Source organism: Geotrypetes seraphini, chromosome 10 (assembly GCF_902459505.1).
Source record: "Geotrypetes seraphini chromosome 10, aGeoSer1.1, whole genome shotgun sequence".
In the NCBI taxonomy this organism is placed as follows: domain Eukaryota; kingdom Metazoa; phylum Chordata; class Amphibia; order Gymnophiona; family Dermophiidae; genus Geotrypetes; species Geotrypetes seraphini.
In genome coordinates, this window is record NC_047093.1 from 5,078,828 (window position 1) to 5,367,185 (window position 288,358).

Consider the following 288,358-nt stretch of genomic DNA (forward strand, 5'->3'; position numbering starts at 1 on the left):
GCTTTGCTGAAATCCAAGTACACGACGTCTAAGGACTCCCCAATATCCAGCTTCCCTGTCACCCAGTCAAAGAAGCTGATCAGGTTGGATTGACAGGACCTCCCCTTTGTAAACCCATGTTGACGGGGATCTCGTAGATTCCCCTCGTTCAAGATCGTATCCAATTGGCGTTTGATTAGAGTTTCCATTAGTTTGCTCACTATTGATGTGAGACTCACTGGTCTGTAGTTCGCAGCTTCCGTCCTGCATCCTTTTTTGTGGAGTGGAATGACATTAGCCGTTTTTCAGTCTAGCGGGACTCTTCCTGTGCTAAGGGAGAGATTGAAGAGTGTGGATAGCGGTTCCACCAAGGTGTCACTTAACTCCCTGAGTACCCTGGGGTGTAGGTTGTCTGGCCCCAACGCTTTGTTAACCTTGAGTTTGGATAGCTCACTGTAGACACTACTGGGCTTAAACTCAAAATTGCAAAACGGGTCTACCGAGCTATCCCCTGTTGGTAGCTGAGGGCCGGATCCCGGCGCCTCATGGGTGAAGACTGAGCAAAAGTATTCATTTAAAAGTTTAGCTTTTTCAGAGTCCGATTCTACATAGTTCCCGTCTGGTTTCCTAAGGCGTACTATCCCTCCTGTGCAGTGTTCCCGCTAAGCTGCGCTGGGGTGCGCTTGCGCACAAAATATTACCTCGCAGCGCACAAGTTTCTCGTCACAGCGCACACAGTGTAGAGCACAGTTCTTCAACCGCCGGTCCGCAAACAAAATCTTGCCGGTCCGCGAAGGATTCGGTCCCCGCCGCAACGAAAGGCCGGCGTCAGCTGACTTGCAACTTCCTGTTGCAGTCGCTGTGCCGGGACTCCTGCCTTCGCCGGGACTCCTGCCTTCCACCGCGTTTGCCTCCTGCCTTGTCTCCGCACCTCCAGACCAGCAGCGGCAGCTGTGTATGCTTTTAACTTCGGCACAGAGCTGCCCCTAATCAATAGTTTAGCGCGGTTTCATAAGGCAGCCTCGGGGCCTTTGCTAGGCCGGCCCACATCGCATCATCGAAGCGGGCCGGCTATCAAAGGCCCCGAGGCTGCCTCATGAAACCGCGCTAAACTATTGATTAGGGGCAGCTCTGTGCCGAAGTTAAAAGCATACAGAGCTGCCGCTGCTGGTCTGAACTCTTGGGCCGCTGAAGGAGGGCAAAAAGCAGCTGTCCTGGAGGTTTCCCTTCCTCTCGCCTTTACAGGTTCCTTTTTTCCACCTTTTTTTTTTTCCTTCAAACGGCAACGGGCCCCAGCATCGACATCAATCAAGTAAGTTCCACTGTCAATCAAGCGGTTCTGCTCGGCCAAAGCTTCCCCTGTGACATGAGCCACCCTCAGGGGAAAGAAAGTGACCCACAAAGGTGAGGGGAAGGGGGGCAGATGATGGAAGTTGGGGGGGGGGGGAGAGAGAGAGAGAGAGAGAGAAGGGGCAGATGATGGAATGGAGGAGATGAGAGAGAGAGAGAAGGGGACAGATGATGGAAGTGAGAAGAAGGGAGAGAGAGCAGAAGGCAGATGGATGTCAGTTGAGAAGGGAGAGCAGATGCTGAATGGAAGTGGGGAAAGAACACATACTGGATGGAAGGAGGAGATAAATAAAGGGGGAAGAAAATAGTAAGATAATGGAGGGGTGAGGGAAAGGGGTGACAAGCTGTGTGTAGACACAGTGAAAAGAGGGAAACGGGACTAAATAGTAAGAAAGAATTTAATTTAGATGGAGGCAGAAAATAGAGAAGGAAGACCAGAGAAGAAAAGGGAAGAGAGAGCAGAGAATGATCAGATCTGAGTGGAGGAAATGAGAAGAGAGATATGCTAAAAACCACAGGGGGGAGGGAAGGATAGAGATGCCAGACCATGAGGGGAACAGAAGGAAGATGATGGATGCTAGACCAAATTGGGGGGTGGGGGGGGGGCAGGAGGAGAGATGGCAGGGAAAGACAGACAGTGAATGGAAGGGGCAGATGCTGGACTGAAGAGACAGAGAAGGTTATCATGCTGCTGTACCGGGCCATGGTACGCCCTCACCTGGAGTACTGCGTCCAGCACTGGTACTTTAAGAAGGACACGGTACTACTCGAAAGGATCCAGAGAAGAGCAACTAAAATGGTTAAGGGGCTGGAGGAGTTGCCGTACAGCGAAAGATTAGAGAAACTGGGCCTCTTCTCCCTTGAGCAGAGGAGATTGAGAGGGGACATGATAGAAACATTCAAGGTACTGAAGGGAATAGACTTAGTAGCTAAGGCAGGGAGAACGAGAGGGCACTCTCTAAAGTTGAAAGGGGATAGATTCCATACAAACGTAAGGAAGTTCTGTGGTAGAAAGCAACATATTTATTTGGCTCATAACTTGCTGGCGCCCGATATTTTTAGCTCACAGTGAAAAAAGTTTGCTCACAACACCCGCCCGCTTAGAGGGAACACTGCTCCTGTGTTTCTGTTTCTGTCACTAATATACCTAAATTGCCAGAGAGGAGATGATGGGGGGTTGTGGCTGTGAGAGTGGAAGAGGAGACTGGAGGGGAGAGACTGGGGACCTCCAGAGGGTGAAGGCAGATGGCTAGCTTGCAGCTCTGGTTCTACTGCTGTAGGCGTGGCTGCTCTCTAGATGGGACTCCCATGGCATGTAGCTCATGCCCAGTGAATCAAGTTTTATTAAAATTTGATAAAACGCTAATCATAAATTCTAAGCATTTGACAATTAAAAAATTTAAATGGGGAACAATTAAAGTTATTAGTGACATAATGTTACTTACATGAAAACAATAGGATAGTAGGGAGAAATACGATTTTTAAAAGAAGAGTGAACAATTAAGGTGAATATAAGAAAAGCAGAATTTGGCAAGGAAGGACCCAAGGATCAATTAGCAATCGAGAAGCTTTTGAGGTTGCCCTTAAATTTATGTAAATTCTGTTCAGCCCTTCAATGTGATGGTAACGAATTCCATATTGTAGGGGCTGTGGTTGCGAAAGAAGAAGCCCTGCGGGTACTAATGATTTTTAAGGATGGGACATGAAGAAGGTGCTGAGAGGCAGATCTTAAAGTTCTCAAAGGACCATGAGGAATAAGATATTTATGAATAAAAGCGGGTTCCTTGCTGTTCATAGTTTGGAAGGAGATTTTATAAGTAATACTGTGGTGGATTGGTAACGTGATCAAATGTTTTCTTGTTTGTTATCATTTTTATGGCAGTGTTTTGTATTAATTGTAAGCGTCGGATGTCTTTTTGGCAGACTCCTTTAAGTAAGGAATTGCAGTAGTCGAGTTGGGAAATTATGAGGGAGTGAATCAAGAATGTTAGCTATGTCGATCCCAACCCCAAATTAAGCAAAGCCTGTGTCCAAATCAGTATTTCTAGATCTTGTGGCGAGAAGGGGACAAATGTTTTGTCTTGTATGGTAAATTGGGGCTGAAAATTATTTTCTCGATGATCTTCTATTTATCAGTCTCTCTAAGGCGCCTCCAGCTCTATTTTTGGAAGAGGATTCATGCAACCCTGCTATACCTGGAACTAGCCACAAGATGGCAGCATGCTCTCCAGTCTCCCCAAGAAACTCATTCCCATTTTCATGTTTTAAAGCTGAGAAATTATGTGGAAGTATTTCTGTGTTTTGGATGGCAAAGTAATAAAAAAAAAACACATTTCAGGATGAATATAGCTGATTTAAAAAAATGCTGTCGAGACAGACATGGGAGAAGCCACTGCTTGCGCTGGATCAGTGGCATGGAATGATGTTACTATTCAGGTTTTCCCCAGATACTTGTGACCTGGATTGGCCTTTGTGAAGACGGGATACTGGGTTTTTCTCATGTTCTTAGGAAGATTAATTTTGGAAATCAAATATTGCATCAGATTGATTGAGAGTAAAATTCTCCAAAAAGCAAGTTTTCCAAAGCTGAATCCTGAAGGGCAGCTGAAAGTTTGCACCAAATGTAGCTGAAAATGGCTTCCTCTGATAACTGCCAACTCTGCATGTACTAATAAAAAACCCCGTTATATTATTATTTTTAGTAGGGTTACCAGATTCTGTGGGGTCAAAACCGGACCTGTGACCCCGCCAACAGCCCCATCCTGGCCCTGCCTCCACACAAACCTCTCTCCTCGAGCTCGGGGCCATATCTGGCGAGCATCTGAGCATGCGCAGATGTGTGTGATGTCATCGTGTCATATCCATGCATGCTCGAAGGCATTCCAGATACAGCCCCGAGCTCGATGCTCTTAGAAAACCCAAATCCAGTCACCCGGACAGTCCTCCAAAAAGAGGAGATGTTCAGGTTTCTGCGGCTTTCTGGTAACCCTAATTTTTGGAGGCTGCATGTTTGTGTTAACTTGTTCAAGTGCTGCTACTGCTTCAGCCCTTACTACAAAATGCGAGAAACAAAAAACGACCGCAGATAAAGACCATATGGCTTTGCACTCCCTTAGCGATCCTATGTTCCTGTCCCAGATACAGTATTCGTTTCTTCCACCTTCATCAGGAGGCTGTTCCACAAATTGATCGGTATTTGCTGAGTCTATCTCCTTTCATCCTATGACCCTCTCATTCCAGAGTTTTTTTTTCAATTGAGACTCATCTCAGCATTTATACTACGAAGGTATTTAAATTTCTCCATCACAAATCTTCCCTAGTCCACCTCCTGTGCATTTCTATCGTATCTCCTTCCCCCTCCTGTGCATTTATACCTCAGATTTATTTAAATGTCTCTACCGCCAACTTTAAGTTGTCTCTTGCCTGAGTCGGGACGTCAATGGCAGTATTCAAACCCAGACTAAAAGCCCACTTTTTTGAGGTTGCTTTTAACTCCTAACCCCCACTTGATTGCAAGCACAAAGGCCTGCAAAACTCCCTAATCTAACCCCCTACTTGTCCGGTTTGCCTGTTTGATGCAAAGGGAGTGGGAAAAGAGAGAGAGGTCCAAGGTACATCTTTCTCACCCCTTCTACAGCCACGTCCAACATCTCTCCTTCTCTCATCCCCTGACCCTTGGGCAGCATATTTTGCCCCTCCCCACCAACTCCATGCCCAATATTTTTCCTATCACTTCTCTCCAGCGCCATGCCAAGTTTATCCCTCCACCACCATGTCTAATATTCCTCCCTCTTGCATCCCTTTCCATCTGGCCTACTCCTCTCTCCACCACAACATCCAATATTTCTTCCTCCCTCCTCTGTACCACCATGTCCAATAATTCTCTCCTCTCCCCCTGGGCCTATTGAGGTGGTCCAGTGGGGGCCTTTTTGGCAGGAGTTCGGCCCTTTTGCTCCTGCCTTTAAAATGGCTGCCGTGACCTTTCATGGGTGCTCATGGTATTTCCTGCAGTATTGTGAGAGATCGCAGCAACCATTTTAGAAGGCAGCCACAAGGAGGCAGGAGCAAAAGAGCGGAGTGCCTGCCACCAAGGTCCCCACTGGACCACCAGATACTTTGGTAGGTCTGGGGGCCATAGAAGAGCCTCAAATTGCCCTAGCCCATGCAGCATCTCTTTTTCTCTCTTCCTAAACCGCTCCAGCCTGTGCAGCATCTCTTCCCTCCCAACCCACCCCCAGCCTGTGAAGCATCTTACCGACCTTTCTCTTCAGGCCACCGGCAGCATTCCTTCAGTCTTCCACGCTACCAGTAGCTTGATGCAAAACACGTCGGAGGGAAGGATTCCAGGTCACTCGCTGGTAGCTTGGAGGAGGGAAGGAAGGTTGCCGGTAACCTGAACAGAGCGAGTACATCCTGGAGGAAGGTACCACACCTGTAGGATCCCTGAACTACTACTATTTATTGTCTATAGCGCTGAAAGGCGTATGCAGCCCTGTACATTTTAACATGCAATAGACAACAAAGCAGACCCATTCCCATGTGATCCCTGCGATTCTAGAGGGGATCCCCACGGACTCTGTAGGATTCCCATTGTCCCCGTTCCCATGCAGCTCTCTATTCCAAGTGTATCTGAATCTAAGAAGGAAGATGTCATATTTGCAAATAGGGTTTATTTTTATAGACTTGTTCTGAGTATTGGAGTGATATAGTTATCAAAATATCTGGGGAGGTCCAGGGCTGAGACAATTGGGGGAGGGGGCAAGTAAGACAGAAGAGTGTGCAATAGCCTTCCACTGATTCTAATTTCCTGTCCAGAGAATCACAAGATGCTGATTTTCTAATTACCTCAACAGCGTTTCTGCTATTCATGGCTGGTATCTCATATGTCTGATTCTCCTATACAGCTGGTGTTACAGGGATCTCACCACAGGATCAGTCCTGGAGAAAGTGGGGACCTGCTTAGCCTGTGGTTTCTTTTATTGGGCAGGAGACCACACCAGCCCCTTCTGAATTCTCTGGGTAAAATCGAGCACCTGCTCTGTATTAGAGAATGACAGGGGGAGGGTCTCATTTTCCTGTCCTGTCCCCGTGAGTTCTTTTCCTGCCCCTGCCCCATTCCTGCAAGCTCCATCCTCATCTGCATAAGCCTCAAACACTTTAAAATCCTAAGCGTTTGAGGCTTGAGCGGTTAACGCAGAGCTTACAGGAATGGGACAGTGACAAAACTCATGGGGATGGGACAGGGAAATTGAGTTCCTGTGGGGACGGGGACAAATTTGTCCCTGTACGAAAAGGGGGGAAGGATCTTGGAAGAAGATGAGGGACTTTTGGTAAACACAGGGTGAAACCATCGTTTCAGCAGAGCTGAATTATATTCTACTGAAACAGCGGTTAAATAAAACATACCAATTTCTGGAAGATTAATAAAAACTGAATTTAAGTAAAAGTTAAGCTTTGCATTCCTAGCTCTGGCCAGGGAAGGGGGAAGAGACCCTGTTGAGCAAAACCATCACTCAACCAAGATCACCATTTTCCTTCTTGCTCTTGACTTGTATCTTTCATGGACTTGGCTATGAAAACGATGGCATTCAATGATTTGGACCAAGTGCCAGTGCCAGTTCACCTACTTGATTTCAAGTTTAAGACAACCTCCGATGAGGGTCACTCAGTGGCTACAGAGGCCAGAATCTAGGGCCTTTTTATGTTCTTCAGGCAGGGCCAGGCCCGAAGCTTGTTTGCAGGTTGTCCCTCTTTCAATTTCAGGCCGGTTTAGGGTCCCCAGTGACATGGGGGCTCAAGGCAATTGCCCACTCTGTGTCTGGATGCCAACAACTAAAAAAAATAATTTTACTCTGGACATGGGATTTTAGAGTTTCTACCTCTGTTTTCCAGTTTCTATTTTGAAGGGAAAGGGACACAAGTCAGGTAATAAGTGCAGGGCCTTATCCCAGCGCCAGAGAGCACGTGATGGCCGGTGTCAGCAGGCCCAATCCATACCACCTCTTAGAAAAATATAACTCCACCATACTGAAGAAAGAAAACTTTATTAATAATTGTATCATGATACAGTTAATCTGAATCACACTTTAGAAGCATGTAAAATGGTAAAGGAAGGCTGAGGCTTGGAGCCCCTGGAAAGGTCAGAGAGGTCTTGGAGAGCAGAGACCCCCCTGGCCCTTTCCCACAGTAACGGGAGAGGTTTTTACAGCCAGAAGGGGAGCAAGGGTTATATACACCAGGACTAGAAAAAGAAACCTGCTCAGTCACTGCATTTGCACGCCTAGTACAGAGTGAGATTTTGAGAAAGCACAGCCATGTTGGGAGAGTCGAATAGTATAAATAGATTTGGGTTCTCCCTTCCCACCTCCTCACTCTCCAGAGCATCTGCAGGACCCCACTGGCTTCCTTAGGTCTCGGACTCAGTTCCCTGGAATAATATATGGAAAAAAGGAACATGAATGAGAAGCTATTTCTTTAAAGTGCTGTGGAAAACCTTTTTCCTTGGCTTACATTTACATATATTTACATAAAAACCCTGAAATTGAAGCCCTTTGGAAGAAACCCTGCAAAGCTGGAGAATGCCCTGCCCTTACTTTCAACAACATCTCCTGCATTCAGAGACTTTGGTGGCCATCAAGACCACCCGTTCCAGGGCTTCAGTCTCCATGCAAGTTCCAGCAGCCCAGAAGTCTTGTAAACGCATTGCACCAGTGACACTGGAGCTCCTTTTCACATCCAGGTCCCTAGGGCTTTTTCTCTCATTCTGCCCCTTGGGTGCTCAGACACATGGGAGGGAAGGGGCAAGTTTGGCTCTCTCGACATGACTGCAGAATGCAAAGAAGTGACTTTAATCAGCGGAGTGAACAGGCTGCGCCTCAGGACTGCCACCTGCTGTGTCATCGAGCCTCCGATAGGACCAGGGCCGTTGCTGTGGGACGTGCATTTGAGCGTATGGGAAAGGTTTTCTTCATTTTACCGGAAGTCTCTTTCACTGTTGCCATCTCTCTTTCTCAAGTCCTCGTTTACCTTTGGTGGTCCAAGGAGGTAAATGTCAGATGTGTTCACTACAATACAAAAAAACAAAACAAGCTGAAAGAAACCCAAAGCAAGAAGAGCAAATGTTTTACACCATGAGCAAATGTCACCCAAGCAGTGAAAGGGTTTGCAAACTCTTCTAAGCTGCAGCAGTTGAGATGGCTCCTGCTCTATGCCATGCTCTGTTCCTACAATCACAACTCCACGGAATAGCTGACAAAAGTGCCGATATTCAGTGGGAAATAACTGACTCTCTCTTGCTGAATATCCCAGTTACTGGCTATGTCATGCAACACCAATATTCATTGGGCCACTGGCTAAGTCTAGCAGCCAGACTGGCCACCTAAATAGCAGGGTTGTCTTTGGCCACTACGACTCATGACGGCCAGCCGATGAGTATCTCTACTGTGGCTGAACTTAGACCGGAAATTGAATGGCAGTGGTCAGATACGGTCCCAGCATTACAATTTCCGTGTTCACCACCAACTGCAGGAGGTAGCTGGGCTTTGGTTGTTTCTGTACAGATGAAGCAGTGGAAGGCCGTCTGTGCTGCGTCTGAGGGGGACTCTCCCAAACTGTTAGGGAAAGTTGTGGTGTCCAGACAAGGGCTAGGGAACACTTCTAGGGATTTTGGCTTCTCATGTTTGAAGGCCTGGAGTTCCCAGGACATGTTCTATGCTTAAATGCACTTTTCAGTCCTCTGAAGGGCACATCAATAATCTCAGCACCTTCATTTAAACCAGGGGTGTCCAACCTGCGGCCCAAGGGTCGCATGCGGCCCAGTGAAGTATTTTGTGCGGCCCTGGTCGAGGGCGATGGAGTGTTTTACTCTGCTGCCTCCGGGTGTTTACCGTCTTGCCAGCTCCCTCCTCTGTCTTGCTGCAGCATTTGCACATTTGTGCAGCCCCAGAAACATTTTTTTCTGACAATGTGGCCCAGGGAAGCCAAAAGGTTGGACACCCCTGATTTAAACGCATCTTACACTTGTAAAGGTTTTAGAATATTATCGGTTATATGCATATAAATGCTAGCAGGGTGCCGAGATGCTATTCTGCATAATGTGTCCACAGGAGAGAAATGTGGTGGTGGTGGGGGGGGGGGGGGGACAGAGGCGCAGCTCCCACTTACATATGTAACTTTCAGAATACACAGTTACTGGCCTTCCTGTTGTATTTCAATCCTCCACTTACACCAGCCATAGAACAGCCTAAGTGTTAGCCCTCCATGCTGATACGAGGTTCCAAATGGCCTCAGGCCACCTATATGGATGCACTACTTGCCCTGGATCGGTTGCATGGAATGTTGCTACTGTTTGGGATTCCGGAATCTTGCTATTCCTTGGGTTTCTGTATGGAATGTTGCTACTCTTTGGGATTCCGGAATCTTGCTATTCTTTGAGATTCTGTATGGAATGTTGCTACTCTTTAGGATTCTAGAATCTTGTCACTCTTTGGGATTCCAGAATCTTGCTATTCCTTGGGTTTCTGTATGGAATGTTGCTACTCTTTGGGATTCCGGAATCTTGCTATTCCTTGGGTGTCTGTATGGAATAGAACATAAGAACATAAGCAGTGCCTCCGCCGGGTCAGACCATAGGTCCATCCTGCCCGGCAGTCCGCTCCCGCGGCGGCCCAAACAGGTCACGACCTGTCTGACTCACCAGAAGGGGCCCCCTTGCCACCTTGGTTTCCCATTGAAGTCCTATCTTCCCATCGAAGTCCTAACCCTCCGGTCTTGCACATTCACGACCTGGTTGGGTTTCTATACTTATTACCTGGTTTGCTTTCTATACTTGTATTACATCCCAGCATCTCTCTCAGTATCCCACGATCCCTTTATCCCTGAGGAATCCGTCCAATCCCTGTTTGGATCCCTGTACCGTACTCTGCCTGATCACTTCCTCCGGTAGCGCATTCCAAGTGTCCACGACCCTTTGGGTGAAAAAAAACTTCCTTGCATTTGTTCTGAACCTATCTCCCTTCAGTTTCTCCGAATGCCCCCTCGTGCCTGTTGACCCCTTCAGTCTGAAGAATCTGTCCCTGTCCACCCTCTCTATGCCCCTCATGATCTTGAAGGTCTCTATCATATCTCCCCTGAGCCTCCTTTTTTCTAGAGAGAAGAGCCCCAGCCTATCCAACCTCTCGGCGTATGGGCAGTGTTCCAGCCCTCTTACCAGTTTCGTTGCTCTCCTTTGGACTCTCTCAAGTACCGCCATGTCCTTCCTGAGGTACGGCGACCAATATTGAACGCAGTATTCCAGATGCGGACGCACCATCGCTCGATACAATGGCATGATGACTTCCCGCGTCCTGGTTGTTATGCCCCTCTTTATGATGCCCAGCATCCTGTTGGCTTTTTTCGAGGCTGCTGCGCACTGAGCAGATGGCTTCAGTGATGCATCCACCAGCACACCCAAGTCTCTTTCAAGTCTGCTGTCTCCCAACAATGCCCCCCCCCCCCAATTTGTAGTTGAACAACGGTTCTTTTTCCCTATATGCATGACCTTGCATTTTTCCACGTTAAAGCGCATTTGCCATTTGTTTGCCCAGTCTTCCAGCTTGTCCAGGTCCCTTGTCCAGGTTGCTACTCTTTGGGATTCTAGAATCTTGCTATTCTTTGAGATTCTGTATGGAATGTTGCTACTCTTTGGGTTTTGGCCAGGTACTAGGGATCTGGATTGGCCACTGTGAGGATGGACCATTGGTCTGACCCAGTAAGGCTCTTCTTATACTCTAGTGACTACAATACAACATAAGTTTCACCTGCTGGAACCTTCCCAGCTAGACAATTCAGTGAAGCCTAAGTTTTTGGAGCTTACGCCCTAATTCATGTTAAGCCTATGTTGTCAGAATTTGCTGTTGCCTAAGTTAAGAAAATGGATTCAATAGTGTCTTGTTAATTGTTTCCGCAAAGTCACAACCTGTCCTTTAGTTTTCAGCTGAGACACAATGGTTTCAAAACACGACTTTTACAAGATACTGTACCAGCTTTAATACACGGAGGATCAAATCTGTAGCAAATTTTGCTCCAACAGCCAGCTGACTTCTATATGATACTGGTGGCTCCTGACAGTTGGGGGGTCACTGTGCCTACGCCCTCTGATGGACTGTTGGCTCTTAAGACCTACCCTGAAAACAAGCTCCCCCCACGACCCTTCCATCTGAACCCCGATTGTGAGACCAAAATACAGTACCTTATAACAAACCGTGTCGGCAGCATGGGCCTCAAGGCAGCTTTCTCACGCTCGGATGTTCCTCTGCCGCGTTGCTGATGACATCATCAGCAACACAGCAGAGGAATGCCTGGGCATGAGAAAGCCGCAATGGGGCCTTTGCTGCCGACAATGCTGTTTGTTAAAAGGTACTGTGTTTTGGTCTCGTGGTTGTGGTTCGGATGGGTAGGAGTGTTGAAAGAGTCAGCGGGGGGGGGGGGGGCCTGCAGCGGTAGGGGGATGGGAGGGATTAAAAAATGCTCCATGGGGGGATGGGACAAAGGGAGGGTTCTGCACAATAATAAGAATAATAATTTTATTCTTATATATCGCCAAAGCCATGATAGTTCGAGGCGGTTTACAACAAAAGGTGCTGGATAATCAGCGAAGTGGTCACAATGCAAAGTCATCGAATACAAGCTTACAGAATGGAAGAAGTGAAAAACTATAAGATTCTTAGGTTACAAATCGATTAAACAAATTTGTTTTTACTGATTTTCTAAAATTTAAGTAGGATGAGGAATGCATGATAATGTTACCCAGCCAATCGTTCCATTTACCTGCCTGGAAGGTGAGAGTTTTGTCCAGGAATCTTTTATAACTGCAGGTCTTTAGACGTGAACATATGAATTTTACGTGTGGGTCTAATAGAACTATTCAGATTAAATTGAGAAACCAAATACGTAGGGGCCAGACTGAATATTGATTTATAACAAAGACAAAAAAATTTAAACAAAACCTGTGCTTCCAGGGGCAGCCAGTGAAGTTTTTGATAATAAGGACTTATGTGTTCCCATTTCAACTTGGAGTCTTTGAAGGTTTTTTTTGAAGGATCCCAAGTAAATGATGTTGCAATAAACGAGCATGCTAAAGATGGAAGATTGAACCAATAAGCGGAGGGATGCTACATCAAAGTATTTTCTGATGGTTCTGAGTTTCCATAGTATTGAGAAGCATTTTCTTACCAATAAATCTGTGTGTACATTTAGAGTAAGGTGTCAGTCCAGAGTCACTCCCAGAATTTTTATGGAATATTATCATTCAGGCTTGCCAAGAAAAATTTGGTTTTGTCTGAGTTGAGTTTCAATTTGAATTCGGTCATCCATAATTCAATTTGTTTCAAATGAATGATAGTTGGTTCTTTGTCTCAGAAGTCATAGAAACATAGAAGATGACGGCAGAAAAGGGCTACAGCCTATCAAGTCTGCCCACTCTGCTTACCCACCCCCTGTCTATGCCCTAATGACCCAATTTCCTTATCTTGACCCTCGTAGGGATCCCACATGGGTATCCCATTTATTCTTCAAGTCTGGCACAGTGTCTGCCTCGATCACCTGCACTGGAAGCTTGTTTCAATGATCAACCACTCTCTCTGTGAAGAAATACTTTCTGGTGTCGCCATGAAATTTTCCGCCCCTGAGTTTGAGTGGGTGCCTTCTTGTGGCCGAGGGTCCCTTGAGAAAGAAAATATCATCTTCCACTTCAACACGTCCCGTGAGGTACTTAAATGTTTCGATCATGTCTCCCCTCTCCCTACGTTCCTCGAGAGTGTAGAGCTGCAATTTGTTCAGTCTCTCTTCGTACGAGAGACCCTTGAGCCCCGAGATCATCTGGTGGCCGTCCACTGAACCGATTCAATTCTGCGCACATCTTTACTGAATCGGTTCAGCGGACGGCCACCAGGATGAGTAGTAAGGGGAATAACTATAGTGATATTGTCTGCATAGATGTAAAATTTAACTTTTAAGCTGTGCAGTAAGTTCTCCAATAAGGCAAGGTAAATGTTAAACAATGTAGGGGATAGAGGACAGCCCTGTGGAACTCCACAAGAGTTTACCCAGCTGCAGGATAGAGGGGAGGGATAGAAAGAAAGATACTGCACAAGGGGATGGGTGAGAGGGGAGGAAAGATGCTGCACATGTGGGGGAGAGAAAGGAAATAGGAAGAATTGGGATGGAGGAGAGGAAGGGAGAGATGATCATTGTACATGAAAAAAAAAATGAGACCTACCCGAAAATAAGACCTAGTGCCTTTTTTGGGCCCCAAATTAATATAAGACAGTGTCTTATTTTTGGAGAAACATGGTAGCTCTCTCTCTCTCTCTCTCTCCCCATGACTGAGGTGGGAAATGAGAGCAGTTTTGAACAAATTAAGCAAATTTGATTTAAAAAGCCAGACTGCTGCAATGCATCATTTGCTGAGCCACACTTTCTTTCAGACCTGGAAGAACGATACCAGCTCTAATCATCTGAACAGCCTTTAGAAGGTGGACAGATTTCTTCATTAAAATACGGAGGACATGTGGCCCTGCCCCCACACGAACCTTATCTCTTCCCTGATCTTGGGGCTGCATCTGGAGGGCCTCCAGGTATGTGTGGATGTGACGTGATGACATCACACACATTCAAGTGACATTGTCGTGTCGCTTCTGTGTATGCTTGGAGGCCCTTGAGCTCGGGGCCTTCCAAAACCCAGACAAACTGCCGGATTTTGGAAATCCTGTATAGGTTTTCCTGGACATCTGGTAACCTCAGACAAACCACCAGTCCACTGGTCATTTGTGCTGTGCTTGGGAGACCGCCAAGAACCAGTCCACTTGTATTATGACCTCTATCACTCATTGTGACTTGGTACAGGGCATGTCCCACATGTCTTGATGGTCTAGGTTTACTGGTTATAATTTATGTTGTGACGTTCCTTGAGTTTCAAGTTTAATATAAATTTGATTGATCGCTTATTCAAAATTCTAAGCGATGTACAAATCAGTAAAATTACAAAATTTAGGGGACAACAAAACAGACGACACAAACTAAATCTTGTAAGACAGTGTACTTCAACCATTGGTCCATGGACCGGTGCCGGTCCACAGAAATTTCCTGCCGGTCCACAGGACCGACGTGCATCAGGCCCAAAACTGTGTTTTTCAACTGCCGGTCCGTGTTGCGATCGATGCATTGTTAATAAGATTATATTGTGTGTATATATGAAAAATGAATGGAAAAAATAGTGTTAGAATTAGGAGTTTGGGGGCAGGGTCTGGGGTGAAGATTGGGTCGAGATGGGCAGGGTCTGGCCCATGACTTAGCCCCGTGTTCTTCAACCGATGCCGGTCCACAAAATAGTTCTTTTATTTCTGCCGGTCCATAGGTGTAAAAAGGTTGAAGAACACTGTTGTAAGACATATTGAAAACTAACATTACAAACATATGAAAACAAAAGGAAAGCAAGGGAAGAGAAATACAATTGAAATAAGGCTACTAGCAAGGTGAGAAATCAATGAATGAAGTGTTCTACTTCTATCTTCTATTGCTTTCTGTAGGAGACGGGACTCTTCCAGGACTGATACAGTATATACAGTCATGGTATGGGACTACATATATTACACACCCGAAACAAGTCTTCTCTGCTGCACTGTCATATTAATGTGTGTCTATATAATATTTGTCTAGTTAGGAAAAAACTTGGACTGAAATTATGGCAAATCCAGGGTAAATCGTAACCTGTTAACTGTATACTATGTATGTTGATCCCCCAAATATGTATTCATATCAGAGAAAGCACATATTTCTCATACCCCTGGTTTAGCCAACTGCAGTTTTTTGGTTTTTTTTTTGCTCCAGTGGATCCATTAAATGAACCCAATTTCCTGTTGACAGTCATCTTTTCAAACCATTTGTTCACGAAAAATCCATAGTCTGTTAATGAGAAAGACATGGGGGAAGCCTCTGCTTGTTTTATGCAGTTTGAGGTTCAAAATATTGTTCTCTTTTGAAAATTGTGGGGGATGCCACTGCTGCCCTGGATCGGTGACATGGAATGTTGCTACTCTTTGGGGTTCTAGAATCTTGTGACTCTCTGGGATTCCGGAATCTTGCTATTCTTTGAGATTCTGTATGGAATGTTGCTACTCTTTGGGATTCTAGAATCTTGTTACTCTCTGGGATTCCGGAATCTTGCTATTCTTTGAGATTCTGTATAGAATGTTGCTACTCTTTGGGATTCTAGAATCTTGTTACTCTCTGGGATTCCGGAATCTTGCTATTCTTTGAGATTCTGTGTGGAATGTTGCTACTCTTTGGGATTCTAGAATCTTGTTACTCTCTGGGATTCCGGAATCTTGCTATTCTTTGAGATTCTGTATGGAATGTTGCTACTCTTTGGGATTCTAGAATCTTGTTACTCTCTGGGATTCCGAAATCTTGCTATTCTTTGAGATTCTGTATGGAATGTTGCTACTCCTTGGGTTTTGGTCAGGTACTAGGAACCTGGATTGGCCACTGGGCTTGATGGACCATTGGTCTGACCCAATAAGGCTATTCTTATGGGTCTGGCTAACGGTCCACTAGAGCCAGCACCCTGTCTGTGACAAAGGCCAGACTAATAAATCGCTTGCAAGAACCTGGAAGACCCTAAAGGGAAGATTCATTACCTGTTGTTCATTCCAAAAATAAAAGGTGCTGATCCCCAAGTTTACCTCTCACACCTGTCCATCGTATTTACACACTGACACACAATCTCAGGAGAGACTAGTGCTAGCTAGAAAGTGAGACATCATTCTAGAGAGTTGGGTTGAAATCTCAAGGTCTTACGTTATACACGTGTTACACATTCTTAGGTAATCTGAGTGATGGAGACACACCAAAGATGGTGATTATGTGAAAAAGCAGACATCAGCGGTGTGAGTGTGTATGTGTGTGAGGGGGGGGGGGTGCTCTGGTAGATGGGAGATGCCAAGAGAGAGAAATAGACCTTGAAATGGAAGGCAGGATCTCATGCCAGCAGCTGCCGTCACTGAAGAGTCAAAGAGTGAAACTGCAAAGTGCTTCCAGTCTTCTGAACACACTGACAAATGCTTCTTCCACTGCTGAGTCTGTCCTATGGGATGTTATAGTTTTTCCATTTGACTGCTTGATTGGGTAATCACATGACTGAGAGAAAGAGCAAGTGGCAAGATATGACTATATGGGGCTGAGGTTGAGTGTGGGTATACTGATGTATGAATAAGGCGAATGTGATACTAGACTTGAGCCTGTGAGCCTCTGAAATGGAGAATGTCAATAAGAAACGGTCGGGATGAAGAGATGACTCCACTCGGGATGTTTCCACTAAAAGTCTTGATTTTTCAGAACTAAAACTGGACTCTACATGGCCTTCAGCAGGAGTCTACATTAATCATATTACTGTATTGTAGACTCCTGATGAAAGCATGAGTGCCAAAACACTGGATATTTGTCTGCTGCCTTTATTGGTTTTTAATAAACCAGAGAATCACTTTGGGGGGGGGGGGGGGAAGACGCGGACATCATACATCCATAACATGTCAGTGTCAGCGCTCAAGGAGATAGTTGAAATCCCAGCTCTGGTCACCCTGTGAAATAAATCCACGGTCTCAATCCATTCCAGGTGCCGTCATTGAAGCTCCACCTCATTGAGGGTCTGTGAGGTGTGTGGATGGGACTTTTGGCCTTTATCTGCTATCATTTTTCTCTGTTTGTGACTTTACATTACATAATGTTCCTTTCTCAGACACATTTGCATTAAAAATATTTCCAGGATCGCTTTCTAGTCCCCCCCCCCTCACTCTGGTTAAGAACATAAGAATTGCCGCTGCTGGGTCAGACCAATGGTCCATCCTGCCCAGCAGTCCGCTCACGCGGCAGCCCCAAGGTCATGTCCAGTGCTCCAAATGAGTCCAGTCTCACCAGTTTAGCATGAACTTGTCCAACTTTCTCTTGAAACCCTGGAGGGTGTTTTCCCCTATAACAGACTCCAGAAGAGCGTTCCAGTTTTCCACCACTCTCTGGGTGAAGAATTATTTCCTTACATTTGTACAGAATCTATCCCCTTTCAACTTTAGAGAATGTCCTCTCGTTCTCCCTACCTTGGAGAGGGTGAACAGTCTGTCTTTCTCTAATAAGTCTATTCCCTTCAGTATTTTGAATGTTTCAATCATGTCTCCTCTCTGTTTCCTCTTTTCAAGGGAGAAGAGGCCCAGTTTCTCTAATCTCTTGCTGTACTCCTCCAGCCCCTTAACCCTTTTAGTCACCCTTCTCTGGACCCTTTCAAGTAGTACTGTATCCTTCTTCATGTACGGTGACCAGTGCTGGACACAGTACTCCAGGTGAGGGCGTACCATGGCCCGGTACAGCGGCATGATAACCTTCTTGGATCTGTTCGTGATCCCCTTCTTGATCATTCCTAGCATTCTGTTTGCCCTTTTCGCCACCGTAGCACATTGTGCAGATGGCTTCATGGATCAGAACTCCCAAGTCCCTTTCCTGGGAAGTCTCTCCAAGTACTGCCCCGGACATCCTGAATTCGTGCATGAGATTTTTGTTCCTGACATGCATCACTTTGCACTTATCCACATTGAACCTCATTTGCCATGTCGATGCCCATTTCTCGAGCTTGATTATGTCTAGTTGCAGATCTTCGCAATCCCCCTGTGTCTTCACTACTCTGTATAACTTCATATTGTCCGCAAATTTAATCACCTCGCTCGTCGTACCAATGTCCAGATCATTTATAAAGATGTTGAAAAGCACAGGTCCAAGCACTGAGCCCTGCAGCACCCCACTGGTGATGCTCTTCCAGTCTGAGAATTGTTGATTTACCCCCACTCTCTGTTTTCTATGCTCCAGCCAGTTTTTAATCCACATGAGTATTTCACCCTCGATTCCATGTTCATGTGGAACTTTGTCGAACGCCTTCTGAAAATCCAGATATACAATGTCAACCGGGTCACCCTTGTCTATCTGCCTGTTTACTCCCTCGAAGAAGCGCAGCAAGTTCGTAGGGCAAGATCTGCCTTTATTGAAACTGTGTTGGCTGGTCCTCATCAGATCGTGTCCATCAAGGTGATCAATGATGCGGTCCTTTATCAGTGCTTCTACCATCTTTCCCGGTACCGAGGTCAGATTCACCGGTCTGTAGTTTCCTGGATCTCCCCTTGAACCTTTTTTGAAGATCGGCGTAACATTCGCCACCTTCCAGTCTTCCGGAATCTTTCCTGATTTGATCGACAGATTGGCTATTAGCTGAAGCAGTTCAGTTATAGTCCCTTTTAGTTCCTTGATGACCCATGGATGGATGCCATCCGGTCCTGGGGATCTGTCGCGCTTAAGCCTATCAATCTGCTTGCATACCTCTTCTAGACTGACCGTCAACTGTATCAGTTTCCCATCTTCTTTTCCAGCATATAGCCTGATGGGTTCCGGTATGCTGTGTATATCCTCTTCGGTAAATACAGACACAAAAAATGTGTTCAGTTTGTCGGCGATTTCTTTGTCCTCCTTTAGCACTCCCTTTATTCCACGGTCATCAAACGACCCCATCGTTTCCCTCGCGGGTTGTTTCCCCCCTCATATATCGAAAGAAAGGCTTGAAGTTTTTTGCCTCCTTGGCTATTTTTTCCTCGTAGTCCCTTTTACTGCCTTATGGCACCTGCGTTGATGTTTGTGCTTATTCCAGTTTTCATCAGTTTTTGACCTTTTCCATTCCTTAAACAAAGTTTTCTTGTCTCTGATCGCTTCCTTCACCTCTACAGTGAGCCATGCCGGTTCTTTGTTCTTTTTCCTCTTGGATCCTTTGTTGATACGCGGTATATATAGATTTTGCACCTCAGTGACTGTGTCCTTAAAAAGGGACCAAGCTTGCTCTAGCGTTTTTACAGTGCTTATCCTCTTCCCCACCATGAGTCTCATCCCATCGTAATTTCCTTTTTGGAAGTTCAGTGCCGTGGCTGTCGTTTTGGACCGATGTTTCTCACCTGCATCTAGGTCGAAGCGGATCATATTGTGATCGCTGCTTCCCAGCGTTCCTTCCACTTCTACATGTTGTGCCAGTCCTCGTAGTCCATTTAGAATTAAGTCCAGAATTGCATTTCCTCTTGTATTTTCCTTGACGAGTTGATCCAGGAAGCAATCGCCTACAGTATCCAGGAACTTGGTTTCCCTAGCACAGCCGGATGTGCCTAGGATCCAGTCTATCCCCGGATAGATTTGCTCATAATATTCTGACAGAATGGACCGGATCACTGTAAGAGACTAACTCAGACTTTGCAGGTACATCAAAGTCAGCAAAGCAACACATTTACTGTTGCTCCATCTACTAAATCTAGGCAAACTAACCTTCAATTACCTATAGCGATACTATATTCAACATTTACAGAACTCAAAATTTTTAAGTCTTCACTGGCTAATGGATTTTCTAAAGCTTAGAAGGTTCCAGGATCTTCCATTACATTACATTAGTAATTTCTATTCCGCCATTACCTTGTGGTTCAAGGCGGATTACATAAGGAGTTATCTGGACATTTCCCATGGTATTATGCAATAGAGCAGGTTGTTATTGGGGATTGAGATGATTCTTGCTGTGTTAGTTTGTCTTTAATTTCTTGAATAGCAGGGTTTTTATTTCTTTTCTGAAGGTTTTGTAGTCTGGGGTCATGATCAGTAAATTGAAGAGTTGGTAGTCTAGTTTTGCTGCTTGAGTGGCCAGGAGGCCATCGTACATTTTTTTCATTTGACATTTCTGATTGGAGGGTGCGTGAATGGAGTGTGGGTTCTCCTATGTCTGGTTGTGGTTGTTTGGTTAGTCGGTTTTTCAAGTAGGCTGGGCAGTCTCCGTTTATGGTCTTAAATAATAGACAGTAGAATTTGAATGGTATTCTTGCTTGTATTGGGAGCCAGTGTGAATCGAGGTAAGCCGCTGTGATGTGGTCATGTTTCCTCAGTGAGTAGATAAGTCTCAGAGTTGTGTTTTGTACTGTTTGTAATTGTTTTATCATGGTTGTGGGGCAAAGGAGATAGAAGATGTTGCTGTAGTCTAGAAGACCCAGGACTTTGGACTGGACCACGAGCTGGAATTGTGTTCTGTCGAAGAATTTTCGAACTTGCCTTAGGTTTCCCTACTAGTAATGCATTTCTGAGGGGGATTCTTCCACTGCTAGAGAACGAGAAAATAATTAAGCATTCACTGCATAAGTGATTAATGAACCATTCCAGTGTGTGTGGGGTGGGGAAAAAGGTAATAATGTCCGTACTGAACAAGGACACATAGGGCAGGACCATGAGGAAAGACTGCTGGGGGATGTTGTGCCTCCGCAGTTTAGATGAGGTGACCCCACGCTCATGGGATCTGGGTGGGCACATTCCATTCAAGACATCTCAGGCACGGCACAACTACACTTTGCTAACATGATACCAAAAGGTCTAACTGAAATTGGGAAAACTGGAAGCAGGATGAATGGTGCAGGCAGGCAGAAGGCAAGGATCAAGTCGAAAACACGTATACCATGGCCAGGTGCATGAAAGTGGTCCCTGGTGGAGTCTGGTCATTGCCACACTGCTCCACACGGAAGGCATTATTCAGCACAGTTTTCCAGCACGTAAAGTGGGCCTTAGTTCTGTACTTGAACCTGGCAAGAGTCTGATATTGTCAAACAAGACTCGAGTGAAGAGCAGAGCCCCAAATGGCAGTCCAGCACTCGTTCCTGCCGTGAATCACATCACCATCTTTTCAGTATCGGCTGTAGCACTCAGGGGCCACCATGGACCCGGCTCCTTTAGGATTATTCAAAAGCTGCCTGCACTCAATGCCAACTGTTTGTATTGAAGTTTCAGATAAAGAACAGAAGAAGCCAGAGATACACATACAGCGAGCTCGGTGGGGAGAGAACAGCTTTTATCATTCGGTTGCTGTGAGGCCAAGGCTGTGGGGGTTTATTCTGAGGATGTCTCACAGTTACTCTCGTGGGTAAAGCCTCTCTTGCTAGTAGGGAGTGAAACGAGTGAACGCTCCTCTGTACAAGCTAGCCTGCAACATCAAATATGAAAAAAACAACCAATCAGTAACCCCCCCCCAAAAAAAATAAATAAAATAGCAGGAAAAGGGGAATTTCTTAAACTCTAAAAGGAATTAGAGTCCAAAAGGCACCTAATCAGTGGATGAATTTAGAAATCGCATGGTTCAAATCATCTCTTTTACCCCTTTCTTTCCCTCGTTTTTCTCTCTCTCTCTTTTTCTGACTACATTATTTTTTGCCAGATCTTTGAGGCTCTCCTGCAGTTTCCTATGATGGATGCAGAGACTTTTCTATGTCCTGGAAGTTTGCTTGTGACTCTTCTGCAGGTTGAGGCTGGAGGACGGATGGGCATCTTCCCCCCGAATTCTATATATGGCACCCACGTTGCACATGCAACCTGAGGAACGAGCCATTAACTAGCACTAATTAGACACTTCCAGCCAATTGGCTCTATTTTGCCTGTACATCTTGCTAGGTGCTATTCTAGAAAGACGCTGCACGCAACTCCAAAGCGGAGACGTTCACTAAAGATATACAGTGTTGTAGAATTGGGGGGAGATTCACACCTAATTTATGCATCAAGTTCTAGCTGATGTAAATTCTGCCCAAAGTTTGGGCATGGAAATCAGCTCAGTCTATAAACGACATCTAACTCAAAGCACTGTCTCTAGAACAGCATGCCACACAGAAAGCGTGGGACAGGCACGTGGGATGTTTTAGGGAGAAGAGGAGATAGTGGATGCTGTGGATGGGCCATTTGGCCTTTATCTGCCATCAGGTTTCTATGTTTCTATAACCATAAAGCTGTCTATGACCTTACAATGCAGGTGTAAAGAGCCTTAGCCTATAGGAAGAGGAGATGCAAATGTTAAGAGCCTTAGTCAATAGTGAGAGGAGGAGATAGTGGATGCTCTTGATGAGCCATTTGGCCTTTATCTGCCATCATGTTTCTATAACCATAAAGCTCTATGACCTCACAATGCAAGTGGAAAGAGCCTTAGCCTATAGGAAGAGGAGATGCAAATGTTAAGAGCCTTAGCCAATAGGGAGAGGAGGAGGAGATAGTGGATGCTGCGGATGGGCCATTTGGCCTTTATCTGCCATCATGTTTCTATAACCCTAAAGCTCTATGACCTCACAATGCAGGTGTAAAGAGCCTTAGCCTATAGGAAGAGGAGATGCAAATGTTAAGAGCCTTAGTCAATAGTGAGAGGAGGAGATAGTGGATGCTCTTGATGAGCCATTTGGCCTTTATCTGCCATCATGTTTCTATAACCATAAAGCTCTATGACCTCACAATGCAAGTGGAAAGAGCCTTAGCCTATAGGAGGAGGAGATGCAAATGTTAAGAGCCTTAGCCAATAGGGAGAGGAGGAGGAGATAGTGGATGCTGCGGATGGGCCATTTGGCCTTTATCTGCCAACGTGTTTCTATACTTCTGTGCCAAAATGTGGGTGCCATTTATTCAATCTACTGTAGTTCCCTGTGTTTACAGGGAGTCACAGCATATTGGGTTGAGCAAAGAGAGGAGCAACCAAGGGACTAACTTCGCAGCCCAATCGTCCATTCAGGATGTCCCAGGAAATTCTTTTTCACCGAAAGGGTGGTGGATCGCTGGAATGGTCTTCCACTTCAGGTGATTGAGGCCAACAGCATGCCTGATTTTAAGGCCAAATGGGATCGACACGTGGGATCTATTCGCAAAGTAAAGGCAGGGGAGGGTCATTAGGGTGGGCAGACTGGATGGGCCTTGGCCCTTATCTGCCGTCGATTTCTATGTTTCTAAGATTACTGCAGCCACAAGAAGAGCCTCAGATGGGACCTGAGGCAGCTACTGAACTACAAACAGCCCAGGCCTTGAGCTACTGGCAGCTAGGAATAAGCAGGAACAATGTTTTAGATTTTCACACACAAAAAATCCCCCCCCTAAAAAAAGGAAAACTATTGCTACCTTTTTTGGGATATTTTAAATGTGAAAATCTGAAAAGTTGTTCCTGTTAATTTAGTCGATTGTGAATTGTTTGAGTTATTCGCAATTGGACTTTCTTTTTGACTTTAGTTGTATTTGTGTTTTTCTGGTTCGTTTTAGCCCCGGTTCCTCTTAGGGCCCATTTTACAATGCCACAGTAAATGTGCCAAAGCCCATACGGGCTTCGGTTCATTTACGTGGCATCACTGCTAGCACAGCTTTTTAAAAGCGGCCCTTAGTTGGGATCTGCGATGAGCTGAATAGATATTTTGCAGGCTATAAGAACTAGGGAAGATAAGGTGTATTAGCTAGGAATATGCACTAGGGGGCGGACTTGCCTTTATAATGTATGGAAGCTCAGGATTAGAGGAGGACACAGGGATAAATTTTTCCCCATCCCTGCGGGAACTCGTTTTCCCGTCCCTGAAAGTTCTTTTCCTGTCCCCGCTCCGTCCTCATCTGCACAAGCCTCAAACACTTTACAATCATAAGTGTTCGAGGCTTGAGAAGTTAAGGCAGAGCTTACAGGAATGGGACAGGGAAATTGAGTTCATTCTCTACTCGAACCCCTGGGGAGTAGAAAACCTCCCCTGGGCATTTCTTTATTTAATTTCTCAAGGGCATGGTCTATGGCACTACATCTGAACCCTCCCCCGGAGGCAGCTATTCCACAATAAATATACATATGATATACGAGGGTGGTTTGAAAAGTTTAATAAAAAGGCAATTTAAACAGCATAGTCTCCATCGAGGGCTATATACACTTAGGCCCAAATTCTCTAACCAGTGCCAATTTTTCAGGCCAAGGTAGGCACCCAAGCTCGGTAAAAAATGCCATTTAAATGACATTTTTAACTGCATTTCAAGGTGCTAGAATCGCGTCTCCATAGGTGCTTTAGGTTGCCTCATGCTACTGTGGATGTGGCTAACATCGGAAGTAGTATTAGGCGGTCTATATCTTCTACAGAGGCACGAAAACCCTGGCCTGTCTTTTCCAGAGAGTGACGCTGTATAGCGAATCCCAGTTTTTCATATCGTAGGAAAAAGAGCTTCTGTCCAACTCTGTAAACTACTCATTGATGGCGTTGATGACTTAATGGACGGGAGCACCATCTCATAGAAATTCACCAAACTTTTCAAACCACCCTCGTACTCTCAAGCATATTCATCATAGTAATGGTAAGTCCGTCTGCAGAAGAGGATGGATGAAATGCAAAAAGATAAGATAAAACCAGACCTGGGATGGGAGGCAGCATTATGATTTAAATGGAATTTTTGTGTTGTCTGATTATTTCTATTTACAAATGATGGATTTTGTACTGCAAAGGTCAGGAGAAGACAGGTGTTAAAGTGTCTTTGCTATGAAAACAAAATGAAAATTGAAATAAGAAATTTTTCAAATTGTCCTTATATGCTGATGTCAAAGAGAAACAACTCAAGAATAGAGACAGGTGACAGGTGAGGTGTATGGCTCTTTAGAGTCAGAAGGGGGCAGTGTCTCTATTGAACAGGCTTCTGGTCTTTCTGGGTAGATGATGCAAAAAAATTTCCAGGCCACAAAAAAAATTTTTTTTTTCATTTTTGATGCTACCAAAAGCTCTACTACTAGCAGATTTGCAACACGGATCCAACGACATGACCGACATGTGAGCTGAGGAGTAGTACTCAGCACCAAATGCTCTTAGAGAGATAACTAATCTTGAGAAATTTAAATCTTTTCTTAAGATATTCCTTTTTAAAGATGTAAATGTCCTTTTAAGGATATTTATTAAAAAAAACCCAAAACAACAAAACCATAAGAAACTTTTTATCTTCTACAAGTCCATTTCTATTGGACTTACTTGTTTTTAACCCCACCCTTTTGTTTATACCTTTATATCTTACTTTTCTTTCAGCACTGTAGTTCTCCCCTTGTTTGTCCAGTCGTGTATGTCATTGTTTTTATCTAATCGTGTATGTTTATTTTGTTAAAGTTATGTTAAATTTATATTATATGCTTCTACCCTATTTTAAAATGTATGACCACCTTGAAATAAATGATGAGGTGGTATATCAAAATTTGAATAGACTTGAAATATCCATACAAGCATCAGCAATTATCAGATCATACAGACCATTCGCCTTTGAACATGTGTCCGTTGGCAGTGAGGGGGGCTTAGGCACTGTTTACACCTGTTATTCAAAGGAGTAATTTTGCATATTATAATCCTCTCTCATGTGCAGTTTTAAAGGAAATATGCCTGGATTCCAAACCGTATCTCTGCCTAATTTATTCTTTTGCAAAAGCACAAAAACAAACTTCACAGGTAGGAAAAAATTATGTAAACACTTCCTACAAAATGCTGAAGAGAAGACGATGGAGATCCTCAGACTGCAGGATATTGGGAATAAATAAACCCTAGCTACCTCTGCTCTTCTTAATCATAGCATCATCCGTCTCCTGTCGCAATAATTGTGACAATGTTCACACCTGCTTGGACCAGTGCACAAATGAATAAACTGTTCTAAAAGTTCATTCCTAAATCTCCTTTGTTTTAGACAGTAAATGTAGCCAGTCTTCCAGCTGATATAACATTCGATTGTTTATCCTATCGTCAAAGACCCCAAAAATAATTCCAAGGACTGCGCTAACTATCGTCCAATTGCTAATCTCCCATTTTTAACCGAAAAGATGGTCTTTCATCGACAAAACACGGACTTTACACCCTAATCAAGCAGGTTTCCTACAAAATCACTCCACAGAACACTCGCTTTTAGGACTTACCACAACTTCCATTACTACCTTGATCAGCACAAGTCTGTCCTCCTTATTTCCTTAGATCTAGCTGCCGCATTTGATATTATAGATCACCATCTCCTATCCATTGGTATATCCAATCAAGTTGTTGAATGGTTCAGATCCTACTTTTCTGATAGGGTATCCACCGTTCATTTTAATAACTCAATCTCTGAATCCTTTGGCATTCCACAAGGTTCCATACTGTCCCCCCTGCTTTTCAACATTTACCTGGTTCCCCTCTTAATCCTCTGTCAATCGATCGGTTTCACTGTCTGTGCTTATGCCGACGATCTTCAACTTCTTCATACCATTGATCCTACTAACCAAAATGACATCTCTAACATCGATCTCAAATTAGCTAAAATTCATGATTGGCTAAATGCGAATATGCTCTCCCTAAGCATCTCTAAATCAAGCACCATGCTTTTCTCATGGAAAGAAGGTTTAGAATTAATTGCTCCGGTCTCCATACACAATGTCCCCCTTAAATCAACTCCAACAACCAAAATATTAGGGGTCCTTATTGATAATAAACTTTCATTCCGTCCTCAAATCAGTGCGCTGGTCAAGAACTGTTTTTATAAACTTAGGATGATTAGGTCTTTGGTTCCCCACCTTGACGTAAAATCTCTTAATGTTTTAATTCATTCTACAAAGTTTTGTGTCTAAAAGATATAAAACGTCTTCAACTTAATACAAAACACAGCTATTAAAATTATTTCGGGTTCAAAAAAATTTGATCACGTCACTCCTCTGTTACAAAAAGCTCACTGGTTGCCTGTTTTATATAGGATCACCTATAAAATTGCACTCTTGACTTTTAAAACCATGCAAACTAATACCCCAGCTTTCATAGATAGACTGCTGATCCCTTACCACCCCCCCAGAACTTTAAGATCAGTCACACAGTATTCTCTTAATGTCCCTTCCCTAAAGATAATCGGTACTTGTCGTACCTTCATTTTTTCAGTCACTGCCCCTCTAATTTGGAACTCTCTCCCTCTACACCTTAGAGCTGAACAAAACCTGCAGAAATTGAAAAGCAGCCTTAAATGCTACTCTTTAAAGACGCCTATAGCTGAAATTTTTTTTTAACAAAAGTAGATACTTTCACTACATTTAACTTCTCCCCCTTTCCTATTGTATTTTCCTTTTATGTATTCTTTATTAGAAATTGTAGTTCTTCCCTTTTTTTCCCAATGTTCTCTGGTCATAAGTATGTATGATTAGTCGGTGTATTTCTAGCTATTTTAAATTATTATGTACAATGCTTTGTACCTTTATTTAAGTGTTTAATCAAAAATTTAAATAAACTATGAAACTATCATATGGACCCATGAAGATAATACATGGATTTTTTTTTCCGCTAAGGGACTTTGAAGAAGGAAACTACACTCCCTCCCCCCTCCATATTCATAGGGGTTAGAGGCAAATACGGCCTGAGAATAAGAAAAATTTGCAAATAATTTTAGGGCTGACTCTGACCCAACCCCGCCTCAGGACCTCTCCACAACTTACTTTTGAAAACCTCGTGGTCTAGCGGTGAAGTGGGGCAGGAGGGATTTTTCTACTCTCCTGCCCAGTGCAGAACCACAACAAAAATGGCTGCCATGAGTTCCCGTGGTCTCGTAAGACTACAGCGGAGACTCACAGCAGCCATTTTTGTTCATGGTTCTGCACGGGGCAGGAGTGTAAGAGGATCGCTCCTGCCCTGCTTCACCGCTAGACCACCAGGCTTTAAAAAGTTGTGGAGGGATCTGGGAGGCAGGGTTGGGTCAGAGTCAGCCTAAAGTAAGTTGTGGTGAGGTTCGGAAGGGGGATAAAACCCAGAAACGATTGAAGTTGTGAGTGCCGAACCCGTGAATATGGAGGGGGGAGTATACTGAGCAAAAGTGCACTCTAGTTAGCTTACAGTGTGTATTACAACATATGAATTCATATTGTCATGGAGGGGGAACCCAGTAGTCAGGACAGGTGTATAATAATCCTTCTAAATCTGTTCCTTGCCATATTTTAATCATTTTAGCTTATCTTACATTATTCTAGACTATTTATATTTTGTTCCCCTCTTTCTCTTGGAACATCCCTCCCCTTTAGAATCACAGAACTCTGGAACAACCTCACATCCCCGCTCAGAAATTCAAGTTCCCTCCAATCCTTCCGCAAACACTTGAAAACTTGGCTTTTTTCAAAAATCTAATCACCTCCCACTCTCTGGTACCTTTGTCCCTCTCTATCTTCTTAGTTCCTCTCCTATAACCCTTCATTGTAGTTCCTTTCTATCTTAACTCTGTAAACCGTGCCGAGCTCTACGTTCGCGGAGATGGCGCGGTATACAAACCCAAGGTTTAGTTTAGTTTAAATTGTATTTCTGCCATTCTCCATCCTGTACCGGTAAGTTAATGTTTGTCAGTGAGTTTGATTGTTTGTAATTTGTTTTGATATTATGTAAAACCGCTTTGAATTTTAATGGCGGACATGATAGAAACAGCTGGGGCTGAAGGAGCTGGGGCTGTTCTCCTGGAGAAGCGGAGACTTAGAGGTGACATGATAGAAACCTTCAAGATCCTGAAAGGCATAGAAAAAGTAGACAGGGACAGATTTTTCAAATTATGGGGAACCACAAGGGGGCACTCTGAGAAATTGAAAGGGGACAGGTTTAGGACAAACGCCAGGAAGTTCTTCTTCACCCAGAGGGTGGTGGATACATGGAACGCAATTCCGGAGGCTGTGATAGGCAGAAACACGTTACAGGGCTTCAAAGAAGGTTTGGATAGGTTCCTAGAGGACAAAGGTATTGAGGGGTACAGATAGGAGTAGAGGCAGGTTATAGGGATAGGAGTAAGAGGTAAGTTATAGAAATAGTCAGGGATCACTGCTCAGGCAATAGGCCTGAAGGGCCACCGCGGGAGCGGACCGCTGGGTGAGATGGACCTCTGGTCTGCCTCAGCGGAGGCAACTTCTTATGTTCTTGTATCAAATTTTTAAATAAACCTGAAACTCTTTCCACTACTCTTCAGATCTTAGTAAGTGGTTACAGTAGTGGATTGCAAACCAAGCAAACTGGGTTCAAATCCCACCTTGGCTCTTTGTGATCCTGGGCAAATCAGCTAACCCTAGGGTTGCCGGGTTTTGAAAAGCCATCCGTATCCCCTCACAAGGAGTTCATGTCCGGGGAAATCCAGACATCTGGTAACTCTGCCTAACTCTCCATTAGCCCAGGTTCAAAGTCCATTAGGGACAGAGAAAATACCTGCATAGATAATGTAAAAGTACTTTGGCTGCACCACAGAAAGGCAGAAGATCTGGATCCATGAGCCTTAGAAGACACTTAAATCTCCATTAAATGGTGAGATACTAGTCTTGAGCTACTGAGAAGAGTCATAATCCACAAATCATTCCCAGTCCCACACAATATGGAACCCCCTGCTGAAATTTTGTTTTCTTTTCAGGTTAAATCGCTGTGAAATGACAAAGCAAAATTTCATTAAACAAATGCACATTCCTGATCAAATATGCAGTTGCCTTGGCAGGGCTCGATACGCATTTGCCAAGCCTTCTAGAACGTTCTAGTGTCAGGCTGAATGTACGGACCTAAACATCCATTTTCTGAGCTAGACAAGCTGTTTAAGATGAATGTTTGCAGGATAATTTAGGAATACTGAAATAGGAAAGCAGGGGGTCTAATCACTTCTGCTGGACATCTTGGCTCGTTTTCAGAGTTTTACAAGCCCTGCTGTGAGCTAAAATAGTGTGTCATGTCAGCCAATGGCGAGGCCTGATGACATCACAGTGGCACTTCCACAATTACAAGCTGTGGGTTACCATATGGCTCCAGAAAAAGGAGGACGGGTTTTACTGCCATTGCTTTCAGTGGAAGTGAAACCCAGATGTCTCGCTCTGTCTAAACCAAACTAAAAACTTAGCTTTGTATAGCGGATCATGTCCAAACATGGAGCTCGATTCGGTTAACAGTATTTAAAAAAAAAAAAAAAAAGAAAATCAAAGGGAGGAAGGGGAGGGGGGATGATTCGAGTTTGAAAAGATGTATACTGTTCTTTCTGTTATATTATAAAACTCAATAAACATATTTAAACATAAGAATGTCTAGAGCTCAGGCTGACAGTCAGAGTGCAGGGCCCTTCAAGAACTTGCCTGTCCCTGCTAGGACGGGGCGTGGCTGGGTGCTGAGGATGTGAAGAGCAAAACAAGAAGACCCAGTGTTCCACAGAAAAAGGATCAATCCAGCAAAGAAAGAAACTGGACGAAACACAATGTTCTTGACTTTCCTTTATTTCTTCAAAATATCTTCAGCCAATGCTAAAAAATGTATATCCACATCAACCGTATGAGAAACTAACGGACCCGACATGGGCTGTATTTCGGCTAACAAAGCCTTTCTCAAGGGTCTGGTTGTTAATAAGATGTTGATATTGTGGAGTCGATTTCCCAATCTGGAAGATCCGATGTGGAGAACACAACAAAAGATGACTGCCAATGCACAGTCAATTGCTGAGGTTTCCATTTCCTGAGCTTCCATCTTCAGACAGAGGAAGAAGACAGTTGGAATAAGCAGCTGACCGTAGGCTGGGAAGGAGGCCAGTCCTTCTAGCTGAGCATGAGCCAGCACAAGCCAATTCCCCCATGGAGACTACTGACTGGGAGATAGAGGAACTAGCTGAAAGCCTTGCTGAACCAGCTACAGAAACCCAGCAAGAGGACTATCCAATGGATTACCAGGACTTTACTTTTCCTGATATTAGTGAGGAACAAATGGCCTGTGAGTAGGCTGCAAACCCAGACAATTTATTGTTCACTGAAGTTTTCATTTTGATATTTATATTCAAGACTGGCTAAGTGTTCGTGCTGGTTACATTGTGGGGTGTAACCAGCCATCCAAGGAACTGTGAAGCAGAAGCTGCATTTTGGGTTTTTGTTTTTTGGAGCAGCCGTGCACTGCTCTGAGTTGTGCTGTGGAGGTGAAGTATAAAACCTGTGCCTGTCTTTTGGATGAGGGTGGCAACACCAGTGGTGTACAAGCCTATCTCCTCCCAGCCTGTTTGGGGAACTTGGCTCTACCCCAAGCAAGGCACCAGCCAGAGCCAGAGTTTATGCCTTGAAGAGACAAGTGTTGGTCTGGATTGTTAGGAACTGTGGAATGAACTGTTCTTGTTGGGCCAGAAGAAAAGTTTTGGTTGATTTTTCTTAACATTGGACTCAATCCATTGCACTGGTTGTATTTGGAAGTTTATTTTTGTATTCAAGAGATTGTGTGCTGAGTTTAAACTCAAGAGACTTACCTGGAGCTAAAGATGAACATTGGACTTAAAGCTTAAGTGTGTGGAACTGTTGAAACTTTATTTTTTTTTTTTTTTCAATAAGGAATAAGTGGATGATTCAAGAATCCTTATTTGCTTGTGCTATACTGACCATCCTATTGGAGATTTTGGGTTTTTCATTAAAGTGTTTTGTGTTACAACGAAAAAAAAAAAAAAAAAATGAAGGGGAAAAAAGCCAGTGGGTGAGAGAAAGCAAAACTAGGAAAGATTTCTAAGGTGGTTAGAAACAAAACAGTTTTTACAGCTTTATGAAAAAATTGAAAGGCACTAGAGACCCTCAGAATATGGAGAATTCCATTCCATAATTCTGTTATTTTGAAAATAAAGGATTGGCTGAGGCTCCTGGTTGATTTTATTCCCTTGACTGAGGGAAAGGAGAGCATGTATCATTGGGTGCTTCTTGCAGGACAGGATCTAGAAGCATCTAATATAATAAAATGGTAAGCCGCGCATGCGCACTTCCTATGCGTGCGCCGGTTTTCCGTGAGCTGTAGCGACCCGCAGGTACTGCGCATGCGCAGCTTACGGTTCAGTTTTTCGCTCTGCCCTGCTCCCTGCTGCTCCTTGCCGTATTGTATTTTTTAGTTGAAAGACGCAGCGGTTGAAAGACGCCGCGTCTTTCAACTAAAAAATACAATACGGCAAGGAGCAGCAGGGAGCAGGCCAGACCGAAAAACTGAACCGTCTTTCAACGCCATCTTTCAACTGAACCGTCTTTCAACGCCGCGACTCACCCCCCTCCCCCCCCCCGACGACCCTACCCAACACAACTGAAACCCCCGTTGACCCTCCCACTGCTACAAGGCTGACAAACCCGACAGGAGCAGCAGCGTCGCAGGCACACTAAACGCTGCTTCGGGTCTTCTACTGGCCTAATTTCCTCTGCCGCGTCCCTGATGTAACGGGCTTAAAGACTAGTTCCAAGATAAAGGGACAAGAGGAGCAAAGATACCATGAAGGCAATGCAGACACATTTGAAATGAATCCTGCAATAGATGGGAAGCCAGTGAAATTTACTTTTTCCAAAGATCAGCTTAGTAGCAGTACTTTGAATTAATTGAAGTCTATGCAAGGAGGTCTTAGTTATGCTCGAATAAATTGCATTGCAGTAATCTAACCGGGCTAATATAATGGACTGGACCAAAACAGAAAAATGCTGCTGCTGAAAAAGGCCCCTAACTTTTCTCAACATATGAAGACTGAATAAGCAAGGGAATTTCTTAACAAGGGAATTCTTAACAAGGGAATTTATTTGGTCCTTGAAAATAAGTGAAGAGTCTATGAGAACGCCCAGTATCTTAGAAGAAACATCAATTTGTAAAGATACTCCAGAATCCAAGGTCACAAAGGAGGGAAGACAATCCAGTTTTGGACCCAACCATAAGAGCTTTGTTTTAGTGGCATTTAATTTCATTTGAACCGAAGTTTGGAGATACATTGAGTTATTTTAGAAACAATGTTGGAAAGATCAGAGTCGACCTCCTTACTTCCATTGCTTTCAGTAGAAGTAAAACCCAGATGTCTCAATCCGTCCTCCTTTTTCTGGAGCCATATGGTAACCCTAAAGCATCACTGATATAGTCCTTGTCCACTTGAGTGGTGGAAAGTGCTAACCTGACACACAAGTAAATAGAACATTAACATCCTTACGGTATGTCAAGTGAGAATATTGAAGACATCATTAATGCACGAGCTGATAAGACGAAGGGAGACTGAAGAAGCGGCTCTCAGTGGAAGGGCACACTGTAACCTGTGTGGCAGCCTGATGGATATTTGCTGTTATCTAAACCAACAAATAAACCTTCAGATGCACTTAGTTCTCAACTGTAGAATGAACTCAAGCTTGGGGTGAAGGTGCTCAGTGTAATGAGCCTCAGGGATCTCGAGCTCAGGATCTCACAGGGTAGCTGGGGATGAGAGAATATCACAGGACTCCACTATGCTTACCATAGATCCAATTGTATATGTGGTGGGAGGGCCAATGGTATGGTGAAAAGGTTCAGTAGCTGCATAAACTCTTCCATAGCTACAGAGAAAGAAAAAAAGAGAAGGGAGCACATTTCAGAAACAGAGGTTATGCTCAGCATATGAGGAGGGACTGTAACAGCAGTTCTCACTGGTAAGACTGAACTATAACGCTAACCAATGGTAAGACTGCTTTCTAGCGCTGCTTAGTAGTGAAGAACAATGGCAGCACTAGTTTACATGCAGAAGTGAACAGCTTCCATTAAAGATGCTGCAGTGGCTAATAGACAAAGTGAGATCAGCCATGGTCACGTCTAACTCAGGCGAACCCCATGAAGTTCTGCTCTTGTCCCATTGGAGTTCCAATGTCTTTAGAAAAAGGCCAGATGCAATGGAGCAAAGCTTGGAATGGTGGCAATTCTCACCTTAGAAACGAAATGCTCAGAAGGAGGTGCTAGACTGGCTAAATAAGACCAGCTAGAACTCATGACATATGTGGAACTTGAAGCATTTGTCAATACACACATGACCCAGACATGCAGTAGCTGATCAGGCCTTCTCATCCATACCTGTCGCTATAAGCTGCTGCCGTTGCTGGCTGTGCGTACCTGTACGCTGTGTAACCGCCCTATAGCAACAGGAAAGAGTAGAAGAAACTCAGAAAGGGTCATTTTATATCACCTAATTTTCTGTTAAAATATTTTCTCAACCAGACATGTACAATAGTGAATCACTTCAACAAATGGAGTGCAGCTGATCTGAATTTTTAGGAGCCATTGTATGTCTCCAGGTTGCTAATTCCACATGGAAAGGGATTGGGACTTCAAACATTTCTCCCTGTCTCACAATCTATATCTAAGGGAGGGGGGGGGGGGGGTCACAGGGAGCAGTGCAGGGTTTGAACCCACAACCTGAGGGTGCTGAGGCTGTAGCTTTAACCGCTGCACCAGTCTAGAAATCAAAATGTAGTAAAAGTGAGCCAAGTATAGGACAATCAAGCCATTGTGACATCACTGAGGAGGTTGGCTCTTATTGGTAGAATGAGGCATTATGACATCACAATATGAGCTCTGGAATGTTGCTACTCTTTGGGTTTCTGCCAGGAACTTGGGACCTGGGTTGGCCACAGGATATTGGGCTTGATGGATCTTCCATATGTCCCAGTATGACAATTCTTATGTTCTATGTGAGCCAAGTATAGGACAATCAAGCCATTGTGACATCACTGATAAGATTGGCTCTTAGGGATTGGTGGAATGAGGCATTATGACATCACAATATGAGCTCTGGAATGTTGCTACTCTTTGGGTTTCTGCCAGGCATTATGATATCAGGGAAAGGGATTGGGACTTGCATTCTGCCTTTTTGCAATTTGCATACAGGTACTTCAAGCATTTTCCCTCTCTGCCCCAGTGGGTTCACAATCTATCTAATGTGATTTGCCCGGGGTCACAGGGAACAGCACAAGGTTTCTAAAATTACTTTGTCAGTCTATCCCAGGGGTGGGCAACTCCGGTCCTCGAGGGCCAGAATATGCATGAGATCTATTTGCATGCACTGCTTTCAATGCATATTCATTGGGGAAATCCTGAAAACCCGACTGGATTCTGGTCCTCAAGGACCAGAGTTACCCACCCCTGGTCCATACCATTCTTGGCTATCTTCAATCGCCTTTATTGTATTCACCTATTAACAGGGACTGAAAGAATTACAAGTCCCCCATGTTCAATGTTCCTGCACTGCTCTCTATAACAGCTCCTAGTGGCAGAGGCAGGAAGTGCAGGAGCTGTGACTTCTTCTACCACCAGCTCTGACTTTAGTGCAGTTTCCACAAAGACACAAGTGTATCCTGAGAAACCCATTCTCAATTTCTTCTTCTATAACCTTCTGTTTTGTTTTTTAAACAGCACAGAGACAAAGTCTGAGCTGGTGGTGGAAGAAATCACAGCTCCTGTCCTTCCTGCCTCTGTCACTAGGAGGTGCTGTAGGGAATGGTGCAAGAGCATTGAATAATGGGGAACTCATAACATAACCATAAGTTCAATGCGGTTTACAAAAAAATTACAAAATGAAAAGGTATATTAGAATCTATTCAATCAAATATTTTGAAAAGAGGAAGGTTTTCAACTGATTTCTAAAATGTTCATAAGAACAAGATTGAAAATCTTTGTCATAGGAAGCTACTTGGTATGAAAGCATATGGTCAAGATATTTCTTGCTTTATACCACTTGACGGAGGGGAATATGAAAAGGGCATGTGATCTTCTACTGTTCTTTTGGGATGCTACTAGAAATCTATCGGCTAGATAGAGAGGGGCTGAACTGAAAGCGACTTTATAGCATAGACAACCCAATTTAAAAACTACGCAAGCCTTCACAGGAAGCCAATGCAGCTCATAATAAAAAGGGTCACATGGTTATATTTCTTCAGGCCATAAATCAATCTTAATGCAGTATTCTGAATCAATTTCAATCTGGCTATATTTTTCCTGGTACTTGTTAAATAAATGATATTACAATAATCAAGCAGGCTCAACAATAAAGACTGAACCAAAAGTCTAAAGGCCGAAACTTCAAAATACAAAGTATGCAACTTCCATAAAGTATAATATCCCTTTTGGACCACATCAATCTGATTTTCATAGTTAAATGCTATCAAAGAAAACTCCCAGTATTTTGGATCGTCAAACATATCGTATATTGAGTTGAATTTATCCTAATTGATTGTTCATGGGAGATCTTTTGAGATGAAACAAAAAAGAATTTGGTCTTATCATGATTCAATTTCAGTCCCTACCTGTCTCACTTGGGGGTTCTGTAAGGAATAATGCAGGAGGAGGTTTGGCTACAAGGGAGTTCACATCTCCCAAGTACCAGAATCTTCCAGCATGTAATTGCAAGAGCAATTTTCAAAGCATTTTATGAGGTCAAAATTACAGAACTTTATTCACATAGATTGGCTGCTCCTCTTCACAGAATGGGCATTCTTCCACAAGGCCATGATCGCCCTGAAACATGCTTATTTAGGTCAGAGGTGGAAACGTTACAGGTGCAAATGGCATTTTCAACTCTATGTGTGAATTTTTCCAGCAAACATCTACTCACAGAAACCACAGTTGATAGTTATCACATGCACTTTTTCAGAGCAAAAGGAGGGACACTTGATGTACTGGTACAAAATATACACAGACTTTGACTCCATGCAGTCAGTTCAAAATTGCCCTCAATGAACAAAACAGAGAACACTCACATAAAGCTCTGCTCCATAAAATCCATCTTGGTAAAGGACCCTATAAAAGCAAGTCAGAGAGAGTCAGTGTGTAGAACAGGCTAGAATCTGGTCTGCCAAGTGCCTCTTCTTGGCTCGTAGAAGTTTGGCAATTTCCAGGGGGAAACACAGATTCTTGCTGCGGGATTCCTGCTTCTCCATCCTGACTCATCTATCCGTGAGCTTGAGCTGTGTGGTGCTGAAAGTTGGTCTTGCAGTTGCAAGTCTTGTGAGGCGAAGCAGGAATCCTGCAGTAACAATCTGCAGCTGAAGATAGTTAAGGGGAATTATTGGTTGAAGGCTGGGAAGGGGCATGGGGGAGACAGAAAAAGACCGGTTGAATGCTAGGGGTGCACGGGAAGGTACATAAGAGAGGAAGAGAGACTGGTTGAAGGCCGGGGGAGACATGAGATAGAAAGAGAGACTGGTTGAAGGCTGGGGGGACATGAGATAGAAAGATTTATTTATTCAATTTTCTATACCGTTCTACCAGGGGAGCTCAGAACGGTTTACATGAATTTATTCAGGTACTTGAGCATTTTTTCCTCTCGCAATCTATCTAATGTACCTGGGGCAATGGGGGGATTAAGTGACTTGCCCAGGGTCACAAGGAGCAGCATGGGTTTGAACCCACAACCTCAGGGTGCTGAGGCTGTAGCTTTAACCACTGCACCACACTGGGAGTTTATGAGGGGGACATGAGATAGAAAGAGAGAGCTTGAGTGTTGCATGTCTTGGCCCTCCAAATGTTATGAAAATTTAAATGTGGCTCCTAATTTAAAAAAAGTTTGGACAAGCCTGCTGTAGAAGGATAAGCAGAGCTGCACCCGTGAAACCTTCTGTCTACCTAATGAGGGGAGAAGTTTCTGCAGTGATGGAGAACATTTCTTTCCAACCTCAGAGACTTTGGACAACTCCAAGGAGCCATATTATGACTTCCACCATCATCAAATGTCTTCAAACATTCAGCTCTATCAAGAAATCTTTGAAGACGGTACAATCTTTTGCCCTTGCTCTGATTGATGTTCATTCAATTAAACTGGCCAATCAAATCTCTAAAAAGAATTTAAACAAGTTTTGAAATTTGAGGAATTCTGCTGTGTTATTTGTGATTGCCTCTGTCATTCTCAGGGCGATAACCCGGTTACTTAAAGACATGCTTCTCGCTAGCCGCTCCTTGAACAATCACTCCCTCTCACAAACCTGTTCCCCCATTCTTGAAACATCCCCAAAAACTCTTTCAAAGTTTATAGCTTGTATTTCTGATCCAAGCACGAAATAGACATGGGATGCACTCTCCGCTGCATACAGATTTTAAAGATGGCTGAATTCAGAATGGAGGACAGATGTGCAAATGGATGGAAGGTAGGGTGGAAGTCTTGAAGACTGATATTACTTCTCACAAGTTTCAAACTTGTGCTAATTCAACCCATTTTTTTGTCCATTTGTCTAGTTCAGTATCCTGTCTTCATGGAGGCCAATTCGGGTCACAAGTACCTGGCAAAATCCCAAATAGCAGCATTCCATGCCACCGATCCAGGGCAAGCAGACTATGGACTTCTCCTCTAGGAACTTGTCCAAACCTTTCTTAAAACCAGCCACATTAATCTGCTGGGAGCTGAGAGACTGATATGCAAAAACAGGGACAGAGGCCAAGGGGTGATTGTGTCGGAGGATTTGAAGGCAATGAAATGGTGTGACAAGTTGGTGGCTGTAGTGAGAAGGATGCAAGGTTGCATCGAGAGAGGAACATAAAGGAGGTATATACGAAGAACGGTTAAACAAATTGCAGCTATACTCACTCGAGGAGCGCAGAGAGAGGGGGGACATGATCGAGACGTTCAAGTATCTCTCGGGCCGCATAGAGACGGAGGAAGATATCTTCCTCTTCAAGGGTCCCACGACAACAAGAGGGCATCCGTGGAAAATTAGGGGAGGGAAACTACGAGCTGACACCAGGAAATTCTTTTTCACAGAAAGGGTGGTTGATCGCTGGAATAGTCTTCCACTACATGTGATCGAGGCCAGCAGCGTGCCTGATTTTAAGGCCAGATGGGATCGTCACGTGGGATCTATTCACAGGGCAAAGGAAGAGGAGGGATCTATTCACAGGGCAATGGTAGGGGAGGGACATTAGGGTGGGCAGACTGGATGGGCCTTGGCCCTTATCTGCCGTCTATTTCTATGTTTCTATGATGTCCCTATACAAGTCATTGGTGAGGCCCAACCTGTTCAGGATGCAAAAGACTTGAAGAGGTCCTGAAGAAACTAACAAAAAAGATGTACGAGAAGAGACGGGAAGACCTGACTACGTATACGCTAGAGGACATTTAAATACTTGAATGGTATTACTAAAGAAACAAATCTCTTCCAGAGAAGGGGGAGCAGGAGAGTGTGGCATAATGGTTAGAGCTACAGCCTCAGTACCCTGAGGTTGTGGGTTCAAATCCATGCTGCTCTTTGTGACCCTGGGCAAATCACTTAATCCTCCACTGCCCTAGGTACATTAGAAAGACTGTGAGGGAAAAAGCTTGAGCTCCTGATTGTAAATTTCTTAATACATCTTGTCCTAGCAGTGTATCAAATCCCAGTCCCTTCCCCCAAGTGCTCGTGGTACAGAAAATGATAAAATTGAAGGGCATGAATTGAGGTAGGTGGGTGGTCAGGAAATTTGGTCGATGAGGTGGTGATGAAAAAGACATAGGATCTCTAATTAGAAAAAGGATGGTAGAAGAAAGAAAACAAATATGACGGCATGTGTGGGCTTAGATGGTGACTCTGGCTGTGAAGACCTAAGGCCTGCGCCGGGCAGATGGGATGGGCTGGAGTGGGCTTCGATGGCACCTGTGGTGGCTGGAACATAAGGACAGCCCCAGAAAGATCAGGATTGAATATTTGATATCCCATTCATTGCTGGGCAGACTGGGTGAACCATTCAGGTCTTTGTCTGTGCTGCAACCAAAAGCACGCAACACTTTGAAGAGACAACGGGCATAAAGTTCCTGCTCCATTCCAGGTGAGACAGAAGAGACAGCAACACGTAACAATGCTGAGTTAAACAAAGGGAACAAGGGCGAGAAGGTGGGATTAATCAAAGAAGCGGCAGCTTAAGTTGCATAAGCCAGCAAAGAAGGAGGCCCTTTCGGAGTATATTCAGAGGAAGAAGGCGGCAAAATTCACTTGAAGAGAGAAACTGAGGAGAGCTCTTCCCACCATGAGTCTAAAGAGAAACCCAGAGAATGGACCCCAGGATGCCAAAAGCTTCCAGTTGGCCTCACACAGCTCAGACGCACATGGCCAGCTAAGCAGCAGCAAATGGGCGCCTCTCTGGTCTAATTTTGAGAAATACTCACGCTCCGTAGGTAGGGATTGGGGGGGGTGGAGGTGCAGCACGGAACGTGTTATACAGTGCCCGACCTCTGCCTCGCAGCTGTGTCCCTCTGTAAGCCACTGTGGTTCCTGTCGCTGCATACGGAAATCCTGTCACTGGAGTTGGGCAAAGAGCAGAAAGTGAGCACAGGGAACAAAGAAAAAGCCCTCTCTCGCTACCCCAAAGCTCTCGGGATGGCTCCAGCTGCACTTCCTTCCAGACTGTCTAAGAGAGTCATCTCACAAGACCCTCTGTTCCTCCCCTCTTTTAAATACAACAACCAGGTGAGGATTAACCCAGTGACAGGATCAAGATAGAGGAACTGATCTCAATCTCTTTCCTGGGTCTCTGCCATCTCCCTCATTTCTCATGTGTCTGTTACTTTTATTATCTCTGTCTCATGCTTTCCTGCTCTGGTGTTTATTCTCAAAGCACTATTTGCATTTTAAGCATGCATAGACTGGCATTTAAAATATTTATCTTGCATTAATGTTCAAGATCTTCAAGTCTTTTACAAAGCCAGACTATACATGTCTAAAAATGCCCCAAGACAGGCTGAGATTCTAGCTTTCACAGGTCTGGAACTGGACCGGCGAAAACAAGACTTTGCAGTATATTGTAAACTCCTTCTAGTTCCCTACCTCCACACAGACATTGCAGAAGACTCCCTCCCTAAGAAGGGGAGCGATCTCTGCTAACTGCCTCACCTCCCTCCATTCCTGCCCTGCTGACAACCCACCTGCATAAAACTCAGGAGCATACACAGCTCCCACCACTGGGTTCAGCTTCCAGCCTGCAAGAAAAGCAACAATATCAACATGATAACGTCTAGTAGACCTTTCAATAACAGTTCAAAATTACTAGAAAGGGTAAACGTTCCATTAGCAAATACTAGAACCAAAAACATAACACCCCCCTCCTAATTCAAAGCATATATCAAAAGGAAGATGAATAGAAGATGACTTTTTTCACATTCTTACTGGTCACAGTGGAGAAACCATCTGCTGACCATAATGCATCAATAAATTATATAACAAGAGGACAGTGTTTCACAAAGGAAACTGCAACAATGAAAGTGGAAGAGGAAGAAATGAGCGTAATACATGGATAATAACAGAGAAAAATGAAGGCAGATAAAGACCATATGGCCAATCTAGTCTGCCTAACCAAGGCATCTATTATCCCCTCCTCTCCCTGAGAGATACAACGTACTTGTCCCAAGCTTTCTTACTCCAGTTCAACTTTATCATTTCTATAATGCTGCCAGACATACTCAGCGCTGTATGTTAAGCGTGTTCAAAATAATACTTGAATATAGATTCACTCCTTCAAAATGACATCAAACTATACCTACCGCTAGGAGAAACCCACGACGTGACATCAAACTATACCTACCGCTAGGAGAAACCCACGACGTGACATCAAACTGTACCTACCGCTAGGAGAAACCCACGACGCGACATCAAACTATACCTACCGCTAGGAGAAACCCACGACGTGACATCAAACTGTACCTACCGCTAAGAGAAACCCACGACGCGACATCAAACTATACCTACCGCTAGGAGAAACCCACGACATGACATCAAACTATACCTACCGCTAGGAGAAACCCTCGACGCGACATCAAACTATACCGACCGCTAGGAGAAACCCACGACGTGACATCAAACTGTACCTACCGCTAGGAGAAACCCACGACGCGACATCAAACTATACCTACCACTAGCAGAAACCTGCTACAGATAATGAAACTGCTAAACTACCTCTCGGAAATCAAAAACTGGATGTCTGTCAACAAATTACAACTAAACGCCTCCATTGGATCTGCAAAGAACACTGCAACTGCGCCCGTCCCTCGCTACGCTGGGACTCAACTAGCATAACTGCAAAGGACAAAGCACACAACCTAGGAATAGTCCTTGACGCCAACCTACCGCTTTCCAACCACATCTCTCAGGTGGCATCTTCCTCATTTTACTACCTGTGAGGGAGGGAGAGTGTGGTGCAGTGGTTAAAGCTACAGCCTCAGCACCTTGGGGTTGTGACCCTGGGCAAGTCACTTAATCCCCCCATTGCCCCAGGTACATTAGATAGATTGTGAGAGGGAAAAATGCTTGAGTGCCTGAATAAATTCATGTAAACCGTTCTGAGCTTCCTTAGCAGAACGGTATAGAAAATTGAATAAATAAATAAACTCTGAAAAATAAAGATACTACTTTTCTGAATCTGACTTCACTCCTCTCCCGCATGGACTACTGCAATGCGCTATTCAACAACGTCTCCATTGTGTATAAAACGTGGCAATCAGACTGCTAAAAAACCTGCCTGCCCGTGACCCTGTCTCCCAGGCTTTTCCATGTGTTTGTTGCAGCCTCTGACTCTGACATGCAAATACTTATTAGTATTAAAATTAGGTCATTAATATTAAAACAAGCACTCTGATCGATGCCCTAAGATCACTTAGGCATGCACTAAATTTAAAGACGACCACTAACGACAGGTTACCCACAGGTGTACCGTATTGCAAGTCCCTCTTGTCAGCCACGACGGCCTCCCCAAAAAAGAGAGAGGCAGGAGGGATGCCCATTCCTTCCTGCCTTGGAAACCTGAGCCCCCCCACACACACACTCCCTACCCTCCTCCAAAGATCGAGGGCACTTGAATCCCCCCCACTTCCTACTCCGAAACAGCTGAGTGGCAGGAGGCTGCTTCAGGACTTGCCCTGCCGCTCAGCTGTTCGGGCTTCCCCTGCCGGCTCTGCACATCTGTCAAAGTCGCTTTTCCAAAAACTGATGGGGTGGGATTATGCTAGACCTCCGTGAAACTAATTTACATGCAAAGTTGTTTGAACATCATTCGCCGTTTTCAAATCAGACAATTAATCGGCCCATGTGGTTTTAACTACGATTTTAGTGCATCCAGGTCTAAGCTGGGATTCTGACTGTTCGAGCCACACCACTTTAAGCTTTCCTTCATAAAATCAGCCATTATGGGTCAGACCAGTTTCCTGTTTCCACAGTGGCCAATCCAGGACACAAGTACCTGCAAAAAACCCCCAGAGAGTATCAACATTTTTTAACTGGTAGAACTGGTTTCAATTTTTAATAGCTGAATGTCATGAGCATAACTGTGAAACTGCATTTCACAATCAAGAATCAGTTGTCCAAACAGAAGCATGAGATGCTGAATAAGGTGGGTGAAAGGATCAATTCTTGCGCTCCTCATCAAATCCAGGTGATGGTCTTTTCCACTTCACATCTACACCATTCCCAAGAGTCATCAAGTTAGAAATGAGAACAGTGAAATATGTATCAAACATCGATGGAGGGACAGTGATTTTGACCAGGTTTTATGATTTTCGAGGAGTATGAATTTTGTTTTGTCTGGGTTCAGCTTCAGTTTGTGGTCTTTCATCCTTGTTGCCACTGTTTCTAGAGTTCTGTGTAGTGTGTCTGTCATGGTGGACGTTGGTTGATCAAATGGAAGGAGATTGGTGATGTCATCTGCATAGCTATAGGAGGTTAATTCTAATTTGTCTAGGGATGCAATGTAGAAGTTGAAAAGTGTTGGGGATAAAAGTGATCCTTGGTGTATGCCGCAGGGGTTGGGCCATGGTTCTGATTTTTCTTTGTCTGTCTTTACTCTATATGCCCTGGATTGTAGGAATCCTTGAAACCATGTGTGTACTTTGCCTGTGATTCCTATTGTATCCAGTATTTGTAGCAGGATGTCGTGGTCCACCAAGTCAAATGCTGCGGAGAGGTCTAGTTGTATAATCAGCATTTTTTCTGCCTGTGCTGAGGTGTTGTCTAGCTGTGTCTAGGAGGGAACCTAGTAGTGTCTCTGTGCTATAATTGGTTCTGAAACCAGATTGTGTAGGGTGGAGTAAGTTGTGGTTTTCTAGGTAGTTGGTGAGGAGTTTCGCTACGAGGCCTATCCAGTGGTCATCTGGTCTGTTGGGTACCTTTGGGGCACTTAGATACTTCTAAAACAGATTTAGCTCCAAACATCTACATTTCGTCCGGGACATTTTGGGAAACATTCGATTATCGCTGCAAGATGTCCAAGTTAAGCTTGCCCAAAACTCACCCACAACACACCTTCTGACATGTCCCCTTGAACTCTGGATGCATAGCGGAAGAAAAGTCTTGCTAGACATCCAGGAAAACGTTTTCAATTATTGGCACTTGGACGTCCCAGTGATTAGGATGTCCAGGGCCGACTTAGGCGTTTTAGGAGCCCCTTAGTATATAACAGAGCTAATGAGAGCCTCTTACCATTCGTGAAGGCATTTCCTGCTTTCTTATTTGTCATTACTCGGGCTGTAGCATTGTTTACCTGAAACAAGAAAAGATGAGAAAATAGTCTCCCTCTTGCTGCCCATTTCTTTTCATTAACGATTCACTCCCTGATATTGTGCTACTGGTTAAAATCTAGTTCTTTAGTGCTTTTCTAGTAGACACATTTCTTTCAATGAATGGACCAGTCCTGAGACCCTTCCCCCGAGCTTTGTCAATGCATCTCACTCTCTTGGGCAGCACCCCTGCTCTTCCTGCCACTGAAGCCTTGTCTTTTCCACCCCTCTGGAAGGGATCCACCAAGGTGCTCAGAACTGCTGACTTAATCCTGTTCTTATCTGGTGCAATTCACGCCGTTCCCCAGAAAACTGATTTGATAAATCTCTCACCCACTCCACTGTTCTTTTCTCAAATTAACTCCCAAGATCCCTCACTCTTACAGCTTTTCCTCAGGAAAGGACAGAATCCTTTTATCTGTTGACTATACTGTAAGCTCCAAGGGGCAGGGACTGTCTGCGAGTGCCTCTGTAAAGTGCTAATCATTTCTATAGCGCTACTAGACCTACGCAGCGCTATTCATGTTATATGCAGGTACTTTCTCTGTCCCTAGTGGACTTATAATCTGGTTTTGTACCTGGGGCAAGAAGCTGCAGTGGGAAATGAACCCAGTTCCCTAGGATCAAAGTTCACTGCAGTAACCGTGAATCTATTTGCCGTTTGCCTGTCCTTCTCCTGCCTCTAGTTGGGTTGGTTTTGCAGTACAAGGAGAAAGAGAAGCAAATCACTGGCAGTGTCCTCTGATTCCATCGTATCACAGCTTACTTGAAATCTGTATGCTGGTCGCCAATGCAGTTTTGGATTAGAGAATCCAACCATGACCCTGAACCTTTACAGGCCAGGTGGCTCTTAATTTGCTAAGATATATTTTGAAGAAACATACAAGTGCCCTTTTTCTCTAGCAGGGCCTCATGCCAGACCCCCAAAAGTTTCAGAAAACAGCTTTAAGTTCTACATTTCACATCAGCATTTCAGGGAGGTCCGTCAGAGCCAAGCTCAACATCGTTGCGTGTAGAATTCTCTCGATCTAAGTGTTTTCTGGAGGGCTGTCGGGGCAGCTAGAGTAGGTGTGATTTTATGTTGAAGTTTTATATATGTTTTAATTATGTGCATAAGGTGATATGTCAGAATTCCAGGACTTGTCTAAATCTCACTCCTGGAACTGGGTAAGTTGGCAGCTCTGTTCTTCTGGGGGGGGCTGTGAACACTACCCCTGAAACACCTCCAGCCCTACCCATCCCAGGAACAGAAGGACCAATCGGAGACACTGCATTTGCCATCTAAGCCTCTGGGATCATGAACCTGGATTTTATTTATTTTGTTCTCATAAGAGCTTAAGAATAGCCATACTGAGTCAAACCAATGGTCCATATGGCCACACCAGGTCACACCTGGCAAACCCAAATAGTAGCCACATTCCATGCCACCGATCCAGGGCAAGCAGTGGCTTCCCCCATGTCTGTCTCAATAGCAGACTATGGACTTTTCCTCCAGGAACTTGTCCAAACCTTTCTTAAAACTACCTATACTGACCAATGTTACCGTATCCTCATAACCCAGTGTATGTTTTGATATATATGTTTCTATTGTAAGCCACTTAGATGTGACGTGGGTAATAAATGCAAGAAATAAAATTAAAATAGTGGATGAACAGAGCCGCCAAGTTCCCCAGTTCTAGGACGAGATTTCCGATAACTATGGAACCTGCAGAACTGATCTCAATAGACAGGATCAGGCACTACAAATCCCAGAGTGCTTTATGATGCAAGTTCACACCCAGGCCTGGCCAAAAAGTCTGCCAGCTTTGGAAGAAGGGCAATTTAAAAGAGAGGAAAATATCCCCCAGTTGTACAGGTAAAGGTTTAGGGCACCAGATTACAGTCTGGCTCTATCTGAATTGGAAGGATGAAGGAGCAGGAAAAAAAGAGCTGAATTCAAAACCAACAGGTTCACATTTAGACTTCTATAATCAGATGATAGCGGTCCACAAATTTCTGCCCACACAGGGACACCCAAAATTCACAAATTATGTCAGATATTTGTCAATTTATAGTATTTTAGATAAGGTAGCCAGATTAAGGTTCGGATTCTCTAAACGGCGCTGGTATCGGCAGCCATCTAAAAACAGCTGCCCACTGATAGAATGGCAGTTGTTTTTTAAAACAAGGCCAGAATTTTATAGGCCTACTTTTAGGCCACTTCCGGCATAAACCACGCCCATGCTGGCCTCAGGCACCCTTAGGCTTGTCTAGATGCTTCTGTAGGCACATTCGTTACATTGATTAAAAAAAACACCCCCCAAAAAAACCCTGCATCCCGATTGGCTAGTTAGACAGCAGTAGGATACCCTACTGCCGCCTAACTTCGGGATGTCATTATTAGAATCCGGGCCTAAATGTTTAGCAGGGACTAACCGCATGCTAGAGCGGTCGTCAGGATACACCTAGACAGTCAGGTTTCAGGATATCCACAATGAGTATGCATGAGGTAGATTTGCAAATTTATGTCATGCATATTCATCGAGGGTATCCTGAAAACCTGACTGGCTAGGTGTCTCCTGCGGATTGGGTTGAAAACCCCTGCTCTATGCAGTGGCCTAAACTGGATGCTGATTCTGAAGCTCTTCAACCATCAGGCAGTTCAGAGCAGTGGGGATTTGGGCCGACCATGCACAGTCAGTAAAGCTCCCAACTCATGAAAGAAATTGTTCTGGGGAGGAAGCAAGAGCATGCAGTGGGAAGCTAAGCCGTTGACTTCCAAGAGGCCTGAGCAAAGGGCTCTAGCATGCATTTGGCATCTCTGAAGCAGAGTGCAGTGGCTCTCGCCACGAGCTGTAAGTCAGTCTTCACATGGGATGGCAATAGGGGAAGAGCGAGAGAATGAAAGGGAACTGTTTGGAAGGGGGAGGACAAGGTAAGGGTGAAAAACAGGAGAGGGAAAGGGTGAGATGGAAGAGTCTGAGCGGGAGAAAGGGACAGATAGGAAGTGAGATCCCATGGGCCTCAGCTCAAGACACTGAACCACACTTAGCTCTCTCTCTCTGTCACTGACTTTTACATTTTGCACACTTACTGAACAAATTATTCAGAACTTTCAACAAACCCTTTCTCAACCAGAAATACCAAAAGCCAAGGAAAGGGATAAGGGAAAATTGTGCATGCACACCATCTATTAGGGACAAAAGGGGACAGAGACATATGAAGGAGAGAGAAGCTGGAAGTGCACCCCCTCCACTATACTGTACAGGCTCTGGACCATTTCACTTATCTACATAATCAGCTGAAGTACATTCTGACAAAGGAAGGCCAGGAATTAGCAAAGCACAGCTGGTCTATAAAGAAGGCTGAATGTTCTTTTGGCACGTGAAGCTACGGGATGGGATAGGCGTGAGCGACGCATGCAGAGTATGACAGAAAGCAGGCTGGCACCTCAATCTTCCGGCCCTCTACGATTGTCCCGTTCAATTTTTCTCGTGCTCGGTCTGCATCCATGCCAGTTTCAAAAGTTACAAACCCAAAACCCTGTGTGAGAGAGAGACAGAGAGAGAGAACAAGAAGAGAGGACGGAGAGAGCCGAACCAGGGAAAGAGGCATAAGGGAGAGAAAGAGAGAGAGAGAGAGAGAGGGAGAGAGGGAGAGAAGGAGTGAGTGAAGAAAGAAGTACATGTAAAACAGAAAATGAGAAGGAATATTTCATAGCAGAGGGTTACAGGAGTCTAGAAAGATTGCAGCACACAGACAGTCTGGAAATCCTGGCTGAATGGAAATGACTGAAGTAGCAGTGGATGGGCTCTAGGTAAGAGCTGTTACTGGTTCACGAGCCACACCACCCCTTTCTCAGCAAATCGTAAACTGGGTTCGAGGCACACTTAACTTTCTTCATCTCCCTCTGGTGCCTGAGGAGCCCATCCCTTCACTGTCCCTATTCCGCTCCCAATAATTTCCTCACCTTGGATTCTCAGGTGTCCCAGAAATGCTGATATAAAGAACCGATTTTAGCTCATGCCTGGAGCAAGGACTGTGGGGACGCCTTCTGAGCTGTAATAGGCTGCAGCTCTATCTAGAGCTACTTCCAGAGTTGCACGTGCCTACTATATAAATAGCCTTTGGTTTCTTCCTCCTCTCATCAGCCCTGTCTCTAGAAATCTCTGCATGTGTAAATCGCTATTTTCATGTGTAAATGCCACCGTCTACATGTGGTTATGGCCTCAGGATTAAGATGTTGCTAATGCCTGGTGCCTGCCACTGAGCTCCCCTCCCCTGCTTCAGGTCTCACAGAACTCACCTTGGAACCCCGTTCATTAAAAATGATTTCCACGTCTAAAATTTTTCCGAATTGCTGAAAATAAAAACAAGAGAGAGTTTATTGAGAGAGACAGACACATCACCATAACACAAGGACAGAGACCCGAGAGTTACTGGTAGTTGTGAAACTCTGCACTAGACAATGACACGGGGAAAATATCTGTCCCCGTCACCGAAACACCGTCCCCTTCACCGCCCCGTCCCCACAGTCCCCTTCACCGTCCCGTCCCCTTCACCGTCCCGTCCCCGCAGCATCCACCCTTCCTTCTCGCCACCTCACCGCCCTTCAGCGGCCCGAGAATCTCCTTACCTCCCCCTTACCTTTGCGGTGCAAAGAAACTTATGGGAGGGAAGGCGTGTGGTCACTGATTGCGCGCGGGCGGCCAAATCTATCTCCCTGCCTCCCTCCTTCCCCCGTACCTTTGCGGCGCTTTAGAAAAGAAACTGATGCCGGTGAAGCCTGCCTGTGCCGCCCTGTAGTCGTGTGTGTGTGGGCAGAACCTTCTCCTCTGACAATTGTCATTTTATAAACACAAATAAAACAGAGCTAGGTTCAACAAAACCCATCTCCCCTCCCTTTCACAAATATCCCCTTCACTATTGTGAAAACTGAACAAGCCAAATTACTACAGAATGCTACACAGAAAAATCAAGCTAACAGATACTTCAGTCACACATGGCAGGAATAGTGTTACGGGAGAGCAACTAGGGCAACTGCCCCCTGGTCAGAGAGAGAGCCCTAAGCCAGCTGGAAGCTAAAGAAGCACAGCCTGGGCTTTGCGGTCCCCAGTTATGTGTAATACCAACTCTAGCAGGATACATATTTCAAATCTGAAATATTCTAATCACAAAATATAAAATAAATTTATTATTTTTCTTTCTGTTGTCTGGTAATTTTATTCTTCAAATCACATTGGTCTCAGGCTTTGGTTTTAGGTTCCTTCTGTCTTCATCGTGGCATGGCTGGCTCTTGAAGGTAAGAGGAACTGGGGAGAAGATGCCGAGTCTGACACGGGTGGGATTTTTTTTACCACAGGAGTAAGACCAGTTGCAAATGTCTCCATTCCTGCGGATTTACTGTGGTGACCCACAGTTTACCGCAATAAACGGTCCCCGTGTCATTCTCTACTCTGCACGCCAGGGGAAAGGCTGGAAAGGAAATTCGCAGCCTAGCTAGGCCTGCTTTTGGCACATCATCACTTTTTTGAGCTTCTCTGGGTAAGAAAGAACATTTTACGTCAACAGACAAATGTATGCCGTTTTAAGAGATTGTTAAAAAGACACTTTTTTTGTAAGATGAAATATGGGAATTGAATTTCATGGAATACGTTTAGGTGATTTTGATCATTTCTGATAATCTTCTTGTGACCCGCTTTGGGTAAAGTGGGATATATATAAATAAAAAAATGAAAATTTCCCCTTTATGGTTGGGTCCAAGTCTCTTGGAAGGAAGCTGAGAATCCCCCTCTGAACGGTCAAAACAATGAGGTTGAACCTCTCAGGAGGGAGGCTAAGTTCTGAAATCATGAAGGAAACACAGGTGTGGTGAAACATGGACCACTGACCAGGAAAACTAAGGAAAGACTCGATTCAATTGCTGCTTTCATTAACACTAATTACTCTTCTGAAGTCCGAGACAAGGGGTGACATGAAGGACAATATTCCCACTCTCTCTCCACAGCAACAAGACACAGAAAGACTAATGGGCTCAGCCAGTCTGCTCACAAACAACAAGGAATTCAGATCCCCCCCCCAGGCATGGAAAAGGGAAAGGGAGAGTGTGGCCTAGTGGTTAGAGCCTCAGCACACTGGGGTTGTGGGTTCAAACCCACGCTGCTGCTCCTTGTGACCCTGGGTAAGTCACTTAATCCCCCCACTGCCCCAGGTACATTGCGAGTAACTGAATAAATGAATGCAAACCATTTGGAGCTCCCTGGAAGCAGCTGCCCGTGGGATCCTTTCTGCCCTAGAGAAACTGGGCCTCTTCTCCCTCGAACAGAGGAGATTGAGAAGGGACATGATTGAAACATTCAAGGTACTGAAGGGGATAGACTTAGTAGATAAAGACAGGTTGGTCACCCTCTCCAAGGTAGGGAGAACGAGAAGAGGACACTCTCTAAAGTTGAAAGGGGAACGTAAGGAAGTTCTTCTTCACCCAGAGAAGCTGGAACGCTTTTCCAGAGGCTGTTATAGGGGAAACACTCTCCAGGGATTCAAGACAAAGTTAGACAAGTTCCTGCTGAACAAGAACGTAAACAGGTAAAGCTAGTCTCAGTTAGGGTGCTGGTCTTTGACCTAAGGGCTGCCGCGTGAGCGGACTGCTGGGCACGATGGCAATTCTTATGTTCTTATGTTATGTTTACGCCACATCTGTCTTCTTCAGATGAAATGGTGACATGTCTAAGTGCATCTGGTGAAGTTGGCAAAACCAAATTTGGGGACACAGCGAGCCAGACTGACTGACCTAGAATGTTCTCTCGTGCACATGGGTCTACTGGGCCCAATCGATCTCTGCTGAAGCAAAGCCGGAGAGTTCATCAAACACTTCTTAATTCCTCTTTGGAGCAGGTGCTGTTGGCGCTGGATTTAAGAGTCTTTTTAAAACAGGGTTAGGAAGAGAAGCGCTTTTAAGAAGCAACACCCCTCCCTCACTATCATCCCCTTCTTACCTCCCTTTTACATTTTATTTTAACTATGATATAATTTGAACTTTCACCCTTATCCCAGCCCCCATTTGCTTTTTATTTTTATTCTAATTTTTTTAGCATTGTAAGTGGTTGATGGTCGGTCTATCAAATGGTGAATAAATGTATTTATTTATTCAATTTTCTATACCGTTATCCCAAGGGAGCTCAGAACGGTTCACTTGTACTTATTCAGGTGCTCAAGCAATTTCCCTGTTTGTCCCGGTGGGCTAATGTACAAAGAGCAGCGTGGGTTTGAACCCACAACTCCAGGGTGCTGAGGCTGTAGCTTTAACCACTGCGTCACACATTCCCCTTGGAAACATGGTGTAGGTAGGAGTAGCTCAGTGGCTGGAGCACCAGGCGGACAACCTGTAAATCCAGGGTTCAAATCCCACTGCTGCACCTTGTGATACTGGCAAGTCCCCCAACCCTTCAGAGGGGCCGGGGAGGCACCTGGGAATGTAACTGCCCTTGAGCGACTCCCGAAAAGGGTGTACGATAAATCCAAATAAATAAAAGAAAGTCTTACCCCGTGGCCCACTTATGATTTCAACACACTTTGCCAGACAAAGGGAATGAGATCGGCTTCCGTTCACGTCCTTCTCGTGGTCCACCCAATAACTCTTACACAATCTCATTCTTCTATTATTTCTTTCTATCATTTGTATCCTATGTTTTAGTTGGAATCTGGCTACGCTTAGATAAAGATAATCTATAAAAGAATAAACGATTGTAAAAGCCCATTTCTACACTGTCCAATGCAACTCCTGGGTCATAACGATGAGCCAATGACTTACTTGTAACTAAACGCTTGTATTCTATGGACGAGTTAGCGTTTAGCGTGTGGTAATATTTAGCACGCCTTAGTAAAAGAGGCCATGACCTAAGTGTATTAATACGTAGTTATACTGACCTACCTGTACCAGCAGCCATGTTGAATGTCATTGTCAAAGTGTCCATTGTAACTTCCTGGGAAACCGACCCAACCTCTTGTAATGTAATCTGACCTTGAACGGAATCGGTAAAGGCGGACTCGAAAAAGAGAATGTCAGCCTTACATTACTGACTCTGGGACATTATATTAAACAATGTTAATGCAGAGAGACAAAAGGCTCCCGGCCATTCAGTCTCAGAAAATACCCTGAGGACGAGATCAGCAGCAATTAAACAATCCATATTTTTGGTATTCCACAAAGCCATTTGGACATTTTATAAACTATCTAAAATGAAAAGTGTTGGACATGTCAAAAGGAGGTCGGCACTTGAATCCATTCACTATATTATTGGGATTATAGACATGAATATTGGCTTCATGTATAGGATACTTATACTAAGAGTCTGATTTACAAAGCCACACGGTAACGGCCACGAAGCCCATAGAGATTTAAAGGGCTTCAGGGCCGTTGCCACACTGCTTTGTAAAACAGGCCCTAAATATTCGAGAATTGGGTCATTTTGGTCTTCAGCAGCCAATTTCTGAGAATCATTCAAAATGACTAAGAATTTTGCTCAGTTTGGCTATTAAAATTATATTGCAAAATTGGAAAAACACATCAATAGTGGACTATATCATTTGGTGGAACGCTGTTTGTTTAACTGCCAAATTTGAGTGTGTCGCTGCAGAAAGATCCAATGCTTTACAGAAATTTACTACAACATGGAAGCCACTGGAATCCTAGTCATGCACCTGTTAAACCCTAATCATTATGATTTGCCTAAAAAAGATGCACATCCATATGGTACTTTTTGTTGAATTTACGATAGTATAATGATCATTAATTTAATTGTAATTTGTTGTTTTTCTAGTTTTGTTTGTTTTGGGGTGTTTGTTTGTTTTTTTTTCAAAGAAGAGCGACCAAGATGGTAAAGGGGCTGGAACTCCTCTCGTATGAGGAAAGACTAAAAAGGTTAGTTACGGCTCTTCAGCTTGGAAAAGAGACGGCTGAGGGGAGATAGCATTGAAAACTACAAAATCCTGACTGGAGTAGAACAGGTACAAGTGGATCGATTTTTCACTCCGTCAAAAATTACAAAGACTAGGGGACACTCGATGATGTTACAGGGAAAAACTTTCAAAACCAATAGAAGGAAATATTTTCACTCACAGAATAGTTAAGCTCTGGAACGCATTGCCAGAGGATGTGGTAAGAGCGGATAGCATAGCTGGTTTTAAGAAAGGTTTGGACAAGTTCCTGGAGGAAAAGTCCATAGTATGTTATTGAAAAAGACATGGGGGAAGCCTCTGCTTGCCCTGGATCGGAGCATGGAATGTTGCTACTCCTTGGGTTTCTAGAATCTTGTTACTCTCTGGGATTCCGGAATCTTGCTATTCTTTGAGATTCTGTATGGAATGTTGCTATTCTTTGGGATTCTAGAATCTTGTTACTCTCTGGGATTCCGGAATCTTGCTATTCTTTGAGATTCTGTATGGAATTTTGCTACTCTTTCGGATTCTAGAATCTTGTTACTCTCTGGGATTCCGGAATCTTGCTATTCTTTGAGATTCTGTATGGAATTTTGCTACTCTTTCGGATTCTAGAATCTTTTACTCTCTGGGATTCCGGAATCTTGCTATTCTTTGAGATTCTGTGTGGAATGTTGCTACTCCTTGGGTTTTGGCCAGGTACTAGTGACCTGGATTGGCCACCGCGAGAACGGGCTACTGAGCTTGCTGGACCATTGGTCTGACCCAGTAAGGCTATTCTTATGTTGTATTGTGATGAGATTCATAGATGTATGATTTTCTCCTTAAATTCCAATAAAAATTTATTGAAATAAAAAAAAAGAAAGAATGCCCCTAAATACCTTCTGAATTGCCAGTACTTGAGATTAACAAAGAACCCTTGGCATTGTACTGGGAGTATCGGCCACTAGTGGCATAGTAAGGGGGGCAGTCAGTCTTGGTGGGGGTCCTCTCCGACCCCCACTACTGTGCCCGTCTTCCCTTCCCCATATCTCTTTTTTTAAAATTTATTTATTTATAAATTTTTCAAATTATTTAACAAGCATATAATCTTGTACAGAAAAGTGTGATCAAGAAAACATATCATTAATTATTCTCAAACTTGAAAATAAACCAAAATTACATAAAAGGTAATAAAATTTCAACTTAATCCCACACTAGTCCTCAACATTGAATTCAAGATTAAGGAATTAGGAGTGAATATAATACAATAACAAATTAAACCAAATCACGTTAACTGTTGCTGAAAGAGAGCTTAAATTAATTATTGAGACACTGATGTTTCTCCTTTTTCAAGGCGCTTCATGGAGAGGAAGGCCGTCAAATGAGACAGTTCAAAGAAAATGTATTTAAGGGAATTATACCTGATTACACACTTACAGGGGTATCTAAGAAAAAATAATCCCCCTATCTGGGTCACACCTGCTTTTAATAATAAAAATTCCCTCCTTCTCTTTTGAGTTTCTCTCGAAACATCAGGAAAAGATTGAATATGGAAACCAAGGAAGTCTCTAGATCTATTTTTAAAGAAAAGTTTAAGGATCCAATCTCTGTCCGGAGCCAAAGCCACAGTCAGTAGGAGAGTGGCTGGACTAGCCACCTCTCTATCAGATTGTTCCAATAAAGCAGTAACATCCAAAGAATTTTCCTGTGGTTTTCCATCCTCGTCTTTTTTTTGAGAATCCTGATTTTTTTTATTAGGCAAATAATACACTCTTGACAATGGTGGCAGAGAATTCTCAGGAATTTTTAGGATTTCCAGAAAGTAACGTTTTCTCATTTCTCCTGGAGAAATTGACAAGACCTTTGGAAAATTAATCAAACGCAAATTGTTAAACCGACTATTATTTTCAAGTGCTTCTAATTTTCTTCTCATAGTAAGATTATCTTTCACAATTAAATCTTGGTTACTCTTAAACATTTTTAAGTCCTTCTTCCCTTCCCCATATCTCTTAACGCTCCCGGTTTGAGCAGCAAGTCCGACTTGCTGCTCGCGCCAGTGTCGGCTCTTCCTCTGACATCACTTCCTGGGCCCATCAAAGAAAGAGCTGACACTGGTACGAGCAGCAGGTCGGAGTTGCTGCTCGTACCAGGAATGTTAAAGAGCTACACGGGAAGGGAAGGGGTGGACGGGTGGTGGGGGTGGAGAAGAGGGCGGGGGAGGGGCGCCTCTCACCCTCATGACGCCACTTGTCCTGGAATTTTAACAGATGTGCTAAAGACAGATGCTTAAAGAGAGTAATTGTTTCAAACAGAAGAGAAATCCTGGAAAATGTTTTAATAACAATAGATGCTAGTTTTTAGAACAAGACTCAAACCTAGAAATGCAGACAAAGCCCTCCCCCTCCACTCTCTTGGCTCTCGTCTCCCCCACCTCACAACCAGACACACATTACTATTTATTATTTCTATAGCGCTGAAAGGCGTACGCAGCGCTGTACATTTGAGCATATAATAGGCAGTCCCTGCTCAGAAGCGCTTACAATCTAGTTTAGACAGGGTTGGGTTGGGGAGTGGGTCTAGGTATTCATTCATTCAGGTATCCCACATGTTCTCTCTGCTCTGGGAAATCCACACAGAAGCAGCTCTAAATCTAACTGTATAATCTGGATTCGGAAAAGTCTACCCCTGTTAGATCTACTTTTGATGCAACCTCCTGGTGATGATTGTGATTTCATAATTTTACTTCCTGCAGCTTGTCTGAGGCCTGAACCCAGGACCTCTCAGCACACCCACAAAAATACACTTTTAAGCACCAAGGATTACATTTGGGAACTCATCTTAGAGATGTAAAAAAGGAACGATGACAGTTCCCTACTGACTACATACAATCGAATCTAGACAAATCCAATGTTGTGCCTGAAAAGCCCCAAAACTGCTTCAGAAGCGCCTGACTCAGTACCTTCGAGTTCTGCTTGACTCTGCCCCAGAGAATGCATTTCTGCAGAATGGCAGCATGTTTAGAAAGCAGATTCCCTCCAAGTTGACAGGTGCAGCCTGGGATCATAACCTAACTTAACAACAGCCAGAGACTGGGGCAGCGCAGTATCCCGTTTCCTCAGAGGTCAATCCAGGTCACAAGTACCCTAGCAAAACCCCAAATCAAGTCAGTCTGCTGGGTCACCATATGTGTCAAGAGAACCTCTAGAGCAGGTGAAACTTGGCAAACATTTAATAGTGTCCTGTGTCGTAGCTTTACAAATAGCAATTTTCTCTTACAATAAATTGAAAACTTTTCACATTTCATCAGATATGTGTCTACTGTAGTGCCATCAGTAAGAGCCTTCAAATTTCACATCATTCAAAGAGCAAGCCCTAGGACAGAAAGCAGACCAGGATGTAGCTAGCAGAACACAGTATCAAGCATGAGTCACAGCGTAGAAAGTAAACCAGGCCACAGAATACAGGGAAGGAGCTGGGGCTGGTGAGAAAATGAGTCAGAGGAAGGAAGATGAGGGCTTGGGAGGAGGTGAGGACAGAGGATGGAAACGGGAGATCAGAAAGGGAGTGAAACACATGGAAAGGAGATGCTGGACACAGAATTTGGGAGAAGAATCATAGAAGGAAAGCAGAAGGTTAGAAAAAAGAAATGCCAAGACAACAGAGACCTGAAGGACTCATAGTACCTAATACTAACCACAGAAGGCTGATCAGGGCAGAGGGCTTTTCTGTACTGTATGTCAAGGATGGGTTTTGGCAGCTGAAGGCAAACAAACTTACTTTCTGGACTCCACCTGGAAGAGTTTGGTTGCTTTAGAAATCCCAGGAGCCCTACCAAAGGAATTAAAATGCACTTATGCTGGAATGGGGAGTTTTCTGGAGAAAGGAGGCTTCTCGGAGAGAGGGGTAACAGTGGCAGCCCATCCCCAGAGAATACAGGTGACTTGAGAAATCACAGGGAGATAACGTCATCCAGGAGTGGTTCTTCCTTCCCATCAAGAAAATGCCTTATTCTCCTTACAGCAGCTGCAGTTTCATTTTTAGGTTCACCAACTCGATATTTGCTGGGATCTTTTTCCTTCTACAACTTTCCAAGGGACGTGAGAAGAACAGACCCCACTGGGAACCCTGGGAGGCCCATGAGTTTCAACACTTTACTGAAGGCACAGAAGTTGCATTTTGGTGGTTTTGGACTACAGGTGGCATTGCCAATGGTTTTCCACTTCTAATATTTTTGATGATTTTTCCTCAGAAAACATATTTTCTCCTTTGAGTGAAAGATCCTCAGAACTAACACTGTTTCCCAACCAAGAATCTGTATTCCAGACACTGGAACGAGTTGTCAGGACTTAACAGCCCCTCTGAAGATGAATCCCTGGCCTTTTCAGGGAGTGCCCTGTAAAAAAGCTGACAGACGTAGACTATAAGTCCTGTGAGGCAGGGAATCACTTACTGCACCCAGCTATAAGTCACCTGGAGTCTGGTACACGGGCCCTGATATAAGATTTTAGACAAGGAATGCTTTATCGTTCTTACAGGATCTGCATCAGGCCAGTGCTCTGAATCTTAATGAATTCTAAGTAACAGCAAATGTCAAAACTCCATCCATTGGTTTGCTCTATACCTAGAATCCTCACTTTTATCTTATAAAACCATGATTTGGATAAATTCACCTTTTATTGAGGTTAAAAAATTCCATTCATGTTTTTATTCTACAGATGGGCTGGTGGACATCATAAGAACATAAGAACATAAGAACATAAGAAGCGCCATCTCCGGATCAGACCTTCGGTCCATCAAGTCCGGTGATCCGCACACGCGGAGGCCCTGCCAGGTATACACCTGGTTTATTTTATAGCCAACCATACTTTATATGCCTCTCTCAAGGAGATATGCATCTAGTTTGCTTTTGAAGCCTAGGACTGTCGATTCTGCAATAATCTCCCCTGGGAGAGTATTCCAGATGCCAACCACTCTCTGTGTGAAGCAGAACTTTCTGACATTAGTCCTGAACTTGTCCCCCCTTAGCTTCATTTCATGTCCTCTTGTCCGTGTCAAATTGGACAATGTAAATAATCTTCTCTGCTCTATTTTGTCGATTCCTTTCAGTATTTTGAAGGTCTCGATCATATCCCCCCGCAGTCTCCTTTTCTCAAGGGAGAACAATCCCAGTGTTTTAAGTCGATCCTCATATACCAGTTTCTCCATACCCTTCACTAGTTTGGTTGCTCGTCTCTGCACCCTCTCCAGCAGTTTTATATCCTTCTTTAGGTAGGGAGACCAATGTTGGACGCAGTATTCCAAGTGGGGTCTGACCATTGCCCTATAAAGCGGCATTATAACTTTCTCCGATCTACTCGAGATTCCTTTCTTTATCATGCCCAACATTCTATTTGCCTTCTTTGCCGCTGCCGCACATTGTGCTGACGGCTTCAGGGTCCTATCTATCAGTACACCCAGATCCCTTTCTTGTACACTTTTTCCCAGACTTGCACCTGACATTCTGTACTCATATTCCTTATTCTTACTGCCTAAATGCATTACCTTGCATTTCTCCACGTTGAACTTCATCTGCCATTTCTCCGCCCATTTTTCTAACCGACACAAATCGCTCTGGAGTTCCTCACTATCCTCCTGCGATCTGATTGCCCGGCAGAGTTTTGTGTCATCTGCAAACTTGATGATCTCACTGGATGTTCCGTTTTCCAAGTCATTTATATAAATATTAAAAAGGATCGGTCCAAGTACTGAGCCCTGGGGTACACCACTAGTCACTATCTCCCAGTCGGAGAACTTCCCATTAATGCCCACTCTCTGCTTCCTGTTATCCAGCCATTTGCCTATCCATCTTTGTATATCTCCCTCTATGCCATGGCTTTGTAGTTTCCTGAGAAGTCTTTCGTCATTCTACTGTCTGAAGAATTGTGGCAATATGAAACAGAAAGGAGCAACAGAGAGACTAATTAAAGGCCCAATAAGACAGATGGTCAGTAAGAACATAAGAATAGGCTTACTGGGTCAGCCCAATGGTCCATCAAACCCAGTAGCCCATTCTCATGGTGGCCAATCCAGGTCCTTAGTATCTGGCCAAAACCCAAAGAATAGCAACATTCCGTACAGAATCTCAAAGAATAGCAAGATTCCAGAATCCCAGAGAGTAACAAGATTCTAGAATCCCAAAGAGTAGCAACATTCCATACAGAATCTCAAAGAATAGCAAGATTCCGGAATCCCAGAGAGTAACAAGATTCTAGAATCCCAAAGATTAGCAACATTCCATACAGAATTTCAAAGAATAGCAAGATTCCGGAATCCCAGAGAGTAACAAGATTCTAGAATCCCAAAGAGTAGCAACATTCCATAGAGAATCTCAAAGAATAGCAAGATTCCGGAATCCCAGAGAGTGACAAGATTCTAGAATCCCAAAGAGTAGCAACATTCCATGCAGAATCTCAAAGAATAGCAAGATTCCGGAATCCCAGAGAGTAACAAGATTCTAGAATCTCAAAGAGTAGCAACATTCCATTTTACCGATCCAGGGCCAAGCAGTGGCTTTCCCCATGTCTTTCTCAATAACAGACTATGGACTTTTCCAAACCTTTCTTAAAACCAGCTACGCTATCCGCTCTTACCACATCCTCTGACAACGCGTTTCAGAGCTTAACTATTCTATAAGTGAAAAAATATTTCCTTCTATTGGTTTTAAAAGTATTTCCTTATAACTTCATCGAGTGTCTCCTAGTCTTTGTAATTTTTGACAGAGAGAAAATTCGATCCACTTGTACCCGTTCTACTCCACTCAGGATTTTATAGACTTCAATCAGAAAGAGACTGTAGAAATTAACCTGGAAAGTGAAGGATGAGGACAAGGAAGAGATGTTGATATGATTGGCCAAACTCATACAAAGTGTGATCTGAAGAGGTTGGTGAAGAAGGAAATTCAGAAAGTCATGGTGTGAATGAACGTGAAGCTTTCTGTTTATTCCCGAAATGAAAATCCTCTGATGCATTATCACCCTTACAGAGATACCAGCCCACTCAGCATTCTCTTCTCCTGAAAGTCAGTGTATGCTTAAATAAGAACAGGAAATAGAGTATGAGAGATGATGGAGTCAACTGAGAGTGGTCAACACATGAACTTCATTCAAGCTTCAACTTGGAAGGCCTTTCTCTCCTAAAAGCATCAAAAAACCTGTTTGTTCCTCCCCCTTCTATAATTGTCATCCCAAGGAAAAGGAAATGAGCTGACCCCTCAGACACACAACTTTACAGAGACACCTGAAAGATACCAAAATGTGAGCATAATCCTTACAAATAGGATGGAATTTGTCCCCTATGCAAAGACCTCTAGTTCATGGTTTTATAACTAACTGGAGTTCCGCTGCAGGACTGGACACTTGATACCCCGTCCTTCACTGTTCAACTCAGACTCAGACAGCAAACCAAACCAAGACCCCTATACAGTTACTACGCATTTTGTTATTTATGACTGGATCGGCAAAAATCATTCAGGGCAGAGGAGAAGGTTGTGAGGCACCTGACCCTTACACCAGGAACAGGAAATGCTTGTGAACATGTGACCAAGCTGTCTTAGACATGTCAGAGTCAGAGAGAGATTACAGAGAAGTCATAAAGAACCCAAATATACCATTTTTAAAGAATCTTTGAAGTCTATGGGTCACGGCAACCTATTAATTATAGCCAATGCTGAATGGCTGTTTAAAAGGAGTGAGAGAACGGAGCCAGGATCATTGGCCTCAGGCCTGATGCCTTCACTGGGAGGAGCACTAGAATTAACATGGTGTTAGGAACACAGAGCAGACATTTGGAGGGTGGGGGGGGAGGATACTGGTGTATTGCCTTTTCTGAACATGTGTGTTAATCTGATGACCTATCCACTATTGCTACATTTAATAATGAAGTCTGGAAGAAGATAAATGCTTCCTACTGGAGGCTCTATAGTGGAATCTGGAAATATCTGGGGTGCCTGAAGTGTGGATGCAGGGGGGGGGAGGAAGCTGGGTTGTGCACAAGACTTTCTGGTCAGACACTTTCAGGGTATAGATAGAGGATTACTGTACAGGTTTTCGACCTGATGGGCCGCCGCGTGAGCGGACTGCTGGGCATGATGGACCTCTGGTCTGACCCAGCAGAGGTACTTCTTATGTACGCAGAGTGGATGGACTAATCTTATCTGCTAAAAGCCATGTTATTTTCAGAAGTTTAGCCACTGCACTAGAAATACCACTTAGTCTATTGAATTTCTTATATATCATCTGTAAGCCTGATAGAGGGAGGTGGTGGTACGGGATTTGATATTCCGCCTTTTTCTGATGCAACCAAAGTGGTTGACATTTATTATATGCCAGTATTTCTCTGTCCCTAGTGGATCACAATCTAAGTTTGTACTTGGAGCAATGGAGAGGTAAGTGATTGACTTACCCAGGGTCACAAGGAGCCAAAGTGGAACCAGTGGCGGCTCCTGCGCCCTCCTCTCCACGGCCCCGCTCCTTCACCCACCATTCCACACTCCCCCACTGCTCCTTCACCCCCCACTCCCCCACTCCACCCCCCCACTCCACCCCTCACTCCCCACTCCCCCACTCCACCCCCCCCACTCCACACTCATGCTCTCCCCTGTACTTCTAAATCTTTACCAGTGTGAGTGACTTTTCTCCAGCATACTCTTTGCGGCAGCATTGGATTTCCTTCTGATGTCACTTCCTGGCCCCGTGACCCAGAAGTGAGTCAGAGGGGAACCAGGCTGGTGTGAGCAACAGGCAGGAGAAGTTGCTTGCCTAGCAAAGATCTACAGAGGTAGGGGGGAGGGATGGCATAAGTGTGGTCTGTCTCCTCCCCCCCCCTCACTGAGTGGAACTGAACCCAGCTCCCCAGGTTCTCAGCCCACTGCACCAGGTATGCTGCTGCCTGAGGCAAGGGATGAGCTGGCATCCTCCCACACTCTTAGCATCCAAAATGGGGGTGGGGCAAGGGCTGTACCAACTAATAGGCAAGACTGGCCAACTGCCTATGGCAGCAGCTTCTTAGAGGGTAGTAGCTTCAGCAACACAGTAAATGACAGCAGAGCCTCACGCACTGCTTTTAGGCCCAGGTCACCCATGTTTAAAGCAAAACAATAGATCCTGCCAGACAAACTCAAAGAACCATATTTTAACCTGCAAAAACACAAAGGAGATATACGAGTATTTGTCTCGTATAATGCTCAAACAAGAAGCAAAATGAGAAAGAAAGAAAAGCTCAGTTTAACACTAATAAAATGTTTAACCTAATAAAATGAGTTACCATATTTTTCGCTCCATAAGATGCACCTGACCATAAGATGCACCCTTGCGACCTTAGAATTACAGGGTTCTAAGTGACAATTTTCGGATGACTTCCGGGTTCTATCTGACATGTGGATGTTACAACACTCACGAGGATTTAGTGCAACTTAACCGTTCCTTCATTTCATAAGAAATTACATGGTTCTATGGACAGAAATTAGTCTATGCATGGGATTACAAGGTTCTAACTGCGAGCCAACTTTCGGTACAGTTAGAACCATGTAATTCTAAGGTCACGCCCTAGATTTAGAAGAGGAAAAAAATATTCTGAACCACATTGTGCATCTGAACCCAGCCCCCTAGAAAAATAGACAAATATACTGCAGCAGACAGATTTTGATCACTAAATTGAAATCCTACCTTTGCTTGATGATTTCTGGTTGCACTAGATAGTTCTTTCTTTCTTTCCTTCCTTACTTCCTCAGGCCTAACAATTGTCTCTTTCTATTCCCTCCCTCTTTCCTTCCTTCCTATGTCTCGAGTTCTTGCCCCCTCCCCCTTACTGCCTTCCAGCCTTTGTCCTTCCTCCCTCCCGCACCAAAGCCTGCCTGCCTTCCTCCCTCCTGCATCGAAGCCTGTTTGCCTTCCTCCCTGCCGCGCCATTTCCTCTTCCCTGGTCCGCCGCTCGCCCACTGCTACCGCAACTCCACAAAGCCTGTCTTCCTCCCTGCTGCACCAATTCCTTTTCCAACAGGCACTGCCACCGCTGCAAAATGACCCCTCCCTCTCCTGGAATCAGACTTTTTAGCAGGTGCCATAAGGAGCACAATAAAACCCTTTACCAAACCCTGGTAAACCCCAACCTACCAACACCCCACTACCCCAAATAACCAGAGGCTCACCTCCCAGGCCGTGCCCCACCAGTGGCATTAGCACACCCACACCAAGCTACACACATACCCACATCACTGAACACACACACCCACACCCTGTCCTGAACTTGCCATAGAAACGGGCTGTTATGATCCTCAAGACCACACCGCAGGAACTGGAGCACTGCCGACGTCTCAGGAGCCTCAAGATCCCTCGACGGAAGTCCAAAAAGCCGGCTCCTCCAACCAAAATGAGGCTCCTGCACTCCTGGACCACAGCACATTCAACATGCACACCCAACGCCGCTGCCAACATGGCAAAGCGGCTGACTCCTGCGGCCACAACTCCATGAAGGGCCGGCGGCATGCAATCGGGCCCACAAGCCTTCCACCGATGTCAATTCTGACGTCAGAGATAAGGTCCAGGCCAGCGATTTGCTGGCATGGAACGTCTCTCCGATGTCAGAATTGAAGTCGGGGCAAGACTTGTGGGCCCGACTGCACGCTGCCGGCCCTTCTCTTCCTTTTCTGCGTCAGCGAGCAGGTATGAGGGCGGCGAGCAGCACCAGTGGCGACAAGCAGCAGCAGAATGCCTAGGGGGGGGGGCCTGGCCATGAGCAGCAACATGATGTCGGGGAAGGGGGGGGAAGAGGTGTATTCGCTCCATAAGACACACCCCTTTTTGGAGGTAGAAAAAGTGCGTCTTATGGAGCAAAAAAATACGATATATGGGAGAATATATTCTACCTCCCCACAACGTGCAGATCAGAACATGAACATTTCTCCAAGGAAGTCACCCTACAAAAAACATAAATCCTTTTCATGTTATCTGAGCAATTGCAACACAAAGCTCTCCACTATCAGGCACATTGTGAAATACAAAAGCTGAAAAGGGGCTGAATAAAGTACAAAGACATCTGCAATTAATATTTCCCAAAGCAATTAATACATTCCAAATAAAACACTTTACTTTCTCTTTGTTTTCGGGACTGTTTCACGTTCTATTACGCTGCTTCCAGTCACTTGTCTGCTTTCCTGTCTTTCTGCTGTTTCCAGTGGTTGTTGTCTCTTTTTCAATTCTCTCTCCTTCTGCCTTGTTCCCTCAATATACAGCATTTGTCCTTTTTAGCTCTTTCCTTCCTTTTTTTTGCCCTTGCCCCTCAAATTTCACTCTACTCCTTTCTACTTTTCACCTACCTATCAACTTTATCTCCTTCTCTCACCCCCTAGCTCTCCCATTTACCATTTTGCTCCTTCCCCAGCCTCCTATTCTCATCTCACGTTACAAGGCTTCAAAGAAGGTTTGGATAGGTTCCTAGAGGATAAAGGAATTGAGGGGTACAGATAGAAGTCGAGGTAGGTTATAGGGATAGTCTGGGACCACTGCTCAGGCAATGGGCCTGATGGGCCGCCACGGGAGCGGACCGCTGGGCGAGATGGACCTCTGGTCTGCCTCAGCGGAGGCAACTTCTTATGTTCTTATCTCTCTCCCTCCACCCATTTTCCCCCTCCACCAAGTCCATCTCTTCCTGACCCCCTTTCACCTCTTTTGCCATCTCTCCCTTTCCTGACCCCTCTGACCTTCCCCAAGGCCATCTCTCCTTAACCACCTTCTAGCCCCTCTGTCGTTCCCATCCATCATACAAATCTGACATCTCTTCCTCCCTCCCTCACCCCATGCGTGAGTCTCTCTTTCCCTCCTTTCCTCACTTGATTCCAACATCTCTCCCTTCTCCCACTCCCTTCCCAGAGTCCAATATCTATCTTCAGGTGGCACTGTTGCGGGAGCAGCATCTTGCTGTCAGCCCTATCTGCTGCATCCCTTCCCACCATCTATGGCTTTCACTCTTCTCCCCACAATCGGCATTTTTTCCTTGCTACTTCACCCCCCCCCCCAAGGAGAGTAGGTAGCCTAGATGCTGGGAAGAGGAGCAACAGAGAGGGCCGGTAGCAAGATACCATTCCTTCAAGAATGCCGCCTGAGGCCGCCCTTACTTTGAAGTGGCTATTTTTCTGTGCCAGTATTGCTCAAGATCACCAGGAGCTGTGGTGGGATTTCGATTCCTTGTTCTAAGCATGAAACTACTTCACCCAGTTCCAAGCCTCAGGTGTTGTCAGGGGCAGAAGCATTGACATTACTCACCCCAAACATTTGCCTCAGGTCAGGGTCTCGGAAGCGGAATGGGATATTGGAGACATGCAGTCGTTTGGGTTGTGATGTCTCGGTGCAGTCGGAAGCCATCAGCTGTTGACAGCAGTCTGTCTCTGCAGTTTCATCTGTCTGCTGGAAAACACATGTGTGAGTCAGCAACCAACATAACATGCAGATTACACAGACACAGGTGTAACACACAACACCAGGTCAGTAAGTCTGTGGGTCTCTGTATATAGAGCAGGAAAAAGCCCACGTCATCGACTCCTAATGCCTCTCACCTTAGGTTCTGCATCCCCAACTCTATATATCATGTCTGTCCAAGTTAGCTTGTAAGCTCTTCTGAGCAGGGACAGTCTATAAATGTCAAAATGTGCAGTGCAGCCCACGGCCGAGTCCACCTTCCACAGAGGCAGAAAAAATCCTTCTCTCTCTGTCCAAGACAGGGCTCAGCCAATCAAGCAATAAACAAGATCCAAAAGAGACCCGGAAAGGGAGAGGTTTACAGTTAGGAATTCTGTTCTGATTGCAGACATAACCCAGGGCACCTGACAGCAAATTACACACTGCTGCGATGAGTCCCTGCCCCACAGACTTACACTGCAAGGGTGTAAATGAGGCAGTGCAAAAAAGCCCAATTCAAAGATATCAAGCTCATAAAAGCATCCTAATGCATATAGACAATACGTACACAAGTATCGTCTTACTGGGCCGACCAAATGTCCATCAAGTCCAGTATTCTGTGTCTCATTACTACCCTGACGCAACCCCTGCGATGCACCTCACTCCTGCGCTGTGGAGACAGGCAGAGCCGAAACAACCAATAGCGTTATGCCATCGTCAAGATAGTTAACGCACAACGGAATGCTCTAGGGACGCTGAAATGAATTTCTGTAGTGATCCAGCTCAGACCTGTCCATGTGCAAAGTTTTTTTATGCTCTACATTCTTTTTACTTTTTCTTTTGTAAGTAGGACATATTATGGATTCTCCTAACTTTCCCTCACAAATTTTATTGTAATCTAACCTTACTGGTTTTTCCTTTAAATGGAACAGGGTTTGTTTTATTTTGGTTTTATATTAAATAAACTGAACTTGAACTTATATGTGAAGGGAGGGAGAGGCAGCAGGTGAGAAAGACTGAGGTAATTCTCATCTCCCCCAACGGTAAAATGGGTCGAAATTTTTCACATTCCTAGACTCCTCGGCTGTAGCAAGAAAGCAGAAGTAGAAATCAAAGAAGCCCTGCTATTTATCTCAACATTTATTCTTTAATCTTGGCTGGCAGCTTTTCATGCACAACATTCATAAAGTTTCCTGCCCCCTCTGTCCATCCTTTAGTCTCTCTTGAATCCTCATCGATCTCTGGGCCCTTTTGTCTCTGGGATTCTCCTGACTGTCCGAGTTTCCCTTCTCCCACCCCTCTCTGTTACCATCAGCCCTGTCAGAAATGCAGCTCTGTGATGCACCCACAGTTGAACCTCTAAGACCAGGGGGCTCCACGTACCGAAGTGCGAAGTGACTTTGTGTGAAGCTAGCACAAAACACCTGCAAATGCCAGAATGAAGTGTTCCTGCCTGGTGGGCACTGCAAAGCCACGTCACAGCAGTGCACTTTGCAACAGTGAAGATCTGCATAAAACAAGCCATGCCAAGGTTTATGCAAATTTTCCTTTAATGAGCTGCTTTGATGTAAAATCATGCAAAGCAGCTCATTAATGCCGTAAAAAGTGAAACCGGGGCATGGAAAAGGCAGCACCGGCCCAATTACAGCTCAAAAGCTGTCGTTCCTTTTTCAACTGCTGCCAGGAGATATAGGGCACTGGTTGTTCAGCTGCTGCCAAATTTAAAGGGCCCACTTACCCAAATAAGAGGTTCTCGATGCTCTCACTTAGGGGTACCTCTGATCCCAGATGGCCCAGTGGGCCCAACACAAGGCTAGAACGAAGCCTCACCCCTTCCAAAAGTTAAGGCCTGTCCCACACCAAGGGTCGAGAGAACAATAATCAGGAGTGATCCCCATCTGGTTCTGACCCGGCAGCTGCCCCTAGTAGTCCTGAGATACGACCAGTAGGGGTGCGATTGCTAGGGGTCATCAGTGCCATTTGAATGTGAGCGAGCTGCGGTCTCAGAAAGGTTTCGGTGGGGAGGGGGAACAGGGTGGGTCTTTACTTTCTGAAAGGATGAGATTTCGGGAAGGGCTGGAAACATCAGGTCCACTGGACCATCAGCCAGGGATTGGTAGAACCCCTGGGGGAGGGCATGGGGGGCTTCCATTTGGGCCAGTGGGTTCCTTAAATTTTGCAGAACATGCACATTTGCATTTCCTAGCTACTTTTTATGGAAATGAGTACTAACCAATTAACATTTTGGGGTGCTAGTACCTAGGCCCTAAGGAATTTAAAAAGGGTATGTTTCACTATCCATTTCTATAATTTAGAAGGATGTCAACAGTCACTTAAAAAAATTATGGTGTTATAATTCACAGACAGAAAGAGGGAGAAGAAAATCAGAAATGAGCATAGTGAGGAAGAGGACAGAAAATGGATAAAAAGGAAAGAAAGCCAGGGATATGCACTGTACAAGTAGTAAGTTTTGGATACTGTTTTGGGGTGTGACTGTACTGAGTACTGAGTGTTGTTTTGGAGGTGTGACTGTGTTTGGGTACTGGGTGTTGTTTTAGGGGAGTGACTGTGATGGATACTGAATGTTGTTTTAGGGGAGTGACTGTGTTGGGTACTGAATGTTGTTTTAGGGGTGTGACTGTGTTTGGGCACTGATTGTTGTTTTCGGATGTGACTGTGTTTGGTTACTGAGTGTTGTTTTAGGGGAGTGACTGTGTTGGGTACTGAATGTTGTTTTGGAGGTGTGACTGTGTTTGGGTACTGGGTGTTGTTTTAGGGGAGTGACTGTGATGGATACTGAATGTTGTTTTAGGGGAGTGACTGTGTTGGGTACTGAATGTTGTTTTAGGGGTGTGACTGTGTTTGGGCACTGATTGTTGTTTTCGGATGTGACTGTGTTTGGTTACTGAGTGTTGTTTTAGGGGTGTGACTGTGTTTGGGTACCGAGTGTTATTTTGGAGGTGTGACTGTGTTGGGTACTGAGTTTTGTTTTAGGGGAGTGACTGTGTTGGGTACTGAGTGTTGTTTTGGGAGTGTGACTGTTTGGGTACTGTGTTGTTTTAGGGGAATGACTGTGTTGAGTACTGAGTGTTGTTTTGGGAGTGTGACTGTGTTTGGGTACTGAGTGTTGTTTTAGGGGAGTGACTGTGTTTGGGTGCTGAGTGTTGTTTTGGGAGTGTGACTGTGTTTGGGTACTGAGTGTTGTTTTAGGGGAGTGACTGTGTTTGGGTACTGACTGTTGTTTTAGGGGAGTAACTGTGTTGGGTACTGAATGTTGTTTTAGGGGTGTGACTGTGTTTGGGCTGAGTGTTGTTTTGGGGTGTGACTGTGTTTGGGTACCGAGTGTTGTTTTAGGGGTGTGACTGTGTTTGGGCACTGATTGTTGTTTTCGGATGTGACTGTGTTTGGATATCGAGTGTTGTCTTAGGGGTGTGACTGTGTTTGGGTACCGAGTGTTGTTTTGGAGGTGTGACTGTGTTGGGTACTGAGTGTTGTTTTAGGGGAGTGACTGTGTTCAGTACTGAGTGTTGTTTTGGGAGTGTAACTGTGTTTGGGTATTGAGTGTTATTTTAGGGAGTGACTGTGTTTGGGTACTGAGTGTTGTTTTAGGAGAGTGACTGTGTTGGATACTGAGTGTTGTTTTCCGATGTGACTGTGTTTGGGCACCGAGGATTGTTTTCCGATGTGACTGTGTTTGGGCACCAAGGGTTGTTTTCGGATGTGACTGTTTGGGTACTGAGTGTTGTTTTAGGAGTGTGACTGTGTTTGGGTACCAAGTGTTGTTTTCCGGTGTGAATGTGTTGGGGTACTGAGTGTTGTTTTAGGGGTGTGACTGTGTTTGGGCACCGAGTGTTGTTTTTGGATGTGACTGTGTTTTGGTACTGAGTGTTGTTTTGGGATATGACTGTGTTTGGGCACCAAGTGTTATTTTCGGGTGTGACTGTGTTTGGGTACTGAGTGCTGTTTTGGGGTGTGACTGTGTTGGGTACTGAGTGTTGTTGTAGGGGTGTGACTGTGTTTGGGCACCGAGTGTTGTTTTAGGGGTGTGACTGTGTTTGGGCACCGAGTGTTGTTTTCGGATGTTACTGTGTTTGGGCACCGAGTGTTGTTTTTGGATGTGACTGTGTTTTGGTACTGAGTGTTGTTTTGGGTATGACTGTGTTTGGGCACCGAGTGTTGTTTTCGGATGTTACTGTGTTTGGGCACCGAGTGTTGTTTTCGGATGTTACTGTGTTTGGGCACTGAGTGTTGTTTTCGGATGTTACTGTGTTTGGGCACCGAGTGTTGTTTTGGGGTGTGACTGTGTATGAGTACCAAGTGTTGTTTTCGGATGTGACTGTGTTTTGGTACTGAGTGTTGTTTTCGGGTGTGACTGTGTTTGGGTACTGAATGCTGTTTTGGGGTGTGGCTCTGTTTGGGTGCTGAGTGTTGTTTTTGGGTGTGACTGTGTTTGGGTACTGAGAGTTGTTTTGGGGTGTGACTGTGTTTGGATACTGAGTGTTGTTTTGGGGTGTGCACTGTGTTGAGTAGGCAGCAGTGAACCCTTGGAATAACGAACTCGCTCCTCCACTTGGATTCCTGTTACTCCTTTGACACACTTTTGCTTTTCTTATTGAGCAATCTCTGGCAAGTGCTGGGCTCAGCACTTTACCCTTTGGAACTGCATTTCAACCACATAATTGAGCGGTCCAACTGGAATGGCTCCAGGAAGGTAGATTACAAGTGATTAGAAAATGTAGTGCTAATTTGAGAGAGTGCAGCAGGATCCAGAATCTCCTAGGTGGAGAGTGGAAGTCCCTTTGACGATGCAGGCATAGGGAGGGCTGGTGCTGCTCCGTGAGCCCATGCGTATCTGAGAAGGCAGGTCCAGTTCACCTTCCGGGTTGCTCTGCCAATCCAGGGAGAAACCTTTGCTCCCTATAGCACCCTTTTCTCTGCTTTTATGTGGGAGTTTACAATAAAAAGGGAGTGAAGAGAAGACATGCACACAGCTCAAATGGGAAGCAGAACCAGAGAAGAGGGGAAGAAGGCGAGCAGAGAGGGGAGAACGGACACAACATGACACCCATGAACCAGAGTGCAGGGAGGGGGGTTCCCGACTTTACAAGGATAATCTGAGGTTAATGAGGGTTCCCCTTGACACAGATAACCCCAAACCAGTTGTCTCATTCTCCCTCTCTCCCCGGGGCAGGATTAACTCTTTATTGGGCCCTAGGCAAACAGGTTTGAATGATTATGACTCCAGAGGAAACAGCTAAGAGTCCCTGCTCGCTGGCTCCTCCTGCAGTTCATAGGGAGTGAGGAAGAATAGACACACCTCTGCGCCCTCCCAATTCTCTTCTCTGTGGCAGCAGGGCAAAACTCTACCTTGACTTACACGTTTGAAAGGGCCCCTCCTAAATATTTGGGCCCTAGGCCCATGCCTAGTTTGCCTATGCTTTAATCCTGTCCTGCACATATGACTGTGGTATACCCCGAGGACACACACAATTATGATATAAACCTCCCGTGTCTATAGATTTCTTCTAACCTGCACTCACAGCTGGAAAAGGCAGGGGAGCAGTCTCATTTCCACTTCCCAGACAATCTCTTACCGGCACGGCTTGCGTTCCTGTGTTGGCATCTGTGCCCGGTGCCTCCAGGTGATTCTGTGCTGGTGTGTACAAGGTCAGAGCACGCTCTGGCACGGTGGTTTGGCCAGAGAAGTCCTGTGTGGGGAGTGGAGGAGGGGAGACGTACTCTGCTGGGATTCCATTCTGTGGTGCATACTGGCTCGTGGCATACGGCTGTGCCATCGCTTCTGGAGGGGCTGTGGTGTCCTGGTTACCCTGGGGAGAGAAAGCAGGAGTCTGGTTACACAGGAGGGTTTCAAACACCAGAAGGCACATTATCCAAGAGGGGATGGGATCGCTCTGAGTTAGGAAGGAAACGACCCTAGGATGCTACAGTCAAAATACTGAAGGGAATAGACTTAGTAGATAAAGACAGGTTGTTCACCCTCTCCAAGGTAGGGAGAACGAGAGGGCACTCTCTAAAATTGAAAGGGGATAGACTCTGTACAAACGTAAGGAAGTTCTTCACTCAGAGAGTGGTAGAAAACTGGAACAATCTTTCAGAAGCTGTTATAGGGGAAAACACCCTCCAGGGTTTCAAGACTAAGCTGGACAAGTTCCTCCTAAACTGGGACGTACGCAGACGAGGCTGGACTCATTTTAGAGCACTGGTCTTTGACCCAGGGGCTGCCGCGTGAGTGGACTGCTGGGCACGATGGACCACTGGTCTGACCCAGCAGTGGCTATTCTTATGTTCTTATGAAAGACTACTGGTAGCCCGTCAGTCCCCAGCTGCAGGCCATAAACAGAGCAGGTGGAGTGAAGGCCCCGTCATGATATTTCCAGCAGAGGAGTCAGCACTGCGTAATGTCAGGGGCTCTGAACAGTTCCTTCCAGGAACGTCCGACAGTCCTTGCTTCGGGCTCTGACGGGAGAAGGTGCACAGTAATCCAGTACCGAGAGATAAACTATTCAAAAATGATTTAGCAGGAAGCGGTGGGAGCTTCAGCAATCCCCCTGCCATGCTTTATAACTCTCCGGTGGCAGCATCTTTCACCATGAAATACTGCGGAGCTCATGGCTCAGAGACCAACCCTTTAATTGTGTACGTGACCAGTTTATGATGTGAAAGGGTCACCAGGGAGACGGGATTTTCTGCTCACTGAAAAAGAGCAAACTTCTGCATAGTGGATTATTACAAACATTACTTTTTAATTTTGCTTTTCACAAACTGTTCACTTCTTTGAATTAAGGGCAGGATTAGAAGCGGACGTGGAGAATGGCGATGCTGAATGCCAGAGCTCTGATATGTCACTTGGAGGTAATGGACACCGTGTGGACCTCAGGAGGTTGACACAAGGGAAAGAGAGATAAGGGGATGTGGCGCGGCTTGTCAATGTGCCACAACACCTGTGAGCTTAAGGGAGTCTACGAATTAAAGGCTGTGTACAAACTTTGAATACTAAGCTGGAGGACTTCAGAGAACATTAGTGGATACTGTATGCAAATGAGACCACCTCAGGGTGGACAACAATGGCTGGTATGGATAGCTAGTTGGGGCCCAGATGTCTCTCTCTATCCTCCTTTTTCTGGAGCCGCATGGTAACCCTAACCAAGAGACTCCTGCCCTCTCCCCAGTTAGACCCCAACATCTCTCCCCACTGTTACTGCTGTTATAGGCTCTGCTGCAAGGCTTGATGCTGACTCACTGATCTACCTCTCTGTGTGAAAAACTGAACCAGGAATCCAGAGCTAGGATGTCTCTGTTTCAAGGTATTAAACGGTCTAGCCCCTAAATACATCACAGACCTCTTCTCATTCCCAACCAACAGACATGAAAGAAAAACACACCTGAAATTTGTCTCCCCACCGGCTAGAGGGTGTAAATATAAGAGATACCATCAACAACTGTTATCGTACCAAGCAGCCACATGGGGCAAAGACTTAGAAAAACTAATTGCATATACAACCAACTATGGTGAATTTAGGAAACACCTAAAAACATACCTGCTCTTGAAATACCTAGATAACGAACCAGAACATCAGCCCCCTTTATAATACCACAACATACCCAAATCATTAAATTATAAACCCCAACCCAATCACCAACCATGAACACTATATTCAATTTAAGGAACATTTCTAATCATGTGTAAGCAGCACGGCACACAAACTGCTGTTAATATTTATTAATGTTGGAACTACCAGATGTACAATGTTATACCCTCTAATCCGCTGTATGTACAGTCTCTCTTTATTGTAACTACAGTTTATCTATATTGTAACTACAGTTTCTCTATATTGTAAACCACTTCTCTTTATTGTAAACCGCCTAGAAGTCGCAAGATAGTTGGCGGTATATAAAAATAAAGTTATTATTATTATTATTACGTTTCTGCCTGGAAGTCCCATCCCAATCTGAAAAGAACATGGCCAAGACCAAACGTAAGGAAGTTCTTCTTCACCCAGAGAGTGGTGGAAAACTGGAACGCTCTTCCAGAGGCTGTTATAGGGGGAAACACCCTCCAGGGATTCAAGACAAAGTTAGACAAGTTCCTGTGGAACTAGAACGTACGCAGGTAGGGCTAGTCTCAGTTAGGGCACTGGGCCACCATGGGAGCGGACTGCTGGACACGATGGACCACTGGTCTGACCCAGCAGTGGCGATTCTTATGTTCTAATGTGAACTCGTAATCAGCCTAGTTAACAGGCAGACTAGAACTTTTTTAAATAAATAAATTGTGGATGGAGGAGAATCGGTTGAGAGAGTCACTTGAATTCTGTGAAGACGTTTGACAAAGCTCTTCATGAGAAACTCCTCCGGAAATTAAAAAGTCATGCCCAGGACTCAAATGAAGTTTACTGGCCTCTATTTTTTACCTAATCTTCAGGTGCTGTAGAAAATTGTAATGACAGGTTTCAAAGACGGCGTCCCGAAGCTGTGTGTGGGGCCAATGGGACAGGGGATCGCAGGAGAATGGGCTGTCTCCCTGCCCCAGGACCAGCATTAGGGGGGGAGCAAAAAGGGCAGAGCAGGGCAGGGCCTGGCCTCCCACCCCCCCTCGACTGTCTGGTGAGGTCTTCTTCCCTCCCTTCTACTCCCTCTTGCCTGCAAGCCAACTAAACGCAAGCCGCGGGGCTCTAACACTGCACGCACTGGCTTTCCTTCGCATCCGAAAAAGAAATGACGTCCTTCCTGTTTCGGAGGAGAAGGGAAGGCAGTGTGTGCCGTGTTAGAGCCCCACGGCCTGAGTTCAATTCACTTACGGGCCGTTACTGTGGAGAGAACAGGACGCTTTCCCATCTCCCACCCACTACCTGCCTCCGCTGGGGTTACCGGGCAACAGAGATGGGCCCAGATCGGAGAGAGAGCTCGTGAAGGTGGCAGACTGCCCGCCACACCCTGAGGACCACAGCAACTGACAGGTAACAGCCCAGCAGTCGACTTCTAATCAGTCACACTGGATGCTAATCGTTTTGGATTTTCTTTTTCTTCTTCCTGCAAGGATTATTTATGTACCTTAAGGAAGGAGAAGAAGAAGAAGAAAATTCAAAACGATTAGCATCCAGTGTGATTGACCATTCTACAAAGCCAGGGTTTTATGGGCTCTCTTACAAGTATCGCCAGTATTCAAAGGACCACTTCTAAAGTCCTATTTTTCAATTTTTTTTACCAGCACTCTAAGGCCAACTCTCTAACTGAGTATCTGCATTTACCCGTCACTTGCACATGGAGGGGGAAGAAGACATATGCCAGACCAGGGGCAAGGAAGGAGGGAGGGAGAGAAAGGAAGGAAGGAGAGAAAATGCCAGATAATGGAGGGGGAAGTAGAAGAGGAGAGCAGAGAGGTGCCAGGGTATAAGGGAAGGGAAACTAAGGAGACAGATGCAAGACCAGAGGGAAAGGAAGGAGAGGAGATGCCAGAGCATGGAGGGGGAAGGAGAGGTAGAAGAGAAGGAAATGTGTGTGATGCCAGGCCATGGGGTTGAGTGGGAGGGAAGGAAGGAAGGAAGGAAAGGAGAAGAGACAGATGCCAGAGCACAGGGGAAGGGGTGGAGACAGAAAAATGAAGAGGGGTGAAGCTGAAATGAATCATGCACAAAGGAGAGAAGGGACACAGGACAGACAGCTTATTGAAGGGACATAGAAAGATTGGGGGCGGGGCTGAATATTAATAGATGTCCCGTTTTGATGAAAAAAATAAATGGTCACGTTATGTATCCTACACCAGATCCTATACGGAAGGAAGCTCAGCAGCCCCTCTCATCCAATTATTCTCTAATATTTGAAAGACATCAAAAAGAATCCTTAACAGAGTCCAACTAAACCTACCATTCACAAAATACCTCCACTACAAATGAACTTTTCACTCTATGCTAACCTATCTGGGTGTAAAAATCTAGAATGACCTACCAGATGCTATCAGGAGAGAGACAAACTACACTAGATTCAGAAAAAAACTGAAGACTCACCTTTTTGATAACTAACTATCTTAGTTTCTGTATAGCATCCCCTACATCTAAGTTCCTCCTCTAATCTCTCCATGTTCTCTTCCCCTCCTTTCCCCCCTTCCTCTTTGATCTGTCACCTTCAGCCTGTATAGGTATGTTTCGACTCACAAATGGAAGATTAGATTAGGTTTAGCGCTCAGTGCTGCCACCTGGGGAAAAGAAGTATTAGTGTGTGGGATAACCCTTTTTTGTCCCCAGGAAAAATCCAAAAGACTTCTGTGAACAAGGTTGACTAATAAATTAAAGGAACACAGAAAAGCACAAAGGATCTTTAAGTTATGGGCAATTCTACTTTAATGATGGACCTAAAGGTCTATGTTTTGGCGTCTCCACCTGTGTCAGGGGTCAGAAAGTCTTGTAGTTCAGTATAAAGTATCATAATACTGAAGTCACAAACAGATGGAAAACAAACCTGCTCAGTCTGACAGTTAAGCTATATGCAAGGGCAGGTAGCTGCTGTTCTTCCAGGCCAGCTAGGCCTGCCCTTGCTGTGGTTTCTTGGATGCTCTCAGGGCTCTGAAGACCACTGTTCTCCCAAGAGCTATCCTTCTCCACTGGTCACTCCTAAGGAGCCTTCTCCCTTTTGCATCCCAGAGGCCTTGTGATTCTTGCTGCGCCCATGGTACCGCTTGCGCCCTGGAGGTCTTGGTGTCTTCAAGAGGAGTCTCTTGGGTGTTTCTCTGCTGGGTTCAGATTACCAGCCCTTATCAGGGTTCTGCAACTATGAGTCACAAGGATCCCTTTAGAGGGCTACGTCTGCTCTTCCTGGCCCTAGGCACAGATAGTTCCCCCACAGACCCTATTCTGAGCTGTTCCCAAAGGCCGCTTTCCTTGAGCCCACTCTCAAGGATTGCTGTTCCTGCAAGGGCTACTTATTCTCTTGAAAGCCTCTAAAAGGTATAATCAGACATACCAACACTTACAAGAGCCCTGTAGCCATCAGTGACAGGGTTTTCTCTCTAGACGGAGAGGGAGGGATTGGGAATTTTATACCACCTTTTTGTAATTATTCAACCACACTCAAAGCGCTTTACAAACAGGTACTTCCAGCATTTTCCCCAACTGTCCCAGTGGGCTCACAGTCTATCTAATATCTCCCATCTCAGTTAGAACCATCGGTGATGGCTCAGCATGAAACAGTCTGCTCTCCCATACATGAGCACAGCATAGAGATATTTATGCCTTCATTTTAACACCCTCCTATCGAGTACTGCATTGGCTGCCAACGGAGGCGCGGGTGAAGTTTAAGTTTGGTTGCTTCTGTTTTAAGGCTTTGTTTGGTTTAGCTCCCAAATATGTAATTGAGCTTTTCTCTTTTGCAACCAACAGACATAAGAGAAACTCACATCTGAATTTTGTTTTTCCACGTGTTAGAGCAGTGGTCTCAAACTCATGGCCCGCTAGGTACTATTTTCAGGCCCTCGGTCTGTTTATCATAACCACAAAAGTAAAATAAAACAGTTTCTTGATCATATGTCTCTTTATTATTAAGACTTAGCCAAAAGGAAAGATTTATAAACTATGAAGAGTTTTACCTCATGCAAAATTGACATTTCTTTAATAAGACATTAACTCTTTTTTTCTGAGGCCCTCCAAGTACCTTCAAATCCAAAATGTGACCCTGCAAAGGGTTTGAGTTGGAGACCACTGCTTTAGAGGATGTAAACTTAAAACTTTGATGAGAGCTAAAAGCCAAATATCATCTCATAATAATAAACTTCTCTTTATTATGACAGGTGTTGCCATACAGCTTATTTTAAGGAATTGGAAAAACTGGGGTCGATTGAACTATACCTTTTGGTGGGAGTCTCTGTGTCACGTTTTTTAAATGGAATGTATTATGGCTATACAACAGGGACATTACAAAAAGTTTCTGAAGATTTGGGAGCCATTGACAAAATTTTACAAAGAGTGATGGCTGATTTTGCCCTTTGGTCATACACGTCCAGGGTGGGTGGGTGGGAGGGGAGATTGGAAAATATTTTTTAATTCTTTAATTTGAGTGCAATTTTTGAATATGAGTATGGGGGTGATATATCGAGTTGTGATAGATTACAATTTGATTGATTTTAAGTGCTTTTATAGTGTAATATGATTGTATACTATGTTGCACTTATATATGGCTTAAAAATGAATAAAGATATTTTAAAAAAACACCACAAACCATCATCAAAATCTTTTTTCATATCAAGCAGCATTATGGGGTAAGGATTTAGAACAATTGCTTTTGCTTATGGGGAACTTAGGAGACATCGAAAAACATCTCTATTTTCGAAGTATTTAGGCAGCTAATTCGTAAAAATTTTATGATGCACTATTTTGATCATTTTAGTGTCTCTAACTATTGGCTTTTAACTTTTTTAGTTCTATTCAACTTCTCTTATTGGTTTTTTAAAACTATTATAAACCGCATAGAACTTTATGACCTTGCGGTATAGAAACTATGATTATTAAAAATTCCTATTCCGCTTTAGAACCTAAGTAGATTACTACATAACCTAATCTTCAATCCTAAATCACAAAAAAGAAAAAATACATCAAGTCTACAAGTACGCTTTGACAAACAGATGAGTTTTGAAGAGTTTCTGGAAAGACTTCAAATTTTGACAGAGCGTTCCATAGCCTTGGGACAACCACAGAAATTGCTGTCATCCATGATTTTTTTTTAATATAGTGTACTGCATACCATATACACGCTCAGATGTTAACTTCATTGCAGATTCTAAGCGCAAAGATCGAGATGGTAAATACTTCCTCAAAACTTGTACTCCCTAATATATATTTGTCAAAATCTTATATTCTATGTGAAATGTAAGTCTTTTTTCCCACCTGGGATCACTGCGACTCCCCAAACATTTTCTCTCTTTCTCTCATGGGCAGCAGATTTCTACTTCCCCTATTCTGATCAAACTCCTTTATCTTATGATCAGTGTTCCCGCTAAGCTGCGCTGGCGTGCGCTGGCGCACAAAATATTACATCGCAGCGCACAACTTTCACGTCACAGCGCACACTCGAGCGGAGGTGAGAGGAAGCGGCGGCGGTCTGCCCTGATCGCCTAAGATGCAGCAGCGGCGGCATCCCCGTAATTTACGGGGATCATGAAAGGAGCCGCCGCTGCTGCATCTTAGGCGATCAGGGCAGACCGCCGCCGCTTCCTCTCACCTCCGCTCGAGTGTGCGCTGTGACGTGAAACTTGTGCGCTGCGATGTAATATTTTGTGCGCCAGCGCACGCCAGCGCAGCTTAGCGGGAACACTGCTTATGATTCCCACATCCATTGGGACCACAAGCTTTATTCCTTTTCATGAATTAATCCCCCCCCCCCCCCAAATTCCTCTCAAATGCCTGCGTGTCTGTCTCTCAGAGAATAAGGTGTTGCCCAGCCCCTTTTGCAAACACTCAGCCATGTGATCTTATGAAGCGGTTACATTTTCTACATCAGCTCACAGAAACCCCCTCTCATTTTCCGATTCAGTACCGATTCAGACAGATGAATTCCGATTTTAAACCCATTGTAAACAAAGATTTCTTACCTCCCCCAATTCCATCAGAAACCCACCCACAGATCATTTGAGCAGCAAGGGCACAAAGACACAAGACTGGATTTCTTATTATATCACAGGTTCTCTTTTGCTTCAACATTTTCCAAAAGAAGAAGGATTTGTTAAAAACTGAGCCGTCAGACAGAAGACGATGGGCCTAATTGAGAAAGTGCGGCATGGGCTGGAATCAGTGAAGAGAGAGACAGGAAGGCTGACTGCAGCGAGGCACGAAACGAAGCCACTGGAATCAACCAAAAGAGCTTTCATTAATTAAAGCATGCTTTTAATGAAAGACATTTAATCAGCATAAGATTCCATCTCCCTTTTTCAGTTTCAAATGAGCCAGGATAAGGCATCAGCTTTTCCTGAGAAAGCAAAAGTGTTGAGCGATGGGTAGATCCAGCTTGGGGGTCACCGTACCCAGCAGAGATACAGGAGTGTAGGAGGGGTCAAAGGATCTAGTTTGGGCTGTCCTTAGCTGAAAGAAACATTTCCAGGATAAAAATTGCAACCTGTTAACTGTAACCCATTCTGAGCTCTTTGCAGAAAACAGGATAATAATAATAATAACAACTTTATTTTTGTATACCGCCATACCCAGGGAGTTCTAGGCGGTTCACATCAACTGAAACAGAGTTACAAACGGTTCAGTATCAATTGATCAGAGTTGCAGGCAACAAAGTAGTTGAGTTTGGAAGGAGTAGGTCAAGGGGGGGTAGGGTGGTACAATAGGGGGAGGGAGGGAGGTTTTGGTTCTTTGAGGAGGGGGCATTAAGGGTCTTGGCCTTGGAAGAAGTGGGTTTTGAGTAATTTTCTAAAGCAAATAAACAATAAGAAATATGTAATTTTATGGATAAGCCATTATCGACAAATACTGCCACAATCTTCAGAGAAAAGGCAGAGGACTCTTGTCCTGAAAGCTCTTTTTCAGAGCCACTTCCACTATCACCCGATTCACACGTCAGTCTCACAGAGCAGAACTTCTCATGTAGCCATTGTTTAGGAGATCCAAATCCAGAGACGTTGGGGATACTTTGGCAAGCCATAGCTCTGAGCTTGGACCCACTGTCCTGCTCCCCCAGTGTAATGTTTCCGTCCTCTTAACTGTTGTACTGGGTGAAAGAAGCTCTACTGAGAAGCCTCAAACACAAGGTCTGCAGAGCCATCTCTGACCCTTCTGCTACTTACAATCTACTGTTTGCCATTAGGGAAGCTGCTGGAGGATGATTATTGAATTTATACGCCCCCTGAAGCCTTTGACGCCTCATAAACTGGATGGATGGAAACTTTCAAGCCTTGAACCTTAAAAAGACTGAGGCCACCTGTGTCAGATCCCCTCTTAAGCTGTTGGTTCCTCTCTGAACTGAGAGACGTGCTCTGATCCCAGATGGACAACGAATGCTCTGCTCTGCTTCAGCTGGTTGGCGTTTTGAAGACTCTTATCTTCTGGGGATTACTGTAAGTCTGTTTTGGTGGATCCCTGGCTGTTAGTGAAGACATGAAAACTGCCAATCAAGTGGAGAAGGCTTCATCCAAGGCTAGGCAAATGCTTAACTAAACTAAACTAAACCTTAGGTTTGTATACCGCGCCATCTCCACACGTGTAGAGCTCGGCACGGTTTACAGGGTTAGGTAGAAAAGGAGCTACAATGAAGGGTTATAGGAAAGGAGCTAGGAAGATAAAGAGGGACAGGGTACCAAAGAGCGGGAGGTGTTAGATTTTAAAAAGATTCAAGTTTTCAGGTGTTTGCGGAAGGATTGGAGGGAGCTTAAAATTCTGAGCAGGGATGTGAGGTTGTTCCAGAGTTCTGTGGTTCTAAAGGGGAGGGATGTTCCTAGTTTTCCTACGCGGGATATACCTTTTGCAGAGGGGAATGATAGTTTCAGTTTTTGGGAGGATCTAGTGGAATTAGGGTTAGAGGAGTTCCAGAAGAGAGGGATAACGTGAGGATGCCATGTAGGATCTTGAAAGCTAAACAGGCACATTTAAAGAGGACTCTGGAGTGAACTGGGAGCCAGTGAAGTTTGGACAGGAGTGGGGAGACATGGTCGAACTTGCCTTTAGCGAAAATAAGATTGGCCGCGGCGTTCTGGATTAGCTGAAGTCTATGGAGTTTGTTTTTAGTTAGGCATAAATAGATGGAGTTGCAATAATCCAGTCTAGAGAGGATGGTGGATTGAACAAGGACGATGAAGTGAGAATGATGAAAGTACGATCTCACTTTCCTCAGTATATGAAGACTAAAGAAGCATTTTTTTACCAAGAAGTTGAGGTGGTCATTGAAGGAGAGAGAGGAGTCTATGATGATGCCAAGGACTTTGCTTGAAAACTCAAGCTGAAGAGTGGAGCCGGAAGATAATGGGATGGAGGTGGGTAAATGATCTAATATTGGGCCGAGCCAAAGTAGTTTTGTTTTGGACTCATTCAATTTCATTTGTACAGAATGTGCCCAGGATTGAAGGTTCATTATACATGCGGATATGTTCAAAGTGAGGTTAGTGAGGTTCGAGTCGGTTTCAAGGAGGATGAGGATATCGTCAGCATAGGTGTAGAGATGCTGGGTTGTATCCGCAGGAGCTTTGTAAGTCAGAAGCCCGACGTCCTAATGCCACTGTACAGAACCTGGAATACTGTATGCAATTCTGGAGACCACATTACCGTAAATATGTACTGAGAGTTGAGTCAGTTCAGCGAATGGCCACCAGGATGGTCTCCGGGCTCAAGGATCTCCCGTACGGAGAAAGGCTGAACAAATTGCGACTATACTCTCTCGAAGAATGTAGGGAGAGGGGAGACATGATTGAGACATTTAAATATATCACTGGTCGTATCGAGGTGGAAGAGGATATGTTCTCTCTTAGGGGGCCCTCGACCACAAGAGGGCATCTGCTAAAAATCAGGGGCGGGAAGTTTCATGGCGACACCAGGAAGTATTTCTTCACCGAAAGAGTGGTTGACAATTGGAATGAGCTTCCAGTGCAGGTGATCGAGGCCAGCAGCATGTCATATTTTAAAAACAGATGGGATGCCCAGGTCGGATCTCTAGGAGGGTAGAGTTAAGGGGATGGGTCATCAGAGCACGATATCTCAAAGGGTAGCTAGGAGGGAGGGTCAATAGAGTGGGCAGACTTGATGGGCCTTGGCCCTTTTCTGCCGTTACTTTCTATGTTTCTAATTTTAAGTGCTCACCTTGATTTTCAGAGCCCTCGGTACCTTCGTTTGGCAGGTGTCCCTTCCCAGGTGTTCTGGGAATCGGAAACCTCTGCTGCCTCTTTCCTAAAGATTTCATATCCAGCCTGCGGTAGCGCAGGGTATTGAATGGCAGGGTATGTGCTGCTCCTGCTATATTCATCTGGGTAGATGTGCTGACCCGGGCACTGGCCAGAACGCAGACTGGTACCCAGTTAACTCGGTGACCCCACTTAGTGGAGATATTAAGCAGCAGGAGCCTGTCTTGCATGGTGAAGCCCTTCGGAACAGGGACCCCATCCATGGTCTTCACATTGCCTCTGAGCACCATGTCATACATAAGAAATGCCTCCGCTGGGTCAGACCTGAGGTCCATCATGCCCAGCAGTCCGCTCATGCCGCGGCCCAACAGGTCCAGGACCTGTGCAGTAATCCTCTATCTATACCCCTCTATCCCCTTTTCCAGCAGGAAATTGTCCAATCCTTTCTTAAACCCCCACGTTACACCTCTTGTTTCTCTACTTTCTTGATTGCATATTATTTTGAGGGAGGAACGGCTGGAGGGGGCAACTCGTTGTTCGAGATTTCCAGCCTTCCGCTTGCCGCATCTTCCAGCACAGAAAAACAAAGTAAATTTTTTATGTTTTCTGGCTGTTTCACTGTAAAATTGTCCAGTGCTGTGCGATAACATTCCTGAATTATTAACCTACTCATTAGAATATTTTACTCCCTGGCTCTCTCCCTCCAAGCTCACAGCTACAGACGAGCTGCCACGGTCATGCTTTTCCACAGCGGTACAGCGGCTGCTCTTAATAGAGAAACGCAAACGATCTTCTCTCTTAGCCTGGAGTGAGGTTGGGGCTCATTTTTAAAAACGCCACTTTTGAAAGACATTTTTCCATGCTGTTTGTCTGAAGTGCATCTAAATCTCAAGGGGGCATTTGGGGGGCGAACTTATGATTTGGACATTGCAGAAAACGTCCAAGACAACACTTGGACATTTGAGGTTAGACATGTTCCAATAAGTGCCAAAAAGGTGGCCAAACTGACCAGACGGCTCCCGTGGTTACTGATCCTCTCCCACCACTGGCACAGTGAGTCTGAAAGGCGCCCGGGGGGGGGGGGGTGGCACCCCTCCCCTGTCTCATCTGTTCTATCCTCGCCCCCACCTGCGTGACCCTTCCCCCAACCTGCTGCTCGCGCCAGTGTCGGCTCTTTCTCTGATGTCACCTCCTAGGCAGCGGGTCTAAGAAGTGACGTCAGAGGAAGAGCCAGCGCTGGTATGAGAAATAGGTCAGGGTTGATGATTACGCCGGGAACATTAATGAGCGACTAAGATGGTTAAGGGGCTGGAGGAGTTGCCGTACAGTGAGAGATTAGAGAAACTGGGCCTCTTCTCCCTTGAAAAGAGGAGACAGAGGGGACATGATCAAAACATTCAAAATACTGAAGGGAATAGACTTAGTAGATAAAGACAGGTTGTTCACCCTCTCCAAGGTAGTTACCTACCCCCCACTCAAAGGCACCCAGCGTAAGATGTTTGACAGTCTACTAGCGACGCAAGCAGCGAAATTGGACCATGCCATCTCCAACCTGCTGATGACAACAAGCGATTTCAAATCTTTTCGCAAAGAAATCAAAACCCATCTATTCAAAAAATTTATACAGATGTCCTAACTCCAACCTGGATTCCCCTCAGTGTGACTCCCCCATCCTCCCTTCTTCACCAGTTACCCTTCCCCTCAAAGCCCAAGCTTGTCAACTGCTTCCCTAACTGCATATATACTGAAACTGCACTATATCCTATCTGTACAACATCCCAAATTGTAATCCTTCTTGCCATATCCCATTCCCTAAACTATACTACACCGTTCTTCTTGTAACTCCTCTAAAAATGTTCTTCTTCTTGTAACTCTTCTGGAAAAGTCCAGAAGTCTCTTTTGTAAACCGCCCAGAACTGCAAGGTTGAGGCGGAATAGAAATCAGTAATGTAATGTAATATAATGTAATGTAATGTAGAGAGAACAAGAGGACACTATCTAAAGTTGAAAGGGGATAGATTCCGTACAAATGTAAGGAAGTTCTTCTTCACCCAGAGTGTGGTGGAAAACTGGAACGCTTTTCCGGAGTCTGTTATAGGGGAAAACACCCTCCAGGGATTCAAATAGGGGAAAACACCCTCCAGGGATTCAAGACAAAGTTAGACAAGTTCCTGCTGAACCGGAACGTATACAGGTAAGGCTAGTCTCAGTTAGGGCACTGGTCTTTGACTTAAGGGCTGCCGTGGGAGCGGACCGCTGGGCACGATGGACCAGCAGCGGCAATTCTTATGTTCTTATGAAGGAAAGGGGCGCACGCGTGCAAGGTTGGAGGGAGAGGAGGATGGGTACCAGCACCCCCACCAAGACAGCGCCCGGGTCGGACTCCCCCTTGATGCAAATGAAACTGTACATAGCAGCCTGTATGAGAGGTTTCGATGTCATGGTCAGTCCTATCAAAGCAGGAAGCAGGTCTCTGGCGTAGCCTAGTGGTCGGTGCAGTGAATTGCAGAGAAGGGGACCCAGGACCATAGCCCACTTTTGGTGGAACGTGTGAGCCCTCCAACAGCCACCGGCATAAGACTATTCTTGGGGATGAATTTTGGAGGTACTGGAGAGATGTGTACCTGGGACCTTTTATGTCCTATTCACTGCTCCGCCGAGATGTCTGCGTGGCCAGTTTGCTAAAGATGCTGACCCCCTTCTACATCCCAATGGTTGTTTTTTGGCTTTTTCCAAAATGGTTCAAAAGGATAGATGCACTGAGGACAAACATATCTAGGAAATGGTCATTCTTTTAAAAAAAAGATGTTTTCTAGTTTGAAAATTAACATTTTCTCTACTGGAGTTTTGTACATTTTGGTTGAGGTTGAGGGGTGGTAGATTCAAGAGCAATGTAAGGAAATTCTACTTTACGGAGAGGGTGGTGGATGCCTGGAATTCGCTTCCGAGAGAGATGGTGGAGAGGAATCTGTGACTGAGTTCAAAGAAGCGTGGGATGAACACAAAGGATCTAGAATCAGAAAATAATATTAAATATTGAACTAAGGCCAGTACTGGGCAGACTTGTACAGTCTGTGTCTGTATATGGCTGTTTGGGGGAGGATGGACTGGGAGGGTGTAGATGGGCTGGAGTAGGTTTTGACGGAGATTTCGGCAGTTGGAACCCAAGCACAGTACCGGGTAGAGCTTTGGATTCCTGCCCAGATATAGCTAAGAAGAAAAAATTTAAAATGAATCAAGTTGGGCAGACTGGATGGACCATTCGGGTCTTTATCTGCCGTCATCTACTATGTTATGTTACTATATTGAAAATGCCCCTCATTACCACTGCAAGACTTTAAACGGCATCTCTGCCTCAGCCAAAGCTCCTGCACCATTCCTCTCACTGCCTCCTGCTGGGACAGTATGGAAATGCAGGAGATCTTAGTCCCCCTCCTCCCCCCCCCGTCAGTACTCCTGAACCATTTCCTACAGAACAAAGCTGGGACAGCAGGAGCTGACTGTTCCCTACAAACTGTGCTCATTCCCCACTGTACCTCCTACTGGGGAAGGCTGGAAATGCAGGAGCTGGCTGCTTCCCTACACTGGATGTTATACCCATTGTACCTCTTACCGGGAGAGACTGGGACTGCAAGAAATATGAATTCCTTTCAGGAATCGCTACAGGAACACTACAGAAAGCAGCAGAGGCACAGGCCAGCTTTAAATGCTTGGGATATTGAACTAAGAACTCTTCTTACTGACCTACAAGTGCATTCACTCTGCAGTCCCTCAATATCTCTCCTCACTTATCTCCCCATGCTCCCCCCCCTTCCACCATTCATCAGGCAAATCCTTCCCATCTGTACCCTTCTCCTCCACTGCCAACTCTGGACTCCTCCTATTTTGCTGATGTGCTCCATCTCTAGCAGTATTGAAATCCCAGATAAAAGCCCACTTTTCCAAGGCTGCATTCAACTCCTAATTCCCACTCACCCGTAAAAGTACCTACAGTATGTCCATCCCATCATTCTCTTTGCAAAAATCTCCCTAACCCCTATACGTCCTGTCTGTCTGTCCAAATTAGATTGTAAGCTCTTCTGAGCAGGAACCGTCTATTACAAGGTAGATGCCCAGCACTGCGTACGCTTTTCAGCGCTACAGAAATGATAAATAGTAGGAGTAGTAAGAATGAGAATCCAGACGCCAATAAAAAGAACCAGCCAAGGTGTCTGTGTAACGTGGTAAATGGTCCTGCAAGACCTCTGAAATCAAAACATGAAACCAAACAGGAACAGCCCATCAGTTCTGACTGTATAGCACGATGCGGCTGAAATGTGGTCGGAATCAGGGAAATGAAGCTTCATTTTAAAGTTACGTCCTTGTGAAAAATACACAGTAGTATCATAAATAAAACCGTGAATTACCCCCACTGACACTTTCATTTTAAATAAGGGAAATAAAAAAACATGCAGTGTCCTATCTATAATTATTTGCCAGGTGTTGAGAGCTGTCGAGGTTATTCCCCCAATGTCATTATGTAACCTGTAGCTTTATTTGGGGGGAGGTGAGCTGAACAAGCAGCATGAGAGACAGACAGACGGCCAGAGAGAGAGATTGCCCCTCTATGACCAGGACTGGACACTGTCCGTCACGTCTTGTTAATGGCATCTCTGTCCCAGTCTTCCCATCCGACTGACTGAGGCTACTTTGCCAAATGCTACTAAATCAGGTTACACTGCTGTCTCTGCTGCAGCTTTAACCTTTTCATCTGGACTTTGGAGGAAATGATTAATACCAAGGAGCAACCTACCATCTCTGCTCTAAAGCGAAGCACAGCCTATCCGAAAGTGCCCTTTCACAAAGAGGCCTAATAAAAAGCTGGGCTGCGGGCTCAGCCACAATTTTGTTCAGTTCCGAGATACCATTCCATGGCTAGAGTTTCTAATATAGAGATTTTCTACAGGAATTGGAAAAAGACTTCATGTTTGGGAAGATCGAAGAGGGTGACCTGCAATCAGATTGAAAACAACCATGGGGATGACGCTGGAGTATGTGGGGTGGTGGTTAGCTGGGCAGGATTAATTTGTCGAGGGCCCCTAGGCCCCCCTGCCCCTCCCCCATTGAGTTCCTCATTTTCTTATTTACACTTTATTTCTTTTATTTTAAAATTCAAAACAAACAACAAAGATGACCATACCACTGCCAGTGGACAATTTTTCATCTATACAACCCCCAGACATCTCTGAACAACCCTCCCACCCTCTTCAGATGGCAGGGCTTTGGGAAGCCCACCAATTTCTATTTTGCTTTTAGGTAGGAGGCATGGGGCATGGCCGTCATTTTATTGGCTTTCACTTAGCTTTCAGAGGTTAAAACTTCTTTCTTCAGGTCAGTAAACTATATTGCTGTTACAGTATCCCTGTCCTGACCTGAGGAAAGGAGTTATGGTCTCTGAATTAGTAAAAAATATATTAAAATTAGTCCAATAAAAAGGATCACCTTATTTCCATTTTCTATAAATAAACAATATCAACACAGCTACAATAATACCTTATCCTAAAGCAAAAATAAATAAATAAAACAAATAGAAATTTTTTCTTTGTTGTCTGGTTTCTGCTTTCCTCATCTTCTCATCATTCTCTTCCTTCCATTCACTGTCTGCCCTCTCTCTGCCTCTTCTATATGGCATCTGCTCTCTTTCTATGCCTCTTCCAGAAACTGTCTGCCTCTCCTTTCCATCTCTCCCTCTCCCCTCATTGGTGTGGCATCCATCTACTTCTCTCCGCTCCCCCCATGGTGTGGCATCTGTCTTCTTCCCTTCCATCCCTCCTTCCCTCCCAGCAGATTTTAGCATCTCCTTTCCTCCCCTCAGATCTGGTATCCATCTCCTTCCTCCTTTCCCCCTCCCAGGTCTGGTATCTGTCTCCTCCCCTTCCCCCCTCTGGCATCTCTCTCTCCATTTCCTTCCTCCTGTTCTTCCCTTATCTTCCTTCTCAATTTATTTTCTGCCTCTGTCTAAATGATTTTTTACTATTCAGTCCTCAATTTACCTCTTTCATTGTGTCTACCTATAGCTTGCCATTTCCCTCACCCCTTCCAGAATCTAACTCTATGCTCTTCCCCCAATCCAGCATGTGCCCTTTATTCTTTCTCCTTCCCACTTCCTTCCAGAATCTGCTCCCCTCTCTCACCCCCTTCCATTCAATGTCCTCCCCACTTCCATTCAGCATCTGTCCCCCCTCTCCCCCACACTTCTATTCAGCGTCTGTCCCCCCTCTCTCTCTACCTCTTCCATCCATTGCCCTTTCCATCCAGTATCCACCCTTTCTCTTCCATATGGCATCTTCCCTCTTTTTATGTCACTTCAATAACCTATCTTTCCTGTGCCTCTTCTCTCCTTTGTACTTGATTCATTTCAGCTTCACCCCTCTTCATTTTTCTGTCTCCACCCCTTCCCCTATGCTCTGGTATCTCTCTCTTCTCCTTTCTTTCCTTCCTTCTCAACCCTATGGCCTGGCATCTCTCTCCTTTCCTTCTCTTCTATCTCTCACCTCTCATGATCTCCTTCCTTTTCCTCTGATCTGGCATCTGTCTCCTTAGTTTCCCTTCCCTCCCCCCATGCTCTGGCATCTTTCTGCTCTCCTTCTCTTCTCTCTATCCCTCCCCCTCCATTATCTGGCATTTTCTCTCTTTCCTTTCTCTCCCTCCCTCCTTCTTTGCCCCTGGTCTGGCATCTGTCTCCTTCCCTCCCCCTCCATGGTCTGGTATCTCCTTTCCTTCCCCTCCCTCCCATGGTTTTGGCATCTCTTTCTTCTCCTCTCCCTTCCCTAGTCTTCCTTCTTCCTTCTCTCTCCCCAATTGGGTGCAGCAGCATTTCTCCCCCCCCCCCCCGACTGCCTGGTGAAGTGAGTTCAGCTTCCCTCTCTTCTATTCCCTTGCTGCCCTCTTTCCCACTGCCTAGAAACAAACTGAACCCAGGTAGTGGAACTCTAACACTGTGCGTGCTGGCATCCCTGTTCCTCTGAAACAGGATTGATGTAATTTCCTTTTTCAGAGGAGCAGGGAAGCCGGCGCACACAGTGTTAGAGCCCCTTGGCCTGGGTTCAGTTTGCTTGTGGACAAGAGGGCAGCGAGTAAATGGAAGGAGGGAAGCTGACCTCACCAGGCAGTCGGAGACCTCCTGCCCTGTTTGCTGCCCCCCTAACACTGGCCCTGGGGCCCCCCTGATATTTTCGGGACCAAGGCATGTGCCTACTGGGCCTACCCTTTAATCCTTCCCTAGTGGTTAGAATTACAGCCTAAGCACCCTGAGGTTGTGGGTTTAAACCCATGCTGTTCCCTGTGACCCTGGGCAAATCACTTAATCCTCCACTGCCCCAGATAGAATGTGAGCCACCCGGACAGATGCTTAAAGCACCTGTATGGAAACCGCTTTGAGTGTGGTTGTAAAAACTACAAAAATAAAAGGCGTTGGACAAGTCCCAATCCCTTTCAATTACCGGACTAACAAAACTGATTTTGTTTTTAGATCTGTAATTCATAAACTAGGACTCAAACATGAGTCAATGGTACCCAACACATAGACATAAATCTAGAGAGAGAGAGAGAGAGAGAGAGAGAAAGAGTTGTAAATAGAGAATGACACAGTGACAGAATTCGTCTCCGTGGTTAACCACGGGAAACCATCCCCTGTAAGGCGAGAGGACACAACCACTGACCCTCACACCTTGCGTTGAAGAATTCTGGTGCAGAAGGACTGAGGTCGAGACAGAATGACACGGGATGGTTTCCCGCGCTTATAAGTGGGGATGAGGCCTGCACTATATAGAAATACACACTTCATAAAGATCAAGAGTTCTCTGTATCTGTACAACACATAAACAGACCCGCAGATGACCACTTTCATGCATTTATTTCAAACAATTGTAGCTCACTTACTGCAATGCAGTACTAGGCGGGAAACATGGAACATAAAAAAACCTATTCCCAAGAAGATTGGAATCATGTTTCATAAAAGATAATATTCACTGTCCAAGACAAGCCAGTCCTATCTAAACCATTAGACCGGAGGGGCAGACTGAACAGTCCAGCTGGCTTTAGACACTGTGACAGCTAGTTGCAAACTCAGGGAAGGGGGGAGGGGGGGTCCCAACTCTATACTGCGTTATCTGTCCATCATAAAAGAATGAAGGGCACGTCCACTACTCCTGGTCACTTTCCCTTTTCTGCTTTTGGGGGAGTCACCACTTGACCCCACTTCCTCTTTTCCTCACTGTCCCTCTCAGCTGTGCATTGCGGTGCAGTGGTTCATGTCCTTGCCTGAAGGAGGGACAGGGGGGGTGACATTTGGTACCTTGCAGGGTTACTGCTAAAGGGAACTGCCTAGAAATATTTATAAGATGCTGCGGGAGCCCACATTAACCATACTCCTCCGAGAAGTACCCTGGAGCTGTCCTGCCCTTCCTTCCCCCAAACTACCACTGTGTATAGACGTATTACCAAGCCCCCCACCATCCCGTATCAGCACCCTGGAAATTTCTCCCAAGTTCAGCTCTCTGAAGCCTCTGATTACACAAATCACCTGCAGGATGTGACGGGCAGCCCAGCAGTGACAGCAGTGGTCACCTCCAGCATCCAGGACCTTTCTGAGGGATTCCATTACTTTCGCTTTGTTTGGGTCTCACTGGTCTGCAGACAAAACTGCCTCCGTCTCGTTACATTTGGTTTGTTTCGGAGGGTGTAGAGATTTCACCTGGACAGGATGGATTTCAGTCAGGAAACACTAATCATTCGATTAGGGTTTGCAGTCAGGGCCCAGGACTTTGCCTACGTCACCCGTCTCTTGCTCCTCTCCCTTTGCCTCGGGTTTTCTTTTCTCAATCTTTTTACCCCCCCCCCCCCCAACCATCCTTCTTCCTTCTTCCAGCACAGGTCCATGATATCCGTTTGACCTATTCGGCTTTGGATGTTCACAGTCCCCAGGAATAAAAAGTTTCTTACTGAACTGTGTGGATGTGAAGAAAGAGAAGCGGCTCGGTTACAAACACCAGATGAAGCCCAAGGAAGAGAAGCGAGGGGGAGGGGAAAGAGAAGTCCAGCAGTCTGCATTTGAATGACCTACACAACTCTTTATGGTGGACCAAAGTCTTTTCCCCCGTGTTGCCAATCCATACAGATTGTTCACTGTCAGCTCCTACTACTATTCGTCATATCTAAAGCGCTGAAAGGCGTACACAGCACTGTACATTTAACATTCAATAGACAATCCCTGCTCAGAAGAGCTTACAATCTAATTTGGACAGAAAGGACATCTCAGGGTTTGAGTGTTTCTAGCAGAAGGAATGATACACTGGCCTCCATCCTAAAGGGTCAGGAAGTTGGTCTACTGCCTTGCTGTGCTACAACCAAAGGGCTTTACATTTTTTAAAATGATATTCAGGCCCTTTCCCTGTCCCTAATTTTGCTCCCGGGGCAGTCAAGAACATAAGAATAGCCGCTGCTGGGTCAGACCAGTGGTCCATCGTGCACAACAGTCCGCTCCCGCGGCCCTTAGGTCAAAGACCAGCGCCCTATTTGAGTCTAGTCTTACCTGCGTATCTTCTGGTTTAGCAGGAACTTATCTAATCTTTTCTTGAATCCCTGGAGGGTGTTTTCCCCTGTAACAGCCTCCGGAAGAGCGTTCCAGTTTTCTACCACTCTCTAGGTGAAGAAGAACTTCCTTATGTTTGTACGGAATCTATTCCCTTTTAACTTTAGAAAGTGCCCTCTCGTTCTCTCTACCTTGGAGAGGGTGAACAACCTGTCTTTATCTACTTTGTCTTGAGTCCCTGGATGGTGTTTTCCCCTAAAACAGCCTCTGGAAGAGCGTTCCAGTTTTCTACCACTCTCTGGGAGAAGAAGAACTTCCTTACGTTCGTACGGAATCTATCCCCTTTCAACTTTAGAGAGTGTCCTCTCGTTCTCTCTACCTTGGAGAGGGTGAACAACCTGTCTTTATCTACTTTGTCTTGAGTCCCTGGATGGTGTTTTCCCCTAAAACAGCCTCTGGAAGAGCGTTCCAGTTTTCTACCACTCTCTGGGAGAAGAAGAACTTCCTTACGTTCGTACGGAATCTATCCCCTTTTAACTTTAGAGAGTGCCTTCTCGTTCTCTCTACCTTGGAGAGGGTGAACAACCTGTCTTTATCTACTTTGTCTTGAGTCCCTGGATGGTGTTTTCCCCTAAAACAGCCTCTGGAAGAGCGTTCCAGTTTTCCACCACTCTCTGGGAGAAGAAGAACTTCCTTACGTTTGTACGGAATCTATCCCCTTTTAACTTTAGAAAGTGCCCTCTCGTTCTCTCTACCTTGGAGAGGGTGAACAACCTGTCTTTATCTACTTTGTCTTGAGTCCCTGGAGGGTGTTTTCCCCTATAACAGCCTCCGTAAGAGCGTTCCAGTTTTCTACCACTCTCTGGGTGAAGAAGAACTTCCTTACGTTTGTACGGAATCTATTCCCTCTCGTTCTCTCTACCTTGGAGAGGCTGAACAACCTGTCCTTTTCCACCAAGTCTATTCCCTTCAGTACTTTGAATGTTTCGATCATAACCCCTCTCAATCTCCTCTTTTCAAGGGCCAGTTTCTCTAATCTCTCCCTGTACAGCAACTCCCCCAGCCCCTTAACCATTTTTGTTGCTCTTCTCTGGACCCTTTTGAGTAGTACAGGACAAAAAGGGGTTTGGCTTTAACATTGGCAGTGGCCAGCAAAACGCTGATTGCTGCCATCATGCATTATGATAAGTCTACATCTCTAGGGGCTCCCATTACTAAGCTGCCCAGAATCCCAAAGAGCTGCAGCGGGAATTGAACCGGCCATTATCGTTTATTAAACTTGAAATACCGCCTTCGTTACAATGCAAGTCAAGGCTGCCCCCCCACCCTTTAAAATGGGGGCGTTTTGGGCTCCTCCTCGGATTTCTCATTCCACTGGCATGTTCTGGCTCTTTCTCCACCGCACTGAGCGACACCCACCATTTTCTTCCTGACATTTCACATCCGCAGTTTCTTTTGCTGTCATCGTAATCTCTCAGTTTCTGATGTTTTAAGGCCATCAAACGAGCCCCGGGTGAGTCCGACGTAAGAGACTCTCAGCAGCTTTTCAGGTTCCAGGAGTGAAATGCGCGAGGAGCAGAAACAGAGGCATCACAAGCGCATGAGACAAAACGGTGACACTGCTGTGGGGGGCACCAAAAGGGACTTCAAAATTGCTGGGAAAGTCAATTTGGGGGATATGAAAATGAGCAAACCCAAAGGGACCCGATACAGGCACCGGCTTCCTCACGCGGCGACCACATGGGCTCACCTGCGCTCTCTTTCCCACATCCATCTCCCACAGTCCTTGTTTTTAAAGTTGCTCTTACTACTAATCATCTCAGTATCTACCACATAGAAAGTGCCTTCACTGTGGAGCTTACAATCCATTCAACACACAGGGAAAGTTATTTATCATGGGAATGGTTAAACAGAACAGCTGAGTAAAGGGGTAAGATATAAAAATAGCCTTAAAGGTGGACTGTTAGGCTGGATTTCAATTGGGCCAGAGACAAGTATGACTCATAGAAACACAACGGCAGATAAAGGTCAAATGGCCCATCCAGTCTGCCCACCCACAACATCCACTATCTCCTTCTCTCCCTAAGAGAGCTTTTTGATGCCTATGATAAAAAGCGAGCGGCTAAAAATCGATGTTGATTGCCATCTCTAATGGAATCGAGGGTGATATACTCATGTGGATTAAAAACTGGTTGGCGGATAGGAAACAGAGAGTGGGGGGTGAATGGACAATACTCGGACTGGAAAAGCGTCACAAGTGGAGTGCCGCAGGGTTCAGTGCTCGGGCCCGTGCTCTTCAACATATTTATAAACAACCCAGAAATTGGCACGACGAGCGAGGTGATTAAATTTTTGGACGATACAAAGTTATTCAGAGTAGTGAGGACACAGAAGGATTGCGAAGACCTACAACGAGACATAAACACACTCGAGGAATGGGTCGCAAAATGGCAAATGAGGTTCAATGTGGATAAGTGCAAGGTGATGCATGTTGGTAACAAAAATTATATGCACGAATACAGGATGTCCAGTGCTGTACTCGGAGAGACATCCCCAGGAAAGAGTCTTGGGAGTACTTGTAGACAAGTCAATGAAACCGTCTGTGTAATGTGCGGCGGCAGCGAAAAGGCCAAACAGAATGCTAGGAATGATTAAGAAGGGGATCACAAACAGATCTGAAAAGGCCCGTTGTACCGGGCCATGGTACGCCCCCACCTGGAATACTGTATCCAACACTGGTTGCCGTACATGAAAAAGGACATAGTACTACTCAAAAGGGTCCAGAGAAGAGCAACAAAAATGGTTAAGGGACTGGAGGAGTTGCTGTACAGAGAGAGGCTAGAGAAACTGAGCCTCTTCTCCCTTGAAAAGAGAAGACTGAGAGGGGACATGAGCGAAACATTCAAGATAGTAACATAGTAAATGACGGCAGATAAAGACCCAAATGGTCCATCCAGTCTGCCCAACCTGATTCAATTTAAATTTTTTTTTTTTTCTTCTTAGCTATTTCTGGGCGAGAATCCAAAGCTTTACCCGGTACTGTGCTTGGGTTCCAACTGCCGAAATCTCTGTTAAGACTTACTCCAGCCCATCTACACCCTCCCAGCCATTGAAGCCCTCCCCTGCCCATCCTCCTCCAAACGGCCATACACAGACACAGACCGTACAAGTCTGCCCAGTAACTGGCCTAGTTCAATCTTTAATATTATTTTCTGATTCTAAATCTTCTGTGTTCATCCCACGCTTCTTTGAACTCAGTCACAGTTTTACTCTCCACCACCTCTCTCGGGAGCGCATTCCAGGCATCCACCACCCTCTCCGTAAAGTAGAATTTCCTAACATTGCCTTTGAATTTACCACCCCTCAACCTCCAATTATGTCCTCTGGTTTTACCATTTTCCTTTCTCTGGAAAAGATTTTGTTCTACGTTAATACCCTTTAAGTATTTGAACGTCTGAATCATATCTCCCCTGTCTCTCCTTTCCTCTAGGGTATACATATTCAGGGCTTCCAGTCTCTCCTCATACGTCTTCTGGCGCAAGCCTCCTATCTTTTTCATTGCCTTCCTCTGGACCGCTTCAAGTCTTTTTATGTCCTTTGCCAGATACGGTCTCCAAAATTGAACACAATACTCCAAGTGGGGCCTCACCATCGACTTGTACAGGGGCATCAACACCTTCTTTCTTCTACTGATCACACCTCTCTTTATACAGCCCAGCATCCTTCTGGCAACAGCCACCGGCTTGTCACACTGTTTCCTCACCTTTAGATCTTCAGACTAGAGGATGACACGGGGACAAATTTTTCCCCGTGGGAACTCATTTTCCCGGTCCGTCCCCATGAGTTATTTTCCTGTCCCCGCCCCATTCCTGCAAACTGTGTCCTCATTTGCATAAGCCTCAAACACTTTAAAATCACAAGTGTTTGAGGCTTGTGTGGTGAAGGCAGGTATGGGGCAGGAACAGGGACAGTGACAAAACTCACGGGGAATATTGAGTTCCTGCGGGGACGGGGACGTGTCATTCTCTACTTCAGACACTATCACCCCAAGGCCCCTCTCCCCATCCGTGCATATCAGCCTCTCACCTCCCAGCACATACGGCTCCTTCCAATTTCTAATCCTCAAATGCATTACTCTGCACTTCTTTGCATTGAATTCTAGTTGCCAGATCTATTGCTTCCTAGTTCAATAAAATATCATGATTGATTGTATCAAAAGATGCTAAAAGATAACCTTTATCCTTGTCAAAACCCATCTTCACAGAATCAAGAAGAGAAATAAGAAAGGTTTCAGTATCGTGATTGACATGAAAACTAAATTGATTTTTACCTAATATATTATTGGTTTCCAAATAAGTGCTCTTTCTATCACTTTAACAAGAAAAGGGAGGGAGGAGACTGGTCTCTCTAGTTCTCCTGGTTCTTAATCAATGGTAAAACTAACGCCGTCTTCAATCTAGCTGGTAAACAGCCATTATTAATCCTCAAACAAACATCTGCAAATGGATCCTTCAAAATTGATGGATATAAGACATCGGGTTTTCAATGGGAGATTTTTACTCTATTAAACACACTCAATAATTGTTCTTATTCCAACGGCTCAAAGGTTTTTCATCCTCTGAAACCAGATGAAACTCTTCCTGTGGTCAACAACAATTATCAAAATGAGATACAACATTAGCAACTTTTTTTCATGTGCATTAGAAGTCAATCACTAAACCGCCAAGAAGAGTTCCTTCGTATTAGAGGACGAATTTTCAATCATTTTGCTATATGAGCACCTTTAATCTTATTATAAACATCTAACTGTTCCTTATAATTCTCCATAGTAGACCTAGATGGTCATCTCCAATGCCGTTCTGCTTTCCTTACCTCACATAGTAACATAGTAACATAGTAGATGACGGCAGATAAAGACCCGAATGGTCCATCCAGTCTGCCCAACCTGATTCAATTTAATCTTACATTCAATCTTACATTCAATTTAAACTTACATTCCTTAAGTTTCTCCGTAAACCAGGGAGCTTTATGACTACGAGATCATCTGATCTCCTTCAGGTGGGCAAAGTTATCTACAATAGCTTCCAATGCCTGTACAAACATTGCAATATCAACACCTTCAGGTACATTCAAATTCTCTGTTATATGAGACCTCCGATCAGAAAGCTGAAATGAATTATGACGTACGATTACCTTCAATACTCTTTTTAATACTAAGTGTACACTGCATGAGTAGCAAGCAATGGTCCAACCAAGGAATAGACAGAGGACTATACAAATTCAAACAACTTAGCAATAGATATCTGCTAATGAAATTTAAGCCTAAAATGTGGTCACCCTGGTGCATTTTCTCCTAAACAACCTACGACAAATCCCCCCAAATATAATATCTTTACAAAATTAAAAACAGTTTCATCACGCTCAAGCTCATCAAAATGGAAATTAAAACCTCCTAAAATAATCGAGCTTCTATCAGGAAGATTCTAATCACTTATTAACTTAATCAAAGGTGAAAAATCTGAATATAAAACACCCAGACACAATAACACAACAAAATCAAAGGAGTCCTTTTGTTAAACGGCACTAGAGGTTATTAGCAGAGGCCGGCGAGGTAAATGCTCCAATGCTCCTAGAATGAGTGTTAGTGTGAGTGTTTCCTCACCAGCCCTCTAGTGCTGTTTAGTAAGCAAATGAATGTCCATCCCCTCAATCCACTGGACGTAACACATTATTTCGATTTAAACAATCCCCCCTGCTTTCTCTTTCTATGTACCCAGGGGGTCAAAGTTGATTTTAAATGACCACAACCTCTACTAATAACCAGGACTCAGTAGCACAGGCTTCTCATAAGAACATAAGCAATGCCTCCGCTGGGTCAGACCTGGGGCCCATCGTGCCCAGCAGTCCGCTCACGTGGTGGCCCAAAAGGTCCAGGACCTGTGCAGTAATCCTCTATCTCTACCCCTCTATCCCCTTTTCCAGCAGGAAATTGTCCAATCCTTTCTTGAACCCCGGTACCGTACTCTGCCCTATTACGCTCTCTGGAAGCGCATTGGCTAAGGCTCTTAACATTTGCATCTCCTCTTCCCATTGGCTAAGGCTCTTTGCACCTGCATTGTGAGGTCATAGAGCTTTATGGTTATAGAAACCTAGAAACATGATGGCAGATAAAGGTCAAATGGCCCATACAGAGCATCCACTATCTCCTCCTCTCCCTATTGGCTAAGGCTCTTAACATTTGCATCTCCTCTTCCCATTGGCTAAGGCTCTTTGCCTGCATTGTGATGTCATAGAGCTTTATGGTTATAGAAACCTAGAAACATGATGGCAGATAAAGGCCAAATGGTCCATCCGCAGCATCCACTATCTCCTCCTCTCCCATAAGAACATAAGCAATGCCTCCGCTGGGTCAGACCTGAGGTCCATCGTGCCCAGCAGTCCGCTCACGCGGCGGCCCAACAGGTCCAGGACCTGTGCAGTAATCCTCTATCTCTACCCCTCTATCCCCTTTTCCAGCAGGAAATTGTCCAATCCTTTCTTGAACCCCAGTACCGTACTCTGCCCTATTACGCTCTCTGGAAGCGCATTCCAGGTGTCCACCACACGTTGGGTAAAGAAGAACTTCCTAGCATTCGTTTACCAACATACAATCATTGGAAAAATAATGACCCCCCCCAATAGTAGACATTAGGATGTTTCACCTCATATAACCACCTACTGCCTCTTTATAAACATTACGTTCCCATATCAACCTTGTCCCATAATTACTGATATATTGCCCCCAACCATTATTTTTACAAAACTCCCAAAATAAGACAATCCCTTACATTAAATAATAACAACTTTATTTTTGTATACCTCCATACCAGATAAGGTCTAGGCGGTTCACATCAAGAAGAACTATACAATCAGTGAATCATATACATACACATATCATAACACATGTCCTCAATACACACTAGCAGTCAGGATATGAATTTATCAAACAAATAGGTTTTCAATAATTTTTAAAGGAAGAATACGACTGAGCTTGAGGACAGGTGAGAGAAACCCCACAAATCTACCTGAAGGAGAGTACTCCATTGGCACAACAAGGAGGCGCACATCCCTCTGGGTTATTTAAATCTCCCGCTTCCCTGATGTCACCTGATGTCACTAGGGGGCGGGGCTTCGATGGTCCAGGCCCGACACAAACCACTGGTGGTAACAGGCAGGAAACTCCATTAGAGCTGGAAAGACATAGACAGTAATGTGTTCAGCAAGCTGAAAGGCTCAGAATGACACAAGCCCAGTATGCTTCTGCTTCCATCAGTCTGGGCTATTTAAAGCTCTCGCTCACCCAGATGACATCGCTAAGGGATGGGGCTTCAATGGCCCAAGCCCGACACAAACCGCTGATGGTAATAAGCAGAAAATTCAGTCTGTTATACTGGTTCAGTTGAATTTCTGGTAAATGCACTACAAGTTTTCTGACGAGGTTACGTTACTTTCCAAATACTGCAGTTATGTTTCTCAGGCCCTGAAAGAGCTGCACCGTGTGATGGTTTACTAACATATACAATATCCTTTAAGATGTTCACTGTAGTTCTCAGTGCTTTGGTTGATCCATAGTATCCAAGAGACTACTTGATTTTGTGCACCAATCTCTGGATTGGATTTTACCCCTACTCTTTCCATGTGGAACTTGCAATTCCAGGAGATGTGGGGGCCTCTGGCTTCCTGTGCTGCACCCCCAGGATCAGGATCAGGAATTACTCGTATCCCCTCCTTCCATGTGGGAACTTCTTATCTCTTCCATCACACTTTTAGGATCTGCTCTGATGAATCCTCTCACTGTGTCCCTTACAATTTGGGTAACTGGGAGAACTCCTAAGCCCCTTTCCTTATTGCCCTCTACTTCCTGTTTCTGCGGAGGAGGGATGAGGCAGAGACAAGACTTCTGGGGTCGGTGGTGATCACTAACGCTACTCGTGATGGAGGGACGAAGAGATGCAACAAGGAAGACGGATGAATACTGGGGTTGTGTCATTCTAAGCCCTTCAGCTTGATACATTAACATGGGAAAAGAGGTCCATCCAGTCTGCCCAACCGTTAACAGTCATTATGTTTAGATGGAATCTTTTTTCTTTGCTATTACTGGGTGCTAGACCACAGTCCTACTGGGCTTGATGGACCATAGGTCTGACCCAGTGAGGCTATTCTTATGTTCTTAATATACACTACATTTACCAAACTAGGATCTCTCATACCATGTTTGCCACACAATGTTTGCCGTTCCATGTCTTCCATGTGGCCGGCATGTGATGTCATCACATAATGTCCACACATGCGCCGATGTCCTCCCTGCCCGACAAGAGCGGGGGCGGGATTAGGGCAGGGATGGGCGGAATTAGGCATGCTTGGGGGCAGGGCTAGGGGGTCTGGATTTTCCAAAAGGAAAATCTGGAAATCTTAGTCAGGCACGCTTGTCTAACCATTTTTGCTAGTCATGCTTTGTGATATGATGTTTACTGTGCTGTTATACTGAACTGTGCTTGCCATGCTACATCTCACCATACCATGTTTTGTCATATTATAATTTTACCATGCTTTGTAAACTTTGTTTTGCCATCTTTGTCAGACTTGCCCCAGGATTGTGGGAAAAATGCTGAGTACCTGAATAAATTCATATAAACCGTTCTGAACTCCTCTAGGAGAACAGTAGAGAAAATTGAGTGAATAAATAACTAGAAGTCTGGCTGGAACTACTGGAGTTGCCCTGTAAGCTCATTCCAGCCTATCCAAACCATCACATCATTTGCGGGATAGAGACCGTAAAAGTCTGCCCAGCACCTTCCTCGTGTTCTAAATTACTGGAGTTTCCATCAAAGCCCTGAACTGCCATATACGAGCCACAGGCCGTGCAAGCCCTTGTTCTTCAATTAACGCCGCTAATTAGAGATCCAGTGTCTTCATTCCAAGCTTTTTGGATTTCAGGCACTATTTTCTTTTCCACCGGGAGAACATTCCAGGTGTCAACCACCCTTTCTGTGAAAAGAATTTTCTAACATTACTCTTAAATCTACCACCTCGCAACCTCAATTTATATCCTCTAATTTTACCATTTCCCTTTTCTGAAAAAGATTTGGCTCTATATATAAATTCAATGGTCAATTTTCTTAGATATTTGTGGGCCAGAGACCTAGAGGTATGCCCAGTTCTTTGCTTAGGATCCAACTAGAGGTCTGCACGGGAACGGGGATCACGGGAATCCCATGGCTCCGGTGGGGGTCCTGTGGGAATTCCTCACTAACCCACAGGACTCCCAAGGGGACCCCCCTTTAGCCAATGGGACTCCCACGGGGATGGAAGGCTTTGGAAGCAGGGTTTGTCCATATAATATAATGGACACGTCAGCCTTAGTAAAAGAGGGGGTTTATAAGTTAATTACCTGAACAGAAAACAAAAAAAGGGTTCCAGGAAAGAGATTCCACAAGGAAAACAGCAGCGCAAACACAAAAGAAACTGTGGAATTGATGATCCTGTCAGAAGTAATTGCTGCTTTTTATGAGGACGGGCGGGGATGGAGGTAATTCCTTGCGGGGATGGGTGGGAACGGAGAGGATCCTGACGGGGATGGAGAGGATCCTGGCGGGGACGGAGAAGATCCTGGCGGGGACGGGCGGAGATGGGTGGGATTTCTGTCCCCGCGCAACTCTCTAGTTCCAACTACTGAAGTCTATGTCGAAACTCACTCTAGTCTATGGAAACCATCCCAGCTGTCGAAGCCCATCCTGAGCTGAACACATCACCTCTGGGGCTGCAGGAAGCTCTCAGATTGGGGCTCCCCCTCCCTCCTGCAGCATACACCCCTAGCTTTCTACCCAACCCAACTTTTCTTTCATTCTCCCTTCCTAGATTTAAAACATTATTGATTTTTAAGTTAGATGTTTATTTATTCTATATATAGATCAGTTAATCTCTCATTGATGTGGACTATTTCTTGTATTTCATTGTTTTTTGTGAAATATTTATGATATATACAAAAAAAAAAATATCTCATTGAAATATTATTGCTTTTTTTTACAAATACATCAATGAGAAATATCATGCAGATATCTGGAAGGTCCGTGATCCACGTTACTCCTGGGGGAATTCTGCATCTTCCACTCCCAATTCTTCCCCTCCCCCTCTAGCTCCCAGAAAGACTCTTAATTCTCACTGTCCTCGAGGCATCCCTTGCCCTATCTTTCTTCTCCCTGGCACATACTCCCATCCTGCCTGCTCGGGACGCATAAGCCCCCACCTCAGTTACTTTCTGCCCCCCAAACACACCCTCTAGATCCCAGCATCACTGTATAACCCAAAGCTTCCTGTGCCCCTGTCCCTTTCCCTCTCTCCTTACTTCCAAGCTTGCTATCCACGCAGTACCACCCTAAACATTCCCCCCATGGCAGCTTGCCCTGGCATCCCCTCTTTATGGTTTAATCAGAAGCTATAAATCACTTTATGCCTCTTCTATCCAACTGCGCTAGCAGTTTTTAGCGCAGAGAGCCATGCTGAATGGCCCGCGCTACTCCCAGCGCTCATAGGAACTCAGCTAGTGCAGTTGGATAGAAGAGGCCCTTTGGGTCTAACCATTTATTTAGCATCCTGAGCCCAGCGTTATCCAACCTGACTTATAGCGGCATCTCGTTTCACACGGAGCCCCCAGCCCAGCTTCTTCATTGCTCTGACTAATTCTTCTCTTTTAACAATTTATATTTTGATTATTAATTTCACACTTGAAAAGGGCTATTAAAAGCATCCACTTATTTTAAACTTTGATTAGAAGCCAAAGGTAGAATATTAGATAGATTGAACCAAAAAAAATACACACATGCAGTGCTCCTTCTTACATTCGCATATAAAACACCCCACCCCCTCACTCACACTCACAGAGAAAGCACTCCACACTAATGCTGCCCGATTCAGGGAAAAAATTTTCGATTCGATTCGATTCAGCCTACTGAATTGGTTTTTCGTTGATTCAATTTTCCTGCCCAATTGGGTGTTTTTTTCAAACATCCTGGTGGGTTTATTTTACAGCCTCTTCACCCCCTTTGCCTTTTCCTAACCACACTGGCGCTGTGGTATAAACAAAATAAACAAACAAAAAAGACTTTTCCTCTCTCTGTTAAATCCTAGCTCACGTTTGCGATCTAACACCAGCTCTGGCAGGATACACGTTTCAAATCTGACATATTGTAATCACAAAACAGAAAATAAAATTACTTTTTCTACCTTTTGTTGGCTGGTCATTATTCAAATCTTGTTGGTCCCAGGCTCTGGTTGTCTTCTGATAACTTGCTTGCCAGGGTCTCCTTCTTTCTTCTTTCTCCGTTCTAACCATCCATCTGCCATTTCTGTCCTCCCCTTCCGTTTCCCTTCCCTCCTTCAGAGGTCTGGCATCTTTCCTTTTTTTTCATCTCCATCCACAGATCTATCTTTTCTCTTTACATTCTATCACTACCTTTTCATCCAGCATCTCTCCCTTCTTCCCCACCACCCCAGGGTCCATCATCTCTCCTTTTCTTTTCCCAACTACCCTCCTATCCAGTATCTCTATCCCCCTTCCACACCATCCCGTGTGTCCAACTTCTCTCCCTTTCTGTTCCTTCCCTCCCTAAATCCCATTGTCCATCTCTCTCCCTCTCCTCTATTTTTAGACCCATTTCTTCCCCCCCCCCAAAGTCCGGCATATGCACATCTCTTTGAAACCCTCCTTCCCTCCCTCGCTCTGTGTACGTCTACACCAGGGTCCCCCTCCCCTGAAGGTCTATCCCCCTGAAGGCCTACACCCCACCCCTGAAGGCCTGTGTCCCCCCCCTTTGAAGGCCAATCTCCCCCCTTGAAGGTCTGTTCCCCCCTTGAAGGCTTGTCCCCCCCGAAGGCCTGTCCCCCCCTGAAGGCCTGTCCCCCCCTTGAAGGTTTGTCCCCCCCCGAAGGCCTGCCTGTCCCCCTGAAGGCCTATGCCACCATCCCTGGCCTGTCCCCCCTTAAAGGCCTGTCCCCCCCTTTGAAGGCCTGCACCCCAAGGCCTGTCCCACCTCGAAGGACTGCACCCCCCCCCCCCGGGAAGGTCTCCGTGTTCCCCCTGGCCTCCCCGCACCCTTTACCTTATAAGTGAAGCCTGCAGAGCAGGTTACAGTACTAGCGTCTTTGCAAACTGCTTTGAGCTGTTTCCTCTGCTGCGGTCCCGCCCCTCTTCTGACGTCAGAGGCAGGATCGCAGCGGAGGAAACAGCCTCGAAGCAGTTTGCAAAGATGCCAGTACTGCAATCTGCTCTGCAGGCTTCACCTATAAGTTAAACGGTGCGGGGAGGCCAGAGGAGACGCGGGAGGCCAGGGGGGAAGCCGGACGTCAGGATGGGAAATCGGACGTCAGGGGGGGAACCGGACAGCAGCACTTCCCATCTGACCCTCCCTCCTCGCCCTCTAAAGCATGTGTGGCTGCGGCCGGCCAGCAAGAGCAGTGCTACCGCTCCTGCTTTAGGGGGCGAAGGGGGAGGATCTGAATCGGGAAGCCAATTTTTTGGTGTTTTAAATCGATTCGAATTGATTCACCCGAAGTGAATCGGTGAACCACCAACTCTCTACTTTGCTGATAATGACCCCTGACTACAGAACATTTAGAAAAGAAATAAAAATCATACTATTTAAAAAAAACCTGATTCCCAACAATCGAAACCAACCCAACGCCTCTCAACTCTCTAAAACAACTGAAAGCCACAAGAACCACCTCATCTCTACGAACCAGATCCTTTATGTAATTCGCCTTGAACCGCAAGGTAACAGCGGAATAGAAATCACTAATGTAATGTAATATTTCTTGCTACAAAGTACCCACAAAACCGTCCCTATAATGATTTCCTGTTGCACTCTTCAGGAACCCTTTCACTCAGGAATCATAATGCTAGAAATTTAAACAGTGCTATAGTAAGGAAATAGGAAAGACACCTTCTGAAAAACCAAAAACCCTGATTATTGCGAGGTAAAAGCGGAAAGAGAGCTTTCTCAGAAATATTTTGATCTGTCTCCCTGCTTTTAATTGTACGTCCTCTTTTTCTGATACGTTAGACCTGACAGGATAAGAGAAAAATGAATTGCACTTTTAATAATTCTTTGGGTAAAACTGCTGAAATTTCAGATGTTTCATTAACATTGCCCTTAATTTATACTGTGGTCAAATGTGTTTTGTTGTTTTATTCCGATCTCATAAAAAGGTAATGCTTTGCCTCCGTTTGATATATTTCTGTTGCAATTATTAGGAAGTAGACGGGGATGAAGAATGGGGAAATCTTATGTTCAAGGAATTGTACTGAGACAATACTCAAGGAGTCGGGTCAATAATATACCCCACCCCCCTCTTTACAAAACCATAGCGTGTTTTTTTAGCACTGGCCGTAGCGGTAACAGCTCCGATGCTCAGAGAATTCCTATGAGCTGTTACCACTGTGGCTGGTGCTAAAAACTGAGCTTTGGTTTTGTAAAAAAGGGGGATAACAATAATTAAGAACCTAAGAATAGCCTTCCTGGGTCAGACCAATGGTCCAGTAGCCCGTTCTCATGGTGGCCAATCCAGGTCCCTAGTACCTGGCCAAAACCCAAGAAATAGTAACATTCCATAGAGAATCTCAAAGAATAGCAAGATTCCGGAATCCCAGAGAGTAACAAGATTCTAGAATCCCAAAGAGTAGCAACATTCCATACAGAATCTCAAAGAATAGAAAGATTCCGGAATCCCAGAGAGTAACAAGATTCTAGAATCCCAAAGAGTAGCAACATTCCATACAGAATCTCAAAGAATAGAAAGATTCCGGAATCCCAGAGAGTAACAAGATTCTAGAATCCCAAAGAGTAGCAACATTCCATACAGAATCTCAAAGAATAGCAAGATTCCGGAATCCCAGAGAGTAACAAGATTCTAGAATCCCAAAGAGTAGCAACATTCCATACAGAATCTCAAAGAATAGCAAGATTCCGGAATCCCAGAGAGTAACAAGATTCTAGAATCCCAAAGAGTTGCAACATTCCATACAGAATCTCAAAGAATAGAAAGATTCCGGAATCCCAGAGAGTAACAAGATTCTAGAATCCCAAAGAGTAGCAACATTCCATACAGAATCTCAAAGAATAGAAAGATTCCGGAATCCCAGAGAGTAACAAGATTCTAGAATCCCAAAGAGTAGCAACATTCCATACAGAATCTCAAAGAATAGCAAGATTACATTACATTACATTAGTGATTTTTATTCCGCTTGTGCCTTGCGGTTCTAAGCGGATTACAAATAAGAAGATATCTGGACATTACCCAGAGAATTTAACAGTGATTCATGTAAATTCCAAGATATAGTTGATCCTATGGAATTACGTAGTAAAGATTTGAGTGCTTAAAGGGTACAGTGAAGATTGACAGTATTTTCGGGTAGCAGAAAAAGATTACCTAACATTGAAGGAAGAAGTTTATTGGATTCTAGAATCCCAAAGAGTAGCAAGATTCCGGAATCCTTGAGAGTAACAAGATTCTAGAATCCCAAAGAGTAGCAACATTCCATGCTACCGATCCAGGGCAAGCAGTGGCTTCCCCCGGGTCTTTCTCAATAACAGACTATGGACTTTTCCTCCAAGAGTGACCACCCCTGACTTCAAACCTTTCTTAAAACCAGCTTCGCTATCCACTCTTAATGTAGTAGAGATGATATGGATGTCAGCTAGATATTAATAGACACTAATACAATCGTGCTTGTATACAGAAGCAACGTTCAATGTGTATTATTGAAGTTATTACTAATTTGAGAACGTGTGGGACAATGATAGGCCTATGTTTTTTACTGGATGTAATTTCTAGCAAAATTGTATACATTTTTCCTCCTGTTTGGAATGTTGTCCTTGTTCCTTATTTTCTACTCACTTCAAGAGTCCTTTTCCCCTGTTGAGTTCTGACATAATTGCAGTGAAGAACAATGAAGATACCATCGGCTGATAAGGGTTGAGGGCCATAACAACATCTGGAACAGATTCTGCCGTTTGATCCAGATGTGTGATCATGAGAGATGCTAGAGTGACCACCCCTGACTTCAATATCCCGTCCTAAGAGCATGACTTGAAGATATTCAGATTGATCCAGTCTACAATAGTCACAACTTTCCTAGAAGAGCAGGAACACTCTTTCTTCAAGTGAACTTGCTTTTTAGGAGCTGAAACCTTAGATTATGTTTAAATGTATTATATTAGAATAATATTTATCAGATACTCTAGGGCAGGGGTAGGCAATTCCGGTCCTCGAGAGCCGGAGCCAGGTCAGGTTTTCAGGATCTCCACCATGAATATGTATGAGACGGATTTGCATGCACTGCCTCCTTTAGATGGAAATCTATCTCATGCATATTTATTGTGGATATCCTGAAAACCTGACCTGGCTCCGGCTCTCGAGGACTGGAATTGCCTACCCCTGCTCTAGAGTAACCTTCCTAATATCTCTATTGGACTGCACTTAATTTATGGCTTATCCAGCTCTTTGGGAGCACCGGAGGAACACCATTGCACAACTTAAGTGTGGCATCTATATGGTTAATTTTTTTCTTGTCTAACAGTTACTTGTCTGCCCTTATGCAAAATGATTCATGACTTCACCAAACTCAAACTCAAAGATTACCAGGGTGGAATTCAAATTGAATGGGATTCGGAGGCCTCGTGGTTCCAAGGGATAGGCCTTTGGGCTAAAGGCCTTTTATTTGGAGGTATCATTAAGATCGTTGGACTCCTCCTTTGCTGCTGCATCCTTTCATGTGTAATCTCTGACTGCAAGTGCTCTCTCTCCCAATGCACAGCAAAACTAACCCTGGTACACAAAACTCCCCATTTCATCTTCCTCTGATGTCCTGGAAATGATCACCCTGCAGTGGAGGCTGCTCGGTGATCAAGAGGGGACTGAGGACATAAGCATTGCTCTGCTTTAAGGAGAATGGTAGCGGTGACCTCGCAACCTGGAGCTGGGGTACACAGAAGAACTGAGCTTATGGTATTAAGGCTGAGTGAATACTCTTAAGCAAGAGCTGCAGAGGCTTTCAGAAACCAAATCACAAGCTGAGCAGAAAACCAAAATCAGGAAGGGTGGAGGGGTCGTAGCCTATCAGAGTGATGCATCTGGAGTCTAAACAGCAGTTGTGGTTTTCAAATGAAAAACTGTGAGCTGGGCAGGGCAGGACATGGGTAAAGGAAAAATGCATTTAGGATATTGTAAAGGGGGTGGGGAAAAATATAAATTACAATGAATGTTGCTGGGCGTGAAAGCAGGAGCAGCCTCCATGGCGAAGAGCTCCGCAATCCTGGCCCTATGACGGCGAATAGCCCGAGGCTGGAGAGTGGCACAACGAGGACAGGAGTCCGTCGGGTGATCCGCACCCAGACAAAGAATACACCAGTGGTGCGGGTCTGTGATAGAAATAACCCGACCGCACTGGGAGCACTTAAACTCGGTAAGAGGCTGGGACATAAGTTTAATAAGCGGCTGCGGCGAACCGGGAGTCTCGAGTTGAAAAAACAAAAACTCACGATCGAGTCAGGAAAACAAGAAACAAACCGCACAGCGACTCCCGAATAAAATAAAGAAGCCGCGGTGCAAGAAAGGCACGTAGAAAAAGCGCAGAGAGAGACAGGGCTTTCTGGCTCCGCGGAAAACTAAGAACTGAAGACCACGAGGAGGGGATGCGCCCTCTAGTGGAGCAGGAAGGCAGCACTAGCAAACTTTGAGATCTTCAATCAAGTTTGCTTGAAAAGCTGTCCGCGACGGGGCTCCGTGGATGACGTCACCCACAAGTAGAGAATATGCTGCCTGCTTGTCCTGGGATAATGTAAATTACAATGAATGTTGCTGGGCGTGAAGGCAGATATTAGAGAGAAAACCAGGAACCTGCTCTTGTACTTGTACGAGATAACTTCCCCCTTTCTATACGTTCTGTATGCTGTTCCTATTGGTTGCAGAATAAATGATTGGAAGTTTTCTTTTAGGTCAGCTACTTCTCAGACACAGAGGATCGCTAATTGGAAAATGAAGACGTAAGGCTGGTACCGGGCAGACTTGCATGGTCTGAGTCCCGTACATGGCAGTTCAATTTAGGATGGGCTGGGGAGGGTTTTGACGTGAGCCCCGGCAATTTGGAAGACGAGGACAGGGCTGGGCCGACTTTTACAGTCTGTATCCCGCAGATCACGAGATGGTTTGGATAGGCTTCAATGGCAACTCCAGTAGTTGGACTTAGGCCCAGAAAAAAGACATTTAATAATGAAATTGTAATGCGTGCAATTAATAATAATAATAATTTTATTTTTATATACCGCCAAAGCCATAGTAGTTCGAGGCGGTTTACAACAAGAAGAGCTGGACAGTCAGTGAAGGAAAATAACAGGGAGGATTTGGGTTACATAAAGTCACAATGAGGGGGAAACAAGAAGATGTGAAAAGGAGTGCGATAGAGGGTTTAAGGGTTCTTGGTTACAAATCGGTTGAACAGGTTTGTTTGAATTAGTTTTCTGAAGTTAAGGTAGGATGAGGAGAGTTTGATGAAGTTGCCTAGCCAGTTGTTTTGTTGACTTGCTTGGAAGGCTAGCGTTCTGGCAGGTTTTTATTGAAAGGTGGCTGAACAGACGTATTCTACGTGTGGGTCTGGTGGAACAATTGAATTTAAAGTGGGAGACCAGGTATAGGGGGCCATGCCAAGGACAGATTTGAAGCAAAGACAGGGAAATTTGAATAGCCCTCTTGCTTCTAGTGGTAGCCAGTGGAGTTTTTGGTAGTAGGGGGTTATGTGGTCCCATTTTTTTATGCCGAAGAACAGTCGCACTGCAGAATTACTGTTCAGGTCTTTATCTGCTGTCATTTACTGTCGCTCTCTCACATTCCCAGAGAAAGATCTACACACAGACACACATGACCCTACTCCCAGATAAAACAATATAGCCCCCCCCCCCCACCCAAGAATATAGAAACATAACGGGAGGGGACAGAATGAGAGTAAATAAATCTCAGTGCGGATTTCCTGCCCCCTTCTCTGCTCTGACCTCTACTCCAGGCAAAGGTGGTAGGATGCAAACGCAGATCTCAGTGGCAGACTTAATGGCACATTAGAATGAAACTGGGTTCGCCTGTAATCACTGCCCAGGGCCAGAGAGAAGGTTTAATTTGTGATCAGTGAGCTAATGTGTTTTCCTCTGTGAATCTCTCTCGCTCTCGCACACACACACACACAGAAGTCAAGTTCATTCCTGTACAGGACTCATTTGAAACAGTTTTCTGCAAGAGAGAAAGAGCCGGACACTCCAGGGGTGTCCAACCTGTGGCCCCGTGAAGTATTTTGTGCGGCCCCGGTTGAGGGCGATGCAGTGTTTTCCTCTGCTGCCCCCGGGTGTTTACCGTCTTACTGGCTCCCTCCTCTGTCTTGCTGCAGCGTTTGCACATTTGTGCGGCCCCAGAAACATTTTTTTCGGCCAATGCGGCCCAGGGAAGCCAAAAGGTTGGACACCCCTGCTCTACACTTTCCCCAAAAAGCAACCAGTAGCTTTCACAGCAAAGCATTTCTGATATCTCATACACACCGTGACATGGCCAGTCTCCTTCTCACCCACTGAAGCAGTCATACCCAGAGTCACACGTGTGCTCGCACACACTGAAACAGTCACAGTCTCTCTCACGTATACAGATTGGGGCAGTCATGGCGCCTCTTTCTCACAGCATAGTCTCAAACACACATGGGAGTCGCATCCACAAGACACCAGCCATCTCCCTAATTACACATTCAGCACGTCTGAGAAAATGAGAGTTACTAGGACTGAAAAGCATTTGTAACTATCGCGCAGTTAAATGAAGGGGAAGGAACTGCGCTACCGACCCTTGGATCTCCTAAATCAGACTCTGCTAACCCGGCCCTGGGGTACACTGGGTGGGGGGGGGGGAGAAGGAACAAGGAGTAGGATATGGAGAGGCAGGGGGTGAGGGGGGACTGGTCAAACAGCTGGGAGAAAGATGGAGGGCAGTTTTAGGAGGCTAAGGAAGGGACGCAGAGCAGGCAAAGAAGAAGTCATCTGCTCTTCACCCACCATCACTCAGCTGAGAGCCTGGCTCTTCTCCAAGGCCTTTAATGCATGTGGTAAGTGTCCCTAGACTGGCTTGCTGCACACGCCCTGTAGCTCGGACCAGCTCCTCTTCCAATGTACATGTAATCTGCCTTCAATTTAGCCGCCCATCTATTCATCTCAATAACTTTTTCTACCCATCTTGTTCCGTCTATATAGAGTTATCATATGGCTCCAGAAAAAGGAGGACGGATTGAGACATCCAGGTTTTACTTCTACTGAAAGCAATGGAAGTAAAACCCGGATGTCTCAATCCGTCCTCCTTTTTCCTAATCCCACTGTGGGATCTCTGCTAAGCATCTCCTGTGACCCAACCACCGGCACCGTGACGGCTCTTCTGTCCCTGCTGCAGTATCCCTGACCCAGATGTAACAGTACAAATACATCAAAAAGAGCCATCAAGTACAAAAACCCACTGGAAGAGTGTGTGACCCTTCCCTGCTTTATGAAGTTTCACATTTTATGAAAATTTTGATGTATCGCAATATCATGAATTCAAAGCGATTTGCAATTAAAACCAGGGTCCTAATTATTAAGAACATAAGAAGTTGCCTCCGCTGAGGCAGACCATAGGTCCATCCTGCCCAGCGGTCCGCTCCCGCGGCGGCCCATCAGGCCCATTGCCTGAGTAGTGGTCTATACCTATCTATACCCCTCAATCCCTTTTTCTTCTAGGAATCTATCCAAACCTTCTTTGAAACCATTTAATGTTTTCTTGTCTACAACAGCCTCTGGAAGCACGTTCCATGTATCCACCACCCTCTAAGTGAAAAAGAACTTCCTAGCGTTTGTTCTAAACCTGTCCCCTTTCAATTTCTCCGAGTGCCCCCTTGTGCTCGTGGTGCCCCTTAATTTGAAAAATCTGTCCCTGTCTACTTTTTCTATGCCCTTCAGGATCTTGAAGGTTTCTATCATGTCTCCTCTAAGTCTCCGCTTTTCCAGGGAGAAAAGTCCCAACTGCTTCAATCTGTCGGTATATGGGAGATTTTCCATTCCCTTTATCAGTTTAGTTGCTCTTCTCTGGACTCCCTCAAGTACTGCCATGTCCTTCTTGAGGTACGGCGACCAGGACTGGACACAGTACTCCAGATGCGGCCGCACCATTGCACGATACAACGGCAACTACAAACATACACGAACATGACGAACTGATACATAGAGGAAGAATGGAGAACTACAATAAGCCTAGTAAAGGACACATGAAAGGAAACTACAAAAGGAGGGTAAAAAAATTGAAAAGTATTGAGAAAAATAAAAAAGACACAGGACACGTGGGTTTATGCAGAGAATGGGATGAAAAGAGACTCCGATGATTAGGTCTCAAAAGCATCCTTGTACAACCAGCATTTTAACAGTGGGCCAGGCAGCTGCACTGCACTGACCAGGATGAAGGAGGCACAGAGAATTTTAATGGTTGAGGACCAGGGTCAGGATCAGGATTGTTCCGAGAGGCTGAATAAACTTAGCATCAGACTTAAACTCCTTCAAATAGAAGAAGTGCCCACCAGGTTTTATTTTGAAGCAAATGCAGCTTTACTACTGCTTTCAATTAATGAAATGACCAACTATTTACACAGCTCTCCTCCCCAGTACAGATAATACCTCTTTTTTAAAGATATTATAAGACTGTTCCTTTAGTTAAAGATGTTACAGTTCAGTAAAATATACCTTAATGGAAAAACACAGCCAGCTTGAAAACAACTCCCAATAGTTGCATGTAAACATAAGAACATAAGAATTGCCGCCGCCGGGTCAGACCAGTGGTCCATCGTGTCCAGCAATCCGCTCACGCGGCGGCCCTTAGGTCAAAGACCAGCACCCTAACTGAGTCTAGCCTTACCTGCGTACGTTCTGGTTCAGCAGGAACTTGTCTAACTTTGTCTTGAATCCTGGAGAATGTTTTCCCCTATAACAGACTCCAGAAGAGCGTTCCAGCTTTCTACCACTCTCTGGGTGAAGAAGAATTACCTTACGTTTGTGCAGAATCTTTCCCCTTTCAACTTTAGAGAGTGCCCTCTCGTTCTCTACCTTGGAGAGAGTGAACAACCTGTCTTTATCTACTAAGTCTATTCCCTTCATTATCTTGAATGTTTCGAACATGTCCCCTCTCAGTCTCCTCTTTTCAAGGGAGAAGAGGCCCAGCTTCTCTAATCTCTCACTTTACGGCAACTCCTCCAGCCCCTTAACCATTTTAGTCGCTCTTCTCTGGACCCTTTCGAGTAGTACGGTGACCAGTGCTGGACGCAGTATTCCAGGTGGGAGTGTACCATGGCCCGTTTCAGCGATCTGTTCATGATCCTCTTCTTAATCATTCCTAGCATTCTGTTTGCCCTTTTTGCTGCCGTGGCGCATTGCGCGGATGGCTTCATTGACTTGTCTACCAGTACTCCCAAGTCCAGGGGGGTCTCTCCGAGTACTGCACCAGACATCCTGTATAAGATTTTTGTTACCTACATTTAGCTTAACTGGAGCAGAAAAAGAAAGTCCCCCTTTGCCTGAGATGTAACCAGTCCCTTGGCTGGAAAAGGGCTGTCGTCTGGATGCAAACACATTCCTTAAATAAATCTCCTTCGCCTTCTCCTTCTTCACCTGGATTTCTCTAGGATGCAGTGGTTCCCCAGACCACCACACAGTACCAGGCAGCAACTTTGTTAATTCTGGCTCTGGGCCCAGGAACTCATGAATCCTTGTTCCAAAAACACGTGTGTCCTCCCTTTGGAGTATAGGCAGGCTGATTCTTAAAACTTCAGAAAACAGTGGCAGACTTGACAGAAAATAAAATTATGGGCTCTCCCTATGAGATGGAAGGTCAGAGGTAGGAATTTTGGCAGGCAAAGCAGGAGCTTAAATTTCTTTGGGCTGTTCACTTCTTCCACCAGGAACATCCTTCAAGAATAAACTCCTCCTTCACTTCCGGCAAGATGATTGAATCACTGATCAAGGATAGCATAGTTCAGCACTTGGACACACACGACTTGATGAAACCCAGTCAACATGGATTCAGGAAAGGGAAATCGTGTTTGACGAATTTACTCCAATTCTTTGAGACCGTGAACGAGCAAATTGATAGTGGAAAGCCGGTGGACATAATATACTTGGATTTCCAGAAAGCGTTCGACAAAGTTCCACACGAAAGACTTCTCAGGAAACTACAAAGCCATGGCATAGAGGGAGATATACAAAGATGGATAGGCAAATGGCTGGAAAACCGAAAGCAGAGAGTGGGCATAAATGGGAAGTTCTCTGACTGGGAGAAAGTGACTAGTGGTGTACCCCAGGGCTCGGTACTTGGGCCGATCCTTTTTAATATTTATATCAATGACTTGGAAAACGGAACATCCAGTGAGATCATCAAGTTTGCAGACGACACAAAACTCTGCCGGGCAATCAGATCGCAGGAGGATAGTGAGGAACTCCAGAGCGATTTGTGTCGGTTAGAAAAATGGGCGGAGAAATGGCAAATGAGGTTCAACGTGGAGAAATGCAAGGTAATGCATTTAGGCAGTAAGAATAAGGAATACGAGTACAAAATGACAGGTGCAACTCTGGGGAAAAGTGAACAAGAAAGGGATCTGGGTGTACTGATAGATAGGACCCTGAAGCCGTCGGCACAATGCGCGGCAGCGGCAAATAAGGCAAATAGAATGTTGGGCATGATAAAGAAAGGAATCTCGAGTAGATCGGAGAAAGTTATAATGCCGCTTTATAGGGCAATGGTCAGACCCCACTTGGAATACTGCGTCCAACATTGGTCTCCCTACCTAAAGAAGGATATAAAACTGCTGGAGAGGGTGCAGAGACGAGCAACTAAACTAGTGAAGGGTATGGAGAAACTGGAATATGAGGAACGACTTAAAAAACTGGGATTGTTCTCCCTTGAGAAAAGGAGACTGCGTGGGGATATGATCGAGACCTTCAAAATACTGAAAGGAATCGACAAAATAGAGCAGAGAAGATTATTTACATTGTCCAATTTGACACGGACAAGAGGACATGAAATGAAGCTAAGGGGGGGCAAGTTCAGGACTAATATCAGGAAGTTCTGCTTCACACAGAGAGTGGTTGACATCTGGAATACTCTCCCAGGGGAGATTATTGCGGAATCGATAGTCCTAGGCTTCAAAAGCAAACTAGATGCATATCTCCTTGAGAGAGGCATATAAAGTATGGTTGGCTATAAAATAAACCAGGTGTATACCTGGCGGGGCCTCTGCGTGTGCGGATCGCCGGACTTGATGGACCGAAGGTCTGATCCGGAGATGGCGCTTCTTATGTTCTTATGTTCCACTGGTGTCCATAGCTTCTAGAAGATTCTGGAGCCAGAAGTTGTGAGCTTCCAAGCTGGTACAGGAAGTACCCAGGAAAAACAACAGGTTAAAAGTTCACAAGAGTGAAAAACCTAGTAACAATTTAGTAATTGGCTCTTGACATAATAATGTACACTTCCCCCTCTGTATTAGCGAATTCCGTATCTACAGATTTGGTTATTTGCAATTTTTGACCAAAAAAATAAATTTTTATTTTTGGGGCTCTTTTTAGCCCTGGAAGTCTCTCCCACTTAAGTCTTACCTGGTGGTCTAGCGGATTTTCAGGCAGGAGCGATCTTCCCATGCTCCTGCTCCGTGCAGATTGCTCACAGGAAATGGCTCGAGAGACTACGGGAGCTCAAGGCAGCCATTTCCTGTGAGTGATCTGCATGGGGCAGAAGCGTGGGAAGATTGCTCCTGCCTGAAAACCCACTAGACCACCAGGTAAGGCTTAAGGGGGGGCTTACAGGGCTAAAATTAGCCAGGAGAAGCCGGGGATAAGGGCAGAACCGGCCCAAATATTATTCGCAGTTTTTCCACATTCGCGGGCCGGCTCTGCCCCTAACCCCCGCGAATACGGAGGGGGAAGTGTATTTTTAAGATGATAATTTTGTGGATCATCTTAAGGATAATTAGACAGTACATAGAAATGATGTTTATTATTACACATGTTTCATACAAGCACATGCTGTTTGTCTAAGACCCCTTTCATCAAGTTGCTTTCGATCACCGGCCGCTGTGGTAAAAGCTTTGAGGCTCAAAGGAATTCTATGAGCATTGGAGCTTTTACTGAAGCGATAAAAAAAACAAACAAACCCTAATACAGCTTGATAAAAGGGGGCCTAAGACAGGCTTAAAATAGTAGTTTAAAGTTTTTATTAAAATTTGATGTACACGCATTGTCAAGTATTTCAAAGCGTATTACAAATTTAAAAACACTATATATAAAGATGAAATGTGACATTTGCACTTTTGGAAGGGTATAAATATACTTTATCAATAACTATATCTATAATAATTTTTAATGGGGAAATATGTTGATCTTATTATATATTCTAAGGATTTTAAGTGATGTATAAAGTGTAAAATGTATCTTTTTTCTTGTATTCACTTAATGAAAGTATTAAAAATGAATAAAGAATAAAAAAAACAAACACTATAATAAATTAATACAAATTAATATATACTTACAAAAATCTGATACAGGTATAAAAGGAAAGGGGGAAGAACTACAATAATGAAAGAAAGAGTAAGGGTAACACAGGGAGGGCAAAGATAAAAAGAGACAGCAGAAGTAGAGAGATATCAAATCAATTAAGTCTCAGAGATGAGGACTAATTAAGTACTGGATGTTAAAATATAAAGTTTAAAATCGTCTTAATTAGATCTCAAAGGCATCTCTACACAACCTTTGAATTTTTCTAATGATGTTTCTCCACGCAAATAGCTTGGTAAAGTGTTCCAGAGCAGAGGAGCTCGGACCGAAAAGATCGCAGACCTCCTTGGAAGGGAGGGAATAGTCAAGAGATTCTGCTCGGTTCAGCTTAATGTCCTAAATGGAGTATATCGTATAAGAAAACGGTGCATTTGGTAGACGGATTTTGAAGGTTATTAATGCAATTTTGTATGTGTGTCGATAAGAGATTGGTAACCAATGTGCTTTTTTCAGAAGTGGAGTCACATGATCATATTTTTTAGACTTGGTGATAATTTTTATTGCTGTGTTTTGTATTATTTGAAATCTTCTCAATTCTTTCTGTGTTATGCCTTTCTATAGTGTATTACAATTATCCAACCTAGAGAGTGAATTAGGATCTAATCTAATCTAATCTAAATCTTGGGTCTATATACCGCATCATCTCCGCAGATGGAGCTCGACACGGTTTACATGGTTAGGGAAGGAACGGAACTCCAGTGGAATTATATAAGTATGAGAGAAGAGAGGTTGGTGTGAGAGTGCCAGGAGCGGGACGGGGTTACGTTCTGGAGAAGAGCCAGGTCTTCAGATGCTTACGGAATGGTAGAAGGGGGCTCAAATTGCGGAGAGGGGAAGGGAGACTGTTCCAGAGCTGAGTGATTCTGAAAGGGAGGGAAGAGCCAAGTTTACCAACAAGGGAGATGCCTTTTAAGGAGGGGTAGGATAGTTTTAATTTTTGAGTGGATCTAGTGGAGGTTGGATTTGAGGAATTCCAGGATAGAGGGATAAAAGGAGGAAGGATACCGTGGAGGATCTTGAAGGTTAGGCAGGCACATTTAAAGTAGACCCTGGAAATAACGGGAAGCCAGTGGAGTTTGGATAGGAGCGGTGTGACATGGTCAAATTTACTTTTTGAGAAGATAAGTTTGGCCGCGGTGTTCTGGATTAGTTGGAGTCTGTGGAGGCTTTTCTTTGTTAAGCTTAGGATGTTTAAGGCATCTGGTTCTAACATTTTTGCTAAAGATCTGATTAATTAGAAGCAGTTTTTCTCTTTTACTAATGAGCTGATCTGGTCATGGTATGAAAGTTTCTGATCTAAGATTACTCCAAGAATTTTTGTAGTTGTTACAATTTCTAAGGGAAAGTTATCTCAAAGTAGTTGTGATGACACTAAGATTCTCTTTCCATGGGAAGAACATTGCTGTAGATTTAGATATATTTAAAGCCAACAAAGTGTCTTTCAGCTACTGACTTATTTGCTGCAATTTAATATATTTGAAATTTCATGTTTAAGCACTTTCAGAAGTTTGGTTTGAATACCATCCAGTCCTGGTGATTTGCTCATTTCACTGTGAATTGCTTCCGTTCTTCTACAACTTGCTCTGTTGTACAACCTCTTCAAGCTATGTTTTGTGCCAACTCTTTTGTGGACTTCCTACTTCTATGTCCTTGAAAAAGTATTAGGATCAAAATTTGAGATGATTTGTGTAAGTTAATTTGCAAGTTACCCAGACTATTTGCTGTTTTTAAAATTCCCACATTACAGAGTGGTATCATTTTGTCAAGCTAATTTGATGTTTGGCCAAAATTTAACTGGTTCAGTGAGGGAGAGATTGAAAAAACCTATCAGCAGGAGTAAAAATTCAGTGCAAAGAATAGCAGAGTGATGAACTTGGGGAGCAGAAATCCAAAGGAACCGTATGTGCTGAGAGGTTGATTGATATGCATGGATGGGGAGAGGAGCCTTGGGGTGATACCACCATATCACCGCCGTATACCTCGACTCACACTGGCTCCCAATACAAGCAAGAATACGATTCAGATTTTACTGTCTACTATTTAAAGCCATGAATGGACACAGCCCAGCTTAGATGAACAACCGCCTTATCCGAACTACCACAACCAGGCAAAGGAGAACCCAGACACCATTCACACCCCCCCCCAGAGGTGTCAAATGCAAAAAAAGTACGATGGCCTACTGGCCACGCAGCGAAACTAGACCGCCAACTATCCAATCTACTGACCACAACACCAGACTACAAAACTTTCAGAAAAGAACTAAAAACCCTACCATTCAAGAAATCCATCAAAACAAACTAACACCGCAGGAAGCACTTCAGTCCCCTGAAGTAACCGTTCAACTCTAGCGAAGAACATCAAGAAAGGGAACAAATCCTTCTTCAGATACATTAGCGACAGGAAAAAGAACACAAATGGGATAGTACACCTTAGAACGCCAGACGGGAATTATGTGGAAACTGACTCCGATAAAGCCAAACTACTGAATGATTACTTCTGTTCAGTCTTTACCTGCGAGGCACCAGGGCATGGGCCTCGGTTGGATGCAAAGCAAAGCACGGATGACCCATTTCAGAAGTTTGAGTTCACACCAGCTGATGTTTACAAAGAACTGTCAAGACTCAAGGTGAACAAAGCCATGGGACCGGACAATCTGCACCCAAGAGTGCTCAGAGAGCTATGCGATGTTTTGGCGGAACCGTTAGCCATGCTCTTCAATCTCTCCCTAAGTACGGGGAGAGTCCCCCTGGACTGGAAAACTGCCAATGTTGTTCCTCTGCACAAAAAGGGTTGCAGAGCGGAGGCTGCGAATTACAGACCAGTAAGTCTCACATCAATAGTGTGTAAACTCATGGAAACTCTACTTAAAGGGAAATTAGACACGATATTGGATGAGGGGAATCTGAGGGATCCCTGTCAACATGGATTCACTAGGGGCAGGTCATGCCAATCCAATCTTATCAGCTTCTTTGACTGGGTGACAGGAAAGCTAGACTCGGGAGAGTCTCTGGACATAGTGTACTTGAATTTTAGTAAAGCGTTTGACAGTGTCCCACACCGTAGACTATTAAACAAGATGAAATCGATGGGGTTAGGTGAGAAACTAACGGCATGGGTCAATTATTGGCTGAGTGGAAGACTTCAGAGGGTGGTGGTCAATGGCACCCTCTCTAAGACATCGGAGGTGACTAGCGGAGTGCCGCAGGGCTCAGTCCTGGGACCATCCCTTTTTAACATATTCATAAGGGACTTGACCCGAGGGCTTCAGGGAAAAGTAGCGCTGTTTGCCGACGCCGGCAAACTGTGTAATATAGTAGGTGAAAGCGATCTCACGGATGGTATGGTGCAGGATCTGATCAAGTTGGAAAACTGGTCCTCAACATGGCAGCTGGGCTTCAACGCAAAGAAGTGTAAGGTGATGCATCTCGGCAGCAGAAATCCATGCAGAACATACACCTTGAATGGAGAAACACTAGCTAGGACTTCAGAAGAACGGGATCCAAGGCAAGGCAAATGCTGGGATGTATCAATAGAAGCTTCGTCAGCCGTAAACCTGAAGTCATAATGCCACTGTACAGAACCATGGTGAGACCTCATCTGGAGTACTGTGTGCAATTTTGGAGGCCACATTACCATAAATATGTACTTCGAGCTGAGTTGGTCCAGCGAATGGCCACTAGGATGGTCTCCGGACTCAAGGGTCTCTCATACGAGGAAAGACTGGGCAAGTTGCAGCTCTACTCTCTAGAGAAGCGCAGGGAGAGGGGTGAGATGATTGAGACATTTAAGTACGTCACAGGTCGTGTCGAGGTGGAAAACGACATATTCTTTCCTAAGGGACCTTCAGTCACAAGGGGGCACCCGCTCAAACTCAGAGGAGGGAGATTTGGTGGTGACACCAGGAAGTATTTCTTTACAGTGGTGGATCATTGGAACAAACTACCGGTGCAGGTGATCAAGGCCACTAGCGTGCTTGACTTTAAGAATAAATGGGACATCCACGTGGGATCTCTAGTGGGTCGAGCAGCACTCTGACTTAATGGGGTGGGACAGTGGAGTGGGCAGACTTGATGGGCTATAGCCCTTTTCTGCCGTCATCTTTCTATGTTTCTATGTTTCTAACTCTAACTCTTCTGGAAATGTCCAGATAGCCTCTTAGGTAATCTGCCTTGAACCACAAGGTAATGGCAGAATAAAAGCCACTAATGAAATGTAATAGTGCAACTAAGCTGTGGCCGTAGCCAGGAAGATGCTAGGCTGTATAGAAAGAGGCGTAGAAAGTGTTGACACCCCTGTACAGGTGATTGGTGAGGCCCCGCCTGGAGTACTGTGCTCAGTTTTGGAGGCCACAATTGGCTAAGAATGTAAAAAGACTTGAAGCAGTCCAAACTAGAGAGCTGCACGGGAACGGGGACGACGGGGATCCCGCGTGACCCGCGGGGATCCCGCGGGTTCCCTCTTCGGGTCACGGGGATCCCTTGGGGACGCCTCCGAGGGTCGCGGGGTTCCTGCGGGGTTGGATGCGAGGCTCGTCTTCTCCCTACCTGCCCTGCCGCAGCACACAGCCGATTGGAACGGAAGTCTTCCACGACGTCAGCGCTGACGTCGGAGGGAGGGCTTAAGCAAAGCCCTCCCTACCTCCGACGTCAGCGCTGACATCGGGAAGACTTACGTTTCGATCGGCTATGTGCTGCGATCGGCAGTGGCGTACCAAGGGGGGGCGGGGAGGGTGATCCGCCCTGGGTGCAGCCATAGGGAAGGGGGTGCACAGCCGGCCAGGTCCCCTTACCTTTGTGGCGCTTCCTCCGACCGATCGACAACAGGCCCGGTCCGACAAACCTCCCTGCCCTGTAGCCGCGAATCTAAATTACTTTCTTACAGCAGCTTCAATACTCCAGCTGCTGTAAGAAGGTAATTTAGATTCGTGGCTACAGGGCAGGGAGGTTTGTCGGACCGGGCCTGTTCTGTTGTCAGTCGGGCGGGGAAGCGCCACAAAGGTAAGGGGCAGGGAGGGAGAAAGGAAGGAAATGTGGAGTGGAGAGTAAAAGACGCTTAAGGTAAAGCTGAAGGGGGAGAAGGACGCTGAAAGGACATGGGGAAGATGGGGGGAGAAGGACGCTGAAAGGACATGGGGAAGACAGGGGGGGGGGAGAAGGATGCTGAAAGCATATGGGGAAGACAAAGGGGTGGAGAAGGACGCTGAAAGGACATGGGGAAGACGGAGGGGGAGAAGGACGCTGAAAAGACATGGGGAAGACGGGGGGGAGAAGGACGCTGAAAGCACATGGGGAAGACAGAGGGGGGAGAAGAACACTGAAAGCACATGGGGAAGACAGAGGGTGGAGAAGAACACTGAAAGCACATGGGGAAGACAGAGGGGGGAGAAGGATGCTGAAAGGACATGGGGAAGACGGGGGGAGAAGGACGCTGAAAGGACATGGGGAAGACAGGGGGAGAAGGACGCAGAAAGGATATGGGGAAGACAGAGGGGGAAGAAGGACGTTGAAAGCACATGGGGAAGACAAAGGGGTGGAGAAGGATGCTGAAAGGACATGGGGAAGACGGAGGGGAAGGACACTGAAAGGACATGGGGAAGACGGGGGGAGAAGGACGCTGAAAGCACATGGGGAAGACAAAGGGGGGGAGAAGGACGCTGACAGAACATGGGGAAGATGGGGGGAGAGAAGGACGCTGAAAGGAAATGGGGAAGAGAGAGTGGGGAGAAGACACTGGCAGGGAAGAAGACAGAGATGCCAGACTATGGGGGGAGAGAAGGGAAGAAGATGGGTGCCAGACCAATTTCGAAGGGGGGAGAAAGGGAGAGGCACAGTAACAGAGCAAATGGAAGATGCAGAGAGAAGAGAGATAGTGGATGGAAGGAATTGAATGAGAACATGAGGAAAGCAAAAACCAGGCAACAAAAGTAGGAAAAAAATTATATTTTTTTCCTTTAGGATAAAGTAGTATATTAGTTGTGTTGATAAAAATTTATATAACATTAGAGGCTCTGGTAGAAACCTGTTTACAAAGTATGTATTCTTCCCAATTAATATTTCCAAATTAATAAAGTTTTTTTTCTTATTTGTAAATGGTTTCTACCAGAGCCTTTAATTCAGTAGCATAATTAAATGAAATAACTATTTCTGCAGTTTATAGAGACGGGTGGGGACGAAGGGGATTCCTCGCGGGGACGGGTGGGGATGGAGGGGATTCCTCGCGGGGACAGGTGGGGACGGAGGGATTCCTCACGGGGACGGGTGGGATTCCTCACGGGGACGGTTGGGATTTCTGTCCCCGCGCAACTCTCTAGTCCAAACACACGCACAACATCTGTCCCCATTAAAAAAAATAAATTAAAAAGGCTTCCTGACCCCAACAGCTGAGCGACAGGAGGCTGTTCGGGATTTTTTTATGCATGTGTTGAGTCGGTGGGGCAAGATTTTTTAAATTTTTATTTCTCTTTTTTTACACGTTTTCTATCCTATCAAGAATTGTAGTTCCTCCCTCTCTCCTTTTGTTATTAGTTCTGTTTTTACATGTGATTTTATTTATCATAATATTGTATCCCCTTTTTTTAACTTGTAAATTGCTTAGAATTACTGATAAGCATAAGAACATAAGAAAAGCCTTCACCAGATCAGACCGAGGTCCATCCAGCGTCCTTCTCCCCCTTCAGCTTTACCTTAACCTGACTGGATTCCGGCCCTCGAGGACCGGAGTTGCCCACCCCTGCTCTAGAGTGTGTGTATGTGAGAGAGAGAGAGAAGCTCCCATCTTCTTGTTCCACAGATCATGCTCAGTTTCTCACTACTCTATCCTGAGAGGCAAAACATACTTTCCTTTCTGTTGAGTCTTGCCCCAGGCTCAGAACCCAGCAATGCAGAGGGGTCCAGAAAGGTGTCTGATTCATCACCTTGGCAGGTATGATTGGGAGTGAGAGTTAATCAATAAGGAGCAGAGAGGTGTCAGCACCAGGGACTGTCCGTGTTAGGATTTATGAAGGCAACAGCACAAAGATTGACAAGAAACTGCTGAACTTACGCTCGGCAAGATTTCACCATTAAGTTTATCAAATTAAAATGATCTTAAAGCAATGGTCTCAAACTTACGGCCCCGCCAGGTATTATTTTGAGGCCCTCGGTATGTTTACCATAATCATAAAAGTAAAATAAAACCGTTTCTTGATCATACGTCTCTTAAATGACAATATTATTATTAAGACTTAGCCAAAAGGAAAGATTTATTAACTATAAAGAGTTTTATTGTCATTTCTTTAATAAGACATTAATTATTTTTCCTGAGGCCCTCCAAGGACCTACAAATCCCAAATGTGGCCCTGCAAAGGGTTGGAGTTGGAGGCCACTGACTTAACTGTAACCATGACATCCTGTTTGTCTTTGGGAAGCAGAGCTGAGAGTGTGATGTCATAATGCCTCATTCCACCAATAAGAGCCAACCTCATCAGTGATGTCACAATGGCTTGATTGTCCTGTTCTCCCCTCTGAACCTCCAACCCAGCCAACAGATTAACCCTTTCCCTTAACTCAGTGGTCTCAAACTCGCGGCCCGCCAGGTCCTATTTTGAGGCCCTCGGTATGTTTATCCTAATCACAAAAGTAAAATAAAACCGTTTCTTGATCATCTGTCTCTTTATTATTAAGACTTAGCCAAAAGGAAAGATTTATAAACTATAAAGAGTTTTACCTCATTTCCTTAATAAGACTTTAATTATTTTTTCTGAGGCCCTCCAAGGACCTACAAATCCAAAATGTGGCCCCGCAAAGGGTTTGAGTTGGAGACCACTGTCTTAAAGGGTCCCTGAAAGATACAGACAAGCGTTTGTGGGTGGGACGAAGCCAGGCTAAGAAATTCACTGAGAGCTGAGGCAGAAGTTTACAAAGGTGTGTTAAACCGCCTACTGCACTAGTACCTAACGCCTCCATTGACGAGGCGTTAGGATTTCAGGCTGCCGCGAGGGTTAGTGCGTGATGAAATGTCCGACGTGCTAACCCCCCTAGCGCGCCTTGATCAAAGGAGCCCTCAGTCTCTTCTACACCTTGGGCTAGATGCACCAAACCCACCGATCAAGTCCCGACCCGATTCACTAACCTCGTGGCCAATCATCCTCCAATCTGATCTGATCCGCGCATGCAAATGAGGGGAAATGGCATGTAAAGTAGGCAGGCAGCGATTCACTGAGACGGCTGGACGATCAACAAACAAGCGACTGCTGGGGACCCATTGCTCGCGTCATTTCCAACTGCATCTCCTGCTCTCTGCCCCGATCGCCGCCCTGCTCTCTCTGCCCTGACTTTCCTGGCCTTCCCCCGTAGTGTGAGCCCGTGGTTTTAAAGCAAGTTAAAACCAAGGGCTTGCTACAAAAGTTAAACACAATAAGGTCGCTGCTCTGTAAGCATGCGCAGACCATCTACAGATCGCTATTCAGCGACCCGTGCAGTCGCTTGGGGGCGTGGTTCCGAGCATCACGAATCAGCCCCCCGCCCACCTATCGGATCCGATCCGTGGGCTTAGTGAATTTAGCCCCTTGTCTCTGTTCAGCTGCATCCTTAAATCAGCCTCTAGACCAGTGGTCTCCAACTCCAACCCTTTGCAGGGCCACATTTGGGATTTGTAGGTACTTGGAGGGCCGTAGAAAAAATAGTTAATGTCTTATTAAGGAAATGAGGTAAAACTCTTTATAGTTTATAAATCTTTCCTTTTGGCTAAGTCTTAATAATAAAGAGACAGATGATCAAGAAACGGTTTTATTTTACTTTTGTGATTAGGATAAACATACCGAGGGCCTCAAAATAGGACCTGGCGGGCCGCGAGTTTGAGACCACTGAGTTAAGGGAAAGGGTTAATCTGCTGGCTGGGTTGGAGGTTCAGAGGGGAGAACAGGACAATCAAGCCATTGTGACATCACTGATGAGGTTGGCTCTTATTGGTGGAATGAGGCATTATGACATCACACTCTCAGCTCTGCTTCCCAAAGACAAACAGGATGTCATGGTTACAGTTAAGTCAGTGGCCTCCAACTCCAACCCTTTGCAGGGCCACATTTGGGATTTGTAGGTACTTGGAGGGCCTCTGAAAAAATAGTTAATGTCTTATTAAAGAAATGACAATTTTGCATGAGGTAAAACTCTTTATAGTTTAGAAATCTTTCCTTTGGCTAAGTCTTAATAATAATATTGTAATTTATAGCTAAAGAGACATATGATCAAGAAACTGTTTTATTTTATTTTTGTGATTTTGATAAACATACCGAAGGCCTCAAAACAGTACCTGTTGGGCCGTATGTGGCCCCCGGGCCGTGAGTTTGAGACCACTGCTCTATACACAGAGGGCCGCATGGATGTCAGTGTCTTCCCTGGTGGGCTGCAAAAGTATGCAAAACCAAAACCGAAAATGTGAAAAATAAAGCAAAAAGTTCACTAAGAAACGATGGAAATGAACATTAGAGCGACTAGTCTGAAAATATTTGTGAAATACGGTATTCAAAATGGCTGAAGCTCTGCTTAATGACATCCTCTGTATACTTCCCATGATCCTCCCCTGCCTTAAATGGATAAAGTGTGCCCCTTATAATGCAGAACTGGTTCTTCCATACATTTCACTGAGAGAAATGAATTGCTCTTTAAGGATCAAGGACCAGTTCGTACTGGACTTGATGACATCACAGCTTTTAAGATGGCACAAGCTGTGACATCAGTGCTTTAGCATGTAGAGATACATGTGCTAATCAAACCACACTGCAGCACTGCATACTAATTAACCAAAATACTTATGTTTTTCCCACTAAAAAATAATTTCTCAATGGCAGTTAATTAGTCTAATTAGAGGTAATTAAGGAACTCAGAATATAAAGCTCATCAAAGCTGGATTACTCGATCATTGTTCCTTCTTATTCGTGTGCGTTGAAGAGATCAGGGAGCCATCACAGAGCCTGGAGCGCAGAACTTCAAGTGGGGACCCAGTGGGGTAACAAAGAGCAGAACAGGAAAGAAACATAGAAAGATGACGGCAGAAAAGGGCCACAGCCCATCAAGTCTGCCCACTCCATTTACCCACCCTATTAAGTCTGAGTGCTAATGACTTAGTTCCTTAACTCGACCGTCGCAGGGATCCCACATGGATGTCCCATTTATTCTTAAAGTCGAACACACTGGTGGCCTTGATCACCTGTACCGGAAGTTTGTTCCAGTGATCTATCACCCTTTCTGTGAAGAAATACTTCCTGATGTCACCACTAAATTTCCCTCCTCTGAGTTTGAGCGGGTGCCCCCTTGTGATCGAGGGTCCCTTGGGAAAGAATATATCGTTTTCCACCTCTACACGACCTGTGACGTACTTGAATGTCTCGATCATGTCACCCCTTTCCCTGCGCTCCTCTAGGGTATAGAGCTGCAGCTTGCCCAGTCTTTCTTCGTATGAGAGACCCTTGAGTCCAGCGACCATCCTAGTGGCCATCCGCTGGACCGACTCAGCTCGAAGCACATCTTTCCGGTAATGTGGTTCGAGCTGAGAAGGTGCTGCACGATGGAATAAGAAAATTGAATGTCATCTCATCACCACTTAGGTCTTTAATTGGTAAAGGCGAAATATCAAATCAATTATTAAAAGAGATGGCTGAGGGGAGATATGATTGAAGTCTACAAAATCCTGAGTGGAGTAGAACATAGAAACATAGAATATGATGGCAGAAAAGGGCCTTCGGCCCAAATCTGTCACTCAAATAACCCTCCCCTCTAAGTTCTTCTTTGAAGTGAACCCACGTTTTGATCCCATTTGTTCAAGCATCCTAAGAAAATGGATCCTGAAGCTTTTATTGAATTCAAGTAGGCTCATTTTGACCTATGAGGTCCAGAAAAATTCATTTATTTAGTATGCAAAATCTATATCATCTTCAGTTTCCACCTCTAAAGGCACCGACTTAACAGCTACAAAATCCAACTACCCAGGCCAAAAAGTATTCTGTCTTTTATATTCTGTGGTGAAATGTCAATTTCAATGTCTTCATGAAAAGGTTGATGTGGCCATCTATGAATTATTAATCAGCTTCGACCAAACCAAAATAAAAATGGGGCAAGCTCTTTGGCAACACAGTAGCAAAGAAAATACAGAATTGATTTTAAACATCAACTGGAATGACAAATCGATCCAGATGACCTTGGAGTAATCCTGTACCACACACTTTCCTTCAAGATCCACCCAGAAACCCTGGAATGTTGCTACACCTTGGGTTTTGGCCAGGTACTAGTGGTTTGGCCACCGTGAGAACGGGCTACTGGGCTTGATGGATCATTGGTCTGACCTAGTAAAGCTATTCTTAGGTTCTTATGAAGTCATCATTCATCAGCTCTAAGCTCCAAATAAGGTCCACCCCATCCCCACTCCCGATCAGAGCCAGCAAACACAGTCATCGCAGGACCTTGCAGCAACTCCCCATGTCTGTCGGTCCACCCCCCTCTGACGTCACTTATTCCGGATGCGTTGCCGTCGATGCTAGCGGAGGGGGGGGGGGGGGCACTGTTGTCAATTTCCCAGCACTACCAATCTTTCCCAGGGGAGGGGGCCCAGCACTGCCAATCTTTTACGGGGGACCCATGTTGCTGAAAGAAAGAAATAAACAAACAACCAAAAACCTGAATCCTCTGTTTGTTTCTTCAGCAGGCCCCCCTGACAACTTCGGGCCCTAGGCATGTGCCTACTGGGCCTACCCATTAATCTGGCCCTGCTGGTAACCCTACCTAAGGGCATCCCTTCTCTCCTAGCAACCCGACCAATCTGCCTTGCTGGACAGATTTGCCAGGTCAGACCTCCTAACTATCACTGCCCTGGCGGTCTAGTGACTTGACCCCCTTCCCCCCTTAGCCCTGGTAGTCCATGCTACTGAGTCATAAGGAGGCAGGAGGCATGTCCACTTCCTCATGCCTCTGGGCCGCCCTTTTCAATAATGGTAGCACCATGTCACTGCCCGATGCATCCTGGAATACACAAGATGGGGCCTAGGTACCAAACAAACATGTTTTTTCTTATAAGACATAGGCCGTAGTGTGTATGGCCAACTTTGCTTGTACTAAAGGACAGCATTTCACTCTTTTTGAAGCTCCCTCAGGTGCTGAATTCCTCTTTCAGTAAAGCATCTTAACAAGATCTATTTTTGAGGCAGGGCCTAAGACGTTATTCAGTAGTTCCTATAACACTGATAGCTGTAAAGATATGAACAGGTTTTCTACCTTCTGTGGGTAGAAGAGGAGGGACATTGGAATGGGGGGGACACAGTGTTCGTCCTGTGTTAGGTCATCAGGACACCCTATGTAGCTCTTTATAGCTCATTACTATAGTTTCCAAAGAGACAGAGGAGAGGAAATGTTTGAAAAAGAACAATGTTTGTTTGGTACCTAGGCCCCATCTTGTGCATCCCAGGATGCATTGGGTAGGGACTGCAAATGAAAGAAACCCCCTCTACCTACCACACATCACAGCAGCGTGTTTAAACAGTTCTGAGCTAATACAGCCCTGACAAAACAGCAATGTGGCCATGAAATGATCGTCGGCTGGCTGCACATAGTTGCCATTAGTTGTTTGGCAAATTTTGAACTGCTGTTTTGTAATTCAGCTTTGCAATTGTCTCTGCAACCAAAGTTTTTTACGCCTGTGATGTGTGGTAGGTAGAGTGGGTTTCTTTTGTTTGCTTTGACGTGCGTTGCTTATGAGCCTAGCATTCTTTTTGTGTTCTTTGTGTTTGGGGGCAGTGGCGTATCTAGCATATGTGACACCCGGGGCCCATCATTTTTTGGCACCCCCCCATCTATACGAAAAACATGATTTTTAGTAACAAGCCACATGTCACACATGAGTACCTAGGAAAAGGTAGCATCTTACATACTGCAGTGAGCAGTACATCAATATACCCATTGCAAAACTAAACAAGCCAGACCAGCATAGATCAATCCTACACCGTCAATCCTAACAGAAAACCATGTCTTTCGAACACACAGAACACAGAAAACACCTTCGCCTAGTATGGAATATGTCATCACAAACTAACCCCTCCCCCTTTTACAAAACTGTAGTGTGGATTTTAGCCACGGAGGTAACAGCTCTGACGCTCATAGAATTCTGAGCATCAGAGCCGCTACCACCACGGCTGGCGCTAAAAAACACTCCACAGTTTTGTAAAAGGGGGGATAAAATAGAAATACATAGACAAAGGTTAAATTGAACCAGCAAGAGCTGGACTCTGCATACAATGCAACACCACAGAAACAGTGACACATGTCAATAAATAGAAAATTTTTGTTCTACCTTTGTCTTCTCTGGTTTCTGCTTTCCTCATCTTCTTGTTATTCTCTTCCTTCCATCCACTGTCTCTCTTCACTCTGCATCTTCCATTTGCTCTGTTACTGTGCCTCTCCCTTTCTCCCTCCTTCCAAATTGGTCTGGCACCCATCTTCTTCCCTCCGCTCCTCCCATAGTCTGGCATCTCTGTCTTCTTCCCTGCCAGCTTCTTTTCCAAACTCTCTCTTCCCCATTTCTCTTCAGCGTCTTCTCCCCACTCTCTCTTCCCCATTTTCCTGCAGCATCTTCTCCCCACTCCCTGTTCCTCATTTCCCTTCACCATCTTCTCCCCACTTTCTGTTCCCCATTTCCATTCAGCATCTTCTTCCCACTCTGTCTTCCCCATGTGCTTTCAGCGTCCTTCTCCCCCCTCTGTTTTACCCTGTTTTCCTCTCCACCCTACCTTTTCTCCCTTTCTCCCTCCCTGCCCCTTACCTTCGTGGCGCTTTCTTACCCCCCCTTCTTACCCTCTCCCCCGGCCCAGACAACAGGCCCGGTCCGACAAACCTCCCTGCCCTGTGGCTGGCGATGTCTAAACTGCCTTCTTACAGCAGCCGGAGCGTTGTAGTTGCATATGGCTGCCGTAAAGGTCTTCTCTGATGCAACTTCCGGTTGCGTCAGAGATGAACTTTACGGCAGAAACACACAGCTTCAACGCTCTAGCTCAGGGGTGCCCACACTTTTTGGGCTTGCGAGCTACTTTTAAAATGACCAAGTCAAAATGATCTATCAATAATAAAATTTAAAAAAAAAACCACAAAGCACACTGTACGCTGAGAAAATGTTAATTATCATTCCTATTCTGGGGTTTTTTCGAAGAGGTCAAGGCAGATGACTCTATGCACTGTCACCTCAGTAACAACCATACAAAAATAGACAAATAACCCCCTCCCTTTTTTCTAAAGCACAATAGCAGTTTTTAGCGCAGGGAGCTGCGCTGAATGCCCAGGGCTGCTCTCGACGCTCATAGGCTCCCTGCGCTAAAAACCGCTATTGCGGTTTAGTAAAAGGGGACCATAGTGTAAAATATAGACAGCAGATATAAATTCAGATACATTTTGATCACTAAATTTAAAATAAAATCATTTTTCCTACCTTGTTGTCTGGTGATTTCATGAGTCTCTGGTTGCACTTTCTTCTTCTGACTGTGCATCCAATCTTCCTTCCCTTCTTTCAGCCTGTATGCTTCCTCTCCTCCAGACCTCATTCCCTCCCCCAACTTTTTCTTCCTCTCTCCCTGCCCTTTCTTTCTCCCTGCCTTCCTGCCTCCCTTTCTTTTTTTCTCTTTTCATGCCCCCTTTCTTTTTCTCTGTTTCCCTTCTTTCCTTCTGTCTCCCTGCCTGCCCCCTTTCTTTCTTTCTTTCTCCCTGCCCTCCCCCAAGCCATTGCTGCCGCCATCGGGGAACAGCCCCCCAAGTCACCGCCATCGGGTAACATGCCCCAAAGCCACTGCCTCCCCAAGCTCTCCTTCACTGCGTCGGGCCGACCAGCATTCCTCTCCCCGACGTCAATTCTGCCATCGGAGAGGAAGTTCCGCCTAGGTAGGCAGCGATTGGCTGGCCCGAACTTCCTCTCCGACGGCAGAATTGACGTCGGGGAGAGGCAGGTTGATCGGCCCGGTAGAATTTTCCGGAATGGCCGGCTGTGCATCCCCCCTAAGGCTGTACCCGGGGCAGACCTCCCCCCCTGCCCCCCTCCCGCGGTACGCCACTGTTTGGGGGAGTTTTTGGATTAGTAATTTTGTATGCTGAATCATCTTACTTTCATGTCTATGACTGGAGTTCCTTTCCACTTCCTTGATTTTGGATTTTACCCTGCTTTGATCTCTTGGAACTACGGTATATACAAGCAATAAATAAATATAAAGAGACCACAAGTATCTGAGAGGGACCAAATCAGCATACCACCCCCATGTCCATGGACACAAGGTAATGGAAAGGGGTGGGAGCAACAGGTAGAGAGAGAGGGTGGGTGTAGCCTATGGTGAGAGAGAGGAGTGAATAGAGGTTTGTTGTAGTTTATGGTGAGAGAGGGAGAAATAAATGTAGGGGATTAGGTCCAGTCTGTGGTGAGAGAGGAAAGGGTGAATGTAGGGGGTGGGTCCACTCTGTGATGACAGAGTGAAGTGAATGGAGAGGATTGGTTGTAGCCTTTGGTGAGAGAGGGAGCACAAGTTGAAGGGGCAGGGTCCAGCAGGGTTGAGGAACGAGTTGGGTTTTCAGGATTTCTCCAATGAATATGCATGAGATCTATTTGCATACAAAGGAGGCCCTCATTCCTCACCTTTGGTCCAGCCTAAGGTAAAGGGGGGGGGGGAAGGTTTGAGAAGATTCATTTGACCTAGAAGAGAGGGTTTCAACCCAGTCCTTGGGATAAACCTAGACAATGAAGTTTTCAAGATATCCACACTGAATATAAATGAGATGAATTTGCATGTACTGCCTCCAATGTATGCAAATCTATCTCATACATATTCATTGTAGATATCCTGAAAAACGGACTGGCTAGGTGTATGTCAAGGGCTGAGAACTCCTGCTCTAGAGACTGAGGAGGTTTAGAACTAAACCAGTAAGAACTGGGACATGTGTTCTTTGTGATCTTTTTTCCCACCAAATCCTCTAGGAGCGGAATTTGAGGCAGGTTACAACAGCAGTTCTTGTAACACAATTTGAAAATACATTGCAGGATAGAAGTTCAGTTGTATTCCTAGCACAGATTTCTGATACAGTGAGTTACAGATATTACATTTGCTAAAGTACAAAGATACCGTAATATTAGAGCTAAGTTAGGCTCCTAACCAGGGTTTTGTTGAAACAGAGCACATGTAGTGAATGTACGAATTTCTATGGGTAATGAATTCCACTTTTGTAGTTTAGTAGTGAAATGAGTTGCATAGCATTGGGTAGGCGTAGATGGGAGCACCGGATCTACCAAAAGGCTCCGGGTCTGCCAACGGGCACAAGTCACTTCACCCTGTGTATGTTTAGGTAAGGACTGAACCCCTCATTCTCGAATGAGGCATCAAGTGCGTGACTAGTTACAGAATGCCCTAATATCTATGCGCATCAGAGGTGCATAAATGGTAGGTCGTATTCTATAAAATATACACCAATGTGACAGCGTGTAACTGCGAATGGCAGCAGGAAGGTCACATGTGAAGAGCCTCTCCATAATCCAAGAAGTCTGTCCCTTCTGTCCAACCTCTTCAGGATCCTCGATATTTCAGATTCAAGAAAGAAACCAAGCAAAACATGCTTCCATCCCCCTTTCCCAGACATCAGTCAAAATGGACTTCCTTCCTTCTGCCATTGCAAGGCAGCCTAAGTGGCCATGGGCCTGTTGCCAAGCAACGCACCAACTTCCACCAGCCAATGGAAATGAAGAGTTATCCCCTTCAAACATTATTGTTTGTAGGGCTGTCTGATACCCCTTCCTGACCTCATTTATGAACTCACCTTATATGGGTGAATTCTTTATTGGACTCTGTGAATTTTGCTGTATAGAGATATCTTCAAACTATTACTGAGAAAACTTTTGGTAATAAGCTGTCTTATATGGGCCTGTCGCCAAGCAATGCACCAACATCTGCGGAATCGGAAAGAAGTAGGGGCTGTGCTCAGACAAATGATGACGGAACCCACAAGGGAAAAAGCGATATTGGATCTGGTCCTCACAAATGGAGAGAGTATCTCTAATGTTCGAGTGGGTGCTCACCTGGGTAGTAGCGATCATCAAACGGTTTGGTTTGATATAACGGCTAAAGTGAAGAGCTGCCACACGATACTTAAAGTCCTAGATTTCAAACGTACAGACTTTAATGCAATGGGAAAGTACCTGAAGAAAGAGCTGTTAGGATGGGAGGACATAAGAGAAGTGGAAAGACAGTGGTCTAAGCTGAAAGGAGCGATAAAAATGGCTACGGACCTTTATGTGAAGAAAATCAATAAAAACAAGAGAAAAAGGAAGCCGATATGGTTCTCCAACCTAGTGGCTGAGAAAATAAAGGCGAAAGAGTTGGCGTTCATGAAATATAAAAAAACCCAAGAAGAGGAGAGCAGAAAGGACTACAGGGTGAAACTGAAAGAAGCCAAGAGAGAGATACGTTTGGCGAAGGCACAGGCGGAAGAACAAATGGCTAAAAATGTAAAAAAGGGAGATAAAAATTTTTTCAGATATATTAGTGAAAGGAGGAAGATGAAAAATGGAATTGCTAGGCTAAAAGATGCTGGGAACAAATATGTGGAGAGTGATGAGGAGAAAGCAAATGTGCTAAACAAATACTTCTGTTCTGTGTTCACAGAAGAAAATCCTGGAGAAGGACCGAGATTGTCCGGCAAAGTTACACGAGAAAATGGAGTAGATTCTGCGCCGTTCACAGAGGAGGGTGTTTATGAGCAACTTGAAAATCTGAAGGTGGACAAAGCGATGGGACCAGACGGGATCCATCCCAGGATACTAAGGGAGCTCAGAGAGGTTCTGGCGAGTCCTATTAAAGACTTCTTCAACAAATCTCTGGAGACGGGAGTGATTCCTGGGGATTGGAGGAGAGCGGATGTGGTCCCTATTCATAAAAGTGGTCACAGGGATGAAGCAGGAAACTACAGGCCGGTGAGCCTCACTTCAGTTGTTGGAAAAATAATGGAAGTTTTGCTGAAAGAAAGGATAGTGTACTTCCTTGAATCTAATGGGTTACAGCAGTGGTCTCAAACTCCAACCCTTTGTGGGGCCACATTTTGGATTTGTAGGTACTTGGAGGGCTGCAGAAAAAATAGTTAATGCCTTATTAAAGAAATGACAATTTTGCATGAGGTAAAACTCTTTATAGTTTATAAAACTTTCCTTTAACAGTTAAAAGGAAAGATATATAAACTATAAAGAGTTTTACCTTATGCAAAATTATCCTTTAATAAGACATTAACTATTTTTTCTGCGGCCCTCCAAGTACTCTATTTTTTCTGCAGCCCTCACATTTAAAGTTTAATATCTTTTCTTTCTCAAAACTGACACATTTCAATCACTATATTGAAAATAAAATCATTTTCCCTACTTTTGTTGTCTGGTGACTTTATTTTTCTGTGCTTTCAACTATGTTTCCAGGGCCTTCTTGTCCTTTGACTGTTTTTCTCTCCATCTTCACTTTCTGCCTTGCATCCATCTTTGGCATTAACTTAATGTTCAATCTTTCTGCTTTCTTTTCAAAATCTATGTTTCCATGTTTTATCTTCCCTTCCTATCTCTCTCTTCTTCCGTCCTATTTCCATGGTCTGGCATCTCTTTCCTTCCTTTCTCTCCCTCCCTCCTTCCTTCCTTCCTTTCCCCTGGTCTGGCATCTGTCTCCTTCTCTTCCCCCATGCCCTGGCATCTCTCCCTCCCCCTCCATGGTCTGATATCTCTTTTCCTTCCCTCCCTCCCATGAACTTGACTTCTTCTCTTGTTCCTCTCCTCTCCTCTCTCCTTCCTTCCCTCTCTTTCCCCAATTGAGTGCAGCAGCAACAGAAGCAGCATTTCCCTTCCCCCTTTCCTGTGCAGCAGAAGCATTTCTCTTCCCCTTTCCCTCCCTCTCCCTTTCCCTGTACAACAGCAGCAGCAGCAGCATTTCCTTAGGGTCCCCCTTTCCTATGCAGCAGAAGCATTTCTCTTTCCCCTCCCCTTCCGTTCTCTTCCTTGTGGAGCAGCAGCGTGTCTGGCTGGCTCAGTTGATTGTTCCGTTCAAAGCCGCGGGTGGCGGCTCCTCGCGAGATCCTCGCCTGCGTCTGAAGCCTCTCTGATGTTGTGACGTCAGAGAGGCTTCCAATGCCAGGAGTGGATAGTGCGAGGAGCCGCCAACCCACGGCTTTGAATGGAACGATCAACTGAGCCGGCCAGACACGCTGCTGCTCCAAAAGGAAGGGAAGGGGGAAGAGAAATGCTGTTTTGATAGCGTCCAGACCGTGAGCCGCATGTTTGAGACCGCTGGGTTACAGGAACCGAGGCAACATGGCTTTATAAAAGGTAAATCGTGCCAAACGAACCTGATGGAATTTTTTGATTGGGTGACCAGAGAGCTGGATCGAGGACATATGCTAGATGTCATTTACTTAGATTTCAGCAAAGCCTTTGATACAGTTCCTCATAGGAGGCTGTTGAACAAACTTGAAGGGCTGAAGTTAGGACCCAAAGTGGTGAACTGGGTCAGAAACTGGCTGTCGGACAGACGCCAGAGGGTGGTGGTTAATGGAAGTCGCTCGAAGGAAGGAAAGGTGACTAGTGGAGTCCCTCAGGGTTCGGTGCTGGGGACAATCCTGTTCAATATGTTTGTGAGTGACATTGCTGAAGGGTTAGAAGGAAAAGTGTGTCTTTTTGCAGATGATACCAAGATTTGTAACAGAGTAAACACTGAAGAGGGAGTGGAAAATATGAAAAAGGATCTGCAAAAATTAGAGGAATGGTCTAATGCCTGGCAACTAAAATTCAATGCAAAGAAATGCAGAGTAATGCATTTGGGGATTAATAATAGGAAGGAACCGTATATGCTGGGAGGAGAGAAGCTGATATGCACGGACAGGGAGAGGGATCTTGGGGTGATAGTGTCCGAAGATCTAAAGGCAAAAAAACAGTGTGACAAGGCAGTGGCTGCTGCCAGAAGGATGTTGAGCTGTATAAAGAGAGGTGTAGTCAGTAGAAGGAAGAAGGTGTTGATGCCCCTGTACAGGTCATTGGTGAGGCCCCACTTGGAGTATTGTGTTCAGTTTTGGAGACCGTATCTGGTGAAAGACGTAAGAAGACTTGAGGCGGTCCAGAGGAGGGCGACGAAAATGATAGGAGGCTTGCGCCAGAAGACGTATGAGGAGAGACTGGAAGCCCTGAATATGTATACCCTAGAGGAAAGGAGAGATATGATTCAGACGTTCAAATACTTGAAGGGTATTAACGTAGAACAAAATTTTTTCCAGAGAAAGGAAAATGGTAAAACCAGAGGACATAATTTGAGGTTGAGGGGTGGTAGATTCAGGGGCAATGTTAGGAAATTCTACTTTACGGAGAGGGTGGTGGATGTTTGGAATGCGCTCCCGAGAGAGATGGTGAAGAGGAAAACGGTGACTGAGTTCAAAGAAGCGTGGGATGAACACAGAGGATCTAGAATCAGAAAATATTAAATATTGAACTAAGGCCAGTACTGGGCAGACTTGCACGGTCTGGGTCTGTATATGGCCGTTTGGGGGAGGATGGGCTGGAGTAGGTTTTGACGGAGATTTCGGCAGTAGGAACCCAAGCACAGTACTGGGTAGAGCTCTGGATTCTTGCCCAGAAATAGCTAAGAGAAAAAAATTTAAATTGAATCAGGTTGGGCAGACTGGATGGACCATTCAGGTCTTTATCTGCCGTCATCTACTATGTTACTATGTAACTTCCACCACCCAATGACCTGTCTTAAGTGGGTCTGTCGCCAAGCAACGCACCAATTTCCACTAGCCAATGAGTGCATCTAAATTCTGGAGTGCCGACGTGGCTTTGTGCTATGAGTCTCTAATGGCGCATTCACAGAACTGGCATTGTAGTTGGTACATCTTGGTGCCAAGTTGAAGAATTGTCCCTGTTACGTATTTTAAACTCTTCGGTGTAACAAAATACCTAGTAAACCTGGATATAGCTCACCTCAAGCTAAATTCAAATAAAATATAAAACGTTTCTATAGCAGCAGACTAGGACATAATGTGAGACGAGACTTTTAAGAGACATTCCCTGTCCCTCGGAAGTCAGGAAGAAGCAACTCGCTGTTAGGTCTGCACTACAATGTGGTTTTAGCCCGGTAAGAAGGTGAAGGGATTCTCCGTGCTGTGAGAGAATAAAAAAGAACAGAACAAACCGAGAGCTCTTCTCCCGTCCAAGGAGCAGCCCCTCCCCAGACAAAATCAGAGTCAGCTCTTCTGTGCCTTCTGACATAAAGAGTATAAATAATTCACCAAGCTCTTGGAGAAAAATTGGGCCCCTGGGACACAGAGCACTGCAGCACAGGATCCAGAAAAAGGAGGATGGATTGAGACATCCGGGTTTTACTTCCCTTGCTTTCAAGAGAATAAAAACCTAGATTTTGCAATCTGTCCTCTTATTTCCATGGAAGTAAAACTCAGATGTCTCAATCCGTCCTCCTTTTTCTGGAGCCATATGGTAACTCTAGCTGTATTCTTTTCATCATTTCCAAGCTACACGAAACTCCAACCTTGTCTGTCGAGCAGGGACAGTCTCTTATGTCTGCTATACAGTGCTTGACATTTCTTCGCTCTCCACGTCTGCATCCCTCTCTGTCTTGTCCAGCATCTCTCCTCTGGGTCTCTATCCACTCCTTTTCCAGCATTTCCCTAGGTTCCTGTCTCTATTTTTACCCCATGCCCTGTCCCTCCCTCCCACCCCCCAGGTCCAGCATTTCTCCCTCTCTATCCCCTGTCCCTTCCCAGGGTCTGGCATGAGTCCTCTCTCCATTTGTGGGTCCAGCGTCTTTCTTCCTCTGTTCTACCAACCCCTCTACCCCTGATTTGGTCTCTGTCTTTTCCCTCCTCCAATGCTGGATTCAAGGTAAGGAGGAGAGAAAGGTTGCCTGCAATCGAGAAGGCTACCCCTGTTGCTCCTGCTCCGAGCCTTTTAGTGGGGGGCTCATAGGTCAGGGACCAAGTTTGGGCAGGTCTTTTTGTCAGAGGCTGTTTTGTTGTGTTTGGGCTGATTCATGTACCTAGTGCAGTGTATGCAGTGGTATAACAAGGGTGAGACGTGCCAGTGGTGGTGGCACTCCCCAGCGCTGTCTCTCTCCACCTCCATGCCACATTCGCTCTTCCCACCCCCATACCTCATTAAATATCCGTCAGCGTGAGCAGATGTCACTTCCTGACCCCACGACCCAGAAGTGATTTCAGAGGGAACCAGGGCTGTGCGAGCAACCGACTGGAATAGTTACTCGAGCTGACAAAGATTTTAAAGATGTACCGGGGGGAGGGGCGTGAGCGTGACATGGGGGCGTGGAGAGGTGCCGGTGCCCAGGGAGGTCTGCCCCGCCATAGTAATAGAGTGTCCGCAGAGAGGTCATTTGTGTGGGTCAAGCACATCAGTCCTTTCAAAAGGTTGGGGAATATGGAAGTTCATATACCTTTCTCCGATGGAATGGTTCCGATGTGGAACACGCGCAACTTCAGAGACATTATTGACAACAAATAAAAATAAATTGTTCTGATTCTGTCTGGAGTGGCCAATCAACAGTTAGGAACTGGAAGGATTTCACACTGTTGAAACATAGAAACATGACGGCAGATAAAGACCAAATGGCCCATCCAGTCGGCCCATCCACAGTAACCATTATCTCTTCCTCTCTCTAGGAGATCCCACATGCCTATCCCAGGCTTTCTTGAATTCAGACACAGTCTCTGACTCCACCACCTCTTCCGGGAGCCCGTTCCACGCATCTACCACCCTTTCTTAAAAAAGTATTTCCTTAGATTACTCCGGAGCTTATCACCTCTTAACTTCATCCTATGCCCTCTCATTCCAGAGCTTCCTTTCAAATGAAAGAGACTCGACTCATGTGCATTTACATTACATAGGTATTTAAACGTCTCTCTCTTATCTCCCCTCTCCTGCCTTTCCTCCAAAGCATACAGATAGAGATCTTTAAGTCTGTCCCCATACGCCTTATCACGAAGACCACGCACCATTTTAGTCGCCTTCCTCTGGACCGACTCCATCCTTTTTATATCTTTTTGAAGGTGCGGCCTCCAGAATTGTACACAATATTGTAAATGAGTCTCATACAGGGGCAGCAATACCTCCTTTTTCCTACTGTTGAATTTTCATTTTTGGTAGGTGCCAACATAGCTGAAAGGTCTGGGAATATGGCCTCATTTAAGGATGTTTGGAGCCCTTTAGAGGGTTTTTTTAAGCAGTATGAGTGAAGGAATGACTGACCTGCCAGACAAATGGGAGGGAGGGATGGGGAGATAATGACATGTTTCTATTAAGAATTTCCTATCTTTATAATATATTTGTGCATTGAATTTCTCTGTAAGATGTAAAAATTTAATGCAGATTGAACTAAAAAAAAAAAGGTTGGTTCTATGTATTGTAATACAAGCAGAGAGAAGCTGATGTGAGGAACCTTTAGAGACCAGCTGGGTTCATAGACCATTGCGCGCAAGACAAGTGAGCGCTAGCCAAATGAGCACTTTGTGCGCTATTGTCTTTGCGGTTTTGTCTTGCGCGCATTTGACCTGTCACCGACCAGCTGCCCTGCCACCTACCCTCCAAATCCAAGCAACAAAATGTCTCGCCTTGTGTCAGTGATGCTTTGGCTGCTCAACAGATGATGATGTAATCCAACATAAGAATAGCCGCTGCTGGGTCAGACCAGTGGTCCATCGTGCCCAGCAGTCCACTCACGCGGCCCTTAGGTCAAAGACCAGCACCCTAACTGAGACTAGCCCTACCTGCTTACGTTCTGGTTCAGCAGGAACGTGTCTAACTTTGTAGAAACTTCACTTCTGACTTGCACCAGAAAAGCAGGGCCCGTGCACGAATCCAGTGGGCTGCAGCAGGGACTGTTGCCCAACCTGTCCTGAAGAAATGGAGCCAGCTGGCCACGCCTAAAGAGTTTATTTTAAATCTACTATCCTGCCCATCAGACAGGGCAACTGGGCACGAGATGAAATTCAAAATAGTGGATGAGGTTAACAGACTAGAACATCTTTACTGGGAAGATGGAATGCGTTGCCAGAGGATGTGGTGAGAGAGATTAATGTAGCTGGAAAGTTCCTGGAGAAAAAGTCCATAGTCTGCTCTTGAGACAGATTTGGGGGAAGCCACTGCTTTGCCCTGGATCGGTGGCATGGAATGCTGCTACTATTTGGGGTTTTGCCAGGTACTTGTGACTTGGATTGGCCTCTGTGAAGATGGGCTAATGGGCTAGATGGACCCGTAAGGCTATTCTTATGTTCTTATGAAGAGAGAGGGGGACGGAGGGGTGAACTACAGTATCAGATGGAAAGACAGGGGAGGAGAAAAACACACAGCGTTTTGCAACCAGTACTAGCAGAGTAAACTAATGAAAGTGTCTGCAAAAGGGTCAAGAGTAGGCAGGGGTGAGAATACCAGGCCTTCAGTCCACCTCTGGGAACCTCCAAAAATGGACTTCTCTGCTTCCTTAAGTCAGAAATGGCAGCAACCAGAGACAGGTGTGAAATGATTTCTGAGTAAGGATCAGTGAGATGCTGTTTTAGGCAGCCGCATGGGGAGTGGAATTCAGGGGTACACACCTAGAGCTCAAATACACAACAGCTACAGGGCCCCCACATGTACAAGGATTCTGGATTAAAGGGGAGGTTTCAAGTGCAGAGATGTGTTCCCCCCCCCCCAGAAAACAGATTTTAAAAATGCTCCACCGTCTCCAGGAACGAGTCCCTTCAGCTTGTGAGGGCCCAGGAAACGATCCCTCAAATTCTATGAATGGCTTCTAAAATTAGGTAGGAGTCAGTTATGCACATAATATACCACCACTCCCCATTTTACGAAACCGCGATAGCGGTTATTAGCGAAGCGAGCTGCACTGAATGCTCCACGCTGCTCCCGACACTCATAGGGTCCCTAGGAGCGCTGGGAGCAGCGCAGAGCATTCAGCGTGGCTCCCTGCGCTAATAACCGCTATCGCAGTTTAGTAAAATGGGGAGATACGCATTACAATTGGAGGAGAGTGTGGCGCAGCGGTTAGAGCACGCTGAGGTTGCGGGTATAAGAAGCGCCCAAAAGGTAGGCGGCTAATTAGGCACTGTTCAGCGCGATTCAAGTAAAATCGGGTGCTGTCTAGTCAATCACGCTGAGCGCCACCCATTTTGGAGGCGCCCGTGCGAGCGCTTAAGCACGCTTAAGAGCAGTGATTCCGTAAGAAGGCGCCTAACACTTAGCCACGCCCACGCCTAACAAGCATAGTGCCTATTTTTTTGAAGGCCGCCTAAATTTTTAGAGGCGCCTTGTTACTTTCTTGACGGTCGCCTATGTTTCAATCAAAAGCTTAATTGAGCTTGTTCTTCAATTTAGATGGGCACCTCCGAAATAAGTGCCTAATTTGGGCCTTAATCCTCCAGATAGACTTTGAGCTCGCAAGGAAAGGTAGGGAAAATGCTTCAGTTCACCTTGTCCAAGCGGCATATCAAATCCCAATCCCTTGTGATATTAACAAATGTACTAAATCAGTGGCCCCGAAGTCCTCCCTTGTGGCCCTCAAACAGTAGAGAAACACTTGCATTCAGAGATTTGTGGACGCCACACCAAAGTTTTACTAGAGCACAGCAAAGTAAGTGCAAGATGAAAGCTGAACTTTCAATGTATAGGTGACCCTTGACAAGAAAAAGGTTGAAAACCACTCTACTAACTGCTTTTGTATTCCATTGGAACCTTCTTGATACAAGTGGGATTTAAATTATAAATGCTGAGAAGAGAACAGGATAGAATTCAAAGCATAGTTAGCAACTTATGCCCCTCTTCTGGAGACTGAGTAACTAATGTCTCTCATGTGCAGCTGCAAAAGCGATGTTGACCTGTCAGGGGCGTTTCAATTGTTCTTGTGCGCACTTTATACAATAGTTGAATCTTCGCAACCAACTGCTGCTTTTAGGTCCTACCACTGACGCAAGCCAAAGGCATGGCATACGTGGTCATACCTACAGACTTCAGCTAGCATTCTGGAACAGATTTGGTGCACCTCTGCCGCTGTAGAATACTGGCTTAGTGCCCAGATTTTGGGTAGGTGCTCAACTTTTAATGACCTATCTTGAACTAAAAGTGCTTTCAAGCCCTAGGATCAGCAGCCCTAAATTTTCAGAGGGAAGCTGAACGAGCAGTTTCTATTTAAGAGTAAGCTCGCAGGTTCCTGCAACCCTACAAGCTTCCTGACAGATTTGATTGGTGCCTCTATGTACACTTGGGTCCTTGAACAGAAAATTAAACAATCCTTCCTTCACGAAAGTCTGTACCAAAGGCCTGAACATCTTTACTAGCGCCTGAGAAAAATGGTGCAGGTCAACGGTCTCTGGATACCTGATCATTTCCACCACTGAAGAGGGACTGGGTTCACTCAGACAGCACTTACAAAGTGTTGCTCTCAGAGTAAATATTTAACCCTCCAGCTTTCAGAAATACATCACATTTTTTGAAAGTATTACAGCATTAATCATTCCTTTTAGCCAGCTAATAATTCTTAGCAGAACACAACTGTCACATTCAAGAATCCGTATTTCTTCTAATTTCATCTCCCTAATACAAGTAGAAATGTTCTATAAGTACGATATTTAATCAGGGGCTAGTTGGCGGGGTGGGGGGTGGGTGTAGTTGTGCAGGCAAAGGGAAGTAAGTTTGGAAAGATCCCAGGTCGCCCCTGGTAAACACAAACATTCCTAAATATTGGCAAACCTTTCCACTAGGCTACAAGTGTTTCAGTCAAGTAGACCTTAAAGGGTTCCAATTTGGGGGAACATCACCATTATTCCTCAGTCCAGGACTTGTTTCTATCAGCCTTTCAGTTTTTACAGCTTATACAGTTTTCAGTCCCATATTTACCACAAAGAACGTTATGTTCATCTCAACAACAGTTACTGATTGTCCCTTCATTTCGGCAATTATTTCTCGGTTTTCTTCGTTATGAATTCCTTACCCTTCTACCTCCGCATTGAAAAATATTTTGTTACTTTTAAGGCACAATTGAAGTCCTACTGTTTTTCTTTGGCTTTCCGCTCTTGACCCTTTTCCTTACTTTACTCATGTTATGAATCATCCTTTCTTCTTGACTTCTTAGCTTATATTGTTAATTGTTTGGGCAGAATTTCATGGTGACTTCCCTTCCCTTCCCCAACCTTTTTGTTTGTATTTTAACCTCCCCTTTCTTTATCCCCCTTGTATCCATTTTTTTTGCTTGTGTGTTGGTTGAACTTATGTTTTTGCTTATTGTCTCCCTATGTTTTTAAAAAATAATATATTATTGTAAACCGCTTAGACTAACTGTGGTTGTATTTGCAGGATATCAAATAACTTGAAACTTACCCTACGATACCACTATTGTATCCCACATATCTTAACTGTAAATGACCCTACTGCCCAGGAAAAGGATATGGCTTTTAAAAACCACCAAGAAAACATTTTCTGTCTAGTAAAATACGAGAACTTGAGAAGCCTCCAAAAAAAAAAAACCCTTTAGAGCTGTTCTGCAGCTGGAATGCACCAAATGGAAAATCCGCCCGACTGATGTTACCAAAGATTGTGATTAGCTCCAATCTGAAGGTACAGAGGGTGCCATGTCTTTAGATAAATAATTATATTTCAAAAATAAATCCAACAGTTCTAGGTGGGTTCACACTCAAAGCATATATAATCTTACAGTACTAAAAACAGGTTCCACGTCATTATTAAAAACACCCTGAAAACACACAGCATAGCAACCACATGAAACACTGGCCAACACTGTTGCCTTCAAACCTCTCTCGAGCAACACAGCAAAAGCAATTTGTCCAAGTTCTGCAGACCAGAGAGGTCGGCCCTGTTTTTCCATATTTGGGACACACATATGACGCTTTAATGATCACCATCAGAGCTCCTCTCATCTCAGTGCAAGTGACAACCAGTCACATGACAAACATGAATACAGCACAGACAGCTGAAGAAGAGCTTGAAAGCAGGTGGATACCTTTAACTCCAGGAGAGTCTTAAGAAAATGCAAATTGACGTTTTAATTCTTATCTACCTCATGTTAAGTGGTCAGCAGGATGAAAGTGTCCTTAAATAGACAGAATGATGATGTAAGATCTTTCATCTCTGCCCACCACCAGAAACACTTCAGTTATCTACTTCTCTGTATGAAGTCAAAGTGCAGCAAGAGATGTACTTTCAGAACTGTTGGGGGGGTTCAATTCCTCAGGAATCTTCCACTCTAGGCTGGCTCCAGATTTGCCTGACTGGCTAATGAAGCCGCAAGGGTACCACAAGTGGGCTTCTGGTCTTCCTTTTCAGAGGGAATTCAGAGCCATAGGTTTCTGCATGCAACGGGGATAAAGCCCTAACTGGATTATCCTGTTGGATAGATCTGGAGTCAGCTGACAATCCAAGCGGCCCACATCCAGTGATCCAGTTACTCCCCAGTGTGCTGGGGGACAGACTCAGACCAGGTTAGTATCAGCTGCCTTTGAAAACTGACACTTCATCTGTACACAGAGGAACTCCATGAGTGAGAGATTAAGGAGAAGGTTCTGCAGACGTTGCTGTATCTCTTGTCCTCAAAGGGAAAAGGTAGGAAGACACCAGGAAGTAAGAGGGAATGCATGCACAGATCAACCAGGTCTCTAAGTGGGTACAAGCTTGGCTCTTCACTCAGGCCTTTAAGGGAAGGAGGAGCAATAACACAGGGCACGACACAAGCTGCACTTAGAGTAGGATAATTCTGGGTCTACTGGTCCATTTTCAAACATCTACCATGGATACAAAAAAGAGGCCCAAATAAAGGGGCCCCTAAGTCTGGATATCTTCCTTAAAGGTCCCTGAAAATTTTTCATCAATTTCTGAGTGGGGAGTTCTGGACCACTTGACGCGGAATGACCCTGTAGTACAAGAAGACTATTCACGCCTACTCAAGCTAAAATCATTTCTCATGTCCCCTGATTTTCTTACTCCATATTGTGTTGACCTTGTATTGGAGCACACTATGGCATATATATAGTCTGTCCTGTGAGTTGAATATGTTGCTTAGGTTTCACTTTGTCTTGTGTCCACCGCCTTTGGTAGATTCTTTTAAAAAGGTGGCAAATAAATAGCACAATTCAACCAAATGGGACGATTTCTTTGCAGAAAAATTCAAGGCTCAATTTAGTGATTATCTACCTAAAACAGCCATCAACGCAGAGCACATAACAATTACACACCCAGTCTCATTTTCAAACACAAGGACGTCCAAAAAACTGCATAAACCGGCACTTGGAGGTCTTCTTTTGCCAAAATGTCCAAGTGCTGATTTTCAAAACTGGCTTTCTGTCCGCTGAGTGTCCAAAGTTCAAGGGGGCGTGTTATGGGCAGGCTTAGCACTAGAAGTCCAGGATGTAACTTAGACATCTGGAGCTAGAGCTGTTTTCAAAGCATCTAAGTGCCAAAAAGGTACCCCAACCCGACCAGATGACCACTGGAGAGATGAAAGCATGGCCTCCCACTGACTCTTCTCCCACCCCCCCAAAGATGTGAAAGGAACAGTACATACCAGCTGCAGATATTATGGGACATCCTAGTTCAGCAAGCAGGTGTCTGGAGTAGCCTGGTGAACAGTGTAGTGAACCTCAGAGAGGGGGATCCAGGCCCATATCCCATGCTACCCACAAAATTTATGGTGGAAAGTATGAGCCCACCAAATCCTACTATACAGCCATTTAGGTGACACCGGTAGCCATAAGGGCTATTAGGGTGGTACAGTAGGTTCTGAGGGAGTTCTGGAGGGCTCACCATATACTCTGAGGAAGTTCTGGTGAAATATGTACCTGGCATCCTTTTTGTTAAGTTCACAGCAGTATCCCTAAGGTGCCTTACTGCCCTGTTGGCTTTTCTGTGTGGCCAGTCCATTAAGATGCAGGTCACTCCCACATCCAAATGGTCTTGATTGGGTGTTTTGAACTTGGACATTTTTGTATTCAAAAACAGCCCAAAAAGCTAAACGTCCTAAGGGCCAAGACATCTACAAAATAGGTCACTTAAAAAATAAATAAATAAAATTGGATGTCTAGCGGTTTCGAAATGGACATTTCCCTGCCCTGACTTTTGGACATCTTGTGGGAAACATCCAAAGTCAGACTTAGATGTTCTTTCGAAACGTCCTTCATTTTTGAAAGGAACCTACACAATAAGAAGGCCACTTTGGTTTTCAAAAGAAGTAGCTGAAAAGGAAAGAGAAAAGTTAGCCTTCATAACTCACAGAAAGATGACAGGCTACATACAATACTTGAGAAAGCTAAGAGCAGCTGGTAAAGCAGTCAGGCAAGCAAAGATGCAAATGGAAGAGAATTAGCCAGTAAGATAAAATTTGGAGAAAAGACATTCTTTAGGTACGTTAGTGATAAAAAAAAAAAGCGGCATCGTGAGGCTCAGTGATCAAGAGAAACAATATACAGAAGCCAATGAGGATAAAGCAGAATTGCTCAAGTATTTCTTTTCTCTGCTTATGGATGAAAGGCTGGAAGTAGGACCACAGAAGACAAATGCTAATCAGAATGAATGTGTCCAAATTTCAGAAGAATGTGTTCATGAGAAGCTAGCTAAACTAAAGGTAGGAAAAGCGATGGGTCCAGATGGGACACATTTTTTAGATATATTAGTGATAGGAAGACATGCAAAAGTAGCATTGTGAGATTTAAAGGGAGGAATATGTAGAAGTTGATAAAGAAAAAGCCAAATTGCTTAACAAATATTTCTGTTCTGTGTTCATGGCTGAAGAGCTGGGAGCGGGACAACAGAAGACAAACGTGAATAGGGATGGAGGAGTAATAGACCCTGATCGATTTTCAGACGGTTATGTTCGTGAGAAGCTAGCTAAAATAAAGGTAGACAAAGCAATGGGGCCGGATGGTGTACATCCAAGGGTGCTGAAGGAACTTAGGGAAGTTCTGGTAGCTCCATTGACTGACATAAGAACATAAGAAGTTGCCTCCACTGGGTCAGACCGAGGTCCATCTCGCCCAGCGGTCCGCTCCCGTGGCGGCCCATCAGGTCTGCGACCTGTGAAGTGGTTTCTGACCACTTCTATAACCTACCTCAAGTTCTATCTGTACCCCTCTATCCCTTTATCCTCCAGGAACCTATCCAAACCCTTCTTGAACCCCTGTACAGAGTTCTGGCCCATCACTTCCTCCGGAAGCGCGTTCCATGTGTCTACCACCCTCTGTGTAAAAAAGAATTTTCTAGCATTTGTTCTAAACCTGTCCCCTTTCAATTTCTCCGAGTGACCCCTAGTGCTTGTGGCTCCTCTCAGTTTGAAGAATCTGTCCTTATTTACTCTCTCTATGCCCTTAAGGATTTTGAAGGTTTCTATCATGACCTTTTCAATAAGTCTCTAGAGTCAAGAGTGGTACCGGAGGACTGGAGAAGGGCGGATGTGGTTCTTCTCCGCATAAGTGGAAGTAAGGAAAGAGTAGGGAATAACAGGCCGATAAGCAAATTAATGGAAACGCTTTTAAAACAGAGAATGGTCAAGTTTCTAGAATCCTGTGGATTACAGGACCAGGGGCAACATGATTCACTAGAGGTAGGTCTTGTCAGACAATTCTGATCAATTTCTTTGACTGGGTGACCAGGGAATTGGATAGAGGATGTGCACTAGATATGGTGTATTTAGATTTTAGCAAAACTTTTGACAGTGTTCCACACAGACATCTAATAAATAAACTGAGTGCCCTCAGGATGGGTCCCAAAGTGACGGGCTGGGTCAAGAACCGATTGAGTGGAAGGCAACAGAGGGTAGTGATTAATGGAGATCGCTCGGAGGAAAGAGATGTTACCAGTGGTGTGCCTCAAGGTTCTGTTCTTGGGTCTGTTTTTTTTTAAACATTTTTATAAACTAAATTGATGAAGGGTTGTCGGGTAAGATTTACCTCTTTGTGGATGATACCAAAATCTGCAATAGAGTAGACACACCGGATGGTGTGAATAACATGAAGAAAGACCTGGCGAAGCTTGAAGAATGGTCTGAAATTTGGCAGCTAAAACTTAATGCTAAGAAATGCAAGGTCATGCATTTAGATTGCAAAAACCAGAGGGAACGGTACAGTTTAGGGGGTGAAGAACTTATGTGAACGACAGAAGAGTTGAACTTGGGTGTGATTGCATGTGATGAACTTAAGGTAGCCAAACAGGTTGCAAAGGTGACGGCATTTGGAGGAAAGACATTTAAATATCTTGTGACATAAATGCCCAAGAGGCTGGTCTCTTTCAACTGAAAGGAAGCTCTGGCATCAAATGAAGTTGAAGGAGGATAGACTCAAAAGCAATCTAAGAAAATACTTCTTTATGGAAAGGGAGTTGGATACATAGAACGACCTCTCTGTGGAGGTGGTAGAGACAAGAACTGTATTTGAATTTAAGAAAGCATGGGACAGGCGTCTCTTAGGGGAGGAAGAAAGCAGATGATACAGATGGGCAGACTGGAAGGGCCTTTATCCGATGTAGTTTTCTATTTTTCTATGCAAGAGAAGGGTGAGGGGAGATATGACAGAAGTCTATAAAATACTGAGTGGAGGTCATTTGTTTACTCTTTTATCAAAAATACAAGCATTATGGGGCATGCAATGAAGCTAGTTAGAACAAATCAGAGAAAATATTTCTTCACTTAACATGTAATTTTTTTTTGTTTGAAATAATTTTTATTGAACAGAAAGTAGTGAACATACGTAACAAGCAACAACGCACAGGCAGGAACTTAAGGTGTAATTAATCTCTGAAATTCGTTGCCAGAGGGTGTGGTAAAAGCAGTTAGCTTCGCAGAGTTTAAAAAAAAGGTTTGAAAAATTTCCTAAAAGAAAAGTCATAAGCCATTATTAAGATGGATTTGGGGGAATCCACTGCTTATATCTAGGATTAGCAGCTCTTTGGGATCTTGCCAGGTACCTCTGACCTGGGTTGGCCATTGCTAGAAGCAGGGCATTGGGCTTGATGGACCTTGGTCTGTCCTCGTGTGACAACAGTTAATGTTCCTAAGAATGACCGTTTAGTGGTGTTGAACTAAATAAAGCATATGAGGTGGGGTGTTTGGAACGGAGGAATGAGCCAAAAACAAAGGGGCAAGATTTTGTATATTATCCAGTAGCCAATGTTCAACACTCAATAAACACAGACAGAAGGTTGAGGAACAGACTCTCATGTGCAGAAAAAATGAATTCACTGGAAAATAAGTTGTTAATTACACCAGGAAGAAAACAATCGTTCGGGATCAAAGTGCTCGGAACGCTTCTCGCCCACTTTCTGAGCTGTCTTTGTCTTATGGAAACCCCTGATAAATGATATCTGCAGAGCTCCATTCTACATTTCCTACAAGTACTAGGTAGAGTCTGTCTCAGAGACCCCAGTGCAGTGAGCTTCTCCCACCCTGGCACCTCTGCCCTGGATTCCATGACCAAAACTTTCTCTGGGTTTTCTCTTCTGAACGTACCCAGTAGAGAATACAATTATTTTCCCTCGTTTGTCCGCGTGGCCTTTTTTTAAGAGGGGGGGTGTGCCTTGCAGGAGGGGGGTGATGGGGTTACAAATTTGCTTTTCTTCCATGGCTGCCTCTAGTTTTGATTGTGAGCTGGATCCTCTCACCTCAGCCTACACTCACAGCTACTGTTAGGAAAACAAAGGCCAAAGTCTAGCACTGAAACGTGTTAAAACACGACTGCTAACAGATGAAAGATACAAAGAACGGGCGCAGCTTGTTTCACCTAACAAATGCCATTACAAAATCACTCTGCACAAGTCCATGTAAGACATATGGGCATGTACGCACACATACTGCACTTCTGAACCCTGCTGCGGCATTCTCACCCCATCTCACCACCTAACAACACCCGGGCAAGCTTCAGACTCTCCAGGAATGGAAAAGGGCAGGTGGATCGAGAAGCCGTAGATCCAGCAGGTTGACCTTTCACCCGGGGACCCCCAGTCCAATGAAACTGAGACGTTCACCTACCTGCTGGAGGTAGAGGAAGGCGGCAGGGCAGGGGATGGAGTGAGGCAGCATGCCCGAGTTGGAGAGCAGAAGGCAGCCGGAGTTCGCCATGGAGCACAGCATGCAGCTCGGCAGCTTCGATGCAAGTCAGCTTTTCGTCCAGTAGACACGGCCCCTGCCCTCCCCTTCCCGGGGGTGTCAGGAGGCAAACAGGTAGGGAAGCCGGCCCTGTCCTCTGCTCCCAGAGCCCAGGAAACAATGTCCGCTGCTTACTCTCCTGCCATCCCCAACCTGTGCAGGGAATGAATGAATGGGTGGGAAGGAAAGGGTGTGTGTGGGAGGGAGAACACAGGAGGGGGAGTCCCTGTGCATTCAAACATGGAAGAGAGCACAGCTAAAATGCTAAGAATCAGTGTGACAGCAGAAGAGCTGAGGCTGCACTTAACCCCTTCACGGCTGCTCCTTCCCTAGCCCTCCCACAACACACCACGCTCTTCAGGGGGGGGGGGGGCTGCTTTTTCTCTCGTATTAGTTTTTCCCTCCACAGAGAGCCTGGCAAACTCAGCTTATGGAGTCTTCTGTTTTGCTTTTATTATTTTTAAGGTGAACTCATCAGAGAAGTTTCTCCTGCATGTCTGAACTACAAATTTCCACAAAATAAATATGTAAATTCCATTCAGAAGAGTTAGAAAAACACCCGACTTGTAATAGAAGGACACATAATAATCACTAAACCCCCATCCCCCTTTTATCAAGTGAGGTAAGTGCTCCGACACGCATATGAGCGGAGTTTTTATCGCACTAGCTCACGCTAAAAACCTCTAGCGCACCTTGATAAAAGGGGCCATAGAAAAATAAATCTATGTTAGGTGGTCAGGGTGGAGCTGCAATGTGCGTATTTTGAAAATAAATGTAATTTTTAGAAATAAAACTAAAGATAAAGGAAATAAAGTGACACCTTTTTTATTGGACTAACTTAATGGATTTTATGGCAACCCCTTCTTCCTCAGATCAGAAATAAGCAAATGTTGAAGTGAAACATGAAAGCATTCGACTGGCAATCTCCCAGAAGAGGGAAAGGGTGGGTAAGAGACAGACATATGGATGGGTGATGCGCTGCAAATCTGGACCTCCCCGGAGATCAACGAATGTGCACGTGTGCAGAAAACTGGGATGCAAAATTATACACAGGCTCACACATTCCAAGAAATGTGCACTTCACTTCGCCCTCCAACAGGGGGCACCTTCAGAGCTGTGCGTCTCGTTATCACTAATGTGAAACAGTACATGGGCACGTGAATCGTGGCTTTATTTCGTGCTAGTTTTTCCCGTAATAGTAAATCTTGCAGGAAAAATGTTCCACCACATCCCAAGTCCCACCTGCCTTCGGTGGAGGTGGACCCGGGGCAGGGACTGACCAGACTTCAGCAAAAACAGGTGCCAGTTTCTATTGAGATGTTCAGATTGAAAACTGGTGCAGAGCCCAGGGACGGAAATGACCACGCCGACGCTGCAGCAGTGGGGACCAAGTGACAATGACTCCCTGGGCCATAAACATTTCATGCTCTGCCGACGTGGACAGAGCTCTGTGAGCCCCTGGTGATACAGCCGCTGGGTTAATGGGTTCCTGCCCCCAAGGCTCATGCCACAGATCCATGGGAAAAAAAACTTTTCACGGGGGTCATTTCATTCATTACGATCTATTTCCTGCCTTTTTGAAGACATTCACCCAAGACAGTGTACAGCAAGCACGACCCGAAGGCAGGCAAGAAACAATTTCAGCATAAAATATTCAAACTACACTTATTATAGCACAGTATATCAACACAATACACGTAAAAAAATCATACTAGCCAATGTGGGGGTGAGCAAAAGTGACAGGAGTTTAGATAAACGAGAAGGAGAAATTCATGTGCAGTCAGCAAAGGTCCATGTACTAATAAATCGAAATAAGGCAATACCTTTTTTATTGGACAATGATGCATTTTCTGATTGGCTTTCGAAGGTAACCCGCCTTCTCTTTGAAAGCTAATCAAAAAATACATTATAGTCCAATAAAAAAGGTATTACCTTATTTCCTTTATGTGTTGTTTTATCTCTCATTCTTACCTTTAAAAGTGGACTAAACTGGCTACCACACCATTTTACACACTAGGTGTGAAAAGCAAGTGCTGTTGAGGTCTATGCAGCCAGTGTGAGCCCTTGTGTGTGTGTGGTTACAATCGCTTCTTCCTGCGTGAAGAGCCAAACTTTCATCTGCGTCCTTGTGAACTCTTTCCATGATTGCATTCCAGAGTGTGGGAGCTAGCGACTCTCCCTTACACGGCATAATTTCCTTTGAAGAGGGTGTGGTCAGAATTCTCTAGAACAGTGGTTCCCAACCCTGTCCTGGAGGAACATCAGGCCAATTGGGTTTTCAGGCTAGCCCTAATGAATATGCATGAAGCAAATTTGCATGCCTATCACTTCCATCATATGCAAATCTCTCTCATGCATATTCATTAGGGCTAGCCTGAAAACCCGATTGGCCTGGTGTTCCTCCAGGACAGGGTTGGGAATCACTGCTCTAGAATTTCAGGCTGCTGCAGAGAGAAGGGCCGATGCAGAACGCTGTATGTTAGCGCCATTGAGTATATGAAGTCCCCACAAAACTTTACCTTCAGGATACAGTAATCTAGAGCAGTGATTCCCAACCCTGTCCTGGAGGAACACCAGGCCAATCGGGTTTTCTGGCTAGCCCTAATGAATATGCATGAGAGAGATTTGCATATGATGGAAGTGATAGGCATGCAAATTTGCTTCATGCATATTCATTAGGGCTAGCCTGAAAACCCAACTGGCCTGGTGTTCCTCCAGGACAGGGTTGGGAACCACTGTTCTAGAATATCGTAGCAAAGTACTGTGCCGTGGTGGGATTCCAGGTGATGAGTTGGTCAATGCTGGCACCAGTGCTGGCGTCTCTCTTTCTCTTTGCACCCCCGGTGATGGAGGGATTTCCAAACCCAGTAGTTTGTCCAGGTTTTGGAAGGCCCCCGAGCTCAGGGCCTCTGAGCATGCGCAGACATCAACATGATGACATCACGCACATGCATGTGACATCATCAGTTGACGTCCGTGCATGCTCAGAAGCCCTGTAGAAGCAGCCCCGAGTTTAGTGTGCCATGATAGAAAAAGTTTGCAAGACCTGCAGTAATCCTTGAGCATGCAAATTACTGCCATGAGGCAGGAATCCAAAGCTCACTGCAAAATGTCCTCTTCCTCTAAGTGCAAGAGTGCCAGGAAGGGGGGCATTAAAAAAAGAGCCAGAAATCTACATCAGCCCTATATGCATGAGCATCTCCTATCCCTTATACTCTAGTGGCCCAAAAAAACTAGATGCAACTTCCCTGCTTCTGACACTATAAAAATCACCCTCCTCCCAAATCTGTATTATTACTTGGGATCTAGCTAAGTACTTGGGTTGGCCACTGTTAGAAACAAGATACTGGGGTTAATGGACCTGCGGTCTCTCCCAATATGGCAGCTTTTATGTTCATATGTGAGCCAAATCTAGCAAAATCAAGCCATTGTGACATCACTGATAAGGTTGGCTCTTAGACACTGGTGGAATGATGCGTTATGACATCACAATCTCTTTGAGTTGGCCACTGTTGGAAACAGGATACTAAGCTTGATGGACTATCAGTCTGTCCGAGTACGACGACTCTTATGTGAGCCAAGTCTAGGACAATCAAGCCATTGTGACATCACTGCTGAGGTTGGCTCTTAGGCATTATGACATCACAATCTCAGCTCTGGAATGTTGCTACTCTTTGGGTTTCTGCCAGATACTTGGGACCTGGGTTGGCCACTCTTGGAAAGAGGATCCTGGGCATGAGGGGCCTTTGGTCTGTCTCAGTAGGACAATTCTTATGTTCTTAACATGATCTACCACCTCCTTCTTCCAACATTATAAAAGCCGTTATCTTGTTGCCCCTCGTGCCATTAAAAAAATATCCCTGGTATCTAGGGCAGCCTCCTAGTTCCACAGACTTCACTCATCGCATTCCTGCTAAGAAGCGGGAGCAATGCCAACTTGCTCCTGTCTCTGCACTGCCTCACCACACATGGTGCATCCTGGGACACGTTGAGCAGGGTAAGTCTGCCTATTAAGGGATTCTTTTCCTTATTTGGTGGTTTCTACTATTTCCCTTATTTGGCAGACTGACCCCTGGATGATCGATACTAGATAGCCCAGATGCTGTTAGGTGCCAGGGATGCTGGGACAACACAGGAAAGTATCTGCGACTCAGGGGAACAACACCTCAGCTAAAAGCGTCTCCGCAGAGCCGTCTTATCAAGCATTTTAACATACTCTGCACTAGTGCTGTCCAATTCAGGGAAAAGTTTTCGATTTTGCCACGTGAACTGATTTTTCAATTCGATTTGCTTTCTACGACAATGTTACCCTGATGATATTATACGAACTGTACATTACAAATCAAGAATTACAAATTAAAAATTGGAAAATCTTCCAGAAGGGCTGAAGGAGAGCCAACATATAAGAGACCATGACATCAACCAATACATGTAGCCATCCAATCCTCCCAGAACACCTTCTCTTGGCCACACGCGCAAACGCAAATAACTCCTCTTCAAATACAGAAACAAACTAATGAAGACAAACAAAACCCTATGATAGGAACGAAGCAATCTGGAAACACATCCTGTCCTAAGATGCCAGACTCTGAATGCACTGCACCAATAGAAAATAGACATTTTTCTCTGTACAGTCCAAAATACAAAGACAGCAGATGTAAATACTCAAAACACACATATTTCATTCACTGTGACTAGACTGAAAATAATATTATCTGTCCTACCTTTTTTGCCTGGTGATTTTATTTTTCTAATCATCTTGTTCTCCGTCTCTATCTACTTTTCCATCTCCTCCCTTCCCCGCTCTCCATCCATGTGCACCATCTCCTCCAGCTCTTTTCTCTTCCTCTCTCCTGTTCTCCATCCTTGTGCACATCACCTCCAGCTCTTATCCCTTTCTCTGTCCTCCATCCATGTGCAAAATCTAGTTTTCTTCTCTTCCCTCTCCTCGTCCCTCTTTCTTCTTCCCTTCCCATCCAGTATCACATCTCTATATTTCTATTCCTCCCTTTTCCCTACTCCATGTTCCTGTCCCTATGCTCTCCTTCTGCATTTCTTTGCTCTGTCTTTTTCTCTCCTCACATCCAGCTTCATTTCCTTCATCCTGTACTCCTCATCTTCTATCCTCCATCTCCTGTGGGTCAGCATCTCGCACTATGGCCCTCCCTCCCCAAGTCTGATGACTCTCTCTATTCCTGCCTGATTCTGGCGACCCTGCCCCTCTTCTGCCTGGTACCATCTAGTCTTCCCTTCAGTGGGCTTGCCTACCATTCATAGCACCTGACAGTCTTACAGAGTTGGGTTTTCCAATTCATCTGGCTTCGTCTGACCACCCCAGGGGCCTTCCCTCTACTGCAGCTTCCTGTTGCTGCTTGGGAAGATGCACAAAGAGAAGGCCCCCAAGGTGGCTGAAAGAAGCCTGGATGAATCAATGCCAGGAAAAACCCAACTTTGTAAGACTGCCGGGTGCTGTGAATGGCAGGCAGGGAAAAAGCCATACCCGCTGAAGGGCAGAGGAAGAGGAAGCCAGAAAAGTCCAGATGAGACATCAGAGAGAAGGTTTCTGGGTCAGCTGCGGTAGGGTATAGGAACTTTTTGAAGAAACAAGTGCGGCTGCCTGAATTATAAAGAAGAATCTAGTCGACCCTGTTCCCATACAGCTCTTTAGCCTGGAGTTCAGTGAATTGGTGAGTTTGTTGTTGTTTTTTTTACAAAAGAAATTGATTTGAATCAATTCAGCCGAATGGAATTGGTGAATCGATTTGAATCATGAATCGGGCAGCTCTGCTGTGCATTGAAGTCTACTATATGAGAAATCTAAAGCCCTGAAACACTTTCTGTATCATGAAGCCTTTAACCAAGAGTTCACCACGCTCTTCTGCCTACTCTAACTTTCTGCATTACCTCAGAGTTTCTAAATGCAAAGTATCATGCTGAGTCTTAAAGGTGTCAAGTTTTATCATCTGCAAATCTGAATCCAGTGATGCACTAATGGCTAAGAACAAGTCACATCTCAGCTATGTCCAAGGACTCCTTCCCTGCTGAAATGGGAGAAATTAGATTTTCTCTGAAAATAAACATATTAATTTGCTAGGAACTGATTAAATAAAAGGTGAAAATGACCTCTATTTCCTCTATCTAGCGGACAGAAGTTTACTTTTGCTACAAAGCAGAAATACAGAGATGTAGCCATCCTTGGCTCTTGTAATTACTCCAGCAAAAATAGCAAGTGAGAGGTCTTGTCAAGCAGTCACTCCGGTCACTCACTCTTCTGTTCACTACCAGTACTTTGGTCCCTATGGACCCTAGTCATCGGCCAATTCTGGTCTCCCGGTACCTTGGTCCTGACAGACCCTCTGGGATTGAGCTTACTTGGGGTTAGCTGGTGCCAGCATGCATCCCTCCCCCCCAAGGGTTGCTCGTAGAAGTTCCTGTTGCCAAGAACTTCCCTCACTTATCTTTCTGTGCTCTGGGTCTTGTCTGCAACCTCCTATTTCTCTCAGGGTGAGAACATCTTCAGAAATGCCTGTTGGGAAGAGCCTACACCTAGCAGATTTTAGCTTAGGGCTTCTTCATGCCGTCCTCGGGTAGTGCATTTTCACGGAGGCATTCCTCTTTAAATTTGGGGTTTCTAGTGATGGGACACAATCTCGTCACATACCATCCCCCCTCAGACCGAGGATATGCAAAGGTTTTCCCTGCCTCGGTCTGCTTTCCTGCCAATATAACCATAGTGTTCCTCATATTTCCATGGTCCTTCGTCCGGTTGGGCAAAAGGGCAATTTTCCCTACTGTGGTCGGTTAATCCACACAATTTAACACTTCTGATAGGAAATTTGAGTTGTTAGGAGACTGCTGTTGCTTTATTGCGGAAGCGATACAAGGGACAGCAGGATTATGAGAAATTCTACAGTGCTAGATGAAATGGAAGATCCTTTGTATTGAAGAGAAGGCTACAGAAAAGATTCTAAGGTTACCATTTTTCACATTGCTGCAGTGAGGCCAAGACCTTGAGCAATTATATCCCAAGGGTTTTCTATACCGGCCACCAGACAAGCCACCCAATAAGACCACCTGACCCTCAAGCAGCACCATTCACAACACCACTCGCGGCTTTAATAATACAGTACACAATTTTAAGTACCTGTGTCCCTTAGCCATGTGAGAACACTCTTTTCCTTTAACAGTCTCTCCTTCACTCAATGGAGTCACTCTGCCTCACTCTATTTCCCCGAGATCTCTGGCCATGGCTAGGGACAGCTGGAAGTCTCTCTCAATCTTCCCAGGGATCCTCTCAGCCCTTAGCTAGGGAAAACTTCTCTCTTACCGAGCTCCCTGAGCTCAGAGAAGTCTCTTCCTTCTGGGGTCCTCTCCCCTGAAAAGTAATTGGATGCGATAGATAACCTTTTCCCAAACTTTTCCCAGGGTCTCATTTTCCCCTCCCCCTCTTTTGCTTCTAAATATTGTTCTGCTTGCTTGGTGGCCTTGGCTAGGGAAGAGGGGGCCTGTATGGAGACCCATACTCGTGCAGGAGTTCGCAGTGAATTTAAGAATTGTTCAAGTACCACTTGATTGACCACCTCGATGGTGGTTTGTTGCTTGGGTCTTAGCCACCAAGTGGCCCAATCCAGCAAAGGTTGGACTACGGCTCTTGGTCATTCTCCATCTTGGAACCCTTGATTTCTAAACCTCTTTCGGTAGCCCTCTGGTGACAGGCCTAGATGATCGTGGGTGGTTGCCTTCACTTCCTGATACTCTAAAGCTTTGGTCTTGTCCAACGCTCGATATGCAGCCTGTGCCTCTCCAGTCAGGTAGGGTGCCAGATGAGGGGCTCACTGGTCAACCGGCCAGAGGGCTGCTGTTACTGTTTGCTCAAACATATTCAAGTAAGCTTCAGGGTCACCTTCAGATCGCATCTTAGTCAAGAATAATGTCTTAGGTCAATTCCAAGAGTCCGTTTGGTACAACTCTGATCGGCCTCCTTCCTCGGGAGGTCTTTGGGTTGTTGTCTGTTGGATCTCATCTGCAAGACTTCATAATTCCTCTACTTGGTCCTCTAGTAACTGTAACACTGGTAGTTGTCTTTGCCAGAGTTGATCTAAGTTGCAAAGTGTCATTCCATTGTTTCTTTCTGGCCCTTTCTAAATAGTGTAAATAGTAAAACCGAACATGTGTGCATAGCATAACAGCATCTGTGTAAATCAAAAAGTAAAGGCAAAATACATTTCATGGCTTTAATAGAAGTAACTGTGAGCAATTGAACCTTTCACTTTTCCACATAGTCATGATGCAAGATGACGTATTTGTTGTATTGTTCAACTAGCGTCTGCATTCCTGCAGAGAAGTTTTTCAGCTGCTTCCAAAGACAGGTGAGCACTGCTTCCTTTACTTCATCATGCTTTGTCTTTTGCTCTCCAGGTCGTAGTGATGCACCCATGCTTTGTCGCCAATGACAATTCTCTCCAGAATACTCGGATCTTCTTCATACCATCTCAGGAACTGGGTCACAACCTCCACATGCTGTTGCTTGTGCAGATCAGTCAGCTGTTTGGGAACTCATCGTGTGCAGACTTTCCTGTATCCTAAGTCATCATGCATTATGGCAAAGGCAGATCCATTGCCAATATCCAAACTTGCAGCCAATTGAGACACCATTATCCATCGGTCTTCTCTAATCAAGGTATGTGCCCTGTCAACGTGCTCTTGTGTGCACAATGTTGATGGGCGACCAGAATGACCACCAGTTACACCTGTTCTTCCCACTCATAAACCTTTTGTTGATTCATGGTGCTATGTCCATACTGAGTGAATATCTGACGGTGAATTTCCATAGGTTTCGCTCCCTCTGTCAAAAGAAAGCACAGTACTGCACATTGTTCTTTGATGGTGCAATGTTGCAATGGAGTGTCCATGTTTTTGTCCTTGTGGCTGCCATAGGACTAAAGGCCAAGTGCTGCACTGTGCATGGATGAACTATCCAGGCAATGTACGAGTACATATGTTGCATTTCACTGTTTCTGTTCTGCTTATTGCATAATTTAATAATTTAACTGACTTGCTCAAAGTCATAAGGAGTAGGCTGGGATTGAACTCACAACCTCAGGGTGCTGAGACAGTAATTCTAACCACTAGACTACTCCTCCACATATATATTTCCCTGTGCAGGTACCATAACAAGGATTTTGTGTGTGTACATTTCAGCTGGTCTCCACCATGCAAAAATTTGTGCCTGTTGTTTACCCACTGCCTGCTTTATCTCAAAACGGGGCCCACAAAGCTGAGAACTTGAGGACACTTTAATAAACCAGAATCTAGGAAAGATAGTGTGCAAGATCAGTGCATGATTCAACCTTCGCACAGGGCCATGGGTCATACAAACACGGCTGAGAAGAGCAGCTCTGCCAACCCTTATTTATTTCTTTAATTACACCGTTTTTTCACAAGCTTTGGCTGGAAGTTCAATCCATCTCACAGTCCCATTCCAGTAAAATTAAATCCAATAAATATATGGAAAAGGGCATAGGGGAAGAAGAGTGACAAGAGTCAGCGTAAGCATGCAGAAGGAGTTCGAGGGGCTTGATCACCCTCCTCCTTTCTTCCACGAGCCTCATTTACTATAATTTTGGAGGCTTTCTACTTTACTCCACTTGAACCATTGGAACTGGTTGAACTGGAAGACCTGTCAATCCCGGCCTGCTCTAGTACAATCGGCCGTGGCATTCCACAGTGACTATAGACGTCAAACGTGAACCAGTCTGATTTTTGGACCAGAACAGCCTACTCGTAATGACTATAGTAGTGGGCTGTGAACAGGACAGCAGGTCTTTGTCAAAAGCAACCTTAAATAAACAAACGTATTAGTGAAATGGCTCAGATGAAATGAACAAAAGTAAAAAGAAAAATGATGTGCACATCTGTACAAAGAAAAGAAACACTTCCTCTTTCCCTCCCTGTTCAAATGTTGCGTCATGGGTTGCTCTGTCCATGGTGCTGAAATACTGGTCCGTGCAGGTGAGAATGGAGAAGAACTCACCTTTCACCTTGGCATGTGCTTTCCGTGAGTCATTTGTGGCTACGTCTGCCACATTAGGTCTGCATGAATCACAAATAAGCCTTGCAGACTGAGGGTGTAATTTTAAAACAGATGCGAGCTGTTTGGACAGAGAGATACAATGTCCAGGGATCATCAGGATTTTCCAGACCGGCATTCATTTGTAGGCACCAGAGAAAGCAATTTATTTCATTCTCAGCCTTCTACACATGCATAGGGATGTTTGGATAAGAAAGACAGTTTTTCAGTTCGTGCAATATTTCTGTTCTGGAAGCAGCATTGTTCTCACTTCATGTGGTACTGACCTGTAAATTGGTGCGCTAGAAAGGAGTCAGTCTACGGTAGAATCAATGCTACAAAACTATTGGAATGATCCAGCCTGAAAATGAACTCTCTACAGTATAGATCAGAGCTACAGACCCTCAGGTGTGACCCAGAGCGAGGCAGAACCCTCTTCTGCATAGACAACTGCTACAAAGCCCTGAGATCTGGCCCAGAGTCAGACACAACCCCCTACTGGATAGATCATTGCTACGGAGCTCTGTTAGACAGAACTCCTGCTGGGAGCCTAATTTAAATTCAGTGCTTGAAACCACAAATACCAGAAAACAAAAATTGAAATCTTATAGTAACAGTAATTAAAACAATAAACCCAAAGCTTGTTGAGGGCTCCGAGGTTGACTCTGCACAATCCCCGACAGGAATAAGCCTTGCTTCCGAGTCTCCTGGACTTCATTCTTGAGTTCAGATCTCCCGGATTGGGTTTGGCTATACTTGTACTGGGACCCAGTAGGACCTGTGGTCTGTACTGCAATGATAACCGGGCTGGAAGGGGAGGTTTATGGTAGGCTCCGGGTCTAATCCTGCTAGATATCCACTACCATGACCAGCGTCACAGAGAGGCAACAGGACAAAGGGATTAAGAGTTAAAAGCAACCTTGAAAAAGTGAATACTGCCAAGGACGGGGCTTTGGAGGGCACACAGCCACACTGGGTTTAATATGAACCAGGCCACACTATAAAAGCAGACAAATCAAATATCCTATCCACATTCTGATTTACATTTGCAGCCCTTTGACTCTCTCTTTTAATTATTCACAGGAATGAGATAATTTACAGGGTCTACTGTAAACTGTGTTATGTACTTAGCACATAAGTGTCTTCAATATTTTCACAAACTCAGCAGGAAGTTTAACAGTGAATTCCATTTGAAGCAGCATCTGAAGACATTTGCTGGCATCTTTCAGAAAGGGCAAATGCTTACAACGGAAGAAGGATTCATTTATTCCTTTTCCTAATACAAAATATTATCACACACTCACAAAATAATCATCAGTTAACAATGTAAGAGAGTCTGTTTATATACAACAGGAAACAGAGCTGACTGAAAAGGAAAAGGAATGGGGCCAGGTAAAAAGTATTCAAACTACTAGATCCCACTTCTGACACCATTCATATGGGGCAATTACCAGCAAACAAGCTCCCTCTGTTCATATTAAAAATGAAGTGCTACACAGCAAGAATGTACAGACTCCTGTGTGTGTTTGCTTTCTTTTTTACATTTCTCAAATACAACTTTATTAAATCAAGAAATACCTAATAAACTCAAGAGAAACCAAGTTCAGCAACAAAATCAAAAAGATTCAGCAAAGCACCAGAACACATATGCCTTCTCTTTTGCTGGGATCAACATTTTGCCAACTGGATATTCATGCCCTCTTGTAACAAATGGTTAAATAATAAAATATAAATTAAAAAAAACTTTCTATGAGTGTCGGAGAATCTAACGTCCCGGGCCACGGTGCTTTGCAAAAGGAACCCTCAATTTCTTGCAATGTCTGGGCCCCAGCACTGAATTTCTGGAAGTGCCTAATGGAATTTTCAGCCCTTAACCAGCTTTGAGCCACTGCACGAAGATAGGATGGACTTATGGATCCTATTTATATGGCTAATCTGGCTGGTCAAGTGCCGACTCCTTCCCCAGAATGCCCCCAAAATAGATGACTTCACAGTTCAGTGCTAACTGGCTAAGTGGTTAGCCCCCAACAGGTGACTTAACCAGCTAGAAGCTGTTTCTGGCTAGTTAATTTGCTTTGAATATCTTTATTTACTTACTTGGTAGGCTTTATTAATCACCTTTGGCTTAACTCTCCAAGTCAAAGTCTATACTCGGCCTTGTACACCCCCTGAATCTCTTGTTTTTCATATCAGCCATAAATTGCTTTCTCCATCCATATAGACTGCAGTGCTATATAAATTCCTTTGCTCCTTCTTCATCTCCCTTTGCATGCCTTTTTTTTTTTTTTTTCCAAATTGATTTTCAATTTATTGCTCACATTCTAAACACAAAGATTTGCTGGTTAAAAATTAGCAGCAAATTTATCGGAATCCTGTATGGCAATTCTCGTCTCCTAATGAAAGCCCTGGCATTTGGCCACAAGCGGATAATTGGAAACTGGAGCGGGAGAAGGGAATATTTATGTTATTGGAATTGTGTACGCTGAGGTAAATGCCAGGGCCAGCGCTTGGCAGCCTATGAGCCAATTTAACAGGTAAAGTAGGTGTCAGAGGTCCAGGACCAGAGCAGGTCCCAGATGCAAATCTGAGCAAGGTTGCAACACCGAGAAATTCACAAACGTTCCCACGCTCGACAACTCATAAACATAACGGGTCCGATATTCAGAAAATGCTCAGTTGATGCTCCTAAGTCAGTCTCCCAAATTTTCAGACATAGTTCGTCAGCTGAAAATTCATCTTCATCTAGGAGCTTAAAAGTTTGCCGATTTGGGAGCCTAACATCTTCCTCCCCTAAATATCACCCATGTTTCATGCTCCTAAATACAAAAATTCAGGATCCAATATTCAGACTTCAGTGTTCGCCATTTTGTTGCCCACTGCTGGTGATAAACCTACAAATTCAACGCCAGGCAATTTTCAGCATTTAAGCAGCTGAACTGCATCAAGACAGGATTGAAGAAAAGTGAGTCCTATTTAGGCATTTCACCTGGCCAAATCCACTTCGGAACGCCCCCCCCCCCCAAATAACCGCTTTAAGGGTTGCTGACAATGAGTGTCTAGGCCCCAAACAGGCTATTTAATGGGCTACGAGCCTTTTCCGACCAGTGAAATTGCTTTCAACATCAATCCCTTAGTGAAATTTTGAGCAAACACTTTTGCAGTCAGTCCCAGTAAATTTCAAGAGGTCAATTTTTGACAAAACTCTCAAAGTTAGAAGTACAAATCCTTTGAACATCAGGTCCAACATTATTATCTGTTCACACTCACAGACCCAGCATCAGAGCTCCTAAAAATTATAAGATTGGTGGAAGGAAGATACAGGTCACAAATTTTTACCCATCAAGCTATGATTCAGGCTGATGCTAGAAAAATGCATTTGGCTCCCTTAATGTTCATGGTGCACTGTGCAGGGAACAACTCACTCCAGAAGACTCCTCCGAAAAACCTTCTTTATTCAGCGTAAAACGCCTCTTTAATTCTGTCCCAACTGAGACATGCACTGGGAGAGTGGAGAACCAGAACAAACAAAGAGAGAAAGCCTGGGGAGTAAGAGGTCAAGTCAGAGATCAACATGGAGGATCCTTAGATGTGAGGGTTGAGGTTCAGCAGTGGGTGAGGGCTAAAAGCCTGTGGCTCAACTGAAGAGCTACGCAAGTCAGAGATTGCTGGCAGTCTGTGTACTGCAGAGACATAGGCCACACTGCTGTACTCAATGCAAGTCTTGCCTTTTCTGTACATCAGTAGCCGTGCTCTGTACCTTTCTGCACAAGACACTGAGCTCGGACGGCTCTGCTCTGTATTCTCCTCTAGGAGGCGCTGAGGTGTGAGGGGCTATGCTTTGTTTCCCCCTATAGGAGGCGCTAAGGTGGGAGATATTCTGCTCTGTTTCCCCCTATAGGAGGCGCTGAGGTGTGAGGGGCTACGCTTTGTTTCCTCCTGTAGGAGGCGCTGAGGTGGGAGAGATTCTGCTCTGTTTCTCCCTGTAGGAGGCGCTGAGGTGGGAGAGATTCTGCTCTGTTTCCCCCTGTAGGAGGCGCTGAGGTCTGAGGAGCTATGCTCTGTTTCCCCCTATAGGAGGCGCTGAGGTGTGAGGGGCTATGCTTTGTTTCCCCCTGTAGGAGGCGCTAAGGTGGGAGATATTCTGCTCTGTTTCCCCCTATAGGAGGCGCTGAGGTGTGAGGGGCTATGCTTTGTTTCCCCCTGCAGGAGGCGCTGAGGTGGGAGAGATTCTGCTCTGTTTCCCCCTATAGGAGGCGCTGAGGTGTGAGGGGCTATGCTTTGTTTCCCCCTGTAGGAGGCGCTGAGGTGGGAGAGATTCTGCTCTGTTTCTCCCTGTAGGAGGCGCTGAGGTGTGAGGGGCTCTGCTCTTTTTCCCCCTGTAGGAGGCGCTGAGGTGGGAGAGATTCTGCTCTGTTTCCCCCTGCAGGAGGCGCTGAGGTGTGAAGGGCTCTGCTCTGTGCAGATTCATTAAGCTTCGGCCACATCCAATTAATTTTTTTAATGATCTCTGTTTTGGGTTTTTTATTATCTTCTGTGCTCCTTGGACAAAGGAATGCAGCCGATTATAAACATTTCTATCTCAAACTCTCACTTCATTTATTCTCCATAACATTAATATTTAAATCAGGACCTTTTAGAAATAGCCAGAGAAAAAAGTAAAGCAGAAGATACTTGAGAGAATGAGCCATAATTCAATTTTTGTCATCAAGGGGAGGGTGAGGAGAGAAAGGGAGGGGTTGGCACTAGAAAGGGCAACAGCTCTGAGGCAAGCAGCGTGCCACAAGGTTTGTGTCAGTGTCACATGATGGGTTGTGTTACAATATGATATGGGGGAGTGTCTTTGCTCTATTATGGCATGATACAGCCAGGGTATGTGTTACCCTCCCCCCACTCCTTTAGTCTTCCCTCATTTTCTAACACTGACCATGTAATGTAGTCGTCACAATGAAAGTGCTGGGGCAGAGCTGCAGAAACTTCAAAGCATAAGAATAGTCTTACTGGGTCAGACCAATGGTCCATCAAGTCCAGTAGCCCAATCCAGGTCACTAGAACCTGGCCAAAACCCAAGGTGTAGCAATATTCCATGCTGCTGATCCAGGGCAAGCAGAGGCTTCCCCCATGTCTCTCTCAATAACAGACTATGGACTTTTCCTCCAGGAACTTGTCCAAACCTTTCTTAAAACCAGCTACGCTATCCACTCTTACCACAACCTGTGGGAATGCATTCCAGAGCTTAACTATTCTCTGAGTGAAACAATATTTCCGCCCATTGGTTGTAAAAGTATTTCCCTGTAACTTCATCAAGCGTCCCCTAGTCTTTGTCATTTTTGACAGAGTGAAAAATCGATCCACTTGTACCCGTTCTACTCCACTCAGGATTTTGTAGACTTCAATCATATCCCCCCTCAGCCGCCTCTTTTCCAAGCTGAAGAGCCCTAATCTTTTTAGTCTTTCCTCATACGAGAGGAATTCCATCCCCTTTACCTTGTTGGTCGCTCTTCTTTGAACTTTTTCTAGTGCCAATATATCTTTCTTGAGATAAGGAGACCAGAATTGAACGCAATACTCCAGATGAGCCACCATGGAGCGATACAGGCAATCCTGACCTTGGGCCTCCTGAGCCTGGCATGTTGTGCAATGGCCAATCTGCTCCATAGCAGACTGGGAAATGGAAAACAAAGTTATGTAACTGTTACTTACCTGTAACTGGAGTCATCCGTGGACAGCACCATAAGTCAGCATGTAGCTGACAGGTCCTGCTTGTTCTACAGGCCTGTGCAGAGACAATATAGAAAGTCCTGGGTAAAACCTTTCTAGTTCTGCTGTTCTTTTTATCGCCCCACTGACCCCTGGTTTAGGGTTGCCATATGGCTCCAGAAAAAGGAGGACGGATTGAGACATCCGGGTTTTACTTCCACTGAAGCCAAATGGCTTCTGACTCTGCTGAAGTCACAAGGAACTTCCATTGCTGGCCGAGTCGTCTCTACATTCAGCAAGATTTTATTTCCTACAAACTGCAGCTTGAAATCCAGGAAAGAGAAGGGGTTAAGGAAGGAGGGGGGAGGGGGAGGTTTGAATCGATGCTAAGTAACTTAAGAACAGAGTCTTGCTGCAGTGCAAACCCTGTGAATACTGCAGTGTGATGTGGTGTTCACAGAATCCCACCGCACACGCACAGCCCAATTAATGTCTCCAAGCGCCCGGTCCAACACCCCCTCTCCAAATCCCACTCCTGGGAGCGGAGTGCACACCAAAGAGATAAAGCTGGAAGGAAATAGGACACCTGAGAACTCCAACCAAGCTTAAGGGGGGATTCCTTCATTTCGGAGGAGAGTTGTGTGTCTAATACCACACATTAAATCACAAAGCAGCCATGCCGTTCTCACATTGATTTATGTGAAGCATGAATACAGCACAGAAGTTCTTTAACAGAGTCCCAGGCAAGAAAACAGGAATACAGCACGAACAGCTGAAGAGAGGTTCTTCATTACAGCACCATTGTTTTTTAACCCAATCTTCAGGGCACACCTAGCCATTCAGGTTTTTAGGATACTCACAATGATATGCATCTGATACATTTGCATGCAGATTTCTCTCATTTGGGCTGAGAAACCCTGCATTGCATTGATGTGTGCAGCATGAATACAGCACGGAGAGCTGAAGAACGGCCTTGTTTCAGAGCCTCACGTGGGTATCACTTTAGTGTTTAGCAGGGGAGAGCATCAGTGTGAAATCGATGTGAGCACTGGAGCTAAGCAGGGTCTAAGCTTGCTCAATGCACATTGCAGCCCAGCTTTCCAGGTCCAGGGCGGTGGCAGGAAAGAGCTCCCGACTGGTTCTTGTCTGCTCAGGAAGACTGTCCAGGCTGGAGTTCAGAACGGGAACTCTGAATAATCACAGGCTTTTCATGAATCTGCCGTCACTGGCCCCCGACTCCTGGACATGTCTCCTGCACTCTCAGATGCTGACGGACTGTCTCCTATCTTTTCACAAGGCTTACTGTCTTCCCTCTCCTGAAAAATGGACATCGGCTCCCGGTTTCGGTGCATCTCAAATTCAAGACCCTAATGCTGAAGCCGCTAACTCCTTACATTTAGAGCAGGGCCATATTTTGGATTTGTAGCTACTTGGAAGGCCTCAGAAAAAAGAGTTCATGTCTTATTAAAGAAATGACAATAAAATTCTTTCTAGTTGATAAATCTTTCCTTTTGGCAAAGTCTTAATAATAATATTGTCATTTATAGCTAGAGAGACATATGATCAAGATACTGTTTTATTTTACTTTTGTGTTTATGATAAACATGCCGAGGGCCTCAAAATAGTTTGTCTCTTAGTCCCCGCCATCCACAGTCAACCTCGTCTCTCTACACCCTTCATCTGGGTTTGACCAGGGACTCGGCTCACTCCTCCTTATGAAGCTCTCTGTGTGTCTGAATTCAAGAAAGTGTGGGATAGGCACGTGGGATCTCTCAGAGAGAAGAAGAGGTAATGGTTACTGCGGATGGGCAGACTGGATGGGCCATTTGGCCTTTATCTGCCATCATGTTTCTAGATCTCTGTCCAGAGCCCTTTAGGAATTCAAGAATCCACGCATGGATTGTTCCATCTGAGCTCACAGAAATTGCATCAGATAATCCCACCCTCTCACTTTCTCTGCCAACTTACCCCATCTCTCCCTCCTTTTTCCTCTCTTAGGGCTCCTTTTACTAAGGTGCTCTAGCGTTTTTAGCGCACGCAGATTAGCGCGTGCGAACCCCCGTGGTACGTGGCTAGAACTAACGCCACCTCAATGCTGGCGTTAGCGTCTAGCACATGGGGCATTGTACCGTGAGCTATTCCATGTGTTAATGCCCTAACGCTGCGTAGTTAAAGGAGCCCTTAGAAACAATGACAAAGATAAAGGCCAAATGGCCCATCCAGTCTGCCCATCCGCAGTAACCATTATCTCTTTCTCTCTCCGAGAGATCCCACCTGCCTCTTGAATTCAGACACAGTCTCCACTTCCTCCACCTCTTCCGGGTGAACTATGAACCTAGCCAGTTAGCAGAAACAGCTAGGAAAGCAGCCAGCTAGGTAATCACAGAAAATTAGGACAGAAAAAAAAAGCACCAAGTTTAACCAGGCACCTGTCTGATCATATCTCCTCTCTCCCTCAGGACTCAAGGATCTCCCATATAAGGATCGTTTAGGTAAGTTGCAGCTATACTCTCTCGAGGAACGCAGAGAGAGGGGAGACATGATAGAGACATTCAAATATGTAACTGGCCGTATTGAGGTAGAAGAAGATATCTTTTTCCTTACAGGACCTACGGCAACAAGAGGGCATCCGTTGAAACTCAGGGGTGGGAGATTTCATAGCGACACTAGGAAGTATTTCTTCACTGAAAGGGTGGTTGATTGTTGGAATGATCTTCCACTTCAGGTAATTGAGGCCAGCTACGTGCTAGATTTTAAGAAAAAATGGGATAAGCATGTGGGATCACTTCAAGGAAGAACTTAGGGGGGAGGGTCATTAGAGTGGGCAGACTTGTTGGGCCAGTGGCCCTTTTCTGCTGTCATATTCTATGTTTCTCCCGCCTCTCCTCCAAAGTACACAGATTGAGATCTTTAAGTCTGTCCCAAACGCCTTATCACGAAGACCACACACCATTTGAGTAGCCTTCCTCTGGACCGACTCCATCCTTTTTTATATCTTTTTGAAGGTACACAATATTCTAAATGAGGTCTCACCAGAGTCTTATACAGGGACATCAATACCTCCTTCTTCCTACCTCTCCCTGAGGTTTCTGTCTCTCCTTTCCTGCTTTTACTAATTATTTGGTTAGTTTTATATCCTGACCTCCCCAACGAGCTCAATACGGGTAACAAGGTTGACATACATAATACATAAACAGTCAAGCTTAGTATACAGTTTGATCATTTTAAGTTAACATATGGTTATATCCATCTTCAGTTTACAGAGTGGATCTAGTTCAGAGTACATTAGAATACATAGGAAATCCATTTAAAGCTTCCATAACGCTACTAGTGACTATAAAGTCATTTCAGAGCGGTTTACATGAGCAGCTATGATGGAAATATGACCATTAACTCCAGTAATGATGGGACAGGACTCGAGCTACAATATATGAACTATAGTCCAGGAGTGACAGGAATCCAAAAGTAAGAATCCAGAGTGAATTCTATAGTGAAGAACTGAGCGCCAGGCATTGACACCAGGCTTCATCTGATATAAATACTGGCACCCAAATTAAGCATCTTTACGAAGAGATTCACCAAAGATGTTATGTAATATCCCGCTAAATCCTCCGAGGTAGAGTTTGAGGCGGATAACAGCATCTGTTGATACATCATAAATATATGAAAACATGAACACAAGGGAGACAGTGTGGCACCCTGGGGTTATGGGTTCAAACCCACGCTGCTCCTTGTGGCCCTGGGCAAGTCACTTCATCCCCCCCCATTATCCCAAGTACATTAGCTAGATTGCAAGACAAATGCTTGAGTATTGTGATGTCACAATGCCTCATTCCACCAATAAGAGCCAACCTCAGCACTGATGTCATAATGCCTCATTCCACCAATAAGAGCCAACCTCAGCAGTGATGTCACAATGGCAGGATTGTCCTAGACTTGGCTCACTTTTACTATATTTTGATTTCTAGAGTGGTGCAGTGGTTAAAGCTACAGCCTCAGTACCCTGGGGTTATGGGTTCAAACCCTTGTGACCCTGGCCAAGTCACTTAATTCCCCCCATTGCCCCAGGTACATTAGATAGAGTGTGAGCCCGCCGGGACAGAGAGGGAAAATGTTTGAGTACCTGATTGTCAACTGCTTTTTGATACCTTAAATAAACTGTGCGTTCTGTCTTTTTACAAGCAGACGGAAGCCCTGAAACTTTTAAGCACCAACAGTGAGAAACAAACATGAGCAACTCTATAAAAGTGAAAGCACACATCGGCACCTGTTTTCCTGCGTTTAAATAGGAGCCTCTCAAAACTTTAAAGTACAAACCAAGTTTTGAAAGGCTACTACAGTATTTAAAAAAAGAGATGTTACCAGTGGTGTGCCTCAAGGTTCAATTCTTGGGCCTGTTCTTTTTAACATTTTTGTAAGCGATATTGCTGACTGGTAAGATTTGCCTCTTTGTAGATTGTACCAAAATCTGCAATAGAGTAGACACCCTCGATGGCGAAGCTCGAAGAATGGTCTGAAATTTGGCAGCTAAGATTTAATGCCAAGAAATGTAAGGTCATGGATTTAGGCTGCAGAAATCCGAAGGAATGGTTTAGGAGGTGAAGAACTTTTGTGCACGAAGAGGAGCGGGACTTGGGTGTGATAGTATGCGATGATCTTAAGGTGGCCAAACAAGTTGAAAAGACAACAGCAAAAGCTAGAAGGATGCCAGGGTGCATAGGAAAAAGGAGTTATTGATGCTCCTGGTGAGATCTCATTGAGAATATTGTGTACAATTCTGGAGGCTGAACCTGGTCCAGAGGAAGGCTACTAAAATGGTTGATGGTCTACGTCAGTGGTTTTTACTGCAAGGCTCATGGGGACCTCCTTGGCGGCTTGCGCCATTAGGACCGGATTAAAGGGTAGGCTGTGATCAATGTTACCTCTAAGCTACGCATCTGTGCACCTCCCTTCATCTCGCAGTGCACTGGTCACTGATTGTCGCTCACATGGGAGAGCTCTGGACATCCACCAATCAGGGAGACAGAGCTGGAACTTGTTGAAGTGCTTCTGATTAGCCATCAAGCTCTAGCTCTGTCTCCCTGATTGGTGGATGTGCAGAGCTCTCCCATTAGTAAGCCTCGGCCTTGAACATTTACAGCACGTGAGAGACTGAGCGTGCCTGAAACAGCCAGCCATGGAGCTGTCTAGATTACCCCAATCCAGCATCAAACTGTCTCAATATCTGCAGGTAAAAAAATGATGGGGAAGGGATGGACTGACTGAGTTTGGCAAGATTTATATTTGATATTACTGGGTTTCTGGATGGGGTAGGCACACTAACAGCTTACTTCCACCCAGAAACCCACCAACATTAAATATTAAACAATCTCCGCTATGGCGTACCACGGGGGAAATGGTCTACCCCGGGTGCAGCCCATATGGAGGTGATCTGATAACTCCTCCAAGGGCTGATGCCAACATCAAGAACTTCTTCCCAGCAGCAGAATCCACAATTTGCTGCTCTTGATAGCTTCGGGAAGTAGGTGGGACCTGGCAGAGAGGAAGGCCTGAAGCCGACAAAAGAAGTGAGTTGTGAACACTGTGCTGCCAACTGGAGAGGGGGTGACAGAGAGTGAGGGAGGACGAGAGGGGAACGGAGCAGGGGGGGAGAGAATTGCTGCACTCAACTGGGGAGAGGGAGGGAGAAGGAAGACCAGGGAAGGGAGGGAGGGAGGAAAAGGAAATGCCAGACCATAAAGAGAGAGGGATAGATGCTAGTGCATGGAGGGAATGGAAAGAGACAGAGATGCCAGACCAAGGGGAAAGGAAGGCAGGAGGGAAAGGAAGGAGAAGAGATGCTAGAGCAGAGGAAGAGGGAGAGATAGAAAGGAAGGTGAGGAAAGGAGAGAGATGCCAGGGCATGGGGGGAGGGAAGGGAAAGAGACAGATGTCTGAGCAAGGAGAAGGGAAGGAGAGGAGATGCCAGAGGGTGGACAGTGGATGGAAGGGGTAGAGAAAGAGGACAGAGGCTGGACAGAAAGGACAGAGAGAGAGAGGGCAGATGTTGCACTGAAGGGAGAGGAAGGACATGGATAGAAAGAAGAGAGTGAAGAGAAGATTAAAGCAGAAATGACAAAAGGTAGAAAAATATTTTTATTGCGTTAGAATAAATACATGTAGTTGTATTGTTAAATGTTTATAAACAGAAAATGCAAATAAGGTGATCTTTTTATTGGACTAATTATAATACAACTTTCAGAGTTCAACTCCCCTTCCTCAGGTCAGGACAGAATACCGTAACAATAGTACACTGTACTAACCTGAAGGAGGTTTTGGCCTCTGAAAGCTAATTGAAAAATGGATTTGTCCAATAAAATGGTATTTTCTTATTTTCAATTTTTTTTTGTTTTACTTCTATTTGTTAATTTGTAAAGTGGTGATTGTTATTTCTCAGTTTTTTCAAATTTACACCTGCTATCTTTATATTTTGCAGAGTATTAGGGGCATGTGTCACTGTTTCTGTGATGTTTCACTGTATGCAGAGTCTGGCTTCTTGGCAGTTCAGTTTAACTTTTGTCTACATATTTCTATTTTTAGTTTGAGACTACATATTCCAGAGTGCTTTTGGTGACTGTTTGGCATTGCAAATGTTGTGCTTCATTCACAGAATTGTGGGCGTTTATACTCAGAGATGGCGTGATAATCGCGTGAGGTGCATGTGAATTTGAGGTAGTACACAGGTACAGGCGGGGAACATTTGGTAGAATTGTGGTGTAAGGCTTGGTACAGCTTTGCTTTTGAGAGAGATGTGGGCTAGTGAGGATGGATGTCAGTGACACACACTGGTCAGCAGTATTGCAATCCTGAAGGGGAAAATTCTTGGTGGTCCTCCTTCGGCTCATTAGATCCAAAGTGGCCCCCGCTCAAAAATTAGTGAAGACCACTGGCCTACGTCAAGGTATATGGGAACAGACTTAAAGATCTCGTATATATACTTTGAAGGACAGCTGGGAGAGGGGAGATATGGTAGAGACGTTTAAATCAAAAAAAATTCCAGCAGTGGGCGCTACCTCTCGAAGATCCAACATTGAAATTGAAAATAGGTGGAGAGAAAACCTCAAGCATGCAGCAATCATTGATGATTCACAGCTGGCATTCTTTTCTTATCATGGGCAAAAAACTCACACCCGCATCACAATGTCAAAAGATCTTAAAAGGGGAAAACCCCACTACTGTGCACAGTATTTGTAATTCTTTTTTCTATATAAAATAAGGAGCCCGAGAGCTTGTCTCGAAGGGCGTATGATAACACGGGGCTGGGAGGCCTCGTGTTGCCAGAAAGGCAAGGTGGGGGGGGGGGGGAATTGGACCGTTAGTTAGGGAAACTTAGCTAAAGGAATTGGGGAGGGGTTACCGCCAAAAGACAGGGCTAGGATAGGGTGAAGTGGGTTGGAGGGGTGGGGCAGAGGGAACGAGTAGACCGGGACCCTGGAGGACTCGGTTCTTTCAGGTCCTCCAGGGCAGTTTTTCTCTCACCAGCGTTCCTGCGTTTCCATGGCTGCGGACGGTCGGGTTAGCGTTGGGGCGGTGGCGGATGAGGCAGAGCTGTCCTTGCTGGCTGGTGACTCCTTCTCTGAGGAGCCCTCGGAGCAGGTGGGTGTGGGGCATGTTGCGGAGCGTTCGCGGCCCACGCGGCGCTCCAAAATTCAGGCGCTGTCGGTTTTGGCCCGTGTTTGTGCTAGCGGGGCTAAAACCAGTAGATCCGCTTCGGCCCGTACCGCCGGGAAGGTTAGTCAGCAGGCAGGGTTGTCGGGCAGCGGGAGGGGAGCTGTTCCGGCCAGTCGCAGTTCGTCGGGGGGCGTGGCTTCTTTACAGGAGGAGAATTTGGCCAGGGTGTCGGAGGAACAGCCTGTTAACAGGGAGATGGTTGGAGGTGCGGGCTCTTTTGTTAGTCGGGCGGTTTCGGCTACCAGGGAGATCCCCAGCGAGCTGTCTGCCTTGGGGTCTTCATTGTCAGGGGTTGTGGGAGATGGGGCGGCTTCCTCAGAGGGCGTAACAGGGGGCGGTGGTGAGCCTGGTGGGTCTCCTGGGTTGTTTGCTATGGGGAGGGGGTCCAGCGCTCCTGGGTTTTTGCATACCCCCTATGGAGGGTCTGTCGGGCCAGGGTCCGGGTTTTATCCTACAAGCTGGCCGTCCACTTGGGGACCGGTTTCCTGGGGTTCCGGCTCTTCTGTTAGTGGTGCGGGGCCATCTGCTTCGCACTGGGGGGGGGGGTATTCCAGGGAACATGGCATGGGGGATGGTTCCTGGAGGTGAGTTTGGAGGGGGTTGGGGGGTCCCGGTTGGTGTGCCTGGAGCTTGCTTTCCTGGTCCTGCCTCTTTTTCTGCTTGGTCTCCGCAGGTTTCGTGCATCCTTCCTGGTGGACAGGTCGTTCAGACGGAGGGCCTGAGTGCAGCTGGAAGTTCGGGATCGATGGAGAGACCAGGATGTTCCACTTCTGAGCGTGACTTGGCGCTGAGAGCTACTGTGGCTGCTGGCGGGGGGCGCCACGGGTTCTACACCGAGTGCGTCTGAGAGGCCTGAAGTTGCTGTTCGTGGCGGTTCAGTGTTGGTGTCCAGTCTCCCAGCGGCGGCCGGGACTGCTGATCGAGACATCACTGGAGTGACTGCTGGTGTTCCGGGAACTTCTACTCCGGGTAACAAGGCGCCTGCTCAGGTTGCTGGGGGGGGTAAAGCGCGGCGTAAGAAGCGTAGGCATCGCCGTAGGGGGTCTTCTTCCTCTTCGTCCGGGTCTTCTTCGTCGGAGGACTCGTCTTCCTCGTCGTCTGCCGCGGGTCCTTCGGGCGGCTTGGGGTCTTCAGGTGGGGGTGGGGGGGAGGTCACTACGGGAGAGGTTAGGGGTACTCCGGCGTTGGTGGCTCTTACGGAGTTGTGGGAAAAGGTACCGCGGGATTTGCGGCGGAAGATTCGGAGGCGGTCCTGCCTGGATATTTTTCGCCTTTTGGAAGGTAGAGTTCATAAGCGGAGTCGTAGGAAGGCAAAACGGGATAGAAAAGATTTTAAACCTTTTCCGGTAGCTCGTTCAATCATTAACTGGGTCCGCGCGTTTTTGCGGCTTGCGAGTGTCTGGGGTAGGTCTCATCCGTCGGATTACGGCCTGCTGCTGGCTTATGCGGACTCCATTTTAGACTCTTATCAACGTTTCGGAGGCTGGGCCTGGTTAAATTACGACGAGGCTTTTAGAGATAAAATGGAGGAAAATAGTTTTATGTCTTGGGGTACCCAAGATGTTAATTTATGGCTCACCCATATGGCCTCCAAATCTATATCGGGTACGACCGTTCGCCCCACAGGGGGTGTTGGCAGTGGGCGGCCCTTTTGTGGGGGGTCGGGGGGGACATCCTCAGCAGGTGCCGACGTGTGTTGGAAATTCAATAAAACCACCTGTCCTTTTCCCGACTGCAAATTTCGTCATGCCTGCTCTAGTTGCGGTCAGCCACATGCGGCTGTTAAATGCCCCAAGCGTGTTGGGGGGGCAGCTGCTGGACCGGGAAAGTAATTTTGTGGTCTCTTTGCCTACCCCGATTCTTGTTGAAGCCTTGCGCCCATGGTTGAGGAGTTATGGGCGTCGAAAGGAGGCTGTCATGTTGGAAGTTGGTTTTACTGGAGGGTTTGAGATTCCTTTTCTAGGTGTGTTGCAGGAGGCGCGGGTTCAAAATTCTTCCTCGGTTTCCCGATTGCGGTGCGTGGTTTGGGGCAAGTTGGCAGAGGAGATTCGTTTGGGGCGTATTGCAGGCCCCTTTCGGGATCCTCCTTTTTCGCCGATGCAGCTTTCGCCTCTTGCTGTTATACCTAAGAAGGTTCCCGGCCAGTTTCGTTTAATTCACAATTTGTCTCGGCCCTTAGGGCAGTCGGTTAACGATGGCATTCCGCGTCACCTCTGTTCAGTTCGTTATGCGTCGTTCGATAGTGCTCTTCGGCTTATTGTTAGTGCTGGGCGGGGTGCTCAGTTGGCGAAGGTGGATATCGAATCGGCTTTCCGTTTGTTGCCTATCCATCCTCGGTCCTACCCTCTGTTGGGTTTTCGTTTCGAGGGTTCGTATTTTTACGATCGTTGTTTGCCCATGGGTTGCTCCATTTCTTGTGCGTATTTTGAGATGTTTAGTTCTTTCTTGCATTGGGTTTTGGTTCAGAAAGTTGGAGTGGATTCCATTGTGCATTACTTAGATGATTTTTTGTTTATTGGTGCGGGAGGTACGGGATTTTGTGCCCGCCTCAAATTGTTGTTCGAGAGGATGGCGGACGATTTTGGTGTTCCTTTAGCTTCTGAGAAATCTGAGGGGCCAGTTACTTCCTTGGTGTTTTTGGGGATAGAGTTGGATTCTGAGGCTATGGTTACTCGCCTTCCTGCGGTGAAGGTTCGTCAGTTGCTTAGCCTAATCGAGCAGGTGGTATCTACTCCCAAGTCTACGTTGCATACTGTTCAATCCTTGTTGGGCTCTCTTAATTTTGCTTGTAGGGTGCTGCCTATGGGTAGGGCTTTTTCTCGCAGGTTGGCGGCTTCCACAGCGGGGGTTCGAGATCGCAGACACTTTCTGCGTCTTTCGGCGGGAGTGAGGGCTGATCTTCGCATGTGGTCTGTTTTTCTCCAAGATTTTAATGGGACTGTTCCTATGTTGGCGCCGGAGGTCTCGAGCGTTGACTTGAATCTCTTTTCTGATGCGGCTGGGGGTGTGGGTTTTGGCTTGTTCTTTAATGGTGATTGGTGTGCCGAGCGTTGGCCGGCCGAATGGGTGCGGTCGGGCATCACAAAAAACATTACTTTGTTGGAATTGTTTCCGTTGTTAGTGGCGGTTGAGCTTTGGTCGGGAATTTTTCATGATCGTCGGGTGGTTTTTTTGGTGTGACAATCTGGGAGTCGTGGAGGTTGTTAATCGTCAGGCTGCTCGTTGTTTGGCTGTTAATGCGCTAATGCGAGAGTTAGTTTTGCGTTGTCTGCGGCTGAATCTCTTTATTCGTGCGCGTCATGTTCCGGGTTTCCAAAATGGCATTGCTGATGCTTTGTCTCGTTTTAATTTTTTGCAGTTTCGTCGACTGGCGCCCGGAGCGCGCGCAGAAGGTTTGCCGATCCCTGTTCATTTGTGGAGCCTGGTCGGGAAGGAGTCTGGGAGATGCTCCGTTTGTCGGTAGCCCCTTCTACTTGGGCCCATTATTCGGTGGGGTTTCGGTCCGTGGCGGCCTTCTTAGCTGCTAGGGGCTGGTGCCCGGGAGATGTGGCCGAATCCTTGTTGGAGGATTTCGTGCTGTCTGCTTTTCAGGATCAAGTTTCTCGTGGGGTTGTACGTGGGCAATTGGCGGGTTTTGCCTTTTTCTGCAGGGCCCTGGGTTGGGTTTGTCCGGTTTCGGGGTTCATGGTGCAGAGGTTATTGCGAGCCATGGGGCGGGTGCTACCTCGTACCCGGGATTCGCGATTACCCATTACTCACGAATTGCTCCTTCGGTTGCTAGCTGCGTTACCGGAGGTTGCCAGTTCGCCTTTTGAAGTTTGTTTGTTTCGAGCAGCTTTCGCTATTGCTTTTTTTGGGGCTTTGCGGGTCGGTGAGTTGTTAGTATGTCCATCTTCTCCCGTTGGGTCTCGTGGGCTTTTGGTGCAGCATGTGATTTTTCAAGACACAGTGTTACATTTATATATTGTGAGTTCCAAGACTGATCAGTGTGGTCTGGGTCACTGGGTTGTGCTGCATGCAGTGTCTGGATGTTCGTCCTGTCCGGTGGTGCGATTGCGGGAGTATATGGCCATTCGTCCAGTGGATCCCCAGATATTATTCGTTCACGCGTCCGGTGCCCCTCTGACGCGATATCAATTTCGAGCGGTTCAGAGTTTGGCTTTAATTCGTTGTGGAGAGAATCCGGGTGCCTTCGGGACTCACTCCTTCCGGATTGGTGCCGCAACGAGTGCTAGTTTGGCGGGTATGTCAGGGGAAGGTATTCAGAGATTGGGTCGTTGGGTATCTGATGCCTTTCGCGGTTATATTCGTCGGGGGGTCTCTGGGGTAGGGCAGGGTGCGGGGAGGGGTTCTCAATAGTGAGTTACAAAAGGGGGTATATGATGCTGAGTGTTATTTTGCTTGGTTTTCTTTCAGCTCCCCGAAGCCGATCTTCCTCCCTCTGGATTGTGGGCCATTCTTTTGTCCATTGGGCGGCTGAACGTGCGCTCGTTCGCCCTGGAGGGCGTCACCTTGGTCTTGCTCATCTTGGACTTCGGGTTTCCTGGTGGGGACAGCGAGGGATGCGGTGGAGACAACTGCTGTATTTGTTACAGGATCTGCGGTCTCGGCCTCTTCATCCCGACATTCTTTTGATTCATTTGGGGGGTAATGATGTGGATAATTGTGCAGGGAAGGATTTAGTTAATACGATTAAGGACGACTTGAGGGTGGTGCTTGATTGGTTCCCGGGGGTGTTGGTTGTGTGGTCGGATATTGTTCCGCGCCCTAGTCGTTTAGAGTCGCGGCGTTGGACAAGGGGGTTGGCTAAGCTCAATAGACAGGTTGGGAAGTGGGTGGTGAGTCACGGTGGATGTCAGATTTTGCATGACTGGGTGGATGTAACGTGCGCAGGTTTATATCACCGGGATGGGGTTCATTTGTCGGCGGTGGGCTGGGACCTTTTGCTTAATGATTTTTCATCTTGTTGTGAGCGGGTCCTTAGCGCCTGATGTTAACCGCAGCTTTTTCTTTGGGGGAGGGCCTGTATGGTTACAGGCCTGTGGCGGGTCTCCCGAGCTACTGGGTGCTGGGGCTCATCAGGCGATGAGCGGGGGGCCGGCTGGGAGCCGCGCCTTGGGGTCAGGTGACCCGGGTTAAAGGGGCATGAGGTCATGCCACCCCTCGGACGCTTGCTGTTTGTGGCGGGGTCGGGGGCAAAGGTTAATGGTTACATAGGGGTAGCTCGGGAGGAGCTTGCTGATGTGGTTTGTTAATAGAGGGTCAATATGTTTATGAGGTTATGTTATTTATGTTATTCATGTTAATTTATTGTTATGGTGGATTTAATAAAGAGCTGCGGCTATATATTCCATAATGAAGTGTGCTGGTCTCATTTGGGGGTGGGTTATGGGAAAAAGGGAGTTAATGGGTAGCAATAGAGACTATCCAGATCCCGCTGTTACTACTTCCTCATCAGGCAGCTTCCACAATTGATACGTGAGCGCAAGGACCAGCCTCCATTCTGTTGCTCTTTAAATCCTTTGGTTTCTAAAACACGCCGACAGATTTGTTTGCCATGCATTTGGGGCTTGTTCGTGAAAAACCCTTGCACTTACATTAAAGGGATTAGCAGACAGTAAAAACTGTGGATTAGACTAAATGTGGCTCCAGTAACTGGCTCTATCATCACAGTTTTGTATTTACAAAGTTCTCAACACTCTTTGGAACTGGAAAAGTTAAATTATTCCTGTATTAACTCAGGGGCCCCTCATTACACATGGCCATTGCACACCTCACCTCAGAAAGGTTCTCTTTTCTCAGGAGTTGCACATTTTAACACCCAGAAGAACACTTCTACATGCAAAAGTATGAAAGGCCATGGTAGAATCATTTCAAATTTACTTGTTCTTACATTCATTTCAGAAAAAATTACTAAAATCAATATTATGCACAAGATTTCTAGAAAATTAAAAAGGGTTAATGTCTAATCTTCTAATACTGGCTCAAAAGGAGTCAATACAAAAGAACTGTTCAATATAGTTACAAATTTATTCGACACCACACGCCACACTCAACCCCTGCACAATACCAAACTACCCTCAGCAAACGAACTAGCACAACATTTCGACTCAAAAATCAAAAACCTAAGAAACAACTACTCGACAATTCCTGCATACGAACATCAATCAATTGATATACAGTGCTGCCTCGCATAACGGACGCCTCGCTCAGCGAACGCTGCGCACAACGAACTTCAGGTCTTGCTTCCCACAACGAACTTCGTTTCACACAACGAAGTCGCCCGAGCTGCATCCTTAACTGCCCTCTCTCGGCGCTACATATTTTAAACCCCCCTGCCGCCGCCACCGCATATTTTTAAACCTCCCCCCGCCGCCACCGCATATTTTTAAACCTCCCCTCGCCGCCACATATTTTTTTAAAAAAGCCACCACTGCTGCAACTTTCTCACCCGCTCATTCGAACTGGTGGTCTAGCAAATTTCCCAGCCAGAAGCGCAGACAGAGATCAAGAGCAAGCCTTCTGTGCTACTGCCTGGGCCTGCGCTGATCTCTGAATGGCTGCAGTCAGCTCTCGCGGGACTCACAAGAACTAACTGCAGCCATTCGGAGATCGGCATGGGCCCACACAGGCGTGCAGAGGAATTGCTCCTGATCTCTGCGCTTCTGGCCTGTACGCCACTGGCTGGGAAAGATGGGAGGAATTAAAAAAGGTACTGACAAATCAGTGTTCCCGCTAAGCTGCGCTGGGGTGCGCTGACGCACAAAATATTACCTCGCAGCGCACAAGTTTCTCGTCACAGCGCACACAGTGTAGAGCACAGTTCTTCAACCGCCGGTCCGCAAACAAAATCTTGCCGGTCCGCGAAGGATTCGGTCCCCGCCGCAACGAAAGGCCGGCGTCAGCTGACTTGCAACTTCCTGTTGCAGTCGCTGTGCCGGGACTCCTGCCTTCGCCGGGACTCCTGCCTTCCACCGCGTTTGCCTCCTGCCTTGTCTCCGCACCTCCAGACCAGCAGCGGCAGCTGTGTATGCTTTTAACTTCGGCACAGAGCTGCCCCTAATCAATAGTTTAGCGCGGTTTCATAAGGCAGCCTCGGGGCCTTTGCTAGGCCGGCCCACATCGCATCATCGAAGCGGGCCGGCTATCAAAGGCCCCGAGGCTGCCTCATGAAACCGCGCTAAACTATTGATTAGGGGCAGCTCTGTGCCGAAGTTAAAAGCATACAGAGCTGCCGCTGCTGGTCTGAACTCTTGGGCCGCTGAAGGAGGGCAAAAAGCAGCTGTCCTGGAGGTTTCCCTTCCTCTCGCCTTTACAGGTTCCTTTTTTCCACCTTTTTTTTTTTCCTTCAAACGGCAACGGGCCCCAGCATCGACATCAATCAAGTAAGTTCCACTGTCAATCAAGCGGTTCTGCTCGGCCAAAGCTTCCCCTGTGACATGAGCCACCCTCAGGGGAAAGAAAGTGACCCATAAAGGTGAGGGGAAGGGGGGCAGATGATGGAAGTTGGGGGGGGGGAGAGAGAGAGAGAGAGAGAGAAGGGGCAGATGATGGAATGGAGGAGATGAGAGAGAGAGAGAAGTGGACAGATGATGGAAGTGAGAAGAAGGGAGAGAGAGCAGAAGGCAGATGGATGTCAGTTGAGAAGGGAGAGCAGATGCTGAATGGAAGTGGGGAAAGAACACATACTGGATGGAAGGAGGAGATAAATAAAGGGGGAAGAAAATAGTAAGATAATGGAGGGGTGAGGGAAAGGGGTGACAAGCTGTGTGTAGACACAGTGAAAAGAGGGAAACGGGACTAAATAGTAAGAAAGAATTTAATTTAGATGGAGGCAGAAAATAGAGAAGGAAGACCAGAAAAGAAAAGGGAAGAGAGAGCAGAGAATGATCAGATCTGAGTGGAGGAAATGAGAAGAGAGATATGCTAAAAACCACAGGGGGGAGGGAAGGATAGAGATGCCAGACCATGAGGGGAACAGAAGGAAGATGATGGATGCTAGACCAAATTGGGGGGTGGGGGGGGGCAGGAGGAGAGATGGCAGGGAAAGACAGACAGTGAATGGAAGGGGCAGATGCTGGACTGAAGAGACAGAGAAGGTTATCATGCTGCTGTACCGGGCCATGGTACGCCCTCACCTGGAGTACTGCGTCCAGCACTGGTACTTTAAGAAGGACACGGTACTACTCGAAAGGATCCAGAGAAGAGCAACTAAAATGGTTAAGGGGCTGGAGGAGTTGCCGTACAGCGAAAGATTAGAGAAACTGGGCCTCTTCTCCCTTGAGCAGAGGAGATTGAGAGGGGACATGATAGAAACATTCAAGGTACTGAAGGGAATAGACTTAGTAGCTAAGGCAGGGAGAACGAGAGGGCACTCTCTAAAGTTGAAAGGGGATAGATTCCATACAAACGTAAGGAAGTTCTGTGGTAGAAAGCAACATATTTATTTGGCTCATAACTTGCTGGCGCCCGATATTTTTAGCTCACAGTGAAAAAAGTTTGCTCACAACACCCGCCCGCTTAGAGGGAACACTGCTGGGGAGTATGTGGGGGGTGATTATAATACACAGCAAGGATCAACAAAACCCCTGTCTCCCCTCCCCTTCACATATATCCCCTCTATATCATGCTAACAGCTCTAACAAGATAAATTTATCTTTTTTTATGTCATCTTAGCATATTTTATGCTACAGAACCTTTCAAGTACCTTTCTTATTTCTAATCTTAATGTATATTTTCTGTAAACCGCTTAGAACCTAACGGATGTAGCGGTATATAAGAAATAAATTACATTACATTACATTACATTACATTACAGAACGAATTATTTTTTTTAACATGTATTGTTATGGGAAAACGCGTTTCACATAACGAACTTTTCGCATAACAAACTTGCTCCTGGAACGAATTAAGTTTGTTGTGTGAGGCACCACTGTACCATGAAATGAAATACCAGCGGACGTGATCTGGAGTTCCTTTCACAACTCTGATTGGAATAACTACATCAAATTATATAACAAATACTCTAATTCATACTGTGTCTTGGACTCATGTCCCCCAGAGATTATGAAAGCAGCTCCATTAGGCTTTAAATTATCCCTATTGAATTATCTAACCAATAACCTATACAATGTTCACCAACAATGGTCATAACCCCAATCCCAAAAAATTGTAAAGAACCAGCAACATCAATAACCAACTATAGACCTGTAGCATCTATTCCATTTATGGTAAAAATCATGGAAGGACTGGTACACACCCAACTAATGGAATACCTTGACCAATTCTCCCTCCTACATGAAACCCAATCTGGTTTTAGGCCTCTATTTAGCACTGAAATAGTAATTGCGGCCATTCTGGACAATTTACGCTACCTGTTCAGCAAAGGCCTCAACGCCCTAATCATGCAATTTGACATGAGTTGTGCCTTTGACTTGGTGGACCATGGAAAACTGTTACAATACCTAGACGCAATTGGAATCAGAGGAGAGGTACTGAACTGGTTTCGAGGTTTCCTTATATCACGCACCTACCAAGTCCGTTTTAATCACAATCTCTCAGATATATGGAGCAATCCATCTGACGTGCCACAAGGATCACCGCTATCCCCTTTGCTCTTCAATGTTTACATGTCCTCGCTGGGTGCACAACTATCCCAGCTGGGGATAAAACAATTTAGCTACGCTGACGACTTCACGATAATCATCCCATTCACCAACTTTGTCTCGGAAGTCACCCCCAAAGCAACAGAAGTATTAAATCAGATGGAGCAATGGATGACTGAATTCAGACTAAAACTAAACTCAGAGAAAACAAAATTTTTCATAGCAGCGCCATACCCACTTGACACTAAAGCACCAATGTGCATCAACAACCTCAGCTATCCAATTCAATCCACTAAGAAGATATTGGGTGTAATATTGGACCAAAACCTGACCATGAAAGACCAGGTGGACTCCTTGATCAGAAAAATCTTTCACACCCTCTGGAAACTTCGGTCCATCAGAGCTTACTTCGATGCCTCATCATTTCGAATTCTAGTACAATCCCTTATTCTGAGTCAACTCGATTATTGTAACATCGCCTACTTGGCACTCCCCCAGAAATACATGCGGCGATTGCAACTGGTTCAAAATACAGCGGTTAGACTACTTTGTGGATTGAAGAAGTTTGATCATGTGACACCTTCCTATCGACTCTTACACTGGCTACCGATGGAGGCACGTGTGAAATTCAAGTTTGGTTGTTTTTGCTTCAAGGTACTTTATGGCTTAGCCCCTAAATACATAACAGACCTTTTCTCTTTCTCAACCAACAGACACAAGCGAAGCTCACACCTGAACTTCGTTTCTCCACCGGTTAGAGGTTGTAAATTTAAAAGTCATCATCAACATCTTCTTGCACATCAAGCAGCATTATGGGGTATAGACCTTGAACAATTGCTTGTGCCTACCACCTATGGAGAATTCAGGAAACGCCTGAAAACGCATCTATTCCTGAAATACTTAGGAGACCAACCCATTCAATCTTAGTCCTTAACAACCAAGCACAAGAACCACCTGTCCCTAAATCTGTACTTTGTTTATTCATTCAATCTGTAACATTTCTAATCATTGTAAACCGCATAGAATTTCACGGTCCTGCGGTATATAGACTGTTATTATTATTATTAATCTGTAGATCGCTGGGATTGACCAGTATTTTTACTTTTTGTGAACCGCATCGATCCGAGAGGTTTTGCGGCCTAGAAATGTAATTTAACGTAAATGTCCCAAAAGCACAAGTGTGGATTGTGGAGCAGGACTGGCCATGGAGGAGCCTCAAATACAGCAAATTAGCCAGAGAGTGACTTTATTCAGCTCACACCTTTTCCAGCACCAGCTCAAAGTGAGTTGCACTCACGTGTATGATCCCTGGTCAATTGGCTGAGGAAATGGGGCTAAGTGACTGGCCCAAAGCATCATATGCATTCTGGAGCATGACTGAGAGGGGTGACGTGCAAATGTAGCGCCTTATAGAGGGAGGGAGAACATTGGGTTTTGGCTCAGTCCAATCCTCTAGCCTCCAGTACAACTGCTAAACATATGCACATCTGTAACGTGGGGTGGACTCAGCATCTGGATAGCATCAAATGCTTTAGAAAGCATCATGTACATATCAGAGAATAAGTTACACATCACTACCTGTCAAATGAGAACAGAATTCAGATAATGGCTTGCAGATTGATTGGGCTTTTGAAAGGGAACCCAGTCTTTCAGCAGCTATTAGTTCATACTTCGTTGTTATACCGATCATATACCAGCATGATGAGTTTTTCCAGTGTGTTTTGTCCCTGTATTTTGCAAAAGCCAATAAATAGTTTTGAACTAAAAAAAAAAAAAAAGCTTTAGAAACCTTTAGCTCAGCCAAAGTTTCACTCCCATCATATAACTCGTGCAATTATATTGAAGGCATCGACCTTCCCAATGGCCTCCCACAGCGCCAGTTAGACTCTAAAAACACCGAAGCATTTAAATACAGCAGCAAAGACTGTGATTCCTGCACTGGACATTCCTTCTGCAGGCTGAAAGAGTGAGCTGTGATGGCAACCTGCCTCCCGCTAAAAGCAGGAGTGTCACCAAATCAATTATTCATTTACTTTAATGAGATAAGTACTTTGAAAACTAATTGCAAACTGCTCCATTTACTGCAGCCGGTTAACCTGTAATGTAAATCTCAGAGCAGAAAGGAGAAATGTACAATGCCAGCTTTTATCTAAAAAGCAATAGAAGCAAAACGACGAAAACCTCCCAAGATCAGTCCCATGTCATCATACAAAGAACAGCCGGGCAGCACGCACTACGTCCCAGAAAGAGACCGCAGACAGCTTAGGAAAAGCACAGCTGTCTGCGAGTCCTACAGAAATATCAGGGGTGCTACAAGGCAGGCCTGAGATCTCAGTAATGGAACAGCAGGAAGTGCTGCAGGGCAGGAATAAGGTGCATGGGCAGAGCTTCAGGAAGGCGGTAAACCTGGAAAAGCAGTTCTTACAAATCTTGCGCTCAACATTTTTTTATTTGTCAATGAATGGGGGTTGCGGAAGGGGGGGGGAGAATCAGCCCCCAAATTCACAGGCTCCTCTCAGAAATTACTGGCCCTGAGTAGGTTATTATACATTCACTCATTAATAATCATGGCAAAGAGCAACATGTCTCTTCTCAATCAAAGCCTGTGTCTTCCAGGAAAAGATGGCAAGGATGGGGGGGGGGGGGGACTAAGTCAAGATGTCTAAAGGCAGGAGGATAGTGTCATCCGAAATTAATCTGAAAGGGGTATTTCAAGGACTTCCAAGTGGTGCAGTCAGGAGACGAGGCTTCTCTGGACCCATCTCATGCTTTTCCTGTTCTTATGTGCAGGACTCGGGCTCAATGTACAATACAATGCAATGTATGTTCATGTTTATTAGAACTTATAGACCGCCCTTCGCAGTAACGGCAGAGCGTTTACAAACTTACAAGCAAAAGAAAGGAACGTGAAAATAAATATAACCTCCTAAAAAAATTAATAAGGTCTACAAAAGCTGTAGGAACTTACACTCTGCTACCCTGCCAATAGGCTTAGATGGGCATAATCAAGACACAGACGTAGGATTAGGGCGTATGGCGCTAGACACCCAAAGACGGCAGTGGGAAAATGCCTATTTTCAAAAAATAGGTCTAGAATTTTTCTTCTTTTAAAAATCGTCTATCTGAACGTCCAGGCTGCCAAGATATAAGAACATAAGTATTGCCGCTGCTGGGTCAGATCAGTGGTCCATCGTGCCCAGCAATCCTCTCACGCAGCGGCCCTTGGGTCAAAGACCAGTGCCCTAACTGAGTCTAGCCTTACCTGCGTACGTTCTGGTTCAGAAGGAACTTGTCTAACTTTGTCTTGAATCCCTGGAGGGTGTTTTCCCCTATGACAGACTCTGGAAGAGCGTTCCAGTTTTCTACCACTCTCTGGGTGAAGAAGAACCTCCTTACGTTTGTACGGAATCTATCCCCTTTCAACTTTAGAGAGTGTCCTCTCGTTCTCTCTACCTTGGAAAGGGTGAACAACCTGTCCTTATCTTCTTTGTCTTGAATCCCTGGAGGGTGTTTTCCCCTATGACAGACTCCGGAAGAGCGTTCCAGTTTTCTACCACTCTCTGGGTGAAGAAGAACTTCCTTACGTTTGTACGGAATCTATCCCCTTTTAACTTTAGAGAGTGCCCTCTCGTTCTCTCTACCTTGGAGAGTCTGAACAACCTGTCTTTATCTGCTAAGTCTATTCCCTTCATTATCTTGAACATTTTGATCATGTCCCCTCTGTCTCCTCTTTTCAAGGGAGAAGAAGCCCAGTTTCTCTAATCTCTCACTGTACGACAACTCCTCCAGCCCCTTAACCATTTTAGTTGCTCTTCTCTGGACCCTTTTGAGTAGTACCGTGTCCTTCTTCATGTAAGGCGACCAGTGCTGGACGCAGTATTCCAGGTGGGGGCGTACCATGGCCCGGTACAGCGGCATGATAACCTTCTCCGATCAGTTTGTGATCCCCTTCTTAATTATTCCTAGCATTCTGTTTGCCCTTTTCGCCACCGCTGTGCATTACATGGATGGCTTCATTGACTTATCAACCAGTACTCCCGAGTCTCTTTCCTGGGGGGGTCTCTCCAAGTACTGCACCGGACATCCTGTATTCGTGTATAAGATTTTTGTTACCAACGTGCATCACCTTATACTTATCCATGTTAAACCTCATTTGCCATGTCGCAGCCCATTTTTCGAGTGTGTTTATGTCACGTTGCAGGTCTTCGCAATCCTTCTGTGTCTTCACTACTCTGAATAAATTTGTATCGTCTGCAAATTTAATCACCTTGCTCGTCATACCAATTTCCAGGTCGTTTATAAATATGTTGAAGAGCACAGGCCGAAGCACCTAACCCTGTGGCACTCCACTGGTGATGCTTTTCCAGTCCAAGTATTGTTCATTTACCCCCACTCTCTGTTTCCTATCCGCCAGCCAGTTTTTAATCCACATGAGTATTTCACCCTCGATTCCATGGCTCATAATTTTTCAAAGTAGTCGTTCATGCGGGACCTTGTCGAACACCGTCTGAAAATCCAGATATACAATGTCAACCGGGTCACCCTTGTCTATCTGCCTGTTTACTCCCTCGAAGAAGTGCAGTAAGTTTGTCAAGCAAGATCTTCCTTTGCTGAAACCGTGCTGGCTGGTCCTCATCAGACTGTGTCCGTCAAGGTGATCAATGATGCGGTCCTTTATCAGCGCCTCTACCATCTTTCCCGGTACCAAGGTCAGACTCATCGGTCTGTATTTTCCTGGATCTCCCCTCTAATCTTTCTTGAAGATCGGTGTAACATTCGCCGCTTTCCTGTTTTACGGTATTCTTCTCCATTTGACCAACAGATTGGCTATTAGTTGGAGCAGTTCAGCTATAACCCCTTTCAGTTCCTTGATTACCCTCAGATGGATGTCATCCGGTCCCGGGAAATTATCGTTTTTAAGCCTATCAATCTGCCTGCATACCTCTTCTAGATTGGATCGTCAACCCTATCAGTTTCCCATCTTCGTTTCCTGCGTATAGCAAACTAGATGAGCATCTCTTTACGAGAGGCATAGAAGGATATGGGTGCGGATCGCCGGACTTGATGGACCGAAGGTCTGATCCGGAGATGGCGCTTCTTATGGTCTTATGTTTTAGTAAATGCAGGAATAACAACAGGGCAAGTAAAATGCTGCGATTCATTCGCTTGCTGGGTCATGATCAAGTAACTCCTTTGTATTTGGAATTTAGAATGAAATTTAAGATTTTGACGTTAGCACATAGAGAGCATTGTTTGAGTTACAACCATCAGATCTGCCTAACCTAGGAGAGAGTATTTGTTCCCCATATTTCAAAGGCTCATCTTGCCTCAACCAGAAACGGTGCATTTTTAAATTTAGGGCTCCTTTTACGAAGTCGCGTTCGTGGCTTTATCGCACATAAGAGGAGGCAGTAGCGGCTAGCACAGCCGGCAAATTAGCGCGCGCTATTACGCACGTTACACTGCTAAAGTGGCTTCGTAAAAGGAGCCCCGAGTTCCAATATTATGGAACAGTTTGCCGTGGAATTGAGAAAGGCAGAATCATTCCAAAATTTTAAAAGACATCTAAAGGCACATTTTTTTCAAATGTCCTTTTTAAATTGATGAATTTGGGACTGCAATCTGCATTTATATATAATTTTTAATTTTATTTGTTAATCTGGTTGCAATGGGGTATTATGTATTAGAATTGTTCATTCATTTTATTTTAGTTCATTTATAAGTTTGATAGAGTTATATTGTAAATCGCTTTGATCCTTTTTGGCTGTATATGTGGTATATAAAGATTTTAATATACAAACATTTAGAAAATCCGATACTATGTCTGGGTTTTGGATGGCCTCCGAGCGACATGTAACGTCATCGCATCACATTCGCATGTGTTTGGAGGACCCAAGCTCTGGAAAGAAGAGGAGATGCTATTTGTGTGGGGACCAAATGGCCTCTTTTTTCCATAAGGTAACCTTAACATTTTTGGGCCCTAAATTGTGGAACACGCTACCTTTAACTTTGAGAATAGAGCATAAGACCATAAGAATAACCTTACTGGGTCAGAGCAATGGTCCATCAAGCCCAGTACCCTGTTCTCACGGTGGTCAATCCAGGTCCCTAGTACCTGGCCAAAACCCAAGGAGTAGCAACATTCCATACAGAATCTCAAAGAATAGCAAGATTCCGGAATCCCAGAGAGTGACAAGATTCTAGAATCCCAAAGAGTAGCAACATTCCATACAGAATCTCAAAGAATAGCAAGATTCCGGAATCCCAGAGAGTAACAAGATTCTAGAATCCCAAAGAGTAGCAACATTCCATACAGAATCTCAAAGAATAGCAAGATTCCGGAATCCCAGAGAGTAACAAGATTCTAGAATCCCAAAGAGTAGCAACATTCCATACAGAATCTCAAAGAATAACAAGATTCCGGAATCCCAGAGAGTGACAAGATTCTAGAATCCCAAAGAGTAGCAACATTCCATACAGAATCTCAAAGAATAGCAAGATTCCGGAATCCCAGAGAGTAACAAGATTCTAGAATCCCAAAGAGTAGCAACATTCCATACAGAATCTCAAAGAATAGCAAGATTCCGGAATCCCAAAGAGTAACAAGATTCTAGAATCCCAAAGAGTAGCAACATTCCATACAGAATCTCAAAGAATAGCAAGATTCCGGAATCCCAGAGAGTAACAAGATTCTAGAATCCCAAAGAGTAGCAACATTCCATACAGAATCTCAAAGAATAGCAAGATTCTGGAATCCCAGAGAGTAACAAGATTCTAGAATCTCAAAGAGTAGAAACATTCCATGCTACCGATACAGAGCAAGCAATGACTTCCCCCATGTCTGTCTCAATAACAGACTATGGACTTTTCCTCCAGGAAATTGTCCAAACCTTTCTTAAAACCAGCTACGCTATCTGCTCTTATCACAACATCTGGCAACGCATTCCAGAGCTTAACTATTCTCTGAGTGAAAATTTTTTTCCTCTAATTGGTTTTAAAAGTATTTTCCTGTAACTTCATAACTTCATCAAGTGTCCCCTAGTCTGTCATTTTTGACGGAGCGAATCAGTTCTACTCCACTCAGGATGTTAAGACTCTGCTGTTCCTCAGGTCTATCCTTAGACATGTGCAGGAAATTATCTGTGCAATTATGTATTATTTTCAAAACATTAATTTTGGTGTTCAAGGTCATTTACCATGAGATTCCTTATCACAAACTGTGGCAATCTACCAATCGTTCAGAACTTTGCAATCTGAAGATGCGATACGATTGTCATTGACAGACTTCTCAAAAATGGATTATGAGAATACGAGAACATCTGCTATTTCCATCATGGGAGTAACGCTATGGAATAAAATTAACTGGATCGCTAAGGGCTATCTGATATTCAGAAGCTTAAAAATGCTTAAAACGACACTATTTCTAGAAGCATTGCAATAAAAGATGTGTTGCCTAATGCTGGTTTTAGGATAAATTGTACTGTGAGGATCTATGAAACTACTGTATAGCATTTTAAGATGTATGTACGAGTGCTGCACGATTCAGGAAAAAAAAAAATTTTTGATTCGATTCAGCCTATTGAATCGATATTTTGATTTGATTTTCCTGCTCAATTGGGTGCTTTTTTTTTTTTTTTTTCAAACATTCTGGTGGGTTTATTTTATAGCCTCTTCACCCCCTTTAGCCTTTTCACCCCCTTTGCCCTCTCCTACCCACACTGGCGCTGTGGTGTAAACAAAATAAACAAAGAAAAAATACTTTTCCTCTCTCTGTTAAATCCTAGCTCATGGTCTAACACCAGCTCTGGCAGGATACACATTTCAAATCTGACATATTGTAATCACAAAACAAAAAATAAAATTAGTTTTTCTACCTTTTGTTATCTGATCATTATTCAAATCTTGTTGGTCCCAGGCTCTGGTTGTCTTCTGATCAGGGTCTCCTTCTAAGTTTCCAAGTTTCAAGTTTTATTAAGGTTTGTTATCTATGCAATATCATATACATCTTTCTCCGTGCTAACCATCCATCTTCCATCTCTGTCCTCCCCTTCCGTTTCCCTTCCCTCCCCCGGAGGTCTGGCATCTTTCATTTTTTTCTTCTCCTTCCCCAGATCCACCTTTTCTCAACTACCCTTTCATCCAGCATCTCTCCCTCCTTCCCCACCACCCCAGGGTCCTCCATCTCTCCTTTTCTCTTCCCAACTACCCTCCTATCCATTATCTCTATCCCCCCTCCACACCATCCTTATGTCTAACTTCTCTCCCTTTTTATTCCTTCCCTCCCTAAATCCCATTGTCCACTATCTCTCTCCCTCTCCTCTGTTTTTAGACCCATAATTTATTACCACCCCAGTCCGGCATATGCACGTCTCTTTGAACCCCCCTTCCCTCTCACCCTCTGTGTACTTCTACTCCAGGGCACCCTTCCCCCAAAGGCCTGTCCTCCCCTGATAGCCTGCACCACCACCCCTGAAGGACTGTCCCACCTGAAGGCCTGTCCCCCAAAAGGCCTACACCCCCCAGAGGCCTACACTCCCCCACCAAAGGCCTGTGTGTTCTCCCCTGGCCTCCCTCTCTTCCATTTACCTAATTCCAGCAGCGGAGAAGCCTGCAAAGAGGATCGCCGGTGCTAGCGATCTTTGCAGGCTGCCATCGGCCTCCGGAGCTGTCTTCCCTCTGCTGCGTTCCTGCCCCTCCTCTGACGTCAGAGGCAGGATCGTGGCAGAGGAAACAACAGCTCCAGAGGCCGATGGCAACCTGCAAAGATCGCTAGCACCGGCGATCCTCTCTGCAGGCTTTTCCGCTGCTGGAATTAGGTAAATGGATGTGCGGGAGGCCAGGGGGGAAGCTGAACACCGCAGCACTTCCCGACTGACCTGTAAAGCAGGAGCGGCAGCAGCTGGCCAGCAAGAGTCAGCACTGCCGCTCCTGCTTTAGGGGGCGAGAATCAATCACTAAATCGGGAGGCTGGGTTTTTGTTTTTGTTTTTTAAATTGATTAAATCGATTCACCCGAAGTGAATCGGCGAATAGATTCGAATCGTGAATCAGGCAGCACTTGTATCTACTCAGTTGCAATTTAAGATGTTTGTATAGGTCTTGTTTGTTCCATTTTGTGTATGTTACTTTTGTAAGGCCGCCTAGCAATAGGCGGTTGATAAATTTTTTAAATAAATAAATTCGAACTCTGGGAATGTTGGTGCAAGAAGAACGATCTCTCATAGTTCATGTGTCTTATAGTCTGGGTTTGTAATGATTTTAATTCTTGTAAAACCGTTGTGAATGTTAGAGCAGCCGTATACAAATGTATTTAAAATCTTAAAAAATATTAACTGTACATGGGAGTTTTGGGTCCAGCAAGTAGGTACCAGGGTGCCATGAATGTCTGCAGATAATTACGTGGAATTACGTAAACTCCGGCACAGAGCAGATGAAGATGAGATTCTCCTTTACAAGCAGAGCTCCAAGATGTAGGCGGGAGATTTGATAGAGACATAGAGTCGAGTCTCTTTCATTTGAAAAGAAACTCTGCAATGAGAGGGCATAGGATGAAGTTAAGAGGTGAGAGGCTCCGGAGTAATGTAAGGTGGTGGTGAATGCGTGGAACAATCTCGCGGTAGAAGTGGTGGAGACAGAGACTGTGTCTGAATTCAAGAAAGCATGGGACGGGCACGTGGGATCTCTTAGGGAGAGGCGGAGATAGTGGAGCTGCAGATGGGCCATTTGGCCTTTATTGGCCGTCATATTTCTATGGTTCTATGTTCTAACTATCCTCTGCTCATCCAGGGAGGGAATGGCTACTTTGTCTGTAGGTTTTCCTGGCAGATCCTCTCTCCTTTTCCGCTGGGACGAATGCTTCAGGAAATATAACAAAGACCATACATCTCCATTAATCACAGAGGGCAAATTGATCAGGATTCTAAATTAGGTCATCTCTCTTAGAGGGCAGGACCCCTTCATGATCATCTGCTCACAGAAAGGAATCTGCAGCTGGCACCTCTCTGAGAAGGCTGAATCCCCTCCTGCAGCCAGAGTGTCTCATCTCTCTAGTGGGAGGGCTTACGCTCACTCCTTCCATTCTCCTGTAGTCAGAATGTCTTCCCCCAACCAGCTCCTGCAGCCAGGAAACTCCTAAACACCTAGGCACTGTCTCTGCTCACTCCTGTGGAGGGTTCCTCTGGGAAGGCTGATCTCTCTCTCCCTCTATCCTGCCCTAAAAATCAGGTGGTGACTGTAGAATAGCACCTTGGTTTGTGTTTTCGGAGTAGAGTAGCCCACTGTGGTATTCAAAGTGACTTTCCACTGTGCTGCAGGATTCAACTGGTACCTCCGTCTCTCTGTGCCCATGGAGAAGACAGAAAGAAAGAAAGAGATAATGGTTACTGCGGATGGACAGACTAGATGAGCCATTTGGCCTTTATCTGCCATCATGTTTCTAAGACCACACAATGAGAGATGAGTGGAAAAAACGCCTGTCTCTTGTGATGCTGGGTCGAGTACAGCAGTGACAGCTGAGCAAATGGTTCCTGCAGGATCTCCACTCTTTTTCCATTCTGCAGGGAGAGCAAGGTTCATCTTTCACACCCCAGTGCTATTTTTGAGGGGCCGCAGAAAACTTCTCAGCCCAACCAACAAAGTTGGGACAGTCTCCATCAAGGGCTATATACACTTAGTCCAGCGATTTCCACTTTACTTATTCCATATTTTTCCAATGGAAAAAAAAAAAAAGTGGAAAATCAATGGGCTTTAAGGGCCGGATTCTCTAATATGGCCGGTAAAATCTGATGGTTCGCTTTCGTGGCTGTAAATGTAATGATTTCAGAAAGACTAGTCATTCTCAGAGAACCGTGCATGCCAATGAGGTTTGTGGAGGGTCACCAAATTTACATGAGATGAGTTGCAGGTGAAAGTGATTGGTACACGTGCAGAATAGTCCACAGAAAGAGGTGTAAATGTGCGCATGTGCTGGGAAAAAGCTATACCACAGACACGCATATCATGGGCGTGTCTTATTGGGGCGCAATAGATGCTCAGGTCATAGGCGCGAGTCACATGTGACTGTTGGATCAATCATAGGTGTGCCAGCGCTTTTGGATGGAGGGGAAGGGAAGGAAGGTGTGTCGGCTTTCAACAAGCGCTCATAAGACATGCCTTTAATACATGGAACTTTTGAGATTTTTTTCGTTGACACTATTGGGAGTAATCATTAGCGAAGACATGAAGTCTGCCAATCAAGTGGAGAAAGCTTCATCCGAGGCTAGACAAATGAGGAGACATGATCGAGACGTTCAAATATGTCACGGGTCGTATTGAGGTGGAAGAGGATATCTTTTTTCTTAAAGAACCTACGGCGACAGGTTCATAGACAATTGCGCGCGGACAAAATCGCGCAGACAACTGGGCGCGAGACAACTGAGTGCAAGACAAATGAGCGCAAAGACAACCGAGCGTGAGACATTTGGCGCGCGATTGTCTTGCGCGTTTTTGACCTGTCACCACGGCGACAAGAGGACATCCGTTGAAACTCAGGGGTGGGAGATTTTATAGTGACACCAGGAACTACTTCTTCACCGAAAGGGTGGTTGATCATTGGAAGAGTCCTCCACTGCAGGTAATTGAGGCCAGCAGGGTGCTGGATTTTAAGAGAAAATGGGATAAGCATGTGGGAAGAATTTAGGGGGTGGGTCATTAGAGTGGGCAGACTTGTTGGGCCGTAGCCCTTTTCTGCCGTCATCTTCTATGTTTCTATGTATTATATAACTATACTACAATGGTGTATTTTTATTTTATTTTATCATAAGCCACAGCCAGTAACACACGCCTTAGACGTGCTTTACACAGTATCGACACCTCTAGACCAGCCGGTAATATTTCATTGTCAAAAGCCGGTACCGCGCTTGGAGAATCGCCCAGAGCGCTCATTTAAATGTACTACCATGTAAATGTTTATGACCTCATTGTAATATATTTGGCCTGGTGGAGGCTGCTAAGAGGCTCAGAAAAGACCATGGGGAGTTGTTCTGATAAACGCGTGGTAAAATACTGCCGCGCTACACCGGCTGGAGCTGGTTTAGCGATCATTGTTAAAGGCATAGTAAGTTTCGAGAATCCGGCCCTAAGTGTATAGACCCTCGATGGAGACTGCCCCAACTTTGTTGGTTAGGCTGAGAGCTTTTCAGCTGCCCTTCCTAATCTGCTTCCTTATGCGTCACACTCATGTGCTGTCCAATGTGCCGTGTCTTGATTTTGACAGTCTACACCAGGGATCTCAAAGTCCCTCCTTGAAGGCCGCGATCCAGTCGGGTTTTCAGGATTTCCCCGATGACTATGCATTGAAAGCAGTGCATGCACATCGATCTCATGCATATTCATTGTGGAAATCCTGAAAACCCAACTGGATTGCGGCCCTCAAGGAGGGACTTTGAGACCCCTGGTCTACACCTATACATGGTAATTAGGCATGAACTGCCCATCTCTGAAGACACAATGCCTGTGGTGGAAACCTCCCAAAGGCTGTGCCGCAGAGCCCCGACTTCTCCCTTGTTCACATAGTACCATCAACCTCCACAGCATTGCCTCCAATAACAGTTCCTGCTCTGCAGAGCTTACACACTGCAGAGCAGATCTTTGGAGCAGATGAGATGCACACCCTTCTCACAATCACCAGTGCCCGCAGGGTTCACCAGCTAGAATATCCAACTCCACAAACCCTGGCGAAGCCCACAGTCTGCTTCCACTGGACCTGAAATCAAGTCCACTGAATCTTTTTCTCAAATGGGACTCTTCATTTTCCCGATTGCATCACTATTCCGTATGATCCAGTGCTGGTCAGCTCTTTCACAAGAAATTGCTCGCTTGCTTTCTTTTCTTTGACCACTCATCCCTCATTCTGTGGTCTTCTCCATGCTGCTACAAGGCGCCAGAGGAGTCCTGTCCTGCAGCACGGTGGCAAATCACTTTGAATACCACCCCGGAACCACAAGTCATCAGTTCTGCGTACATTTCGGACCACGAATGGGTCCTGTGGCATATTCTGGTTCTTCTTAAAACTCATTTATTGCCATCAAGGACCAGATAGAGATTGAGAAAGAGGAGGGGGAGATTTATGAAACCCTACAGACAAACTTATACATCTCAGTCAACAATTGATATAATTAAACCCCTTCTGGCATGTTTTCTTGACAAATAAGTCACAAACCAAAAGCCTTAAGACACAAATACACAGAAAGCCAATCAGCGGAAAGTGCCAAGTCTTCTTTCCCCAACAGTCTAGCAAGAAGTGCTTCTGGCATGAGTTGCAGAGTGTCAGTGCCAGAAAGACACAGACTGAAGCATGAAAGAAGAGATTTTTTTGGGGGGGAGGGGGTAAAAAGCGACACCATATTTTTCACTCCATAAGACACTTTTTTCCCCCAAAAAGTAGGTGGAAATAAGGGTGCGTCTTATAAAGCGAATGCAACCCTCCCTTATTTTCTACTTTCCTTTCTGCCGGGCGATTTCTCTGAACGATAATCCTCCTATAAACTTCATAGCTTACAGACTAAAAGAAAGGATTAGGACAGAACAGGACACACTGGTCTAAGTCCTTCTCTCACAGTCCCTCCCCCCCCACCCCACTTGCTAGAGCAGAGTCAACCAGATTCAAGTGCTGGAGACAAACTGTGACACTTTGGGATCACAACTCACTGGTCCTTTTCACTGTAAATACTTATAAATATTACAATCTGGTTTAATTAGCAGCCCATTCTCTATGAAAAATAAAATGATTAACTGGCGGTTTTAATTTTGCGAGTGGGATTAGATTTCATGTGCTATTTAAAAACAAAAGGAGTGTGTGGCACAGTGGCTGAAGCTACAGCCTCAGCACCCTGGGGTTGTGGGTTCAAACCCCACGCTGCTCCTTGTGACCCTGGGCAAGTCACTTAATCCTCCATTAGATAGATTGTGAGCCCACCGGGACAGATAGGGAAAATGCTTGAGTACCTGATTGTAAAACCGCTTAGATAACCTTGATAGGCGGTATATAAAATCCTAATAAAAACTTGAAAACACATTCCATGCTTTGCTCCCCAGGAAGACAATGGAATCAAATCACTCCAGGGCCTCTAAAATCCAAGTCCTGTGCATTGCTGTGGTGCCGCTAAATTGTCCGATTTGAAAACGACGATCGATGCTCAAATAACTTTGCATGCAAATGAGGTCTAAGGAGGTCCGATCGGTCCTAGAAGGTGCAGAATAATTCAAGGTCAGAGGTGCAAATATACTCATACGCCAGGAAAAGCTACCAGCGTCAATCATAGGCGTGCCTTATTGTAGCATGTCGCAAAAGCGAGTGAAAAAGACTGGCGTAAACGCGATTTTCCTGTGCTTTCAAGCGCTGGTAGTAACTGCCACTGAAGGTCATACATGTCACATGCATGCATCCATCCATGCCATGGGTGGAGGGGAGGAGGGGCAGAGAAGTACCAATAAACCAAGAAAATGCTTTATTTCTATACTGTTTCTGCGGTACATATATGCTGCCCCTCCCCCCCCCCACACCGATTCTTTTTGAATGTCCACATCTCATACAATTGACAGTTTTTAACGAATGCGTACGAGACGCCCCTTTAACACACACACTTGAGACGCCATATACAAGCGCATACAGCCCTCCGTTTGAAAAATGAATCCTCTTATTTCAATTTCTAGAATCTGCAGCCCAGACTTGGACACACAGGCACATGCTTTTAGGAAATGAATGTAAGTTTATGTGAATGTCATTTGAGAAACATAGAAACATGAGGGCAGATAAAGGCCAAATGGCCCATCCAATCTGCCCATCCGCAGTAGCTATGATCTCTTTCTTTCTTCGAGAGATCCCACCTGCCTATCCCAGGCCCTCTTGAATTCAGACACAGTCTCTTTCCACGCATCTACCACCCTTTCTGTAAAAAAGTATTTCCTTAGATTACTCTGGAGTCTTATCACCTCTTAACTTCATCCTATGCCACTAATCCATTTTGCTTTACTTTGTTTTATTTTCTAGACTGGTTGTTTCTTTGGGGTTTTTTTGTGATTCTTTTATTTTGATGGATTGCATGTTTATTATGGAAACAATATTCCTACTACTACCACCAGCATCAAAGCAGATGGCAAAATGAACTGTGCATTTTCGTTAAAGAGACTTTCCTTTGCTTAGCCACCTCCCTTGAAATCTGCTCCTGTTTTAGTCTTCACAACCCGCTTGAGGGATCGTCCTTGGCATTTTTCTCCTGCTTGATTTCAGTCTCTAGCCCACCCTTCCAAACGATGCTCACGGTGGCTATTCAGATAGTCAGAACTAACGGGGGGATAAAGTGACTTCCTCTCTGTTATAAGGAAAGTTAGTGGGGTCAAACGCCAGGGTCTACGACCGGCCTTGAGGTGGGAGTTTGCCTGGTTCAGGGTTAGCGACTCTGGCTTACAGCACTCTGCAATACTTCCCTTCTATCACTTAAGGAATTAATTTGGCAGCATATGGATAGATTTATCACGCAAGCGAGTTTCCTGACCAATTTGGAGAGGGAGTTAATTTGTAAGGTTCCTGCTGATCGATCTGCAGACACAGGGCCAGCGGCAGGCGCAGGTCTTACTGCCAAGCCCCTTCCAGCAGATCCAGATCCAGGTCATCTCATGGCTACAACATTTTGTACATATGCTGCCAAAGCGGCAACAGGTCCTGAGAAAGAGGCAGGGAAGAGAATCTTTATTCAAAACTAAAGGTCCCAACTAGGATCCAAGTTTCAGCGTGTTGAAACAACGCCTTCCTCACGGGATACTTACTTTTGAAGCGTGCTAAAACAAAATGGCCAAGAAGATTCCCCTTTTGGCCAACAGGACGCCTCCCTTGCCTTGGGGTGTGAGGTGAGGAGCTTCTTCTGCTGCCAAAGCGGCAAACACATATACCCCCCAAATCCTCAAAGTACATCTACAGTTATCGAACCGAAACCCGTTAAAAGAATTTCATGCTGGGGTAAGGAAAGCCTCAGAGCAGAGGCCCACAGCTCTCTCAGCTCATCTCGAAACCTCCATCACTGGCATAAAAACCTCCCCATCTACCACTGAATTTTCACCAAAATACTAGGCCATTTTCAGCGGGAGGCAACTATGAAGAAACAGTTCATTTCTAATCTCTTCTTTTCTCACAGACTCTTTCACCCCCACCTGTGATAGAGGTTTCTACTGCGGCCCAGAATACCAAATTTTATAAGTGTCGGAGCATTTAGCGCTCCAGACTGACTGGGGGGGGGGGGGGGATAGTCTTTATCATAAACCAAGTCAAGCCATATCTCCTTTATGTCCTCTTTCCGTATATATTGCAAAAAAAACCTTATCTTGAAAATGGAAGCCTTAGTAGTCTCCTCTCTCCCGCTTGTGACCCTCCAACACGGCCTGCGTTTCATGGCAATACCGCCACTGCATCAGGGAATTACAACATTGGCTTCTTTGATTCTTTAATCAGAACAGTGAGTATTTCAACTTCTCACTGAGATTTCCAAGCATCCCTTTAAAAAAATGCATTAATATAAATATTTAAACCCAGCTGTTCTATTGTTTTTAATTTATAAATCCAATGCTGTTTTTTCTGTGCAAGAAATTTTTTCATAGCAACATATTTTCTAATTGAGAAATTTGGTGAAGGAATGGAGAGTCTAAATATCACGTTGTAGCCATATATTTTGTCTATTCCTTTTGACGGCATTATTAAAAAAGGGATGGTTAACAAGACTAAGTATGTTATAATGCCCCTGTATCGCTCCATGGTGCGACCTCATCTAGAGTATTGCGTTCAATTCTGCTCTCCTTATCTCATGAAATATATAGTGGCGCTAGAAAAGGTTCAAAGAAGAGCGACCAAGATGATAAAGGGGATGGAACTCCTCTCGTATGAGGAAAGACTTAAAAGGTTAGGGCTCTTTCAGTTTGGAAAGGAGACGGCTGAGGGGAGATATGACTGAAGTCTACAAAATCCTGAATGGAGTAGAAAAGGTACAAGTGGATCGATTTTTCACGCCGTCAGAAATTACAAAGACTAGGGGACACTCGATGAAGTTACAGGGAAATATTTTTTAAACCAATAGGAGGAAATATTTTTTCACTCAGGAATAGTTAAGGTCTGGAACGCATTGCCAGAGGTTGTGCAAAGAGCAAATAGCATAGCTGGTTTTAAGAAAGGTTTGGACAAGTTCTTGGAGGAAAAGCCCATAGTCTGCTGTTGAGACAGATTTGGGGGAAGCCACTGTTTGCTCTGGATCGGTGGCATGGAATGTTGCTACTCCTTGGGATTCTAGAATCTTGTTACTCTCTGGGATTCCGGAATGTTGCTATTTGAGATTCTGTATGGAATATCACTACTCCCTGGGATTCTAGAATCTTGTTACTCTCTGGGATTCCGGAATCCTGCTATTCCTTGGAATTCTGTATGGAATGTTGCTACTCTTTGGGTTTTGGCCAGGTACTAGAGACCTGGATTGGCCACTGTGAGAACGGGCTACTGGGCTTGATGGATCATTGGTCTGTCCCAGTAAGACTATTTTTATTTTCTTATAAAATGTGTCAGTGCCATTTTTAAATAGTTCAATGTATAAGCTGTGAATGTTGCTCTATTAGTAAAGTATTTTTTTTTAAAGGGTTTATACATGTGGGATGCTTAGAAATCTCAGTGAGAAGTTGAAATACGCACTGTTCTGATTAAAGAATCAAAGAAGCCAATGTTGTAATTCCCCGACGGTATTGCCATGAAACGCAAGCCATGTTGGAGTCTCACAAGCGGTAGAGAGGAGAATACTTCTTACAAGTGAGAAATAAGGCTTCCATTTTCAAGAGAAGTTTTTTTGCAATACATAAGGAAAGAGGACATAAAGGAGATATGGCTTGACTTGGTTTATGATAAAAACTATGAAAGAATATGTTGAGAAAAAAGAAGAGATTAGACAAGAACTGTTTCTTCATAGTTACCTCCCGTTGAAAATGGACTGGTATTTTGGTTAAAATTCAATGAAAGACTGTTTAATTAGATGGGGAGGTTTTTATGCCAATGATGGAGGTTTAAAGTTGACCTAAACGGCTGCAAAGCTCAGAGAGTTATGGGCCTTTACTCTGAGGCTTTTCCTAGCCCACTATCCTATAAATCGAACGGCGGCATGAAATCCTTTTGCCTGCCAAAGCAGTAGACAGACTAGTTAAGAGGAGAAAAAGGGAAACCAGAATTGTGCTCATAGTTCAGTTTAGTTTCAATTTATAATATTTTCTAGACACCTTTCAATCAGCTACAATCACAATAACAACCATTGTATACCCCATTTACCCGTGCTGAGCTCGTTAGAGAGGACAGAATATAGAATAGAAAACTAACCACATGAATAAATTTGCACACATTCAAAACTTTCTGCATTCTGTTCCAACACCAACTCATCTGAGGCATTAATTTATATCTTCTCAGAACTCTACTTCTCTTTGGCTAGAAGAGCCAATATCTCGCTAGTCAAATACAAACGAATATTCAACTCTTAATTCACTTATGTTGCTATTAAAATCTGGAACAGTCGACCCACAAACACAAGAAAAGAATCCTGCTACCTAAAATTCAGAAGAAGCCTTAAAACATGCCTCTACTGCAAGTCGATTGAACCTCAACCATGACAATGCCCAATGGACAGCTCCAACGCCTATGAATCCAACTCTAATCAGTCAGTAATCCTGCTCATCTCCAACAGAACTATCAGTTCCACTCCAGCGGTGCCCAATATCCAATCACAGTGTAAAAGGTTTGGTGCTATGTATTTGTCTCTACTTATGTTGTAATCTTTGATCAGGCTGGTTAATGAGTTAATTGCAAATCTGATACGACTTTCAATTGTATGTTCCCCCTGCTCAAACAAGGGTTCACTTACTTGTAAATCACCTTGAACCTATGTAGATATAGTGCAATCCATAAATAAAAGATTAGATAAGATTAGCAGATCAAAGGCAGTGGATAAATCCAGTTGCATTAAAAAGCTGGACTATCTTTATCCATTAACAACCTCAACTTAGACATTGGTGATAACAAACAATGTTCCTCTGCTGGGATGTTTCTGGAACGCCAATTGCCTCAAATATAATAGATCAAATTTATCACGATATTCTTGTAATTGGGCTGCCACTATTGTCTCGGGGACTTTAGCCAAAAAAGGGAGTCTGGCTACAGGTCTATAGCTGGAACAAGCCTCCATTGATTTTTTTTGTATCGTTCAGAATAAGTGTCAGAATTATTGAACCAATTTCCAAGAGAAAATGACCTTGCAGAAACATCAAATTAAAGACTGACTGAACCCCTCAATGGGCAGAAATTTCAAGACATTTGTAGGTCAAGGTCCAACAGACATGATCTCTTATTAACCCTTTCTAGCACACGATGGACCATTGGTCTGATCCAGAAGCGGCAATTCTTATGTTCTTATCCCATACACAATCTCCTAAAATATGTTGATAAGCTGGAATTTGACTTATCAAATAACATGCTTCTAACCAAAGAGATGGAAGGTACAGGAAGGAGAGAGAAAACAAACATTTCTATGACTTGAACACAAACCTGGAAGCTTCTTTGCTAGCCCCAAAGGCCCCAATGAAATCTTCTTGTCTATCACCTGGTGTGATGGAGTAGAGTCACTATCACCCCAATCACCACTGAGAGAAAGCTGCATTGGGAAGCCCTATGCTAAAACCTGCTGGGTACAGGCTCTTCCCAGCAGGCCAAGCAAAACATGTTCATTTGCATATTGAGTAAAATTTGAGCAGATCTCACCCTGAGAGAAACAGAAGTTTGCAGTTAAGACCAAGAACCCAGAAAGACAAGTTAGAGAGAGAATTCCTCGCAACAGCCACTTTTAAGAGAGAACCTTGGCATGTTGGCACCCATCTAATCCCCAGTAAGCTCAAACCTGAATTGACCATCAGGTCTACAGAGACCAAGGTACCAGGAGAGCCAAATTGACTGGTGACCAGCAGGTCTATGGGACCAAGGTACCGGGATATCTGAAGTGACCAGAATAGATGGAAATAACCAGTGGTGACCAGAGACCCAAGTGACTGGTGGTGACCAGTGGTAACTGGAAGGGACCTGAGAGAGAGAGAGACCAGAGACGATTGAATGATCAGTCAGTAGTCTCTGCCAACAGCAATAAAGAGAGTGCTTGACACCTGAGTTTCCTCTTTATTCTGGCTCCCCCTGCCAACACCCCAGGATCCTGTGCTCAGCTCCTCTTCCCCAATCCCTGTCATCATGCTATCTCTCTCATCTAGCCTCTTGTCCCCTTCCAGAGCACCTACTCCCTCAACCCCAGCATCCGGTTCCTGGTTCCTGCCAGGAGCTCCACATCAGTCCTCCCTCGTGTGTCAGAACGCTGTCACAGATACAGACTAAGAATCGCAGATGGACCGTAAGATCATGGCGTTTTGTAAAGAAATCCCCAGGTAATCAGAACATTGTGTTACCCTGGCTAAGGGCATCCTGGACAACCTGTCACACTACAATGAAAACAGGTGGAGAGAGTGAACCTTGTATGGCATGATTGCATTAATTACATCACTTCTCCAACAGGGAACATAACATAAAATCACATTTGTTTAGGCGCAAAACCTTGCAGTTCTATGCAGTTTAACAAACTAAGAAGACTGAACAATCTCAGTGAAATTTTGCAAATAAACTAGATTTCAACAATTTTCTAAAATGAAACTAAGATTTTAAAAAAAGAGATAATGGTCTGTGAAACTCTGCATCCCAACTAGCTGCTTGGGAAGACAGTAATCTTTGTAAAAATCTCATCCATGAACAAACAATGCAGTGGCTCATAACGAGCGATTAATTGATCAACCACATAACTGGGTGTGTAACCATGCAAAGCCTTAGAACACATGGTTCCAAACTCTACTGGCAACCAATGAAGTTCTTTTCTTCAAATTAAAAATTAAACGCAAGGCAGTATTTTGCATAATACGTAATCTTTGAAAATGTTTACAATATCCTGCCAGATGTACCATATTACAATACTCAACACTAAAGATTGTACCAATAACCTGGAAAAAGTAGTATTGAAGTATGATCTAAATGTTCATAGTTTCCATAATGTAAAGAAGCTTTTTTGGACTACAACATCAATCTGATCACTCATGGGTAAGTGTAGGACACTCCATTCAGAGTCAAATTTTCTTCTGTATGTTTGCTCCGGAATGCAAAGAAAAACTTAGTTTTATCTGGGTAAAGCTTTAGTTTAAAATCCCTCATCCAATGATCTACAGTCTGAAAAAACTGCACTTATTAATTGGGAAACTGATAAAAGATTAGGAAAAATAAGAAATACTAAAGTTATGTCATCTGCATAACTAAAAAATTTTATATCAAAATTTGATAATCTTGAACCCAAGGAGGTGAGATGAATATTGAAACGTACTGGGAAAAAGAGGGGATCCTTGATGAACTCCACAAGGATTACTCCAAGTATTTTTTTTTTTAAATTATTATCCAGTTTTTATGATGTTTAAATTTGTGGTTTTTGTGTGTGGTTTTTTTAGCTTTTGTCATCTAGATTTTGTACTTTTTGCGATTTTGTCTTGTTTTGTTTTTTGATTACGTTTGTACTTTTGGAACCCGCTAAGCATTGTTGGATTTGCGGGCTATAAATATTTTAAATAAATAAACTGACAAGACCCCATTAAAACCGACTTGATAAATATGCAATTAAAAAAAATCTTGGAACCAGTGCAATACTTTGCCAGAGATGCCGATGACATTCAAACAATTCAGTAGAACATTAGTTAAATCAAATTGCATAGTCAATGCTCCCATTTCTTACTAAACAAAGCATACAGATAGTTCAGCAGTGAGACAATCAATGTTCCTGTACTATGAAGAGGGTGAAATCCCAATTGCGACACGTGTAGAATTGGAAATTGTTCCAGATAATCCAAGAGTTGTAAGTAAACAAGTCCTTCCATCAGTTTTATAAACAGAGGAACTCATAGATGCAATTGGCCTATAATTAGAGACCTGAGAAAGGGAGGGGGCTTCGTCTTTCTCACAAAACAAGCTGCTATCATCTGGGAGACTCTGATGTGGATGAAAGGTGGAGGGACGGCTAATGATCTGCAGGTCACCCTCTTGAGAACACCTCTTTCCTGAGGGTGATGCACAAGGGGACCAAGGTGAGGGGCTCACTACTGAGGTATTGTCTAGGATTAAGGTTTTCTGGCTGACCTTTGCTAAGCAGTAACTTCAGGTAATACTAACTTGGGAAAAATTCAACAAACATGTGTCCATGAAAATCTAGACCAGTGTTTCTCAACTCAGTCCTGGAGTCCCCCCCTTGCCAGTCAGGTTTTCAGGATATCCACAATGAATATGCATGAAAGAAATTTGCATATAATGGAGACAGTGTATGCAAATCAAGTTTAGAACATAAGAACATATGTACAGCCTTACTGGATCAGACCAATGGTCAATCTAGCCCAGTATCCCATCTTCACGGAGGTCACCTAGCAAAAATCCAAATAGTAGCAGCATTAAGAACATAACATAAGAACATAAGCAATGCCTCTGCTGGATCAGACCTGAGGTCCATCGTGCCCAGCAGTCCGCTCACGCGGCAGCCCAACAGGTCCAGGACCTGTGCAGTAATCCTCTATCTATACCCCTCTATCCCCTTTTCCAGCAGGAAATTGTCCAATCCTTTCTTGAACCCCAGTACCGTACTCTGCCCTATTACGCTCTCTGGAAGCGCATTCCAGGTGTCCACCACATGTTGGGTAAAGAACTTCCTAGCATTCGTTTTGAATCTGTCCCCTTTCAACTTTTCTGAATGCCCTCTTGTTCTTTTATTATTCAAAAGTTTGAAGAATCTGTCCCTCTCTACTCTCTCTATGCCCTTCATGATCTTGTAAGGCTCTATCATATCCCCTCTAAGTCTCCTCTTCTCCAGGGAAAAGAGTCCCAGTTTCTCCAATCTCTCAGCGTATGAAAGGTTTTCCATTCCTTTTATCAGACGTGTCGCTCTCCTCTGAACCTTCTCGAGTAATGCCATGTCCTTCTTAAGGTACGGCGACCAATATTGGACGCAGAACTCGCCCGATACAATGGCAGGATAATTTCTTTCGTTCTGGTTGTAATACCCTTCTTGATTATGCCTAGCATTCTATTTGCCTTCTTAGCGGCCGCTGCGCACTTCATTGTCATATCCACCAATACCCCCAAGTCCCTTTCTTGGGTACTCTCATTCAATAACATTCCTCCCATCGTATAGTTGTACCTCGGGTTTCTGTTTCCCACATGTAATGCTTTACATTTCTCAACGTTGAACTTCATCTGCCATCTCGTCGCCCATTCCCCTAGTTTGTTCAAGTCCTTTTGCAATTCTTCGCAGACCTCTTTAGTCCGAGCTCCACTAAATAGTTTGGTGTCGTCCGCAAATTTTATTATCTCACACTTCATCCCTGTTTCTAGATCATTTATGAATATATTAAATAGCAGCGGCCCATGTTACTGATCCAGGGCAAGAAGTGGCTTCTCCCATGTCTGTCCCAACAGCAGTTTATGGACTTTTCCTCCAGGAACATGTCCAATCTTTTTTTTTAAACCAGCTACATTAACCGCTCTTACCATATCCTCTGGCAATGCATTCCAAAGCTTAACTATTCTCTGAGTGAAAAAATATTTCCTCCTATTGGTTTTAAAAGTATTACTCTGTAACTTTTTCGAGTATCCCCTAGTATCAGAAAAAATTGATCCACTTGTACTCATTCTACACCACTCCGGATTTTGTAGAGTTCAATCCTATCTCCCCTCAGCCACCTCTTTTCCAAGCTGAAGAGTCCTAACCTTTTTTGTCCATCCCCTTTACCATCTTGGTTGCTCTTTTTTGAACTTTTTCTAGCACCGCTATATCTTTCTTGAGATAAGGAGACCAGAATTGAACGCAATAACTCCAGATGAGGTCGCACCATGGAGAGATACAGGGGCTATGACAGTCTTGTTAACCATCCCTTTTATAATAATTCCTAGCATCTTGTTTGCTTTTTTGGCCACTACCGCACATTGGGCGGAAGGTTTCAGCGTATTGTCTACGAAGACAGCCAGATCTTTTTCTTGAGCACTGACCCTAGCATCTGGATTATTCTTCCCAATGGGCATCACTTTGCATTTGTCCAGTATGCAAATTCAGCATGGATATCCTGAAAACCTGAGTGGCAAAGGGGGACTCCAGGACCGCGTTGAAAAACACTGGTCTAGGGTTACCATATGGCTCCAGAATAAGGCCCAGATTGAGACTTCCAAAAGCCAGAAGTCTCAGTTGTCCTCCTTTCTTCCAATGGAAATAAAACCCGGATGTCTCACTCAGGCTTCCTTTTTCTGGAGCCATATGGTAACCTCTTCCTGGGAGATTTACAGATCTGCCATGTTAGCTGGTAAATGAAGCCCTTATCACTAGGGTTCCCAGATATTCAGATTTCCTCCTTTTAAGGGCATGTCTGGGGGTCCGGACGGGTTTTGAAAAGCTGTGTCAGACAGGGAGGATATGCGTGGACTTCCTCACTGCCGAACAGAAGCAAGCAGCAGGGGGCGGACTTGGGGGTGGGATTAGGGCGGGGTGGGTATAAGTAGGTAGGCCTGGGGGAGGGGCTAGGGGGTCCAGATTTTCCAAAAGGAAAATCTAGCAACCCTACTCATCACAGCAGACCAAGAAGCTCCTGAGCCACCTGCTGGATCGTCAGTCTTCAAAGAAGTGAACAATTGGGTTAGTCCGGACCAGGTTCCACTCTTCAAGGAGATGCTGATGGGTGAGCAGTGCAGAGGCCCATGAGAGAGAGAATTAATCCTGGGGCGGGGCACAAGGGAATGATGTCACAGCACCACCCACTAAGCCCTGCAGCACAGAAGAGAGTTTGCATTCCAAGTCCAGTAAAATTCAGCCTTAGCCTGGAGGAATCAGACCTGCCCACCTTGTTTCTGGATTTAATGATTCACTTTTCGAAATCTGAGCTGAAGGCAAGCTACAGGCATTTATTTCCCTTCCCCCTGAGAGCTTAAATCTGTTTGTTTTTCCTAAAGTAATGGAGGTTTAGCTTCTCTGCTCTAACTATGAGGCTGCTCCAGGACTCCAAAATCTAGCCAAATGCTCACAACCTGTTCAGACATGCAAAATGCAAGCCCCAAGAGATTTCCTAACACTTCCTGCCAGAGCTCTCAGCCATCTGGAATCACACTGCAGTATGCAGTAAGCAGTGACATCTTCAAATAGCACTGTGAGCTCACAAGAGGTGGGCACTGTGATGTCACATTCTAACATGGAGAGGTCAGAAATGTATTCAGAGGGAGCCCTGGAAGTGTGGACATGTGTTCAGGTGTCAGAGGCTGGACTGCAACCCTGAGGGGAGAGTGGGCTGGGCCCACAGCAAAGGGCTACCTGTCAGAAATGTTTAATACCTCAACTTCTGAAAATTAGCCGAGCTAAGCTTGGGAACTTCCTAATTTCAATTACAGCTGCAGAAGGAAAGTGAGCAGAGGAGGACGGGAACACAGTAGCCGAGGTGCAGTCCAAAGACTTCTGTAGCATTTAATATAAATTCATTTTGCAGGCTGCTGACACAGCTGCCTCTCACTGCACAGAATTTATGGCGCTTTCTAATGAGCATGCTCCAATAAAGCGAAATATATCACTGTCAGCAAAAAAATAAAAACAGAGGAAAAGCCAGCAGAAAGCCCTGAACCATTTACACAGCCTAGACCAGGGGTGGGCAATTCCGGTCCTCGAGAGCCGGAGCCAGATCAGGTTTTCAGGATCTCCACAATGAATATATGTATGAGATGGATTTGCATGCACTGCCTCCTTGAGATGCAAATCTTATCTCATGCATATTTATTGTGGATATCCTGGAAACCTGACCTGGCTCCGGCTCTCGAGGACCGGAATTGCCTACCCCTGGCCTAGACCCTCTAATCAGGGCCGACACATCCCTTGTGAGTGTGCTAATGTGCGAGTAGCATGCAAGTGAGAGTGTGCACACAGGTGGGTGAGTGAGTGAGAGTGTGAATGAGCAGATAAGTTTGTGTGTGTATGGTCAATACATGTTGCTGTGTGTGTGTGTGTGCGTGCATGCTTTTTTGACCACCTGAGTCCAGGAGTTCACCAGGATCCAGTTCATTCCATATCTGTGTTGAATCTCTCACATAGCTGCACGTTTTGAGGGTGCTGTTATCCTCCGGATCTAACCTATATTTTAGAACGTTTTGGCAAATACTTCACTCTTCTAATAAAGACAGATAGTCGATGTTTCTAATGAACAGTAGAGGGACTTGACTTAAAGTCAGCCAAACATACTAGGACTAGGGGACATGTGATGAAGCTACTAAGTAGTAGATTTAAACTAGACCAAAGAAAATATTTCTTCACACAACATGTAATTAAACTGTGGAATTCGTTGCCAGAGAATGTGGTGAAATCAGTTAGCTTAGCGGGGTTTAAAAAAGGTTTGGCTAATTTCCTAAAAGAGAAGTGCACATGTCATTATTGAGATGGCTTAGGGAAATCCATGCCTAGGCCAAGCAGCACAGAATCAGTTTTACTACTTGGGATCTGGCTAGGTATTTGGGACCTGGGTTGCCACTGTTGGAAACAGGCTACTGGGCTTCATGGACCTTCAGTCTGTCCCAGTATGGCATTTCTTATGTTCTTATGTGCTTATGTGAGCCAAGTATAAGACAGTCAAGCCACTGTGACATCACTGATGAGTTTGGCTCTTAGGTATTGGTGGAATGAGGCTTTATGACATCACGATCTCAGCTCTGGAATGTTGCTACTTTGGTTTTCTGGTACTTGGGACCTGGGTTGGCCACTGTTGGAAATAGGATAGTGGGTTTGATGGACCTTCGGTCCCAGTATGGCAGCTCTTATGTTCTCAAACATGTCTGGTGTTGGTGCCATGGCTGTGGAGTCACTAAAAATATACCAACTCTGACTCCACTTTCAAAACAAAAAAATCTTATACATACTTTTGGCTTGAATCTAACATACTTTAGATCCAGAACTCAAAATGTAAAGCCCAAATGTTGGAAAGTGTCAGAGATGAACAATAAAAATAGAGGAGTCAGAGTTGAAGGTTTGGTGTAACGACTCCATAGCCCCTCCTTGGGGTAGTTTTGATCTCAGTTGTATTCCAGTATGGCAGTCTTGCTTTGTGACCTCAGAAATGCAGCTTTCAGGAGTTAAAGCTTCCTTCCTTAGGATTTGAACCCATCCAAGGACAGGTGGAAGCCAGTTCCCTACAGCTCTGCTACACTACATCTCACATCGGTGAATGAAGTGAAGAGTTTAAAAGGAATCAGTAATGGAAGGTTGGTAGGAGTCAATGGGTGTGTCGTGCTCATCACAGAGTGTAATGTTACCAAACTGAAAAGTGTACAGAGAAACTAAGAGAGAGCAGAGTCACAGGCAATTGAAAGCTCTCTCACTCTTGAGGATATTAGAAGCTCAGAGCAAACGCCCTGCTTCTGTTCACTGGTCTGAGGAGGAAAGCCAGGAAGAAATCTGAACACATTATACCTTTTATCTCCTGAGAACCAATCAGCTGCAAGGTGAGGAAATTAAGCAGCCCTCTGCTTAGAAGCTTCTTCCTTCCCACATTAATATTATTTATTTTGTGATAGCTCAAGCCTTTTCATTGAATGCAGGGGCTATTTACTAGAGAGATGCATGGGAACGAGGTTGGTGGGAATCCAGTGGGGATCCCCTCCAAGTCATGGCAAACCTATAGGAATCCCCTCCAGGGATGTGGGGATGGAAGTGGTTCCTGTGGGGTTCCTACGGGAGTGTACTTGCCAAGAGCTGTCCAAGTATCATCTCCTCCTCCTTCCTTCGATCACAATGCAGCTGCAGTTGCTTTCTGCCCTTAACAGGTAGATGTCTTCATGACCACCGGCAGCAGTTCTGACGGTTGAGACAGAAGCCTTCCGTCTGGTGCATTTGAGGTAGCATGAATGGGCCATGTGGTCTTTACCTGCCATCATGCACTCCAGCTTGGAACTTGTGCATTCTGCTGCTACGAGACCCTCTTTTAGACACGTTTGGCTCAATGTATGTCATTACAGGTCCAATTCTATGAAACGCTTTACTTTCAGTGCTCCTTCTAGTTCAGTATTGCTCATATTTAGAAAATATCTGAAAGCAAATTATTCCAAGAGGCCTTTCCCTGAAAATGTCACTGCATGGCTTCATTTTTGTTATCTTACCTGGATGTTCACTGAACATTATTGTCAAACTGAGTTTGTTATGTCCTTTTCATGTACATTCTTTATGAACTGCCTAGCTTTGGATATATTTGAAGAAAGGAATCTGCTTAACCATGTTTGCTATTGTAATCTTGTGATTTACTAGTTGAAGAGAAGAAATTGTTTAATTCTGTAGATTTTATGATATGGTTTGTTTTGATCTCATGTGTGTTTTAATTGATGTAAACCGTTTAGTCTTTTGTAAACAGTATAAGAAAGTTTAACAAACTATCCTGCATTTAAAAGATCTTGTAAATTCAAACAAAACAGAATGTATCCTATAACGTATTACAATTTAACATAAAACAACAGGCATTACTTTATCCTGAATTCTTTTCCTTTATTTGTTTTTTTTAGCTGAGGCTTTGGTGTTTCATTCACTTTGCATCTATCTCCTCCCATCCTCACAGCCGATACCCACAGATTTCCTGTTGTCTCCATTAGAGAATGACACAGTGACAAAATTCATCACCGTTCCCGTCCCCGCGGATAACCGCGGGAAATAATCCCATTTCATTTTTTAGTGTCTATTTCAGCCTCAGTCCTTCTACACCAGCATTCTTCAAAGCAAAGCTTGAGGGTCAGTGGTTGTGGCCATTCATACTGTGATTCTTCCCTCTCTCCTTAAAGAATGACATGAAGATTGTTTACCGCGGTTATCCGCGGGGACGGGAACGGTGATGAATTTTGTCACCGTGTCATTCTCTAGTCTCCATGTCCTTTCACACATCCAGATCATAGGAAAGCAACACAAGAGGATTCTTTTGGAAAGAGGCTGGAAATGTCCCCTCGGTACCTCCTATATTTCCAACACAGAGTCACCTGCCTCACGTCCTCCAAAGACTTTAGGAACTGATGCCACAGTTTTTGGGTACCAGACACAGCCTGGGTCAGGGGGGCACATACAGAGCAGAAATAAGGACCACCCCCTCCTCACTCCAGCTCATCTGAACTATACAGATGTGATGGTCAATCCACAACGGGAGCCCTGGTGACTTTAAGGCTGCCAGTAGGTCAGGTTATAGGATATTTCTAATGAATACGCACCAGAAAGATCCACAAACCAGTGTATGCAAATCTTTCTGATACATATTCATTAGGGATATCCTGAAAAGCTGACTTCATGGTGGATGAAAGATCAGTAGTGCAAGCTTTGACACGTTTGGATTACTGTAACTTGCTGTACCTGGGATTAGCAAAGATTAAATGTAGAGCTTTACAGCAATTAATGAATTCTGCTGTTAGCCTCATCTTGGGAATACCACTAGAGAGCGTATTACTCCGGCCTTAAAGCAGTTGCATTGGCTCCCAGTAGCACAAAGGATCTGCTTTAAGATGCTATCAGTGATACATCAGAGTCTGTATGGATCCGTTCCATTGAGTTTTCAAACAACCAAGAAGGTGTCTGAGGTCAGAAGGTACAATGAGATTGATTTCTGTGAAGGAGGACACTGTTCAATATGTTAAATCGAGAATAACGATGATGTCCATGGCGGGAATTTTCTCCCTGGCACCCTGAGGACTTGTCTAGACCGGTTACAGCAGGGATGTCAAAGTCCCTCCTTGAGGGCCACAATCCAGTCAGGTGTTTAGGATTTCCCCCAATGAATATGCATGAGAACTATTAGCATACAATGAAAGAAGTGCATGCAAATAGATCTCATGTATATTCACTGGGGAAAACCTGACTGGATTGCGGCCCTCGAGGAGGGACTTTGACACCCCTGGGTTACAGCTTAAGCAAATGTTAAAAACTCAATTATATATGTAAGTTATGTCGTGGAGAGATACCCAACGAGAATTTGAATGATGATCTTTGCTCTATAATTACTGAAGATGGAGGATATGTAATTCCCAAAAGAAGGGAGGTCCAACCTCGTCTGCAGTGAAAAAACCAGCCAGCGATTTTTACTATTTGCAGAGACTCTCGGCGTGACACATCATCTGTTTGGTTTTATATTATCTTTTTCAATATTTGTTGTGACATATGTTTTTTCCTTTATCTACCATGACCCCTGATGAAGGTTGTCCGAAACACGGACCGTATTGGGTCCCCTGTTTGGTAAAAAGGTTTTAATATAGTTTGCTTGTCACAATAAAATTCGCCTACATCGTTGTACATATCTGCAGTTTTGGTTTGTTTGTTCCGGATATGTAATTCCCTTCATTATAATGCCATTGCTGTGTGTTGACAGTACTCTGTTATTCTGCCTGTTGAACCATTGTGAATGTTTTAAACTGTTAACTGCCTAGTTATAGGCGGTCAAGAAAGTTTAGAAATAAAATAAATAAATTCAAATAGGTTCAAAGAAGAGCGACCAAGATGGTAAAGGGGGGTGGAACTACTCTGGTATGAGGAAAGACCAAAACGGTTAGGGCTCTTCAACTTGGAAAAGAGACAGCTGAGGGGAGATAGGATTGAAGTCTACAAAATCCTGAGTGGAGTAGAACGGGCACAAGTGGATCGATTTTTCACTCCATCAAAAATTACAGACTAGGGGACATTCGATGAAGTTCCAGGGAAACACTTTTAAAACCAATTGGAGGACATTTTTTTCACTCAAGAGAATAGTTAAGCTCTGGAACGCGTTGCCAGAGCGGATAGTGTAGCTGGTTTTAAGAAAGGTTTGGACAAGTTCCTGGAGGAAAAGTCCATAGTCTGTTATTGAGAGAGACATGGGGGAAGCCACTGCTTGCCCTGGATCGGTTGCATGGAATGTTGCTACTCTTTGGGATTCTAGAATCTTGTTACTCTCTAGGATTCTAGAATCTTGTTACTCTCTGGGATTCCGAAATCTTGCTATTCTTTAAGATTCTGTATGGAATATTGCTACACCTTGGGTTTTGGCCAGGTACTAGGGACCTTGGATTGGCCACCGTGAGAACGGGCTACTGGGCTTGATGGACCATTGGTCTGACCCAGTAGGGCTATTCTTATGTTCTTAAATAGAGCTTTAATGGCAGTGGAGTTGGAAACTGGGCCATCTCTGAATTCGAATGCACCAAGGACCACATCCTGCTTTCTTCCGACACTACCCCTTAATGCTGGTCAGAAGCAATTTGTCTAGGGCAAAAATGAGACAGAGGCTGCTCCCGCAAGGTGGTTGGATTAGGGCAGCAGTGCGAGATGCCTCGTCTCTCCCCAGGCCTGCTGAAAAGGAAAGACCTGAAGAATCTGGAAGGTGAGTGTGCCAAGAAGCCCTACCGAGGCCAGTCCTAATGCGGAGATTGAGAGGACGGAGAAAAGTCTTTTGAAAGACAAAAACAAGTGAGCACTGGAGACTGCACAAAGGTCCCTGGACTCTTTCAGCCGTGACCTGATGCCAGGATACATCTGGAACTTGTTCACCGTAAACTTCTAACCATCACTATGTCTCCTTGTAGCGAGATAAGAGAGGTATTGTGAAGTCTCTGAGGTGGTGTTCATTTTTATGGGCTAATGACAAGCAGACTGGCTTTGCTTTTCTCTCAGCCACTTCAGTCTCTCCAGGGGAAGCTTAATAAATGCGTCTTGATCGCAGGCTCTTAACATCACCTTTTCCAGCTACTGTTGACAGAGCAAGTGTTTCCATAGAGAACAGTGAGGTTCCTGACATGCTACTCCGGCCTTTAGTATATAACACAAATGAGAAGGCTCTGGGCCACGAACAGTCGGGGGAGGGGGGGAGAGATAAAACAGGCGGGATGAGTGCAGAGGAAAAAGGAAGAGAAAAGAGGGAAGAAGGGAAAGGATTAGAAGGGGAGAGTGGGGGGAAAAGCAGAGGAGGGAAGGCGTATCAATCTCTGACTGGAACCAACCTGTGCAAGTGAAAAGCTGAACCAAGAGCCCACCTGAAAGCTGCTCCATCCAATCCCAACTCGGCCCGTATGCTCTAGAGCGGTGGTTCCCAACCCTGTCCTGGAGGACCACCAGGCCAATCGGGTTTTCAGGCTAGCCCTAATGAACATGCATGAGAGAAATTTGCATATAGTGGAAGTGACAGGCATGCAAATCTGCTCCATGCATATTCATTAGGGCTATCCTGAAAACCCGATTGGCCTGGTGGTCCTCCAGGACAGGGTTGGGAATCATTGCTCTAAACTCACAGCGCCTGTAACGACTGATGCACATAATGGTTCACTGCAGGCTTTTCCGTGGGTTCGCTGCAACCTCTGTCTCTGCTATGCAAATGTAGTATAATGAGGTCATTAATATTAAAATGAGCACTCCCACCGATGCCCTAACATCACTTTGTGGTGCACAAAATGTGGCAACGACTTCTAACGACCCGAAATTACCGACAGGTCGGCCATGAAATTAAAATAACCTTTATCATATATACGCAGGTGTGTTAAAGGTGTGTCTTATGCATGCCTGTCAAAAGGGTAAAGTTCAAAAGGGGGAAGCATATGAGGGGATGCTGAAAAGTTCTCGGCCTGATCAGAAAACTCTGAAAATTCGATATATTTTTCATTCATTGGTTCAAAAAATGAACGAAAAATATTATCAAGTGTGGAATGCGCTGTGGGCCGAGAACTTTCCAGCACCCTCTTGTGCATGTCCTGCAGAAGCAGCATTGGGAAAAAAGTATTCACATTTGCATGGTCTGCCGGTACTTCTCCAACCCCTTCTCTCCGCCTATGGCAGGGGTGTCAAATGTCGGTCCTTGAGGGCCGCAATCCAGTCGGGTTTTCAGGATTTCCCTAATGAATATGCATGAGATCTATTTGCATGCACTGCTTTCATTGTATGCTAATAGATATCATGCATATTCATTGGGGGAAATCCTGAACACCCGGCTGGATTGCAGCCCTCAAGGACCGACATTTGACACCCCTGCCCTATGGCATTGATGAATGCATGTATGACATCAATGACGTTCATGGGCTGTTACTTGCTTTACGTCAAGAAAAACTGGAAAGCATCTACGGATAGTTTAAAAACACTTGAATTATAAGTGTTTCTGGACCGCGTGCTACAGTGGACAAAAATTATGGATGGCGGTTATAAGCTCCGCTTTTTGCAGGTCGCCCTTTCCCTGAGAGGAAGAGAAAATGATGCTAGTGATGGAAAGAAGGAGGAAGAGCTATGCCGGGCGATCAGATCGCATGAGGATAGAGAGAAATTCCAGAGCGACTTGTGTCGGTTAGAAACATGGGCGGAGAAATGGCAGATGAAGTTCAATGTGGAGAAATGCAAGGTAATGCATTTAGGCAATAAGAATAAGGAATACGAGTATACAATGTCAGGTGCAACTCTGGGGAAGAGTGAACAAGAAAAGGACCTGGGTGTACTGATAGATAGGACCCTGAAGCCGTCGGCACAATGCGCGGCAGCGGCAAAGAAGGCAAATAGAATGTTGGGCATGATAAAGAAAGGAATCTCGAGTAGATCGGAGAAAGTTATAATGCCGCTTTATAGGGCAATGGTCAGACCACACTTGGAATACTGCGTCCAACATTGGTCTCCCTACCTAAAGAAGGATATAAAACTGCTGGAGAGGGTGCAGAGACGAGCAACAAAACTGGTGAAGGGTATGGAAAAACTGGAATACGAGGACAGACTTATAACACTAGGATTATTCTCCCTTGAGAAAAGGAGACTGCGTGGGGATATGATCGAGACCTTCAAAATACTGAAAGGAATCGACAAAATAGAGCAGAGAAGATTATTTACATTGTCCAATTTGACACGGACTAGAGGACATGTAATGAAGCTAAGGGGGGACAGGTTCAGGACTAATGTCAGGAAGTTCTGCTTCACTCAGAGAGTGGTTGACGCCTGGAATGCCCTCCCAGAGGAGATTATGACGGAATCGACCGTCCTAGGCTTCAAGAGCAAACTAGATGCATATCTCCTTAAGAGAGGCATGTAAGGATATGGTGGACTATAAATTACAACAGGTGTACACCTGGCAGGGCCTCCGCGTGTGCGGATCGCCGGACTTGATGGACCGAAGGTCTGATCCGGAGATGGCATTTCTTATGTTCTTATGTTCATGGAGGACTCTAGTACCTGCCCGCCCCTGTGTGTCAGACCAAACCGAGCCTATGAAGGCCACAAAGCACAGTTACTTACCGTAACAGGTGTTATCCAGGGACAGCAGGCATATATTCTCACATGTGGGTGACGTCATCTACGGAGCCCCGGCGCGGACAGCTTTTCAAGCAAACTTGATTGAAGTTTCAAGTTTGCACACTGCACCACGCATGTGCATGCCTTCTCGCCCACTAGAGGGCGCATCCCACCTCGTGGTCCTCAGTTCAAATTTTTCCGCGGAGCAAGAAAGCCCTGTGGATCTGAGCTCCAGTGTTTTTGCCTTCTAGCTGCCGCGTTTAGTTTGTTTTCCCCTTCGAATTAGTTCGCGGTGCTGTTTTTCTTTTCGTTTCTTTTCAAAAAAAAAAAAAAAAAAAGTCTTTCGTTTTTCGTCGGTCTCCGGGGGCTCCCGGAAGCCGTGGCCGCGGGACGTCGGTACGTTCCCGGCCTTCTTCTTTTTTCTTCGTGGATGTCCCGTCCTGTTACGGGATTCAAAAAGTGCAGCCGGTGTGAGAGGTTGCTTTCCATCACTGACCCTCACCGGTGGTGCATTGTCTGTCTTGGGCCCGAACATCCGACAGACTCGTGTCGTGCCACACAATAAGGCCTACCTATGACTGAGGCTCAAGTGCCTACATAGCTTTCCTAAGTGAATAGTTCTTCAAACGTGTCAGTCGCTTTCTCCTATGACCAATCAGGATGGGATTACGGTGGACCTCCGTGAAAATCATTTGCTTGCAAAATTCTTTCAACGTCGATCACCGTTTTCAAATCGGATCATTTACCAGCACCACAGGATTTAAACAGAGATTTTCGAGCATCTGGCCCCTAGTGTCAGACTCACACATCTCAGCATCTCCACCCAACACCTACTAAATCCCAAATCCAGACTCCCCACCCCATTTCCACATCCCACTATTCCCCCTCCCAGTCCTGCCCTATAACATCTCTTTTATCAAATCCCCACCAGGGTATTGTGTATTCAAGTTCAATGGTTTCAGATTCGTAATGCTAAGTAGGGATCAGACAGACACAGCCATCCATCAAACTCATTCACTTCCAGCTGTGTCTAAAGAAACCCAAAAGCCAGTCTCAGGAGATGAACACAAGAAGAACCATTTACCCCAAGGAATGGGTTATACACAAGAATGCACCTGAAATCATCCCTGAGCGTCTTTGGCTCATCTGGTGGCTTTTCAGAGGGACAGAATAATGTTTTAGGGCCCTGGGGGAAACTACCTAGAAATGAGCTCTTTCCCTTTGATACCCTCTCTCGTTCCCTCACCCTCCATCATCTGGAACCAAGAGCTCGACAGACTGGTGAGACTCAGCTAATTAATGCTCTCAGCTCTCTGTAAAACCACAGTCTTGGACAAAGCATTGCCCATCTTAGATCCACCCCTCCCTCTTGGAATTTCTAGCTTTCTAGCCTCCAAAGCAGCAGCTAAGCCTGAGCTGTTCTCTCTCCATTAGAGACAGACTCTGCTGGCTCCCAGTTCCCTTCAGTTTACAGAAAGGCAGCCTCAGAGGAGACCCCACCCGGGAACTGTCCTGGGCTTAGCTTCTTCAGTGATAAACGATTATAGGCCTTCTGCACTTTGAGAAGAGGAGGGATTTATAGGAGCAAGCACAGTTAGGAAAGTGTCCATTACCAGGGCCTCTCTCCAGAGATATTCTAATCAGACCGCCATGCCTGCCCTCCTCACTGCCCTCATGAGCTCTGCGGCCAACTAAAAGTTCAGATTAAGCACTGACAGGAATAAAAATCAATTATGTGTTTCTAATACACTGCTGAAGGGGGTGGGGAGGTGGCTGAGATCCATAAGACTTTCAATGGCATCTCCCTGTGGTTAAAACACCACCAGGCAGGCTCAGGCCTTAAAGCAGCAACACAGTCTAAGTATAAATAAGGTGAGCATATGTCCCATTTTGAATGGAAACGTCCCTTTTTCTGATCCCTGTCCTGTTGTCCCCACGCACAGCTGTATGTGGGGACAACGGGAAAGGCGATCGCAGGAGAATGGGCTATCTCCCTGCTTACCTGCCCACCGCCGCAACAACAGCGGGAAAGGCAAGTCCAGGCGACAGCCCAGAAGCCTTCTCCCCGACGTCAATTCTGACGACAGAGAGGAAGTTCTGGGCCAGCCAATCGCTGCCTGACTGGCCCAGAACTTCCTCTCCGAGGTCAGAATTGACATCGGTGAGAAGGCTTCTGGGCCGGCGCCTGGACATCCCTTTCCTGCAGTTGCGGCAAGAGCAGGAAGTAGCAGCAGTATTGTTGACGAATCGTGAGGAGGGGAGCAGAAGAATCGGGTAGGCTTCGGAGGGAGGGAGGCAGACAGACAGCAGGAGTCCTGCAGTTCAGCTTTCTCCTATTCGGCACGGCAGGGAGGGAGGGATGCTGGTTGGCTGGCTTCGGGGAGGGAGTAGGACAAAGGCTGGAAGGCAGTGTGGGGGAGGCAGGCAGACAGGCTGGCTTTGGCAAGGGAGGGGCACTAAGGACATAGGAAGGAGCCACTGAGGGCACTAAGGACATGGGAAAGAGGCACTGGGGGCACTAAGGACATAGGAAGGAGCACTGGGGGCACTAAGGACATGGGAAGGGGCACTAAGGACATAGGAAGGAGGGACTGAGGGCACTACGGACATAGGAAGGAAGGAGGGAGGGAATAGAAAGGGACAATTATTGGACCTGAGTGCAGAAGAAAGAAAGAAATGAAAGAAAGGATGCACAGTCAGAAGGAAATACAACCAGAGACTCATGAAATCACCAGACAGCAAAGGTAGGAAAAATGATTTTATTTTCAATTCAGTGATCAAAATGTGTCAGTTCTGAGAATTTATATCTGCTGTCTATTTTTTGTACTATATTTGTCTATTTTTCTATAGTTACTGAGGTGACATTGCGTATTTTAAAGTCATCTGCCTTGACATCTTTGAAACCCCCAAATATAAATGATAATTAACATTTTCTCTGCGTTTAGTGTGCTTTGTGGTTTTTAAAATTTTATGGTTACCATTATGAATTAATAAGATATTATGTGTACATGAAAAATGAATGGAAGAAATTGGGAGCGGAGCTAGGGCAGGATTGGGGTGGGGTTAAGGTGGGAGTGGGGAGGGGCTAGGGTGGGATTAGGGGCGGAACTGACAATTAATAGATGTCCCCTTTTGATGAAAAAATAAATGGTCACGTTAAGTATAAAGCAACATATCACAACCATCCTACACATGTATGCCCTGTATTATGAGATATTGTGACACATCTGCATTCAACATGAGATACTACTACACACTATACAGCAGGGCCCAGCAAAACACACCCAGAGCCATCACACATCTCTACACGTCCCAGTAAAACACACCCAGAGCCATCACATATCTCTACACGTCCCAGTAAAACGCACCCAGAGCCATCACACATCTCTACACATCCCAACAACAAAGAGAGGCAAGAAAATTTTTGGACATCGACTAGCACGCTTACTTCGGAAGGCTTTAAACTAGGTAAGTTGGGGGAGGGTTCATACATACATAACAGAGCTGCAAGGATCCACCCTGGGGAAGCAAGTAAAACCCACACTTCTGAGTCTAAGGTAAGTACCCATTGTATACAGAAAAAAACAAGAGACACACTGACGGGGATAGGCATCTCATCACGAATTTGGAGAGCAATGTATGTTAATGCACACAGCTTGGGCAACAAAATCCTGGAACTAGAAACAGAGATAAGGAATGCTGACCTTGACATAGTAGCTATATCCGAGACCTGGTTCACAGACTCGCATGGGCGGGATATGGTTATACCAGGCTACAATCTACTTCGTCGGGACAGAGAGGGCAAATTAGGAGGGGGGGTAGCACTATACACTAAAGATAATATCAAAACTACCAGGATCACAGAGGTTAGATACACAGGGGAATCACTTTGGGTAAACCTGGCCAGAGGGAAAGAAAAATGCCTTTACCTCGGTGTGGTATACAGGCCTCCAAGACAACAGGAAGACAAAGACAAAGAATTGATTGAGGACATAGAGAACATCACTTTGCGCGGTGACACAGTACTGTTAGGCGACTTCAACATGCCAGATGCAGACTGGAACACCCTCACAGCAACTACGAGTGGTAGCAGAAGAGTATTAACCTCCATTAAGGGTGCACAACTCAAACAAATGGTATTAGAGCCCACCAGGGAAAAAGCAATACTAGACCTGGTACTCACAAATGGAGACAGTGTCTCGGAATTATCAGTGGGGGACACGCTGGCCTCCAGTGACCACAGGAGTTAACCTCAGGAAAGGCTTCTCTAAATCAAGCACAGCAACGAGGGTCCTCAACTTTAAGGGTGCAGATTTCGACCACATGAGAGACTTTGTCCACCAGGAGCTGCAAAACCATGCAGAAACTGACAATCCGGAAACTATGTGGTCAAATCTAAAATCCATCCTGAACGAAGCATCTAGTCGCTACATAAATAAGGTAAGCAAACGCCGGAGAAACAAAAAACCACAATGGTTCAACAAGGAAATTTCGGACCTCATTAAAAAGAAAAAAGAAGCATTTATCACCTACAAACATCTTGGGAAAAAGGAGGCAAAAGAAGACTATCTGGCCAGATCTAAGGCTGTCAAACAGGCAGTCAGGGAAGCCAAACTTCAAACAGAGGAAGATCTTGCACGGAACATTAAAAAAGGGGACAAATCCTTTTTCAGGTACATTAGAGACAGGAAGAGAAACAAAAATGGGATAGAACGCCTTAGGCAATCAGATGGAAACTACGCAGAATCTGATACTACCAAGGCAGAACTGCTAAACGAATACTTCTGCTCAGTATTCACCTGTGAAGCACCGGGAGCTGGTCCACAACTACAGATAAGAGACAGCCAAAATGACCTGTTTCATGACTACGAGTTTACACCCAGTAGCGTCTACCACGAACTTTCAAGACTCAAAGTAGACAAAGCCATGGGACCCGACAATCTACACCCCAGGGTACTCAGAGAGCTGAGTGAAGTTCTGGCTGAACCACTATCCGTGCTCTTCAATCTTTCCATGCGCACGGGAAAGGTACCACTAGACTGGAAAACAGCTAACGTAATTCCACTCCACAAAAAGGGCTGCAGAACAGAGACAGAAAATTACAGACTGGTGAGTCTTACATCCATAGTGTGCAAACTCATGGAAACACTGATCAAACAGAATCTTGACAAAATTCTAGACGAAGAAAATTTACGTGATCCGCACCAACACGGATTTACCAGGGGAAGGTCCTGCCAAACTAATCTGATTGACTTCTTTGACTGGGTGACCAGTCATCTGGATGCCGGGGAGTCCCTGGACGTGATATATTTGGACTTCAGCAAAGCTTTTGATAGTGTCCCACACCGTAGGCTGTTGAATAAACTGAAATCAATGGGATTAGGAGATACTTTCACTAAATGGGTAAGGGATTGGCTGGATGGTAGGCTTCAGAGGGTGATGGTGAATGGTATCCCCTCCAAAACGTCAGCAGTGACGAGTGGAGTACCTCAGGGCTCCGTCTTAGGGCCGATTCTATTCAATTTATTCATAGGAGATTTGACCCAAGGGCTTAAAGGAAAGGTATCACTGTTTGCCGACGATGCCAAACTATGCAATATAGTAGACAAAAGCAGTGTGCCTGACTTTATGACGCAGGGCCTACGGCAGCTTGAACAGTGGTCATCAACTTGGCAGTTAGGCTTCAATGCTAAAAAATATAAAGTAATGCACCTAGGCAAAAAAAATCCACACAGAACATACACACTAAATGGTGAAACCTTGTCCATGACCACGGTGGAACGAGATTTAGGAGTTATCATTAGCAATGATATGAAGGCTGCCAATCATGTGGAGAAGGCTTCGTCCAAGGCAAGACAAATGATGGGCTGCATCCGCAGGGGTTTTGTCAGCAGAAAACCTGAAGTTATAATGCCACTGTACAGATCCATGGTGAGACCTCATCTCGAGTATTGCGTTCAATTCTGGAGACCACACTACTACTACTAAAGATGTGTTGAGAGTTGAGTCGGTTCAACGAATGGCTACCAGGATGGTCTTGGGGCTCAGGGATCTCACGTATGAAGAAAGGTTAAAAAAACTGCGGATGTACTCACTGGAGGAGCGAAGAGAGAGGGGGGATATGATTGAGACCTTTAAATATATCACGGGGCGTATAGAGGTGAAAAATGATATATTCAGTCTTACAGGGCCCACGGTAACCAGAGGACACTCGCTGAAGATCAGGGGAGGGAAATTTCAAGGTGATGCTAGGAAGTACTTCTTCACCGAAAGGGTGGTCGATCATTGGAACGAGCTGCCTCAGCAGGTGATTGAGGCCAACAGCGTGTCAGATTTTAAGAGAAAATGGGATATTCATGTGGGATCTATAGGAGAGTAAGAATCAGGGAGTGGGTCATTGGTATGGGCAGACTCGATGGGCTATAGCCCTTTTCTGCCGTCAATTTCTATGTTTCTATCCCAGTAAAACGCACCCAGAGCCATCACACATCTCTACACGTCCCAGTAAAACGCACCCAGAGCCATCACACATCTCTACACGTCCCAGTAAAACGCACCCAGAGCCACAAAATTGTCAACCGACTCAAAAGACCTCGATTATGCTACTCCTGGGGAGAAGGAAATTTGATCTCATCACCTTCTGGCTGTCAGGGCTCCTTTTCAGATAATGACCTTTGCCCACCAGGTCTGCAGCGTTCCTCTTAATATATCTTTCTACTGTATACCTCTATGAAAAAGTAGATGGTAAACAACTCTACGGATTGGTTTAATCTTACACATCAGACATGAAACAGGAAATTCAAAAACCTTTCTAAAATCCTTTTACCATGGCCAAGTTTTCTCCAGGACTAAACTGATGCCCCTTCCCCTGCATTGCTTGGGGACACTATGCCCAGTTGCATCACCAGGAGACACCATACCCTGCTACATTATTGGACTGGACTTATTAAGACTCCGTTTTACAAAGATACATTAGGCTGTTTTATCGTTGGGAGCGGCAGCATTAGCTCGAATGCTGATAGAATTCCTATGAGCTTCGGAGTTAATCCTGCCACAGCCGGCGTTATAAAAGCCTAACACACCTATGTAAAAGCAGGGTAAATTTGGACTACTGCTTTTACAAAAGGCGAAAAAACAGTGTGACAAGGCAGTGGCTGCTGCCAGAAGGATTCTGGGCTGTATAAAGAGAGGCGTAGTCAGTAGAAGGAAGAAGGTGTTGATGCCCCTGTACAGGTCATTGGTGAGGCCCCACTTGGAGTATTGTGTTCAGTTTTGGAGACCGTATCTGGCGAAAGACGTAAGAAGATTTGAGGCGGTCCAGAGGAGGGCGACAAAAATGATAGGAGGCTTGCGCCAGAAGACATATGAGGAGAGACTGGAAGCCCTGAATATGTATACCCTAGAGGAAAGGAGAGACAGGGGAGATATGATTCAGACGTTCAAATACTTAAAGGGTATTAACGTAGAACAAAATCTTTTCCAGAGAAAGGAAAATGGTAAAACCAGAGGACATAATTTGAGGTTGAGGGGTGGTAGATTCAGAGGCAATGTTAGGAAATTCTACTTTATGGAGAGGGTGGTGGATGCCTGGAATGCGCTCCCGAGAGAGGTGGTGGAGAGTAAAACTGTGACTGAGTTCAAAGAAGCGTGGGATGAACACAGAAGATTTAGAATCAGAAAATAAGATTAAATATTGAACTAGGCCAGTTACTGGGCAGACTTGCATGGTCTGTGTCTTTATATGGCCCTTTGGGGGAAGATGGGCTGGAGAGGACTTCAATGGCTGGGAGGGTGTAGATGGGCTGGAGTAGGTTTAATGGAGATTTTGGCAGTTGGAACCCAAGCATAGTACCGGGTAGAGCTTTGGATTCTTGCCCAGAAATAGCTAAGAAGAAAAAATTAAAAAAATTTAAATTGAATCAGGTTAGGCAGACTGGATGGACCATTTGGGTCTTTATCTGTCATCATCATCTACAAGTCATAGACAGATACATAACAATAAAGACTCCAACTAAAGCCCTCAGTACAGACTGTCCAATAAACCTAATGCCAAAATTTCTGAAAAGCAGAAGAAAACTAAACTAGAACTCAACATCCAAGAGGAGCTCGACTCATTTGACAATAATGTCAAACATAAGGCATCAATTTGACAAGAAAAAGTCAACTGAAATAGTTAATTTCCAAAATGTTTTCAGAACTTTCCGGAACAAAGCAAAAGAACCCAAATTTTTTCATAGAAGCAGAACTCGGTGAATTGAAAAGCAAAAGAAGAACTAAGAGCTCCTTTGACCAAGGTGCGTTAGGGCTTTAACGTGTGGAATAGCGCGTGCTACGTGCTAGCATTGAGCTGGCATTAGTTCTAGAAGCGTAGCGCACGTTAATTTCCTGCGTGCGCTAAAAACGCCTTTGTAAAAGGAGCCCTAAATCTCTTAAGGTTCTGTTTTTACCAGGGAGAGAGGGAAATGAAAGTTTTATCGAGGAACATTCCAGTCTAAAGCAGTGGTTTCAAACTCAAGGCCCGCCAGGTAGGTTTATCATAATCCCAAAAGTCAAATAGTTCTCTTTAGCTATAAATGACAATATTATTATTAAGACTTAGCCAAAAGGAAAGATTTAGAAACTAGAAAGAGTTTTACCTCATTTATTTAATAAGACATTAACTATTTTTTCTGAGACCTTCCAAGTACCTACAAATCCCAAATGTGGCCCTGCAAAGGGTTGGAGTTGGAGACCACTGGTCTAAAGGAATCAAAGTGGCAAAAATGCCAAATAGGATCTTAAATGCGATACAAATGCACTTCAATTGGATTCCGAGATACACTGGAAGCCAAGGGAGTTCCCAAGTGTCGGACCTGCATATGAAAAAACTCGATTTCACTTTCTTTCGACCAGGTAGTGAAACACATCCTTTTGTGTTGACCAGAATAGTCTTAAAGGAACGTACGGAGACAATTTCTTAGACAAATATTCAGGTTGTCTTGTGCAGTCTAAAGCATCAACTGACCTTGAGGCTTTCCGCAAAGAAATCAAGACCCTACTATTCAAGAAATTCACCCAAACGTCCTAATCCCTTCCTTTCCCCCTCTCTCCCCCTCTTAGAACCCACTCCTCAAAAACTGCTTTAGACCTTACGCCTTAATTGTAATTTGTATTTCTCTTCCTGGAAATGTCCAGTTATCGTTCTGATGTAATCCGCTTAGAACTGAAAGGTACAGGCGGAATATAAGCCAGTAATGTAATGTATAATGCCTTAAAAGCTAGACAATAGTGGCTCGAATTCAGGACGTTTGGAAATAGGCAGCTGGTACAGAAACGGAGTAATAGGATCCATTTTTCTGACAGCCGGACTCTGGCCAAGCTGTAGCCGCTGTCGGTGTGCCTTGAAAGAACCCGTAAGAAGAGAGAGTTACCACAATCCCCTCTACCTACTAGTGATACCAGCATGGACTCATTTAGTCAAATTCTCTCCAGTTAAGTGACAAAAACATGATTTGGCCACATGGCCTATTTGAAGTTTCAAAAACTCACGGCTTTTTATCTCAGCAAACGCATAAAGTAGCTCTAGGCAAAACTGCCAAATTCTTCTGCTTATGCAAAAACCACATACAGTAGTTGAAGATTTTCCAACATCCAGCTAGTTAACATTTGCAATTTATCATTAAAATCCAGCATAATTTCTTCTTGATTATCTTTCATAAAGATAACTAACTGTATGTCATCAGCCAAAACATGAAGATCAACATCCCAAGTGCCAAATATAAGTCGGAAAGAAGAGGTAATAACAGTGATCCCTGAGGGACTCCCACTTCGGGGGTCTTTCGGGAGGACGACTCATTGGTCCAGAAAAGAGAACATGATTGCTGAGAAAAAGAAAAGCAATGCCATTTTAGCCAGTGGTACCTCTCTGCTCCCCCATGCCACATTTTCACCCTTCTTTCCCCTCCCCCGTACCACTTTGTATCTTCGCCAGCACGAGCAACTCCTCTGGCCTGCTGCTTGCGCCAGCCTGGCTCCCTCTGAAATCACTTCCGGGTCGGGGGGCCAGGAAATGACATCAGAGGGAAAGCCAATGCTGGCTGGAAAAGCTGCTCGCATTGGCGAAGATTTAAAGAGGTATGGGGTGGTAAGGGAGGGCGTGAGTGTGGTGTGGGGGGGGGGCACAGACAGAGCGGGGAAAAGAGGAGGGCATAGGGGGCGCCACCTACCATTGCTATGCAACTGATGTTAGCACTTCTGATCTCTGTCCAACATTGCTGAGATTTTGTAACAGCTTAAAATGGAAAACGGTACCAAATTCTGCTGTTAAATCTAATTGAACAACAGACTTCTCTCCCCCTCCTCTTTTATGAAGCTGCCTTAGCGGTTTTCAACACCAGCCGCAGTGGTAAAAGCTCCAACGCTCATAGAACTCAGATGTGCATCAGAACTTTTACTGATAAAAAACGCTAATGTAGTGTTATGATTGCTATGATAACCTGACTGTCGAGAATTTTCTGAAAAAAAATCCGTTAACTGGAACGATACTGACTTTTCTAAAATTTTAGCCCCAAGTGACAAATTTGAGTTAGGTCTGAAGCCAGACCAGCCATCACGAACACGCTTGCCCTTTTTAAGAAGAAACTACCATGGCTTAAAAATAAATTTACATCTCCTTACAAATGATATTTTATTCACCTGAACAAATCAGTTGGGGGTCAATTTCCTCAGAAAACATACGTGTCAACAAACATACCTTACTGTCAAAGCCATTCTTGAAAACCTGAGGCTGTTCATGTATTACCTCCAACAACAATTCCAGAAGCAGATTTGGATAAATGAGAAACTGTTTCAAACTAAACGATCCGAGAATGGATTTAAGGCCAGATTCTATAAATGGTGCATACATTGGCAGCAACCTACAGAAATGGCAGCAGCCACGTGTCAATCGTGTTTAAGCACTGTTTGAAGAATTGCATCTAACAGCGACAAGGTCATCTCCGTCCCTAACCATGACTACTTTGACCTTAGGGCCATTAGAGCAGTTAATGTAGCTGGTTTTAAGAAAGGTTTGGACAAATTCCTGGAGGAAAAGTTCATAGTCTGTTAATGAGAAACACATGGGGGAAGCGTTTGCTTGCATGGAATGTTGCTACTCTTTGGGATTCTAGAATCTTGTGACTCTCTGGGATTCCGGAATCTTGCTATCCTTTGAGATTCTGCATGGAATGTTGCTACTCTTTGAGATTCTAGAATCTTGTGACTCTCTGGGATTCCAGAATCTTGCTATCCTTTGAGATTCTGCATGGAATGTTGCTATCTCCGGGATTCTGGAATCTTGCTATTCTTTGAGATTCTGTATGGAATATTGCTACTCTTTGAGATTCTAGAATCTCATTACTCTCTGGGATTCCAGAATCTTGCTATTGTTTGAGATTCTATGTGGAATGTTGTTACTCTTTGGGGTTCTAGAATCTTCTTACTCTCTGGGATTCTGGAATGTTGCTATTCTTTGAGATTCTGCATGGAATGTTGCTACTCTTTGGGATTCTAGAATCTTGTTACTCTCTGGGATTCTGGAATCTTGCTATTCTTTGAGATTCTGCATGGAATCTTGATACTCTTTGGGTTTTGACCAGATACTAGTGACCTGAATTGGACACCGTGAGAACGGGCTACTGGACTTGATGGACCATTGCTCTGACCCAGTAAGGCTATTCTTATGATGTCTATCTTCGTAGGTATCTACTGGCACATACTTTTTTTTAATCAGTTTTTAACGGCATGGTGAATTACCTTGCCAATTAAAACCAATTAAGACAGGTGGCGGTACAGTGCCTACCGCCGCTTAACGTAAGACCTTAAGGCGCAATTCTTTACTTGGACTTTTTCGCCATTTGCCTTCAAACTGACACATCTGCCGTATCATTAGAAGCGATCCAGAATGACAGCCCTTATTTTTAAACCTAGAATGTAAAGTCGCCCATTCATGTTCCAAGATTTCGTTATCTATAGAATTCAAAACTTTGGACCAAACATCTTAACCCTCATCAAATTTCAAAGAATCATATGACGTAATCATCACTCGGAGACACTGTGCCCTGTTGCTTCACACATTCCCCCTGAGATCCTTATGTTCCCCAAAGCAGCACCTCCTTCCACGAGCTACGATATGACTTTGCTCATTCATGCCTATGTAGTTATCACAGGTCCCTCATTATGGAATCATCTCCTAAGACAGGTCTGAAGACTGACCTTTTTGAGAAAACTTTTCAGCGCTAGACTCGAGATACAGGAGAACAGCAAGACCATTAGATTTGCGATGTAATTTCTCTTCAACCCCTCCCCTTCTGGCAGTCTCTATCAATACATCATTTTAGCGATTGTAATCCACTCGGTCGGACTTCTGATAGGTAGTGCATGAAAAACTCTGTTTAGGAATTTTAAGGCAGTAACATTGTCCCTTTCCTTGTACCCTCTCCCTCATGTTCTTCATTAAATGCCCACCTCTTCAAGAGTGCTTTCGACCCCTAAATCCTCTCACCTTAGGTTCTACATCCCTAATCTTATGTCATGTCTACCTGTCCAAGTTAGATTGTAAGCTCTTCTGAGCAGGGACCATCTATAAATGTCAGTCCACCTCTTTGAGAGTGCTTTCAACTCCTAACTCCTCTCACCTTGGGTTCTGCATCCACATCCTTATATGTCATGTCTGCCTGTCCAAGTTAGATTGTAAGCTCTTCCGAGCAGAGACTCTTTATAAATGTCAAAATGTACAGCGCTGTGTACGCCTTTCAGTGCTACAGAATTGATTAGTAGTAGGAGTAGAGGGGGTGGGGCAGGGGTTAAAAGAGGGGGGTAACTCCTAACTCCTCTCACCTTGGGTTCTGCATCTCCAACCTTCTATGTCATGTCTTGTTTGTCCAAGTTAGACTGTAAGCTCTTCTAGGCAGGGACCATGTACGGCGCTATATGAATGTCCTATTTTTGGTCATTGCCCCTGAATTTTAATTGGTCTTTTGTAATCCACTTAAGACTTCATTTTGATTGATTTGTGCTTACGAAATCCCTGTATGATACAGATTAAGCAGGGTCTCCTTTCTTCCCACCGGCTCCCACTCTCTGCTTTTTCTTCAGATCAGAAATGATTACCTGCCTCTTTCAGTGCTTTTCAAGGAAAAACCATTTGTATCTTTTTTTCTGCTGAGGAAAGCAGAGATTGGACGGTCCAGGGCTGTCAGCCAGGTGATCTGTGATAAATCACTGGGAGGGGGACGGCGGTGAAGGACAGTTACAAGCTGCAGTTCTGAACCTGAGCTGATCCGTCTACAAGGGGCTGGTGGGAGAGAGAGGAAATGGTGTGGCTTGAGGAGTAAGTGAAGCGGAGCACTTAATTAAAAAAGCTCAGGGAATGGGCTTAGAACCGTCCTGAAGGCCTGGGTCACCTTCATCAATTTCAACTCGTTTGTTCTCGGGAACCGATTTTACAGATCAATAGCGTACCGTCATGTAATACAAATCATTACTCTCCCAGAGCCGAAAACAGACAAATCGCTGCTTAGGGTCTCTCATTAAAGCTGATCGAGCATCCTCTCATTCTCCCGTGCACAGATGCAGTTGTGTGGATTTCTATCCCGTTCTCCCCAACCAGCTCACAACGGGTTACAGGTTAACGGTCATAGTATCTAGCCAAACAGGTTACAAATTGAGATGCTTACAGAACAATGTCTTCATCTTAACTCAATCGATACAGAGGATCCCATAGACATTTTTTTCTTTCTTAGGTAGGGGATTAGGTGAAGAGGTAAGTTTTGAGTGCTTTCCCAATGTTCGAGGGTTACCATCTTGTGGGGGTGGTTGATTCCAGTAGCTTGGTAGGAAATGAGAGTGGGATCCTCGTCTGAAGGGCACCACCAGGGGGTGTTTGGAGGCATGTTTCCCTCTGGAAGCGGAGTGGTCTGTTTGGCACATATGGAGCAACCTTAGTTAACGTGTAGCATGGGGCCTTGTTGTGCAAGGATTGTGCGCTAGCATCAAGCCCTTGAAGACTCAGGGTTTGGCTATGCCGTTGTTAGAGTCTGGGAGACAGGCTTGTGGGTATGAAGGAAGTCCGATGGCTGCATTTTGTCCACATTGGAGATGTTGCATGTTCTTTGCAATGAGACCGTTGATCGATGAGTTGCAGTGCGAGACACAGACGCTTCAGCCTTGCTCCACCCTTACTTCTCGCTTCTGGGCCCAGGTAATGATGTGCAGAAGGCTTCGACACAGCTTAGCATGGTTTAAGGCTGCAAATTTGGCTACTATAGGGCACCTCACAGGATCAAAGGAAATTCCAGCAGAGATGAGAAAATGTCAGTCTAGAAAGGGGTTACTGAGCCAGTTCTATGTTTAGGATTGAGGTATCATACGGCTCCAGAAAAAGGAGGACGGATTAAGACATCCGGGTTTTACTTTCATGGCTTTCAAAGAAAGTAAAAATCCAGATGTCTCAATCTGTCCTCCTTTTTCTGGAGACATATAGTAACTCTAATTGGGTGTGACATATTGAGAGCAAGAAGGAATTCTTCCACATCACTGTATAAGAACATAAAAATAGCCTTACTGGTCAGACCAATCGTCCATCAAGCACAGTAGCCCGTCCTCATGGTGGCCAATCCAAATCACTAGTACCTAGCCAAAACCCAAAGAGTAGCAGTATTCCATACAGAATCTCAAAGAATAGCAAGATTCCGGAATCCCAGACAGTAACAAGATTCTGAATCCCAAAGAGTAGCAACATTCCATACAGAATCTCAAAGAATAGCAAGATTCCGGAATCCCAGAGAGTAACAAGAATCTAGAATCCCAAAGAGTAGCAACATTCCATACAGAATCTCAAAGAATAGCAAAATTCCGTAATCCCAGAGAGTAACAAGAATCTAGAATCCCAAAGAGTAGCAGTATTCCATACAGAATCTCAAAGAATAGCAAGATTCCGGAATCCCAGAGAGTAACAAGATTCTGAATCCCAAAGAGTAGCAACATTCACATACAGAATCTCAAAGAATAGCAAGATTCCGGAATCCCAGAGAGTAACAAGAATCTAGAATCCCAAAGAGTAGCAACATTCCATACAGAATCTCAAAGAATAGCAAAATTCCGTAATCCCAGAGAGTAACAAGAATCTAGAATCCCAAAGAGTAGCAGTATTCCATACAGAATCTCAAAGAATAGCAAGATTCCGGAATCCCAGAGAGTAACAAGATTCTGAATCCCAAAGAGTAGCAACATTCACATACAGAATCTCAAAGAATAGCAAGATTCCGGAATCCCAGAGAGTAACAAGATTCTAGAATCCAAAAGAGTAGCAACATTCACATACAGAATCTCAAAGAATAGCAAGATTCCGGAATCCCAGAGAGTAACAAGATTCTAGAATCCCAAAGAGTAGCAACATTCCATACAGAATCTCAAAGAATAGCAAGATTCCGGAATCCCAGAGAGTAACAAGATTCTAGAATCCCAAAGAGTAGCAACATTCATATACAGAATCTCAAAGAATAGCAAGATTCCGGAATCCCAGAGAGTAACAAGATTCTAGAATCCCAAAGAGTAGCAACATTCACATACAGAATCTCAAAGAATAGCAAGATTCCGGAATCCCAGAGAGTAACAAGATTCTAGAATCCCAAAGAGTAGCAACATTCATATACAGAATCTCAAAGAATAGCAAGATTCCGGAATCCCAGAGAGTAACAAAATTCTAGAATCCCAAAGAGTAGCAACATTCACATACAGAATCTCAAAGAATAGCAAGATTCCGGAATCCCAGAGAGTAACAAGATTCTAGAATCCCAAAGAGTAGCAACATTCACATACAGAATCTCAAAGAATAGCAAGATTCCGGAATCCCAGAGAGTAACAAGATTCTAGAATCCCAAAGAGTAGCAACATTCACATACAGAATCTCAAAGAATAGCAAGATTCCGGAATCCCAGAGAGTAACAAGATTCTAGAATCCCAAAGAGTAGCAACATTCCATACAGAATCTCAAAGAATAGCAAGATTCCAGAATCCCAGAGAGTAACAAGATTCTAGAATCCCAAAGAGTAGCAACATTCACATACAGAATCTCAAAGAATAGCAAGATTCCGGAATCCCAGAGAGTAACAAGATTCTGAATCCCAAAGAGTAGCAACATTCACATACAGAATCTCAAAGAATAGCAAGATTCCGGAATCCCAGAGAGTAACAAGAATCTAGAATCCCAAAGAGTAGCAACATTCCATACAGAATCTCAAAGAATAGCAAAATTCCGTAATCCCAGAGAGTAACAAGAATCTAGAATCCCAAAGAGTAGCAGTATTCCATACAGAATCTCAAAGAATAGCAAGATTCCGGAATCCCAGAGAGTAACAAGATTCTGAATCCCAAAGAGTAGCAACATTCACATACAGAATCTCAAAGAATAGCAAGATTCCGGAATCCCAGAGAGTAACAAGATTCTAGAATCCAAAAGAGTAGCAACATTCACATACAGAATCTCAAAGAATAGCAAGATTCCGGAATCCCAGAGAGTAACAAGATTCTAGAATCCCAAAGAGTAGCAACATTCCATACAGAATCTCAAAGAATAGCAAGATTCCGGAATCCCAGAGAGTAACAAGATTCTAGAATCCCAAAGAGTAGCAACATTCATATACAGAATCTCAAAGAATAGCAAGATTCCGGAATCCCAGAGAGTAACAAGATTCTAGAATCCCAAAGAGTAGCAACATTCACATACAGAATCTCAAAGAATAGCAAGATTCCGGAATCCCAGAGAGTAACAAGATTCTAGAATCCCAAAGAGTAGCAACATTCACATACAAAATCTCAAAGAATAGCAAGATTCCGGAATCCCAGAGAGTAACAAGAATCTAGAATCCCAAAGAGTAGCAACAATCACATACAGAATCTCAAAGAATAGCAAGATTCCGGAATCCCAGAGAGTAACAAGATTCTAGAATCCCAAAGAGTAGCAACATTCCATACAGAATCTCAAAGAATAGCAAGATTCCAGAATCCCAGAGAGTAACAAGATTCTAGAATCCCAAAGAGTAGCAACATTCACATACAGAATCTCAAAGAATAGCAAGATTCCGGAATCCCAGAGAGTAACAAGAATCTAGAATCCCAAAGAGTAGCAACATTCCATACAGAATCTCAAAGAATAGCAAGATTCCGGAATCCCAGAGAGTAACAAGATTCTGAATCCCAAAGAGTAGCAACATTCACATACAGAATCTCAAAGAATAGCAAGATTCCGGAATCCCAGAGAGTAACAAGAATCTAGAATCCCAAAGAGTAGCAACATTCCATACAGAATCTCAAAGAATAGCAAAATTCCGTAATCCCAGAGAGTAACAAGATTCTAGAATCCAAAAGAGTAGCAACATTCACATACAGAATCTCAAAGAATAGCAAGATTCCGGAATCCCAGAGAGTAACAAGATTCTAGAATCCCAAAGAGTAGCAACATTCCATACAGAATCTCAAAGAATAGCAAGATTCCGGAATCCCAGAGAGTAACAAGATTCTAGAATCCCAAAGAGTAGCAACATTCCATACAGAATCTCAAAGAATAGCAAGATTCCGGAATCCCAGAGAGTAACAAGATTCTAGAATCCCAAAGAGTAGCAACATTCACATACAGAATCTCAAAGAATAGCAAGATTCCGGAATCCCAGAGAGTAACAAGAATCTAGAATCCCAAAGAGTAGCAACATTCCACACAGAATCTCAAAGAATAGCAAGATTCCGGAATCCCAGAGAGTAACAAGATTCTGAATCCCAAAGAGTAGCAACATTCACATACAGAATCTCAAAGAATAGCAAGATTCCGGAATCCCAGAGAGTAACAAGAATCTAGAATCCCAAAGAGTAGCAACATTCCATACAGAATCTCAAAGAATAGCAAAATTCCGTAATCCCAGAGAGTAACAAGAATCTAGAATCCCAAAGAGTAGCAGTATTCCATACAGAATCTCAAAGAATAGCAAGATTCCGGAATCCCAGAGAGTAACAAGATTCTGAATCCCAAAGAGTAGCAACATTCACATACAGAATCTCAAAGAATAGCAAGATTCCGGAATCCCAGAGAGTAACAAGATTCTAGAATCCAAAAGAGTAGCAACATTCACATACAGAATCTCAAAGAATAGCAAGATTCCGGAATCCCAGAGAGTAACAAGATTCTAGAATCCCAAAGAGTAGCAACATTCCATACAGAATCTCAAAGAATAGCAAGATTCCGGAATCCCAGAGAGTAACAAGATTCTAGAATCCCAAAGAGTAGCAACATTCATATACAGAATCTCAAAGAATAGCAAGATTCCGGAATCCCAGAGAGTAACAAGATTCTAGAATCCCAAAGAGTAGCAACATTCACATACAGAATCTCAAAGAATAGCAAGATTCCGGAATCCCAGAGAGTAACAAGATTCTAGAATCCCAAAGAGTAGCAACATTCATATACAGAATCTCAAAGAATAGCAAGATTCCGGAATCCCAGAGAGTAACAAAATTCTAGAATCCCAAAGAGTAGCAACATTCACATACAGAATCTCAAAGAATAGCAAGATTCCGGAATCCCAGAGAGTAACAAGATTCTAGAATCCCAAAGAGTAGCAACATTCACATACAGAATCTCAAAGAATAGCAAGATTCCGGAATCCCAGAGAGTAACAAGATTCTAGAATCCCAAAGAGTAGCAACATTCACATACAGAATCTCAAAGAATAGCAAGATTCCGGAATCCCAGAGAGTAACAAGATTCTAGAATCCCAAAGAGTAGCAACATTCCATACAGAATCTCAAAGAATAGCAAGATTCCAGAATCCCAGAGAGTAACAAGATTCTAGAATCCCAAAGAGTAGCAACATTCACATACAGAATCTCAAAGAATAGCAAGATTCCGGAATCCCAGAAAGTAACAAGAATCTAGAATCCCAAAGAGTAGCAACATTCCACACAGAATCTCAAAGAATAGCAAGATTCCGGAATCCCAGAGAGTAACAAGATTCTGAATCCCAAAGAGTAGCAACATTCACATACAGAATCTCAAAGAATAGCAAGATTCCGGAATCCCAGAGAGTAACAAGAATCTAGAATCCCAAAGAGTAGCAACATTCCATACAGAATCTCAAAGAATAGCAAAATTCCGTAATCCCAGAGAGTAACAAGAATCTAGAATCCCAAAGAGTAGCAGTATTCCATACAGAATCTCAAAGAATAGCAAGATTCCGGAATCCCAGAGAGTAACAAGATTCTGAATCCCAAAGAGTAGCAACATTCACATACAGAATCTCAAAGAATAGCAAGATTCCGGAATCCCAGAGAGTAACAAGATTCTAGAATCCAAAAGAGTAGCAACATTCACATACAGAATCTCAAAGAATAGCAAGATTCCGGAATCCCAGAGAGTAACAAGATTCTAGAATCCCAAAGAGTAGCAACATTCCATACAGAATCTCAAAGAATAGCAAGATTCCGGAATCCCAGAGAGTAACAAGATTCTAGAATCCCAAAGAGTAGCAACATTCATATACAGAATCTCAAAGAATAGCAAGATTCCGGAATCCCAGAGAGTAACAAGATTCTAGAATCCCAAAGAGTAGCAACATTCACATACAGAATCTCAAAGAATAGCAAGATTCCGGAATCCCAGAGAGTAACAAGAATCTAGAATCCCAAAGAGTAGCAACATTCACATACAGAATCTCAAAGAATAGCAAGATTCCGGAATCCCAGAGAGTAACAAGATTCTAGAATCCCAAAGAGTAGCAACATTCACATACAGAATCTCAAAGAATAGCAAGATTCCGGAATCCCAGAGAGTAACAAGATTCTAGAATCCCAAAGAGTAGCAACATTCCATACAGAATCTCAAAGAATAGCAAGATTCCAGAATCCCAGAGAGTAACAAGATTCTAGAATCCCAAAGAGTAGCAACATTCACATACAGAATCTCAAAGAATAGCAAGATTCCGGAATCCCAGAGAGTAACAAGAATCTAGAATCCCAAAGAGTAGCAACATTCCACACAGAATCTCAAAGAATAGCAAGATTCCGGAATCCCAGAGAGTAACAAGATTCTAGAATCCAAAAGAGTAGCAACATTCACATACAGAATCTCAAAGAATAGCAAGATTCCGGAATCCCAGAGAGTAACAAGATTCTAGAATCCCAAAGAGTAGCAACATTCCATACAGAATCTCAAAGAATAGCAAGATTCCGGAATCCCAGAGAGTAACAAGATTCTAGAATCCCAAAGAGTAGCAACATTCATATACAGAATCTCAAAGAATAGCAAGATTCCGGAATCCCAGAGAGTAACAAGATTCTATAATCCCAAAGAGTAGCAACATTCACATACAGAATCTCAAAGAATAGCAAGATTCCGGAATCCCAGAGAGTAACAAGATTCTAGAATCCCAAAGAGTAGCAACATTCACATACAGAATCTCAAAGAATAGCAAGATTCCGGAATCCCAGAGAGTAACAAGATTCTAGAATCCCAAAGAGTAGCAACATTCACATACAGAATCTCAAAGAATAGCAAGATTCCGGAATCCCAGAGAGTAACAAGATTCTAGAATCCCAAAGAGTAGCAACATTCCATACAGAATCTCAAAGAATAGCAAGATTCCAGAATCCCAGAGAGTAACAAGATTCTAGAATCCCAAAGAGTAGCAACATTCACATACAGAATCTCAAAGAATAGCAAGATTCCGGAATCCCAGAGAGTAACAAGAATCTAGAATCCCAAAGAGTAGCAACATTCCACACAGAATCTCAAAGAATAGCAAGATTCCGGAATCCCAGAGAGTAACAAGATTCTGAATCCCAAAGAGTAGCAACATTCACATACAGAATCTCAAAGAATAGCAAGATTCCGGAATCCCAGAGAGTAACAAGAATCTAGAATCCCAAAGAGTAGCAACATTCCATACAGAATCTCAAAGAATAGCAAAATTCCGTAATCCCAGAGAGTAACAAGATTCTAGAATCCAAAAGAGTAGCAACATTCACATACAGAATCTCAAAGAATAGCAAGATTCCGGAATCCCAGAGAGTAACAAGATTCTAGAATCCCAAAGAGTAGCAACATTCCATACAGAATCTCAAAGAATAGCAAGATTCCGGAATCCCAGAGAGTAACAAGATTCTAGAATCCCAAAGAGTAGCAACATTCCATACAGAATCTCAAAGAATAGCAAGATTCCGGAATCCCAGAGAGTAACAAGATTCTAGAATCCCAAAGAGTAGCAACATTCACATACAGAATCTCAAAGAATAGCAAGATTCCGGAATCCCAGAGAGTAACAAGAATCTAGAATCCCAAAGAGTAGCAACATTCCACACAGAATCTCAAAGAATAGCAAGATTCCGGAATCCCAGAGAGTAACAAGATTCTGAATCCCAAAGAGTAGCAACATTCACATACAGAATCTCAAAGAATAGCAAGATTCCGGAATCCCAGAGAGTAACAAGAATCTAGAATCCCAAAGAGTAGCAACATTCCATACAGAATCTCAAAGAATAGCAAAATTCCGTAATCCCAGAGAGTAACAAGAATCTAGAATCCCAAAGAGTAGCAGTATTCCATACAGAATCTCAAAGAATAGCAAGATTCCGGAATCCCAGAGAGTAACAAGATTCTGAATCCCAAAGAGTAGCAACATTCACATACAGAATCTCAAAGAATAGCAAGATTCCGGAATCCCAGAGAGTAACAAGATTCTAGAATCCAAAAGAGTAGCAACATTCACATACAGAATCTCAAAGAATAGCAAGATTCCGGAATCCCAGAGAGTAACAAGATTCTAGAATCCCAAAGAGTAGCAACATTCCATACAGAATCTCAAAGAATAGCAAGATTCCGGAATCCCAGAGAGTAACAAGATTCTAGAATCCCAAAGAGTAGCAACATTCATATACAGAATCTCAAAGAATAGCAAGATTCCGGAATCCCAGAGAGTAACAAGATTCTAGAATCCCAAAGAGTAGCAACATTCACATACAGAATCTCAAAGAATAGCAAGATTCCGGAATCCCAGAGAGTAACAAGATTCTAGAATCCCAAAGAGTAGCAACATTCATATACAGAATCTCAAAGAATAGCAAGATTCCGGAATCCCAGAGAGTAACAAAATTCTAGAATCCCAAAGAGTAGCAACATTCACATACAGAATCTCAAAGAATAGCAAGATTCCGGAATCCCAGAGAGTAACAAGATTCTAGAATCCCAAAGAGTAGCAACATTCACATACAGAATCTCAAAGAATAGCAAGATTCCGGAATCCCAGAGAGTAACAAGATTCTAGAATCCCAAAGAGTAGCAACATTCACATACAGAATCTCAAAGAATAGCAAGATTCCGGAATCCCAGAGAGTAACAAGATTCTAGAATCCCAAAGAGTAGCAACATTCCATACAGAATCTCAAAGAATAGCAAGATTCCAGAATCCCAGAGAGTAACAAGATTCTAGAATCCCAAAGAGTAGCAACATTCACATACAGAATCTCAAAGAATAGCAAGATTCCGGAATCCCAGAAAGTAACAAGAATCTAGAATCCCAAAGAGTAGCAACATTCCACACAGAATCTCAAAGAATAGCAAGATTCCGGAATCCCAGAGAGTAACAAGATTCTGAATCCCAAAGAGTAGCAACATTCACATACAGAATCTCAAAGAATAGCAAGATTCCGGAATCCCAGAGAGTAACAAGAATCTAGAATCCCAAAGAGTAGCAACATTCCATACAGAATCTCAAAGAATAGCAAAATTCCGGAATCCCAGAGAGTAACAAGAATCTAGAATCCCAAAGAGTAGCAGTATTCCATACAGAATCTCAAAGAATAGCAAGATTCCGGAATCCCAGAGAGTAACAAGATTCTGAATCCCAAAGAGTAGCAACATTCACATACAGAATCTCAAAGAATAGCAAGATTCCGGAATCCCAGAGAGTAACAAGATTCTAGAATCCAAAAGAGTAGCAACATTCACATACAGAATCTCAAAGAATAGCAAGATTCCGGAATCCCAGAGAGTAACAAGAATCTAGAATCCCAAAGAGTAGCAACATTCCATACAGAATCTCAAAGAATAGCAAGATTCCGGAATCCCAGAGAGTAACAAGATTCTAGAATCCCAAAGAGTAGCAACATTCATATACAGAATCTCAAAGAATAGCAAGATTCCGGAATCCCAGAGAGTAACAAGATTCTAGAATCCCAAAGAGTAGCAACATTCACATACAGAATCTCAAAGAATAGCAAGATTCCGGAATCCCAGAGAGTAACAAGATTCTAGAATCCCAAAGAGTAGCAACATTCACATACAGAATCTCAAAGAATAGCAAGATTCCGGAATCCCAGAGAGTAACAAGATTCTAGAATCCCAAAGAGTAGCAACATTCACATACAGAATCTCAAAGAATAGCAAGATTCCGGAATCCCAGAGAGTAACAAGATTCTAGAATCCCAAAGAGTAGCAACATTCCATACAGAATCTCAAAGAATAGCAAGATTCCAGAATCCCAGAGAGTAACAAGATTCTAGAATCCCAAAGAGTAGCAACATTCACATACAGAATCTCAAAGAATAGCAAGATTCCGGAATCCCAGAGAGTAACAAGAATCTAGAATCCCAAAGAGTAGCAACATTCCACACAGAATCTCAAAGAATAGCAAGATTCCGGAATCCCAGAGAGTAACAAGATTCTGAATCCCAAAGAGTAGCAACATTCACATACAGAATCTCAAAGAATAGCAAGATTCCGGAATCCCAGAGAGTAACAAGAATCTAGAATCCCAAAGAGTAGCAACATTCCATACAGAATCTCAAAGAATAGCAAAATTCCGTAATCCCAGAGAGTAACAAGATTCTAGAATCCAAAAGAGTAGCAACATTCACATACAGAATCTCAAAGAATAGCAAGATTCCGGAATCCCAGAGAGTAACAAGATTCTAGAATCCCAAAGAGTAGCAACATTCCATACAGAATCTCAAAGAATAGCAAGATTCCGGAATCCCAGAGAGTAACAAGATTCTAGAATCCCAAAGAGTAGCAACATTCCATACAGAATCTCAAAGAATAGCAAGATTCCGGAATCCCAGAGAGTAACAAGATTCTAGAATCCCAAAGAGTAGCAACATTCACATACAGAATCTCAAAGAATAGCAAGATTCCGGAATCCCAGAGAGTAACAAGAATCTAGAATCCCAAAGAGTAGCAACATTCCACACAGAATCTCAAAGAATAGCAAGATTCCGGAATCCCAGAGAGTAACAAGATTCTGAATCCCAAAGAGTAGCAACATTCACATACAGAATCTCAAAGAATAGCAAGATTCCGTAATCCCAGAGAGTAACAAGATTCTAGAATCCCAAAGAGTAGCAACATTCACATACAGAATCTCAAAGAATAGCAAAATTCCAGAATCCCAGAGAGTAACAAGAATCTAGAATCCCAAAGAGTAGCAGTATTCCATACAGAATCTCAAAGAATAGCAAGATTCCGGAATCCCAGAGAGTAACAAGATTCTAGAATCCCAAAGAGTAGCAACATTCCATACAGAATCTCAAAGAATAGCAAGATTCCGGAATCCCAGAGAGTAACAAGATTCTAGAATCCCAAAGAGTATACAGATCATTTATAAATAAATTAAATAACACCGGTCCCAGTACAGACCCCTGCGGCACTCCACTGTTTACTCTCCTCCATTGAGAAAAATGACCATTTAACCCCACCCTCTATTTTTTATCCGATAACCAATTCCTAATCCACAACTGAACTTTGCCACCTATCCCATGACACTTTAATTTTCTCTGGAGCCTCTCGTGAAGAACTTAGATACACTATATGAACCGGCTCCCCTTTATCCACATGTTTATTCACATCTTCAAAGAAGTCAAGCAAATTGGTGAAGCAAGATCTCCCTTGGCTGACTCTGTCTCATTAAATCATCTTTGTCTACGTGTTCCACAATTTTATTTTTTTATAATTGTTTCCACCATTTTGCCTGGCACTGAAGTCAGGCTTACCGGTTTGTAACTTCCCGGATCTCTCCTGGAACCCTTTTTAAAAATTGGGGTAACATTGGCCACCCTCCAATCTTTAGGTACTACAGACAATTTAAGCAACAGGTTGCAGATCACTAACAGCAGGTCAGCAATTTCATTTTTGAGTTATTTTAACTCCCTGGGATGTATACCATCCGGTCCAGGTGATTTGTCACTTTTTAACTTGTCGATTTGGCTTAGTACACCTTCCAGATTCACCGTGATTTCTTTCAGTTCCTCTGCATCATCAGCCTTGAAAACCATTTCCGGTTCAGGTAGATCTCTTACATCTTCTTCCTTAAAGATTGAAGTAAAGAATTAATTCAGTCTCTCCACTATGGCCTTATCCTCCCTAAGCGCCCCTTTTGCTCCTTGATCATCCATCGGTTCAAACAAATGTTGCTTTTGAGCTAATTATGCAGAAAGACTCAGGTGAACACCAGTGCAACTCCTTTAAATCCAGTAGGCATGAAGTTATTTTCTATTAAAAACTGTATTCAAAAGGTCCAAAGACCAAGAAGGGGGTCATCAAATGCAGGCCTTTAACGACAGGCCTTGAGAAGAGGTAGTAGGTGAGCTCCTTCTCCTGCCAGTGTGAGCAAGGATTTCATGTCTGTTTCTCCTCTTTCCTGCAGGTGCGAAGAACCAGCAATCTGTTTGGCTTTGTTGAAGGGGATGAGGAGCTCAGGCAGAGGGGATGAAACAAAACGGTGAAGCGCTGGACTGACTGACCCTAAAACACAGAATGTTATTGATGTTTGTGTGTGGCTCCAGCTCCTGTGCATTAAAACCCTCTGCATCGTTACAATTTTCCCCATACCAACAATAATTCTGCCCAGAATAGCGTTCCAGTTTCTGCATATATGTAGGGTTGCCACATGTAATTAGACTATGCATCCCTGCAGGAAAATCCCTACAAATGGAAACAGCACACAGACACTCATACAGCCACTTTGTCCCCCGTCTTTGGAACCAATTGTCTGCCCAGATTAGATCACAAGACTCGCTGATGACCTTCCGGAAAACACTGAAGACTCATCTCTTGAATTGAACAGCCTCCTACTTGCTCCCCTTCCTAAACTCCCACTCCCTCTCTCTCCACCCTTCCCCTCCCGCCCATGGTCCCTTGCTGCCCCTCCCCCCTATGTCCTCTCACCTGTCTCTCTACGACTGCCTGTAACTTTGTCCTGTAATTTTATTGTGAATGTCAATTGTACCTGTTCTGAGCTCCCGGGAGAACGGGATATAAATCTAAATAAATAAATACAGTTTTGGTTTCTATGTGGTTGACAAAAATAAAATAAAACTGAACAAGATGCAGTGAAATACAATACATCAAACCTCCCAAAAAATTTTGACTAAATAAGTTTTCAGCAGTTTCCTAAAATGTTGGTAAGCAAAAATCCTTCTCCCAAGGACCAGACAGATTAAAAAACAGCTTGAACCCAGTGTGGCTGAAATGTTTCTCTCTCTTTCTGGCTATGTTTGGACTCCCGTCTGGGCTTCATGTCTTCTGTCTCGCCACTGTGGCACGTCTGCCTGTTTGCTTTATGGGACCCCAGACTATATAACCTCCAGGACACCGCTGATAACAGAGGTATCATGTTGATGGTGGCTCCAATAGAAAGAACCCAAGCGTGCTTCTGGGCAGGGCTCTGGGTTCGGGCCCAGAAATATCTAAGAAAAAATGATTAATTTATGGGCAGATTGGACGGACCATTCGGGTCTTTATCTGCCATCATTTACTATGTTACATTCCGAGTGTGAATTGAAAAGCACCGACCACTTCCCTTTTTGGGGGATTATCTCCCCAACGTCTGCAGAAAGAGGCAGAGAAGGCGAGGATGCTGGAAGAATGCTGTTGCCTTGAGAAGGGGGGAGGGGAAGGGTATCAGTGATCCCACTGAGGATTCTCCAGCAGCCTCGCTATTGTAATAGTTGTAATTAAAAGAGTGCAATAAAAACTTAAGTGCTTGTCATGCAGTGAAGTGCAGGAGCTGTGTATACATGGGGGGAGGGGCACGCTTCCCCTTCATCTGCGTTTTGGTTGGCTCTGCACAGTCAGATCAAACTAAGGAATAGCACAAACATTTCCACACCATTTACTGACTTGGCCAACGGAAAATAAATGCCAGACATAACACTGGTCTAGTTTAAAGAGGCTATTCACAATTAATTACTTAACAGTACCCGGCTAAACATACTGCAGTCATGCCATGGGGGGGGGAGGGAGAGGATGCGCTGCCAGTGTCACCCCCCCCCCCCACTAGCTCCTCCAGCATGCATCCTCCACCTCCAGAGGACACATTCTGTGAGGAGTCTATGGGACCCGGACCTTTCCGTGGAAGGAGCACTGGAAATTAGGAACCTTCCCACCCAAATGTACTGGTGAGGACTGGAGGAGGTTTCTGCTAGTGAAGGAGAAGACATCTGTCAGGTGGACTGTGGAGCTATCAAGGACACGTGTAGGGTCTCTATTCGGTTATCTGCATAACCCAGGCAAGTCTATATAAGAACATAAGAGTCGCCATTACTGGGACAGACCAAAGGTCCATCAAGCCCAGAATCCTGTTTCCAACAGTCGCCAACCCAGGTCCCAAGTCCCTGGCAGAAACCCAAAGAGTAGCAACATTCCAGAACTGAGACTGTGATGTCATAACGCTTCATTCCAATGCCTAAGAGCCAACCTCAGCAGTGATGTCACAATGGCCTGATTGTCCTATATCTGGATCACATAAGAGCTGCCATACTGGGACAGACTGAAGATCCATCAAGCCCACTATCCTGTTTCCAAAAGTGGCCAACCCAAGTACCTGGCAGAAACCTACATAGTAGCAACATTCCAGAGCTGAGACTGTGATGTCATAACACTTCATTCCACCAATGCCTAAGAGCCAACCTCAGCAGTGATGTCACATTGGCCTGACTGGCCTATATCTGGATCACATAAGAGCTGCCATACTGGGACAGACCGAAGGTCCATCAAGCCCAGTATCCTGTTTCCAACAGTGGCCAACCCAGGTCCCAAGTCCCTGGCAGAAACCCAAAGAGTAGCAGCATTCCAGAGCTGAGATTGTGATGTCATAATGCCTAAGAGCCAACCTCATCTGTGATGTCACAACGGCTTAATTGTCCTTTACTTGGCTCACATAAGAGCTGCTGTTTCCAGCAGCCGTTTCTTAGTATTTAAGAGATAATAGTATGAAGAAAAGTGTAGTCCATTAGAGTTAATTGCTAATGTGAATTTTTATACTTATGTTTATATTCATTTTAATTATTACTTCTCCTGAAGAAGCCATGTTTGGAGAAACTCAGGACTGAGTTGAGTAGAATAAAGAGAAAAGAACAGAAAATTCACATGGTGAAGGAATCCTACGGAGCCGAAGCAGAGCATAAATTGTGGGGCTTATGAGATAAGTGTCTTTCCATTCTCATATAAATTGTTCAAATGGATTAGTGATATCTTTACTAACATATGGTTGGTGGACACTGAGGGACAAAAAAGTGCAACGACGGTCCCTTATGTTCTTCATGCGGCTCCAATGGGTGCTGAGCACTTTTATCACAATTAAAATTAATAGGAAATTTATATAAATAACCTGGCGATTGGATGATTAATATAGCAACAGAGAAACATGATGGCAGATAAAGGCCAAATGGCCCATCCGCAGCATCCACTATCTCCTCCTCTCCCTATTGGCTAAGGCTCTTAACATTTGCATCTCCTCTCCCTATTGGCTAAGGCTCTTAACATTTGCATCTCCTCTCCCTATTGGCTAAGGCTCTTAACATTTGCATCTCCTCTCCCTATTGGCTTACGCTCTTAACATTTGCATCTCCTCTTCCTATTGGCTAAGGCTCTTTACACCTGCATTGTGAGGTCATAGAGCTTTAGGGTTATAGAAACATGACGGCAGATAAAGGCCAAATGGCCCAACCAGAGCATCCACTATCTCCTCCTCTCCCTATTGGCTAAGGCTCTTAACATTTGCATCTCCTCTCCCTATTGGCTAAGGCTCTTTACACCTGCATTGTGAGGTCATAGAGCTTTAGGGTTATAGAAACATTGTAACATGATGGCAGATAAAGGCCAAAAGGCCCATCCGCAGCATCCACTATCTCCTCCTCTCTCTAAGAGATCCCATGTGCCTGTCCTAGGCTTTCTTGAATCCAGACAGTCTGATAACAGATCACTTCAGACAGTTCTCAGCGGATTGTAGTAGGACGGCTTATTCACTGTCTCATAATCTCATCCCTAGCCCCCTCCCCTCCCTCAGCTTCTGACTTTTCCTGTGTTCGAAAAGGTAGGTTTTTAAAGCCACCTGGAAGTTAGTGAAGGATGTTTCTAATTGCAGATGTGAAGGTAATGAAAAAAAATGCTCTCCACCCCCAGATGTTAGTACACACAGTCTGGTAGACCCCGTCCCCCCCCAGAGAAACCGATTCCATGTATTTGCTTGTTAGGAGAGTGGCAGGATCCTCTGGTACTTCTTAGCACAAGCCCCGGAAGCAGCAGCAGGTGACCCTCATTCCAGAAGGGCTTCGACCCTCATCCTCAGTTGGAGCAACAACCTCAGTGTACTCACCAAGGGGGCTAATGTGCTGCAGTGTGTATGAAGGATGCACTGCTGCTGCCTGTGATGGGGTGGAGAGTGCGAGAGGGTTGCCAACTGGATCCCAATTTGCCCAACAGAGTTGATCCAGTCCTGAGTTTACCCCACTGCATGCAGGGATTTGTAGTCTTGCAGGGGATAATCATAACTACAAGTCTCTGTATGCAACGGAGTAAGTCCAGTACTGTCTGGTGAATCTAGGTCCAGTTGGTGTGTGTGTACTTATGTGTGGCGTGCAAGGCGTGCTGATGCTGGGCTTTATTTGTTCTGTAGTGGGTGAGTTTGCATGTGTAGCTTACAGAGGGAGAAGAGGGGTTTTAGTTACTAGGGACTTGGTCAAGACTCCAGAGTGTCAGCTTTAAAATGTAATACAAATATTTAATGGAGAAAAATAGCTCTGCATAATATCTGATCATTTGTTCTGTCTGATTTATACGTTTTCTGAACTGATTAAATTATGTTGAGGGCTGGTGCAGGAGGGGAAATTAAATTGTGTTGCGATTGTAAACTGATTTGTGTATTCTCTCAAATCTCTTCCAGGAAAAGGTAGGTGTAAAGTGTCTCTGAAGAGATGCAAAGAAGACAAGAACCCTCTCTGGACCAATTCAAATCCACTTTCCTTTTTAAGGATGTTTACGGCACCTGAGACGAGACCCCATACGTAGAAAATGACAACACTAACATTTCCTAAGAAGCGGTTCCCCCCACCCCTTTTGTCTTTTCTTTTCCCTTTTCCTCCTTTATATTTTATTTTCAATCTCAATATATTTTTATTCCCCCCCCCCCGTTTTGTCTTTTCCTACCCCTCTTTTCTCCTTTATATTTTGTTTTCAATATCGATGTACTTTTTTATTTCCCCCCCTTTGTTTTTTTTTCCCCCCCTCTTTCCTACTTTATATTTTATTTTCAATCTCAATGTATATTTTATCCCCCCCCCCGTTTTGTCTTTTCCTTCCCCCTCTTTTCTCCTTTATATTTTGTTTTCAATCTCGATATATTTTTTTATTTCCCCCCTTTATCTTTTCTTTCCCCCTCTTTCCTCCTTTATATTTTATTTTCAATCTCAATGTATATTTTATCCCCCCCCCCATTTTGTCTTTTCCTTCCCCCTCTATTCTCCTTTATATTTTGTTTTCAATCTCGATGTATTTTTTTATTCCCCCCTTTGTCTTTTCTTTCCCCCTCTTTCCTCCTTTATATTTTATTTTCAATCTCAAAGTATTTTTTATTCCCCCCCCATTTTGTCTTTTCCCTCCCCTCTGTCCTCTTTTATATTTTATTTTCAATCTCAATGTATTTTTTATTTTCCCTCCCCTTTTGTCTTTTCCTTCCCCCTCTTTTCTCCTTTATATTTTGTTTTCAATCTCAATGTATTTTTTTTTAATTTCCCCCCTTTGTCTTTTCTTTCCCCCCATTTTCGTCCTTTATATTTTATTTTCAATCTCAATGTATTTTTTATTCCCCCTTGTGTCTTTTTTCCCTTTCCTCCTTTATATTTTTTCAATCTCAATGTATTTTTTTATCCCCCCATTTTGTCTTTTCCTTCCCCCTTTCCTCCTTTATATTTTATTTTCACCTCAATGTATATTTTATTCCCCTCCGTTTTGTCTTTTCCTTCCCCCTCTTTCCTCCTTTATATTTTATTTTCAATCTCAATGTATTTTTTATTCCCCCCCCCCCGTTTTGTCTTTTCCTTCCCCCTTTCCTCCTTTATATTTTATTTTCAATCTCAATGTATATTTTATTTCCCCACCCATTTTGTCTTTTCCTTCCCCCTTTCCTCCTTTATATTTTATTTTCACCTCAATGTATATTTTATTCCCCTCCGTTTTGTCTTTTCCTTCCCCCTCTTTCCTCCTTTATATTTTATTTTCAATCTCAAAGTATTTTTTATTCCCCCCCCCTGGTTTTGACTTTTCCTTCCCCCTTTCCTCCTTTATATTTTATTTTCAATCTCAATGTATATTTTATTTCCCCACCCATTTTGTCTTTTCCTTCCCCCTCTTTCCTCCTTTATATTTTATTTTCAGTCTCAAAATATTTTTTCATTTCCCCTCCCCCCTTTCCCATTGAATCCCACAGAATAGCAAGATTCCGGAATCCCAGAGAGTTAACAAGATTGTAGAATCCCAAAGAGTAGAAACATTCTATACAGAATCTCAAACAATAGCAACATTCCATGCTACCGATCCAGGATAAGCAGAGCCTTCCCCCATGTCTTTCTCAATAACAGACTATGAACTTTTCCTCCAGGAACTTGTCCAAACCTTTCTTAAAACCAGCTACGCTCGCCGCTCTTACCATATCCTCAGGCAACCCATTCCAGAGCTTAACTATTCTGTGAGTGAAAAATATTTCCTTCTATTGGTTTTAAAAGTATTTCCCTGTAACTTCATCGAGTGTCCCCTAGTCTTTGTAATTTTTGACAGTGAAAAATTGATCCACTTCTACTCGTTCTACTCCACTCAGGATTTTGTAGACTTCAATCCTATCTCCCCTCAGCCGCCTCTTTTTCAAGCTGAAGAGCCCTAACCTTTTTAGTCTTTCCTCATACGAGAGGAGTTCCATCCCCTTTACCATCTTGGTCGCTCTTCTTTGAACCTTTTCTAGTGCCGCTATATCTTTCTTCAGATAAGGAGACCAGAATTGAACGCAGATGAGGTCACACCATGGAGCGATACAGGGGCATTTCTTGTTAACCATCCCTTTTTTAAAAATTCCTAGCAGCCACGTATGCCAAGTAAGGGAATTTCAGGCTGAGCTGATGAAACTTCCCGCCCTTGGCCAGAGCCATCCTAGGCACTGCCCTCTTGGGAACTTGTCAGATGTTTCCAGTGTCTGATCATCTGATCCCAGCCACAATGCATAATCCCAGTTCCTATGGAAGGGTGGAAACGAAGAGGTGGACATTAGAGAATGACACGAGGAATTCCTGCAAGTTCCGTCCTCATCATCTGCACTTTAAAATCCTAAGTGTTTGAGGCTTGTGCGGTTAAGGCAGAGCTTATAAGAATGGAGCAGGGACAGCGAGAAAACTTGCAGGGACGGGACGGGGAAAAATTTTGTCCCTGTGTCATTCTTTAGTGCAGGCCATACTTTATAGGAACAGCCACAATCCACCCCTGACCATGGGCTAGATTCACTAAGGGCATGGACTGGATCCGATCCGTGTCCGGGGGGCTGAGTCACGAATCGCCCTCATGCAAATGAGGGTAATCAGAATCACGTGCCCAATCGACTGCACGGACCGCTCTCAAGCGATCCTGACGCATGCGCTGGCCCTCCATGGCAAAAGAAAACTTTTCTTCTTTTTTACGAGCCCATGGTTTTAACCCGCTTTAAACCCACGGGTTAAAACCAGGGGCTCGCACTGTGGGGGAAGGCAAGGAGAGTCGGGGCAGAGAGCAGGGCAGTCGGAAAGGACCTGAGCCACTGGTCCTCGGCAGTCGCTTCTTTTTGGATCGCTCAGCCCAGTCGGTGTGCCTCTTTTTTTTTAGTGAATCGCTGCCTGCCTACATTTGAATGCCGTTCCTCCTCATTTGCATGCGCGGATCGGAGGATGATCGGGACAGAAGTTAGCGAATTGTGTCGGAGGGAAATCCGATCACAAAGGGGTTGCTAAGTGGTCGGGACTAGTGAATCTAGCCCCATGTCCCTTTAAGATTCACACACTTTCCAACCAAATTCCAATCTAATTGATGGCAATTACTGTTAATTGGCAATTATTGGTGATGATTTTAGCCAATTAATCAATTACGTTGTGCACGGGCATTGGCTGCACACACAACCCTAGGTCCCATATTCAGAATTCGAGGGCGAGTGTAGGCTGCTTTAACATCTGTTTTAGAAAAAAAAAAAAAAAAAAAGTTAAAAATTTCCACAGGTTGAAAGGCAGCAATTCTCTATCATTTTGGAAAAACAAATGTGTATTTGGCAGCTTAGTCACAGAGACTAATAAGAAAAAATAAAGTCACTACTAAATCATTGAACAGTATACTTTGTACATTCAAAAAACTTGTTGAGTACTTAGAACTCTGCTCAGAGACATGAAGGCTGATTACTCCGCCTCACCCACCAATCATTGCAGTGTTCCAAAAAATGGTTTGTATGAGGTTTTCAATAAGTAAAGTGCTAGCCTTAACAGCTATGCTCACACTATACACACTTCAATAATTTTTGTGTTTGAAAAGTGTAACTTAACTTTGAATAGTGACTGGTTCCGACGTGCACGTTTCGTTGCTGCGTCAGGGAACCGACAATACAGCTGATTTGAAGCTGGAGGTGAAGTCACATGAGCTTGAAAAACTGGTTCATTCAACAATACGTTTTTTTCTTAAATGTCTCGAACCAAGTAAGTTTTTTGAATGTACAAAGTATACTGTTCAATGATTTAGTAGTGACTTTATTTTTTCTTATTGACCTCTTTAGTCACTCTATAATACCAACGGTTTGAATTGGTTACCCCTTTATATTTTTTTATGACTTAGTCACAGAGACTGGCTTCCCTTGCCACGCTGGCATTCAGAGAGAGAAAAAGCACCGAGAGGTTAAGGGGGTAACTTTCCCAGTCCTTCCAGTGGAATGCTGCTGGTTCCAAAACTGCATACATGTTAAGATGCGCATCTGGGACCTTTCACGTGAGCTTCACTGCACTGCCCCCATGTGGCCAGTCTACTAAGAATGCTGGCGGCCACATCTGCATCTCAATGGCTGGTTTTCGTGTGTTTTTTTTCAAAAATGGTTCAAAAAGAGACACACTGAGGACAAACACATCTAGAAAATGGTCACTTAAAAAACCAAAAAAATAGACTTTTTCTGCTTTGAAAATGACCATTTTGTCTACTGGACTTTCAGGCATTTCCCCCCAATGAACTTGTCCCTCCATGTTAGCTAAGCTCTGTTACTTCCCACAACATGCTTGATTTTATCAGAGTGTTTTCCTGCATGGGAAACAGGGTTTTACATGGAAATTTTAATATTTAATTAATGAATTTATTTCTACCATACCCTTCCTTGCCTGATCTACATATTCTGCGTGGATTATAATTATAGAGTTTTAAAAAACATTTCAATAAGGAAAACTTTACCCTAGATCAGGGGTGTCAAAGTCCCTCCTCGAGGGCCGCAATCCAGTCGGGTTTTCAGGATTTCCCCAATGAATATTCATGAGATCTATTTGCATGCACTGCTTTCGTTGTATGCTAATAGATCTCATGCATATTCATTGGGGAAATCCGGAAAACCCGACTGGATTGCGGTCCTCGAGGAGGGACTTTGACAGCCCTGCCCTAGATGTAGATCTAAATTAGGGATTCTCAATCCAGTCCTCAGATCGCATCCAGCCAGTCAGGTTTTTCAGGATACCCATAATGAATATGCATGAGTTCCATTTGCATACAAAAGAGGTAATGCATATTCATTGAAGATATCTTGACTAGCAGATTGGCTCAGCGTTTCCCAAGGCCTCTAAAATCTTTTCTATCCCCATGTCCTAAAGACTGAACACATTTACTATTGGCCTAGCGGTTACAGCTGCTGCCTTGGCACCCTGAGGTTGTGCGTTCGATCCCGGCCTGCTCTATGACCTTGAGCAAGTCACTTAACCCTCCACTGCCCCAGGTACCACAGTTCGATTATAAGCCTAAACTAAACTTTAAGCTTATATACCGCATCTTCTCTATAAGGACAGAGCTCGACACAGTTTACAAGAGTTTAAGAAAGGAAAATATAATTAGAATAAGAGTAGCGGAATTTACCTTTTTGAAAATAGCCACGTTTTCAGATGTTTTTGAAATAATTGTAAGGAGCCCAAATGACGCAGCTGGACAGGAAAATTATTCCAAAGCTCAGTGATTTTAAAGTAAAGAGATTTCCCTAATTTTCCAATATAAGTAACATCTTTTAGCGAGGGGAAAAATAATTCAAGCTTTTGGATCGATCTGGTAATAGGTCTCATAGAGTTCCAGGAGAGAGGAATTAAAGGGGGAAGATCTTAAATGTTAGGCAGGCACATTTCAAGCAAACCCTAGAGCAGGGGTGTCCAATGTCGGTCCTCGAGGGCCGCAGTCCAGTCGGGTTTTCAGGATTTCCCCAATGAATATGCATGAGATCTATTAGCATACAATGAAAGCAGTGCATGCAAATAGACCTCATGTATATTCATTGGGGAAATCCTGAAAACCCGACTGGACTGCGGCCCTCGAGGACCGACATCGGACACCCCTGCCCTAGAGATTACTGGGAGCCAGTGAAGTTTTAACTAAAGCAGGGAAACATGATCAACCTAGCCACAGTATTCTGGATCTGTTAAAGTCCGATAGAGAAAATATATACATCGATCCACCCTGTGTCCTGAGTCTGTCATAATTCGATTGTAAGCAGGGACCATCTCTTGTGTGTTTAATGTATAGGACTGCATCTATCTGTAGCACTATAGAAATAATAAATAGTTGTAAAGTACCCAAGAGTCCTCGATTACTATTCAATGTATCATAAACCACTTTGGGTGAATCTCTTCGTGAAAAGGCAGTTGATAAATCCCAATACAACCAACTACCTCATCCTAGAAACTCTTCAGTAGCACAAAATACCTGGCCTTCAGGTCAGCTTCAACATTTAAAGTACGAGGGGCCACTGCAAAGTTCTCAACCCAACCAAGAAAGTCGGGCCTATACGCTCAGTCCAGTGATTTTCCACTTCCGCGGCTGGCGTCAGGGTTGTCGCTGTTGTCCCACCCAGACGCGGCGAGACCCGGGCAACAGCTACAATCATTTCCCATCAGAAAAATACGGAATGAAAAAAGTGGGGAAATCGCTGGACTAAGTGTCCAGCCCTCAATGGAGCCTGCCCCAACTTTGTTGGTTGGGCCGAGAACTTTTCAGCAACCTCTCGTGCAAATACTTGTACACTTTCTGGGGCATAATAAAAAAAAACCATCTAAGTCCCCTTTTGGCCTAAGTCCTTAAACGTTCAAAGCAGAAGCAGGGAAAGTGTCCATAACCAAAACAAACGTCCTTGTTTTCATTATGGCCTGCCTCTACTAAACGCTCAGATCACCACGACGTCTACAAGTACACCCCCACGACGTCTACACTTTTTGGCCATAATGAACCAAAAAAACGCCTAAGCCCCAAACGTCCAACAGAAGGGGCCAGTCCTTCGCCTAAAAGCTGGATTCTGTAACCGGAGTCTGTCAAAAACATCACTGGTTACAGAACCCCCCCCCCCACAACGATCCAGGCAGGAGAGTGCCCAAGCCCTCCTGCCATGTCGAACTGCAACCCCCCCCCCCCCCCCCCCCCGACAATATCGGGGCAAGAGGGAGCCCTGTGTAAAAATATGTGAACCTGGGCTGTGTAAATGACCTTAATGAACACAGATCTAGGCTCCACTGTGTGCAAAGCCACTGGAGTCCAGTCTGGCCCTGTCCTCCTGCTTCTCTGGCCCTGGGTCTGTCCAGCTTGTCTTGGAGAATCAGGAACCACTCTCAGACGCAGGAACCCTTACTGTGAGAAGATAGTCTGAGCCTGCCCCTGGGACACGGAGCTGGCTGAGTCCTGGGGGAGAGAAGTGTCCAAGTCCCAGCAGCAAAATGCGCACTGAATCTTTCTCAATCACCGAATAAGCTATGCTTCACTTTCCGCCATCATTTTTCACTTAGAAGAAAAAAAAACCCTGAAAAGCCAGAGCTCTTGTTGCAAATTGTCTACTTTGGATGCATAGCTGGTATATATTATATTAAACTGTGCTAGGGACTGCATCACAATTTATCAAAGTCCCAGTCCCCAGAGCGCCAGAAATCAAAGCGCAACAAATATGGAAACTTAAACGAGCAGGAACCTGCCGTGTCCTAGTGGGCCCACGACCATGCAGTGTTTTATTGAGACTTCTGCTGCCAATCTCTGCCTCTAGCATTAGAGGTGAAGCAGAGCAGAAAGCTGGTGAGAACTGCAGGAAGAGCCCCGGGAGCTCGGGAAGGAGGGCAAATCGAATCCCTCTCATTATCAGACAGGCTAAGTGGCAGCGATGGGATACCTCAGAAACCTCTACAAAACAAAATACACACACTGACCAATCAGAGACCAGAGATAGTGTGGAAAACAAATGCAAACAACCCCCAGAAAACCATTTGGACTTGCCGATGTCTAATGCCGTGCAGACGCTCCCTCCTCCCCCCCATATACAACCCAAGTGCTCACACCTAGTGAGTTCACTCTGCACGCTAGACCCTCTTCAGTTCCTGCTCCTGTCTTTGATTCGAGGAAAGAGGTTAAGCTGTTGACTTTTGGAAAGAATTGGAAAACCTTTCCTAATTCCGATAGGTGCGATTGAGGTGCAGACTAATGTGGCAGTCACAATTCGCTCTTTCCAAGAGGACAGTCTCCCTCCAGGACCTCAGTCCGTGGCTTTGACAGAGTTTGCCCAGGTTCTCTTAGGATCCCTTTCTTATTATTTTTATTGGGGGAGTTATTCAGTCCACGGTGGTCAGCGGTTATTAAGCCACTAGAGCCATGGGATCAATTAACCCCAGATACTCCAGGCATTGAAGATCCAGCTGGAAGTTAACCAAGCACCGGTGTCTGCTTAGCTTGGCAGATAAGTTAAGGCGGTCTTTGCTATTCTCTCTGTCCCACTTATTCAGCTGGTCGGTAGATTGAATAAGGATTCTAACGGTTTGGGCTCCGCCCCCAGACCACCCTTGCGCTAGCACCATTAACCGCTGAAATGCTGTGACTCAGCTGGGTTGAACTGAGTGAAGCTTCTCCGGCCTGGTTAACAAACCTCTGTCAAGACTGGGTCCAACATTTTTATGTGCAGATAAGTTCTTACTTGGTGGCTGGGATTTATTTTAGAGGTAGAAGATGGACCATTTAGGTCTTTATCTGCCGTCATTTACTATGTTACTTATGACTTGGTAACGTAGCGCAGCCTTGCATGGTGTCTCGACCGTATTTTTTCTATTTTTAGTGTTTTGTATTTTGATTATAGGATTTTTATGACAACCGCTTTGAATGGACGTTTCATATATTGTGGTAAATAAACCCCTCCCCCCCAGCCCAGCAGCTGAGTTACATAAGAATGTCTTCTCCTATGACCCCTTCCCCTACCTCCCTCTAGCAGGTACCACCGACCCCCCCTGCCCACCCTCAGCTCTTCCTGCTGCTTTCAGCAGAGCTTTGTATCCAGACTTCAGGATTTAATTGCATGTCCCCAATCACATTAAGAAAGACCTTTTTGGTTTTCAATTATCTTCTTCAGTTAGAAGACATGATGGCAGTAAATAGCAGCAGATCAGGAGCAAAATAGCCCACCCGGTCTGTGAGACAGCGATCTGTCTGCTTCAAGTGGAAGCACTCACAGATTCACCTAGGAAACCCAATACCCAGCTGCCCTTTCAAAGTCATACCACTGCCTTTTAAACACAGTACATGACGGCAGATAGAGACCTCAGGTCCTGCTGCTCCGTTCAGGTCGACCCAAAGCAGGATGCAGTCATATCACGGTCTGCATTTTCTAGTACAGTCGGAACATAGAAACATGATGGCAGATAAAGGCCAAATGGTCCATCCGCAGCATCCACTATCTCCTCCTCTCCCTATTGGCTAAGGCTCTTAATTAACATTTGCATCTCCTCTTCCTATAGGCTAAGGCTCTTTACAACTGCATTGTGAGGTCATAGAGCTGTTTGGTTATAGAAACATGATGGCAGCTAAAGGCCAAATGGCCCATCGGCTGCGTCCACTATCTCCTCCTCTCCCTATTGGCTAAGGCTCTTAACATTTGCATCTCCTCTTCCTATAGGCTAAGGCTCTTTCCACCTGCATTGTGAGGTCATAGAAACATGATGGCAGATAAAGGCCAAATGGCCCATCGGCAGCATCCACTATCTCCTCCACTCCCTATTGGCTAAGGCTCTTAACATTTGCATCTCCTCTTCCTATAGGCTAAGGCTCTTTCCACCTGCATTGTGAGGTCATAAAAACCTGATTGCAGATAAAGGCTAAATGACCCATCCATAGCATCCACTCATTCCTCCTCTCCCTATTGGCTAAGGCTCTTAACATTTGCATCTCCTCTTCCTATTGGCTAAGGCTCTTTACACCTACATTGTGAGGTCATAGAGCTTTATGGTTATTGAAACATTGTAACATGATGGCAGATAAAGGCCAAATGGCCCATCCAGTGTGCCCATCTGCAGTAACCATTATCTCTTCCTCTCTCTAAGAGATCCCATGTGCCTATCCCAGGCTTTCTTGAAATCAGACACAGTCCAAAAGAACACAGGAAAAGCCAAGTGCAGTCAGCCTGCGCAGCATCCCTACTCTGACTGTGGCAAATCTGAAAACCAAGCATCCAGCAGTTTCCAAAATGTGGATTGATTTCCCAGTTCTCCCAAGCCTACCAGAAGAATCCTTGCTTTTGAAACCAGCTATTTTAGAGAATGACACGGGGAAAAATTTATCATCGCTCCCACCCCATCCCTATGAGCTCAGTCCCCATCCCTGCCCCACAAGTTCGGTCCCCATCCCTGTCCCCGCCCTGCAAACTGTCAGATCCCATCCGCACAAGCCTCGAACAGTTATGATTTTATACTGAACTTATTTTATTCAAGTATAAAAAGAGACAATATTCTGTACAATTGTCATTTTATAAACACAAATAATACAGAGTAAGGATCAACAAAACCCCTGTCTCCTCTCCCTTTCACAAATATAACCTCCACTATTGTGAAAACTGAACAAACCAAATTACTACAGAATGCTACATAGAAAAATCAAGCTAACAGAATACTTCAGTGTTAGGGGAGAGCAACTGCCCCCTGGTCAGAGAGAGAGCCCTAAGCCAGCTGGAAGCTAAAGAAGCACAGTCTGGACTTTGCGGTCCCCAGTTATGTCTAATACCAGCTCTAGCAGGACACATATTAAAGAATGACACGGGGAAAAAATTGTCCCTGTCACCTCCCTGTCCCCGCGACCACCATCCCTGTCACTGCCCCGTCCCCGCGACTACCATCCCCGCAGTATACATACAGTACTGCAATATTTAGCTTATTCCTTCCTGCTGAACTAGAGAAAGAGATGTTCAGCTGGCAGGGCTTTGTTTATAAATTTTTATCAACTCAACTAATATACTACTTTATCTTAAAGCAAAAAAAATAAATAAAATAAATATAAATTTTTTTCTACCTTTGTTGTCTGGTTTCTGTTTTCCTCATCTTCTCATTCAATTCCTTCTATTCACTGTCTGTCTTCTCTCTGCATCTTCCATTTGCTGTTACTGTGCCTCTCCCTTCACCCCCTACCAATTGGTCTGGCACCCATCTTCTTCCCTCCGCTCCCCCCCTAGTCTGGCATCTCTGTCTTCTTCCCTTCCAGTGTCTTTTCCCCACTCTGTGTTCCCCATTTTTTCCCTTCAGCATCTTCTCCCCACTCTCTGTTCCCCATTTCCTTTCAGGGTCTATTCCTCTCCTTTCCATCACAACCCTTCCCTCTTGTCACCTCACCGCACTTCAGCACCCCTCGCTCGGTCCGAGAATCTCCCTCCCTCCCCCTTACCTTCGCGGCGTGTTTTAAGTTTCCAGAGTAACTTTCTCAAGCCGCCGGAGCCTGCCTGCAGTCGCTGGAAGTTGTGTCAGAGGAGAAGCTTCCGCCCACAGACGCATGCGACTGCAGGCAGGCTCTGGCGGCTTGAGAAAGTTACTCTGGAAATTAATGCGCCATGAAGGTAAGGGGAAGGGAGGGAGATATATTCAGTGGTAGGTAGGAAGGAGGGAGGGGGGCTGTGCAAAATTGTTGACGCACATGTTCCCTCCCTTAACTGCGGGGACAAGGCCATTCACCGCTCCACGGGGCAGTGGATGGCCTTGTCCCCATAGTGAGCACTTTCCCTCCACCCCCACCCCCGTTTCGGCAGGTTACCTGCAGCTACCCATGGCTAGTCGCAGGTAACAGCCACTGTGTCATTCTCTAATACATATTTCAAATATGAAATATTCTAATCACAAAATATAAAATAAATTAATTTTTTTTCTACCTTTTGTTGTCTGGTAATTTTATTCTTCAAATCACATTGGTCTCAAACTTTGGTTTTGGGTTCCTTCTGTCTTCATCGTGGCATGGCTGGCTCCTGAAGGTAAAATAGGCGCAAGAGGAGCTGGGGAGAAGATACCGAGTCTGACACGGGTGCAATTTTTTTTACCACATGAGTAAGACTTTTCACCCCTCCCACAGGGCGGTAAAAGGTCTTTGTCCCCATTCCCACGGGTGGTGAAAGATCTTGTACCCATTTCTGCGGTAAACCAGTTGCAAACGTATCTGTTCCTGCGGATTTACTGTGGTGGCCACGGTTTACCGTTGTAAACGGTCCCCGTGTCATTCTCTAATTTTAGTCACATCCTCTGGTAACATCAGGCAGCTTAGTGATGTTATACAAGAATCAACTCAGAAAATGTTAACTCTGTATTCTAACACCTTTACAAAAGCACAAGTATTGATTAAGGTTTAATAATGTATTGATTAAGGTTTAATAATGTATTGATTATGGTTTAATAATGTCTGTACTGAAACCATCCTAGGAAATGCAAACTCTATTGCTGTAGTGGATCTAGATTTTCAGAAAGCTTTTGACAAAGTTCTTTGTGAGAGGCTCCTGAGAAAATTAAAGAGTCATGGGATAGGAGGCAAAGTTCAGCTGTGGATTAGGAATTGGTTATCGGATAGAAAACAGAGGGTAGAGTTAAATGGCCATTTTTCTCAGGGGAGGAGAGTAAACAGTGGAGTGCTGCAGGGGTCTGTTCTGGGACCGTTGCTATTTAACTTATTTATAAATGATCTGGAAATTGTAACGATGAGCGAGGTGATTAAGTTTGCAGATGACACTAATCATCCTCCTAGAAAACAACAAAATACCAACCATAACCAACATTGAAATCAACGCAATCAACTACCCCATACAAACCACCCTAAAACTGCTAGGAATAACTATCGACAAATGCTGCACCATACAACCGCAAATCAATAAAACAATACAAAAGTCATTCTTAGTCATGAGAAACTTAAGACAAGTTCGGAAATTCTTTGAGAAAACACAATTCCAGCTCATAGTTCAGTCCTTAATACTAGGCCTACTTGACTACTGTAACATCCTCTACCTCCCATGCCCTACAACCATAACAAAACAACTACAAACTATCCAAAACACAGCACTAAGACTCATCTACTCATTAAAGAAACATGACCACATTACAGAAGCATATCTCCAATTGCACTGGCTTCCGATCCCAGCAAGAATACAATTTAAATCCTACTGCCTACTATTTAAGACTTTATACGGAGACAGTCCAAACTACCTGAATAACCGCCTCATCCACAACACTGCAACCAGACATAGGAAAACTCACACCCCATTCTCATACCCCCCAATTAAGGAGGTCAAATGGAAAAAACTATATGATGGCCTCTTGGCCACTCAAGCAGCCAAACTAGACAACCAAATCGCCAATCTACTGACGGCATCCCTCGACTACAAGACTTTTAGAAAAGAAATAAAGACCATAATCTTCAAGAAAACTCTGAAAAAAGAAATAATACCACAAGTTCCAAACTCCACTTCTCACTAAAGCCAACTACCCCAAACAAATAACATACCCATTTCTTACTCTCTTTGAGAATGACCAATTTTTTTTTTTGTAAGTTCTTGTTGTAATACATCCTGGATAATTCTTTTGTAATCCGCCTTGAACTGCAAGGTAATGGCGGAATAGAAATCCCTAATGTAATGTAACGTAATGTAAACTGTTCAAAGTTGTTAAAACGCATGCGGATTGTGAAAAATTGCAAAAGGACTTTAGGAAATTGGAAGACTGGGCGTCCAAGTGGCAGATGAAATTTAATGTGGACAAACGCAAAGTGATGAACATTGGGAAGAATAACCCGAATCATAGTTACCGGATGCTAGGGTCCACCTTGGGGATTAGCACCCAAGAAAAGGATCTGGGTATCATCGTAGACAATACGATGAAACCTTTCGCCCAATGTGCGGTGGTGGCCAAAAAAGCAAATAGGATGCTAGGAATTATTAAAAAAGGGATGGTTGACAAGACTAAAAATGTTATAATGCCCCTATATCACTTCATGGTGTGACCTCATCTGGAGTATTGCATTCAATTTTGGTCTCCTTATCTCAAGAAAGATATAGTGGCGCTAGAAAAGGTTCAAAGAAAAGGTTCAAAGAGTTCCATCCCCTTTACCAACATGGTAAAGGGGATGGAACTCCTTGTATGAGGAAAGACTTAAGAGGTTAGGGCTCTTTCAGTTTGGAAAGGAGACGGCTGAGGGGAGATATGATTGATGTCTACAAAATCCTGAGTGGAGTAGAAAAGGTAAAAGTGGATCGATTTTTCGCTCTGTCAAAAATTATTTTTTTTAAAAAATTCTTTATTAATTTTCAATATTTTCAATAAGTGCAATACAAATTAAATACATTCAAAAATTAGAAAGACTAGTGACAGGACAGGACTAATTCTTTGAGGGCCCCTAGGCCCTGCCCCGTCCACACCCCTTATTTATTATTTTTCTTATTTACTTCTTTATTTCTACTTGTATTTTTTTTTTTTTTTAATTCAAAACAAAGATTAGCATACCAGTGCACAGTTTTTCTTCTATGTGACCCCCAAACATCTCTGAACAAATCCCCCTTTTCTTCCCTTCCCACCCAGGACTTTAACTCTGAACCTTTTCCAGACGTATATAAAAGTTTTCAAATGCATTGTACAGCAGTAATCCTATCCGAAACATAAGTCTGTATTAATAACCAAGTTTGCAACTCCTCTCAACTGCCTCACTCTATGTCAACCAACTCTAACCCATATGTATGGATAAACAACCAAATCTGTAACTCCTCTAGTACGTTCCACTCCATGTATGTTAACTTGCAACGAAACAACGAGGCAAACGGCCCACCAAAGAATCCAATGTGAAACAAAAGAAGATCGGCAGACAATAAGGAGATTCAAATCAGGTTTATTAAAGGTGCTCCCAAGAACCATGCTCGAAGCATTTCACCCTACAAGACTAGTCAAAACTAACAGAAAACACACATGTCTTTCATACACACAGAGCACAGATCCACCCTCACCCAGTATGGAATAAGGAATCACAAACTAAAAATAGAAATATGTTGATAAAGGTTAAGCTGAACCGCCAAGAAGCCAAACTGCATACAGTGAAACACCACAAAACAACGACACATAACCCCCTAATACTCTGCAAAATATAAATATAGCAGATGTAAATTTGAAAAAACTGACAATCACCACTTTACAAATTAACAATTGAAAATAAGAATATATCATTTCATTGGACTAATCCGTTTTTCAATTAACTTTCAGAGGCCATAGAACTCCTTCTTCAAGTCAATATAGTAAACTGCTGTTACATTATACTGTCCTGACCTGAGAAAGGGGGGTTTTAGTCTCTAAAAGTTAGTAAAAAATGGATTAAAATTAGTCCAATAAAAAGATTACCTTATTTTCTGTTTATAAAAGTTTTATCAATACAACTACAATACTATTTTATTCTAAAGCAACAAAAATTTTTTTTTACTACCTTTTGTCATTTCTGCTTTAATCATCTTGTCTTCAGATCTTCTTTCTAGCCAGCATCTGTCCTCTCTCTTCCATGCAGCATCAGCCCCTTCATATAAACATAGAAAATGACGGCAGAAAAGGGCCACAGCCCATCAAATCTGCCCACTCTAATGACCCACCCCTCTAACTTCTTCCCCTAAGAGATCCCACATGCCTATCCCATTTTTTCTGAAAGTCTGGCATGCTGCTGGCCTCAATTACCTGCAGTGGAAGATCATTCCAATGATCAACCACACTTCCAGCCACTGTCCGCCCTCTCCCTGTTCCATATGGTATCTTCTCTCTTTCTATGCTCCTTCCATAAACTGTGTCCTTTGTACATGATTCATTTCAGCTTCACCCCTCTCCATTTTTCTGTCTCCACCCACTCCCCTTTGCTCTGGAATCTCTCTCTTCTCCTTTCCTTCCTTCCTTCCTTCCCACTCCACCCCATGGTCTGGCATCTCTATCTTCTTCCTTTCCCTCCCCTATGCCCTGGTATCTCTCTCCCTCCATGCTCTGAAACCTCCTCTCCCTCTGGTCTGGCATTTGTTTCCCTTCTCTCCCCCCCATGCCCTGGCATCTTTCTCCTCTCCTTCCAACTCCCCCTCCCCCTCCATTATCTGGCATCTCCTCTCCTTCCTTTCTCTCCCTCCCTCCTTCCTTCTTTCCCCTGGTCTGGCATCTGTCTCCTCCTTCCCCCCATGCCCTGGCATATCTCCCTCCCCCTCCATGGTCTGGTATCTCTTTTCCTTTCCCTCCCTCCCATGGACTTGGCATCTCTCGTTCCTCTCCCTTTTCCTTCTCCTATCTACCTATTACTCCATTATCCAGAGCCTCCTTTTTCTTCTTACTGCATCTACTCCATGTCCAGCATCTTCCACCTGTCTTCCTACTCACGTCATTTCTTTTTTTTTCCTTCACCCTACAACCTCCATGTCCAGAATCTTCCTGTGTTCCTTTTTTTCTTCCTTATCTGATTTAGCAGCTCTTTTCTCCCCTTTCCTAAGCCAGCCAACCCACCATCTTCCCCCATCCCATTCCAGTACCTCCCCTCTTTTCCCATCTTAATAGGCCAGGATGGTATAGAAGTCCCTCAGGGAATCAGCCTCTAGGGTGCTAGAACTAAGCTTATGGTTTTGAGAAGGCTAATATCTGATGCCTGCCGGCCTCATGTAATCCTGTATTTATATTGGCCTGCAATAATACAGCTTTGCATGCTTTCCCATAGAAATACATTCATTTATTGAGTGCAGTTAAAGTCTTTGGGTGCATGCCATCAGCGTAATTTAGAGGCGAGTGTTCCAGTGCTGCGGCCAAGAATTGATTAGCTGTTGTGAGACTGGAGGCGATTCTTAGCTGCCATCAGCCCTGCCTTCAGCTGCGGTACCACTAACCTGGACGACAAAAACAAAGACAGAAGCCGTGGGATTTTTCCACTTGCCTGCATCGCTCTAAGTTTTGTTGCAATGCGCGGCGGCGAAAAGGGCAAACAAATTGCTAGGAATGATAAAGAAGGGGATCAAGAACAGATCGGAGAAGGTTATCATGCCGCTATACTGGGCCATGGTGCGCCCTCACCTGGAATACTGCGTTCAGCACTGGTCGCCGTACATGAAGAAGGACACGGTACTACTCAAAAGGGTCCAGAGAAGAGTGACTAAAATGGTTAAGGGGCTGGAGGCGTTGAGCGAGAGATTAGAGAAACTGGGCCTTTTCTCCCTCGAACAGAGGAGACTGAGGGGGGACATGATCGAAACATTCAAGGTACTGAAGGGAATAGACTTAGTAGATAATTGGAATGCTCTTCTGGAGTCTGTCGTAGGGGAAAACACCCTCCAGGGATTCAAGACAAAGTTGGACAAGTTCCTGCTAAACGTACGCAGGTGAGGCTGGACTTATTTAGAGCACTGGTCTTTGACCTGAGGGCTGCCTTGTGACGGACAGCTGGGCAAGATGGACCACTGGTCTGACCCAGCAGTGGCAATTCTTATGTTCTTATGCTCTCGATCCCGCCCTTCAAAAACAGGAAGTAACTTCAGAGGGGGGTGGGATCATGATCGGCAGAACTTAGAGCGATGTAGGCAAGTGGAAAAGTTCCATGGCTTCTAGCTTTCTTTTTGCCCTCTAGTTTAGCGGTATCGCAGCCGAAGGCAGGGCTAACTTCTGCTAAGTGAGCTGCCTGGATTGCGGGGCCCCCTTGCCATCCCCTAATGCCGGCCCTGAGAATAGGAAGGGTGGTTCCGGACCCGGCAGACCCCCCTGACCATTTCAGGCCCTAGGCCCGTGCCTACTGGGCCTGCCCTTTAATCTTGCCCTGACTAGGGGACACTCGATGAAGTTTCAGGTTTATTTGGTTTTGATATACCACTTTACAATACAAAGCGGTTTACAGTTATACAGAAATTATAAAAAATATTTAAAAATATAAAAGAGGTAGCTAACAGACTTACATAAACAATACAGACATAACATGCTACGTAAGGGTAGAAGGGGAGGATACATTACATAAAACTAAAAAGAAAGTGAAAAGGGAAGAACAAAAGGGGAGTCTTTAATGTTGAGCCAATTGTCTGAGTCTCATTAGCAAAGTTACAGGGAAATACTTTTTAAATCAATAGGAGGAAATATTTTTTTCACTCAGAGAACAGTTAAACTCTGGAACACATTGCCAGAGGTTGTGATAAGAGCGGATAGCGTAGCTGCTTTTAAGAAAGGTTTGGACAAGTTCCTAGAGGAAAAGTCCATAGTCTGTTATTGAGAAAGATATGGGGGAAGCATGGAATGTTGCATGGAATGTTGCTACTCTTTGGGATTCTAGAATCTTGTTACTCTCTGGGATTCCGGAATCTTGCTATTCTTTGAGATTCTGTATGGAATGTTGCTACTCCTTGGGTTTTGGCCAGGTACTAGTGACCTGGATTGGCCACCATGAGAACGGGCTATTAGGCTTAATGGACCTTTGGTCTGACCCAGGAAGGCTATTCTTATGTTTATGTTATGTTATTATGTATTGTAACACCATTACAGAAGCTCATATAAACCACTCTGAATTAACTCCCCCAGTTATTAGCAGCGTTATAGAAGCTTTTAATAAACAATAAACTTATACTCTATATGGTTTGTTTTAAATCTGCTGGCTCCTGCTAGTTCCAAGGAGAGCCTGTTTTGTGTTGTTTGAAAGATAAAACAGCTGTTTCTATTGAAATGTAGTAACATAGTAAATGGGAGCAAGTGCTGGCACAGGGTCATTGGCTAAGGGCTACCTCTGTGATAGGATGTGATAAGAAATAAGGCTAAAATCGCTAACCGAGGGAGGGAGGCTCCCGTCACCAGTTCTTAGTCCCCTCCCTGATTCTGATTGAGAAGGAAACTGCTAAATCCAGAAAAAGAAATAACAGATGCAAGATCACACTGCCAACAAGTCTGTGAAAGCAAAACAATAACAGTTGTATTCCCAGACAGAAACTTGTCATCCCTATGAGCTCTTCCTTCAAATAAGGTGAAGTTGAGTTTATAGGACAGAGTTCTGCTGCCCTCTGCTGGACAAACAGCAACTGAACAAGAAGCTAGGACAAGAAAGAGGCCTGATGAAGGAAGACCAGGCGAAACCCAGAGAGAACCAAGAAGCTGCAGGACAGGGGGAGAGAATAAAGCAAAGAGAAAATGAACCAAGAAGCTGTAGGATGGGGGGAGGGACAATAAAGCAAGGAGAAAATGAACCAAGAAGCTGAAGGATGGGGGGGGAGAATAAAGCAAGGAGAAAATGAACCAAGAAGCTGCAGGACAGGGGGAGAGAATAAAGCAAAGAGAAAATGAACCAAGAAGCTGTAGGATGGGGGGGGGAGAATAAAGCAAGGAGAAAATGAACCAAGAAGCTGCAGGACAGGGGGAGAGAATAAAGCAAAGAGAAAATGAACCAAGAAGCTGAAGGACAGGGGGAGAGAATAAAGCAAAGAGAAAATGAACCAAGAAGCTGTAGGACAGGGGGAGAGAATAAAGCAAGGAGAAAATGAACCAAGAAGCTGTAGGACAGGGGGAGAGAATAAAGCAAGGAGAAAATGAACCAAGAAGCTGTAGGACAGGGGGAGAGAATAAAGCAAAGAGAAAATGAACCAAGAAGCTATAGGATGTGTAAGACTTGCTTGACCCCATTTGATCGTGATTGGCGTGTGTTTGTTATCTTTTACGCAGTTTGCTTTATACCTTAACCACCATGGACCCCTGAGGAAGGCGTGTCATCCAAAACACGGACCGTGTCGGGTCCCTTGGTTGGCTATAAGGTTGTATATGTTACTGCATTTACTAATAAACAACGCCTGCATCTTGTACATTATCTGCAGTCTGTTTGTTGTTTTCTGGTTGCTGTTGTTTACTGCAGACTACGTTGGATTTTCTTTCTCCCTTTTGAGAGAATATAACCATGTGTCTCTGTTTCTATAACCATAAAGCTCTATGACCTCACAATGCAGGTGTAAAAAGCCTTAGCGAATAGGGAGAGGAGATGCAAATGTTAAGAGCCTTAGCCAATAGAGAGAGGAGGAGACAGTGGATGCTGCGGATGGGCCATTTGGCCTTTATCTACCATCATGTTTCTATAACCATAAAGCTCTATGACCTCACAATGCAGGTGTAAAGAGCCTTAGCCTATAGGAAGAGGAGATGCAAATATTAAGAACCTTAGCCAATAGGGAGAGGAGATGCAAATGTTAAGAGCCTTAGCCAATAGGGAGAAGAGGAGATAGTGGATACTGCAGATAGGTCATTTGGCCTTTATCTGCCATCATGTTACAATGTTTCTATAACCCTAAAGCTCTATGACCTCACAATGCAGGTGTACGCCAAAAGGTGGAGCGTGGAGGATCCTACATACGTTCTCTTTTTGATGGTATTTGTTACACTTCTTATGAGCAATTGACATTTATTGTACTCCCGATACAACCAATGCTGCTGGTTTTACATTTGAATATTTGATCTCAATAAAAATATTTTAACCAACAGTTCCTGTGACATCCAGAGAATATTGTTCCTTTTTGTTTTGGATCCACCAAATAGACAACATACCAGTCTTCTCAGCCAGGAAGAAATAATATTGCTTACATGGGTGTTATGTGTATGTTGGCTCTTCACTACACAGGGACACAGCAGCACTTCCAGCGTAGTCCCTGACTGCACCACTAGAGGGCTACCCCTGAATGTGGCAGGGAAAGAACAGGCTGATGGTTAAGTTAGCAAATGCTCTACCCTGAAATAGAAAAAGCAACTTTTGCACATTAAAAGCACTCTTTACAGATGGTCTGGTGATACTGAAGGAACCTCTGCTCAGTTTGGAAGTCAGGACCGACTTTCCACTGTGCTTTTCAGCAACTAAGTGACAGAGGCATGAGCTAAACCCCAAATCCTTCTCCAAAGCACAGTGAATACATGATTCTGAGCTCCCTGCAGCACAGACAACTAGCTGTAGCGGGGAGGCGTGCTGGCCTAGGAGCTGGAATAAGGTGCCTCCTCACAGGGCTACAAGGGCTTTGCTCAGCAAGTGGACCAAAGCTTGCAATTCACTAATTAATTAGGATTTATTAATTTTCTTTTATGAAGAGACTCACCCAGGGGGCACAGATGTAACGTGTAATCAAACTCTGGAATTCATTTTCTGAAAATCTGGTGAAATCAGTTTAGCAGGGTTTAAAAAAGACTTTTAATTTCCTAAAAGAGACGTCCATAGGCCATTCTTGAGATGGCTTGGGGAAATCCACTGCTTATTCCTAGGATAAGCAGCATAGAATCTGTTTTACTACTTGGGATCTAGCTAGGTACTTGGGACCTGGATTGGCCACCGTTGGAAACAGGTTACCGGGCTTGATGGACCCAGTATGGCAGCTCTTATGTTCTTATGATATTTCTGGGCCTGGGGCAACTTTTTCTAACATGTTGAAGCAATCTCTCTCCTCCCCAAGGAGGGGAACCATCACATCAGCCCAGCTGCTAAGGATAACTACCTAAAAGGGAACATCTGTCACTTGTCAGAAAACAGGGCATTCTTCGGGAGCCAATGAAATGATGGTATTAGAGAGGGAAGGAGAGAGGGGAGCTAGAATCTCATGTAAATAGATGATTTGGACAAAGTTTCAGATGCACCAACAAGAAAATATGGAAAGAGAATGAAATTTCTGTGCACAAGAGGCAGAAATGATGTTTCAGGAAAGAAAGAGAGAGGAGATACTTAGAGTTTTATATACCGAGAAGAGGAGAGCAGAATTTCTGGGGGGGGGGATGAGAAGCCACTTGCTTTGTGCAGACAGGACGGGAATAATGAACAATAGTCCTGACTAACCATGTCCTTTCTTCACTGGCTTTGCAAAACCAATTAAAAACCAATTCTAGAACTTGGTACGTGATGGGAGCCGCTGCGCCCTACAGTGGGAACGTGGTGAGGAATCCGACAGCACATTGCACTGGACTGCAAGGATGCTTTCAGTGTCATAAGAACCTAAGAAGAGCCCTACTGGATCAGACCAAAGGTCCATCAAGCCCAATAGCCCGTTCTTCACGGTGGTCAATCCAGGTCACTAGTACCTGGTCAAAACCCAAGGAGTAGCAACATTCCATACAGAAACCCAAGAAACAGCAAGATTCCGGAATCCCAGAGAATAACAAGATTCTAGAATTCCAAAGAGTAGCAACATTCCATACAGAATCTCAAAGAACAGCAAGATTCCGGAATCTCAGAGAGTGACAAGATTCTAGAATCCCAAAGAGTAGCAATATTCCATACAGAATCTCAAAGAATAGCAAGATTCCAGAATCCCAGAGAGTGACAAGATTCTATACAGAATCTCAAAGAATAGCAAGATTCTGGAATCCCAGAGAGTGACAAGATTCTATACAGAATCTCAAAGAATAGCAAGATTCCAGAATCCCAGAGAGTGACAAGATTCTATACAGAATCTCAAAGAATAGCAAGATTCTGGAATCCCAGAGAGTGACAAGATTCTATACAGAATCTCAAAGAATAGCAAGATTCCGGAATCCCAGAGAGTGACAAAATTCTAGAATCCCAAAGAGTAGCAACATTCCATGCAGAATTTCAAAAAATAGCAAGATTCCGGAATCCCAGAGAGTCACAAGATTCTAGAATCCCAAAGAGTAGCAACATTCCATGCAGAATGTCAAAAAATAGCAAGATTCCGGAATCCCAGAGAGTCACAAGATTCTAGAATCCCAAAGAGTAGCAACATTCATATACAGAATCTCAAAGAATAGCAAGATTCCGGAATCCCAGAGAGTAACAAGAATCTAGAATTCCAAAGAGTAGCAACATTCCACACAGAATCTCAAAGAATAGCAAGATTCCGGAATCCCAGAGAGTAACAAGATTCTGAATCCCAAAGAGTAGCAACATTCCTTACAGAATCTCAAAGAATAGCAATATTCTGGAATCCCAGAGAGTAACAAGATTCTAGAATCCCAAAGAGTAGCAACATTCCTTACAGAATCTCAAAGAATAGCAAGATTCCGGAATCCCAGAGAGTAACAAGATTCTAGAATCCCAAAGAGTAGCAACATTCCATGCAGAATGTCAAAAAATAGCAAGATTCCGGAATCCCAGAGAGTCACAAGATTCTAGAATCCCAAAGAGTAGCAACATTCCATGCAGAATGTCAAAAAATAGCAAGATTCCGGAATCCCAGAGAGTCACAAGATTCTAGAATCCCAAAGAGTAGCAACATTCACATACAGAATCTCAAAGAATAGCAAGATTCTGGAATCCCAGAGAGTGACAAAATTCTAGAATCCCAAAGAGTAACAACATTCCATGCAAGCAGTGGCTTCCCCCATGTCTTTCTCGATCGCTGTGGATTTATTAGCATTTGTGATGCATTAAAGACAGCAGGGAAAGGGGAGCATGAGATTGTGCTTAAAATACTATATTTTGTGACCCAATATGTATAAGAATAGTCCCCATAAAGCAGTGGGAAAAACATCTTTGTAGAAGGGGAGGGAGTATGTTTGGTCTCACTTTCAGAATGCCTAAACAGAGAGGATGGGAATCAACGTCGGGGGGGAGGGGGGGATTTTTATGACAGGACGCAGATGCCAGACAACCAAAAAAGTGCCATTTTAAGCCTATAAAGGCAACATAGGTGCCGATGTCCCTTTCTTAAACAGACTGCCAGGACCCCTCCTGTTTGCGGAGTCTCTCAGGGGTCACCCCTATCCTTTGTTTTTAAAATTCTTATGGTACACTGAATTCAGGGGGAATTTTTATATTCGTATAAAGACAATATTCAATTGTGTCTTTCAAAAGTTGTGAACTGTATGTCTAAAATTTGGCCCTGGGCTGGTGAATTTGGCTTGAAAAACTTAACCCATCTAAGACTAAATTGCTCCGGTTTACTGCACCAAGTCAGGCATTTCCAAAGAGTGTTGTTTTCAAGGCCGAACATATGTCCCAAGTCATTTTAGTTTCAGGGTTAACTTACACGAGGCTCTGTGCTGGGGCCTCTCTTTTAAACCTATTTATCAATGATCTAGAGATGGGAAGAACTAGTGAGATTATTTATTTAATTTATTCATAGTAGTAGATGACGGCAGATAAAGACCCGAATGGTCCATCCAGTCTGCCCAACCTGATTCAACTTAAATTTTTTAATTTTTTCTTCTTAGCTATTTCTGGGCGAGAATCCAAAGCTTTCCCCGGTACTGTGCTTGGGTTCCAACTGCCGAAATCTCTGTTAAGACTTACTCCGGCCCATCTACACCCTCCCAGCCACTGAAGCCCTCCCCTGCCCATCCCCCACCAAACGGCCATACACAGACACAGACCGTACAAGTCTGCCCAGTAACTGGCCTAGTTCAATATTTAATATTATTTTCTGATTCTAAATCTTCTGTGTTCATCCCATTTTCTATACCACTCTTCCAGGGGAGCTCAGAACGGTTTACATGAACTTATTCAGGTACTCAAGCATTTTTCCCTGTCTGTCCCGGTGGACTCACAATCTATCTAATGTGCCTGGGGCAATGGGGGGATTAAGTGACTTGCCCAGGGTCACAAGGAGCAGCGTGGGATTTGAACCCACAACCTCAGGGTGCTGAGGCTGTAGCTTTAACCACTGCGCACAAACTTTTCAAGGTTGTTAAAACGAAAGAGGATTGTGAAAAATTGCAAGAGGACCTTGTGAGACTGGGAGCCAAAATGGCAGATGGCGTATAGTGTGAGCAAGTGCAAAATAATGCATATTCTGTGTTAGGAGTCACTGCCCAGGAAAAGGATCTGGGTGTCATTGTATCTTCAATAAAGCCTGCATCTTGGACATCTTCTCCACAGTTGTTGTTGTTTTCATCTGTTCCTTGGATCTGTGGAGTACCCAGGGTCAATTTTTGGTTTGCTTGTACTACTGGTCACCAGATCTCAAAAAAGATATAGTGGAATTAGAAAAGGTACAGAGAAGGGTGAGAAAAATGATAAAAGGGTTGCGACGACTTCCCTATGAGGCGAGGGCTCTTCAGCTTAGAGAAGAGATGGCTCAGGGGTGATATGATAGAGGTCTATAAAATAATGAGTGGAGTGGAAAGAGTAATTGTGAATTGCTTGTTCACTCTTTCCAAAAATACTAGGACTAGGGGACATGCGATGAAGTAGATTTAAAACAAACTGGAGAAAATATTTCTTCATACAATGTGTAATTAAACTCTGAAATTTGTTGCCAGAGAATGTGGTGAAATCAGTTAGCTTAGCGGGGTTTAAAAAAGGTTTGGATAATTTCCTAAAAGAGAAGTCCATAAGCCATTATTATGATGGATGTGAGGAAATCCACTGCTTATTTCTAGGATAACATAACATTGTATTTATTAACTGTGTAAATTCAAAGGAGTTTACAAAAGATTATTAACAGTAAACATGATCTTTCTTACTATTGAGTCCTCAGTTTCCCTCTTTTCACTGTGTCTACCCACAGCATGCCACTCCTTTCCTTCACCCCTCCGCTATCTCACTAACTCTATCTTCTTCCCCCAGCCAGCATATGTCCTTTTTCTTTATCCCTCCTTCCATCCAGTATGTGTTCTCTTTCTCCACTTCCATTCAGCATTTGCTCTCCCTTCTCCCCACTTCCATCATCTGCCCTCTTCTCTCTCCCCCTTCTCTCCACTTCCATCATCTGCCCTCTTCTCTCTCCCCCTTCTTCAAACTTCCATCACTTGCTCCTTCTCCCCACTTCCATCATCTGCCCTCTTCTCTTTCACCCTTCTCCCAACTTCCATCATCTGCCCCCTTCTCTCAATCTCTCCATCCACCACAGGCCCATCTCTCTCCCTTCCTCTCACCTTTCTTTCCGATTTTGGCAACAAGATCGGCAAGGCCCCCCCCACCCCGTCCGCAATGACACTCAAGTTTGGCAACGGGCCTCCTTCTTCTCCCGGCATCAACAGAACTTCAGATCGGCAATGCGGTGCTCAGTCCACAGCTTCCCTCTGACTCGAACTGCCGGAACAAAAACAGGAAGCCGCGTCAGAGGGCAAGCTGTGGGCATCAAATCCGGAGGACAGGGATCTAGTGCATATCTTTGAAATAGTTTAATAAAATCATGCCATTCTTGTTTTTCAAATGTAGACCAGCACAAATCTGCATGAACCCCATCCTCTTTTAAATTAAAGTGTGAATCTATATTCAAAGAGTGGAAGATCTCAAAGATGATACCTTTGAGCTGAAGAAGTTGGCCAAGTCATCAGAAGATGAAAGGAGGATTGCATCTTTTTGGTCACATTAAATGAGGTGTTGACTAGTTGAAATAAATTTTAACATTGGTGCTTGTAGTCCCTACTTTGGCTGAATAGTAAGTTTTTCGTTTATCCCTTAACATTCATTTATAAATTCTGACTTCATGCCTCCATTTCACTTTATCTTCAGTTGATTTTGATTTCAACATTTTTTCTCAAGGCGTCGTACTGATCGTTTCATCCCTAGCAGTTCGGTATCATACCATTTTTTTTTTTTTTTTTTTAATCATCTAATTGGAATTTTATTGTATTTCATCTACAGATTGTGTTGCAATTATTTTTCCAATTGAGTGGAAAGTCAAGGTTATTAGCATCTGGGAGTGAATCAACCCATTTCCAGAATTCAGTTGGGTTAGGTAACTTTCTAACTCGAATTTCTTGTTTTTGCTGTGTCAGGCTTGAATTTAATTGCTTGGGCCATTCTAAAAAATTTGTGACCATCTACCTCCCAGCATAAAATCAGTTTTACTACTTAGGATCTAGCTAGGTGCTTGGGTCGTGGGTTGCCCACTGTTGGAAAAGGATGCTGGGCTTGATGGGCCTTCAGTCCGTCCCATATGGCATTCTTATGTTCTGAATGGATCACTTGGCGTGGGGGTGGCACTGCCCAGTTCCCTCCCCACAGGCACATCCTGACAAATGATAGTGAAGGGAGAGATGAAAACAGCATCCTGAGCTCTTGGTAATAAGGATGTCATCTTCTTTCGTTAAGCCCGGGTTTCTTCAGCATGACAATTCTGTCATATGTCTCCTTCTCTTCTGACAAATGTTCTCATTTCCTTTCTCGCTGTGTAATTCATCCTTTGCTGGGGGGGAGGGAACACCAGCAGACTCATTAAAATATGAACCCCCCAAGGCTGAACAGAACGCCCTGTTGAGTCTAGACTAGAGCTTGCTTTCTGTTGCCCAGGATGGTTTCGGTGGGGGGGGGGGGGGGTACTGCAGGAGCAATATTCAGAGGTTTGGAGAGGAGCCATTCTTTATTAATTTTCAATTTGAGTCCAAAGTGCAATAAATTTCACACACAATTAATATGAACAGCACTACATTCGATCAAAGAATAATATAAAATTTATTCCCCCCCCCCCCACCTGGATGTGTGTACAAGTCAAATAGGAAATAAAGCATTATACAACTAATGGACCCCAGGTTGTTTTAAATAGGTTTATCTCACAGATGCTGACGCGGTACATCTCATCCTCCAAGTCCAAATCTGCAGCTTTAACTCAATTCTCCAAATGTCTTTTAGGCTTCTTTTAGGTTTTTTATTCAAAGAATCAGATATTAATTTATACCACTTGGCGGCCTGATGCCAAATCTGTCTGGAAACATAGGCCCAGGTACCAGTATCAGCTAGAATCAGGGTGCACACGCAAGAGTCTGGGGTGGGGGGTCGGGGGAGCAAAAACCATGAACACTCATGGTGCAGCACCCACCAAAATCAGGCTCTGACTGAACCCGAAACCCACGAGGAAGTGCAAGGAGAGAGGATGGTGTTCTTCATTCGAAAAGACAGAGAACAGCTCACAATCTTCATGAAAAGAACAGTCTTGGTGCCTCCCCAGAGCATGCATCGGGGGGGGGGGGGTCCTGCTCATTAAGCAGAGGACATACCCGCAGAAAAGGATAACAGCAGCTGTGGACGCCCCTCTATCAGTGATGAACCCCCTGGCTGAAGAGCGTAGACCGCTCAGGACAGCTACCCACACGGACTCCCTCCCCCAAACAACTTTGCAAGTCCTCCCAAAGCACCTGACCTGCTTAAACACAGCTCAATCCCCGCAGAGGGCTTTGCCGACCATGCTTGTTGCCCCAAGTGTCCTGCGAGTTCTGCTACTCTGGGGCATATGTTCTGGGATTGCCCTTGGATACGGGCTTTCTGGCTGCAAGTGTGGACCTTTTTGTCCTCCTTCTCTCCTTCGTTGCTTTCTATGGTCCTTTTTTATGATGGAGCGGCTCTTTCCCACTGCTCTGCTGGGCAGCGGATGTTGGTATCCAAGGCTCTCCTTTTAGCTAAGAAGGCCATTTTGGGCTCCCCATGCTCCCTCCTTCTCTCAGTGGCATTTATCACTTTATGACTTAGCGCTCTTGGAGCGCAGGGCAGTGGGGATGCATGATGAGAGCCGGTGGACCAAATTTCAGGATGTGTGGGAGGGGTGTTGGTTGTCTCTTGCGCACCGGGAGCGGAGTATGTTGCTCAATTGCTAATTTCTTGGGCTGTGGTGTTCTTGTACAGGGTTGGGTGCCGTTTTCCCTGCTGTTCTGTCCGCTTTCGCTGTTCTCTTTTCTCACTTTCCTTATTCATGATTTCTTTCTCTATTTGATTGTCCATCTACCCACATGGGTCTGGGGGGGTGAATTTGGGAGGGTTGGGGTTTTTGGAGGGAGGGTTGCTGGAGGTTATGGTAAAATCCTGTATTGGGCAATCTCTGGCCTCTTATCATCGGCTCTCTCCTGTATTATTGCTTTTGTGTTAGCCATTTGCCTTGATTCTGTGGTTACTTGGGAGGTGCGGATGTGTTTTTGCTTCTTCTTGTTCTGTATATTGTTGATTTTGCTCAATAAAGAAATATTATACTCAAAAAAAGCCAAACACCTCAATTAGAACAGTGTTACAAGTGCCCAGACCGCAGCCTCTGCTCCGCTCAATGCAAAATGCAGAATGCACAGCTGAAGCAAACATCTGCAGACACTACCAGTTCCTGAGTTTTCCCAGTCATAGGAAAATTCCAGGTGACAAGCCAGAAGGACCAGCTGAGTTACCATCCCTGCAACTCTGGACCAGCAGGGGAAGCAGGCAAAGTCAAGGCAGGCCATGGCGGCACTATAAATCTCCCCCTAGACCAGGGGGGTCAAAGTCCCTCCTCGAGGGCCGCAATCCAGTTGGGTTTTCAGGATTTCCTCAATTAATATGCATGAGATCTATTAGCATACAATGAAAGCAGTGCATGCAAATAGATCTCATGCATATTAATTGGGGAAATCCTGAAAACCCTAGACAGATTTCAGGAGGATTACAGAAGCAGGAGAAAGAATGCACTACAAATTCATTTTCTGTATCGGTGCAAGCCTCCACTAACTAACCCCCCCCCCCCAAGTCTTTCTGTACACACAAGTCTCCCTCCCACCCACCTCACAAGCAATGTTCCCTCTACGGATTGGCCAGGTGTGTGCAAATGTTTTCTCACATGAGCGACAAGTTCTGAAAACCAACAATTTTCCATGTTTTTGTGAGCGACACTTCTAGTATTACTTAACTAAGAAGGAACTAAAAATGACACCCAGAGAAGCAGAGGAGGGGAAAGGAAGGAGAGTCAGTTGCAGACACAGTGCAAAGCAGCCCACACATCCTTCCTCCCACTTAAGCTAAAATACAATTTTCAGCTCACAAAACGTACAGGCAGTGCCCAAGTTAAGAACGGGTTCCATTTTTCAAACCGTTCCTAAGTTGAGTTTGTATGTAACTCGGATCTTGTACAATACACAGGATAAAAACATTAAAGAAACAGTCCTCAAAATAAAGTACACTTCTCCCTCTGTATTTGCGATTTCAGCATTCGTGGTTTCAAATTACATCACATTGCATAGAGAAATCACCGATTCCAAGCGTTTACAGAGAAAATCACTGATTCCCAGCACTTTCTTCACCGTGTTTTGCCTCTCCTTCAGGAACAGGTCAGGGCTCCCACCATGTTATTTGTGGTTTCACCATATTCACGATGGTTTTTAATAGAAAACAGCGAATAACATATGAAAAAGTTATTCACGGTTTTTCTGTATTCGCAGTTCTGTTAATCCCCTATCACACCGAATACGGAGGAAGAAGTGTACTATAGTTTAAATAGAAAGAAAAGATAGGAGGTTTACATTTTTGTTCTTCATCTGTCCCTCTGTTCCCTCTCCACCACCACATCCAACATTTCTCCAATATGTCTCTCTCCCTCCCCATGCCCAACAATTCTCCCTTTCTATTCCCTCAGCATTTCTTTCACTCCCTCCATTCTGTGTCCCAAGTTCATGCTCCCCCTCCCTCCTTCCATCCTTTGTCTGAAGTTTCTTCCCTTTCTTCTGTGTCCCAACTCACCCCACGTCCTCCTCCTCACTTGCCTCCCTCCCACAAGTGTTACCTCCTCTGGCTGGCTCCCTCCTCTGGCTGGCTCCCTCCTTCTCAAAGCCACGGGTCCTGCATACCGAAGGCTTCCGGGTCAGCTGTGGGCCGTGTGCAGGACCTGCAGTTGCGGCTTTGAGAAGTACAGCAGGGAGGAGAGAGCCAGCCAGAGGAGGTAACACCTGTGGGAGGGAAGCAAGCAAGGAGGAGGACGAGGGGTGAGTTGGGACATGGAAGGGAGGAAGAGGGTCGTGTTGGCATATGAAGGGAGAAGCAGGACCCTGGTTCATAAGTAGGAGTCCGACGTAAGTCAGATGTTCTTAAACCGGGGACTGCCTGTACCCAAATTCCTCCCCACTTTGTCTGTATTCTTTCAGAGGTTCATTTAATGCTGCCTTGAGTCCTTTGCAGACCATAAGGGGGTGCTCCCGGGGTCGGCGTCATGGTCCAGAAACTTCACTGCTCCGTTGACGTTGGGCCTTCCTCTCTGCCGGATTCTACCTTTGCGGAAACAGGAGGAAGGCCTGGCGGCGAGTTAAGGTTGCTGACAATGAGAGAACGCTCTGAACAGGTTTCTTATGGGTTGCTGGGGCCTTCCCTCTGCCGCATCACTGATAACATGGCAGAAAGAGACCCTGGTGGAGCAGGCTGCAAAAAAATCTCATGGTGGGATTGGGTGGGGGGCTCAGTCAGGTCCAGAGGTGCTGCACAGGAAGATGAGAGGAAGCGATGGAAAACTGCTACACATAGGGGGGGAGAGAGGAAGAATTGTTGGTCATGGGAAAGGAAAGGAGATGAAAAGAGGTAGAAAGGGACAATAGGGAGAAATCCTGCATATGGTGGAGGGGAGGTAGACATGCATGGAGAAGAGAGAGGGAGAAATGTTGCAAATGATAAAAGAGGGGAGGGAGGAAAGATGCTGCATGGAGGAGAATAGAGGCACAAGGCAGGAAGAGAGAGAGAGACAAGAGATGGTAGACAGTGGGAAAGAAATTTTGGCTATGGCTGGAGTGGAAGGGAAGGTGCAGAGATGGAAGAAGGATGCTGAGCATGGAGAAAGAAGAAAACGTCAAATGGGCAGGAGATCCTGGTAAATGAGTCAACATAAGACAAACAGAAACCAGAGCCTGGGACCAACATGATTTGAATAAAAAAATGAGCAGACAACAAAAGGTAGACATATTTTATTTTCTCTTCTGTGATTACAGTATGTCAGATTTGAAATGTGTATCCTGCCAGAGCTAGTGAGACAGCGAACGTGTGCTAAGACCTAACAGAGAGAGAAAAAGTATTTTTTGTTTATACCACAGTGCCGGCATGTGGTTGGAGAGGTTGTAACACTGAGAATGTTAAACTGTGAACCGTTCTGAGCTCTCTGAGGAGGATGGGATATAAAAATAAATACAATTATATGGGGGAGGGGGTGTAAAAAATGATTGGCCCCGGGTGTCATATACCCTAGCTACGTCACTGACCATAGGTCCTGCAGGGTGAATATCCTGAACGCAGACTGGCTTATCCTCTGCGCATTCGGTGATGAAGAGGTTAACGATGGGGCTTTGGACTAGTCATCACAGACCATCAAAAAACAAAGCTGGGATAGGGAATAATCTGGCAAATGTCATTTTTAAAATCCTCTTCCAGCTCTGACTCTGTCTATCAACAAATTACACAGTAGATGATGGCAGGGGAAAAAAAAACCCTCACTGTCCATCCAGTCTGCCTGACAAGATGGCCAGAGCCCAGCCACCACTCTATGTAAGCCCAGGTTGTGGGGGCCACAAGGGCCACACTTAGGTCCCTAAGCCCCAACAATCATCACATCTTTCACAATCACCAAGATCCCATTCACACACGTCTGAGATCAGGAATCACCCCGATATCTTTTTCTCCCTGGAAATATTATTTTCCAGAAGCAAAAACACACAGAAAAAAGGAATATCCTATACGAATAATACAGCAGAAAGCCAGAGTCTATCATTACAATTGCAGTATAAGCACACATTAGATAAAAAAGGTGAAAGACGCTCGTTCCAGTACAATTAAAAGGAAGGATTTATTCTGTAGCATTCTAAAAGTTTTCTACCATTATTCTTAATTCATAATACACTTCACACATGCCGGCACTGTGGTATAAACAAAGAGATGAGAACCAGAATCATCCTAGGGAGGAGGAGGGGTGGGAAGGAGCCGAGGGGGGAGGGGTGCCGATGCCCCCAACAAGACCACCCCCCACCCCTTACTAGGGAGAGAGAAAGAATCACTTGAAAGGAGAAACGGATGGGGTGGTGGTTGGGGGTGATCTGCACATGCTCAGATGAGCCTGCCTGTGACATCACTGGGTGATGTCACCCTTATGTGGCTGACTCATCCTGCTTGTCCACAGAGAAAGAGCTTTGTTTGAATAATACCTTTCAAGTACTTAAAGGTCTGTATCATAGAAGGTTACCAGATTTCTTCATTTAAAAAAAAAAGAGAAGACATGTGGTCCCTCCCCGTTCTGGCCCCATTCATGTCCTGTTTGCTCCCACACGGACCTCATCTGTTCTTCCCTGAGCTTGGGGACGCATCTGAGGGCCTCCAAGCATACACAATTGGAGGAGATTTTTTTCACTCGGAGAATAATTAAGCTCTGGAACACGTTGCCAGAGGATGTGGTAAGAGCGGATAGCGTAGCTGGTTTTAAGAAAAGTTTGGACAAGTTCCTAGAGGAAAATTCGATAGTCTGTTATTGAGGAAGACACGGGGGAAGCCACTGCTTGCCCTGGATTGGTAGCATGGAATGTTGCTACTCTTTGGGATTCTAGAATCTTGTTACTCTCTGGGATTCCGGAATCTTGCTATTCTTTGAGATTCTACATGGAATGTTGCTACTCTTTGGGATTCTAGAATCTTGTCACTCTCTGGGATTCCGGAATCTTGCTATTCTTTGAGATTCTGTATGGAATGTTGCTACTCTTTGGGATTCTAGAATCTTGTCACTCTCTGGGATTCCGGAATCTTGCTATTCTTTGAGATTCCGTATGGAATGTTGCTACTCTTTGGGATTCTAGAATCTTGTCACTCTCTGGGATTCTGGAATCTTGCTATTCTTTGAGATTCTGTATGGAATGTTGCTACTCTTTGGGATTCTAGAATCTTGTCACTCTCTGGGATTCCGGAATCTTGCTATTCTTTGAGATTCTGCATGGAATGTTGCTGCTCTCTGGGATTCTAGAATCTTGTGACTCTCTGGGATTCCGGAATCTTGCTATTCTTTGAGATTCCATATGGAATGTTGCTACTCTTTGGGATTCTAGAATCTTGTCACTCTCTGGGATTCCGGAATCTTGCTATCCTTTGAGATTCTCTATGGAATGTTGCTACTCCTTGGGTTTTGGCCAGGTACTAGTGACCTGGATTGGCCACCATGAGAACGGGCTACCGAACTTGATGGACCATTGGTCTGACCCAGTAAGGCTATTCTTATGTTCTTATGAAACTGGAGTCTATCACAGAATGGACTTGCCACAGGTTCACACGTAGTAGCCACAGCGAGATTTCAACCCTGGCTACCCTGGGTCTCGGCCCACAGGAATTTCTCCTCTTCTCAAATACTTTTGTTCTCCAAGGACTCAGGTGCAAGATTTGCTCTGACAAATTCTCCACAAGGCAGGAAATGCTGCTTTAGTTCTGGGACACACACACGAGACGAGAACTATTTATAAACTCTTCAGAGAATCTCGCACAATGCTGTTAAACACACAGCACCATGAGACTGCCAGGTCTGCGCTGCCTTCTGGTGCTGCTTCCTTAGGCTTTGCCCGCTGAAACAGATGGCAGAGTGGGTGTTAGGTACCAGCCTCTTGACACTCCAAACAGCCCTTACCCTTACAGAAATGCTAACTGCCATCAATCAGGACAGCACCTACCCACGTTTACAAGCAGGCACCAGAGCAAAAAATCCCAAATGAGGTCTCCCTTTCTCCAAGCGCACTACAGCTTGCAAGCAGAGGGATACAGAGGAGTCTGCTCGCTCCACGCCCACGGCAGAGGAGGGGCACTTTCATTACAAGAGCGCACGCGAGATTTCCCTCCTGCACTATTCACTAACCTGTGTAGCGATTCGATTACAATCCGCACATGCAAAGTAGGCAGGGACGCGATTCACTAAACAAATTTTGCAATTCGACTGGGCTTTCCGCTCATCCTGAAAAGCAACTGCTGGGGACCAGTCGAAAACGTCTTTCCAACACTCCCGCTCTGCTCCACTCCGCCCCGTGACTCCTGCCTGCTCGCCCTGATCTTGCAGCCCTGCTCTCTGCCCTGAAAATGAAACAGGCAGCGCCTGTCCCTGATCTCTGCCCTGATCTTCCAGCTCCTACACTCTGCCGCCTTCCCTGCAGTGCGAGCCCGCGGGTTTAAAGCGGGGCTGCACGCCACAGTGCAGCCCCGCTTTAAACCCGCGAGCTCACACTGCAGGGAAGGCGGCAGAGAGCAGGAAAATCTGGGCAGCAAGAGCAGAGTTTGGAAGGGGAGAGCAGGAGGGCGCGTACAGAAAAGTTTTTAAAAAACACAAAAAACCAGCCCCGGCTCGGATGGGCATGCACAGACCATCTATAGATGGTTTGCGCATGCGTGCAGATCGTGCACCAGCGATCCGGGCAGGCAGATGGGGGCGTTCCTCCAATCGCCCCCATCTGCATATTTGTTTTTTGTGAATTCGTCGGACCCGATCGGGCAGGTTAGTGAATCCGGCCCAAAGACCTTTAGAGCCCTCTCCAGTCTGCCTTTCTCAATCTCCACAGAAATATAGAAACAGAGAAAATGACACAGATTAAGATCATTTGACCTGATCTGACACTTCGGAAGTGACAAGAAAGGGTCAAAGATGTGCCCACATTATAAACCATAATATTATCCCCCCCCCCCCCAGCCTTTCCTTTCACACTGTTTTTGGATAGATTTTTCTGATTCACTTCTATTTTCTGCTGTCATCATCTTTTTTGCTCATTCTGTTCTGAGGTAGGGGTGTTAAGCTCCCCAAACCTGCTCAAGAAATGTTTGAACTAAGTTAAACGAAACAGTATCACCCAGAACGCACGTCAGGCTCTTGGATCTGGCCAGGGAAAGTCACTGCAAACATTTGCATTTCCATTCTGTTGAATATAGAGGGTGAACACCAGATTCTAATGGATCCAGAATACCTGGAGATGAAAGAAAGTCAAGACGAAAATTTGGCTTTGTATACCGGGGTCATCACCAAATGAGGAGCTCGACTCGGTTAACAAGAATTTAAGAAAGAACCATAAATCCAAGGATAAAGAACTAATGAGAGTGATTTCCCAAAAAAAATTGTTTTTAAAGTTTTGTGAAAAGATTGCAAGGCACCAGAACCCCTTAAAGTAAAGGGTATTCCATTCCATAATTCTGTTAATTTAAAAGTAAAAGACTGACTACGTTTCTTAATGGCTTTTATTCACTTAGCTGAGGGAAAAGGAAGCTTGAACCCTTGGGTGCTTCTCGCAAGACAAGATCTATGAGCGTTCCAAGACAGAGGGACAAAAGCCGCAAAGATACCAGACAGGATCTTGAAAGCAAAAGGGATCAGGAACTAGGACAATGGTTGGGAAGGGTCCCAGGAAGGTTTTTTCGAGGCGTGGGATAGTCATAGCATGTTTGAAGGCATTAGGAACAGTTGCAGTAGAAAGTGATACATTGAGGATAGGAACTGAGTAGATGGTAGGAGTGGGATCGGAGGAGCCCGCAGTGATTCTGGAGGAGGAAAGAGAGATACTCTTTTCTTTTTTATAATTTATATTCTGCAGATCCTACAATTCTATGTGGATTACAAATTATTCAGGTACTCAAGTAGTTTTCCTTGTCTGTCCCAGTGGGCTCACACTCTAATTTGTTTTTTAATGAATCCATATGGGTAGATTTCAGTTGTTTTTTAAGATATTTCTCTTTTTTGCTGTTTTATATTAAATTCTTCATATGTCATTATATATGGCCATTTTCCCGCGGAAGATATTTTGAAGCAGTTGCTCTCTTTCTAAAGATATTCCCCTGACGCAGCCACTTGGCGAAACAGGGCCTGTCGGGAATACTGAGTTCATTCTTTGAAAAGTGCGTCTGGTTCCGTATTGGAGCAACGGATATTTATTTCCACTGCTTGTGGGAGATGAATGGAAGATAAGTGCAAGTTTTTACAGTTTTTTTTTTGCTGTTTTTTGCAGTTTAATTTGTGTATTTTAAACTGTATCTTTATGAATCTTTTCCATGGAGTTTTTTGACCTGGGATGTGTTTTGTATGGCAGTTTATAACTGAACATATAGTTTCTTGGTTGTTTCCTTGAAAACACTGAGGTCTTTTTCTCCATGTTAGACACTTGCCTTTCAGCCTGTTACCTTCCACTATTAGCAGCTTTATTCTGAATATCTGTTGGTTATTTTTTTGATATTTTGGATATTCAGCTTGTATACTTTTTGATAAATTATATATGAACTGTCATTATATATTGTGTATGTTTTTAACTTGTCTGTATCCCTGTATGTACTTGTAGACTCCTGAGGCAGGCCGGTTAGGCCGAAACATTTGCATGTCGGGTCGTTGAGTCATTGGATGCATATATGTGATTCTGGATGAATAAAGGCATTTCTGTTTAAAAAATCAGATAAGTTGAAGGACACTTTTTTAGTGCTCACCTTTCTGATTGGGACAATTCCACACTGGTTCTGTGCTCACACTCTATGTAACATACCTGGGGTAATGGGGGGATTAAGTGACTTGCCCAGGGTCACAAAGAGCAGCGTAGATTTGAACCCACAACCTCAGGGTGTCGAGGCTGTAGCTTTAACCACTGCACCACGTACTCCCAAAACAGTCTCACCTTCAAAGATTTTTTAGAAAAAGTAGTAAGGGTGGCAAGGATTGCAGGAAGGATGAAGAAGGGAAGATGGAGATGACCTGATGGAGAACTTAAGATTAATCTTGTGAACTTTGTCATAAAAGTACTTGGCCACAGTCTGGGCAGAAAGTGAAAAGGGGAGGGGGGTGTTAGAGGAGGAGGCACTTTGAGGAAGGAGTTCAAAGAGTTAATAGGAGTTGGATAGCAAGAGAGTTTGTCAAATGGACATAGTAACATAGTAGATGACGGCAGATAAAGACCCGAATGGTCCATCCAGTCTGCCCAATCTGATTCAATTTAAATTTTTTTTTTTTTTTTCTTCTTAGCTATTTCTGGGCGAGAATCCAAAGCTTTACCCGGTACTGTGCTTGGGTTCCAACTGCCGAAATCTCTGTTAAGACTTACTCCAGCCCATCTACACCCTCCCAGCCATTGAAGCCCTCCCCTGCCCATCCTCCTCCAAACGGCCATACATAGACGCAGACCATACAAGTCTGCCCAGTACTGGCCTTAGTTCAATATTTAATCTTATTTTCTGATTCTAGATCCTTTGTGTTCATTCCACGCTTCTTTGAACTCAGTCACAGTTTTACTCTCCACCACCTCTCGGGAGCGCATTCCAGGCATCCACTACCCTCTCCGTAAAGTAGAATTTCCTAACATTGCCCCTGAATCTACCACCCCTCAACCTCAAATTATGTCCTCTGGTTTTACCATTTTCCTTTCTCTGGAAAAGATTTTGTTCTACGTTAATACCCTTTAAGTATTTGAACGTCTGAATCATATCTCCCCTGTCCCTCCTTTCCTCTAGGGTATACATATTCAGGGCTTCCAGTCTCTCCTCATACGTCTTCTGGCGCAAACCTCCTATCATTTTCGTCGCCCTCCTCTGGACCGCCTCCAGTCTTCTTACGTCTTTCGCCAGATACGGTCTCCAAAACTGAACACAATACTCCAAGTGGGGCCTCACCAATGACCTGTACAGGGGCATCAACACCTTCTTCCTTCTACTGACTACGCCTCTCTTTATACAGCCCAGAATCCTTCTGGCAGCAGCCACTGCCTTGTCACACTGTTTTTTCGCCTTTAGATCTTCGGACACTATCACCCCAAGGTCCCTCTTCCCGTCCGTGCATATCAGCTTCTCTCCTCCCAGCATATATGGTTCCTTCTGATTATTAATCCCCAAATACATTACTCTGCATTTCTTTGCATTGAATTTTAGTTGCCAGGCATTAGACCATTCCTCTAACTTTTGCAGATCCTTTTTCATATTTTCCACTCCCTCTTCGGTGTCTACTCTGTTACAAATCTTGGTATCATCTGCAAAAAGGCAAACCTTTCCTTCTAACCCTTCAGCAATGTCACTCCCAAACATATTGAACAGGATGGGCCCCAGCACCGAACATAGTGGTCTTGTTTAGCAAGTTTAAGAGCAAGGGCATAATCAAAAAATTTGTCTAAGTCCGATTTGGACATAGGGCGCTAGTCACCCAAAGTCAGCAGGCACAAATGTCCATTCTCAAAAAATACATCTAAAAGTATCCTTTTTTTCTGTACATCCAGGCATTTGATCATAAAGACCAACACTACGTCTATCTTTGTACCACATTCTCGACCAAAATTCTGCAGGTGGCACCTATATTTCGATTATCGGCACTTGGTCACCTGACTTTTTGATCATCCAAGTGCCGACTTGGTGGGTTTTTAGACCTATTTCTGTTTCGATTATGAGCCCCATAGTCTGCTATTGAGACAGGCAAGGGGGAAGCCACTGGTTGCCCTGGGATCGGATGAATGAAATGTTGCTACTATTTGAGTTTCTGTCAGGTACTTGTGACCTGGATTGGCCACTTTGGAAACAAGAAACTGGGCTAGATGGACCATTGGTCTGACCCAACCAGTATGGCTGTTCTTATGAAATCTTCATGACACAGCACAGCAACTGAAGCAGAGTCTTCAGGGAACAGCCAAGTCTTAAAGGAAGAAGATGCAGAGTATGAGAGATAAAGAGATCATACAGAGCATGGCAATTAAAATATCCCCAGGAAATAAAAAGACGTGGGTGGATACTTCAAGCAATCCCAAGGAGCTCAGACAGCTCTTCAAAGGAGAGCAACACGTCTGATAATAGGTATGGAAAACCTGTCATATGCTGAGAGATTGGAGAAGCTGGGTCTCTTTTCCCTGGAGAAGAGGAGACTTAGAGGGGATATGATAGAGACTTACAAGATCATGAAGGGCATAGAGAGAGTGGAGAGGGACAGAGAGAGACAGATAGAAAGACGGAGAGAGAGAGCTCGAAAGAAAGAGAGAGAGAAAGGGAGAGAGAGATAGATAGATAGATAGATAGAGAAAGATTGGAGAAATTGGGTCTCTTTTCCCTGGAGAAGAGGAGACTTAGAGGGGATATGATAGAGACTTACAAGATCATGAAGGGCATAGAGAGAGTGGAGAGGGACAGAGAGAGACAGATAGAAAGACGGAGAGAGCGAGCTCGAAAGAAAGAGAGAGAGAAAGGGAGAGAGAGATAGATAGATAGATAGAGAAAGATTGGAGAAACTGGGACTCTTTTCCCTGGAGAAGAGGAGACTTAGAGGGGATATGATAGAGACTTACAAGATCATGAAGGGCATAGAGAGAGTAGAGAGGGACAGAGAGAGACAGATAGAAAGACGGAGAGAGAGAGCTCGAAAGAAAGAGAGAGAGAAAGGGAGAGAGAGATAGATAGATAGATAAAGATTGGAGAAACTGGGACTCTTTTCCCTGGAGAAGAGGAGACTTAGAGGGGATATGATAGAGACTTACAAGATCATGAAGGGCATAGAGAG

The 288,358-nt window shown here is 44.6% G+C and overlaps 1 protein-coding gene across 3 annotated transcripts; it reads right to left on the minus strand.

The window, feature by feature from the left end:
* Nucleotides 1-7,354: 7,354 nt before the first annotated feature.
* RBFOX3 (RNA binding fox-1 homolog 3) lies at nt 7,355-151,093 on the minus strand. Of its 3 annotated transcripts, XM_033959859.1 has the most exons (12): nt 150,878-151,093; nt 71,348-71,581; nt 65,622-65,762; nt 48,713-48,766; nt 47,857-47,949; nt 44,351-44,411; nt 40,810-40,863; nt 40,054-40,186; nt 36,683-36,722; nt 34,002-34,060; nt 33,415-33,493; nt 7,355-8,393 (listed from the first exon to the last, which is right to left on the minus strand). In XM_033959859.1, the coding sequence occupies exons 1-12, from the start codon at nt 150,977-150,979 to the stop codon at nt 8,391-8,393; spliced, it is 1,053 nt and encodes a 350-aa protein (XP_033815750.1). In that variant the 5' UTR covers nt 150,980-151,093; the 3' UTR covers nt 7,355-8,390. The 3 variants fall into 3 exon arrangements, with proteins under 3 accessions (XP_033815750.1, XP_033815751.1, XP_033815752.1); XM_033959860.1 differs by lacking the exon at nt 47,857-47,949; XM_033959861.1 differs by lacking the exons at nt 47,857-47,949; nt 48,713-48,766.
* Between the last annotated feature and the right edge of the window lie 137,265 nt (nt 151,094-288,358).

Excerpts from the sequence above, each read along its gene's own strand:
- RBFOX3 (XM_033959859.1), bottom strand. The coding sequence starts at position 150,979 with ATGCTGTGCTCCATGGCGAACTCCGGCTGCCTTCTGCTCTCCAACTCG. Across the intron at positions 47,950-48,712 it reads TTAATGAACGGGGTTCCAAG|GGTTTTGGGTTTGTAACTTT; the intron begins GTGAGTTCTGTG and ends TCTCTCACACAG. Across the intron at positions 34,061-36,682 it reads TTTATGGAGCAGAGCTTTAT|GGCGGTTACACAGCGTACAG; the intron begins GTGAGTGTTCTC and ends CTGTTGCTATAG.